Below are 288,358 nucleotides of genomic sequence, written 5' to 3'. Positions count from 1 at the left end.
AACTCTGTGGATTAAATAAGTATTAATTCATTCAATGTTAAACATGTATATTTCAGAACTGTCCTTGAGTTCATATTCATTATTTTAATTAATCTCCTGTAGTAGGTTCCCACAGTGGATCTCATAAAAATGGAAATTTAATTAAAATTAAATATCAACAGAAAAGCATTAATCTTTTTAAATAAATTTCCCAATCTATCAATTAAATAACATTATTGAGCACCTGCTATATCCCAGGGAACATGCTGGGTAGTACAGGATTCAAAATGATTAAAATTCACCTCGTTATTTCAAAGAACTCACAAAGTAAAAAACTACTTACTTAGTAAAAGAGATAAACTTGTACTAGTGATTGCAGACTCAAAATGGGTGATGATTGTGGCTTATCTAGTGATATTTCTAGTGAACTGGAGATGGCATGCACTGTTTAACCTGGACAACTACTTCGCTCAAGGTGAATAATTGTCATGGGGGAATATTGTATCCAGTATTGCCATATGTTCTGATTTGTTAATTGTGAAATGCACTGATTTTTATATGTTGCGAGGAGATAAAAAATTATTTAGGCAGTGCAGCTCAAAGTAAACTCCACATGCTAAAGAAATAAAAATTTTGAAAAGTGCAACAGTGGAAGCATGTACGAAGTAAAGTGGTGGCACAAAGTAGGTAGTATTTAACCTTTTTTTTTTTTTGTATGAATGTGGTATAGGAAGCTTCTTGGAAAAAAGTTAAAGTAAATCTGAGGTTTACAAAACTAGAAAACACACTTCAAGTAGAAGGAATGGCATTTGCAAAGTCAAAGCTCATACTCTATGCTAGGCATTACACCGAGCACTGAAAATAAAACAATGAATAAGACACAGACTGTTTCTGCTCTTGTGGAGCTTGTCTCTCGGAGCGGAAGAAAGATATAAGCAAATCCTTACAAAATAAGGCATGGCAGCAAAGACACCATCTTTGTCAGTAAACACCAGATGATACTGCCTAGTACTGGGTGTTTAAAAAGTCTTCAGTGAGGAAGTGATATATAAGTGACATATAGGCTGAGATTGGATGGGAGAAATGATAAGAATTCATGTAGAGAAAGAACATGAAATACAGCAAAGAACATGACATTTCCAAGAAGCTAATAAAAACCCAGTATGGATTGAGTGGAAAGGAGTGAAGGACAGAGAGGAGTATGCGAAACTTGGAGAGGTTGGAGCCCTGATTGTGAAGGCCTTTGTAGGTCAAATTAAAGATTTTGGAAGTCACTAAATAGAATGCGATGCTTACTGGGAATTTTTAAAAGACATCACTGACTGTAATATGGAGAGACTGATCTGAAGGGCAAAAAGTGTGGGCAAAGAGAAATCACTGAGGAAAACGAGGCAGTCATCTGGCAAAGATAAGGTAGTCACTTACACCGGTGGCAGCAGCAGGATGGTACAAAATAGGCTGAAATAAGATATTTAGGATGTGACATCATTATAATGATAATTGATTAGATGTGGGGGACAGTGAGGCAGAGAAAAGAGTTCAGGAGGACTCCTAGGTTTTGGCTTGACTAAGTGGCTATCTAAATATGATAGGAAGAATGGCAAGGAGAAGCAATGGGAGGGAGTGGGGATTAGCATGAAGAGTTTTATTAATAATTTTGGAAATGTGCTTTTGAGGTATCTGTGAGATAGGAAAGTGAAAAGACTAAGTAAGCACTTGATTTTTTTTTTTTTTTTTTTTTTTTTGTAGTCAGAGTCTCGCTCTGTCACCCAGACAGAGCTGGAGTGCAGTGGCACCGTCTCAGCTCACTGTAACCTTCTCTTCCCAGGTTCAAGTGATTCTTGAGGAAGCACTTGATTCTTATGGTTGATGCTTTGATGAACCACCTAGATTTCCTTCAGAAACACAAAGACTTACTTTTCCAGCTACTGGGAGCTCTCACTTATCAGTTCCCTAAAAGGGGTTGCCTCAGCTTAAGGGAGCCTCTTTCCCTAAGGTCATAGCTTCTTCCCAGGTTGGCCTACACTAATGATTGATCAACAGGACTTATAAAGAAAAGGCTCCTCACCCAAACTCAGGACAGTTCTAAAGAGTAATTTCAGCTTCTGAGTTCCTCATAGTATTGACTGGGGCCTCTGGTTGAAATGACATTGCAACTCAACTTCTCCCTTTTGACTTCCTTCGTTTCCCTTCCCCAGGTGTGAAGCCCAAGAATACTCCCTGAAAGTCCTCTTGTCTGCTAATTTCCATCTCAAGGCTGACTTCCCTGGGTAGCTCAATCTGTAACAGTTACATAAGCCTGGGTATCAGAACAGAGCACTAGGCATAATTTGGAGTCATAAGTCAGTAGGTGTTTAATAAAACTAAGGTAATAGACGAGTTTTTCAGGGTGAAGATAGATGTAGGCCTACTTCAGGGCTTTGAGGCACCAAAGTTTAGTGTTTGGGAATAGGACAAGATACAACAAAGGAAACTGATAAGAAATGGCCAAACTATTTGAATGAAAAGCAGAAGAGATGGGGACTAAAAATGCTGTTTGGTTATTATTGATTACCTTGAAAGAAAGAGCATCCAGTAGGAAATTGAGACGAGAGTAGGATGAGGAATAAATGTAAGGTACAAAAAATCAGAAATATGAATGTAGTGAGCTTGCCAATATGTGTGACAGTGAATGGAGGGATAGAAATAAAGGAGGTCTGCCGGGCGCTGTGGCTCAAGCCTATAATCCCAGCACTTTGGGAGGCTGAGGCAGGTGGGTCATCTGAGGTCAGGAGTTCAAGACCAGCCTGACCAATATGGTGAAACCCTGTCTCTACTAAAAATACAAAAATTGGGCGTGGTAGTATGAGCCTGTAATCCCAGTTACTCAGGAAGCTGAGACAGAAGAATTGCTTGAGCTTAGGAGGCAGAGGTTGCAGTGAGCCGAGATTGAGTCACTGCATTCCAGCCTGGGCGACAGAGCAAGATTCCATCTCAAAAAAAAAAAAAAAAAAAAAAAGAAAGAAAAAAGAAATACATAAAGAAGATTTTTGTTTTAATAAAATGGGAGAAATTTGAACAGTTTGAGCATGTTTACATTACATTAGAATGAAGAACCAGGTGGAAGATGTTGAGAAAATATTGCATAACAGATTGTAGAAGATTCTTGAAAAAATAAGAAGAGATGGGACCAGTGCCATAAGTAAAGGGATGGCCCTTGGCTAGGAAAAGTGAATTTGTGGCAGGAATAAGCACATTCATGTCATGTGTTTTTTATTTCCCCTGTGGAGGGCTATCGTGGGAGACAAGTTGAAGGACTGAGGAGAGGGGAGAAAGTTTGAAAAAGTCATGTAGAAAGTGAGATGATGGCAGAAGTAAAAGATAGCTTGATGAAAAGGCACAATCTAGCCAGGTGATTTGGCAAATTGTAATAGCTTCATTGAATTATCACTTCAATTAGATTTGTGAGATGTTGAAAATAATGTTACAATAATTACCATTTTGCTTTTTAAATAGTTTTATTTTGTGAGATAAATTTTATTCTGATGAATATGAAAGCAAACTTTGCTTAGAAGATGTGCCATCCTTGTAGCATAGGACACTAAGTCAAAGATCAAAGAATCACTAACATGGTGATTGCCCCAGGGTATTCCAAAGCTTAGAAGGATGCTACCTGGTTCTGCCCAGAGAAACTTTAATTTCTCAAAGAGAAGTTAAGAATTTATTGATATCTGTCTTTTTCTTCAAGAAAAAGAAAGATCAAAATGCTAGAGAACATTACACATTAAACCCAAATTCAGGGAAACCGAGCCTGATTCCTTTGAGAAAAAATGGAGGCAATGGGAAGCGTAAAAAGTCTAACCAAAACTGAGAAGCAGTTTGCCTAATACACTTCTCAAATTTAAATGAAAGACTAGTTTTTAGACAATATGCAAGGTTTCAATTTGACAGGCATTTTGTCATTATGTACTTTAGAAACAATTTATGAGAAAATACAAATTCAGTTAATGTGTATACTTAGCATCAAGTAAATTACTCTATGACAAGATATTTTTAAAATTACAATTTTAAAGTAATTTATTATTTTCCTAAAATAAAGGAGCAGCTCTTTGACATTGTAAGACAATCCAAACAATACAAATGTAAATAACATTAGTGATATAATTTCCCTTATTCTCTCAAATACCTCAGATCTACTTCCTTGGTCCTGAGATTAGCACTGTAAAGAGTTTGCTCTGTTTCTTCCCAGATGTAAATATACACACTTAAATATGTATTTATATACACATTGGTTTTTATATATAAGTGGGCTATATATTATGTATCATAGTGTATATATTGTTGTAGGACTTATATTTTCACCCAAAATAAAATAAGCAATTGTAATGTTAACATATACAGGTTGACTTTATAATAACTGAATAGCATTTTATAAGCTGGGGGTAACATAATTTATTTAATTATTCTTTCACTGATGGACTTTTCAATGGTTTTATCTTCCTTATATTCTTTCTTTTACTTTTCTTTTTTCTGTCCTTCCTTCCCTTCATTTCTTCCTTCATAGGTTATAGGTGGGAGTCAAATAATAAAATTTAAAGCTGAAATAGAATAGTAGAATTCTAAACATATTTAAAAGAACCAATATAAACACCAAGAAAGATCTTAACATTGAATAAACTTAGATGATGGAGGAGTTGGAAAGAAGGAGACGAAAGAAAGAAGTTGTAAGCCAATTTTATTTTATTTTTTATGATAACAAATAGACATTGCCCAAAACCTGTGGAAGTAGGATATTATTTTAAAATAATAGCATAAATAAACTACCTAAAAATACCCTTCTTCCTAAATAGCAAAATAAATGTAAAAACTACTGCAACAGCAGCAATAGCAGCAATATAATGAGCAACGAAAGCAGACCATATAGTGAAAAGTTTTAAAAAGCTGTATCTGCACACACTATAGATATTTAAAAAACCTATAAAATTCTTATAAAGAACTTAAATCTTCTATTAGAAGAGAAAAACATTTTCTTATTTGGTTCCAAAGCAAAACCCAGCTCAATGTTGTGTGCAAAAGGCACAACTAAAACTAACTTCTTCAAAATAGTTAAAAAGAAAAGAAGGGGTAGAAAAAAGTACATGGAGTAAAGATCAAAGGACAGAATCAGCAAAGTGAGAAAGCCACCCACAAAAGCGGAGAAAATATTTAAAAATCATATATTTCATAAGTGATTTTTATCCAGAATATATAAAAAACTCTCATAACTCAAAATAAGAAGGCAAATAACAGAATATAAAAATTAGTGAGGGGCCAGGCACGGTGGCTCACGCCTGCAGTCCCAGCACTTTGGGAGGCCAAGGCACTTGGATCACCTGAGGTCAGGAGTTTGAGACCAGCCTGACCAACGTGGCAAAACCTCGTCACTACTAAAAATACAAAAATTAGCTGGGCATGGTGGCACATGCCTGTAATACCAGCTACTTGGGAGGCTGAGGCAGTGGAATGGCTTGAACCTGGGAGGTGGAGGTTGCAGTGACCTGAGATCGTGTCATTGCACTCCAGCTTGGGAAACAAGAGCGAAACTCCATCTCAAAAACAAACAAACAAACAAACAGTGAAGAATATAAATAGGTATTTCTTCAGTCAAGATAAATAAATGGCCAACAAACACATGAAAAGATGCCCAACACTAATCATTAGGGAAATGTATATCAAAACCACAGTAAGACATCAACTTGAGGTCATCATGTTAAATTATATAAGCCAGTTACAATAAGAAAATATTACTATATTATATAGTATTGCATTAAAAGTATTATTTTACTCATATGAGATAGCTAGCATTGACAAATTTATAGGGACAGAAAGTAGAATGGTGGTTGCCAAGAATTGGAAGGAGAGGGAAATGCTAAGTTGTTTAATGGGTTCGGAGCTTTAGTCTTACAAGAGGAAAAGAATTTTGGAGATGGATGCTGGTTACAGTTGTACAACAGCGCGAATGTAGTTAATGCCACTAAACTATACACTTAAAAATGGTTAGGATGGTAAATTTTAATTAAGTGTACTGTACCATAAGTGTACTTTTTAAAAAAAGTACATTATTTAAAAGTACAACCAATTTAAACAACAGAAAATATCAAGGATACTGGGCTTGACAAAGTGAAAATCCTGCCATAAACAATAAATTAATCAAAGAAGGACCTTTTATAAAACCTTAATTGCAAAAGGAGACACAATTCAGTTATAAGTATCCATAATAAATTAATGTAATGGTAAATTTCATAAAGCAGAAACTTTATAAGACAGGAAATAGGAAGAAAATTTAATAAAATTTATTATCTAAAAGATTTCAAGTGAACAAAATATTAGTCAAAGATATAGAAGATTCTAACAATCAATACTTTATACCTTATGGATCTATATCAACACTGTTCCCTAATAATAAAGAATACACTTATTTTTAGGCACACATAAAACAGTCATAAATACTTGCCATATATGTTAGGTCATAAAGAAAATCTAATTAAATTCCAAATAAATTAATATAGGTCACATTCTCTGATCATAGTGCAACACATTTAAAACTTAAGCAAAATAGAAAGGCTATTTTCCCTGGAAATGTACAAACTTTCTATTAAGCAACTCTGGGGTCAAAAAATAAATATAAACTAAAATGACAGAATTTCTAGAAAACAATAAAGAAAACATCACATATCAGAATTTATAGGATATTAACTAAAGCAGTAATCAGAGTAAAATATTAGCTTCAAATATATCAATCAATATAAAAATGAGAATAAATAATTCTAAACAAATAAATCTGTAAACTAGAGAAAGAACAACAAAGAAAGCCAAAGAGAAAAAGGAAGAAATTAATACAACTAAATATAAACCTTAATGAACTAGGAAATACAAAAGTAGTATATAAAAGTCTGAATTTTTAAAAACGATACAATAGAAAGATACAGATGAAACAAATATAAATAACAAGAAATAATACGGAGTAAATAACTTCTCAACTAACTGAAAATTGTCTTCTATACTTATTATTCATTTTTTTTAATCTGAAATGCATATATGTTTGGGAACATGTATTGGGAACACATGTATGTTTCAGCCTTTATTTTACTAGGTGCCTCTGTGGCAGTGAATATTCACTATTCCCTCCTTCTTGGAAAACTGCTTTTTCTTGGCTTCTATCATTCCACTTTCTCCTGGTTATGCTTCTACGTTTCTGATTACTATTCTTGACCTTGTACGTAGTCTTTTTACTCCTACTTCTGCCCATTAAATAAAGTTTGCACTACTTAGGGTTTCATCATCTGCTTTTTGCCCTTCTCAATCCACATCTTTTCCCAAAACTCTTCTCACAGGTTCAGACTCATATGTAACTTCATGAAAGTGAAGTAATAAAAATTGAATTTATGTTACCACTCCCCCGCATCCCCCGCCTCTCTCCCTCTCTGTCTTGGTTTCTTTCTCTCTCTGTCTCTCTCTCTCTCTTCCTCCTCTTGCTATGGATATAATCATTCATCTAATCATGAAGGTTATAAACCTGGCTTTTGTCCTGATTCCTTTATCCACTTGGTTCCTATACCACTTTTATTCAATCACTAAATCCAGCTAATTTTACCTCTGAAATAATTCTTGAATTTACAGTTTCTTTCATTTTTGCTATCATGACTGTGGTTCAGGTTCTCATAGTCTTACTCTTGGACTAATGAAATTAGCCTACTCCAAATTTATCTATCTGCCTCTAGTCTTGCTTCTTCTCTGAATCATATTTCACATGACTTTCAGAATTATCTACTAAATGCAAACTTTCTTCATCTCTATTCTATCTAAAACCCTACAAAATCTCTGCATTCTCTTTAGGACAAGCCTACTTTTTATTCTAGCATGCAGGTCCTCTGTAAATTGTCTCTTTTCTATCACATTGCTCTTATTACAGTGTGCTCTTTATCCTCAACAATATAAGCTTACTTAATATTTCTCTTCATACAAAATGTGCTTTTTCATCTCTGCATATTGGTAGTTTGATTTCTTCTGCCAAGAATGTTATACTCATCCCCAACAACTCTCACTCAGCTACTGAGAGTCAGATCACAGTCATCTCTTTCAGGAAACCATTCCTGACTCTCCTTCCTCCAGATTGGATGATATGCTCATCAACCCTCCTTGAACACATTTACATTGTGTCATTTCTCATTATATATATTATATATGCAGTTGTGTATAACATGCATGCATATATATTATATATGCATATATTAATTACTATTCAATTAATAATGCCTTTTAATTGTGTATTTAATAATGCATATTAATTAATAATGCATATATTAATATATATTTGTACTATGTATATATAAAACACACACATATATATATAGTTGTTTGAACAAAATCTTTTTTTTTGTTTTTAACTTGGGTTTTTCAAAAACGTTATTGTGGTAAGAAAACTTATATGAGATCCACCCTATAAAAAATTTTAAGTGCACAATATAGTATTTTTGACTATAGGTACAATGTTGTACAGCAGATCTCTAGAGCTTATTAATCCAGTTTATCTCAAACTTTATGCCTATTGACTAGTAACTCCTCATTTTCCCCTCTTCCTCCCCCAGTAACCACCATTCTACTTTTTGATTCTGTGATTTTGACTATATTAGTTACCTCATGTAAGTGTAATCATGCAGTATTTGTCTTTCTGTGTCTCACAGTGTATTGAAAAGTTCTGCTTATGACTATCTCCACAAGCACCTTAGTGCCTTGAAAGAGGAAAGCGTGTTTTACATTTTCATCCTCTAATGCTGATGCAGTCCGTTGCATATGCTAGCTACATTGTTTCCTGAGTAAAACTGAAAATCATCACAATCGCTTAAAATTTCTATTTAAAAGTATTTCTATTTAAAACTTTTAATGTAATTATAACACTAATTATATAGTCACTAAACATTTTCTCTATTAACTAGATACCTAACATTTTCCTTTCTCTGTTGCCTCCTTACTCTGCCTTTTGCATTTCTTTTTTTTTGACAAAGTCTTGCTCTGTCACTCAGACTGGAGTGCAGTGGTGCCATCGCAACTCACAGCAGCCTCAATCTCCTGAGCTTAACTAATACTCCCACTTCAGCCTCCCTAGTAGCTGGAACCACACGTGTGTGCCACCACACCTGGTTAATTTTTGTGTTTTTTGTAAAGATGGGGTTTTGCCCTGTTGCCCAAGCTGGTCTTGAATTCCTGAGCTCAAGCAATCTGTCTGCCTTAGCCTCCCAAAGTGCTGGGATTACAAGCATAAGCTACCATGTGGGCCAGTTTTTCTTTTTTATTTACCCATATTTAAGGAAAGAAAACAAGGAATATATACATAATAATTCTTTACAATACTGATATTAAGCATTACTCCCAATAGCCAAGATATAGAAACAACCTAAGTGTCTGTCCATAAATGAAGAAAGAAAATGTGGCCAGTCTGGTGGCCCACACCTGTAATCCCAGCACTTTGGGAGTCCGAGGGAGGAGGGTTGCGTGAAGCCAGGAGTTCGAGGCTAGCTTGGGCAACATCGTGAGACCTCATCTCTACAAAAAATAAAAAAATTAGCTGGGCATGGTGGTGCTCATCTGTAGTCCCAGCTACTCAGGAGGCTGAGGAGGGAGGATTGATTGAGCCTGGGAGTTCAAGGCTGCAGTGAGCTAAGATCATACGACTACACTGCAACAGAGTGAAACCGAGTCTCCAAAAAAAAAAAAATAAATAAAATAAAAGAGAAAGAAAAATGTAACATATACATACAATTAAATATTATTCAGCCTTAAAAAAGAAGGAAATCCCGTTGGTTGCAACATGATGATTTGAAGATTCTAGAGGATATTAATATTATGTTAAGTGAAATAAACAGAAAAAAAGTGAAAAAAAAACAGAAAGAAAAATACTGTATGATGTCACTTATATGTGGAATTTTGAAAACATGAACTCATAGAAACCAAGAGTTGAAGAGTAGTTACCAGGAGTCAGAAGTGGGAGAAAAGGGAAGCTGTTGGTCAAACTGTATAAACTTACAGTTATAAGATGACTAAATTCAGAGACCTTTTGTACAGCATGATGACTACAGTTAATAATAATATATTGCATACCTGATATTTACCAAGAGAGTAGATCCTAAATATTCTCACCACAAACGAAAGGTAAGTATGTGAGGTAACAGGTATATTAGTTAGCTTGATTGTGGTAGTCATTTCACCATGTGCACATAGATCAAAACATCACGTTGTACATCTTGAATATATTTAATTTTATTTGTCAGTTATGTATCAATAAAGCTGAAGAAAAGAGTAGTACTTGATTGCATGTACTGAACAATCAGGCCTGTTAATAATTTAATATTGTTTGTGCTAGTAGTTGTGGTTACCTCAATATATATTGTGCACAGTAAACTTGTAGCACCAGAGTTGTCAGAGTAAACATCAGCACCTCGAGAGGATAAAAAAAATTGATTTCTGTCTGGACACAGTGACTCATGCCTGTAATCCCAACACTTTGGGAGGCCGAGATGGGCGGATCACTTGAGGAGTTTCAGACCAGCCCGGCCAACATGGTAAAACCCTACCTCTAATAAAAATACAAAAAATTAGCCAGGCGCGGTGGTGTGTGCCTATAATTCCAGCTACTCAGGAGACTGAGGCACAAGAATCACTTGAACCCAGGAGGTGGAAGTTGCAGTGAGCAGAGATGGTGTCACTGTACTTTAGCCTGGGTGACAGAGGGAGACTCCTTCTCAAAAAAAAAAAAAAAGAAAAGAAAAGAAAGAAAGAAAAAGAAAAAGAAAAAAGAAAAAAGAAAAAAAAATGTATTTCCTTTTTGGAAAATGAACACTGCCACCTTATGTGAGGGTATATACTAAATCACTCTTTGCTTCAATAAAAATAAGCAAATATTGCTGAGATAAGAGCTTTATTTAACATTTGATCAAAACCTTTTATTAGAAGTGTTTCTGTACTCCAGACTTACTTCTTTATAAATTCTCCCTTTTGTGATTGAATGTATATACTCTTAATTTTCCTAAAAATTCATGATATTTCAAAGAATGAAATCTAAATATTTTCCCACTTTTCCATATATTATTAGAAGTAATTTTGTTCAAAGTGCTGTTGAAATCCACATGTGACCCATGACATGCTGAGATACAACCATCTGCAAACTTTATAAAAAGAAAAGGAGTTCAAAATAATTTGTCAAACATCTATTTAGACAATTTTCCCTCCACTACTTTATACTTCTGTTTAACCTATATTTATTATTAATCTATCATTAGCTTTTGTCTGCATAAAAATGTACATTTGAAAGATGAGCCTTTAAGTTTTATTAATATAATTTTAGTGTTACTATGAGTAGTACTTGTTTTATTACATATTCGGAGCTCTATTTTAGTAAGAAAAATTAACAGATTTCTAAATCACAATTTAAACTTTTAACTACATTCATTTTTAAACATACATTTGCTTATATTTCTGGTTATATTATTTTAGTTATAGAAACAAAAAAAAAAGCCCAAATAGCCAAAGCAATGCTGAGAAAAAAAAAAACAAAACAGAAAACAAACAAACAAAAAACAAAACAAAAGGCATCACATTACCTGACTCCAAACCACACTATAAGGCTACATTAATCAAAACTGCATGTCACTGGTACAAAGACAGACATATACACCAATGGAACAGAAGGATCCCAGAAATGAAGCTGAAGCTGTACACCTACAAACCATTTGATCTTTGAAAAAGTTCACAAAAATAAACAATGGGGGAAAGGATGCCCTATTTAATAAATGGTGCTGAGATACCTGGCTAGCTATGCAGAAGAATGAAACTAGACCCCTAATCTTACCCTATATACAAAAATTAACTCAAGATGGAGTAAAGATTTAAATGTAAGACCTCAAACTATAAAAACCTTAGAAGAAAACCTAGGAAATACTATTTTGGACATCAACCTTGGCAAATAATTTATGACTAAGTCCTCAAAAGCAATTGCAACAATACCAAAAATGGACAAGTGGGGCCTAGTTAAACTGAAAAGCTTCCTTCACAGCAAAACAGCAACAACAGCAAACACATCAACAGGGTAAACAGACAACCTACAGAATGGAAGAAACTATTCACAAGCTATGCATGTGCCAAAGTTTTAACATCAGAATCTGTAAGAAACTTAATTCAACAAACAAAGTAACCCCATTATAAAATGGGCAAAGGACATGAACAGATACTTCTCAAAAGAATATACACAATCAGTCATAAACATGAAAAAACTCCCAACATTACTAATCATCAGAGAAATGCAAATCAAAATCACAATGAGATGCCATCTCACATGAGTAAGAATGCTTATTATTAAAAAGTAAAAAAATAACAGATGCTGGTGAGTCTGTGGAGAAAAGGGAACACTTATATCCTGTTGGTGGGAGTGTAAATTACTTTAGCCACTGTGGAAAGCAGTTTGGCAATTTCTCAAAGAACTTAAAATAGGACTACCATTCGACCCAGCAATCTCATTACTGGATATATACTTGAAGAGCTATAAATCATCCTACCATAAAGACAAATGCATGCATATGTTCATCAAAGCATTATTCACAATAGCAAAGATATGGAATCAATGTAGGTGCCCATCCATGGTGGATTGGATAAAGAAAATGTGGTACATACACACCATGGAATATTATGCAGCCACAAAAAGAAAAAAAACTGTGTCCTTTGCAGCAACATGGATGCAGCTAGAGGCCATTATCCTAAGTGAATTAACACAGGAACAGAAAACCAAATACTATATATTCTTACTTATAAGTGGGAGCTAAATATCGAGTACTTACGGACACACAGAGAGCAACAATAAATACTGCAGATTACTAGGGAGGGGAGAAAGGGAAGAGGGAAAGGGCTGAAAAACTACCTATTGGGTTCTATGTTCACTACCTGGGTGACGGAATCATTCATATGGCAAACTTCAGCATCACACAATACGCCCATGTAACAAATCTGCACATGTACCCCCTAAACCTAAAATAAAAGTTGAAATTAAAAAAAAAGAAATCATGAAAGTCCCTACTCTGTCAGATTCTTAGTTTTCAATGTACACAAACACACCAAATGAAAGTAGAGTCTGGGGTATTAAGATACAGTAATGGGCGTGCTCAGTTAATATCCCCAGGACAGTTACGTGACATGTTCAGTACTTTTGCCAAGGGGGTAGAGCCTTAATCACAACAAAGTGGTGGGGTACTAAGCAGACAAAAACAAGATAGAGTAGGATTGTTTAGCAGTGCTGAGTCATGAATTTTTAGAGATACTAATCTTTTTTTTTTTTTTGCCTTTCTTTACAACACTTGGCTGCTTATGTACATAAATGGAGAAGATGGATGTGTAAGTTTATTCAGCCATGAGTATTTGCTAGACTGTGCAATCAAAAGGAAAGTGGGGCAAGAGATTTAAGGTTGCTTGCAAAAGAATTATTTGGAATGTGAGCTATTTAATTTGAAGAGAGACATGAAGAAAGAGTAAATACTGGAGACTACTAAAGGATGTGAGAAAGTAGTAGGGGCATTAAGTTAAAAGTATCAATGTGTTAAAACAGTATTTCCATGGAAGTGTGAGTAAGCTAGTCAGAAGAAATAAATATGGTAATTAATGAGCAGAATATATGAATTTGTGACTTTGGAAATTGAGGAGTTTCAGATGATGGGAAAGACTGTACTTTGGCAATAGGAACATAAAGTCGAGAAAAGTGGCAACAGAGATGAGGCAATAAAGGATTGAGAAGCAAATTTGTTGAGTGGTACAACAAAGCAGATATTAATGCTAACAGAGATGAAAGGATTTGGAGTGAGGAAGAAAACTGAGCCAGGAGGTACTAGTAATTAGTGATTGAGGGGGAAAGTTCAGAACATTTACCGATGACACCAGTATTAGCCTTTTTTCACACTGCTATAAAGAGCTACTGGAGACTGAGTAATTTATAAAGGAAAAAGATTTAATTGATTCACAATTCTGCATGGGTGGGGAGGCCTCAGAACTTACAATCATGGCAGAAGGTAAAGGGGAAGCAAGGGCCTTTTCATATAGCAGCAGGGGAGAGAGAGAGAGAGAGAGAGAGAGACAGCAAGGAAGTACCACACTATAAAACCATTAGCTCTCATGAGAACTCACTCACTATCATGAGAACAGCATGTGGGAAACCACCCCCATGGTCCAATCACCTCTCACCAGGTCCCTCTCTTGACATGTAGGGATTACAATTTCAGATGAGATTTGGGTGGGGACACAGAATCAAACGATATCATTCCACCCCTGGTCTCTTCCAAATCTCATGTCCTTTTCACATTTCAGAACCAATCATGCCTTCCCAACAGTCGCCCAAAGTCTTAACACATTCCAGCATTAACTCAAAAGTCCAATTCCAAAGTCTCATCTGACAAAGCAAGTCCCTTCTGACCATGAGCTGTTAAAATCAAACAAGTTAGTTACTTCCAAGATACAATGGGGGTACAGGCACTGGGTAAATGTTCTCATTCCAAATGGAAGAACTTGGCCAAACCAAAGGGGCTGCAGGCCCCATGCAAATCTGAAAACTGGCAGGGCACTTATTAAATCTTAAAGCACCAAAATAAACTCCTTTGATTCCGTGTCTCACATCCAAAACACAATGATGCAAGAGGTGGGCTCCCAAGGCCTTGGGCTGCTCTGCCCCTGTGGCTTTGCAGGGTACAGCCCCCGCAGCTTATTTCACAGGCTGGTGTTGAGTGCCTGCGACTTTTCTGGTGCACAATGCAAGCTGTTGGTGGATATACCATTCTGGGATCTAGAGGGTGGTAACCGTATTCTCACAGCTCCACTAGGCAGTCTCCCAGTGGGGACTCTGTGTGGAAGCTCCAACCCCATGTTTCCCTTCTGCATTGCCCTAGTAGAGATTCTCCATGAGGGCTCTGCTCCTGCAGCAGACTTCTGGCTGGTCATCAAGGCATTTCCATACATCCTCTGAAATTTAGGCAGAGGCTCTCAAAGCTCAACTCTTATCTTCTGCACACCTGCAGCCCCAACACTTGGAAGCCACCAAGGCTTGGGGCTTGCATCCTCTGAAGAAACAGCCCAAGATGTACCTCGATCCGTTTTAGCCACTGCTGGAGCTGGAGTGACTGGGACACAAGGGGCCATGTCCCAAGGCTGCACAGAGTAGCAGGGCCCTGGGCCCAGCCCACAAAACCATTTTTCCCTCCTGGGCTTCCAGGCTTGTGATGGGAGGGGCTGCCGTGAAGATCTCCGAAATGCTCAGGAGACATTTTCTCCCTTGTCTTGATTATTAACATTTGGCTGTTTGTTATGCAAATTTCTGCAGCAGGCTTGAATTTCTCCCCAGAAAATGGATTTTTCTTTCCTATTGCATGGTCAGGCTGCAAATTTTCCAAATTTTATGGTCTGCTTCCCTTTTAAACATAAGTCCCAATTTCAAATAATCTCTTTGTGAACACATACGACTGTGTGCTTTCAGAAAAAGCCAGGTTATATCTTGAATACTTTGCTGCTTAGAAATTTCTTCCACCAGATACCCTAAGTCATCTCTCTCAAGTTTGAAGTTCCACAGATCTCTAGGGCAGGGGCAAAATGCTGCCAGTTTCTTTGCTAAAGCATAGCAAGAGTGACCTTTTTTCCAATTCCCAGTAAGTTCCTCATCTACATCTGAGACCACCTTCATTGTCCATATCACTATCAGCATTTTGGTCAAAACCATTCAACCAGTCCCCAGGAAGTTCCAAATTTTCCACACCTTTCTTTCTTCTTCTGAGCCCTCCCAACTATTCCAGCCTCTGCCCTTTACCCAGTTCCAGTCTTTTCCACATTTTTAGGTATCTCTATCGCAGTGCCCCACTCCCAGCACCAATTTTCTGTATTAGTTTGTTTTTACACAGCTATAAAGAACTACTGGAGACTGGGTAATTTATAAAGGAGAGAAGTTTAATTGACTCACAGTTCTGCATGGCTAAGGAGGCCTCAGGAAATGTACAATCATCGCAGAAGGTGAAGAGGAAGCAAGGACTTTTTTCACATGGTGGCAGGAGGGAGAGAGAGAGAGAGGGAGAGAGAGAGAGGAAATGCAACACTTTAAAACCATCAGCTCTCAAGAGAACTCACTCAGTATCACAAGAACAGCATGGGTTAAACTGCCCCCATGATGCAATCAACTCCCACCAGGTCCCTCCTTTGACATGCGGGGTTTACAATTCAAGATGAGATTTGGATGGGGACACGGAGGCAAACCATAACAGCAGCAAACATTCTGGCAAGTGGTAACGTTGAAAAGAATGAGTTTTCAAGAAGGGGATTTTAAAGGAAGGAAAGAAACAGAATAATAATTTGAGAGAAAATACGAAGATCAGTAAGGACATTGATTCCATGTCCCAAGAAGAGTGGGTGCATGTTAACAGACAATCTCAGTTTGAGAGGAATATAGAGAAAGCAGTGTCCACAAAGGAGAGAGCAAAGTTTGCCTTATGTGAAGGAGCTTGTAATTTCTTGAGAAGAGGATGAAGACATAAGAAAGTTTGTTGCTCAATGACCATGGGTTCCAGAGATTTTGAGACAGAAGGAAGAATCTCATAGAGAAATAAGATTAAGCATTATTGCTGGGCGCAGTAGCTCATGCCTGTAATCCCAGCACTTTGGGAGGCTGAGGTGGGCAGGTCACTTGATCCCAGGAGTTTGAGACCAGCCTGGGCAACACAGTGAGACCCCATCTCTACAAAAAGTGCAAAAATTAGCTGGGTATGGTGGCTTGTGGCTGTAGTCCTAGCTACTTGGGAGGAGGAGGTGAGAGGATCACCTGAACGTGGGAGGTTGAGGCTGAAGTGAGCCATGATCACACCACTGCTCTCCAGTCTGGGTAACAGATTGAGACCTTGCCACAAAGTAATAATAATAGTAATAGTAAATAAAATAAAGCATTATTGGATGAGAGCTTGGAAATGTATGATCTAGTAGATCTTGGACTTCCTTTAGTGACTGAAATCACCAGGGAAATGTTACACAAATGATGTTGGTCCAATAATGTCAAGTGTTAGAGTGGAATCTTGGGTCTGGCAATGTAGCCCTCTAGGCTCAGGGGTGGTGGCAGGAGTATAGGTGACTGAATGCAATGTTCTGCTATCTATTGGATAATAGTTGTAGCAGGAGCTCCAAACAACTCTTCTGCCAGGCTTCAGATTTAAGGCAAAGAAATAGTAGACTACGTAGGAGTATAGTAGAACTCTACTTATCAGAAACCCCATGGCTTGAAGGGGGAAGGGTGAGGGCTGACTTGATGAGGCGATTGGCTAGATTGGGTGTTGGATTCCACTAGTTTGGCAAGGGTGGCGTGAGAATCAGATAGCAAAGTTTGTTCATAAAGAAGAAAAATGTTATACATTGTGTTAAAAGAATTTTCACTTAGGTAATTAGTAATTAAATCATTTTTCAGACTTGATTCAGTCATCATGTATGACTTTTTCGTATTATATGTCTAGTAGATAATGGATCTACGAATATTGTTTCAAGGCCTCATGTAGGATGTCTACAATATAAACCTAGTGTGCTTTCTTTGATGTATTTGCAATTCAGCTGAAATGATAAATCTAGACATAAATCAATAAATGTTAATTCCCATAAGATCCAATTAGGAATAAATGTGACCAGAATCCAACCATTTTTGACTTTCTAATGACAAAAGTACATTAGTAAATGCTGAATGCCCAATTTTATAATTATGCCATTAGTGCTAGAACTGCTAATTTAACAGTTATAACCTGAAAGTCCTTTTGGTACTCAAGTACTCTGTGGTCATATTCTTCTTATTTTCTGAAGAAATAAGTCTGCTAGATAACATAACACCTAAAATTTACATTTAGAATGATGACACACTCTATTATTCTTAAATTGCTTTAAAGTCCAGTTCAATTCTAGCTTAGCTAGGACATAGAGAAGATAGTAAATCAAATAAATAATATTCTTATGATAATTTTCAAAGCTTTCCAGTTCTAGTTCGAAATTAGTAGAGGCACTGCTTTGAAGAAATCAGCATGGCAGAAACTCTTTTTTTTGAGAACAAAGAATAATTATTTGGCCTGAACTCATAATTCCTAACTTTTACACTGTAGTTTTAGAAAGACCTGATTGCAAAGCAATGACATACAATTGCATATCATGCCTCCCCTTGGATGACACTGCAGGAAGAAAGTCAGTAGGCCCTGTCTTCCCTCTTCCTTGCTTTTTTCCTTTCAACCACCTCCCCACCAGCTTCAGCAAGTACATCTTAATTTATTTTACGTATTGCCTTCATCTTTGTTTATAGTAAAGGTTCAAATGTTAAAAGAGGTTAAGTCACTGCCAATAAAATAATTGAGAGAAAAAATATGTATTTTACTAATTAATAAAATTCAATAATATTTCCCCACATAAAATACTTTATAACTTATCATATGTCATCTTGTTCTTTCTAGTCTAAAATATCTTGTCTCCTCTTTTGTATTATATATGTAAAAATCTAAAAAAATTAAATCAAGGGATATTTAAGGTAGATTATTATCTCTGTCTAATACCAACTTAAGTTTTGTATTTTATCTCATTTTATTTCTATGTCTTTTAAAAAGAAATATTTCTTAGGGAATAAAGAATGACAACAACTGGGCCAGGCACTGTGGCTCACACCTGTAGTCCTAGCATTTTGGGAGGCAGACATGGGCAGATCACCTGAGGTCAGGAGTTCAAGACTAGCCTGGCCAACATGGTGAAACCCCCTTCTCTACTAAAAATACAAAAACTTAGCCAGGTGTGGTGGTGCATGCCTGTGGTTCCAGCTGCTCAGGAGGCTGAGACAGAAGAATTGCTTGAACGTGGGAGGTGGAGGTTGCAGTGAGCCAAGATCGTGCCATTGCACTCAAGCCTGGGCGACAGAGTGAGACTCTTGTCTTGCAGAAAAAAAAAAAAAAAAAAAAAGAATGACAAAAATCAAGTGCCTTTTATAAAACACCAACAAAAATCCAAACTGATGGATATGAACAATATCCTGAAATTACAGGTTACCATTTGCTCTGCAAAGAAGCATACTTGCAACAGTTTTATTTGATAAATTTTTTTGATACATAATTTTTGCTCTAAGACTTTTAAACTATACATTAGTCTCGAAAGCAAAAGAAAATATTAATAAATGGGTATAAAACAAAAACCAAGGCTAAAGCAATCATTTGATTTTTCTCAGATCATCATTACCAAATAAATAATCACCACGTCTTCTGCTTGGTATGCAACTAAACAGATATTTTTTTCTGATTGCGAGGGGAGATAACATCAATTCCTGGGATTTAATCAGGTTTGGATTTAGTTATACTGTCAGTGTAACATATGTCAACAGGAATTATTCAGTCTGCATGTGGGAATTTAGGAGGAGCCTTGAGAGAGAATAACATGATCAAAGTGAAAAAGCATAGAGAACTGGCAGAACAATATTAATTATTTTATGGCATATTTTTGGAGACTAATGGAAGGTAGAGTTGGATAAGTAATTTGAAGTCAAACAAGAAGGGCCTTGTATGTCATAAATGGAGTTTGCAATTATTCGTAAGTAACTGACGTTACTAAACCTTATTTTTCTTAATTCTCATCATTCTAAGGGTAAGCTGTCCTTTGATTAAAAAGTAGCTACCGATGCTCTTTGTCAAGTATGTATTCATTATTCTTAACATTTACAGGGAATTATTCAATGCATTTTTCATTTAATAATGTATTTAATGGCATTCTAGCTATCTATTACTGCATAACAAACCGCTGCAAACTTATAAGATTGGCTTAAAACAAAAAGCAAATTTACTCACAAACCTGAAATTTGGGCAGGGATTGACAGGATGGTGCTTCTCTAATCCACAAGCTTTCAGTTGAGGTGACGTGACTAGGACCGGAATATCTATTTTTAAGATGGCTGACTCACATGGCTAGCAAGATGGTGCTGGCTGTTGGCTGGAAGATCAGCTGAGGCTGTACAGTAGGAGCTGCAGTTCCACTGCACATGAGCCTCTCAACAGGGCTGTTTGGACTTTCTCTGATAGGAAGTATTCCAAGAGACAGGAAGTGGAAGCGGCCACAGTCTTTAAGATTTGGGTCCAGAAACTGACATGGCATAGTTTGGATCATACAAGCTTGGATCATACCAGCTAGGGATTCAAGTATCTTCTGTCTTATTGCTTTACTATTCTTCAGCGGGCTGCTTTATCAACATGATCCGAGATGGCTCACCGCCAGTACATCTGTGTTCTACCCCTTCGGAAAAAGGAAAGAGGAAGTGACAAGCAACGAGATTCCTTTTAATGCTGTGACAAACAAGGGAACAAATTATTTCCACTCATATGGCATTGGCCAGAACTCAAACCAGTGTGGACCTAGAAAAAAGGAGGAAACTGCAGTGTTCCACTATTGTGTCATATACCTAGGCAGAGAAACTTGGAGGGTTTTATTTATAAAAGGAAGAAATAGAGAGCAAATATTGGGGAATTATTTTTAGCAGCTTCTGAAATAGTAGTTAATCCCAACTTGATTGAGATTTAGTTTCTCTCTCAAAAGAATAAGGATTTAGGATGTAAATAAAATTCTATAAGAGAAACTGCATTACTTATACATTGAAATTGAGGGATGAGATTCATTATTGACTAATTTTTGACAATACATCTTGAGGAAATACTGTGATTCTGTGAAAAAAAATTATTGTGCAGAAATGACACAGCCCCTAGTAAATTACTGTGATTTTGTTGATAACAGTGGACTAGGTAATGGCGCGGAGTTTGAAGGAATACCTCGGAAAAACCTTTGTTGGTAGAGAGAAGACAATCACTAGGAGGAAAGAAGAGAGAAAATAAATCCATGTTAGAAATTTTAAATTAAACTAAAATATCTGAGTTCCAAAAGAATACCTAAACTATGAGGATGTTGAAAGGCTACATTTTAAAAGTTTCTGTCTTTGACCAAAGGAAGGAAGGAAGCTCTTCCTGGAAAAGGAAAGGCAATCCCAATGGCATCGGTTTAGGCCACAAAGGCAGAGGGAGCCATAATCCTGCTAAACTGGCATTCCACTCCATCTTCTGTAAATACCATGGCTTAAGATTCATGCAGAAGATCTCTATTTTGGAAAAATAGATGTTAATCTTCTTAGTCTTTATACTGCTACTTTCAAATCAGCAATTGCTATGAGAGAAAAAGTGCCCCCTAAATGCTGAGGTAATTTCTCTATTATGTCTTGGCCCTGTAATGCTTAAATGTCTCAGTAGTGCACTGCTGACTTCCAACAAATTTTACAAATATTTTTCAAATATTTGTAGTGCGGCCAACAAGAGGGTTAAGCCAAAATAATGCAGTGCACCACTGATGGAGGAACTCCTATTCTTATGATTTTAAATAATGCATTTTTGAAAATGTGGAATATGATACGATGAATTGTCAGAATGTCAGCAACTTAGTTTGATTTGGTTCAATGAAAGTATAGACAGATTTCTATTACTGGATAGATAACTGAAGCCATTGAAAAAGCAAATAGGGTAAAACATTAATGATTGATGAATTTAGATGATTCAACAATTGTTAAGTGGGGATGTTTGTTCAAATATTCTATATGAATACTTATCATAACAGAATGTTGGTGGGAAAATGTATAATAGACAGAAAAGTAGGCTTTACCATGTTGCTGTTCTTTAGAACTCAATGTGGGTTAATACATAAATATATCACAGGAACTGGACATTTGCTCTGTTCACTTGCAACAGCACACAGTTTATTTTTTTATAGACAGAAGAAAAAACATGACTGTACAACTCAGTCCTTCCTCAACCTTATTCAGGCTCAATCTTTGCATCAGAAATTTGTGGTGTGATACCATAGGAAATCTGCAACATTGTCTATTAGACCTTTATGACAAAAAATATTTGTAAGTCCAATTCAATATAATAATCAGACATCTGAGTTTGGTTCAAGGTAAAGTTTCTCTTTCCCTCCAACACTGATCTCCTGAAATGGAAGATGTAGTGGGAATAGGGGATATGGTGGACTCTTCTTTTATCCCTGGAAGTTTTTCCCACTCACTGTCCCCTCCAACTTATTATGGCCTTCAACTCCTTCGGGGCCATAGTAGAAGAAGAAAAGTTAGGGTGATACATTTGTGGATAGTTATTAAAACAACTCAGCCCTTTGGAACCTGGTGCTTTCACTGCATTCCAATGCCTTGCTGACTCTTCTTTTTCTAATTAGAATATGCTGCCTTTTGGACAATGTACTTTTAAGTTGGCTTCAAGACAATTTATCTCTCCTTTGTCTCTGACTATTTTCTCTGCCTGTTTCTCTTTATGTTTTTCTTTAATTTCTCTCAGTCATAAGCCAGACAGGTCTGGTGAAATAAATATCAAGGCTTCCATGTAATCTCTTTTTTTTTTCTTAGAAAGAAACATTTAATACAGATTTAATGAACAGAGCCATGTCTGTGTCAGAAGTGGCAGAGAGACAAGATGGTGGATCTCTGAGCCATTATCCCTCAGTCTCAGGGCTTACATACCCCACAGGAGGGGTGGTTCAGAAGGGATGTGTAGGACAATTGAAGTACAATAACTTCAAGGTTGTTTTACCTAAGGACAGGATTGATGGTAAGTACCTGCTCTTACACAAGGAGCAACAGAAGTTGCTTCTGAAGTTAATCAGAAGCCAACAAGGCAGTTTAGCTTCTAAGACGGAGTTACTTTGGCCTCCACATTCCACTCATCTAGTCCAGCTCTTACAATCTCAAGCGCCCTCCTCTTCTAAGATGATCCCTGAAACTTTAGGGAAGGTGCTTGATACTATATAGCTTTAGCAGCAGTGTATTGGCAGTGAAAAACGAGTCGGGGCCCAGTAAGATTTCAAATGGGTGAGATTCACAGGCTCTGTTGAATCATCTCTAGGATACCATGACTTCCATTTTCTTGAAAGAAGTAAAACAATGAGAGATACATAACAATAATAATTTGAATGGTAGAAATACTATGCACAGAGGATTACAATAAAGAGAGAATTTGTATGCCAGAATAACAACAAAAAAGAACCCATTCCATAAAGGAGTCAACTTAAAGCATCACAAGGAAAATTAAAACCTGGTTCTTCTTGAGACTTGTTGCAGCCAGGAAATAATTCAGGATTTAGCCCAGATTGTAGACAGATAATAAAAATTCAGAAACAGTTGCCAGGGCTAGAATCTAAATTTTTCTCTCTCCAGTTTTCCCATTTCTACCAATAATAAATGAAAGCAGGCCAATTTATTTGCAAAATAAATTTTGGTCTCATTATATTTGCCCTGGTCATTTGCATGAAGTACAGCAAGAATAGCGATCAGCCATTTAGAAGTCTTTTAAGTTGGTTTGGCTGGAACTTTTGTAAGGAGTTTTAGATTTGACTTCTTTTGTGTGTGTGTGAGATGGAGTCTCGCTCTGTTGCCCAGGCTGGAGTGCAGTGGCACAATCTCAGCTCACTGCATGCTCTGCCTCCTGGGTTCATACCATTCTCCTGCCTCAGCCTCCCGAGTAGCTGGGACTACAGGTGCCCGCCACCATGCCCAGCTAATTTTTTTGTATATTTAGTAGAGACAGGGTTTCACTGTGTTAGCCAGGTTGGTCTCGATCTCCTGACCTTGTCATCTGCTCGCCTCGGCCTCCCAAAGTGCTGGGATTACAGGCATGAGCCACCGCGCCTGGCCTAGATTTGACTTTTTAAAAGCCTCAAGGCCAGAAGCTAAGCCAAGGACTCACCATTAGACTGTGCTTCTTATACATGTACAAATTCCATGCCTCTTGGGGTCCCCAAATATCCTGAGGCTCCTGGGCCTTTTTGAAAGTGACATTGTTTTTACTTACTACAAGTCAGAAACCTTGCATGGGAATCACTTAGACAAGGTACTAGGCCAGCCTTTCCAAGGGGCTTTTTATTGGCTCTATAAAGTTGGCCTCAATTCCTCAGTCTGGTCATATCTGAAAATATGCCATTTAAGTCAAAGTCTTGATAAAATAACTAGTGTCTCCAGTTATATCCTGTTACAAAATAAAACAGATTCTTACTGAACTTATGGAAATAATTATATTTCTCTAAAAGAAGAATACTTATGAATAGTTTCCAAGTTTTGGAGATCTTGGATAGAGAGAAGGTAAATTTTGCTCGCAAAAAATACTGTACTCAAGCTTGGTAAGCTATAAATAGCTCAAAAGAGAAAGGTTTTCTTGACGCTTTTTCAAACAGAGTAGCAGCTTCTAAACAGGATGTCGTTTGTTCACCTTTAAATTGTCATCCATAAGTCAAGTGGGAATTGAATCACAGGGGAAAAAGTCAGTCCTAGAGGAAAAAATAGCTCCCTGATTCTTAGAATCTCCTCCTTGTGCTCCCCAAGTAGCAAGATCCTATAAGAATCATTTCCATTTTATCATGGAAGTCTTCTGTGCACTGCTGTTTTCACTTGCAGAGGGGTATTTTCCCATAGCAATGCCGTAAATGCCCCTAAAGTGGAAATTCTCTCCTCCAAAGCGCTAGTAGTCGCTGTTGGGAGGCACTCACAGGCTTTTGCCATCAGTCCTAGTGAACATTCCACAAAGGGCTATCAAGTGGAGGATTCATCCCTACCAGCACTCTCAGCTTTCACCCTAAACTCTAGCCTTGGACAATCTTACTAGCTCCCACTTAGCATGTTCAGTTAATATTGCTCATAGGGTGGATTTATATGTCCTGTTTTACAGTACTAGGTAGGGGAAACATTCCTCAGTCAGGCATAATATCCATTTCCACGAAACATTTAGTTAAAGGATACACAACTACTTTACATAAAACCTGCTTAAACATTTCAACTTTCATTTTATAGTCCTATCAACCTTTGCATTTTATGTTTTGGTTCCAGGAATTCATTTTTTTCACCTGCATACCATTTTACTCTCTTGTAAAAAAAGGATTTAGATTTCCAGTAGGGGGGTGAGCCAAGTAGGGGTACTTTGTCAATCTTTTCTTGATTAATCCACCCAAGTAATCTCTTTGAAGCCCTTCTTATTAGACTGGAGGGAATGGGGAATGAAGCTCTACCCATCTTCCCCAAGAAAAGTGGTTGTGGTACTCACAATGCCTGACAAATATCTGCAAGAAAATATTTTCTGTAACTTCTAATTTTAGTCCTTTTGCTTGTTTGGCTTCCTTTATCCTTTATACAGGGAAGTAGTAAGGTAAAGGTAGCAAACATTATCAACAAGCCCTATATTGTTGTTCAAACACCTTGATTTGGAATGTGTCACAGAATAGCTTGAAAAACTTAGAAAAATTCTCAGGAACTGAGAGGGAATGTTCAAGTTTAAAATACTGTTACAGGAACAGTGTGGTGCACTTGCCTGTAATCCCAACACTTTGGGAGACTGAGGTGGGAGGATGGCTTGAGGCCAGGACTTTGAGACCACCCTGGGTAACATAGTAAGGCCTCATCACTACAAAAATAAAAAATAAAATAAAGTAAAATAAAATAAAATAAAATAAGGTTAAGATTGTACTTGGAATAAAACACTTTTATGCTTTTTTTAAGTTTTTGGTAATATTTGTATTCAAGATTTCCCCCTCAGAATTGAAAACTGTTACCTGCCTTCTTCCTAGACATGAAGCCAGCTGTTTCAGATAGATAGAAAGTGTAAGTAACAAATTCTTATTTTTTTATTCAACCCCAGATAATTTTTTCTACATTCTGCTACTAAGCCTAAATTTTAAAATCATTTTTAGTTTTTAAATTTCCAATGTATCCTCATGAATTTTAAACATTGACTACTATTTTTTGTAATGTCTTTGAGATATAATTTACATAACATACAATTCACCCACTTAATGGGTATAATTTAATGTTTTTTTTAGTGTAATCACAGAGTATTACAACAATTACCACAATCAACTTTAGAATATCGCCTCAAAAAAGAAACTCTGTACACTTTGGCTATCAGCTTCTAACCTCTCTTCCTCAGCTCCAACCCTAACCAACCACAGGTCTACCTTCTATCTCTATAGGTTTGCCTAGTCTGGACATGCCATAAAAATGGAATCATAATATGTGGTCATTTGTGACTGGCTTCCTACACTTAGCAGAATATTTTCAAGGTTCATCCATGTTATAGCATCTATTATTACTTCATTCCCTTTTCATGCCCAAATAATATTCCATTGTTTAGATATACCACATTTTGTTTACCCATTCATCAATTGATGAGCATTTAGATTGTTTCCTCCTTTTGGCTAACACAAATAATGCTGCCATAAACATATGTGTACAAGTGTTTTCGTGGACACATTTTTAAAAATTTATCTTGGGTATGTATCTAGGAGTAGACTGCTGAGTTAATGGCAATCCTATTGTTTAACTTTTTTAAAAACTGCAGGTTGTTTTCCAAATTGACCAAACCATTTAATATCCCCACCAGAAGTGTATGTTGCTTCCAACTTCCTTGACATCATTTGTTATTATCTGACTTCTTGATGACACCCATCTTTGAGGGTGTGAAGTGTTATCTCACTGTGGTTTTGATTCATATTTACTTAATAATTAATGATGTTATACATCTTTTCATGTGCCTAATGGCAATTTATATATCTTCTTTAGAGAAATATCTATTTGAATCCTTTGCTTATTTTGAAATTGTCTTATTTCTCTTTTTTTCTGTGTTGTAAAAGTTCCTTACATATATTCTAGATACAAGTCCTTTATGACATATGCAATTTTGCAAATATTTTTTCCCATTGTGTGAGTTCTATTTTCCTTTTTTAATAGTATCCTTTGAAGCATGACATTTTAAATTTTGAGAAAATCCAATTTCTGTACTTTGTATTTTCTTATTTGTGGTTTTGGTGTGATATCTAAGAATCCATTGTCAAATCTGTGGTGATGAATATTTTAAGTCTTAATTTTTACCTGTATTAGTAGTCATATTTTTAATAGATACTTTAAAAAAACCTTTTTTGTTTTTTGAGACAGAGTCTCACTGTGTTGCCCAGGCTGGAGTGCAGTGGCACCATCTTGGCTCACTGCAACCTCCGTCCCAGGCTACTTAAAAAAACCTTCTGACCAAAAATATTTTAACTAAGAAATGCTGTGTGAAATACAGGAATATCTAAAGTATATTTCTAATACTTCCTGTGTAGTATTTTCCCAAACTATGGTACATAAAAAAATAATAAAGTTGTTGCATGAAATCAGCATCATGACCAACATGGTCTTTATACCCATCTTCTATTGCCTTGTTCGTTAGTGACAGTTTTGATCACTCTCTTCTGAATATGAAAGTAATATATGTTCAAAATGAAAAATATGAAATTTGGGACAACGTGAAGAATTTGAAAATATTCCTCCCTCCCTCCCTTCCTCCTTCCCTCCCATCCTTCTTTCCCTGCTTCCTTCCTTCCCTCCTTCCTTCCTTCCTCTCTCTTTCTTTTTCTTCTTCTCTCTCTCTCTTTCCCTTCCTTTCTTTGTTTCTCTGGGACAGAGTCTTGCTCTGTCACCCAGGATAGAGTGCAGTGGCATGATCTCGGCACGCTGCAACCTTTGCTTCCCAGGTTCAAGTGGTTCTCATGCCTCAGCCTCCCAAGTAGGTGGAATCGCGGGTGTGCACTACCCTGTCTGGCTATTTTTTTGTATTATATTAGAGACAAGGTTTTGCCATGTTGGACAGGCTGGTCTTGAACTCCTGGCCTCAAGCAATCCACCTGCCTTGGCCTTCTAAAGTTCTAGGATTACAGGTTTGAGCCACTGTGCCCAGACTATTTTAATTTTTTAAACCTAAACCACATAGAATTATTAAAGCCATCATTTTTTTTCTCTCACTCTTTCTTCTATAACCATTTATACACATCCAGATAATTCTATATATGCAATTTTGTAACCTAATAATTTTCACCTTTTTGTATATGTACATCACCTCTTGACTAGATTAGAAACTCCACAGAAAGACTGGTTAAAACTTCAAAGTCTATTCTTTTGGCTGGGCGCGGTGGCTCACGCCTGTAATCCCAGCACTTTGGGAGGCCGAGGTGGGCGGATCACAAGGTCAGGAGATCGAGACCATCCTGGCTAACATGATGAAACCCCGTCTCTACTAAAAATACAAAAAAATTAGCCGGGCATGGTAGCGGGTGCCTGTAGTCCCAGCTACTCGGGAGGCCGAGGCAGGAGAATGGCGTGAACTTGGGAGGCGGAGCTTGCAGTGAGCCGAGATCGCGCCACTGCACTCCAGCCTGGGCGAGAGGGAGACTCCGTCTCAAAAAAAAAAAAACAAAAAAAACCCATTTCAAAGTCTATTCTTTTACAGCAGATAGTGCATTTAATACTTTAAGGGGTATTTAGTATTGGATAGGTAGCTAGACTTACATTAGAGGATTTATAAATATTTATTAATACTTGCTACAACCACAAAAGTTGACAGCTTTCGCAGGTTTTTAAGTGATAATAACATGAAGATAGAGACTAAAATAACATCTACATTTCCTTTTAAATAACGTTAATTCAGAAAGTTTCAAAGTTATCCTATAATTTGAGACAAACAGGAGGGATTAGATGAATTAAGTACTGAAGCGAGAACATTTACTGTTTCTGTGGACATTTATGAATAAAATTCCCCATGTTGTGATTTGCCCAGGAACAATTTGAGTTTCTCCTGTGGTTTGAATGTGTCCCCGAAAGTTTACGTGGAAACTTAACTGCCAATGCAACAGTGTTGTCAGGTGAGATCTTTAGAAGGTGATTAAGTCACGAGAGCTCTATCTTCTTGAATGGATTAATGTCATTATCATGGGATTGGATTGTTATCTCAGGAGTGGTGTCTTTATAAAGGATGAGTTTGCGCTCCTCCCCGCCCCCGCCACTCTGTCTCTCTCTCTCTTTTTCTCTCACTCCCATGTACATGCTCTTTTGCCACGTGATCCCTTCCACCATGTTGTGATGCCTTCCAGCATATTATGATGCTTCGAGAAGACCCTCACCAGAGGCAGCCCCACCATCTTGGACTTCTCAGCTTTTAGATTTATGAAACAAATAAACTATTGGTTAGAAGTTATCCAGTCTGTGATACTCTGTTATAACAATGTAATATGGACTAAGACACCCTCCTATTAAGTGAAACATTGTTCTCTCAGCTTACAAATTTCTAAAGCTCTAAAAATCCAGAGTTCTAAATAAAACTGAGTTAAACAACACCTGAAAGAATAAAAGAAGTAACTACAGAATTGGCTACATAATGGCTACTTTTAGCATAGATGGATGTTTGAAGAATATATTCAGGAAAATTATGCTTGCTTCATTCACATATAGGATATTCAAATTTCCCTTCCTGACAGATTGCTCGAAATGGTGGTGATGATATCATCGCTTTATGTGGGAATTTACACTGGAATTCAACAGCATCCCCTGTTTTTGCATAGAGTTTTCCATCGTTTCTCCATTTTAACTGTATGTTATTTTTGTTCATGTTTTCTTCAGATACCACACATGGATCTGAAAGAAGAAATGGTAAAATAAAATAAATAAATAATAATACATCTTTACCTTTCATAGAATAGTGAAATTGCATTTAAGAATATTTTGGAATTAAAATGATGAAAAATATTAATATTTATTTAAAAAATAATATTTATTGAGTTATTCTTGGTACTGTTCTTAGCACTGTGTATGGGCTACATATGAGGAAATAAATGCTAAGAGATTTTCTCAAGGCTACACAGTTTAGTGAGTGTTTTGAGCCAGAATATGCATCCTGCCAGTATGAGTTCAGAACCTGAGCTCTTAATTGCTATACTTTACTAAAAATTCTACCAGCATGAATGTTGTTTGTTTAGATATCCCTTTTTATAATGTAATTATTTGTGAATCTTAACTTTGTGAAACCTTGATTTCTGTAGAAAAAACAATGTTATCTTCTTCCCTGACCCCAGATATCACTCACTCTTTCTTAAAATCAGCACTTTATATATATATTTATATATATCTTATATATAATATATAATACATAATACATAATATAATGTGTATATATAACATACATTTATATGTATGTTAATTGTAATATATGTACGTTAATTGTATACATGTTACATACAATTTATATCTAATGTAATGTAATCAATTTATATCTAATGTATAAATATATATCGGTATATTATGTATAATATATGGATTATATATAATGTATAATATAATATATTATACATAACATATTATATGTATATTATATGTATACATATATTGTATGTATATGTATCATGTGTATATAAGTATACATATATTATACATACATACTTATGTATATTTAGATATGTTACATATGTATATGTGTATACATATATGTTAAAAATATATGTAATATGTAATATATTTATATTACATATACACACATGTATATGTAATTATACACTTGTATGTATATTAGAGTGCTTAACTCTCCACATCCTTGCCAAGTCTTTATGTTATATACTTTTTTCTTTTTGCCGATCTCCTAGTTGAACATTGACACTTCACTGAAATTTTATGTTCGTGTAGACAAGCATTCTTTCATGTTTGCCATATGTTTTTCATTTTCTGTTTATGTACCTTACATAATTTTTATACTGAATTTTGATTGATTTGTAAAAATTCTTATGTGTTAAGCACCTGAGAATATTCTCCATAAATCGAGAAATTTTGAAGTTATCTTTAACCCCTCTTTCATTTGGTTCCTGTTTTTTACCTACTAGTCAAGACTCTAATCTATCTCTGCCAGGGCCTTAAACAATTTCCCCATATTGCATGTTTTCTCGGTGTAAAATAACCACATGTTCTTAGTCAACTGATAATTTAAAAATACTACATTGGGCCGGGCGTGGTGGCTCACGCCTGTAATCACAGCACTTTGGGAGGCCGAGGCGGGTGGATCATGAGGTCAAGAGTTCAAGACCAGCCTGGCCAACAGGGTGAAACCCTGTCTCTACTAAGAATACAAAAATTAGCCGGGCATGGTGGCATGTGCCTGTAATCCCAACTACTCGGGAGGCTGAGGCAGGAGAATCGCTTGAACCCAGGAGGCGGAGGTTGCAATGAGCCGAGATCACGCCACTGCGCTCCAGCCTGGGTGACAGAGCAAGACTTTGTCTTGAAAAAATAAAAATAAAAAAAGATGCTATGTCAAAAAACTGCTATTAAAAATATGTAATGGCTCCCTACTTCATTCAATACCCATGAACCATCCAAATAAATTTATGTCTGGTTTTGGAAAAAATTATATCTTTTTTTTTTTTTGACGGAGTTTCACTCTTGTTGCCCAGGCTGGAGTGCAATGGTGCAATCTCGGCTCACTGCAACCTCCACCTCCCAGGTTCAAATGATTCTCCTGCCTCAGCCTCCCGAGTAGCTGAGATTACAGGCACGTGCCACCCATGCCTGTCTAATTTTGTATTTTTAGTAGAGATGGGGTTTCTCCATATTGGTCAGGCTAGTCTCGAACTCCCGACCTCAGGTGATTCTTCCTGCCTTGGCCTCCCAAAGTGCTGGGAATACAGGCGTGAGCCACCATGCCTGGCTGGAAAAAATTATTTCTTCAGAGCTGTCTAATCTTAATCTCCTATCTCATGGGAAATAAAATTATTTTACATTTCATAGTTAGATCATGTTTCCTTGAATTTTCCAGATATCTATGATGGGTTTTTTTGCTTGTTTGTTTTCGTGATTGTGTGTTTGTGTTTGTTATTGTTCAAAATACTGTTTCTTTTTGCTAGAATGCCCTTCCCACAAACTCTGATTGTCAACATGGTACACACTTTTTAGGTTACAAATTTTGTTCTTACTTTTCTTTTGGAAATTTATTTTATGATCACTGGCCATGATAATTTCTGCGAATTTTAAATTATTGGACCATCTAAAACTTGGCTGTACTTAAAATATTAGATAATGGCATTTTTGTCTATCCATCAATCACTCCAAGTTAAATCCTAGAAGTTATCTTTGAAACCTAGTTTTTCTTCATTCTAGCAAAATTGTTCAGATGATACTTCTGCCTTATACTAACTCAACACTTTCTGAGTTCAGTTCCCACACAATTTTAATGATATCCTGGGAGAGGGGCTCACACAGAGTAGTGGTTTGAAGCACTGTATAGGCCATAGTGGCATTGGGGTAATTTGTTACTACAGAAGGTGGAAGAAAGAGACATCGTCAGAAGGATGAATTTTCAAGACTATAACAAACTTCTGGTCTAGCCCTGTGAGGTATTGGGCAACAGTGAGAACTGTTGCAGGAACAGATCCTTATTACCATGGTGTCTCTTTTGGACACCAGAAAACAGAGGGGTTTATGGAAATTCCAGTTTTCTTCCACTTATTATAGAGTAAACTGACGTTCATGCTTTTCCCATAATTGGTGTTATTAATTCGCCCCATATCTTTGTATTTTGTCCCTTTTAGTTTGTCATGACCGATAAAAGAATCTCCTTTTAAGCCCTAAAAGTGAATCTCCAAATTTTCATAAGGAGTCTACGATGTTAATTTTTTTAATGCCACAAAGTGCACATGAATTTGTGGAAACTTAATATGTATATTGGCATTATTTTGTAGTAGAAAAAAATAGGGTGAAAAGAAGGGATAGTGAAGATTTAGAAAGTGGCTCAGTAACTCTTCCAGATTTTCTATCTCTCCTGCTAGAAATTCTGCCAACATGCAAGTAAAAAGCCATGTCAGTATTAGTCAACTAGGTGTTCTACTAGGGAAAGCTTTCAGGTTTACAAGTAGAACCTTATATAGTATTAAATGACAGTTTTCCTAGACCAGTGTTTTTCAAAGGGTCTCTGTGAGAAGTTCTCAGGTAGATGCTTATAACATGAAACAATTTAATGGAGTGCGAATAGGCCCCATAAATAGCTCTGGACTCTACAGAATTTCATAATGCACCTTATCACATGTAGGTCTTTAAAATTTTATTTATAGTTTTTAAATAAATTTTTCTCACTTTGCATAAAGCAAATTTTTCAAATGTTTCCTTGTATGTATTTACATTTGACAGGAAAGATTTTGACTGAATGAAACTTAAGTAAGGGTTATTCTATGAAATTAGTCCAAAAAAATTACACTATAAATATTAAATCTCAGATTCCAAGAGAATATTAAGAACTCACCTAGGCATCTTGGTGGTTCTGACCACTGTTTATTTCTGCATGTTACAGTTACAGAGCCCTGGAGTTTATAGAAGGACTGGCAACGGTACGTCACTGTTGACCCTGGAGGATATACTGATAATGGGAATGAGGTGGTATCTCCATTGTTAATAGATGGAGGGGGCCCACAATATGCAGTAGACTCTGGAAAACAGCATTTATTTGTTGAGACATTATGTTAGTTTAAACAAAATAATATAATGAAGCATCATGTATCATATCTTTAATATAAGGTGTCTGGAAATTCAAATAATTAATTACAGTATTTCTGTCATAAAGTCTGATTCAAAACATATTGTAGCTCCTTTCATGTTAAAGTGAAATTCATATAAAATACCGGGAATACTTTTTATTGAAGGCAGGAGAGACAGGTGAGTAAACTTCTGGTCTAGGTTCCTCCTCCACCCCTTAATATTCAATTGTCACTTAAAGAGGAAAGGTAAAAGTAAATAACTTTCTTACTGTTTCTAGTCTCAGGGTAATTATTACTTTATGCAAATAGCATATACCAACTAGTATATGATCATAAACTTGTAGTTTTACTGAAAATGAATTGCAGACACACTCTTCTGCATTTACTTTTTTGATACCAAATAATATTGTAGGCATCTTTCCCTATCAATAAATGTTTCAACTTCATGCTAATGAAGAGATTTTGGGGAAAACTAAAAAAAGTAACAACTTCATGCTAAGATTGGCTGGAATACGTTCAATTGTACTGACTGATCTCCCTTTATATATCACCAAGAACATAAATATGAAATCACTAAGTAATCCTATCCCAAATTGCTTGTACATCCTCTAGTTTCATTGAGTTACTGTCCTTGCTTTCTCAGATTGACTTCTTCATGATGACACTAGATTCTTTCACCTTTAAACTTGTAAAAGATCCTTCTTCATGAATTATCTCCTTTCTTCTGTAACATCAATGTCTCCCTTTCCACTTAATCATTCACCAACCTACAAACATGCTGAAAATGTCACAATTCAATAAGGTAAAATTTCACTTTCTCCATATCTTCTATCCGGTAACTGCCTCATTTCTCTATTCCCTTTTGAACACATTTACTTGTTTCTCATCCTCCATGATCTTACTTTATCACCCCACATTCTTTCTTGAACACACTGCAATTACTTACCCCCTATGGAAATATCTCTAGGCAAAATTACCAATGGTTTTTATTTAGATAAATAGATTGTTCAATTATCAGGCATCTTGTCCAGCTCTAAGCACTCTTTGCCATATCTGATGTTTTGTCAAGTAATATTTTGAAATATGTGCTTTTGAAATGCAGCCATGTAGCACTTAATGACAAGAAGATATTCTGAGAAATGTGTCATTAGGCTCTTTTTTCCTTGTGTGAGCATCATGGAGTGAGCCTACACAAACCTAGATAATGTTGCCTACTACACACCTAGGCTATATGGTGCAGCCTATTGCTCCTATTGTCCCCAAACCCCTGGCTGCAGACCAGTACCCTCTGTGGCCTCTTAGGAACCGGGCTGCATGACAGGAAGTGAGAGGCAGGCGAATGAGCATTACTGCCAGCATTACTACCTCCTGTCAGATCAACCAGGGCACTAGATTCTCATAGGATCTTGAACCCTATTGTGAACTGCACATGCAAGGGACCTAGGTTGCATGCTCCTTATGAGAATCTAATGCCTGATGATCTGAGGCACAGGAGTTTCATCCTGAAACCATCCCCCAACCTCCTCAGTCCATGGAAAAATTGTCTTCCACAAAACATGTCCCTGATGCTAAAAAGGTTGGGTATTGCTGTCCTAGGCCACAAACCTGTACAGCATGCTACCATACTGAATACTATAGGCCATTGTGACATGATGGTAAGTATTTGCATATCTAAACATATTTAAACATAGAAAAGGTACAGTAAAAATATGATAGAAAAGATTTTTAAGAAGATGTAGAAATTTCAAACTTGTTTCTTCTATGAACACTGTTGGAGATAACTCTTAGAGAAACTTTTTTAAATGACAGAATTGGTTACTTAGCAATTTAAGGCTTTGGGGTACAGTGCAACAGATTAGTCATAAGTTCTTGTTTCTTTCTTTAGATAAAGCAAAGGGGATTAATAACCTCTTTTTAAGTGAAATTACTTAGAAATAAACTACTAACCAACACAGCGTGGTAATGATTGCCATCGTCCATCTTTACATACAATTTCTTTTGCTTCTGGAAGTAGATAGTTTTCTTTACAGAGAACAGCTACTTTTTCTCCATCCTGATAATTCACTGTGGTTGTCATATTCTGAGCATTAGGTATCTGAGGTGGCGGTGGGCAGAATTGTTCCCTTTTTTCTACAAAATATTGGAATTAAATTATATGATTAATAAAAGTTAAGTAAAAACAGCTCAATAGGGTAGTGTTTCAGGAAAATGGAAGATTCAATGACACACACACACTATGTCTCTCTATCACTTTCTCTTTCTCTCTCCCTATATATAAATGTTATAATAACAAATATTTTTTGTGTCACTATAGTTTACAGTTTAAAAAGCGATTCTTTTTGTTATAACCATTAGTTTAAAATTTTTCAGATGCTCTCTTGTATCTCCTATTCATTATTCCTGTCAATTCTCTTGTATAATTTACAAATAAATTTCTTTAATTTTTTTCTAACTAACCCATATGATTCAAAAAGTTATGTACATTGAATTTAAACAATTTAAAAATAAAAATGACAACAATCAGAAATAACTATGACTTCCCCTAATAACTGAACCCTAGATCTCAATAAAGGATTTCCATGACTTGCATTTTCTTGTAAACATGAGAATGGCTGGTAATGAACATAACTGGAATGCCTCCGTTGGACTAGGAATTAAATTCTTTTTTGGTTGCTTGGCTTATTCTTAGGGAAAAGTTTTAAATGGTCAACTTGGATGCCAAAGCGTTTTCTAAACCTCCTGACCTGGGCTCATGCCCTTACAGTGATCTCCTTCATCTCATGTTTTTCCAGAGTGGTGGCTACTGTCTACTAACACTTCCCTTCAAAATGGTGGGAATTGAACAATGAGAACACATGGACACAGGAAGGGGAACATCACACACCGGGGGCTGTTGTGGGGTGGGGGGAGGGGGGAGGGATAGCATTAGGAGATATATCTAATGCTAAATGACGAGTTAATGGGTGCAGCACACCAACATGACACATGTATACATTTGTAACAAACCTGCACGTTGTGCACATGTACCCTAAAACTTAAAGTATAACAATAATTAAAAAAAACATATTCAGTGAAAAAAAAAATTATTGCATTGAAAGTGCTATTTTTTTTCCTCGCTATACTATTTTCATTTAAAAATCAAGACAGAAGAGTGCATATCTACTCTTTCCTGGTTTAGCTAGATTAAAAAATATAATAATTATATACAACAGATCTTTAATAAATTATTTGAACAGAACCTGAGGTCAGTATAAAATAAGCCAAAACATACATATTGTCTAAAATAGGAATTTTATACTGGATTTTTCCTTATTTTTTCAAGGTCAGAAAGGCAAAATAGTGCAAATCTAAACAGAAACTGTTCCTGTGGAAATCTAGATAGATATCTGGGACTGGGGCCCACTGATGCGTATTTTATGTTTTATATGACTCGTCCTACTTATTTACTGGTTTAAGAAAAGCGTGAACTTAAAGTACTTAGTTCCAGATGCATCTTATTCTAGTCAACCATTAACAAGACCAGTCTTTTGTGATCAGTGTTGTTTCAGTAATTAACTGCAAAAGAAAATAAAATTAGCCTGATATTATTATTGTTAGTATACATTTTTGATTAGCAAAGTTTGGTCATGAGTTTGAAGAAAGTCTATGAGAAGCACATGAAAAGAGGATATCAGGCACATTTGATAGATAGATGGGTCAGTTTTCAATATTATTTATTATTTAGAAGCTCTTCTACTTAATGTCTTATTACCTCTTTGTTTAGGTATTTTGTAAACATTTTGGAAACTAAACATTTTTGTTGTTTATGAATTTCTGTTTGGTGGTTTAAGTATTTTTATTTAAATACATAGTCACAAAGATGAATACTTATTGAGTATCATCAAGACTCTTTTGAATGAGCCTCAAGGCCTGTGCTGCCAATCTAGGGACTCAGCAGTTACCTGCTATGAGCCTCCTAGATGTCCCAGTGCCAGGAAATAGGGAAGCTGAAGGTGTCTGTAATCTCAAATGTACAAATAATAATGAGAATTTCATCAACAAAGTCCCAACTAAGTGAGTTAGATATTCAAATATCACACATATACTATTGTTTTTATATTTTAGGTAAAAAGAACATTACACATAATGATCTCAGTTGCCCACCTTACTTTCCTTTTAGAATTGGACATCTGTTTAGAAATTTCTGTCTAGTAAAGACAGAGTCTAGTTGAAACAGCACTGATATAAAAATCTGGAAACAAGTTCCAGTCTTGATTTTGACCAAATAACTTCTTGAAGCCATGTATTTCTGATGCATAAAATGAGAAATTTTATTATTTTTCTCAAGAACAAGCAAGGTGTGTAACAAATATTTGCCACCTAATAACGTTCTTACCTAATTTCCAGACTACTAGCTACCAGCTCTTCTCAAAACTTTAAATAAGGCTTCTTCCTTATTTTGATACCTATGACTCATAGTATTTTCCTTCTCTTTATGCTTGTAATTTATTTATTTAAAAAATTGAACTCATATTATTATTCCCTGTATTTCAGTTTTCATCTACTCTTTGGTTGTAGAAATGTTTATTTGTGTATGCACACCATTCTTGATTAGAGTCAACTCATTTAGACAGCTCTGCTTATTAATCTTTTCAAAACATTAGTTTCATATCTTGGATTAGTTGGAAATACAAGGTTCTATTTCATTTTCTTCTGCTTTTACTTTTATTATTTCCTTTTCCTCCTAATATCTGAATTCATTTTCCCCCTAGCTTTTTAGGATATACATATATATTATATATATACACACACACACACACACACACATATATATACACACATATATACATATATACATATATGTGTGTGTGTATATACATATGTGTGTGTATATATATGTGTGTGTGTGTATATATATATATATATATATATATATATATATATATATACTTTTTCCCAAAATAGATAAGTTTAAGACTATGAATGCCACATCATTCTAAATTTTGCTTAGGTTGCATCTCATAGGTTTTACTACGTATCCTTGTAATTATAACATAGTTCTTAATATTTTAAACATTACATCACTAGGTTATTTGGAAGTAAATTATTTGCTTACCCAAAATGAAAGGTAAGGAAGTGGATAACTTTTTATACACTTTTAATGTTATTTGTTTGTGGTTACAAAAAGTCATCTATAGGGCTTTAATATTTGAAGTTGTGAGAATTATTTTGGGCAGAATGACTGGCCAATTTAAGTAAACATTTCATGGACACATAAAAGGCTTCAAACTTCTTTCAACTATCAGAATATTTCTCTTCCTCAAATAGAAAAAATATATAATGAAATCAAATATTTTATAAACATAAAAATGTTCCAGTTGCTTTAAACAAATTGTAGTTATCTTATCTTTTTGAAATCCTTATGTATTTAAGTTTAAGAATATATTCCAGTATTTTTCCTCACAATTTCTAATGACATCACACTTTTTGCTATAAATTAGTATTTTATATCATTAATGTGTATTTTATATGATTTCTTTCAAACTATGACCTTGTGTGTAAACTCCTATCCTTCCTGTGGTTGCAAATTTCTTTATTTTGGAATCATTAGTGAATTATATTGGTACATAGAATGACTGGTTGCCAGTTACTTTCACTAAGCACTTTGAAGAGATTACCTTATTTTCTTCGGCTTTTGACGTTGCTGATGAGAAGTCTGCAGTCTATCTTCTCTCTTTTATTGTCATTCCTTTATAAGCACTTTGTTTTCTCTAGTTCTGGTTTATTTTAATCTAATATGGTGCCCCATTTTATAATTACTTGTAATTTATAATCCTATTACTCAAAGTAAATGATTTGAATATAAGCCTTCGAGGAATGTGAGACTTTTTCTTAGGGAAATAATTGATTACTCAAATATATTTTCTTTCTCAGCCTACTTTTTACTCAGCCTACTGTCTGGTCCAGAATTGGCAATATCTGTTAGTTTTGTTTCACAGTGCATAATTGGGGTTTTAATTGTTTCTTAATGTCATTGAAGATTAAGTTTTGTTCTTTTTTTACAGTTCTTTATTTCTTTTTTTCTTTCAAGGTTTTGTGAGACTGTAATAGAGTAAAAACAGCTTTACTCTCTCATCTTTACCAGAAAGCCAAGGCTTTTAAAGAATAACATTTGTCTGGAAAGAGTATTATAACTAGTTTCTACTTTACTATTAGCATAGAAATTATATGCCACAATAAATATTTAATTTAAAAACATTCTAATTTCAAAATAATTTTTCTTGTAAAGAAGCAACAAGATCAACAAAATGTTTTAAACAAATCTTACCTGTGCAGTCTACTTCAGGATTCCATTTCCCGTTTATACAGACTGAGTGCCTGTATCTGAAGATGTCTGAACATCTGTAACGTATTCTAGAATTATGATTAAATTCTTTCCCAGATAGCTTGAGTAATGTTTTTATATTAACTCCTGCTATTTTGCACCTCTTAAGTTGGTGTGTTGCTATAAAAAATAATATTAAATAGAAACTAAACAATTATGTCAATAAAATATCTGCAATATTAATAGCATAATTATGTTTGATGCTTTTAAGCAACATCACAAAACTTATTCTTAATCTCATTGCACAAAATAGACAATGCTGTTGGAAAAAGAAAAAATAAAACAAAAAACTGTATCCCATCTTTGAATGACAGGAAAGTAGGTCAGAAAGTTTTCTGGGAAATGAAAGTGCAAGATAGGTTTTCCTAGTGGGAGTTTTGACTGAAAGATAGTTCTTAGGAAGCTACAAATGAATTGTTAGAGGCTCTGAAAATGTACACATGTATGATTGTTTTGCACTAAACTATCTTAAATATCTTCAAAACATTTAAATAATAAAAAGAGGCAATACATGGGTAAGTCTGCAGGAAGCAAAGCATCAGTAAGAGATAGATCTGGGTCCCCCTTGAGGTTCAATGACTCACATTTCAAAAGCTCAGCAAAAACTCTGACTCAGTAAGTCAGAGTATTCTCAGGGGAAGAACTCACTGATAATAACACAACTGAGCTTCAGAACATAAATTCCTACTAAGCCTCTTGCTTGTCTAAGTAGTTCTCATTGTTACATTTTTTTCCCGTTTCCCATAAACATGTAGATAGTTATGGAGCCTTTTCCTTAGTGTGTAAAAGGATGGGATAATGAGACATGGAGTGTGCTCTGCTACTTCTATGCTTACAGGTGTTTTCTGCAATAGTTTCTATTTTTAATTCACCCCATATGGGGCTAGAGGTTGATATTTATGTACTCCTTGCATAAAAGTTGATGACCATGAAGATATATGATCTACATCTTCCCATAACAGCGTTCTGGCTCCTGGTAGTGGAAAACATTCCCTCACAATAGGTCATCACGGATGGCCACTGACCAGGTATTTGCTGGGACAACGGCTGGCAACACCTACAGTAATTTTTCCCAGCAATGAGTGGGCCAGTTGATTATCCAAAAGTCCAGGAGATGGAGAGAGAGGCGGTTCTGTTTCAGTTTCTGTAAGGAGGAGAACAGCGGCGGAAAGTCTGCTTGTCTTTAAAGTTCAAAATTAGAGGCTTTAATGTATTGAGGTTGCTAGAGATAGGACAAAAGAGGCCAGGATCTGAGGGTGTCGGGAAAAAAAATACCTGCAAGTACTTAAGTGTCAAGGCTGGAAGTCCTGAGGCTGCAAGGTAAGAGTAGAGCACACAGGCTGATAGACTACTACTACTTACTACTTACTACTTACTTACTACTTACTACTTACTACTTCTGTGGAGGAAACCGACAAACTAAGTAGATAATTAGGAATAGAAATAAGAGAATTATGGGACCAGAAAGAGCAAGGATCATGCCTAGTTCCTGGGTCCTAGTCCCCTACTCTTCTTCTATGAAGGGATTCCAAACACTCTGGAATTTAATAGAACTCAAGCTACATTGCTATTTTTTAGGTTGTTCTATCTGGAACATGCTGAGGTAAAGACTAAGTTAAAGCAATGAAATAAAAGAAATTAAATCGCCATCATTTGTAGAAATACAATATCCCAATTAAATATTAGAACTAATACAGAAATTCAACAAGGTTACTGGAAACAAAAATAATGTATGCAATTAAATCACATTCTTGCATATAGAAAGTATAACTATTCAAGCATATACATTAATAAAAGTTTCCATTCATCATGCCAGAAAAATCCCAAATAAATTGGTGAAGAAATCTGTGCAGTAATAACAAGAAATTCATAAAACCATATGGTAAAGTTTAATGTAAGACCTGAATAAATGGATTGACATATTTTACTTGTGGAAGGAAGAGTCAGTATCAATAAAATTGTAATTCTAGCCAGATTTATACACTTTATACAATCCCAATCAAAATGATAAATAATCAAATATAAAGTTTAGGAATGTTTTCTCACCAACACACATAGGAAGCTCTGTCCATATTCCATTAATACAGGTAATCATGTTATTTCCAATCATTGCATATTCATTTCTGCAATTCACCTCGACTGAAACTCCATGTTGATAGGGAGGGACAGACGGCTGAACATAACCGTACTCGAGTTCAGGTATGTATCCACATGTTTTCACTTGTTCTAAGAAAATGTAATAAAATGAGTGCTTACTCTGAAAATATTTTAAATCTGTTTACATGTGTATTTATATATAAGTGCAAAGTAATAGTAACTGTCCTGTTTAAATGTTAATATTTATTTACCAACACAAGTGGGTAAAGTTGTCCATTCTCCATCCACACATTGTATTTTCTTAGGCCCGTTTATTATAAAATTAGGATTGCAATCATATTCCACTACTTCATTGTGTCCATATTCCTCTTTTCTTATCTCCTTAACTTCACCATTGGAGAGTTGAGGAGGTGGACCACATGATCGTACTTGTCCTATTATAAAGAAACCATAAATAATGCTTAAATGGTCTTATAAGTATAGAAAAATGTGGAGTTACTAAATTTTTGACTTAGAAATTAATTGCCTTTATATTGCACTTCTATTTTTGGGGACATGTGTTTTTTGCAGTGTACATAGTGTATTGACTGCATTCGTTTCCTCAAATATTGACACTTTTCATGATGAACAATTTTGAGCAAATGAAAGGAGAAAGAATGCATAATGAACACTTATAAACTGATTACCTAGATATAAAAATGTTACACTTTGCCCTATTTACTTATTTTTTGTGAAGTAATTGAAAGTAAATGACAGTGAAATTTTAGTCCTAAATTCTTCAGAATGCTATCTCATAAAGACATTTGCCTACATATACAAAATATCTTTTACATTTCACCAAATTAATAATATTTTCTTAGTACAATCTTATATCCTCTCTATATTTAAACATCCTGATTGTCCATCTTTCCCAATATTTTGTAGGCTGTTTATTATAATCAGGATATTAAGTTGTACCCTTGAAGATTTTTAAGTAGGTCAATAATCTGAAAGTTATATAAAAGTAAATAGTTATCAAATATGTGATATAATATACATATGCAATGTATAGTTATAACTTTTATTAATATCTATAAATACTTTGATATGGATTGGCTGTGTCCTCACCCAAATCTCATCTTGAATTGTAGCTCCCACAATTCCTATGTGTTGTGGGAAGAACCTGGTGGGAGGTAATTGAATTATGGGGCGGATCTTTCCTGTGCTATTCTCATGATAGTGAATAAGTCTCACGAGCTCTGATGGTTTTATAAAGGGAGGTTTCCCTGCACAAACTCTCTTCTCTTGTCTGCCATCATTCGAGATGTGCCTTTCACCTTCTGCCATGATTGTGAGGTCTCCCCAGCCACGTGAAACTGTGAGTCCATTAAAACTCTTTCTTTTGTAAATTGCCCAGTCTTGGGTATGTGTTTATCAGCATTGTGAAAAGGGACTAATACATACTTCAAATAATGTGATAAGCCATTTTTGATAAAAATAGTGCCATCTGAAGCAGGTATAAATCATCACTGTTTTCTAATGAATAATTCGTATATGCAATGACTTATTTTCTTAATTACTTAATAAAATATAACATTGTTCGTACAATATTTCTAAAAAGTATAAATTTTTTATTGAGCTAGATGGAAAAATCCTAAGACGTCTCAATTCCAGCTACTATATTTTGACCTATAAAATCCTATTATGTATTGTAAAACACAGAAGTAGAATTACTCCTTGATTACGGACACCTAAATAATCTATGCAGCTCAATTACTATAGAACTGCATCCTTTCTCCTTTGCCATTTTACCACTTTGTCAGATTATAGATGTAATATAAGCTCCAATAAAAATATATGGGCATTATTATAAAAATCAAATTCTTGTTTCATCACTTCTAAAATAAATACTGACCTTTGCATGTTGGAAAGTTAGGTGACCACCCAAATTGGTAACATTGAACTGAGTCTGATCCAACTCTTATAAGATTTTTTCTGCAGGAGAATTTCAACACGTCTCCAACTTTGTAGCTTTCTTTTTTTGGCTGAGCATCTACATTGGCTTCTAAAATTGGAACATGACATTCTCCTTCTAAAAATAAAATTAAATGAACATATGTGAATTTTCATTGCAGAAACAAATTTAATGTGTGCTATATAAAAATAAGATGCAAGGGGCTTCATATACAGAGTATAAAATATATTCTTGCCTTCGAGAAAACATATAGACTAATTATTTATACCCAATAAATATATCTAAGACCCCTCAGGCAAATTGGGAAACTGTATATAGCAAGGTAACATTTTCTATGAGAATCTTTTCAGGATTGTAGTAAGAATGTCCTGTGAAGTTACTCATACAGTAAATTATTTAATTTGTTTAATTAGCAATATTAGTTCTAATTTTATTGTTTAATAAATAAGTTTAATAACATTATTTGTTTATAATACAGAATAGGAATATTTTTTTCTCACTAAATCACAAAAAATTCCTTCAAGTAACAAAATAAAATTGCAACATATTTAATTACTTTTTGTCAAATAAAAAAAATGATGTATAAAAAGTAGATATGTGGGCCTGACATGGTGGGTCATGTCTGTAATCCCAGCACTTTGGGAGGCCAAGGTGGGCAGATCACCTGAGGTCAGGAGTTCAAGACTAGCCTGGCCAACATGGTGAAACCCTGCCTCTACTGAAAATACAAAAATTAGCCAGGCATGGGGTGGTGGGCGCCTATAGTCCCAACTACTAGGGAGGCTGAGGCAGGTGAATCACTTGAACCCAGGAGGCGGAGGTTGCAGTGAGCCGAGATCGCACCACTACACTCCAGCCTGGGTGACAGAGTGAGACACTGTCTCAAAAAACAGTAGATATGTGAAACACCCAAACAGGATACAACTAATAAATGTTAAGTTGAAGGGAATATTTAAAAGCAGATTATTCCCAGTTTTACAAAAGGGTAACTAAATATCAAAGACTTTTAAAAAACCCATCTAGGTTTTTTGAATCTTTCCCTTATACTCAACTCTATCACTAATATGTTTGTAAAAACTAACTCATTATGAATATATTCTGATTCAATTAGAAATAGATATGTATATGAATATGTGTGTTTTTCTCATTTAATAATCTTTCATTAATGGTTAGTTTATAAAATTATATATTAATTCTTGTGTAAAATAAATAATTGACATTCAAGACAAAAATAATCTGAATAAATCAAGCATACACAAAAATAAAATTGAAATATGTTCTAACTAATAATCTCATAAATATTTTCAAACTAGCTAGTTTTATATACTGTTATTGGCACTTTAATGTATTGATCACAGTTTACTTGAGCAAATCCCAAGAGAATGTGTCTTAATTCACTAAAATAAAATGTGTATCTCTAAATCTCTGTTTGTTATTCCAGTATTTTGCATGACAGTTCTTTATTGGTTGTTTATAGTCTTTTTTTAACTAATTGTTAAAAACAAAATGCCATTGAAAATAATTGATCTTGATTCTGTTCCAAGATGGCCGAATAGGAACAGCTCTGGTCTGCAGCTCCCAGCGTGATCGATGCAGAAGATGGGTGATTTCTACATTTCCAACTGAGGTATCTGGTTCATCTCACTGGGACTGGTTGGACAGCGGGTGCAGTCCATGGAGGGGGAGCCAAAGCAAAGCAGGGCATTGCCTCCCTGGGAAGTGCAAGGGGTTGGGGGATTTTCCTTTCCTAGCCAAGGGAGGCCCTGACAGACTGTACCTGGAAAATCGGGACACTCACACACAAATACTGCACTTTTCCAGTGGTCTTAGAAAAAATAGAAGTGCAAGGGGTTGGGGGATTTCCCTTTCCTAGCCAAGGAAACCCGTGACAGACTGTACCTGGAAAATCGGGACACTCACACACAAATACTGCACTTTTCCAGTGGTCTTAGTGGTGTGTCCAGTCTCCAGGACACACCAGGAGACTGTATCCTGTGCCTGGCTTGGCAGTTACCACGCCCACAGAGCCTTGCTCACTGCTAGTGTGGCAGTCTGAGATCGACCTGTGAGGCAGCAGCCTGGCAGGGGGAGGGGCGTCCGCCAATGCTGAGGCTTGAGTAGGTAAACAAAGCAGCTGGAAAAGCTTGAACTGGGCAGAGACCACTGCAGCTCAGCAAGGCCTGCTGCTTCTGTAAACTCCACCTCTGGGGGCAGGGCATAGCTGAACAAAAGGCAGCAGAAACTTCTGTAGACATAAATGTCCCTGTCTGACAGCTCTGAAGAGAGCAGTGGTTCTCCCAGCATGGTGTTTGAGCTCTGAGAACGGACAGATTGCCTCCTCAAGTGGGTCCCCGTCCCACGTGTAGCCTAACTGGGAGACACCTCCCAGTAGGGGGAAAACTGACACCTCATACAGGTGGGTGCCCCGCTGGGATGAAGCTTCCAGAGGAAGGAGCAGGCAGCAATATTTGCTGTTCTGCAATATTTGCTGTTCTGCAGCCTCTGCTGGTGATACCCAGGCAAACAGGGTCTGGACTGGACCTCCAGCAAAATCCAACAGACCTGCAGCTGAGGGACCTGATTGTTAGAAGGAAAACTAAAAAACGAAAGAAATAGCATCAACATCCACAAAAAGGACATCCACAACAAAACCCCATCTGTAGGTCACCAACATCAAAGACCAAAGGTAGATAAAACCACAAAGATGGGGAGAAACCAGAGCAGAAAAACTGAAAATTCTAAAAACCAGAGTGTCTCTTCTCCTCCAAAGGATCATAGCTCCTCACCAGCAATAGAAGAAAGCTGGACAGAGAATGACTTTGATAAGCTGACGGAAGTAGGCTTCAGAAGATTGGTAATAACAAACTTCTCCAAGCTAAAGGAGGATGTTTGAACCCATCGCAAGGAAGCTAAAAACCTTGAAAAAAGATTAGATGGATGGCTAACTAGAATAAACAGTGTAGAGAAGACCTTAAATGACCTGATGGAGCTGAAAACCATGGCACGAGAACTACGTGATGCATGTACAAGCTTCAATAGCCGATTTGATCATGTGGAAGAAATGGTATCAGTGATTGAAGATCAAATTAATGAAATAAAGAGAGAAGAAAGTTTAGAGAAAAAAGAGTAAAAAGAAATGAACAAAGCCTCCGAGAAATATGGGACTATGTGAAAAACCAAATCTACGTTTGATTGCTGTACCTGAAAGTGAGGGCGATAATGGAATCAAGTTGGAAAACACTCTTCAGGATATTATCCAGGGGAACTTCCTTAACCTAGCAAGGCAGGTCAACATTCAATTTCAAGAAATGCAGAGAACACCAAAAAAATACTCCTCGAGAAGAGCAGGACACATAATTGTCAGATTCACCAAGGTTGAAATGAAGGAAAATATGTTAATGGCAGCCAGAGAGAAAGGTTGGGTTACCCACAAAGGGAAGCCCATCAGACTAATAGTGGATCTCTCGGCAGAAACTCTACAAGCCAGAAGAGAGTGGGGGCCAATATTCGACATTCCTAAAGACAAGAATTTTCAACCCAGAATCTCATATCCAGCCAAACTAAGCTTCATAAGTGAAGAAGAATTAAAATCCTTTACAGACAAGCAAATGCTGAGAGATTTTGTCACCACCAGGTCTGCCTTACAAGAGCTCCTGAAGGAAGCACTAAACATGAAAAAGAACAACCGGTACCAGCCCCTGCAAAAACATGCCAAATTGTAAAGACCATCTATGCTAGGTAGAAACTGCATCAACTAACGGGCAAAATAACTAGCTAACATCACAATAACAGGATCAAATTCACACATAACAATATTAACCTTAAATGTAAATGGGCTAAGTGCTCCAATTAAAAGACACAGACTGGCAAATTGTATAAAGAGTCAAGACCCATCAGTGTGCTGTATTCCGGAGACCTATCTCACGTGCAGAGACACACATAGGCTCAAAATAAAGGGATGGAGGAATATCTACCAAGCAAATGGAAAGGAAAAAAAAAAGCAGGGGTTGTAATCCTAGCCTCTGATAAAACAGAATTTAAACCAACAAGGATGAAAAGAGACAAAGAAGGCCATTACATAATGGTAAAGGGATCAATTCAACAAGAAGAGCTAACTATCCGAAATATATATGCACCCAACAGGAGAACCCAGATTAATAAAGCCAGTCCTTAGAGACCTACGAAGAGACTTAGACTCCTGCACAATAATAATGGGAGACTTTAACACCCCACTGTCATTATTAGACAGATTAATGAGACAAAAGGTTAACAAGGTTATCCAGGACTTGAAATCAGCTCTGCACCAAGCGGACCTAATAGACATCTACAGAACTCTCCACTTCAAATCAACAGAATATACATTCTTCTCAGCATCACATAGCACTTATCCCAAAATTGACCACATAGTTGGAAGTAAAGCACTCCTCAGCAAATGTAAAAGAACAGAAATCACAACAAACTGTCTCTCATACCACAGTGCAAGCAAGTTAGAACCCAGGATTAAGAAACTCACTCAAAACCGCACCACTACATGGAAACTGAACACCCTGCTCCTGAATGACTACCAGGTAAATAACAAAATGAAGGCAGAAATAACGATGTTCTTTGAAACCAAGGAGAACAAAGCCACAACTTACCAGAATCTCTGGGACACATTTAAAGCAGTGTGTAGAGGGAAATTTATAGTACTAAATGACCACAAGAGAAAGAAGGAAAGATCTAAAGTCAACACTCTAAGATCACAATTGAAAGAACTAGAGAAGCAAGAGCAAACACATTCAAAAGCTAGCAGAAGGCAAGAAATAACTAAGATCAGAACAGAACTGAAGGAGATAGAGACAACAAAAGCCCTTCAGAAAATCAATGAATCCAGGAGCTGGTTTTTTGAAAAGATTAACAAAATAGACAGACTGCTAGCAAGACTAATAAAGAAGAAAAGAGAGATGAATCAAGCAGATGCAATAAAAAATGATAAAGGGGATATCACCACCGATCCCACAGAAATACAAACTACCATCAGAGAATACTATAAACACCTCTACGCAAATAAACTAGAAAATCTAGAAGAAATGGATAAATTCCTCGACACATACATCCTCCCAAGACTAAACCAAGAAGAAGTTGAATCTCTGAATAGACCAATAACAGGCTCTGAAATTGAGGCAATAATTAATTGCCTACCACCCAAAAAAGTTCAGGACCAGACAGATTCACAGCAGAATTCTACCAGAGGTTCAAAGAGGAGCTGGTCACATTCCTTCTGAAACTATTCCAATCAATAGAAAAAGAGTGAATACTCCCTAACTCATTTTATGAGGCCAGCATCATCCTGGTACCAAAGACTGGCAGAGACACAACAAAAAAAAGAGAATTTTAGACCCATATCCCTGATGAACATCGATGTGAAAATCCTCAATAAAATACTGGCAAACCAAATCCAGCAGCACATCAAAAAGCTTATCCACCACAATCAAGTTGGCTTCATCCTTGGGATGCAAGGCTGGTTCAACATATACAAACTAATAAATGTAATCCATCACATAAACAGAACCAATGACAAAAACACGTGATTATCTCAATAGATGCAGAAAAGGCCTTTGACAAAATTCAACAGCGCTTCATGCTAAAAACTCTCAGTAAACTAGGTATTGATGGAACATATGGCAAAATAATAAGAGCTACTCATGACAAACCCACAGCCAATATCATACTGAATGGGCAAAAACTGGAAGCATTCCCTTTGAAAATCAGCACAAGACAGGGATGCCCTCTCTTACCACTCCTATTCAACATAGTGTTGGAAGTTCTGGCCAGGGCAATCAGGCAGGAGAAAGAAATCAAGGGTATTCAATTAGGAAAAGAGGAAGTCAAATTGTTGCTGTTTGCAGATGACATGATTGTATATTTAGAAAACCCCATCGTCTCAGCCCAAAATCTCCTTAAGCTGATAAGCAACTTCAGCAAAGTCTCAGGATACAAAATCAATGTGCAAAAATCACAAGCATTCCTATACACCAATAACAGACAGACAGAGAGCCAAATCATGAGTGAACTCCCCTTCTCAATTACTTCAAAGAGAATAAAATACCTAGGAATCCTATTTACAAGGGATGTGAAGAATCTCTTCAAGGAGAACTACAAACCACTGCTCAGCGAAATAAAAGAGGACACAAACAAATGGAAGAACTTTCCATGCTCATGGAGAGGAAGAATCAATATCGTGAAAATGGCCATACTGCCCAAGGTAATTTATAGAGTCAATGCCATCCGCATCAAGTTACCACTAACTTTCTTCACAGAATAGGACAAAACTACTTTAAAGTTCATATGGAATCAAAAAAGGGGCTGCATTGCCAAGACAATCCTAAGCAAAAAGAACAAAGCTGGAGGCATCAGGCTACCTAACTTCAAACTATACTACAAGGCTATACTACAAGTAACCAAAACAGCATGGTACTGGTACCAAAACAGAGATATAGACCAATGGAACAGAACAGAGGCCTCAGAAATAACACCACACATCTACAACCATTTGATCTTTGACAAACCTGAGAAAAACAAGAAATGGGGAAAGGATTCCCTATTTAATAAATGGTGCTGGGAAAACTGCCTGGCCATATGTAGAAAGCTGAAACTGGATCCCTTACTTACACCTTATACAAAAATTAATTCAAGATGGATTAAAGACTTAAATGTTAGACCTAAAAACCATAAAAACCCTAGAAGAAAACCTAGGCCTTAGCATTCAGGACAAAGGCATGGGCAAGTACTTCATGACTAAAACACAAAAAGCAATGGCAACAAAAGCCAAAATAGACAAATGGAATCTAATTAAACTAAAGAGCTTCTGCACAGCAAAAGAAACTACCATCAGAGTGAACAGGCAACGTACAGAATGGGAGAAAATCTTTGCAATCTACCCATCTGATAAAGGGCTGATAGCCAGAATCTACAAAGAACTTAAACAAATCTACAAGAAAAAACCCCATCAAAAAGTGGGCAAAGGATATGAACAGACACTTCTTAAAAGAAGACATTTATTCAGCCAACAGACACATGAAAAAATGCTGATCATCACTGGTCATCAGAGAAATGCAAATCAAAACCACAATGAGATACCATCTCACACCAGTTAGAATGGCGATCATTAAAAAGTCAGGGAACAACAGATTCTAGAGAGGATGTGGAGAAATAGGAACTCTTTTACACTGTTGTTGGGAGTGTAAACTAGTTCAACCATTGTGGTAGACAGTGTGGCAATTCCTCAAGGATCTAGAACCAGAAATACCATTTGACCCAGTGATCTCATTACTGGGTATATACCCATAAGATTATAAATCATGCTGCTATAAAGATACATGCACACATAGGTTTATTGTGGCAGTATTCACAATAGCAAAGACCTGGAACTAGCCCAAATGTCCGTAAGTGATAGACTGGATTAAGAAAATGCGGCACACATACACCATGGAATACTATGCAGCCATAAAAAAGGATGAGTTCTTGTCCTTTGCAGGGTCATGGATGAACCTGGAAACCATCATTCTGAGAAAACTATCACAAGGACAGAAAACCAAACACTGCATGTTCTCACTCACAGGTGGGAATTGAACAATGGGAACACTTGGACACAGGGTGGGGAACATCACACACTGGGGCCTGTTGTAGGGTGGGAGGTAGGGGAGGGGTAGCATTAGGCAAAATACATAATGTAAATCACGAGTTAATGGGTGCAGCAAACCAATATGACACATGTATACCTATGTAACAAACCTGCATGTTGTGCGCATGTACCCTAGAACTTAAAGTATATATATATATATAAAAAGAAAATAATCGATCTTGGCCAATGTAGGGTTTTCCAGCTGCTTTATTCATATATGGTTATTGCATGGTGTTGTAAATGGAATAACGGCCCCCAGAGATGACGCCATACTAATCCCTGCAACATGGATTACCATAACTTGCAAGATGTTACCTTACATGAATAAACAGACTGTGCCGCTATCATTAGGAGTCTAGTTGCCCTGAAACTTTATTAACTTTCCACAGTGTTCGTGAGCTACCATTCAACCTTAGGCACAGAGTGTTCTGCTGAATTCTTTCACTTTGGAGACTCTGACTTGGTCCATCTGTCCATCTACTCTGATAACCTCAATATGTTGTCTTGTGCTTTTGGAATAAGCAACGGGCAGAAAGGGAAAGGCAGCAATATTCTGAGAACTTGAACAATAAGATATGTGCTTTTTCTGATTAAATAAAATGTGCTAAATTTTGAAACAAGTTTATTTTGACAACTTAGTTTCTAAATGTCATTGCCCACTAAATGGAACCAGGACTTATTGGAGGTATGGCTGATTCTAGTTCTGGGGCAGTGGAAACATGAGTTAAGCCTGGGATATTTTTTGTGTCACAAAGCAACCGAATTGTTCAAAGACTAACAAAATCTTACAGACTGTACACAGAGCCAGCTTGTATGGGTTACGCTGGCCAAACTTAATTTGTCAAGCTTCTAAAATATAATTGTTGGTCTGACAATAGCCATCATCTCTCAAAATGAAGAGAGCTTGTTCATGACATGAACAGGTATGGATAAGAGAAAGCATGGAAATATTTATACCATAACTGAAGCCTATACATTTTGAACCCTTTTCAATCACTGGAATTTTCTAGTGTTAGTAACATTTGTTATTTTTTTTTTTTGCAAATGTTAATAATGTTTTAACCCCTTGTAATTGAAAGAGACCATGACGTAACTGTTTACTGAAAAACTATCGCAGTTCCAGCTGTTTTAAAAAGACTCCATTTCTAGAGGTTTAAATTTCATTTTGCTTTACTTTGTTTTGTTTTTCTAGTGGGGAAGGGTCTCACTTTGTTGCCTGGGTTGGAGTGCACTGGTGCAGTCATAACTCACTGAAGCTTTGAACTCCTATTTCAGCCTTGCCAGTGGCGGGGACTACAGGTGCACATCACTGTGCCTGGCTCTAGAGGTTTAAATTAAGAGTTGAAGATGTGGAATAATATTTGATAACATAACATCTTTTGAAAAACCTACCACAGATTCTATTTCTTGATAGGATGGAGTAGCTGCTATCAACATAGCATCCCACTGAAAAAAAATTTAGAAAATTTTACAAAATTTATTTTCAGAATGCTGGAAATCACCCAGTACAGAACTGTGATGACTGAAAAAAGGAAAAAACCCTCAATACTTCAAAATAATAAAGCAAAGTCAATGAAAGCCCAGCTGTTTATTGGGAAGCCTTTTCTAGACTGTGCAAGGAGGGAGAACCCAGGAAGAACTCAGTGGTCTTCTTTAGTTGAGACTAGTAAGGTCAGTCTTGGTGACTATGGTGGCCAGAAGTTACTGGACATAGTAGCAGAGAGAAAGTGGTATGAAGAGAAAGACTATGGAAGTTTCCTTGAGTGTTTGGTTGAATACTGAGGTGTGTAAGCATAGGATGGAATCGCATTGGGCTGGGCAAAGAACAATTACTGAAGAGCTATAAAGATGAAGAATTACAAGAGTTCACACAGGACTGTGAGGTGCCATCATTTATACCACAGGCTTCCAAAAGAATCGTTTTCCAAATTCTAAGCCGCTCACAAATACACATACCTCTCAGAAGTATGGACTTTTTACAACTTAGAAAATGATTTATTGACTCAAGCATATTAATTTAAATAAAGATAAATATTAAAAACTTCCTTATAAGACATTTTAACTGTAATTGGACTAATTTGCACTTTAATACCTCAGTTTTGTAACCATTTATTGTCAACTAACCTGACAATATAAACAACAAACAGTTGTTACATTAATGGATTATCTTCAAAGTGTATTCTTCTCTAATATTTCTTCTTATTACGTACATTTGATTTATATAGGTAGGCAAACTATGTTATTGCACATCTACTTAGACACAATTGGAACCGAAAATCAAATAAATAATGATAGAAGTAGTGGTGAAACCTATATTTAACCTATATTTAATCTATAAACTATAGATTTATTTCTTTAAATAATTAGCAAAACTGAGAGAGTGGTATTTTGCTTACTAGTGAAGCTGCATATGGGAGGAGTGGACCAGCCCCGTTCTACACACGAAATGTTTTTCTCATTGTTTTGAAGGCTGTATCCTGTGTTGCAAATAATTTGTACAGTATCACCTTCCAGATGTATTAGTCCTGAAGATTCAGAATGACCATTTTTCACAAAAGGAAAGGAACACATTCCTAAGGAACAAAAATTGATTAATGTACAAGATGGAAGTAGCAAAAAAAGTGCATTTAAAAATATTTCATTAAGAAAGGAAAACTTTGAAAACTGACATCATGTGTAAATATTTTCAAAAGAATTTGGGTCATGCTACCGTATAAATGATGAAATATATTTTTTGTTCCTATATATATATATACGAAAGTTAATATTTCATGTTGTTGCTGTATGGTTTTTATAATAAAAATCTTGTGTTTATAAACTCTTCTAGCACCAAAACAATATCTTCATATAAATATTTCTCGCAATTCTCATAAATGTTTCTTACAAAAGGAGAAAGACCATTACTATCTCCTTTGTTGCCTCATCTATTCTCTCTCCCATTGTTTTTCTTTTTTAATGCACCTGTTATCATTGGAGTCTGGTCTCTACATTTATTGGAGGATTAATATAGCTACACTTTGAAGGACCAAATAAATGATTTATTGAAAATATAAAAGTTAAAATACCAAACCTTACCTCGCAATATGCAAGAGAACGGTAAATTCAAAACAGAATATCTATATAAAATGACTTATTTTAAAGGAAAACTATGATCAGGCTGCTACCGAATGAATATTAGTAAAGAACTATTAGCAGTCAAATATATTAATCATCAGTTTAAAAAAATTAATGTATTTCAACATGTAGGGCATTTCCAGGTAATGCAAGACAGTTGATATATTTATTCTTCATTGATTCTCATAGGAGGGGTCTCAAAATAGGAGGACTACATCTCCCATTTTTCCAGCTCCTCTGGTCATTGCCCTTGTGATTATCAAGACCTTATGATCTTGTCCGGCACATCCTTCTCTATTCACTGAATGACATCCATTTAATGAACAGGGCATTTACTCACTGAGACACTTCGGTGTTGGTGACCATCCTTCTTCTGTGCATGTTATGCGAGTCCAAAAGGATTTTGAAGGAGACACAAAATTATATTCACAGGAGTAATAGAAAACTTCCCCTGTAGGAACTTGGGAAAAAGGGTTATAATCTTCTTCATCATACAGAAATCCATGGTGTATTTTTGGAAAATCACAAAGTGTTCCTGGGAAAAATAACACAAAACTGAAGAATTAAATAAAGAGCTACATCGATGAATCACTAGATTATATTTTAGTCATCTCATTTATAGTTTTGTTTTTCATTCAGCTTAAATGCCTTTAGCTTAAATGCTTTCCAGTGTACTAATTTGGAATGAAGAAAGATCCCTAAATAAGAATAGAAGAGTATTTGAGGAGATCTTTTTTTTTTTGAGAGGGAGTTTCAGGTTTTACTCTTGTTGCCCAGGCTGAAGTACAATCACGCAAATCTTGGCTCACTGCAGCCTCCACTGGGTTCAAGTGATTCTCCTGCCTCAGCCTCCTGAGTACCTGAGATTACAGGTGCCTGCCACCACACCTGACTAATTTTTTGTATTTTTGGTAGAGACAAGGTTTCACCATATTGGCCAGACTGGTGTCAAACTCCTGACCTCAGGTGATCCATGCGCCTCGGCCTCCCAAACTGCCGGGATTACAGGCATGAACCACCATGCCGGACCGACGAGGTCATTGTTAATGAATATAAAATTTATATTTTGGAATGATATGAAATATGAACTCTTCTGCAATGTCTTCAAGAACAATATCCTCACACAACAATTTAAGAATGAAGGCAGACTGTAAGAGTAGCAAATCTCCCTGGTCTATGTAGTGTACAGTAGAGGAGTGATAGGATTGTTCTCAGCTCTCAGATTTATTTCTTTTTCTATTCTCATCAACTGTCATAGGTATTTCCACCAGAAAAATCTGTCCTATTTTTTTTTCTGGTGCAGTAAAAATGTTGGGTAGGTAATTTGATTTTTTGTTTATTAATATTCTGATTACTTTCTGGTTACAAAGTTTATGTGGTTTCAGTGGAAATAATTTAAAGAGTATAAGAAAATCACTAAGAACAACTCAACCGAGATAAAATTAGAGCTAAATTCTGGTAAATGCTGTATACATAAATGTTTATTATACTGCAAGTCCAAAATATCTGAAAAAGAAAAAACAATAAAAAGATAATAAAACAATAAAAACAATGCAATTAAAAATACAATATAACAATTATTTATATAGTATTTACATTATGTTAGATATTATAAATAATCTAGAGATGATTTAAATTATATGAGAGGATGTGCATATGTTATATGCAAATACTACGCCATTCTCTCTTAGAGACTTGAGCATCTGTGGATTTTGGTATCTGCTGGGGGTGAAAAGAGTCCTGGAACAATTCCTTAAGGATACTAATGATACTGAGGATACTACTGGATATATTTATATAGACACTCACACATACATCCATATGCACTATGGTGCAAGATATGGTAAAACAATGTAGAAAATGGGTGAAATATTCATGTTTTGACTCTATTTTTTCTTGTGTATATATATATTTATATATACACATATTTTTTATTAGACTTAATTTTTTATTTACAGTTTTTTTACTGTAAAATTGAGTGGAAGGTACAGAGATTTCCTATATACCACTTCCTCTTCCCTGCCACATGAATAGCCCCCTTCACTATCAGTATTATTGTCATTAAAGCCCATAGTTTACATTAGGGTTTACTCTTGATATTGTACATTCTATGGATTTGATGTACTTTATCTTTGAATGCTGTTTTAGCTCGAGATATTTCCTCAATATAGTGTGCTCATTTTTTAGCTCAAGATATTTCCTGAATATAGCATTGCTGCATAAGAAATTGTTTTGTTTTTCACCTTATTTAGAAAAAGCATGCAGAAATTCAGCTGACAAATCAAGGGAAATTTCTCTTTTTTAACTACCTAGAAGTAATATTTAATGTTGCACAATATTTGAAATAATTCTTGTGGTATTTAACCTTGTGAAACCTTAAATTTATTACCTAACTGTTTAAAAATTGACATTAGATAGTTTTGGAGAAGATACTGAGGGAAAGACTCCCTCGTGTCTTGATAGTATTAACCTATCATAACTCCTTTTAAATATCATTTACTTTTTGAAAATTGCAAAATTATAGTACTTGATTTTCATGCATATGTACTTACATATTCTTCGCTATCCAGAATAACTTAGTTCTCACCATCCAGTTGTATTCTACCTATCCTTTAGAACTTGCTCTACAACATTCATCGTATAACCATTGTGCACATCCGCAATGGTGCTAGGAGTGTTATCGTCCTTTGGCAAGCCTGCCGTTACACAACAACCCACTCCAAAAGCAGAAAATAATTTTCCTTGTCTCGACATTCTGATAGAATACTGTGAATATATTTCTTCTGGGATACACACACACACACACACACACACACACACACACACACGTATATATACAGACATACAGTCATTTACCACATAATGACGTTTTGGTCAATGACTGATCACTTATATCACAGTGGTCCCATAAGATTATAATGTAGCTGAAAAATTCCTATCAACTGATGACCACCACAACATCATAATCCAATGTATTACTCACATGTTTGTGGCAGTGCTGGTATAAACAAACTTACAGCATTGCCAGTCATATAAACAATAGCACACACAATTATGTATAGTACACAATACTTGATAATGATAATAAATGACCATGGTACTGGTTAATGTATTTAATGTACTATAGTTGTTATCATTATTTTATAGTTCACTTCTTCTACTTATTAAAAAAAAATAACTGTAAAACATCCTCAGGCGGGTCCTTCAGGAACTATTCCAGAAGAAGGCTTTGTTATCATAGGAGAGGACAGCTCCATGCATGTTACTGCCCTAAAGACCTTCTAGTGGAACAAGAGTGAGGAGGAAGACAGTGATACTGATGATCCTGACCCTCCGTAGGCCGAGGTTAATGTGTGTGTTTGTGTCTGCTTTTAACAAAAAGGTGTAGAAGGTAAATAAATAAATAATTTAAAAGATAAAAATCTTACAGAATAAGGATAGAAAGAAAAAATATTTTGTACATCTATACAAGGTGTGTTTTAAGCTAAAACAAAAGAGTTACAAGTTAAAAGATTTTCAGTTGATAAAGTAGAAAGCTTATCATAAATTAATTTATTATTGAAGAAAAGTTTTAAAAATAAATTTAGTCTATCCTGGGTGCACCAGAAGCTCAGTAATTAGCACTAAAGAACTTATCCATGTAACCAAAAACCACCTGCTCCCCCCAAAATATTGAAATAAATATATAAATAAAATAAATTTACCTAGCTCAAGTATTCAGTGTTCATGAAGTTTACAGTAGTGTATGGTAATGTGCTAAGCCTTCATATTTGCACACCACTCACTCAGTGACTTACCCAGAACAACTTTCAGTCCTGCAAACCCTATTGACGGTAAGAGCCCTATACAAGTCTGCCATTCTTAATATTTTATATTGTATTTTTATTGTACCTTTTATATGTTTAGGTAAACACATTCTTACATTTGTGCTACAGTTGCCCACAGTATTCAGTACAGTAACATGCTGTACAGGTTTGCAGTCTAGGAGTGACAGGCCGTATAGCTTAGTTAGGTAGTAGGCTATACAATCTAGGTTTGTGTAAGTACACTCTATGATGTTTGCAGGAGGACGAAATTGCCTATAGACACACTTCTCAGAACGTTTTCCTATCATTAAGTGATGTATGAGTGTACACACACACACACACACACACACACACACAGACAATTACCTATATATAAAACCTTGCAATTTATTTGCCTATTTACATTTTGCTTTTCTTTTAGGACACTCTAAGTAGTAGTGAGGGGTGGGTGGCGTTGTCATATTCTTTCCAGCTTCTTTGCTACAGCATGAAGCACAATATATTGCTTGATTCATGTTTTGCTACTGGAAGCATGCAGTTTTCTATTTGTACAAAAGTGTTGCTTTCGTCTGTTATTTCTGCTGTTTGGCCAGTTTCTAAATAGACACCAAAACAAAAGTGTAATGCACACTTACAGGTCATTTAACACCTAGACAACTTTTAATAGAATTTCACTAAAGTTTATCCTGGGACTGGACTGAAGCTTGAAAGTTTTGTGGGGTTAGGAATTGTCAAAATTCTACATATTATCCTCATAATTTTCACTTATCTTCCTCTGCTTCCACCCCCCTTTAGAAATCCTTGTGTAATGCCATTTGTAACAGATGTTTAAGCCACTTAATAAATATCATAAACACAGACTTAAGAAAAATCAAATACACTCATGCAATCGCACTCTTGTGATTATAGCTCAGTACTAAAAGTGAAAACAAAATAAAATGAATTTTAGGCCCATAGAAATAATGTTTTGCAACATTTGTAAGGGCATATCTTAAAAAGAAAGCATTTTATGGTTCATATTTTTCTCTTATGTCAGGACTGAGAAGAAAGTGTTCAAAAAATTTAAAGATCTGTAAACATTAGAAAGCAGTAAAGCAGTAAAATAAAAACTTTCTGGAAATCAAAGAGTATATAGCACAATGATTGAAACTTCACGTACACACATAGTTTAATCAGTATCCTAGACCTTGTTAGAGATTTTGTTTGCAATCCTTTTGATATAGTGGCTTTAATTTCCACATGAAATAAAATGGGATAGTTTATAATGTTATAAGAATCAGTTTATAGTATTAATAAAGAAGTGATATATTATTTCACTTTTGAAATTTGTGGAAGAGCTCAGAAGAAACAATTTTTTGGCAGTTCACTGGTTTATATATAAAAATAATATTTTCTATTGTTTCATTAAAATATATTTCCCTGTTGAATGATAATTAGGCTGAAATGAGAATTCCTTCATTTTAATAACATTTAAAATGTAAATTATCAAATCTATGAAAATAAAATTCTCAAAACATAATGAAGGTGGCCAAATCTTTTGGGGTTGATTTTTCTAGTCAGTGGCATTGCAGAGTTTATGCAGAATTACACTAATATTTCACCTTGTCATCTTTATTATAGCAGATTTTCTCTCCTTTGATTTCTCTTTACATTATCTATTTGGTGACCATTTACCCTTAGCAAACTAGAGAACGGAGAGAATTAATTTCATTCAATTTTCCTGCTAATTGCATGTTGGAAAATATTTCCAGAAAATAGATGAATATTGTGATACCCCTTCAAATTATCCTCAGCTATTTATTCATTTAAAAATATTTGTATGCATACACACACACAATCAATAAATACATTTGAAAAGGAACTAAAATATTCGGATCTGTTTTCAACTTACCTTCTCCCCCAACAGTGGATACCCATGAGATTAGGATTACACTGAATAAGAGCAACATGCTTGGTAGTCTCAATCGTATATAACTAAAAATACTCCAGTGATGGTGGTGTTGCTTTAAATCTGCTTTCATTAACAGTTACAAGCATGACTTTGAATTTCAATGTACTAAGGGGAAGCTAGTTTAGTAAAGCCCTTTGTGGAAAACATCAAAGTTCATGGAGGGTTGTGTGAAATAAGCAAATAGTATCTAATCAGTGTCTTCACAATAATATTCTCAGCTCGTTATGTAATATTTATTTAAGCAAAATAACTGCTGTTCAATTTCCTTGTTGTAGTCACCGAGTCTCTGAGTTTGGAACAATCAGAAATGGACTGTTTAGAGGAGAGAGGAAGCTCCCCACCGCCGGCCCCCTGGGTTTTTTTTTTTTTTCTAGCCAAGGGTTCAGCTGTTTCAAAAGGCAAGCAAGTGCAAGTCATCAGTCCTCATCTTAATACAACAATATCACTTTTGTAGTTGTAAATTCCCTTTTAAAACTGGCACTAAGAATTAGGTACCTTCTTAACAGTTTTAATATTTCATAAACTATAAAAGGTCTAATCAAGAATTATTTTTGCTGGCCGGGCGCAATGGCTCAAGCCTGTAATCCCAGCACTTTGGGAGGCCGAGGCGGGTGGATCACAAGGTCAGGAGATCGAGACCATCCTGGCTAACACGGTGAAACCCGTCTCTACTGAAAAATACAAAAAAAATTTAGCCAGGCGTGGTGGCGGGCGCCTGTAGTCCCAGCTACTCGGGAGGCTGAGGCAGGAGAATGGCGTAAAACCGGGAGGCAGAGCTTGCCGTGAGTGGAGATCGCGCCACTGCACTCCAGCCTGGGCGACAGAGCGAGACTCTGTCTCAAAAAAAAAAAAAAAAAAAAAAAGAATAATTTTTGCCAAGTAACGTTTCCTGAAATGTTTGAAGAACAGAATTATAATTCAAAATCATTTTGTTCAGGTGGGACTTCGAGAATGGCTATGTGAGGGTCTTGGTATATTCACTCCCAACCAAAAGGCAGCAATAAAACTGGATAAAAATTTAAAAGTAACCATTGGTTGTCTCTGGAAATTGGCCAAACAGCATAATGTTGGGAAATATTTTTTCCAGAAAGTCTCCATAAAATTCAGTAAAAGAGAGCGGATGCTTTCATCCACCTCTGTCTCGCAGCCCAATTCCGTGGCTCAGAAGTTGAACCCTGGATGGGCAGGCAGGCTATGTGGACTGGAAGCTCTGCTCCCCTGCTGGAGAAGAGTGACTTTATAGCTTGGAAAGGTCCATGCCCGAGGATCCTATTGAATACAAAGAGATTACAGTGGGAAACAATCAGAGAAGACTAGAGGATACTAGCTGAAGCAAGCAACAAAGTGCCCAGCCTGAGAGAAATTTAACATTTAATGGGGAAATTTACAGAAACAGCCTAATGATCTCACTAAGAGGAAACTTACTTATGGTGGTTCAGAAGTCAATGGGAATGCACATAGCTATGTCCAATCAAGAAACCAGAGAAGTCCCTGTGAGCTATTAGTAGTCTCCACTATTGATTCTAGTCTATCTAAACCTTGTCATTTCCAATTACTACACTACCTAAAGTATCTAAATATTAAGCATCACACTCTAGACCATTTCAACAATCTTTTTAGCTCACTTACTCTACTAAATTTGTTCCAAACATTCAATGACCCTGACACTTTTTCACTATTCTCTTCCCTTCATTTTCTCTCTTCCCACCACATCTAAATTAGATTCCATGGCTCATCACTGTCAGTCAGTCCCTTGCACACACTCTCCTGCCCATTCGTTCCTTTCTATCTGTAATCCAAGTCTTAGAAAACCTCAATCCTTTGCAAATAAATTCTCTACCTGCCCTGTGCCTGAATTGAAGCAGCAGAGTGTGTCTACAAGAAAAACAAAGGCAACTGTGCTGACTTGCCTTGCTTTAAATTAATGAACACGGTCCTAAATAATTTCCACACTGCTTTTCCCCTCTCCTGTTTTCATTATCTCCCTCCTTAACCACCAATCCTCACTTTGTGCTTTGCTAATGACTTCATTTATTTTTTCATCTAGATATAGAATCAATCAGAAGAAAACTACCTGCTGTTCACACGCATCCTTTTCTGCATTGTCTCTTGCTTCACTGGATGTTGATCTTTACTCCTATCTTGTTATGGTCTCTACCAGATTTGATCCCATCTTTTCTGTGCAAGGATTTTGCTCTTTCAATTATTCCTTCTCACCTGTATCATTAATTTCTCCATTTTCCAAATTATTTCCACCAATATGCAAACATACCAAACATCTTTCATCATGAAGAGCAACAACAAAAGCTCAAAAATTGTTCATAGAACCCAAATCTCTTTCTAGTAATCTAATTCACTTCTCATTTTATAATACGATGACTCCAATGTTATCTACAATCTCTACTTTAATTCATTTTTTCATTCCCAACACTACGCTTAAACCCCTCTTGTAACAGTCACCAATGCCTTCTTCAATCTAATCAAATCCATTGGTCAAAACTGAATACTCAGAAAAATTTCATGACTTTCCCCTTCCATTTGGAAATACCTGCTTCACATGGTCTATGGAACACCACATTCTCCTGGTTTCTCTTCTGTCTCAAAGGCTTCACCATCTCAGTCTTTTGTTGGCTTCTTCTAATCTCTGTGACCTTTAAACATTGGTTTGTCTGAATCCAGGGGATGTTATTTATTTGTAAGCACAGAGTTAATTTTCACAGAGCTAGTGCCGATTTTTAGTTGAATTAACACTATCTTCTCTTGTCTATTTTTTTTGAAGCCCAGTACTCAACAATTATTCTCCTTTTTATTTGCTGAATATTTCTCCTAATTCAGAAACTTAGATTGCCCTTTTTTGTTTGTTTCTTGTTCTGAGTAATTTCAGGAGATTATGCCCTCCTGCAAACATTAGCAACAAATAAAAGGAGAAGGAAACTATACTTGATAAGAAATAAAAGGGCAGTTTAGAAAATAACTTTGTCTTCAATTTTGTGGCCAATTTTATTTTGAAAGATGCTCACTCCACTGTGTCTCATCTCACTTGTTCTTCTGCCATGTGATTTTGCCATGATCCTATCAAGATTTGGAATCACATTTCCCTCATTTTGAAAATCTGTACTTTTTAGTGGCATGCTTTTGTTGATACAATACAGTGGTAGTGACTCTGCTAGATATTAGAGAGTTATGGGTTTATATTTTGGAAGACTATCTCTCTGACACTATCTTGGAAGCCTTTTGCCATTTGGCAAGAAGTTCAATCTGTATGCAGAAGCCATATGTAAATCTTCTGGTTGATAGTCCCAGTTGGCCCAGGCAATAGCCCAGGTGTCATACAGGTGAGTGACATTTGCAGATTCCAAATCTCAGTTATTTGAGTCCTAACCCATTTAAATCTTTTCACCTGAGGCTCAAATATTGTGGAACAGTTATAAGTCATCACCTCAGTGCCCTGCGTCAATTCCTAACAGTATCTTTAAGTATAATAAAATGATTGCTGTTTTATGCCAATAAGTTTCTTACACAGCATTATAAATCTAGGAAACTGGGACCTCTTTTTTTTGTGGATTCCAGGTTTAGTGCAGGGAAAGTAAATTAAGTCTGAAACTGTTTGTTGTTACAAAAAATATGAAAGGGTTAAAAGGCAAATTATAGCATTCAAATACATATGAAACTGGCTTGTAGAAGTTATTACTGATAAAATTTGAGATAGATTTAAGTATCTCAAAGAAAAATTGCTGAAATTGGTTATAACTCTTGAATATTGAAAATTCTCTTCCCCAAAAGTGCTATAAAAGTAAAACATCCCAGCCTATATAATCCAAATAATTTTTGTTTTGAAATAATCTTAGATTCATATAATAAGTCATAAAAATAGTACAGAGAATGCCCATGTACCCTTTACCCAGTTTCCTCCAATAACTATAACTTCCTGCATCTCTTATATCTATAGTACAATAATTGAGACCAGGAAATTGACATTAGTGCTCTACTACTAACTCAGCTACCAACCTTACTGAATTTCATGGTCTCTCCCATGAACTTGCGTTTGTGTTTGTGTGGTATATTAATTTTGCAACATGTATGCACTCATGTAACCATCACCACAATCAGTCATATGTAGAACTACTCAGTCGTATACAGAACTATTCTATCACCTCCAGAAAACTCCCGTGTGCTGTCCTTTTATGGTCCCCACATTCCCCCACCCCTCATTGCTAGTCATCACTAGTATGTTCTACATAACTGTAATTTAGTCATTTTGAGTGTTATATAAATTGGATTATACAGTAAGTCAACTTTTTGATTTGGATATTTTTCACACAGGGTAATGTCCTTGAAATGTAGCCAAGCTGTTGTATTATAAGTAATTCATTTCTTTTAATTGCTGTGAAGTACTCCATTGTATGGATGTAACATGTTTGTTTATTCTTTCGCTCATCTGAGGACATTTGAGTTGCTTCTACTTTTTGGCTATTACACATAAAGCTATGATGGACAATTTTGTGCAATGTTTTACTTGAACAGCAAACTTGTTCTCGAAGGGTCATATGTTTAGTATTTTAAGGTTGTGAACCATATGGCCTCTGCCACAACTACCTAACTTTGTAGTTATAGAGCCAAAATAATGATAGACAATACATAAATAAAAAGGTGTGGCTCACATCCAATACATCTTTATTAAGAAAATAGATAGCTAGTTCCTAAGATATAGTTTGCCATCTCCTGCCCTATGGTAAACAGTCAGGGGTGAGATTACTGGGTTTTATGAAAAGTGCTATTGAACTCTATAAGAAATTGTCTGTTTTCCATAGTGGCTATGACATTTTACATTTCCACAAGCAATGTATGAGAGATCCATTGTATTGCATTTTCACTTGCACTTACTATTACCAATGTGTTTCATTTAATTTTTTTAAAGCATTTTATTAGATACATAGTAAATCTCATTGTGGTTTTAATGTGTATTCCCTAATGGTTAATGACATTGAATAACTTTTCACATGTTTATTTTCCATCTGAATATCTTTTTTGTTAGATCTGTTCAAGGCTTTGGCACCTTTATTGATTGGATTGTTTTACCTGTGTTTAGAGCATTCTTTATATATTCCATGTATAAGTCCTCTGTCAGATACGTTATTTGCAAATATTTTTTGCTAATAAGTAGCTTATCTTTTCACTCTCATAGAATGTCTTTCATGGATAAAAAGTGTTTAATGTTGATAAAGTATTATTATTATTTCACTCTTTTATGGGTCATCCTTTAGGTGTCCTGTTTAAGAACAATTCCATCAAACCCCAGATCACAAAGATTTTCTCTTCCTCTACAAGTTTGATTGTTTTACATTATGCATTTAGATATAGGAACCATTTGGAGTTAGGTTTTGTAAAATATGTGAGATTAAATCAAAATTAATTTTTTGGCTAAGAAAGTGCTAGTCCCCAACACAATTTGTTGAAAAGAAACTTTTCTCAACCACATGCCACACATTCTCACTTCTAAGTATGAGCTCAATCATGAGAAAACATGAACACATAGAGGGGAACAACACACACTGGGGCCTAATGGACGGTGAAGGGTGGGAAGAGGGAAAGGAATAGGAAAAATAACTAATGGCTACCAGGCTGAATACCTGGGTGACAGAATACTCTGTAAAACTAACTCCCATGAAACAAGTTTACCTATGTAACAAACCTGCACAGGTAGCCCTGAACTAAAAAAAAAAAAAGGATCTTTTCTGTATTGAATTATTTGTGCATCTTTGTTAAAAGTTACTTGAGCATATTTGTGTGGGTCTATTTCTGGATTCTGTATCTGTTCTATTGATTTATGTCTATCCCTCCATCAATACTATATTGTTTCTAATATGGTAGCTATATTTTGAGGCCTCAAATTTGATTTTTGTGATCCTTTCAACTTTATTATTTTAAAAAAATGTTTCAGCCATTCTAACTCCTGTGCATTTTAATATAAATTTAGTATGGAATGATCTATATTTACAAAGAATTCTGTTGAAATTTTAATAAGTAATTATGTTAAGCCTATAGTACAATTTGAGAAAAATTTATTTATTTATCCTGTTGAGTATTCTAGCCCAAGAACATGGTATTGCTCTCTATTTAATTCTTCCTTGATTTTCCTAGGGAATACTTCTTTTCATATTGACAAAAATACATATTAGAAAATAGGTATCAACTATCAAGGCTTTTGTCCATTTTAGAAATAATACAAATATTTCTATGAATAGAAATATTATATTTATTTGTTTTTTCTCCCAAGAGAAATTTGTGGATATGCAGAAATAAAACAAGGACAATTATATGACCTTTTCTGGATTCTGTATCTGTTCTATTGATTTATGTCTATCCCTCCATCAATACTATACTGTTTTTAATATGGTAGCTATATTTTGAGGCCTCAAATTTGATTTGTGTGATCCTTTCAACTTTATTATTTTAAAAAAATGTTTCAGCCATTCTAACTCCTGTGCATTTTAATATAAATTTAGTATGAAATGATCTATATTTACAAAGAATTCTCTTGAAATTTTAATAAGTAATTATGTTAAGCCTATAGTACAATTTGAGAAAAATTTATTTATTTATCCTGTTGAGTATTCTAGCCCAAGAACATGGTATTGCTCTCTACTTAATTCTTCCTTGATTTTCCTAGGAAATACTTATTTTCATATTGACAAAAATACATATTAGAAAATAGGTATCAAGTATCAAGGCTTTTGTCCATTTTAGAAATAATTCAAATATTTCTATGAATAGAAATATTATATTTGGGGAATAGATAGTCCCCAAAGCTTTACGTCTTTCCTTCTCACTTGATTTTCATAAAATGCTCCCAAATAATATAAGGGCTACATCTGTCATCTCTTCAGGCTCTTTTAGACCTTGCCCCTGTCAAGACACAGATCCCTTTTGAGGCATCCCTCTCTACTCACCGAATGATTTATGCAGATAATGATCAGGGCATTTACTTACTAAGACACTTCACTGTTGATACCCATTCTTTCTCTGTGCATGTTACGTGAGTCTATAGGGGATTTGAAGGAGATACAAAGCTATATTCACAGGAGTAATAGAACAGTTTTTTTTTCTTGTGAACTGGTAAAGTTGGTTTATATTTATCTTGGTCATATAATTGTCCTTGTTTTATTTCTGCATATCTACAAATTTCTCTTGGGAGAAAAAAACAAATAAATATCCTGAATTAAAGAATATACAGCTTATATTTCAATGATGTCATTGATGCATTTTATTCATTTAACTCATTACCACTTGTCGTTAGTGATTAAGAAACAGAGAACTATATGTAACCCAGAATGCAAAAGTATTTAATAACATCATTGTTAAAGAAGACACTATAACATTTTTGGAGTCAAATCAAGTGTAAACTCTTTTGAAGTGTCTCCAAGAAGATAACAATACAGAACAACACAAAAATCAAGGTAGAGGATCTGAGTAGCTTTATACTGCAGTCCTCTCATGCCTAAGATTTACGTAGGTTGGGATAAGAGTACAGATTTTAAATCTCTATTCAATTCCGTTCTCCTTTCTTTTCTTTGCCTGTCATGAAATCTTTTAGCAGAAAGCCGAGCCGTGTCTGCCCCTGCTAGTTCAGCTAAGATACTGCCTGGGTAAGTTTTTTATACTATCATTTTTCTGACTGTAAACATAATGTACTTTCAGTGAAGAAAATTTAGAATGAACAAAGAATCATAAAACAAGGAAGCAAAAGCTCACCCCAAATAAAAAATCCGAGATATAATTACAACTGGATTATGATGAATAGAAAATAGGTATGTACATGTGTATACATTTGTATATATTGTGATGGCAAAATATGAAAATAATTTAGAATTGGCATTGTCTCTAGAAAAATAGATCTGTGTGGATATAACACATCATATAAGCAACATATAAATAAATATTAATATATAAATAAAAATGTAATATATGGTAAAGAACTATAAATAATTTGTATGTCAACACATAGTTTATGTACATTACTCCACAATTAATGTTTATCACAGTTTTAAGATATCATTTGATAGGATGAAAATTTTTTTCAACAAGTTTCCTAATAAAAAGACCAAATCTGAAATATTTACTTAAGTAAAGAGAAAAACCAATCTTCAAAGACCTGAAGCTAAATCCTATTAAACTTTTAATTAGGCCAGTTGCAGTGGCTCACACCTGTAATCTCAATACTTTGGGAGGCCGAAGTGGGCAGAATACTTGAGGCCAGGAGTCTGAGACCAGCTTGGTTAACATGGCGAGTCCCTGTCTCTACTAAAAATATAAAAAAATTAGCCGGGACTGGTAGCGCACTCCTGTAATCCCATCTACTTAGGATGCTGAGGCACGAGAATCTCTTGGACCCGGGAGGTGGAGGCTGCAGTGAACCAAGACCGTGCCGCTGCACTCCAGCCTGGGCAACAGAATGAGGCCCTGTCTAAAAGAAAAAACCTTCAGAAACTTTTAATTAATTAATTTATGCACATATTAAGTACAAACATTAAATTATTTCTAAAATTCTATATAATGTTACTAACTACAACACATTTTATTTTCATCTTTTTTGTTTGTTTTGTGTTCTCTGTTTTTGGTGCCCATTGTGTTTCATCAGTTAATAAGGTTTTTTTTGTTTTGTTTTTTGTTTTTTGTTTTTTTTGAGGCAGAGTCTTGTTCTGTTGCCCAAGCTGAAGTGCAGTAGTGGTGTGATTTTGGCTCACTGCAGCCTCTGCCTCCAAGGTTCAAGTGATTCTCCTGCCTCAGCCTCCTGAGTAGCTGGGACTACAGGCACGCACCACCATGCCCAGCTAATTTTTGTATTTTTAGTAGAGACACGGCTTCACCATGTTGGCCAGGATGGTCTTGATCTCCTGACCTCATGATCTGCCTGCCTCAGCCTCCCCAAGTGCTGGGTTTGACTTGAGCCACCGCAGTACAGACTTGTACTTGTACTTGAGCCACCTCAAGTACAGACTTGAGCCATCGCAGGTGATAAGTTTTAATGGATAATTATTTGACTTTTAATCTCCTAACTGAGCAAAGAAATGAGAACAGGTTGTGATGTCCTACTCCCACTATTTTCCTCCAGGGATCACGTAAGATGATCATGCAAGAGTTTACTTAATACATAGCCTTCTCCCTTGCTGAGAGCTCCAGGGTTCTCCAGCTGTACTCCATAAAGTCCCTGCCATACATCCCATCTTTACTTACAGAACATATTCTTCCTACCGACACTCAGGACCAAACCATTTTAGAAATATGTCTTATAGCAGAACTGTGCAAGTTAACTAAAAATGCTCTCAGATGTTTTATATCACGTTTTGTGCCCTGAAACTAATTTACAAATGGTTGCTAATGGAAAACACCTTCATTACCTTCTTCAGCCTTTTTTCAACTCAATCAGGATAACTTTTTGTTTCCAAAACAGTCCAGCTTTACGCTTTCTCCTTTCTTTGTCTCTCAATCACTTTCAATAGTTTTCTATTTTCTTGAATATTTGTGGATAGTTTTAAAAATCATTTAAGAACTGTATAGAAGATTTTACATTTCATATTATATTTGAAATCATTAATATTATTTTGATTATTTTAATGTATGCTTACTTATAACTTCTATAATATAATTTATTATCTTTTTGGATAGTGAAACTTCTCTCAGTTTTTCTTGTTGTAATGGAGTTGCAGGAAAATTAATTGTACATGATATTTTAAAAATTTATTACATAAATTTTAAGTAGTAAAAAGGAAATGACAAAATATTAGTGCATTTTTAGGGTTCTGGCTAAACCTCAGCATTTTGTTTATAAATCCATACGTATCTGTTTATGCTGACTCAAACTATGTATATGTAAACTGATTTTACCATAACTGTATAGGCTTAAATATTTAATCTTACTAATTTTATAATTAAACATTCTACTGTTCTTTTCAAAATTACTTAAATTAATTTGAACACTTTCCATTTACTTGTTGACTATTGTGCTTTAACTGTGTGAATTATTTATGCTTGTACTTTTCTACTGGAACATCATTGCTTTTCTCAATAATTGAATCAGTTTTTAACGTTATAATTTTTCTATCATACATGATTTGCATGAAATTTTCAGATAATTTTTTCTTGAATTTGATGTTTATTTGGGCTACAAAGCCCATTTTTGTATTCTCAAATATTTTAGTATTTCACCTTTGTGAAGTAACAAACCTGATACTTTAAGTATTTCTTATGTGTTGATAAATGTGAAATTCATTTCATATGGCTATTGTACTAGATATTACAAAAATTAAACACAGTAGAAACTGATGTCTGAAATAGCTCTTCTACCTGAACATTATATATTGTTAACTCCCGACTGTAATCCAGGATCCACACTCATGAAACCATGGTCCGTCTGTCTATGCATCTCACTTGCTTAAAATCCATCAGTGGCTCGCTGATCACTCTCTGAGTAAAGTTCAGTCTCCTTGTCAGGTCTATAAAATCTTTTCTGATTCCTCCCTACCTCACATCACCCATCACAATGAATTTTCTGAGTTCTAGTCATGCTGATTTTTTGAAGCTTCGCAGTTATGCTTTTTCTTTTTCTTGTTGGTCTTTCACATTCTGTTTCTCCTAAGTGTTGATTTTGTCCATGTCTACCTACCAAAGTTATATTCAAGTTTGAATCTCACATGAAATGTCATTTCCTTTCAGATCTATTTCCTGGCCTCCAAGAAAGTGTTTATTTCTTCTCTACATTAGTATAGTGTCTTCCATCCTTTACTATTAATGTGCTTATTATATTGCTATAATTTTTATATGTCTACCCTGTGGGGTTTTGTATCTGCTGTATCTATAAGCTCCTTCATCTCACTGCTGCTTACCTGTGTGATCAATGTGCTGGAGAAAAGATTTTTGTTACACAGACTGATACAAAATGAAGAAGCAGGTTTCTACTAATCATGCTTTATTTTTCCTTTGAGTAATATTAATGATAATAACAGCTTCATTGATTTACTGCATACTTACTATATGGTTATAGATATTGTTGAATACCCACTACACTGAAAACTATTTACATACATTTATGAATTAAAATCTGATTTCAAAGATGTTATCTCCATTTTGCAGATGAAACTCAGAGATAGGGACATGCTTCCTATACCTATACATTATTTAATCAGTGAAGCAGTATTTAATGAAAGACATAGACATTTATTGAGATAGTTTTCACGTAGAAGTATTTTATTTGCTTTTATATATATTAAGTTGTTTAGTCTTACCAGGTGGTAAGAATGTTGGTGTTGGATTGCTGAAGAAATTCACAGGACTCAAGCAGCTTATACTCAAAAAAGGGCTGTATCACAGGCAAAGGGCACAGCAACAGTAGGAGAGGGTTGTTTGTTGAGGGATCCATCCATGGAACTCACACACAGACTTCTTTGTCCTACCACCACTGGGTCATACAGGATGCATTTTATCTCCAGATACAAACCACATCAGCATGTGTGTGTGTGAAACCTGAATTTCCTTTGTTTCACTGAAGCATATGCTGTACATCACTCCAGTAACGATGTTGCTCAAGCCTGCTGCCTCCCAGATCCGTGGCATTTTGCTCTAGAAATGGTAGGGTCTTAGAGAGACAATTTATTTCACTCTTACAGGTGTCTGAATAAAAGGTAAGAGAGAAAATTATTTTCTTGCTCTAAGGCTGTCGTAAACAAAGCTATGTTTGATTTTCCCTTTTAATAGTTACATAACTATTCCCTTTTAATAGTTAATACATAACTATTCCCTTTTAATAACTATTCCCTTTTAATAGTATATTTGTGAGATATCTTATTTAGGTAATTATGCCACTTTCTTTTTATCTATCACTTATTTTAACCCAAACTTTCCTCTCCAAAAAGAAACATCAGGCTTGACCATCGAGCTAATCCATTCACTGGAAATAAGAATCGTGCCAGTGCCTCTCTCATGATTTATTTTCATTCATATGGGGTAGGATTAGAAATGTACACACTTACTGGCCTGCTACTTCTACTTGGTAACAAAGCATTTGTACCTGAAGGCCCAGTTAGGCCAGGTGAGAGGACGGGACATTCTAGCTTCTGTGGTTTCTGTTGCAACTACTCTGTTGTACCCTGATAGTGTGAAAACAGCCATGGGGAATATGTAAACTAGTGAACATGGTTGTGTTCCAATAAAACTTTATGGACACAAATGTGAATTTCATATAAATTTTATGAATATAATTTTAATTATAAAAATGTTATTCTTATTTTAAATTTAAAAAGATGTCAAAATATAAAATCTATTGTAGTCAGAGCCCTACAAAAATAGGCAGCAGGCCACAGTTCCCCATGACTGTCATTTGCCAGTCCTCCATCTGGTCCAGCAACCCCTTCTGAATTCAGTTAAATTAAAAACTATAGACAGTAACTCCTGTTTAAATATGAGTGATGCTTCAAGATCTGTTCATTTTAAACTGGACTCAGAAATTATAGCGTAAGGCAGAAAAGAAGAAAATTGTGATGTGTTTGGAAAGACTTGTAGATACGTGCTGGTTTCATCCCCAAATCGTTGTTTCCTCTACCTCTGTATCTAGGAAATTTATCTAATAGTAAGCCATCTTTGATTTATCTCATGTTTACCTTTTTATTTTTATGTTTTACTTTTGTTTTAGATTCAGGAGTATATGTGCGGGTTTGCTACGTAGGTAAATTGCATGTCATGGGGGGGTTTGATGTACAAATTATTTTGTCACCCAGGTAATAAGCATAGCACCTGAAAGATGGTTTTTCTGTCTTCACCCTCCCATCCTCCACCCTCAAGAAGGCCCCAATATTTGTTGTTCTCTTCTTTGTGTCCATATGTATTTGATGTTTAGCTTCCACTTATAAGTGAGAACATGGGGTTTTGGGTTTTCTGTTCCTGTGTTAGTTTGCTTAGATAATGGCCTCCAGCTCCATCCATGTTCCTTCAAAGGACAAAATCTCATTCTTTTTTGTGGCTACATAGTATTCCATGGTGTATGTGTACCACATTTTTAAAATCCAGTCTACCATTGATGGGCATTTAGATTGAATCTCTGTACAGACCAATGGTGAATTCCAAAAATGAATCAGTAATAAAATCCTACCAACCAGAAAAAGCCCAGCACCAGCCAGGTTCTCAGCTGAATTCTACTAGATATGTAAGGAAGAGCAGGTACCATTCCTACTGAAACCATTCCAAAAAATTGAGGAGGAGGGACTCCTTGCTAATTCATTTTATGAGACCAGCATTATCCTGATACCAAAACCTAGCAGAGATACAACAAAAAAGAAAACTGCAGGCCAGTATCCTGATGAATATAGACACAAAAATCCTAAAAAACAAAACAAAACAAAACAAAACAATCACGATGTATCCAGCAGCACATCAAAAAGCTAATACACTGCAATCAAGTAGGCTTTATCCATGGGATGCAATGTTGGTTCAACATACGTAAATCAATAAATGTTATTCACCACATAAACAGAACAAATGACAAAAACCACATGATCGTCTCATGCTTAATTTTAATGCACAACTTAGTAAATGAGCCTTTTCGTCCTTTATCACTGCACTACCCTGACTTTAGTTTTTTTAAGCAGATATTTCAATTAATGATTCCAAATATTTCCACTACTCTGCAGATGATAAAGGATACTATATGTTCATTTGATGTGGTGTTTCTTTGACCACTGTTGTATACCATGTGCTGTAATATAGTATCCTTCATCAGAAGAATGTAACTTGCTAGGCAAAAATAGTTTCAATTCTTTTTTTTTTTTTTTTTTTGAGACGGATTCTTGCTCTTTCGCCCAGGCTGCAGTGCAGTGGCGTAATCTCGGCTCACTACAAGCTCTGCCTCCGGGGTTCTCGCCATTCTCCTGCCTCAGCCTCCCGAGTAGCGGAGACTACAGGCACCAGCCAGCATGCCCAACTAATTTTTTGTTTTTGTATTTTTAGTAGAGACGGGGTTTTTACCGTGTTAGCCAGGATGGTGACGATCTCCTGACCTCATGATCCGTCTGCCTCCGCCTTCCAAAGTGCTGGGATTACAGGCGTGAGCCATCGCGCCCGGCTAATAATTTCAATTCTTTAATTGTCATGTATTAGATTTAACTTCCATGAAAAAACCAAGTGTCAATGGCCTTCAAATCTTGCTTAATCTTCCTGTTGTTAAAAACAAACAATATGGTGAAAACCCGTCTCCACTAAAAATACAAAAATTGGCCGGATTTGGTGGCGCGAGCTTGTAGTCCCAGCTACTTGGGAGGCTGAGGCAGAATAATCGCTTGAACCCGGGAGGCAGAGATTGCAGTGAGCTGAGATCATGCCACTGCACTCCAGCCAAGGCGACAGAGCAAGACTCCGTCTCAAAAAACAAACAAACAAACAAACAAAAACAAAAAACAACCACGTAATAAAATCTATTTATTAGCTCTATGCTGGTCCATCATTCCTGTGGATATGTCCCAATGCATTTTTTAATCTTACATCTCTTACTAAGAAACTGGGCAATTATGATTAACAATTTGTGCCTTTTCTGGTGCTGGTGTTGGTTTGGGTCCTTCTGTGACCATTCATTTCATGTACCTAAGTAGCCACTTCTAGGTAAAGACCCAAAATATCTATTTGTTGACTCCAATTCCTTTCCAGTCCTGGTGGAGTTTTTATTTTGGTAGGTATCTACATGTCCCAATTTGAATTCCCATAAAGGTAGTGTATCAGGCAAGAAGTATTTGAATCAACTGCTTTCCTATGAATTAATCCCTGACAGTGGATTGGTATCAACCCATGTGATTGCGTTTTTTATGTACTCAAAATCTAAAATCTTCCATAATAGCTAGGAATAGAGATTAAAGTTTAGCCCACTGGGCTGGTTTAGTCTTATATTTTCCCATGAGGATCTGCCACAACTTTCCGGGTAGAGAAGTGACCATTCTTTTATGAATGGCCATCAGAGAGATAGGCTGATCATTTAGCCTCCTGCAGCAGATGGTCTAGTGAAAGATCCCTTGTTTAAATTCTTACTTCTATAGCCTAAGACAGAGCCTCAACAGTCTCTGCAGTGAGTCCCAGAAGAAGAGAAGCTATTTACTTATGAATATGACCAGGGCTGCTACTGTACCCTCTTGTAGAATTTTCTTTCGTATACAATGCTTATTTAATGATGGAACTACTTTGTGCATTCTCTCCTCTTTTGGTATGTTTTTCAGATAAAACCATTTGGACACTTCAAAAATTAAAATAATTTTATACCCTTAAGTTATTAGAGGAATTTTAATTAATGCCCTATACCATCTCAAATGGCAGGTAATTTGTGTCTGCTTTTTTTCCCTTCGTTATTCTTGCTAAAAATAAATTTATTATTCTTCTGAAAGAATTAGCATTGGTTCATTTCATTTGTTCTTTGAGAAGATTACTAAAATAGATTTTTTTCTAAATTGAATTTGCTTCATTGATTTCTGCACTAATATTAATTGTTTCCTGCTTTCTTATATTGTAAGCTTAGTTTAGTGTTTTGAGATGTTAATTCTTTTCTAATACACCATTTAATGACATCTCACAATTCTATGGGACAGTAATTTTGGTGGGATTCAGACGGATAATTCTTTTGTTTTTTGGGGCATTAATAAAGACATTCAATGTTATTTATCTGGCACATATTCTGGAATTGAGGGTTTAATATGTCTTCAGTCATATATTTGGTGCTTTGCCAACAATGGGTGAAATTTGGGGTTCGGGTGACTCCTGTCACTCTCAGGGCCTCTCTACAGGGTAGTAAGAATTCTCGCATACTGGTTAGAAGCTACGAGAGACCAAGCTGCTATTTTTTTAAAAGCTTTTATCCATAATTGACGTAGAGATACTTATACTGTATCCTATTAGTCAAAGCAGTCATGGGTTAGCACAAGTTCAAGATGATGGGGAAATAGGTCACTAAATCAGAGGATTTTCAAATTATTTGTGGACATCTTTGATCTGTATAATGTAACTATGCTGCATTACATGCTAATATTTTAATTATCTCCACTCTGAGGTACATACGTGTCATAAAAATGATTGTAATTAAGAATATACTCCATTATGATTACTTATCTAGTTCGTCTTTGTTGGTGACGTCAAATATAACCAAGTCTTAACTATTTTAGAAATCATATTTAAATTTAAGTTTTCAAAGTCAAATTGTATTTCTGATGAAATAGTAATGTTTTATTTCTTTACCTACGTAGTGCTCACCCATGTTTTTGGGTTTTCTGCATGTTTCTTTAAGAAAAGGTTTAAAAACAAGTCTGATGTTTTCTCTAATTTCATAGAAGACTGATAATGTGACCCTTGTTAAAATTCTTGCAAGAGAAACTTGTACACCAGATCCAAGATAAATAAGAATCTGGGTTAAGGTGCTCAAATCATGCTTTTTAGGTTGTTCATCTAAAATAAGTATAATAAAAACTGGATTTCATAAGATGCAGCTGAGGGAGCTCATCGACTCATAAAGTACAAGAGATGGAGGAACTTAAGAGATGACAGACACTCATCAACTATTGTCTCTCTTAGCCACGTGCATTCTGAGGACAGATTTGGACAGTCAGAAGCCACACGTGGGAGTTACAATTCTCACTATGCTCTTGACATTATTGCTGTTTAAAATAACTTTTAAAAGTGGATGTAATGATAGGTAAAAGTGTGAATTGTTAGTTCTGAAAGCAAGATCACTGCTGTTAGCTGTGATCACTGCAGTGTAGGAGTTGCAGAGTGGTATCAGAAATGGACACTCAGCTTCCCACCCTCTTCATGAAATGGTAAAGGCACCATGAAATTAAAAAAAGGGTAGGATGGAGGGTCTGACAAACTTCTATTGCCAGGGTGTTACCAATCCACTTTTTCTTTGAAGGGAAAATCCTCTGAGGAAGATTATCTGGGATGAATAGTAGGAGTGGAGTTTGGATTATATGACTTTGACTCCAGAATTTGTGAAAAAATGTATTTAGAATAAGATACAATATGATGGAGAAATTAGTAGACATACAATTTCTTGGTTGCTGCTAACAAGTTTGGTGAAATTAAAACATCTCATGGTGGAAAGTAAAGAAAATGAACAATTTAACCCAGCAATATTGAGAGAAATATTTGAACGAAAAATGTGTGTCAAAGGTTCTGATGGAGATTTGGGAAGATACAGTTTAAATCATGGCACTCCTTCGCTCTGACCCTTCATCAACAGATCCTACCTTCCAAGCGCCAGGTTTTAGAGATCAGATGACCATAAATATTAGAGAAATAACATTAAATATGTGGTCTGTTTTGCAAAACAGAAAAATATTGGTGCCTGCCAGGTTAATTTTAACCCCAGATTCTTTAAAATAAATGATTTGTAATTTGATGGTGAATTCAATTACCAGCTTATAGTCAGACTTTGGAAAAGTTCTCTCTTCACCAGGTCTTAGTTGTTCTTGTTAAATGAGAATTTTATAATTGATTAAACTAACCTCTCTAGTGAATATTAAGTGATACAAATCCTAGGAAGATAGTGACAGATTTTAATTGGTTAAAAAAATTAAGTGGTAAGATGATGTATTAGTGTTTCCCAGAGAAACAGAATGTACAGTGTGAGATGTATGTAGATAGATGAGATAGAGAGAGATATTTTTATGCTATTGGTTTACTTAATTTGTGGGTATATGCAAGTCCAAAATTCATAGGCTAATGGAGTAGAAGCTCAGACAAGGGTTGATGTTACAGTCTTGAGGTAGAACTTCTTCTTTGGGAAGCCTAAGTTTTGACTCTAACTGCTTCAATTGACTGAATGTGACCCACCCACATTATCAAGGGTAATCTTTACTTAAAGTCAACTTATTGTAGATGTTATTAACTCCATCTATAAAATACCTTCTTCACAGCAACACTTAGATTAACATTTGATTAAATAACTAGGCTTGATAGCTTAGCCAAGTTGACACATAAAACTAGCCATTGCAGTTGCTAATTCTCACCAAAACACAAATTATTTTGATTATTTATGTGGATATACATAGTTACAAGCTCTGAAAGAAGGCAAACATGAGCTCCCAGGCTGTGACTGTTAGGAATTGACATTTCAAGATACCTGGGGTAACGTCTAGATATAATTCCTTCAGTTACCAGTAATATACTATGAAGTACCAAATAGCTGGAAGGAGAATATTTAATGCTCCTAACCCAAAGAAATGAAAAATGTTTGAGATAATGGATATACTAATTACCCTAACTGACCATTATACATTATATATATGGAAACATTACTATGTACTCCATGAATATATACAGTTATTGTCAATTTTTTTAAAAAGAAAAAAAAAGACAATTCCTAGGTTGTTACTTAGATTTGGTGAAGATAGTCCTCACCATTGTGACACATCTCAGATTGTAATTGCATTTTCACAAATCAACACAAAACTTTATTTATGAATAAAAATGAGTAAAACAGTACTTGAAAAATGAAATTGAAAACAAATATAATAGTAAATTCAGAAAAAGGTGTGCATTTTACTAATAGTAATGCCATTGATTCTATTTTTCTTCACAACTGGGATATACCAGTTTCCCATTCTGACACATTGCTCGAAATGAATGAGATTTTGTTGGATGATATCCAGATTTACAAACAAATTCAACTATGTCACCTGTTCTTGAATAAAGCTTTTGTTGGTTTGTCCACTTTAATTTTATGTTATATTTTTCCATAATTTCTTGTGATATTACACATGGATCTGAAAGTAGAAAAAAATGAACATAAAACATTAAGTAGTATGCAAATCTTCATAGACTCAGGTTTTCAAGTAGAATGTTATATGATGGTTGAGGAATTACTTCTCAAAATCCTTTCCAAACTAATGCTGTAAAAACAAAATATAGATTTAAGTAAATTTAAAATGGTAAATGATGTAAAAATGAGGTACTATGTTTAATGGATGATAATTAGATGTTATCACTGAAGATTCATAACATCAATTGTCATATTAAGATAGTTGCATTTTAGAACCTATCATTGCTGTTTTTGTTTGATTATGATATTGGTGAAAGAATCCAAACTTTCAGTAATAAGATGAACAAGAACTGGGAATCAAATAGAGAAATGTAATGACATTAATAGCTAATAATATGGTATTATTTACTTGAAATTTGAAAAGAGAGCAGATTTTAAGAGTCCTCATCTCTCTCTCTCTCTCTCTCTCACACACACACACACACACACACTTACACACAATGGTAACCATAGGTGGTGATGAATGTGTTAATTAATTTATAGTAATCATTGCTTTATAAATATATCAAATCAACATGTTGTAGAAAATAAATATGTATTCTTTTTATTTATCAACTAAATGTTTTTAAATAAAATATAAATATAAAGAGAAAAATTTCTAAACTTTACATTCTATCATATAGACATTTGGTAGGCAAGCATTCAGCAGAATGCTTGTTTGTTAATCTGTGAAAATTCTATTACAAACAGTGAAATATCAGACTCATCACACTGATTTTTCCAGAATCCATGAGAATATTAAAGTACTTACCTAAGCATTTTGGTGGTTCTGACCATTGTCCGTTTCTACATGTTATTTGATTGTTACCCTCAAGTTGATACAAGTTCTGGCACTGGTACTCAACTGATGAACCTGGAGCATATACTGACAACAGGAATGAAGTAATGTCTCCATTGTCAATAGGTGGAGGGGGCCCACATTTTTCTGCAGAAACTAAAAAAACATCATTTGATTTACTGGGAGAGTAAATAAAAATACAAGTTCAAATAAGGCAAATGCAAACAAGGCACTTTATAGTCTATCAGGGCTTTTGTGATTTGTGCTGAATGAAATGATTCCCGGAGTAAAATTTATCCTACAAACTGAAAGTTAAATTTTCAGTTCTTTTCTCCTCACTGAATGAACACATACAGCATTAACAAAGATGACACTTTGTAGTATTCCAGGATTAAGAAATGTTTTTCTAAATGAATACATGCTAAACAGATAGAAAGCTATGACAAAACACAGAAAGTTTCTTATTTTAAATTCAACATTCTTTGGAGTTTATTGGGTCTGTAGTCATTTCATTCTTTATTTTCATTTGCCTTACAAAAGAAACATTAACTCCTGGAAAAATTTAAAGAATACAAATTAATAGAAACTAAAAGGGAATTGCTGGATTCTTGGTATTGGCAAAATGAGGAACAAACTTTTCTACCTTTTCCTTATGCTAAGTACAACTCAAATTTTGAACACAAAGTAAAAAAAAAAAAAAAGGAAAAGAACATAAAAAGACTCTGAAAGATGTAGAGAATTTGAAGTTGCTGGAGACTTCAGGACTCAAGGAATGACACAGCAGGGTGTCATGTGGGTTTTCTTTTGGACTCCTTTGTATCCTGGATAGGACACTGGAGAAGACTGCAACCCAGTATTGATATGAGGTTCAGACAGAAAAAGAAAATCCCCAGAAGAGCCTACTTTCTATACCCAAAAGCCCAGGAAAAGAGCAGCCTTACAAGACAAAAATCATTTTTAACAATAACTTACATACTGTAGGAAAGATCCTAAGAAGCCAATGACCACCCTCCACACTTCTAGATAAACAGAGGTCAACTGAGGAACCTAGACTTCTACCCACATGGTCAAGTAACAAGACACCGCTCCCTTTTCCCATGATTGATGTCAGCAGAAGCCAAATGGGAAACCTGGGCTTATACCCACCATGGCAGCAATGGAACCTGCCAAATAAGATTTTTGCAATCGAGTACTCAAAATATAACACCTAAAATATCTAGAATAAATTTAAAAATTACTCTTCATATTAAGGACCAGGAAACTCTCAAAAGGGAAAAGACAATTATTAATAACAAAAGACAACACTAAGAAGACACAGATGTTGAAATTGATGATGCTTTAAAAAATCCAATAGGAATTATAAACCCAAATAGTAAAACAATAATTAAAAAAATCCTCTGGATAGGCTTAATAACACACTGGGAGATGACAGATGAATAAATTCATGAACTTCAATACAGAGCAATATTAATTACCCAGTCTGAAAATAGACTGAAAACAGAAAGCTGAACTGAGCTTAGAGAACTTTAGAATAAGACAAACAACAACAAATAAGGAGAGGCAATCCAGAAAGAGAAGAGAAAAAGTATTGAGCTGAAAACAAAAAAATGACTGAACACTTCCCAGACTGACCATAAGGCATAAACTAATAGTGACATGTAGAACTAACGAATACTATACAATATTTTTCTCATAACTTGAAAAAATATACATCTATTTTGACTTAATTACATTAAACTATTCCAAATCTATCAAAAATACAAGAAGGGAATGATATCAGAAGACTGAGGAGATATTGGTAGCTGGAGCACTTGAGATTGCTCTGTTTTGCATTCACATCATTTATTGCACATACTTGCCACCTGATATAGTTAGGCTTTGTGTCTCCACTCACACCATTCACATCTTATCTTGAATTGTAATCCCCAGATATTGAGGCAGAGACCTGGTGGGGGGTGGTTGGATCATGGGGATGGCTTCCCCCATGCTGTTCTCATGATAGTGAGTGAGTTCACATGAGATCTGATGGTTTTATAAGTGTTTGGAAGTTCCTCCTTCATCCACTTGTCTCTCTCCTGCTGCCTTGTGAAGAAGTGCCTGCCCCCGCTTCTGCCATTATTGTAAGTTTTCTGAAGCCACAGCCATGTGGAACTGTGAGTCAATTAAACCTATTTTATTTATTTATTATTATTATTTTTTTGAGACAGAGTCTCGCTCTGTCACCCAGACTGCAGTACAGTGGCACTATCTCGGCTCACTGCAGCCTCTGCTTCCCCAGCTCAAGTGATTCTCCTGCCTCAGCCTCCCAAATAGCCGAGATTACAGGAGTCACCACCATGCCCAGCTAATTTTTATATTTTATCAAAGACAGAGTTTCACGATGTGGGTCAGGCTAGTCCCAAATTCCTGACCTCAAGTGATTCACCTGCCCCTGTCTCCCAAAGTGCTAGGATTACAGGTGTGAGCCACCATGTCTGGCCAAACCTATTTTACTGATATATTACCCAGGTTGGAGAAGTTCTTTATAGCAGTGTGACAGTGGACTAATACAGTAGATTGGTACAGGGGGCACTGCTATAAAGATACCTGAAAATGTGGAAGTGACTTTGGAACTGGGTAACAGGCAGAGGTTGGAACAGCTTAGGGGGCTCAGAAGAAGATAGGAAGATGAGGGAAAGTTTGGAACCCCCTTGAGACTTGTTCAATGGTTTTGACCAAAATGCTTATAGAGATATGGACAATGAAGTCCAGGCTGAAGCGGTCTTAGATGGAGATGAGAAACTTATTAGGAACTGGAGCAAAGGTCACTCTTGCTATGCTGTAGCAAAGAGACTAGTGTCAATTTGCCCCTGCCCTGAAGATGTGTGGAACTTTGAAGTTGAGAGAGATGATTTAGGGTAACTGGAGTAGGAAATTTCTAAGCAGCAAAATGTTCAAGAGTGACAGAGTATAAAAGTTTGCAAAATTTGCTGCCTGACCATGTGGTAGAAGAGAAAACTCATATTCTGGGGAGTAATTCAATCCTGCTGCAGAAATTTGCATAAGTTACAAGAAGCCAAATGTTAATAGCCTAAGACAATGGGGAAAATGACTCCAGGACATGTCAGAGATCTTTGAGGCTTTCCCAATCACAGGCCCAAAGGCCTAGCAGGGAAAAATATTTTCATGGGCCTGGGCCCTGCTGCTGTGTGCAGCCTCACGACCTGGTACCCTGCTGAGTCCTAGCTGCTCCAGCTCCAGCCGTGGCTAAATGGGGCCAACATATAGCTCAGGTCATTTTTTCAGAAGGTGCAAACCTCGAACTTTGGCAGCTTCCACATGGTGTTGTGCCTGTGGGTGCACAGAAGACAAGATTTGAGGTTTTTTTTTGGTTCCAGGTGGGAACCTCTTCCTGGATTTCTGAGGTTGTATGGAAACTTCTGCATGTTCAGGCAGAAGTCTGCAGGGGTGGAGTCTGCAGGTTCATGGAGAACCTCTGCTAGGGCAGAGTGGAAGGGAAATGTAGGGTTGGAACCCCCACACAGAGTCACCACTGAGGCACTGCCTAGTGGAGCTATGAGTAGGGGGCTACTCTCCTCCAGACCACAGAATGGTAGATACACCAACAGCTTGTACTATGCACCTGGAAAGGCTGCAGGCACTCAATGCTAGCCCATGAGAGCAGCCCTGGGGGCTGAACCCTGCAAAGCCACAGAAGTGGAGCTACCCAAGGCCTTGGAAGCCTACCCCTTGCATCAGTGTGTCCTGGATGTGAGACGAGGAGTCAAATGAGACCTTTTATGGAGATTTAAGATTTAAGGAGTGCCCTGCTGGGTTTTGAACTTGTGTGGGGACTGTAGCCCCTTTCTTTTGGCCAATTTCGCCCATATGGGCAGAAAGTTGGAGGGAAATTATAAAGCAAATTATTCCCAATTTTACCAAATGGGTAACTAAATATCAAAGACTTTTTAAAAAACCCATCTTCTAGGTTTTTTGAACCTTTCCATTATTCTCAACTCCATCACTAGTATGTTTATAAAAACTAACTCATTATGAATATCTTCTGATTCAATTAGAAATAGTTATGTATATGAATATGTGTTTATTTTTCTTATTTAATCATCTTTCATTAATGGTTAGTTCATAAAAGTATATATTAATTCTTATGTAAACTACATAATTGACATTCAAGACAAAGTAAATAATCCAAATAAATCAAGTATACACAAAAAATTGAAATATTTTCTAATAATCTCATAAATATTTAAAGTAACTAGTTTTATGTACTGTTATAGGCACTTTAATGGTTTGATTGCAGTTTACTCAAGCAAATCCCACTAGAATATGACTCATTTCACTTATATAAAACTTGTATCCCTAAATCTCTGTATTTTATTCCAATATTTGGATGGCAATTCTTTATTGATTATCATCTTTTAAAAAATCTAATTGTAAAAACAAAATGCCATTGAAAACAATTGATCTGTCTGGGTACAGTGGCTCATGACTGTTACGTCAGCACTTTGGGATACCAAGGTTGGTGGATCGCCTGAGGTTGGGAGTTGGAGACCAGCCTGGCCAATTTGGTGAAACCCTGGCTCTACTAAGAATACAAAAATTAGCTGGGTGTGGTGACACATGCCTGTAATCCCAACTACTCAGGAGGCTGAGGCACAAGAATTGCTTGAACTTTGAAGGTAGAATTTGCAGGGAGCCAAGATCCCACCATTGTACTCCAGCCTGGGCAACACAGTGAGACTCTGTCTCAAAAAATAAATAAGTAAATAAGTAAGTAAATAAATAAATAAATAAATAAATAAATAATCTTGGCTGATGTAGGGTTTCCCAGCTGCTTTATTCATATAAGGTTATTGCATGGTGTTGTAAACGGAATAACAGCCCCCAGAGATTGCACTGTACTAATCCCTGCAACATGGATTACCATAACTTGCAAAATGTTACCTTACATGAAAAAACAGACTGTGCAGCTATCATTAGGAGTCTAGTTGCCCTGAAACTTTATTAACTCTCCACAGCGTTCTTGAGCTACCATTCAACCTTGGACATAGAGTGTTCCGCTAAATTCTTCCACTTTGGAGATTCTGACTTCCTCCATCTACTCTGATAACCTCAATATGTTGCCTTATGCTTTTGGAATAAGGGACAGGCAAAGAGGGAAAGGTAGCAATATTGTGAGAACTTGAACAAAAAGATGTGTTCTTTGTCAGCTTAAATAAAATGTGCTAAGTTTTGAAGCAAGTTTATTTTGGCAACTTAGTTTCTAAATGTCATTACCCACTGAATGGAACCAGAACTTATTGGAGGTATGGTTGATTCTAGTTCTCAGACAGGGAAAACATGAATTAAACCCGGGATATTTTTTGTGTCACAAAGCAACAGACTTAATCAAAGCCTAACAAAGTCTTACAGACTGTACACAAGAGCCAGCTTGTATGGGATACAGCTGGTCAAACTTAATTTGTCAAGCTTCTAAATTATAATTGTTGGGCTGACAATAGCCATCATCCCACGAAATGAAGAGAGCTTGTTCATGACATAGAGCATGGAAATATTTATGCCATCACTGAAGGCTATAAATCCTAAACCCTATTCAATCACTGCAATTTTCTGGTATTCATAACATTTGTTCTTTTTTTTTGTTTTTTGCAAATATTAATAATGTTTAATCCCCTAGTAATAGAAAGAGGCTATGACTTAACTGTTTACTGAAAAACTGTCACAGTTTCAGCTGTTTTAAGAAGACTCAATTTTCTAGAAGTGTAAATTTAGTGAAGACAGGGTCTCACTCTGTTGCCCAGGTTGAAGTGCACTGGTGCAGTCATAGCTCACTGCAGCCTTGAACACCTGGGCTCAAGTGATCCTCCTACTTCAGACTTACCAGTGGCTGAGACTAGAGGCACACACCACTGTGCCCTGCTCTAGAGGTTTAAAATTAAGAATTAAAGGTGTGGAATAATATTTGATAACATAACATCTTTTGAAAGGCATACCACGGATTCTATTTCCTATTGGATGGAATAGCTGGTATCAACATAACCTCCCACTGGAAAAAAATTAGAAAACTGTACAAAATATATTTCAAGAACACTGGAAATCACCCAGCACATGACCGTGATGACTAAGAAAATGAAAAAAACTTGAAACCCCAAACTACCACAGCACACAGCCCCATCTGTTTGCTGACAGGCCTTTTCTAGACTCTGTGCTGTGAGGGAGAACCCAGCAAGAACTCAATGGTCTTCTTTAGTTGAGACTAATAATGTCAGTCTTGGAGACTATGGTGGCCAGAAGTTACTGGGCATAGTAGCAGAGAGAAAGTGGTATGAAGAGAAAGAGCTATAGAAGTTTCCATCGGGCTCCTTTTGTTTTTAGTTGAATACAGAGCTGTGCAAGCATAGGACGGAATCTTATTGGGCTGGGCAAAAAACAATTACTGAGGAGCTATAAAGACGAAGAATTGCAAGAGTTCACACAGGACTGGGAGGTGCCATCATTTATACCACAGGTTTCCAAAAGAATCGTTTTCCAAATGCTAAGCTACTCACAAATAAACATACCTCTCAGAAGTATGGACTTTCTAAAACTTAAGAATTGATGATTTATTGAATAGAGCATATGAATTTAAATAAAGATAAATATTAAATGCTGTCTTACTTATAAGACATTTTAACTAGAATTGGACTTATTTTCACTTCAATACATCAGTTTTGTAACCATTTCTTGTCAACTAACCCGATACTATAAACCACACACAGGTATTACTTAAACTTCAAGGGATTATCTTCAAGGTGTATTCTTGTCTAATATTTTTACTTATCACATATATTTGATTTATATAGGTAGGCAAACTATATTATTGCACATCCACTTAGACACAATTGGAACTGAGAATCAAATGAATAATGATAGAAGTATGTGGCAAAACCTATATTTAACCTATATTTAATCTGTAAAAAAAGATTTATTTCTTTTACACTTTATAATATAACAGCATCTGAGAGAACAACATTGCACTTACTAGTGGACCTGCATTTGGGAGGAGTGGACCAGCCCCGTTCTACACATGAAATGTTGTTCTCATTGTTTTGAAGTCTGTATCCTGTGTTGCAAATAATTTGTACAGTATCACCTTCCAGATGTGTTTGTCCTGAAGATTCAGAATGACCATTTTCCACAAAAGGAAAGAAACACAGTCCTAAAGACCAAAAACAGATTAATAGACAAGATGGAAGTAGCAAAGAAAAAGTACAACTGCATTTTAAAATATTTTAATAAATAGGGTGAAGTGGCTCAAGCTGGTAATCCCTGCACTTTGGGAGGCTGAGGTGAGTGGATCATTTGAGGCCATGAGTTCGAGGCCAGCCTGGTCAACATGGTGAAACCCTGTTTCTACTAAAAATACAAAAATTAGCGGGCATAGTGGTGTGCACTTGTAATTCCAGCTACTCTGGAGGCTGAGACAGGAGAATCACTTGAACCCAGAAGGCAGAGGTAGCAGTGAGTCGAGATGGCACCACTGCACTTCAGCCTGGGTGACAGAATGAGACTCTGTCTCAAAAACAAAACAAAACAAAACAAAACAAACAAACAAAAAACCAAAAAGGAAAGCTTTCAAAGCTGAAATCAAATATAAACATTTTCAAAAGAAGTTAAGTCTTGCTACTATATATATGATGAAATATATTTTTGGTTCCTTTATATGTACATATAGAAGAAAATATTTCATGTTGTTACTCTATGTTTTTTATAATAAAATATTTTATGTTTATCAACTCTTTTAGGGACAAAAGAACATCTACATATATCTATTTCTCTCTTAACTCTCATAAATGTTTCTTAGGAGAAAGATCATTGCTATCTCCTTTGTTGCCTCATCTATCTGTCTCCCAGTTGTTTTCTCTTTTAATATACCTGTTATCATTGGAGTCTGCTCTCTACATTTATTGGAGGGTTAATATAGCTACACTTTGAAGGACCAAAGAAATTATTTATTGAAATATAAAAGTGAAAATGCTAAACCTCCTTGTAATATGCAAAAGAATGTTAAATTCAAAACAGAATATGTATAAAATGACATTTAAAAGGAAAACTATGATCAGGCTGCTGCCAAATGAATATTAGTAAAGAAATATTAGCAGTCAAATATATTAATCATCAGTTTAAAAAAATTGATATATTTCAACATGTAGAGAATTTCCGGGTAATGCAAGACAGTTGACATATTTATTCTTCATTGATTCTCATAGGAGCCATCTCAAAATAGAAGGACTACATCTCCCATCTTTCCAGCTCCTCTGGTCACTGCTCCTGTGATTATCAAGTGTTTATGATCTTGTCTGGCATATCCTTCTCTGTTCATTGAATGACATCCATTTAATGAACAGGGCATTTACTCACTGAGACACTTTGGTGTTGGTGACCATCCTTCTTCTGCGCACGTTATGCGAGTCCAAAAGGATTTTGAAGGAGACACAAAATTATATTCACAGGAGTAATAGAAAACTTCCCCTGTAGGAACTTGGGAAAATGGCTTATATTTTTCTTCATCATATAGAATTCCATGGTTTATTTTTGGAAAATCACAGAACATTGCTGGGAAAATAACACAAAACTGAAGAATTACATAATAAGCTACATAAATAAATCACTAGACTATATTTTAATCATCTCATTTAGTTTTTTTCTTTCATTTAGCTTAAATGCCTTTAGCTTAAATGCTCTCCAGTGTCCAAATTAGGAATGAAAAGACATCACTAACTAAGAGTACACGAGTATTTGAGGAGGTAATTGTTAATGAATATAAAATCTATATTTTGGAGTGATATGAAATATGAACTCTCCTGCAATGTCTTCAAGAAGAAAACCCTCACACAACAATTTAAGAATGAAGGCAGAGTGTAAGACTAGCAAATCTTCCTGATCTACTTAGTATACAGTAGAGGAGTGACAGGGTTGTTCTTAGCTCTCAATTTACTTATTTTCTCTATTCTCATTGACTGTCATAGGTATCTCCACCAGAAACTCTGTCCTATTTTTTTTCTGGTGCAGAAAAGATGTTGGGTAGTTAGTTTTGTTGTTTGTTTATTAATATCATTTTGAATACTTTCTGGTTACAAAGTTAATATAGTTTCAGTGGAAATAATTGAGAGAATATAAGAAAATCACTAAGAACAACTCAAGATAAAGTTAGAGCTAAATTCTGGTTAATGTTGTATATACAAATATGTATTGTATATTTGTATTTATATATTTATACTTGTATACACACATATATATACGGTCAGCCCCACTGGTTTCACATCCTCTGATTCAACCAACTGCAGATCAAAAATATTCGGAAAAAAACAATAAAAAGACAATAAAACAATAAAAATAATGCAATTAAAAATACAATATAACAACTATTTGTATAGCATTTACATTGTATTAGGTATTATAAATAATCTAGAGATTCTTTAAATTGTATGAGAGGGTTGGGTGTGGTAGCTCATACCTGTAATCCCAGCACTTTGGGAGGCTGAGGTAGGTGGATCACTTGAGGTCAGGAGTTTGAGACCAGCCTGGCCAACATGGCGAAAGCCCATCTCTACTAAAAATACAAAAATTAGCCAGGTGTGGTGGTGCACACCTGTAATCCCAGCTACTTGGGAGGCTGAGGCAGAAGAATCACTTGAACCCAGGAGGGGTATGTTGCAGTGAGCCGAGATCATGCCACTAAACACCATCCTGGGGGCGACAGAGCAAGACTCTACCTCAAAAAAAATTAAAATAAAATAAAATAAATTGTTTGGGAGGATATACACAGGTTATATACAAATACTACATCATTCTGTCTTAGAGACTTGCATATCCTTGGATTTTGGTATCTACTGGGGGTGGGTAGAGTCCTGGAACCAATTCCTTGAGGATACTAAAGGACTAGTGTATATATGTATATATACATCCATATACACGATGGTGCAGGAAAAATTAAAACAATGTAGAAAATGGGTGAAATCTTCATACTTTTTGACTCTTTCTTTGTGTACACATTCATATATATACACACATATTTTTATAAGACTTTATATTTTATTAACAAGTTTTTCACAGCAAAATTGAGTGGAAGGTAGAGATTTCTATATACCACTTCCTCTTCCCTACCACATGCATAACCTCCCTCACCGTCAATATAATTATCACCCAAAGTTCATAGTTTATGTTGGGGTTCACTCTTGATGTTGTACATTCCATGGGTTTGATATACTTTATCTTTGAGTATGTATTTAGCTCAAGATAGTTCCTCATATATTACTGCTCTTTGTTTTTATGTCAAGATATTGTTGCAATATAGTACTGTTGCATAAGAAATAATTTTATTTTTCACCTTATTTGGAAGATGTGTGCAGAAATTAAGCTGACAAATCAACAGAAATTTCTCTTTTTCATCTGTCTAGAAGTAATGTTTAATGTTGCACAATATTTGAAATATTTTCACTTTGTGAAACGTGAAACTGATTATCTAACTGTTTAAAATTTGACATTAGATAGTTTTGGTAAAGGTATTGAGGGAAAGACTCCCATCTTGATAGTATTAACCTACCATAACTCTTTTAGTTATCCTTCACTCCTCCAAAATTATAGTAGTTTATTTTCATACATTTGTACTTACATATTCTTTGCTATCCAGAATAACTTGGTTTTCATCACCCAGTTATATTGTACCTATGCTTCAGAATTAACTCTATGACATTCATCAAGTATTCATTGTGCATATCTGCAATGGTGCTAGCTAGGAGTGTTAATGTCTTCTTGCAAGCCTCCTTTACACAACCACCCACTTCAAAAGTAGAAAATAATTTTTCTTGTCTCAACATTCTGATAGAATATTATGAATATATTTCTTCTGGGATACACACACACACACACACACACACATACATATATACAGTTGTACAGATATTCACCACATAATGACATTTTGGTCAATGACTGATCGCTCATGTGACAGTGGACCCATAAGATTATAGTGTAGCTGAAAAATTCCTATCACCTAATAGCCATCATAACATAGCAGTGTAATATATTACTCACATGTTTGTGGCAATGCCGGTGTAAATAAACCTACAGCATTGCCAGTCACATAAAAATATGCCACACACAATTTTGTACAGTACATAATACTTGATGATGACAATATAGAAGTGTTACTGGTTAATGTATTTCATATAGTATAATTGTTATCAGTATTTTATAGTTAACTTCTTCTACTGGTTAAAAAAATTAACTGTAAAACGGTTAATGTTTCCTGAGGCAGATCCTTCAGGAACTATTCCAGAAGAAACCTTTGTTATCATAGGAGAGGACAGCTCCATGCCTGTTACTGCCCTGAAGATCTTCTAGTGGGACAAGAGCGGAGGAAGAAGACAGTGATACTGATGATCCTAACCCTTTGTAGGCTGAGGTTAATATGTGTGTTTGTGTCTGTTTTTAACAAAAAGGTTTAAAAAGTAAATAAATAAGTAAAATATTTAAAAGATAAAAGCTTATAGCACAAGAACAGAAAGAAAAAATCTTTTGTACATCTCTACAATGTTTTTTAAGCTAAATATTATCTCGAAAGACATAAAAATTAAAGTTGATGAAGTAAAAAGGTCAACATAAACTAAGGTTAATTTATTATCGAAGAAAAGTTTAAAATAAATTTAGTCTATCCTGGGTGCATCAAAAGCTCAGTAATTAGCACTGAAGAACTTATCCATGTAACCAAAAACCACCTGCTCCCCCAAAACTATTGAAGTAAATAAATAAATAAAATAAATTAGTTTAGCCTAAGTATACAGTGTTTATACCACCTCTAGTCGTGTATGGTGATGTTCTAAGCCATCACATTCACTCACCACTCATGTAATGACTTACTGAGAGCAACTTTCAGTCCTACACACCCTATTCATGGTAAAAGCCCTATACAAGTCTGCCGTTTTTAATATTTTATACTGTATTTTTATTGTACTTTGCTATATTGAGATAAACATATACTTACAATTGTGCTACAGTTGCCCACAGTATTCAGTACAGTAACATGCTGTACAGGTTTGCAGCCTAGGAGCGACAGGCTATACCATATGGCCTAGTTACCTAGTAGGCTATAAAACCTAGGTTTGTGTAAGTCCACTCTATAATGTTTGAATAAGAAGGAAATCGCCTAAGGACGCACTTCTCAGAACGTGTCCCTATCATTAAGTGATGCATGACTGTTTATACACACACACACACACACACACACACACTCACTCACAGTCACCTATATATAGCCTTGCAATTTATTTGCCTATTTACATTTTGCTTTTCTTTAGGACACTGTAAGTTGCAGTGAGGTGTGGTTAGGGTTGTCATTTTCTTCCAGCTTCTTTGCTACATGAAGCACAACATAGTGCTTGATAAATATTTTGCTACTGGAAGCATGCAGCTTTCTATGTATACAAATGTGTTGCTTCAGTGTGTTGTTTTTGCTGTTTGGCAGGTCTCTCAGTAGACACCTAAATGACAGTGTAACACACACTTACAGATCATTTAACATCTAGGCAACCTTTAGATAGAATTTCACTGAAGTTTCTCCCAGAGACTGGATTGAAGCTTGAACTTTTTTTTGGTGGGAGGAGGGTTAGGAATTGTCAAAATTCTACATATTTCTCTCATATTTTTCACTTATTTTCCTCTGCTACCCCCCTATTTAGAAATCCTCATGTAATGCCATGTGTAATAGGTGTATAAGCCACTTAATAAATACCATAAACACAGACTTAAGAAAAATCAAATACACTCATACAATCGCACTCCTGTGATTACAACTCAGCACTAAAAGTGAAAACAAAATAAAACGAATTTCAAGGGCTAGGCGTGGTGGCTTATGCCTGCAATCCCAACACTGTGGGAGGCCGAGGCAGGCAGATCACCTGAGGTCGGGAGTTCGAGACCAGCCTGACCAACATGGAGAAACCCCATCTCTACTAAAAATACAAAATTAGCCAGGCGTGGTGGTGCATGCCTGTAATCCTAGCCACTTGGGAGGCTGACGCAGGAGAATTGCTTGAACCCAGGAGATGGAAGTTGTGGTGAGCCGAAATCACACCATTGCACTCCAGCCTGGGAAACAAGAGTGAAAGTCCATCTCAAAAAAAAAATGAATTTCAAGCAATAGAAATAATATTTTGCAACATTTCTAAGGGCAAATATTTAAAGGAAAGCATGTTATTGTTCATGTTGTTCTGTTATGTCAGGACTGATGAGAAACTGTTCAAATAAAAGTTCAAAGGTCTGGAAACATTAGGAAACAGCAAAACAGTAAAGTAAAAACTTTTTGGAAATCAAAGGGTAAAGCATAATGATCGAAACTCCAAGTACAGACATAGTTTAATTAGTATCCTAGACCTTGGTAGAGATTTTGTTTGCAATTCCTTTGATATGGTGGCCTTAATTTCAACATGAAATAAAATGGGACCATTTATAAAATATCATAAGAAGCCGTTTGTAGTATTAATAAAGAGGTGATACATTACTTCATTCTCAACATTTAAGAGCTCAGAAGAAGCAATTTCTTGACAGTTCACTGGTTTATATATAAATGATATTTTCTATTGTTTCAGTAAAATATATTTCCCTCTGTTGAAGGATAATTCGATTGAAATGGGAATTCCTCCATTTTAATGACCTTTAAAATTTAAATGATCAAATCTAGGAAACTAAAATCCAAAAAGCATTTTGAAGGTGGCCAAATCTTTTTGAGATTGATTGTTCTAGTTAGTGGCATTGCAGAGTGTATGCAGAATTACACTAATACTTCACCTTGCCACCGTTAGTATAGCAGGTTTTCCCTCATTTAATTCCTCTTTACATTCTCTATTTGGTGGCCATTTACCTTTGCAACTTAGAGGATGGAGATAACTAATTTTATTCTATTTTCCTGCTAATTGCATGTTAGAAAGTATTTCCATAAAATAGATTAATATTATAACTCATTTAAAATATTTTCATCCATTTATTCATTTAAAAATATGTAAGCATACACACAAAAACCGATAAATGTATCTGAAAAAGGAACTAAATATTCAGGTCTGTTTTGAACTTACCTTCTCCCCCAACAGAGGATATCCGTGAGATTAGAATTACACTGACCAGGAGCCACATGCTTGGTAGTTCCAATCTTATATAACTAAAAATACTTCAGTGGTGGTGGTGTTGCTTTGAATCTGCTTTCATTAACAGTTATGAGCATGACTTTGAATTTCAGTGTACTAACTGGAAGCTAGTTTAGTAAAGTCCTTTGTGGTAAACATCAAAGTTCATGGAGGGTTGTGCAAAATAAGCAAATAGTGTCTAATCAGTGTTTTCACAATAATACTCTGAGTTTATCATGTAATATTAACTTGAGCAAAATAAAAGCTGTTCAATTTCCTTGTTGTGGTCCCTGAGTCTCTGAGTTTGGAATATTCAGAAATGGGCCATTGAAGAGGAAAGAGGAAGCCCCTTCTTTTTTCTAGCCAAGAGTTCAGCTACATCAGTAGGCAAGCAAGTGAAGGTGATCAGTCCTCATCTTAACATAACAGCATCACTGTTCTAGTTATAAATTCCACTTAAAACTGGTATTAAGAATGAGGTAACTTCAGACCATCCTGGCTAACCTGGTGAAACCCCATCTCTACTGAAAATACAAAAATTAGCTGGGCGTGGTGGTAGGTGCCTGTAGTCCCAGCTACTTGGGAGGCTGAGGCAGGAGAATGGCGTGAACTCGGGAGGCGGAGTTCACAGTGAGCTGAGATCGCACCACTCCCCTCCAGCCAGGGTGACAGAGCGAGACTCCATCTCAAAAAAAAAAAAAAAAAAAGAATGAGGTAACTTCTTAATAGTTTTCATATTTTGTAGACTATAAAAAGTCAAATCAAGAATAATTTTTGGTATGTAATGGTTCCCAAAATTGTTGAACCAATTTTACTTCAGAATAATTTTGTTCCGATGGGACTTTGAGAATGGGTATTTCTGGGTCTTGGTATATTCACTCACCACCAAAAGGCAGCAATAAAACTGGATAAAATTATAAAAATAATCTCTAGAAATTGGCCAAAGAGCATACTGTTGGGAAATATTTATTCCAGAAAGTCCACATAAATCTCAGTAAAAAAGAGTGGCTGCTTTTATCCACCTTTGTCTCACAGCCCAGTTCTGTGGCTCAGAAGTTGAACCCTGGGTAGGCAAGCAGGCTGTGAGGACTGGAAGCTCTGCTGCCCCACTGGAGGGGAGTGACTTTATAGCGTGGAAAATTCCCTGCCCAAGGATCCTGTTGAATATAAAGAGGTTACAGTGGGAAGCAAGTAGAGAAGATTAATATGTGTAGAAGATATTAGCTGGGGCAAGCAACAAAGTGGCCAGTCAGCCAAAAATTTAATGGCAAAATTTGGAGAAAGGGACAGCCTAAGGACTTCCACTAAGATGAAACTTACTGATGGTGGTTCAGAAATCAATGGGAATGCATATAGCTATGTTCAGTCAAGAAACCAGAGAAGTCTCTGTGAGCTATTAGTAGTCTCCACTATTGAATCTAGTCTATCTAAACCTTATCATTTCCAATTAAACTACCTAAATTATCTAAATATTAGGTGTCACACTCTAGACCATTTCCACAATCTTTTTAGCTCACTTACTCTACTAAATTTGTTCCAATCATTCAATGACACTGATGCTTTTTCACTATTCTTTTCCCTTCACTTTCTCTCTTCCCACCATACCCAAATTAGATTCAATGGTTCATCCCTGTAAGTCAATCCCTTGCACACACTCTCCTGCCCATTCCTTTCTTTCTTTCTGTAATCCAAGTCTTAGAAAACCTCAATCCTTTGCAAATAAATTCTCTGCCTGCCCTGTCTCTGAACTGAAGCAGCAGAGTGTGTCTACAAGAAAAACAAATGCGGTCACCGCTCCAAGATGGCTGAATAGGAACAGCTCTGGTCTGCAGCTCCCAGCTGCAGAAGATGGGAGATTTCTGCATTTCCAACTGAGGTACCTGGTTCATCTCACTGGGACTGGTTGGACAGTGGGTGCAGCACATGGAGGGGGAGCCGAAACTGGGCGGGGCATCACCTCACCCTGGAAGTGCAAGGGGTCAGGGGATTTCCCTTTCCTAGCCAAGGGAAGCCATGGCAGACTGCACCTGGGAAAAATGGGACATTCCTGCCCAAATACTGCACTTTTCCGAGGGTCTTAGTAAACGACAGACCAGGAGACACTCTCCTGCTCCTGGCTCGGCGGGTCCCACACCCACGGAGCCTTGCTGACTGCTAGTGCAGCAGTCTGAGATCAACCTGTGAGGCAACAGCCTGGTGGGGGGAGGGGCATTCGCTATTGCTGAGGCTTGAGTAGGTAAACAAAGTGGCCTGGAAGCTTGAACTGGGTGGAGCCCACTGCAGCACAGCTAGGCCTGCTGCCTCTGTAGACCCCACCTCTGGGGGCAGGGCATAGCTAAACAAAAGGGAGCAGAAACTTCTGCAGACTTTAAATGTCCCTGTCTGACAGCTCTGAAGAGAGAGGTGATTCTCCCAGCATGGCATTTGAGCTCTGAGAACAGACAGACTGCCTTCTCAAGTGGGTCCCTGACCCCCATGTAGCCTAACTGGGAGACAACCTTCCAGTAGGGGACAACTTACACTTCATACAGGTGAGTGCCCCTCTGGGACAAAGCTTCCAGAGGAAGGATCAGGCAGCAATATTTGCTGTTCTGCAATATTTGCTATTCTGCAGCCTCTGCTGGTGATACCCAGGCAAACAGGGTCTGGAGTGGACCTCCAGCAAAATCCAACAGACCTGCAGCTGAGGGACCTGACTGTTAGAAGGAAAACTAACAAACAGAAAGGAATAGCATCAACAACAACAAAAAGGACATCCACACCAAAACCCCATCTGTAGGTCACCAACATCAAAGACCAAAGGTAGATAAAAACCACAAAGATGGGGAGAAACTAGAGCAGAAAAGCTGAAAATTTGAAAAACCAGAGCACCTCTTCTCCTCCAAAGATCGTGGGACAAAGCTGGACAGAAAATGACTTTGACGAGTTGACAGAAGTAGGCTTCAGAAGGTCAATAATAACAAACTTCTCCGAGCTAAAGGAGGATGTTTGAGCCCATTGCAAGGAAGCTAAAAATCTTCAGAAAAGATTAGATGAATGGCTAACTAGAATAAACAGCATAGAGAAGACCTTAAATGACCTGATGGAGCTAAACACCATGGCACGAGAACTTCGTGACACATGCACAAGCTTCAATAGCTGATGCAATCAAGTGGAAGAAAGGATATCAGTGATTGAAGATCAAATTAATGAAATAAAGTGAGAAGAGAAGTTTAGAGAAAAAAGAGTAAAAATGAATGAACAAAGCCTCCAAGAAATATGGGACTATGTGAAAAGACAAAATCTACGTTTGATTGGTGTACCTGAAAGTGACGGGGAGAATGGAACCAAGTTGGAAAATACTCTTCAGGATATCATCCAGGAGAACTTCTCCAACCTAGCATGGCAGGCCAACATTCAAATTCAGGAAATACAGAGAACATCACAAAGATACTCCTTGAGAAGAGCAACCCTAAGACACATAACTGTCAGATTCACTAAGGGTGAAATGAAGGAAAAAATGTTAAGGGCAGCCAGAGAGAAAGGCCAGGTTACCCACAAGGGGAAGCCCATCAGACTAACAGCGGATCTCTCAGCAGAAAATCTATAAGCCAGAAGACAGTGGGGGCCAATACGCAACAATCTTAAAAGAATTTTCAACCCAGAATTTCATATCCAGCCAAACTAAGCTTCATAAGTGAAGGAGAAATAAAATCCTTTACAGACAAGCAAATGCTGAGAGATTTTGTCACCACCAGGCCTGCCTTACAAGTGCTCCTGAAGGAAGCACTAAACATGGAAAGGAACAACTGACACCAGCCACTGCAAAAACATGCCAAATTGTAAAGACCATTGATGCTATGAAGAAACTGCATCAATTAATGGGCAAAATAACCAGCTAACATCATAATGACAGGATCAAATTCATACATAACAATATTAACCTAAAAGGTAAATGGGCTAAATGCCCCAATTAAAAGACACAGACTGGCAAATTGGATAAAGAGTCAAGACCCATCAGCGTGCTGTATTCAGGAGACCCATCTCACGTGCAGAGACACACATGGCTCAGAATAAAAGGATGGAGGAATATCTACCAAGCAAATGGAGAGCAAAAAAAAAGCAGGGGTTGCAATCCTAGTCTCTGATAAAACAGACTTTCAACCAACAAAGATCAAAAGAGACAAAGAAGGCTATTACATAATGGCAAAGGGATCAATTCAACAAGAAGAGCTAACTATCCTAAATATATATGCACCCAATACAGGAGCACCCAGATTCTAAGCAAGTCCTTAGAGACCTACAAAGAGGCTTAGACTCCCACACAATAATAATGGGAGATTTTAACACCCCACTGTCAATATCAGACAGATTAATGAGATAGATGGTTGAGAAGGATATCCAGGACTTGAACTCAGCTCTACACCAAGCAGACCTAATAGAAATCTACAGAACTCTCCACCCCAAATCAACAGAATATACATTCTTCTCAGCACCACATCGTACTTATTCTAAAATTGACCACATAGTTGGAAGTAAAGCACTCCTCAGCAAACGTAAAAGAACAGAAATCACAACAAACTGTCTCTCAGACCACAGTGCAATCAAATTAGAACTCAGGATTAAGAAACTCACTCAAAACCACACAACTACAAGGAAACTGAACAACCTGCTCCTGAATGACTACTGGGCAAATAATGAAATGAAGGCAGAAATAAATACGTTCTTTGAAACCAAGAAGAACAAAGACACAACTTACCAGAATCTCTGGGACACATTTAAAGCAGTATAGAGAGGGAAATTTATAGCATCAAATGCCCACAAGAGAAAGCAGGAAAGATCTAAAATCGACACCTTAACCTCACAATTAAAAGAAGTAGACAAGCAAGAGCAAACAAATTCAAAAGCTAGCAGAAGGCAAGAAATAACTAAGATCAGAGCAGAACTGAAGGACATAGACACACAAAAAACCCTTCAAAAAATCAAGGAATCCAGGAACTGGTTTTTTGAAAGAATCAACAAAATTAACATACCCCTAGCAATACTAATAAAGAAGAAAAGAGAAAGGAATCAAATAGACGCAATAAAAAATGATAAAGGGGATATCACCACCGATCCCACAGAAATACAAACTACCATCAGAGAATACTATAAACACCTCTACGCAAATAAACTAGACAATCTAGAAGAAATGGATAAATTCCTGAACACATACATCCTCCCAAGACTAAACCAGGAAGAATTTGAATGTCTGAATAGACCAATAACAGGTTCTGAAATTGAGGCAATAATTAATGTCCTACCAACCAAAAAAAGTCCAGGAGCAGATGGATTTACAGCTGAATTCTACCAAAGGTACAAAGAGGAGCTGGTACCATTCCTTCTGAAACTATTCCAATCAATAGAAAAAGCGGGACTCCTCCCTAACTCATTTTATGAGGTCAACATCACCCTGACACCAAAACCTGGCAGAGACGCAACAAAAAAATAGAATTTTAGACCAATATCCCTGATGAACATTGATGCAAAAATCCTCAATAAAATACTGGCAAACGGAATCCAGCAGCACATCAAAAAGCTTATCCACCACGATCAAGTCGGCCTCATCTCTAGGATGCAAGGCTGGTTAAACATATGCAAATCAATAAACATACTTCACCACATAAACAGAACCAAAGACAAAAACCACATGATTATCTCAATAGATGCAGAAAAGGCCTTCAACAAAATTCAACAGCCTTCATGCTAAAAACTCTCAGGGAACTAGGTATTGATGGAATACATCTCAAAATAATAAGAGCTATTTATGACAAATCCTCAGCGAATATCATTCTAAATGGGCAAAAACTGGAAGCATTACCTTTGAAAACTGACACACGACAGGGATGTCCTCTCTCACCACTCCTATTCAACATAGTTTTGGAAGTTCTGGCCAGGGATTTCCGTCAAGAGAAAGAAACAAAGGGTATTCAATTAGGAAAAGAGGAAGTCAAATTGTCTCTGTTTGCAGATGACATGATTGTATATTTAGAAAACCCCATCGTCTCAGCCCAAAATCTCCTTAGGCTGGTAAGCAACTTCAGCAAAGTCTCAGGATACAAAGTCAATGTGCAAAAATCACAAGCTTTCCTACACACCAATAACAGACAAGCAGAAAGCCAAATCATGAGTGAACTCTCACTCACAATTGCTACAAGGAGAATAAAATACCTAGGAATCCAACTTACAAGGGATGTGAAGGACCTCTTCATGGAGAACTATGATCCACTGCTCAACGAAATAAAAAAGGACACAAACAAATGGAAGAACATTTCATGCTCATGGATAGGAAGAATCAATATTGTGAAAATGGCCATACTGCCCAAGGTGATTTATAGATTCAATGCCATTCCCATCAAGCTACCAATGTCTTTCTTCACAGAATTGGACAAAACTACTTTAAAGTTCATATGGAACCAAAAAAGAGCCCTCATTACCAAAGCAATCCTAAGCAAAAAGAACAAAGCTGGAAGCTTCACGCTACCTGACTTCAAACTATGCTACAGTAACCAAAACAGCATGGTACAGCATGGTACCGGTACCAAAACAGAGATATAGACCAATGGACCAGAACAGAGGCCTCAGAAATAACACCACACATCTACAACCATCTGATCTTTGACAAACCTGAGAAAAACAAGAAATGGAGAAAGGATTTCCTATTTCTTAAATGGTGTTGGGAAAACTGGCTAGCCATATATAGAAAGCTGAAACTGGATCCCTTCCTTACACCTTATACAAAAATTAATTCAAGATGGATTAAAGACTTAAATGTTAGACCCAAAACCATAAAAACCCAAAAAGAAAACCTAAGCCATACCATTCAGGACATAGGCACGGGCAAGGACTTCATCACTAAAACACCAAAAGCAATGGCAACAAAAGCCAAAATAGACAAATGGGATCTAATTACACTAAAGAACTTGTGCACAGCAAAAGAAACTACCATCAGGGTGAACGGGCAACCTACAGAATGGGAGAAAATTTTTTGCAATCTACCCATCTGATAAACGGCTGATAGCCAGAATCTACAAAGAACTTAACAAATTTAGAAGAAAAAAACAAACCCATCAAAAAGTGGGCAAAGGATAAGAACAGACTCTTCTCAAAAGAAGATATTTATTCAGCCAACAGACACATGAAAAAATGCTCATCATCACTGGTCATCAGAGAAATGCAAATCAAAACGGCAATGAGATACCATCTCACACCATTTAGAATGGCGACCATTAATAAGTCAGGAAACACCAAATGCTGGAGAGGATGTGGACAAATAGGAACACTTTTACACTGTTGCTAGGAGTGTAAATTAGTTCAACCATTGTGGAAGACAGTGTGGCAATTCCTCAAGGATCTAGAACTAGAAATACCATTTGACCCAGCCATCCCATTACTGGGTATATATACCCAAGGGATTATAAATCATGCTACTATAAAGACACATGCACACGTATGTTTATCGTGGCACTATTCTCAATTGCAAAGGCTTGGAACTAGCCCAAATGTCCATCAGTGGTAGACTGGATTAAGAAACTGTGGCACATATACACCATGGAATACTATGCAGCCATAAAAAGGATGAGTTCATGTCCTTTGAAGGGACATGGATGAAACTGGAAACCATCATTCCCAGCAAACTATCACAAGGACAGAAAACCAAACACCGCATGTTCTCATTCATAGGTGGGAATTGAACAATGAGAACACTTAGACACAGGGCGGGGGACATCACACACCAGGGCCTATCATGGGGTGGGGGGCAGGGGGAGTGATAGCATTAGGATAAATACCTAATGTAAATGACGAGTTGATGGGTGCAGCAAACCAACATGGCACATTTATACCTACGTAGCAAACTTGCACATTGTGCACATGTACCCTAGAACTTAAAGCATAATAATAAAGATAAATAAATAAATAAAGGTTTACATTATGAAAAGTTGAAAAAAAAAACCAAATGCAACGGTGCTGACTTGCCTTGCTTTAAATTAATGATCATGGGCCTAAATGATTTTGACACTTCCTTTCTCCTCCTCTGTTTTATTATCTCCCTCCTTAACCATCAGTCCGCACCTTGTACTTTGCTAATGACTTTATTTATTTTTTTCATCTAGATATAGAAGCAATCAGAAGAAAACTACCTGCTGTTCACACACATACTTTTCTGCATTGTCTCCTGTTTCACTGGATGTTGATCCTTACTCCTATCCTGTTATGGTCTCTACCAGATTTGATCCCCTCTTTCCTATGCAACGATTTTGCTCTTTCAATTATTCCCTCTCAACTGTATCATTAATTTCTCCATTTTTCAAATTATTTCTGCCAATATGCAAAAATACCAAACATCTTCCATCTTAAAGAGCAACAACAACAAAAAAAGCTCAAAAAATCTTTTGTGGAACCAAATCTCTTTCTAGTAATCTCCCAATTCTCTTCTCATTTTATAATACAATGACTCCAATGTATTAGCTACAATTTCTGCCTCATTTCATTTTTTCATTCCCACCACTACACTTAAACCTCTCTTGTAACAGTCATCAATATCTTCTTTGTAATCAAATCCATTGGTTGAAACTGAATAATCAGCAAAAATTCACATGAGTTTCCCATCCTTCCATTTTGAAATACCTGCCTCACATGGTCTATGGAACAACACATTCTCCTGGTTTCTCTTCTATTTGAAAGGCTTCACCATGTCAATGTTTTGATGGCTTCTTCTAAACTCTCTGACATTTAAATACTGGCTTGTCTGAATCTAGGGGATGTTATCATTTATTTATGAGCACAGAGTTAATTTTCACAGAGCTAGTGCCAATTTTTAGTTGAATTAACAGTATCTTCTCTTGTCTATTCTTTTTTGAAGCAGTACTCAACAATTATTTTCCAATTTTTTTGCTGAATATTTCTTCCATTCTTCTAATTTGGAAACTTAGATTTTCCTTTTGTTTTTCTGTTTCTTATTTTAAGTAATTTCAGTAGATTATGCCCTCCCATGTATTATCAAGTACAATAACTGAGACCAGGGAATTGACATCAGCACAGAGTGAGACCCTGTCTCAAAAAAAACTGAAAAACTTTTAATTGATTTATTTATGCACATATAAAGTACAAACATTAATTTATTTCTAAAATCCTGCATAATTTTACAAACTTCAACACATTTTATTTTCATCTTTTTTATTTGTTTTGTGTTCTCTGTTTTCGGTGCCCATTGTGTTCCATCAGTTGATAAGTTTTAATGGATAATGACTTGACTTTTACCTACTAACTGAGCAAAGAAATGAGAACAGGTTGTGATGTCCTACTCATGCTATTTTCTTCCAGGGATCATGTAAGATGATCATGCAAGAGTTTACCTAATCCATAGCTTCCTCTGTTGCTAAGAGCTCCAGCATTCTCCAGCTGTACTCCATAAAGTCCTTCCTATACATCCCATCCTTTACTTGCGTTTACAAACCTGGAGCTAGACACAGAGTGCTGATTGGTGTATTTACAATCCCTTAGCTAGACATAAAGGTTCGCCAAGTCCCCACCAGATTAGCCACATACAGGGTGCTGATTTGTGCGTACACAAACCTGGAGCCAGACACAGAGGGCTGCTTGGTGCATTTACAAACCTTGAGCTAGACACACAGTGCTGATTGGTGTATCTACAATCCCTTAGCCAGACATAAAGATTCGCCAAGTCCCCACTAGACTCAGGAGCCCAGCTGCCTTGACCTAGTGGATCCCACACCTGGCTGCAGGGGGAGCTGCCTGCCAGTCCTGTGCCCTGCACCTGCACTCCTCAGCCCTTGGGCGGTTAATGGGAACGGGCACTGCGGAGCAGGGGGCCGCTCTCGCCAGGGAGGCTCTGGCTGCACAGGAGCCCACGGCAGTGGGGTGGCTCAGGCATGGCTGGCTGCAGGTCCCAAGCCCTGCCCCACAGGGAGGCAGCTGAGGCCCCACGAGAATTCAAGCTCCACGCTGGCCTGCCGGCACTGCTGGGGGACCCAGAAAACCCTCTGCAGCTGCTGGACCGGGTGCTAAGCCCCTCACTGCCTGGGCCGGCTGCGCGGGCCGGCCATTCCAAGTGCGGGCCCGCAGATACCACACCCACCCGGAAGTCCTCCTGGCCCACAAGCTCCGCGGCGCAGCCCGGGTTCCCGCCCACGTCTCTCCTTCCGGGGCTCTCACTCCATACCTCCCCACAAGCTGAGGGAGCCGGCTCCGGCCTCAGCCAGCCCAGAAAGGGGCTCCCACAGTGCAGCGGGCTGAAGGGCTCCTCAATAGCGACCAGAGTGGGCACCAAGGCCGAGGAGGCACCAAAAGCGAGTGAGGGCTGCGAGGGCTGCGAGGGCTGCCAGCACATTGTCGCCTCTCAGTAGGGTCTTTGAGAGACAAGGTATTTCACTGTAACAGACATCAGACTAAAAGGTAAGAGAGAAAATTATTTTTTTGCTGTAAGACTCTCTAGAAGCAAAGTTATGTTTGATTTTTCCCTTTAAATAGTATATTTGTTAGATCTCTTATTTAGGCAATTATGTCACCTTCTTTTTATCTATCACTTATTTTAACCCAAACTTTCCTCTCCAAAAAGAAATATCAGGTTTGACCATGGAGTTAACCTATTCACTGGAAATAAGAATCTTGCTAAGGCTTCTTTCTTGGTTTATTTTCATTCACATGGGATAGGATTAGAAATGTACAAACTTACTGGCCTGTTACCTCTACTTGGTAACAAAACATTTCCACCTGAAGGCCCGGTTAGGCCAGGTGAGAGGACGGGACATTCTAGCTTCTGTGGTCTCTGTTGCAACTACTCTGTTGGCCCTGATAGTGTAAAAACAGCCATGGGGAATATGTAAACTAGTGAACATGGTTGTGTTCCAATAAAACTTTATGGACACAAATATGTAAATTTCATATAAATTTTATGAATATTTTAATTATCAAATGATTTTTCTTACTTTAATTTTAAAAAGATATCAAAATGTAAAAACCATTGTAGTCAGAGCCCTACAAAAATAGGCAGCAGGCCACAGTTCCCCATGACTGTCATTTGCCAGTCCTTCATCTGGCCCACCAATCCCTTCTGAATTCATTTAAATTAAAAACTATAGACAGTAACTCCTGTTTAAATATGAGTGATGCTTCAAGAACTGTTCATTTTAAACTGGACTCAGAAATTATGGGTAAAGGCAGAAAAGAAGAAAATTGTGATGTGTTTGAAAAGATTTGTAGATAAGTGCTGGTTTCATCCCCAAATCGTTCTTACCTCTACCACTCTATCTAGGAAATTTATCTAATAGTAAATCATCTTTGCTTTCTCCCATGTTTAACTTTTTATTTTAATTTTATGTTTTACTTTTATTTTAGATTCGGGAGCACATGTGCAGGTTTTCTACATAGGTAAATGGCATGTCAGAGGGGTTTGGTGTGCAAATTATTTTGTCACTTAGGTAATAAGCATAGTAGTCAAAGGTGGCTTGTTAAATCTTCACTCTCCTCCCATCCTCCACCCTCAAGTATCTGTTGTTCTCTTCTTTGTATCCATATGTATTCAGTGTTTAGCTTTCACTTATAAGTGACAACATACGGTATTTGGTTTTCTGTTCCTGTGTTAGTTTGCTTAGTTAATGGCCTCCAGCTCCATCTCTGTTCCTGCAAAGGACATTATCTCACTATATTTTATGGCTGCACAGTATTCCATGGTAAATGTGTACCACATTTTAAAAATCCAATCTACCATTGATGGACATTTAGATTCAATCTTCAAGCCAAGCAAAAATGAGTTCCAAAATTGAATCAGTAATTAAAAGCCTACAAACCAGCAAAAGCCCGGGACCAGACGGATTCACAGGCAAATTCTACCAGATATGAAAGGAAGAGCTGGTATCATTCCTACTGAAACTATTCCAAAAAATTGAGGAGGAGGTACTCCTTCCTAAATCATTCTATGAGGCCAACATCACCCTAATGCCAAAACCTGGCAGAGACACAGCTGAAAAGGAAAACTTCTGGTCAATATCCTTGATGAACATAGATGCAAAAATAGTCAACAAAATCTGATCAAACTGAATCTGGCAGCATATCAAAACGCTAATACACCACAATCAAGTAGGCTTTATTCCTGTGGTGCAAGGTTGGCTCAACAAACATGAATCAATAAATGTTATTCATCACAGAAACCAGAACTAAAAACAAAACCACATGATTATCTCATGTTTAATTTTAATGCACAACTTGAAAACAAGTAAACCAGCTCTTTCATCCTTTATTACTGACCTATCTGCCCCAGTCTTTTTTTTTTTGGCAGGTATTTCAATTAATGACTTCAAATATTTCCACTACTCTGCAGAAGATAAAGGATATGATATATATATTCGATGTGGTGTTTATTTGCCCATTGTTGTATATCACGTGCTGTAAAATAGCTTCCTTGATCAGAAGAATATAACTTGGTGGGCAAAAACAATTCAGATTATTTAATTTTCATACGTTAGATTTAACTTCCATGAAAAAAACCAAGTCTCAAATACGTTTTAGTGGCCTTCAAAGCTTGCTTAAATCTTCCTGGTGTTAAGAATGAACATCAAATATAATCTATTTACTAGCTGTATGCTGGGCCATCACCCCAGTGGATATGTCCTAATGAATTTTTAAATCTTACCTATCTTGCTAAGAAACTGGACCATTATGGTAAACAATTTATACCTTTTCTGGTGCTTCTGTTGGTTTAGGTCCTTCTGTGACCATTCCTTTCATGTATATAAGTAGTTACTTCTAGGTAATGAACCAAAATACCTATTTGTTGACTCCAGTCGCTTTCCAATCCTGGTAGAGTTTTTATTTTGGTGGGCATCAGCTTGTCCCAGTTTGATTTGTCTTTTTAATTCCCATAAAGGTAGTATCTCAGGCAACAAGTACTCGCATCAACTATTTTTGCATTAATTAATCACTGGTCATGAATTGGTATCAACCCATGTGATCTGGCCTTTTATGTCCTCAATGTCTTCCATAATAGCTGAGAAAACACATTAAAGTTTACCCTATTGAATTCCTTTAGTCTTATATTTTCCCATGAGGATCTGCCACAACTTTCCAGGTAGAGTAGTAACCATTCATTTATGAACTGCCATCAGAAAGACAGGATAATCATCTAGCCTCTGGCAGCAGGTGTTCTAATGGAGAATCCCTTTAAACTCTTCCTTCAGTAGCCTAAGACAGAGCTTCAGCAGTCTCTAGAGTGAGTCCCAGAAAAAGAGGAGGTATTTACTCATGAATATGACCAAGGCCATTGCTGTACCTTCTTGTAGAATTTTCCTTCATATAAAATTTCCATTTAATAATGGAACTCTTTTGGGTATTCTCTTTTTTTTTGGTGTGTTTTTCAGATAAAACCCTGACACTTTGGACATTTCAAAAGTTAAAATAATTGTATACCCTTCAATTATTGGAACCATTTCAATCAATGCCCTATACTATGCCAAATGACAGGTAATTTGTTTCTTCTTTTTTTCTTCATTGTTCTTGCTAGAAATATATCATTTATTCTTCTCAAAGAACTAACTTTGATTGGTTTTATTCATTCTTTGAGAAGATTAAGAAAACAGTTTTTTCTATATTGCACTTGCTTCATTGATTTATACACTAATATTCATGATTTCCTACCTTCTTAAGTTGGAACTTAGGTTAGTGTTTTGAGATATTTCTTCTTTTCTAATATACCATTTAATGACATCTCACAATTCTATGGGGCATAGAATTTTGGTGGGGTTCAAATGGATAAATCTTTTATTTTCTGTGTATTAATGGAGACATTCATTGTTATTCATCTGGTTAATATTCTGCGGTGGAGGGTTCAATATGTCTTCAGTCACATATTTGGTGCTTTGCCAGCAACAAGTGAAATTTGGGGTTCAGGTGACTCCTGTCACTCTCAGGGCCTCTCTACAGGGTACCCAGAATTCTCTCATGCTGATTAGAAGCTACAAGACACCAAGGCAGAAGCTGCTATTTTTTTAAAGCTTACATCCGTAACTGGCATAGAGATACTTATACCGTATCCTATTGGTCAGAAAAGTCATGGGTTAGCACAAGTTCAAGATGATGGGGAAATAGGTCACTTAATCAGAGGATTTTCAAATTATTTGTGGACATCTTTAATCTGCAAAACATAGTAACTATGATACATTACATGCTAATATTTTAATTTATCTCCACTCTGAGGTACGTATGTGTCATAAAAATGATTGCATTTAAGAATGTACTCCATTATGATTACTTACCTAGTTCATCTTTATTGATGTCATCAAATGTAACCAAGTCTTAACTATTTTAGAAATCATATTTAAATTTGTTTTCAAAGTTTATTTGTATCTAATGAAAGAGTAATATTTTATTTCTCTACCTAGGTAGCGCTCACCCATGTTTTTGACAGTTTTCTGCCTGTTTCTTTAAGAAAAGTTTTAAAAACAAGTCTGTGATATTTTCTGTAGTTTCATAGAAGACTGATAATTTGACCCTTGTTAAAATTCTTGCAAGAGAATCTTTAGGTGTACACCAGATTGAAGATAAATAAGAATCTGAGTTAAGTGCTCAAATCACATTTTTTAGGTTGTTCATCTAAAATAAGTATAATAAATAACTGGATTTCATAAGATGCAGCTGAGGGAGCTCATCAACTAATAAAGGAAAGGAGATGGAAGAACTTCAGAGGTCACAGACACTCATTGAGTCATCTCCCTTAAACATATGAATTCAAGGTGAAGATTAGGATAATCAGACACTACACATAAGAGTCACAATTCTCACTATGCTGTTGACATTAATGCTGTGTTAAATAATTTTCAACAGTTAACATAATGATAGGTAAAAATGTGAATTGCTAGTTCTGAAAGCAAGATCACTGCTGTTAGCTTAGCAGTGTAGGAGTGGCAGAGTGGTATCAGAAGTGGACACTGAGCTTCTTTCCTTCTTCATGATATGGCAAAGGCACCATGAAATTTAAGGAGGATAGGATGAAGGGTCTGACAAACGTTTATTGCCAGGGTGTTACCAATCCACTCTTTGTCTGAAGGGAAAATCCTCAGAGGAAGATTATCTGGAATGAATCGTAGGAGTGTAGTTTGGAGTATATGACTTTGACTCAAGAGTTTGTAATATATATATATATATATATATATATATATATATGTATGTATTTAGAATATGATACAAAATGATGGAGAAATTACTAGAAATACATTTTCTTGGTTGCTGCTAGCAAGTTTGGTGATATTAAAACATCTCATGGTGGAAAGTAAAGCAAATGAACAATCAACCGCAGCAATATTGAGATAAATATCTGAACCAAATATAATTGGCTTCATGTGTGACAAAGGTTTTGATGGAGACTTGGGGAGATACAGGTTAAATCATGGCACTCCTTCACTCTGACCCTTCATCAACAGATCCTACCTTCCAAGCGCCAGGATTTAAAGACCAGATGACCATCAATACTAGAGAAATAACATTAAATATGTGGTCTGTTTTGCAAAACAGAAAAGTATTGGTGCCTGCCAGATTAATCTTTCCACAGATTCCTTGAAATAAATGGTTTGTAATTTGGTAGTGAATTCAATTACCGGCTTATAGTCAGACTTTGGAAAAGGGCTCTCTTCACCTGGTCTTAGTGGTTCTTGTTAAATGGGAATTTTATAATTGGTCAAACCAGCCTCTCTAGTGAATATTAAGTAATACCAAATCTTGGGAAGATAGTGAGAGATTTTAATTGCTTAAAAATGTTAAGTGGTATGACGATGTATTAGTGTTTTCCAGAGAAACAGAATGTATAGTGTGAGGTGTATATAGATAGATGAGATAGAGAGAGATTTGTTTTATGCAATTGGTTTACTTGATTTGTGAGTATAAGCAAGTCCAAAATTCACAGGGCAGGTTAATAGAGTAGAAACTCAGACAAGGGTTGATGTTACAGTCTTGAGGTAGAATTTCTTCTTTGGGAAGCCGAAGTTTTGACTCTTATTGCTTCAATTGATTGAATGTGACCCACCCATATTATCAAGGGTAATCTTTACTTAAAGGCAACTTATTGTAGATGTTATTAACTCCATCTATAAAATACCTTGTTCACAGCAACACTTAGATTAATATTTGATTAAATAACTTGGATTGACAGCCTAGCTAAGCTGACACATAAAACTCACCATTGCAGATGCTAATTCTCACCAAAACACAAATGATTTTGATTAATTATGTGGATATGCATAGTTGCAAGAAGGCTAACATGAACTCCCAGGCTGTGACTGTTAGGAGTTGGCATTTCAAGATACCTGGGGTTAACACTTAGATATAATTTTTCTTCAGTTACCAAGAATATACTAGATAGTACCAAATAGCTGGAAGCAGAATATTCAGTGTTCCCAACAGAAAGAGAAATGATAAATGTTTGAGATAATGGAGATGCTAATTACTCTGACTACTATACATTATATATATATGTGTGTATATATATGTATATATATGTGTGTGTATATAGATGTGTGTATATATATGTGTGTATATATATATACACTCACACACACACACACACACATTACTATGCACCCCATAAATATGTATGGTTATTATTTGTGAATTTTTAAAGGGGGATTAAAAGACACTTCCTTGTTCATTACTGAGCTTTGATGAAGATAGCCCTCACCATTGTGGATAATAACTCTAAAACTCAAAATGCCTGTTATTTCATAGGTAATATCAGACAAACATTCCAATTAGCATGGAACAGTTTAGAAAAACTAATAATATGGAAATGACACATGCAGCAGCCCTCCACTGGTGGTTGCTCTTGGTGTATGTTACATTCATAAGCAGTTTGCAGCCAGCATTTTTGACCAATGATATAATCCACAAAAGAACTTCTGGCTCCTTTTTTGAAATGATCTAAACTCTGTGATTCTTTTCCTCCTTGTGCAAAGCAATCTGCCCATTTTTCTGATAGCACGTCCCAATTTGAGTGAAGCAATCACCTTGTAGATAATAAAATCTAGATTACAAGGCAAGATTCGTGGTAAATAACATTGAAGGCAATATGTCTGGAAGTTCTGAAAGAATTGAGAGGTTATATCAAAGGCAATGCTTAGATATGTACAGACACATGGATTATGGCAAATGCTATCAATGGTCAGATCGTACATATTTCCAACCCCGTAAACTGTTTCTGTTTTGCCAGATCCATTTTTACCAATTTAGAATTACAGCTGTAGATTTTACCACAAGAAGTCATTGCAGCTGAAAACATTACTTCAAGTCCTCTGAATTTAAGTGTACATTACTAAAGGGACAATGGGCTGAGGAATGATTATTTCTCTCACTAAACTAAGACTGCCTAGATGCTGCCCCCTGACTAGTGGTAGAGATACGCCTGCCATGTTTTATATTTGTGACTGTACTTTTTCTTATTGGGAATGTTCATAGAGGGAAGTTCTGGAAAGGCTATTGATGCAAGGGGCTATTGCTGCACTCTATGGGTGGGTATTATAGCTCACCTATGGACTTCCATCCACAGATGCTAAGCTTGGTTAAGGTAGATAGTAAACAGAAAATGGCAAAAAGTGTGACCAATGATGAGGGAATGCATGTATGTGAGAGAACATCCCAGAGAAACAGAATAATACTCTAGGCTCCTTCTTTCTGATATGGTACTGAGGTATGGCAGATGCTGGGGGAATATATGGAGCCAGTATTACCCTGATGCCAAAATTAGACAAAGACACACCCCAGAAAGAGAGAAAGTTACAGGTTAAAATCTCTAATAAATATCGATACAAAAATCCTCAACAAAATACTAGCAAACTGAATACAGCAATACATTAGAAAGATCATTCATCATGACCAAATGGGGTTTACCTGTGGGATGCAAGGATGGTGCAATATACACAAGTCAATCAATGTGATACATCATATTAACAGAATGAAGGATAAAAACCATACGATCATTTCAGTTGATGCTGAAAAAGTATTCGATAAAATTCAATATCCTTCATGATGAAAACCCTCAAATACTGGGGATGGAAGGAACACACCTCAAAGTAACAAAAGCTGTATTCAACAGATACACAGTTAGTATCATACTGAATGGAGAAAAACTGAAATCCTTTCCTCAAAGGACTGGAACATGACAAGGATGCCCACTGTTACATAGTTATTCAACATAATACAGGAAGTCCTAGCTACAGCAATCAGACAAGAGAAGGATACAAAGGCCATCCAAGTTGGGAAGGAAGAAACCAAGTTATCCTTGTTTGCAGATGATATGATCTTATATTCGGAAAAACCTAAAGACTCAACCAGAAAACTATTAGAACTGATAAATTTGATAAATTTGCTGGGTATGAAATAAACATACAGAAATCAGTAGCATTTCTATACATCAACAGTGAACAATGTGAAAAAGAAATCAAGAAAGTAGTCCCATTTACAGTAGCCTCACATAAAGTTAAATACCTAGGAATTAAATAAAGAAGTTAAAGAGCTCTTTAATGAAAACTATAAAAGCCTGATGAAAGAAATTGAAAAGGATACAAAAAGATGGAAAGATATTTTATGTTTATGGATTGGAAGAATCAACATTGTTAAAATGTCCATACTACCTAAAGCAATCTACAGATTCAGTGCAATCACTGTCAAAATACCAATAACATTCTTTACAGACATAGGAAAAAACAATTCTAAAATTTATATGGAACCACAAAAGACCCAGAATAGCCAAAGCTATCCTAAGCAATAAGAACAAAACTAGGGAATCATATTACCTGACTTCAAATTATACTACACAACTATAGTAATCAAAACAGCATAATAGTGGCATAAAAACAGACACATAGACCAATGGAACAGAATAGAGAACACAGAAGTAAATCCACACACCTACAGTGAACTCATTTCTGACAAGAGTGCCAAGAATGTACACTGGGGAAAAGACTGTCTTTCAATAAATGGTGCTGGGAAAACAGGATGTTCATATGCAGAAGAATGTAACTAGACCCTTATGTCTCACCATATAAAAAAAAATCAAAGTGGATTACAGACTTAAATCTAAGACCTCAAACTATGAAACTACTATAAGAAAACATTGCAGAGAATCTCCAGGATATAGGTCTGTTCAAAAATTTTGGGGGCAATATCCCATAAGCACAGGAAACCTAAACACAAATGAACCAATGGGATTACATAAAGTTAAAAATCTTCTTCTGCACAGTAAAAGAAACAACAAAGAGAAGCGACAACCCACAGAACGGGAGAAAATATTTGTGAAGTACCCATCTGACAGGACATGAATAAACCGCAATATATAAGGAGCTCAAACAACTCTATAGGAAAGATTCTAATAATCCAATTAAAAACGTGCAAAAGATTTGAATAGACATTTCTTAAAGAAAGACATGTAAATGGCAAACAAGCATATGAGAAGGTACTCAACATCATTGATTATCAGAGAAATGCAAATCAAAACTACAATGTGATGTCATCTAACTCCAATTAATATGGCTTATATCCAAAAATCAGTAATAAATGCTTGGGAGGATGTGGAGAAAAAGGAACACTTGCACACTGTTGGTGGACACGCAAGTTAGCATAACCACTATGGAGAACAGTTTGGAGGTTCCTCAGAAAACTAAACATTGAGCTACCATATGATCCAGCAATCCCACTGCAGGGCATATACCCAAAAGAAAGGAAATCAGTATATGGAAGAGACATCTGCATCCCTATGTTTGTTGCTGCACTGTTTACAATAGCTAAGGTTTGTAAGCAGCCTAAGTGTCCATCAACAGATGAATGGATCAAGAAAATGTGGTACGTATATACAATGGAGTAGTATTCTGCCATAAAAAAGAATGAGATCTAGTTATTTATAACAACATGGATGGAACTGGAGATCATTATGTTAAGTGAAATAAGCCAGGCACAGAAAGACAAACATCACATTTTCTCACTTATTTGTGGGATCTACAAATAAGAACAATTGAACTCATGGACATAGACAGTAGATGAATGGTTACCAGACGCAAGGGGCTAGTGGTGGGAGGCAGTGGTTGGGGGTGTCAGGGAGGAGGTGGGTACCTATTTTCAATAGGTACAAATAAATAATTAGAAGAATGAATAAGACCTACTAATTGATAGCACAATAAGGCGACTATAGTCAACAATAATTTAATAGTATACCTTCAATATAACTTAAATAGTGTAATTGGGTTGTTTGTAACTCAAAGGATAAATGCTTGAGGGGATGGATACCCTATTCTCCACGATGTGCTTATCTCACGTTGCATGCCTGTATCAAAATATCTCATACACCCCATAAATATATATACCTACTGTGTACCCACAAAATGAAAAATAAATAAATAAATAAAATAACTGTAAAGTAGAAGAAACCTCAAAGTGATAAAATCAAAATGTCTTGTTTTTCCTGCCAATCTCCCCGCTATATTTTCTTCCCTTATTGTTAACAACATACTGTCTACATACTTTTGTATTCTGAATTTTGTGTTTGCATTGTATCTTCAAAGAAGTTATAATTAACTTCATATCAAGCAATAGTATTTTCAAATTCAAAATGTGCTTTCTATCTAGATAAAAGGCTTGGCATATAATGATTCTTAATGGGTGTGTTAAAACAGTTTATTTCTAGGCACAAATTAATGAACTAATAAATAGGGGGGTTGTTTTATTTTCGTTTTGAGACAGGGACTGGCTCTGTGGCTGGGTTGGAGTGCAGTGTCACAATTGTCCCACCTCATCCTCCTCTAGTAGCTGGGACTACAGGCGTGCACCACCATGCCCAGCTAATTCGTTTTCTTTGTTTTTATAAACAGGATCTTGCTATGATTCCCAGGCTGATCACAAACTCCTGACCTCAAGCAACCCTTTCACCTCAGCATCCCAAAGTGCTGGGATTACAGGATGATCCACTATGTCTGGCCCATAAATAGGTATTTTGCTTGATAAATATCACACCAGTATATTTACATTTTAATATAACAACCATTCTGTTTTCCCTAAGATTTCATTTTCAGTCATTTTTATTTTCCTGCCTAAAGATTTGTAATATTTGTTCATTAGTCTTATAATTAAGAAACAATTGGCTAGATTATGTTTCTAGTGATTTTATCTAGTGATTTATTCTAGAGATTTTATCTCTCACTTTGCCTGGAACCACATTAAGCTATACACTAGGAATAATTGTTTAGAAAGGAATGTAAGAATATTTTGATGATTGTACTTATTGCAATTGTTCTGGTTTCTTCCCTAGACTTAGATTTTTATTGTTTATTCTCCAGATTAATAATCTCTATAATCATTCATTTCTTTATGGTTTCCCTTTGAAAATCCACTACACCAAATTTCTTATCTATCACACCAATTCACTTTGTTAGGTGCATACTCTACTCTTTAATAACCCCACTGATGCTTTTATATCACATTTTATTTTCATCTTCCTGATGATATTGCTTGTTGCTCCTACAGTTGTGGTTTCCTGCCATTTATTTTTGTACCATTTTAGGAAACTAAGGCAATCATATTAGTCTGTTCTCATGCTGCTAATAAAGACATACCTGAGACTAGGTAATTTATTAAAACAAGAGGTTTAATTGACTCACAGTTCCACACTGCTGGGGAGGCCTCACAATCATGGTGGAAGGTAAATGAGGAGCAAAGTCACATCTTACATGGTGACATGCAAGAGGGCTTGTTCAGGGGAACTCCCATTTATAAAACCATCAGATCTTGTGAGACTTACTCACTACCATGAGAACAATATGGGGAAATAGTCCCCATGATTCAATTATCTCCACATGGCCCTGCCCTTAACATGTAGTAAGATTTGAGCAGAGACACAGAGTCAAACTATATCATTCCACCCTGGTCCCTCCCAAATCTCATGTCCTCACATTTCAGAACCAATAATACCTTCCCAAAAGCCTCTCAAAGTCTTAACTCATTACAGCATTAACTCAAAAGTCCACAGTCCCAAGTCTCATCTGAGACAAGGCAAGTCCCTTTGTAAAATCAAAAGCAAATTAGTTATTTCCTAGATACAATGGTACAGACAATGGTGCAGACAATGGGTAAGTAAACCTGTTCCAAATGGGAGAAATTGGCCAAAACAAAGGGGCTACAGGTCTCATGCAAGTACAAAATCCAGCAGGGCAGTCAAATCTTAAAGCTCAAAAATGATCTCATTTGACTCCATGTCTCACATCCAGGTCACGCTGATGCAACAGGTGGGTTCCCATGGTCTTAGGCAACTCCACCCCTGTGGCTTTGCAGGGTACAGCTTCCCTCCTGACTGCTTCCATGGGATGGCATTGAGTGTCTGCATCTTTTCCAGGTGCACGATGCTAACTGTCGGTGGAACTACCATTCTGGGGTCTGGAGTACAGTGGGCCTCTTCTCACAGCTCCACTAAGCAGTGCCCCAGTGGGGACTCTGTGTGGGGGCTCCCACCCCACATTTTCCTTCTGCACTGCCATAGCAGAGGTTCTCCATGAGGGCCCCACCCCTGCAGCAAACATTTGCTGGACATCCAGGCATTTCCATACATCCTTTGAAATCTAAGCAGAGGTTCCCAAACCTTAATTCTTGACTTCTGTGAACCAAAATCTCAACATCACATGGAAGCTACCAAGGCTTGGGGCTTGCACCATCCAAAGCAATGGTCTGAGCTCTATGTTGGCCCCTTTTAGCCCCTGCTGGGATGCAGGGCACCAACTCCTGAAACTGCAAAAAGCAGCATGGTCCTGGGCCCTGCTCACAAAACCATTTTTTTCTCCTAGGCCTCTGGGCCTGTGATGGGAGGGGTTGTCCTGAAGACCTCTGACATGCCCTGGAGACCTCTGACATGCCCTGGAGACATTTTCCCCATTGTCTTGGTGATTAACATTTGGTTTCTCATTACTTGTGCAAATTTCTGCAGCCAGCTTAAATTGCTCCCCAGAAAATGGGTTTTTCTTTTCTATCAAATCATCAGGCTGCAAATTTTCTGAACTTTTATGCTCTGCTTCCCTTTTAACATAATTTCCAATTCCAAACCATATATTTGTGAATATATAAAATTGAATGCTTTTAACAGCACCCAAGTCATCTCTTGAACGCTTTGCTGCTTAGAAATTTTTTCCACCAGATGCCTTGAATCATCTCTTTCAAGTTCAAAGTTCCACATCTCTAGGGCAGTGGCAAAATGCCACCAGTCTTTGAGCTATAACATAGCAACAATCACCTTTGCTCCTGTTCCCAACAAGTTTCTCATCTCTAGCTGAGACCACCTCAGCCTAGATTGTATTTTCCAAATCACTATCAGCATTTTGGTCAAAGCCATTTAACAAGTCTCTAAGAAGTTCCAAACTTCCTCACATCTTCCTGCCTTCTTCTGAGTCCTCCAAACTGTTCCAACCTCTGTCTGTTTCCCAGTTCCAAAGTCACTGCTACATTTTTGGTTATCTTTACAGCAGCACCCCACTCTACTGTGTAATACCAATTTACTGTATTAGTTGATTCTCACACTGCTAATAAAAACATACTTGAGACTAGGTAATTTATAAAGGAAAGAGGTTTAATGGACTCACAGTTCCACGTTGCTGGGAAGGCCTCACCATCATGACAGAAGGTGAATGAGTAGCAAAGGTACATCTTACATGGTGGCAGGCAAGAGAACTTGTCCAGGGGAACTCTCATTTATAAAACCATTAGATCTCATGAGACGTATTTACTACCATGAGTAGGGTATGGGGGAAACTGCTTGCATGATTCCATTATCTCCACCTGGCCCCACCTTTGATGCATGGGGATTATATAATTCAAGGTGAGAATTGGGTGGGGACACAGCCAAACCATATCAGCAATTATTTTTGAAATTTTATTTATGATATATGTTGATGAAGTAGAATTAGTCACTGGAATTAATAAAACAATTTTTTACTTTTTATTCTCCAGTCTCTGCAAACCTGTTATTTGAAAACTGAGTTAGATTTGATAGCTTATATCATTCTTCAGTCTTAAAAAGTTATTCCTAGCTTTAGTCACAAAAACATTCTCAGTCTAGCAATTAATATTTCTTATTCTGTACAGGACTAGATTATTATACAAGTTCATGCTTTTTTCTCTATAATCAGGAAAAGTGTTGGGAAAGGGAGCATTGTTTTCTTCTTACCCTGCAATTTCTCACTAACCATATGCTAACTGGGGCTAAAAATCTATTAAAGTGAATAGAGATTTCAATTTGTTAACAGGGATATACAATCTTTTCAAAAAATTCTTATATACAAAAAAAAGTACAGAACAGAAAGAGAGTGAAGGCAATTAACAGGAGAAAAGACAAAAAAAAATCGGAAGCAAAACTTAATAAGAAATGCAAAAACCATATGTGAAGAAACTTTCAAAATATTTGTATTAAGAAAATACAAATGTAGCCTTAAATAAATCAGAAAAAGAATTATTTCCTTAAATAGGAATTTTCAGAATCCTATTTATTTATTTTTAAGACAGAGTCTCACTCTATTGCCCAGGCTGGAGTGCAGTGGCACTATCTCGGCTCAGTTCAACCTCTGCCCCACTGGTTAAAGTGATTCTCCCACCTCAGCCTCCTGAGTAGCTTGGGACTATGGGTGCACGCCATGATGCCCAGCTAGTTTTTCTATTTTTAGTAGAGACAGGGTTTCACCATGTTGGCCAGGCTGGTCTCGAACTTTTGACCTCAGATGATTCCCAGCTTGGCCTCTCAAAGTGCTGGGATTACAGGCGTGTGCCACTGCACCTGGCTTCAGCATCCTAAAGTGTCAGCATTGCCCAAGTTAATATATACATTTAATGCACTTCTGGCTGTGTTCCCAGTGCTCTGAAAGGGTTAGCAAAACCTCTTTTCTTTTTTCACAGGAAAATGATGATAATTCACCTTCTTTAGTACTTTTTCCTTTAAATCATGATAATGATGTAATGTCAGTGTTTGGCAGGAAACACTACTTTTAATAAAAATGACCCTATTTGGTTAACTGCATCTAGAGGACCATGGCTGCAATAAGGGAATACTATAGTGTGTTTATTTTCACTTACAATTTTAACATCTAATTTTATGTTATTATTACTTCCCCAAATAAAGTCTAAAGTCATTTTGTTTCTATGTCTAGGTATACTGTACAATATGCAGAAAGCCATTCAGTTATCTGTTTCTATACTTACTAATTCATTGATAGGAAGTCCAATATAAGGGTAGTTTTTATTATTTTAGTACAAGCATAAGCAATAATTTAGTTTGTTTTAACATATTTTTGAGAACATATTAAGTTGCAAATTGAAACTATTATATTAATTTTCTTTGAAATAAAGTAGAAATTACAACAATATCAGAAGCTATCTTTGCAAGCTTTGAGACCATAAGAGTGAGAAGTGGAAGTTGGACATACATTTAGGGTAACAATGCTGCCTTATTCGCATCTGGGGTATTCCACTATGCCTTCCCTACACACTGCTTGAAATGATAGAACTGATGTATTCGCATTATATCCCAATTTACACATAAATTCAATGGTATCCCCTGTTTTTGCATAATATTTTATGTCACTTTTTCCTTTTAACTGTATGTTATTTTTATTCATGTTTTCTTCAGTTATTATACATGGATCTGAAAGCAGAAAAAGAAACAATTAACAATCATAATCTTGCCTTTCATGAGCAAATAAAATGCATCCTAATGAGTAGTTTAGGATAAAATAAAATTATAAAATAATCCAAATAGTTAATAGTTATTAATTTGTGCTACATACTGACTTTAGCATTTCAAAAATATAATAAGTTCAGTTGCACTTCCCCAACGTCACAGCAGAGATCATCAGGTGAGGTGATAAACGTGAACCCTGGCAGTCTTTCTCTAGAGCCTGAACTCTTCTTCCCTAAAACATGTTGTGTCCACCCTAGTGACTTCATATCAAAAAGGATTATGCTAACATGTTCCACTGGAGTCATGGTTACTTATCCTCCTTTCCCCCATTTGACAAGCCGTGACTACAAGCACTCCAAATGTACTCACATTTTGCTAATTTAATTCTATGTTTATATTTTTCTCTTATGCCCACAGTGTAGAAAAAGAACTGTAGAAAGGTATAATCTTTCTAATAGTCATCTATTAAAATAAAACTCTCTATATATACATACATACATACATACATACATACACCTCAATATCTGTCAATTATCTCTCTCTCTATCACCATCATCTATCCCTGTCATCTTCATTTTCTATTTTAAAGAGGCAAGGATAAGCACACAGGAGTTAATGTGAATCCCTACATGATTATGGACAAATTACTCTATCTCACTATGCCTTCATCTGTAAAATCAGTAAGATAATGTTACTTCCACATATGGGTTTTCTTTTATAAAATTCTTTTGTAAAAAAATTTATAATTTTTTTTTAAGTTCCAGGGTACATGTGCAGGATGTGCAGGTTTGTTCCATAGGTAAATGTGTGCCATGGTGGTTTGCTGTACCTATCAACCCATACCCTAGGTATTAAGCCTAATTCTTACATGATAAAAATGTCAGTTCTTACATAGCAAGCTTTTCATTTTTGATGATATCATTCACTCACCTATCTCTTCTTTTGACTCAAGTATTCTGCATTCTAGTTTAGCCCTTATTAGCATTAGCATTTCTTTAGAAATTTCCCCAATCATATTTTAATACATCTTTCAAGTACTTACTTAAATAAATTTCTTAACATAGTACATATCACTTTTGAGATCCAAAAAATTTTAAGAGCTCTTCAATACATTCAGAGGCTGTTTACAATTCAAAAATAAATATTATTTGAACTCTAAATACTTCTCCAAACATATTTTCCAAAACTTTCTAAAGTTTCCTGCTGCCTGGGAAAGTTTTCCTCATTGCTTTAATATGCCATATGTATATGTAATCTTTTCCATAAGGTTGCCTTTTTCCCTAGAATTCTGTGCTTGAATGCTCTTTGCTTCTTTAGTTTTGAAGACTGAAAGTCTTGCTTGTATCATGGAACTGATCTTGTATCTTCAGATAATTATAATCCTTTCCTGTTCTTGATTGTGAGAAGAGGTAATGCTTTTGCTGTGAAACCCATCTTAGGAGTGTCCATCTCCCCATTCAATCAAATTTGAGACTCAGAATTTATCTCTGAAACCTAACACTTTTCTATGAAATCAAGTTTGAAGATACTTGTAAACTATTTTGATTTGAGGATACTAATTTCTTCTTCAGTCTTGCCACTTGCATAGTTTGGAGCTCAAACTTGGACATGATCATCTACAGAAGTGGATACCTAAGTAGGGGACAATAATTAAGGTTTAGCCCATTGTAAGATCAGCCAAAATATCAGCGTCATCAGTCAATATGAAAGGTAAAAGGTAGCATAGCATCAAAATAAAGGAAATGAGTCACATCACAGAAAAGAACGGCTTGTATCATCCTTTACTTAGGAACTTGAGCACTTGAAAAACTCATGAACTTATAGTTTAAGAGCTGTGATAGGAATAGGTTATCTGACATGCAAGGACTGATGGGTATCCCAGGGCTCTACCTCATAGGCTAGTAGAAACTTGTGGCAAGTTTTCTTTTAGGTTTTCTTGTTGTTGCCATAATTATTGTGGCTTATATTTTTTTGAATTGTGTTGCTTCAAGTTCATAGTACTTGGGGGACAAAATTCTAGAAGTATACCTATATTACTGGCTTGAGGGGTTTTTAGTGTATTCATTTTGATTATGGTATAAGGGAAGAGGAGAATAAGGTAAAAATGGAAAAGCAATGGGTTGTGGAAATGGCTGAAGTTTCGTTAATTTCTTTGTTGCTTGCTAGGAATACTGATAAAATATAAGTAAGAATAATAATCAGAGAAAGAACTTCTCAGTGTTAACCAGCTATGTATTCTATCCGGAAAAATTTCATGTTTTCAAGGAGGATTTAATAGTTCGTGGTTTTTTGAAACAGTGTTTTCATAACTGTTTGAAAACTCTACCTCAGTGTTAATAATGTGAAAATGATTACTGGTGTTAAGCTGAGATGCCATATTTCATATGTGCGCAATAAATGGATGTCATTCTTGAAGACTCATTGTATCCATTAACAAATTGAAGACTCTGAACATTCTTGGTTTTTTCTTTTTCTCTTTTTCTTTTCTTCTTCTTCTGTTTTATTTATTTATTTTTTATTTTTTATTTTTTTATTTTTGGAGACGGAGTCTCCCTCTGTCGCCCAGGCTGGAGGGCAATGGTGCAATCTCCGCTCACTGCAACCTCTGCCTCCCGGGTTCAGATGATTCTCCTGCCTCACCCTCCTGAGTAGCTAGGATTACAGGCATATGCCAGCATGCCTGGCTAATTTTTGTATTTTTTGTAGAGACAGGGTTCACCATGTTGGTCAGGCTGATCTCGAACTCCTGACCTCGTGATCTGCCTGCCTCGGCCTTCCAAAGTGCTGGGACTACAGGCGTGAGCCACCACCCCAGGCCGACATTCCTGTTTTAAAAAAGAAACTTGGTCATTGTTTACATGGAATTTTCCAAGCTTATACACTTATATATTAAGATCTGAAAGGCAAACATTCAGCAGAATAGCTGTTTGTGAACACAGTTCTAGGGTAATAACCCATAAAAATTCTAGTATAAAAAAGCAAATATCAAACTTATTACTCTGATTTTCTCAGGATCTAGAATTTTAAGAACTTACGTATGCATCTTGGTGGTTCCGACCACTCTCCATTACTACATGTTACATAATTAGAACCCTGAAGTTCATAGTAGGACTGGCATTGGTACTCGACTCTTGACTGTGGCACATACACTTTTAGTAGAAAGGAGGTGGTATCACCATTGCTAATAGGTGGAGGAGGCCCACACTTTTCTGAAGAATCTGAAAAAAAATACTTTATATGTGGGGAAAAATCAATAGTCTTATTGGAAACTTTCTAAATAAAGCTTTTTATATACTCTTAACTGTATCTTATTTGATTTCTTAGGAAGACATCTGCATTTTCAACGTTGTTTTTTTTTTTTTTAAGTCTCAAGATAATTCACACTCATAGGAGGACTACATATATATGTACATATATGTACACACATATGTGTACATATACATATGTAGGTGTCTATTATTTTATTTAATTCTAATAAAAAATACTTGAATAAAATACTTACTATAACATGTTGGGAAATGGGACCACCCATCTTCACCACACACTATGGAACCTGTGGTGTTTCCATAACTGATTTCATATCCATCGTAGCATTCGTAGTCCAATGTGTCATGGAGCTTAAACCGCATGCCATTACTCTTGGCTCTGGAATTCTCAAAAACAGGCATATCACAAAATTCTGAAACAAAATAAAATTGAGGATTGCTTTTCTATGCCATACGATGCACAACTCAACTAAGAAAGTCCCATTGTAGGGATAAAATTTACCAATCAGTGTGTGCTAATAAATTGAGTACTATTAAAAATAGTCTGACAATCAGTGCTTTTTGTGCTATAATAGTTAATTACAATAGTTAAATATATTTCTCTCTGTATATTCTTTCTTATCATTCAAATCCTGTGAAAATATATTAGAAACATTTGGTCAGACCTATTTTTATTTGTGAAAAATCTCATTGGCTGTTATTAAAGTCTACTACTATGATACTACAATCTATTATTTTAAAGATGATAAAATTTTGTGAATTTAAAAGTTAACGAAACCATTTATGTAGTTATGTAACGATTTACTAACAGTAAGGGTGTATATATTAGATAAAAATTATATTAATTGGATATAAGTTCTATAAAAATTTATGAAGCATCCTGTCTTTTATTTTACAAGTTTTAAAGTAGATCATTTATCAAAGCTGAGTAAAATTGAAGTATACACCTTTTTCTTTACACAGAGCCCATGATAAGCATAGAAATTGAAAACAGTATTCTAGAAATGTAGGAATTGATATAGCCCCCAAAACTCATGGTAACATTGAGATAATCACTTTGTAAATGTGTCTTTCTTTTTTCTCACTTAGCCTAGTATTTTTGAGAGTCATCCATGTTGTATTATGTATCAAGGTTCCATATTATCTCATGGCTAAAAATAGTTGAATTGTACCCTTGATAATGAAGTGGATTTGGGAGTATGTAAATTATACAACAGTATCTGGGTTAAAAATACATTAGGCAATTTATCTTTAAAAATCTTTGTGAATATATAAAGAGGAAAGAAAAAAAATCAACTTTTGCCACTGAAAGATTTCCTTTGTTCATTATGCAATCTCTTTATCATAATAAGTAAAGGTCGAGCATGTTCAGAGAACTTTACATGTAAAGAATCCATTGGCAGGTAGGAGGTTTGTAAACATTCAGCCCACCCACCTACCCTTTTCCTTTACTTGTTTTCTCTGTAGTAAACAATAGGGTAGAGATAATTTTTTGATTGGATATCCTCAGTAGCATCATTGATACAAATTATTACGGTCTGATTCTCCTGATGCTAGCAGAAATTCAGAATTAAGCACTCATTTCTCCCCCGACATGTACAACTTTTCTGAGTGTGAGCAAGGAATGCAATACAAGCAGTTGATAATTTTGAAATACAAAGAAAGGGAAAACAACGAAGTTTTTAATGGCAACTAACACATTTTGCTGTTATTCTCATGCAGCTCCCTAACTAGTCTGTACATGATAAGATTGCTTTTATGTAAAGGCAGATTGAGTTGTAAGAGATGAAATGATCATCTTCCCAAGTAGCCATTACTCTAAACATGCAAAAGACTTAATTTGGCACAGAATGTTGAATGGTTTTAGAAGTATTTGTATCTCTTTACTCCTAAAAGTGTTTTCTATATTTTTAAGTAAAACACTATCATCTCAAAGAGAGGAACGAAGTTGACAGAAACTGAATGGGAATATGTAAATCACTTACTAATGCAAATTGGTTGTGCTGACCATCCATTTTGCAAACATGTAATTGAACCTGAAGAATTTCCATCTGCTGTTGCATATCCTGGTTTACATTTATATTGTATTTCTTTATTTAAAATATAAATAGAGGAAGATTCAGAAATGAATCCATTTTCAATTTCTATATCTGATTTTGAGCATGTTCCTAAAATAGAAAAAGTAGAGAAAAAAGTAAATATTTGTTGAATACTTCTTTTATAGGAGGGAACAAGTAAAAACATGGCAATATGGCAAAACAATGAAACATTTGTTAATGAATTGAAAACAGCAAAACTGGAAGTTTCCTAGACATCCGTGTTCTTAAAGGAAACCACGAATTTCTGAAGGAAATGTTGAAGACACAGGGAAGGGCAGAATAAAAGCAAAGAATCCTTGAGACTGTCAACAGAGCTCTGGCGGGCCTTAAGGAATGCACATCTAGCAGACTCTCAAGTCCCTAATGATATTTTGGAAGACTTTCTGGCTACTTTGCAACAACCTGAGTATTTTTGGTACTATTAAGGGGTCTTAAACCTCCTTAAGTCAAATGCCATTTCCCAGGCAAAGATACGGTACACACTGCTACCATAGGCAAGAAAGTAATTTTGTAAATCCGTTGTCTCCAAGAATTTAAAGTGGTCGTCATCTTAAGTGGGTGCTTAAACCCATATAGACGTGGTGTTTGAGAGGCATGTGGAAATGTAAGCAGAAAAAAGAAAGCAAATAAGATAGCAAAAATAAGTTCTAATATATTAGCAATGTATTTGTTCTTTATATATTAGTAATGTATGTGTTCTATACATTACTAATGGGTATATGTATAAGGTAGTAATTATTTTAGTAATGTATATGTTTTAAGATATTAGTAATGTATATGTTCTTTTCTAATTAGTAATTAGAAAACAAATGTAAATGGACTAATTTTACTATCTGAAAGAAAAATCATGTTAAAGATGATGCATATTTATAATATAGCATTTGTCATAATCATGAGTTTTCTGATCTATTCTTGCCTACTTTCCTATTAATCTCCTCCAGCCTCTAAACTACAGTGTTCAGTTTCTATTGTAAACAGTTTTATTTTCAATACCTATAAAGTGCTTGACACACAACAATATTTATTAGGTGGATTAATGATAGAGTTGGTGCCTATGGCAGGAGAAAAAGGGACTTTTCTTTCAGTGGCTTAGGCCTATTGTTGAGGACAGTTGCTCTTACAAAGGGGTAAGAAGATTCCCATTGTCTTTCATCTCAATTATATCATAATATTCATATGGTTTCTATAATGGAATGTTTGGTAAATTGCAAGCAATACACACAAACAACTTTCAGAGACCCCTTTACCTAAAAAGTGAAAGTCAGCTATAACTGAAGATCAGCCTTAATTTAAAGCAACAGAGCATTAACTATAAAAATAGATATGACATAGTTGTGAGAGATGTAGCAGTGACCTTTGGGCAAGCATTATATTTATTTTTAAATTAATGCTATAATTTTATAATCTACTTAAATCAATGCATTTAGCATGATTTCAATATAAATACTGAAGCAATGTTACTTTAATCCGTAGTCTATTTATTTTGTGCTATTCATGATTTATATTTCTATTGTTACTTGACTACTAAGTGACAGAATCCACTCATTATCCAGAAATTATAAATGTATTCAGACACATTTGGAACTGAAAGCTAGCTAGGCTTCTATTTAAAAATAAAAAAGACATATATTCAGCTTGAGAGTTGATATACAAAATTTTCCAGTTAAAGGTGTAGATCTTAGACAGTTAAGGACATACTGGGGTCTCAAACAAGTGGACTAACTGACACGAATGCATCTGGGAGGAGGAGACCATTCATCCTCTGTACATGGAACTGTGGTCTGCACATTTGAAAGACTGTAGCCAGGATATCCTCAACTTTTACAGATTGACTCTGTAAAGATATTCCTTCATATTTTGTGTTATATCCATTCTCCAAATAACTGAGAATACATTGTCCTAAAGACCATAAAATGATTAAAAGGTAGATTAGGAACATGAATTTGATCAAAATAGTATATTAAAATAATTTTTTGAATATTTAAATAAGACTGCATCAGTACACAAAAATGACGTATCACTGAAGGAAAACTAAAGCTACTACTAAATGTTTGTACAAAAAGGTCAGTATTCAATGTTACTTATCTTTAGTTTTTATGATAAAATATGTTTAAATTATATAGGTATTCTCATAAGGTTCCTATATTTATTTCTCATGTGATTTTCATGAAGGTCTCATAACAGAAAAGATCTAGTTTGGTGTTTTTGCATGAACAACTCTTCCTTTGGTACCATCTCTGTCATATAAGACAATGTAATCATTTGTTTGCTCTTCTCTCTCCATTCTTTGCAAGTTTTATGCACATATTGTTGTAAAGAGGTTTGCTTACTGAGGCATGGGACTGTTGGCAACCACCCATCTTGTGTGCAGTGAATGTAATCCCAGTAACTTCCTGAAGGAGTCACAAAATTTTGGTCACAGTAATAGGAGTAAGATTGTCCTGTAGCTACTGGAAAGTATGGTCTACGCGTATTCTCATAATATAGATGTCCATGTTGAATTTCTGGAAACTCACAAGGTTTCATTGCTTGTAACAAAAAACAAAAATAGTATAAATAATGTTTCACTGTAACAGACAATGATATAAGAGATGACTGTTTTGATTATGTTACCTTCCAAATAATGTTTTTTTTTTTCTTTACTTTTTTTTTTTTTTTAGATGAAATTTCGCTCTGTCTCCCAGGCTGGAGTGCAGTGGTGCGATCACTGCTCACTGTGACCTCCGTCTCCCAGGTTCAAGTGATTCTCCTGCCTCAGTCTCCTGAGTGGCCGGCACTATGGGCACACACCACCACGCCCATCTAATTTTTGTAATTTTAGTAGACACAGAGTTTTACCATATTGGTCAGGCTGGTCTCGAACTCCTGACCTCAGGTGATCGACCTGCTTTGGCTTCCCAAAGTCCTGGGATTACAGGTGTGAGCCACCGCGCCTGGCTGGTTTTCTTTTAGATTTTTTTTTAAATTTTATAATTATTTTTTAAGTTCCCTGGATACATGTGTAGGATGTGAAGGTTTGTTACATAGGTAAATGTGTGCCATGGTGGTTAGCTCCACCTATCAACCCATACGCTAGGTATTAAGCCCAGTTCTTCCATGGTAAACTTTTCATTTTTGATGATATCATTCACTCCTCTTCTCTCCTTTTGATGCAAGTATTCTGCACTCAAGTCTAGCCCTTATTAACATTAGTATTTCTTTAGAAATTTCCCCAAATCATATTTTAATCCATCTTTCAAGCACTTAAATAAATTTCTTAACATAGTACATATCACTTTTGAAATCCAAAAATTTTTAAGATCTCTTCAATACATTCAGGGGCTGTTTACAATTCAAAAATAAATATTATTTGAGCACTACATACTTCTCCAAACATATTTTTCAAAAGTTTCTAAAGTTTTCTGCTGTTCTGGAATGTTTTCCTTATTACTTTAATATGCCATATGTATATGTAATATTTTTCATAAGGTTGCCTTTTTCCCTAGAATTCCCTGCTTGAATGCTCTTTGCTTCTTTAGATTTTAAGACTGAAAGTCTTGCTTGTATCATGGAACTGATCTTATGTCCTCAGATAATTATAATCCTTTCCTGTTCTTGATTATGAGAAGAGGTAATGATTTTGCTGTGAAATCCATCTTAGGAGTGTCCATCTCCTCAGTCAATCAAATTTAAGACTCAGAATTTATCTCTGAAACCTAATACTAAATTTTTCCTATGAAATCATGTTCAAAGATACTTGTAAACTATTTTGATTTGAGGATACGAATTTTCCTCTGCAGTCTTGCCACTTGCATGGTTTGGAGCCCGGACTTACACATGATCATCTACAGAAGTGGATACATAAATAGGGACAATAATTAAGGTTTAGCCCATCATAGGATCAGCCAAAATATCAGCATCATCAGTCAATATAAAAGGTAAAAGGTAGCATAGCATCAAAATAAAAGAAATGAGTCATATCACAGAAAAGAACTGCTTGTATCATCCTGTACTTAGGAACTTGAGCATTTGGAAAACTCGTGAGTTTACAGTTTAAGAGCTGTGACAGGAATAAGTTATCTGATATGCAAGGCCTGATGGGTATCTCAGTTCTCTACCTCATAGGCTAGTAGAAATTTGTGGCAAATTTTCTTTTAGGTTTTCTTTTTGCTGCCATAATTATTTTGGCTCATATTTTTTGAATTGTGTTTCTTCAAGTTCATAGGATTTGTGGGACAAAATTCTAAGAGTATACCTGTATTACAGACTTGAGGGCTTTTTAGTGTATTCATTTTCATTCTGGGACGAGGGGAGAGGAGATGAAGGTGAAAACAGAAAGCATTGGCATTTGGAAATGGCTGAGCTTTCTGTTAATTTCTTTCTTTCTTGCTAGAAATACTGGTAAAGTGTAAGAAAAAAACAATAATCAGAGAAAGAACTTCTCAGTGTTAACTAGCTATGTGCTCTATCAGGAAGCATTTCAGGTTTTCAAGTAGGATTTTAGTTAATAGTGCATGGTTTTTATTATACTTTAAGTTCGGGGTACATGTGCAGGACATGCAGTTTTTTTACATAGGAATACATGTGCCATGGTGGTTTGCTGCACCCATCAACCCATCACCTACATTAGGTGTTTCTCTTAATGCTATCCCTCCCCTAGCTCCCCATCCTGTGACAGACCCTGGTGTGTGATGTTCCCCTCCCTGAGTCCACCTGTTCTCCTTGTTCAGTTCCCACATCTGAGTGAGAACATGTGGTGCTAGGTTTTCTGTTCTTGTGATAGTTTGCTGAGAAGGATGGTTTCCAGCTTCCTCCATGTCACTTTTGACATGGACATGAACGTATCCATTTTTATGGCTGCATAGTATTCCATGGTGTACATGTGCCACATTTTCTTTATCTAGTCTGTCATTTGGGTCTGGACATTTGGGTTGGTTCCACATCCATGGTTTTTAAAACAGTGTTTTCAAAACTCTTTGAAAACTGTTTACCTAAGTATTAATAATGTGAAAATGGTTATTGATGTTAAGGTGAGATGCTGTATTTCATATGTGTGCAATAAATGGATATCATTCTTGAAGACTCATTGTGTCCATTAACAAATTGAGGTCTCTGAACATTCCTGTTTTTAAAAGGAAACTTTGTCATTGTTTACATAAAATTTTCCAAGCTTATACACTTATATATTAAGATCTGAAAGGCAAATATTCAGCAGAATAGCTGTTTGTGAACACAGTTCTAGGGTAATAACCCATAAAAATTTTAGTATAAATAAACAAGGATCAAAGTTATTACTCTAATTTTCTCAGATCCAGAATATTAAGAACTTACATATGCATCTTGGTGGTTCTGACCAGTCTCCATTACTACATGTTACATATTTAGAACCCTGAAGTTCATAGTAGGACTGGCACTGGTACTCGACTCTTGACCATGGCAGATACACTTTTTGCGGGAAGGACGTGGTATCTCCATTGCTAATAGGTGGAGGAGGCCCACAGTTTTCTGAAGAATCTGAAAAAAAATACTTTACATTGGGGAAAAATCAACAGTTTTATTGGAAACTTTCTGAATAAAGCTTTTTATATACTCTTAAATGTATCTTATTTGATTTCTTAGGAAGACATTTGTATTTTCAACCTTTTTTTTTAAGTTTCAAGGTAATTCACACTCAAATGAGGACTACATGTATATGTACACATATGTATTCATACACATATGTGTACATATACATATGTATGTTTCTATTTGTTTAATTCTAGTAAAAAGAAATACTTGAATAAAATACTTACTATAGCATGTTGGCAAATGGGACCAGCCATCTTCACCACACACTATGGAATCTGTGGTGTTTCCATAACTGCTTTCATATCCATCATAGCATTCATAGTCCAATGTGTCATGGAGCTTAAACCACATGCCATTACTCTTGGCTCTGGAATTCTCAAAAACAGGCATATCACAAAATTCTGAAACAAAATAAAATTGAGGATTGCTTTTCTATGCCATATGATGTACAACTCGACTAAGAAAGTCCCATTGTAGGAATAAAATTTACCAATCAGTGTGTGCTAATAAATTGAGTACTATTAAAAATAGTCCGACAATCAGTGTTTTTTTTGTGCTATAACAGTTAATTACAAGAGAAAAATACATTTCCCTATAATGATCCTTCTCATTATTCAAACCCTATGAAAAACATATTAAGACTATTTAGTCAGATCTATTTTTATTTGTGAACACCTCATTGACTGTTATTACAGTCTACCTTTATCACTATAATGTATTATTTTAAAGAAGATAAAATTTTGTGAATTTAAAAGTTAATGTACATATTTATGTACTCAGTTTACTGACAGGGTTTATAAGTTGGATTAAAATTATATTCATTGGATATACGTTCTATAAAAATTTTAAAGCATCTTTTATTTTACAAATCTTAGATCATTTATCAAAGCTGGTCAAATCAGATTGAAGTGTACAGCTTTGTCTTTTGCAGAGCCCGTGATAAGCATAGAAATTGAAAACAGTATTCTAGAAATGTACGAATTGATATTTTATAGCTCCCAAACCTCAGAGTAACTTTGAGATAATCACTTTCTAAGTGTAGCATTTTCTTTTTTCTCACTTAGATTAATATTTTTGAGATTCATCCATGTTCAATTACATATCAGTAGTCCTTTCCATTTCGTCTCATGGCTAAAAATAGTTGAATTGTACCCTTGAAAATGAAGTGGATTTTGCAGTATGTAAATTATATATCAATATGTGTGTTAAAAATACATTAAATGATTTATCTTTACAAATCTTGGTGAATGCCTAAAGAGGAAAGACAAAAAAGATAAACTTTTGCCACTGCAAGGTTTCCATTGTTCATTATGCAATCTCTTTATTAATAAATAATTACAAGTTGGGAATGTTTTAGAGAACTTTAGTTGTAAGGAATCCATTGCCAAGTATGAGGTTTGTAAACATTCAGCCCACCCACTTACTCTTTTTCTTTACTTGTTTTCTCTGTACTAGACAATAAGCTGGAAATAATTTTTTGAGTTGGTTCTCCTCAGTTGCATCATTGATACAAATTATTGAAGTCTCATTTTCCTGATGCTAGCAGAAACTCAGAATTAAGCACTCATCCCTTCCCTAACATGTACATCTTAAGAGTGTGAGCAAGGAATACAATACAAGCAGTTGATAATTTTGAAATACAAAGAAAGGGAAAAGAACAAAGTTTTTATTGACAAGTAATACATTGTGCTGATATTCCCATGCAGCTCCCTAACTAGTCTGTACCTGATGGGATTGCTTTTACGTAAAGGCAAATTGAATTGAGAGAGATGGAATGATCATCTTCCCAAGTAGCCATTACTCTAAAAAGGCAAAAAAGACTTAGTTTGGCACAGAATGTTAGATGATGTTAGAAGTATTTATATCTCTTTACTCCTAAAAGTGTTTTCTATCTTTTTCTGTAAAACACTATCACCTCAAAGAGAGGAAAGAAGTTGACAGAAACTGAGTGGGAATATGTAAATAACTTACTAATGCAAATTGGTTGTGTTGACCATCCATTTTGCAAACATGTAATTGATCCTGAAGAATTTCCCTCTGCTGTTGCATATCCTGGTTTACAATTATATTGTGTTTCTTCATTTAAAATATAAATAGAGGAAGATTCAGAAATGAATCCATTTTCAATTTCTACATCTGATTTTGAGCATGTTCCTAAAATAGAAAAAGTAGAGAAAAAAGTAAATATTTGTTGAATACTTCTTTTATAGAAGGGAACAAGTAAAAACATGGCAGTATGGTGAAACAATGAAACATCTGTTAATGAATTGAAAACAGCAAAACTGGAAGTTTCCTAGACATCTGTGAATTTTGAAAGAAAATAGTGAAAACACAGGGAAGGGCAGAATAAAAGCAAAGAATCTTTGAGACTGTCAACAGAGCTCTGGCAGGCCTTGAGGAATGCAGATCTAGCAGACTCTCAATTCCCTATAATTATTTGGAAGAGTTTCTGGCTACTTTGCAATAACCTGAACCTTTCTGGTGCTATTAAGAGGTCTTAGACTTCATTTAGTCAAATGCCATTTCCCAGGCAAAGATACAGTACACACTGCTACCACAGGCAAGGAAATAAATTTGTAAATCTTTTGTCTCCAGGAATTTAAAATAGTTGTCATCTTAAGTGGATGCTTAAACCCATATAGCCATGGTGTTTGAGAGAAATGTGGAAATGTAAGCAGGAAAAAACAAACAAGATAGCAAAAATAAGTTCTAATATATTAGTAATGTATATGTTCTTTATATATTATCAATGTATGTGTTCTATACATTACTAATGGGTATATGTATAAGGTAGTAATTATTTTAGTAATGCGTATGTTCTAACTTATTAATAATGTGTATGTTCTTTTTTGGTTAGTAATTAGAAAAAAATGTAAATGGACCAATTTTACTATCTGAAAGGAAAATAAATCATGTTAAAGATGATACATGTTTATAATAAAGCATTTGTCATAATCATGAGTTTTCTGATCTATTCTTGTCAACTTTTCGATTAATCTCCTCCAGTCTCTAAACTACAGTATTCAGTTTCTCTCGTAAACAATTTTATTTTCGATACCTATAAAGGCACTTGACACACAACAATATTTGTTAAGTGGATTAATGACAGAGTTGGTGCCTATGGCAGGAGCAAAAGGGACTTCCCTTCCAGAGGCTTAGGCTGTTGTTGAGGGCAGTGCTTCTATGAATGTGTAAGAAGATTACCATTGTCCTTTATCTCTATTGTATCCTAATTATCATATAGTTTCTATAATGGAATGTTTTGTAAATTGCAAACAATACACACAAACAACTTTCAGAGACCCCTTTACCTAAAAAGTGAAAGTCAGCTATAACTGAATGTGTCTTCATTTAAAGCGACAGAGCATGAGCATTAGCTATAAGAATAGATGTCATATAATTGTGAGAGATGTACAAGTGACCTTTGGGCAAGCATTGTTAATTAATGCTATAATTTTATAATCTACTTAAATCAATGCATTCACTTTGATATAAATACTGAAGCAGTGTTACTTTAATGTGTATTTAGTGTATTTTGTGATCTTCATGACATATGTGTGTGTGTGTATATATATACATATATATATATATGTGTTTTTTTCTTTTCTTGAGACAGAGTCTTGCTCTATCACCGAGTCTGGAGTGCAGTGGTCTAATCTCAGCTCACTGCAACCTCCGCCTCCCTGGTTCAAGCCATTCTCCAGCCTCAGCCTCCTGGGTAGCTGGGATTACAGGCATGTGCCACTGCACACGGCTAATTTTTGTATTTTTAGTAGAGACAGGGTTTCACCATGTTGACCAGGCTGGTCTTGAACTCCTCACCTAAAGTGATCTGCCCGTCTCGGTCTCCCACAGTCCTGGGATTACAGGACTGAGCCACTGCGCCTGGCCCCTGACTTATATTTCTATTGCTGCTTGGCCCTATTAAGTGACAGAATCCACTAATTATCCAGAAATTTTAAATGTATTCAGACACATTTGGAACTGGAAACTAGATAGGCTTCTGTTTTAAAATAAAAAGACATAAATTCGGCTTCAGAGTTGATGTACAAAATTTTCCAGTTAAATATCTAGATCTTAGACAGTTACGGACATACTGGGATCTCAAATGAGTGCACTAACTGACACGAATGCATCTGGGAGGAGGAGACCAGCTGTAAATACGTTCTTCCATATTTTTTATTATATCCATTCTCCAAATAATTGAAAATACATTGTCCTAAGGACCATAAAATGATTTAAAGGTAAATTAGAGACATGAATTTGATCAAAATAGTATATTAAAATAATTTTTGGAACATTTAAATAAGACTGCATCAATACTGAAAATGATGTATGACTCAAGAAAAACTAAAGCTACTACTAAATGTTTTTACAAAAAAGTCAGTATTCAATGTTACTTAACCTTAGTTTTTATGATAAAATATGTTTAAATTATATCGGTATTCTCATAAAGTTGCCACATTTATTTCTCATGTAATTTTCACGAAGATCTCATAACAAAAAAGATCCATTTTGGTCTTTTTGCTTGAACAACTCTTCCTTTGGTCCTATTTCTGTTATATAAGACAATATAATCATTTATTTGCTGTTCTCTCACTCTTTTCAAGTTTTATGCACATATTCTTGTAAAGAGGTTTACTTACTGAGGCATGGGACCGTTGGTGACCAACCATCTTGTGTGCAATGAATGTAATCCCAGTAACTTCCTGAAGGAGTCACAAAATTTTGATCACAGTAATAGGAATAAGATTGTCCTGCAGCTGCTGGAAAGTATAGTCTACGCAAACTCTTATAATATAGACCTCCATGTTGAATTTCTGGAAAATCACAAGGTTTCACTTCTTGTAATAAAAAACAAAAAACAGTATAAATAATGTTTTTCTATAACAGATAATCATATATGACATTTTTGATCAATAAATTATATTCTCTTCTTAGTGTAATGAATTAGGGGTTTTAGGGCAAGAAAAGTTACAGAAATCCAATGACCTAGATATGTGAAGAGCTGTTTGCTAATGAAGATTGAAGAAAACTGTGCAGACCTATTTAATGTACCCTCCATGAGTACATATATCGTAGCCCTGGTTGATTAGTGAGCTTCCTGGTTGAGAGATGAAGGCGCTTATTTTACCATTCAGCTCATCTGTCTTCTTTTTCTTTCTGTTCCATCCCATCAGAAATCAGAGCCCTGCCTGTTCTTCTCAGACCAACTCTAGAGTGGGAGATAGTAGTTTTTTGAGGATTTTAAAAAATTGACTGGAAGGAATGTAAAAACTACAGAGAAACAGGAATTTCTCATTGATCACATCACACAACAAAATAATATTGCTAATTCATGTCTCAAACCAGTTATTAAGACAAGATTTCTATCCTTTATTTAACCAGGAAAATGAACTAGGAATATTTCTTAATATCTAAATATCTAAGAGTGTAATAAGCATTTTTATTAATTTTTAATTTTGATTAGAAAATAAGATGTTTTTAATGTTTTATATACAATATTTTTTACAGTATATTTACAGTTTATTGAGGAATTTGTGTATATTGAATATTTGACATATATGTTTAAGCACTATGTTATTATAAGGCTTATACTTGATATTTCCAAAAAAAGTTTCCATTTCCATGGGATGATTCGGAGATAATTTACTACTTGTAATACCAGAAGAATATTCATTTTTTCTATGAAATATGATCATTGTTCAAGAAACCTTATACTACACATTATAAAAAATTCCAACATATGCACCACACACACACGCACAATATTGTTTATTATCTCCATTATTCTTTAGTCCACTGGTTTATTGTCTTTCTTTCTTATTTTTTCATTAGCGAGATTTTCAGGCAGTTTCTACAGTCTTGTTTTGTGGATTATAAATGTTGAATTCTTGCATCTCTTAAGTATCTTCATTTAAAAGATACGTGAGTAACTTCTCTAGGTATAGATTCTTGGCCTACAGTCCATATTTCTCTTCACCATTTTTTTTTTGCCACATTTTTGAAACTTCCAATGTGGAAGTTCAAATATTCATTCAGTTTCATTGCTTATAAATAGCATCTTAATTACTCTGATTTTAGGGTATAAATCCTCAGCTGTGCTGTTTTTGAAGCTTAGCTCAAGACTTCTTTCCCCTATTGCAATAGTCAAATAAAATCTGTCTTGTCATATTAACAAGTGTCAGATGAATAATTTGTCTTTAACACATCTGGCGTTCATCAATCTATTTCTTTTTGTTTGATTAGAAAAATTTTTCAACCGGTTTCTACAGATTAGTTATGCCGATTATAACTTTGAATCCTTGCATGTTGTAAATGTCTTTAACAAAGACCTGGGAACAATAACTTGTCTTTGTATAGTTTCTTGGCCTATATCCATATCTCTCATTGTTGATAGATTTTGCCCCCCATTTTTTGAACTTCCAAAGTTGAGCTTAAAATGCCTCATTTAGTTTCATTCCTTCTATGTTACATTCTGTTGTTTCCCCCCGACCACTGTTTGGATATTTGTATTATTTTCTCTTTACCTTTGAACTTTGCAAATTTCATCATGATACATTATGATACTTCAACATAGATCATTTAACACTAATTCCACCTTGGACAAGCTTGAGTCTTTGGATTTGCAGGAAGTGAGCCTTAAAAAACTCAATTAAAATTTCCATTAAGTGGTAGAGCAGAGATTTAAACTTTAGTTTTCTGATTTCAGAACAAGTATAGTTATCTATCTCATGATGGTGTTTCATAGAATGTAAATAACATAGTCTGCTGAGATTTCTTTTCAAAAAATCAAAAAGGAAGTATAATTAAAAGTAGCTATCATTATCATTAATACCACAAGCTTGAGCCACTTCATGACTTTTCTTTTTTACTGAGAAAATTTAAACCATTTTTATCTTTCTCATATGGTAGTTCTCTAAAGCAAAAAAAAAAAAAAAAAATTCCACCTATGATCTGATTGGCACTGAAGTCAGCAGAACTTAGAGCAGCCTCATTCTATTTCTTAGTCTTCTACCATGTGAATTGTAGACTCACAAGCAGTTATGATGGTTCTATCACAATGTTAACTCAAACTGACCTTAACGTTGATTAAAATACTCACTAATTTTTATAGTGGTTGCTAATCTGTTTGTACTAGTACTGCTGATTCCTTTGACCCAAGACCAGGATCTTACAGTTACCACTACTAAATTTAATTTTTTTAGATTTAGCTTTGCACGTAGGATTCTTCTGGAATTATGAATCTATACTAATGCAGATTCACTGTCACCATCTGCTGTAGCATTTCATTTGTGAATTTATACTGCATTTCTCCTAAACCGTTAAACTATGGGCAGACACAAAAGAGTAATGAAGCCTGAGAATAAAATGCTGTATCTGATAATCAGGTAAAACATTTAATAAAACTGCAAACTACTTGATAAATCATCAAACCAGTCAATTTCTCCATCTTTTCCACACAAATTTCAGAAGGTCACTTGCGAAATACTTTTGCAGAAAACCAGATATAGCTGGCATTCAGTTGGTCCAGAAGCATTTGGGCTGATCTAGCATTTTCATAAGCCAACTATAGAATAATTATTTATTTACCTTATAGTTTTTATGCACAGTGAAATTGGTTTCACAGTTACAATAGCTACCTTTCTTAAGAACTCATGCTTTTGACAATTCATCTGGGTTTGGGCACGATAATCCGAACACCTTGGGAGGCCAAGGTGGGAGGACTGCTTGAGGCCCAGTTTGAGATCAGCCTAAGCATCACAGCAAGACCTTGTGTCTACAGAATAAAAATAAAAAAGTAACTGGGCATGGTGGCACATGCCTATATTCCCAACTGCTTAGGAGGTTGCAGTGGGAAGATCATTTGAGCCAAGGAGGTCAAGATTGCAGCGACGTATACTGCGCTGCTGCACTCCAGCCTGGGCAACAGAGGAAGACCTTGTTTTAAAAAGAAGAGGAAAGAACATTTTTCTGTCATGGACTATCCACTTTAAGTATGGTTCACCTTTACAATGCACTGCAAGATAGAAAAAAAAAAGAATATGTTTGTAGAGACAGAAAAAATCTTGAAAAAGGCAAAGGAACCATCATAGAAATAAAACACCCTATTGACGTGAGAGACATTTTGCTACATTTGATGATTGTGGAAATTCCACAAATTCTTCAATACTCCTTCCTCAAAATAGTGGAGCCTAATTCTCCTCCACTTGTTGTGTGCTGGACTTAGTGACTCATTTCTGAAGAATAAATATGGCTCAGGTGAGAGTGTGTGACTAGGTGATAAATGACATGAAGGCTTCCTCCTACTCCTCACTCTCTCTGTCTTGAATCTTTAGCTCTGGAGAAATGTAGTTGCCATTCAAGCAACCTGTGGAGGGGACAATGTGGTAAGGTACTGGGACCTCCTACCAAAATCTGTGTGAGTGAGCCATGTTGGAAGCAGATCCTGCAGCCCAGCCAAGTTGTCAGGTCACTGCAGCCCAGGCCAACATCCTTGGCAACGACACAGGAGAGCATCTGACACAGAACTAAACAGTAAAGTCACTCCCAAATGCCTGACCCACAAAATCTGTGAGAAAATAAAGGTTTATTGTTTTAAGCAAATATGTTTTTAGCAAAATATGTTTCACAACCATACATAACTAATATACTAGGCTTTAGAGGGTGCTAGTCTCACCCAGTGTATTATTTTGGACATTGGAAGAATAGAGAAATATCTATTCATATACACACATCCATCTGTATAATTCTGAGTAGCAAACATTAAAGAGAATTTTAGTTTACAATAATTGTTTTAAATTCTACTTAGAATTATCTACTTTGGAAAGCAAAGACTTCTCAAAACTCCATATACTAAAATATTGAAATTTATTGTCTCCCCTTTTTTTGTGTTTAAGAGAAAGTAATTTCAGATTTTAAATGTAAGTCAGTATATGGACTGGAACTTACTGCTACATCCTGGAGCACGTAGGTACCCACCCACTACTAGTGCATTTGCCCTGTTTCCCTGGGTTGTAGGATAAAAGCCATCTATAAACTCACATATGATTAAATCTTCAATTCTGTGTTTTGTCTTTTCAGGTGTGTAGACATCATTTTGAATATAAGGAGGATTACATTTTTTTTTTTCTGAAAAGAAAACGGCTGTGTGGACTATGTAGAAATCACTACCCATTAAAATAAAGTACATTCTTGCTAGAAACACAGTAAAAATGCAAATAAGGAAGGCCTGAGTAAGGACTTACAGTGTTAACCATCCATGTATTCCACACAGAAGTCTTTCAGCTTTTCTCCTTGAGTACACATATCTTAGCTCTGGTTGATTTAGTGAGAGTCTTTGATACGGAAAGGAGACAGGCAAATACTGGTTAGAAGAGGGCGATTCCCTGTCAAAGGCCCCACCCCGACCCTAAATGAGGACAGGCATGTCTGTTTTCCTGTCCAAAATGTTGCCTTTTGGCCCTCCATGCTCCTCATCCAGCCCCCATATAAACCCAACACCTTAGCGGGCACACATACGCGGCTGAACAATCACAGCGGAACAAGGCAGCAGAGAAAGAGAGAAGAGCAGGAATGTCTGGATGCCGAGGGAAATGAGTTCCGCTAGGGGAGGTCGGAGAAAAATCTGGCCGCTGGGTGGCCTAACTCCAGGGGAAGACCACCTTCCCACTCCATCCCCCACTTCGGGCTCCCTATCCAACTTGCTGAGAACCACCGCCATCACTCAATAAAACCTTGCAGTCATCCTTTGAGCCCGCATGTGATCCAATTCTTTAGGACCACTGGGCAAGAGCTCAGGATACAGAAGTCTGTCACACTGGCCCCAGGCTCTTGAGATAAGGCAGAGGGTCCATTGAGCGGATTAACACACAAGCCGTCTGCAGACAGCAAATCTGAGTTTTGTAACACGCGTCCACTTGGGCGTCTGTACTCACAGACGCCTACCCTAGACGCTGCCGTGGGGCCAGAGCTCAAAAGCACTCATGCCGGCCTCTGCACCTGCCCGTCTGCAAGCTGCCCCTAGGGGTTTGAGCTGCGGGGCGACAAAGCAGATAACACCCCTCTCGCACGTCCTGCGAGGGGAATCAGGGAACTCCCCCATTTCATCTTGATTGAAAGACAAAGGTGCTTTCACCAGTTCAGTCCTTTTCTTTTTTTCTTTCTGTTCCCTTCCATCGGAATTCAGAGCCCTGCCTTTTCTTCTCAGAACGACTCAATGGAGGGAGCTAGTAGTGTTTATGTTTGATACCTAATGTAAATGATGAGTGCAGCAAACCAACACAGCGTATTTATACATATGTAACAAACCTGCACGTTGTGCACATGTACCCTAGAACTTAAAGTATAATAATAATAATAAAAAAGATTAAATTCATTAGCTTGTTATTCTATTTACTGAAAGCAATCTAAGAAATATAGAAAAAGAAATCTGGGAAGATGGCGGAGGAGGAAACACCTGGAATCTGACTCCTCACCTTTACAGTTGCATGGCCAGAATTTGTCTGATTGTACTATTTTTGGAGTCTATTGAAGCCCTACAACTTCTAGGGATGACTTGGATCGTAAGTTGCACTCACATTCAGTCAATTTTAGCTCCTAGCACAGTGTCATATGTTCATACCACGCTCCTTAGCCACATGGCAGGCAGCTGTATGTGTATTTATGGAGCAACCTGCACATAGCAGCGGGGAGCCAGAGTGTCGAAAACAACTCGATTCTTCAAATATTTGAGATTTGTGCTCTGATTGCTGGGTTCTTTGATCACAGAGATGCAGACAGAAAGATAGGCGGCCATTGTTTTTCGGCTTTCTCCATTGTTGCAAGCCCCTCCCCTTGGCTGATGTGAATTTGTCCAAGGGGAGATACACTAGGATATTCCAAAGCAACCGCATGAATGGGGAAAATTAGAAAATGACTATGAACACTTAGCAAAAAGTGCAGGCTTGGAAAACACTGGAGACAACCTAAAGTCTATGCTACAGGCTAATTCTTGACACAGACATAGCCTACTATATTCAGACAAAAACAATAAATGAAAACAATGCAGGAAGCCCCTCAACAAACATGTAGAAGGAGGAGAATCTGATTCCCATTGTTACCCATTATTAGATTAAAAAGTTCAGTTTTCCACAAAAAGAATATTTTGGCAGCCAGACACTAAACACTAGGATGTTCCAAAGCAACTGCATGAATGGGGAAAATTAGAAAATGACTATGAACACTTAGCAAAAAGTGCAGGCTTGGAAAACACTGGAGACAACCTAAAGTCTATACTACCGGCTAATTTGTGACACAGACATAGCCTACAACATTCAGACAAAAACAATAAATGAAAACAATGCAGGAAGCCCCTCAACAAACATGTAGAAGGAGGAGAATCTGATTCCAGTTGTTACCCATTATTAGACTAAAATGTTCAGTTTTCAACAAAAAAATTATGTCATACAAAGAAATAGGAAAGTATGGCCTATTAAAAGAAAAAAAATAAACTGAAAGTTTCCCTGAAAAAGCTCTGATGGTAGGTCTATTAGAAACTTTAAAATAACTGTATTAAAGATACTGAAAGAAGTAAAGAAAGATGTGAAGAAAGAAAATGATGTATGATCAAAATGGAAATATGAATAAAGGGATAGAAAGCCTGAAAAGGAAACAAAAAGAAATTCTGAAAGTACAATAATTAAAAGGAAAAAAATCAAAAAAGAGATTCAGAGGCATAGTAGAGCAGGCAGATGAAAGAATTAACAATTTTAGAAAAACCAAAATTATTGAATCTGAATAACAGAAAAAGAAATTAAAGTATAAAGTGAAAAGAATCTAAGGAACATGGGACACCAGGAAGCAGACCAACACACACAAAGTGGATTTCGGAAGGAGAAGAGAAAGATGAATAGAGAATGTTTGAAGAAATAATGGCATTAATAGAGACCCTCAATAAACTTAATGAACTTAATGAGATTAACTCAAAGAGATAGATATCAAGATACATTATAATCAAACTTTAATTTAATTAAGTTTTTTAATTTGTAGTGATAGGGTCTTGCTCTGTCACCCAGGGAGGAGTGCAGTGGTGTGATCATAGCTCACTGCAATCTCAAATTCCTAGTCTAAAGCAATCCTCCTGCCTCAGTCTCTTGAATTGTAAGGACTACAGGCATGCTCTACTATATCAGGCTAACTTTTTTCTTTAATATAATTTTTTTTGACAGGGTCATGCTCTGGCACCCAGGCCAGAATGCAATGATGTGATCACACCTTACTGTAGCCTCGACCTCCTGGGCTCAAGTGATCCTTCCACTTCAGCCTCTTGAGTAGCTGGGACTACAGGTGCATTTCACCATACCTGAATAATTTGTTGTTGTTGTTGTTGTTTTTAGAGACAGGGTTTTGCCATGCTTGCCAGGCTGACCTCAAACTTCTGGCCTCAAGCAACTCTCCCCATTCAGTCTTCCAAAGTGCTGGCGTTACAGGAATGAGCCACTATACTTGGTCATAATCAAATTTTTAAATAGCAAAGACACAGAGAGAGTCTTGTATGCAGCAAGAGAGAAGCAATTTCTCACAGGTAAGTATTTCTTAGTCAGATTATTAGCAGATTTCTCATCAGAAGTTTATAGGCCAGAGGCATTGGGCCAATATGTTCAAAACGCTAAAAGAAAAAAAACGTCTTTCAACTAAGAATCCCATATCTGTCAAAAGTGTCCTTCAAAAGTGAAGGAGAAATTAATTCATTCCCAGATAAACAAAAGCTGAGGGAGTTTGAGACCACTAGACTTGCCTTTCAAGAAATGTCTAATAGAGTCCTGAAGGGTAAAGTGAAATAATACTAGACAGTAACTGGACATTGCAGGAAGAAATAATGACCTCAATAAAGGTAAATACATGGGCAATTTAAAAAGGCTAGCATTATGGTAACAATGGTTTTTGTCTCCATTTTTTGTTTTTCTATATGATTTAAGAGACCAGTGAAGTTTAGAAAAACAATTATTAACCTAAAAGCTTTTATTGTTGTAACTTTGGTTTAAAACTCCATATTTCATTTTCTACATAATTTAGGAAACCAATGCATTTAAGTGAATTATTAAGTTTTGGGCACATGATGTGTAAAGATGAAATTCTGTGACATTAACAACGGAAAAGGGGGGATAGAGCAGTTTTTCTATATTAGCGAAGTTAAGCAGGTGCAATTTAACTGAGAGTGTTGTAATATATAATAGGTGTAAATGAGAGTTAATATTCAGCTTCGGAGGAATTTTAAGAAACCATTGGAGAAATTTTTGTGTTATCTTCCCAGCTGTTAAGAGTTATCATGGAAGCACATAGAGAGATTAGGTCTGTGTCACCTGAGTCTTAGAATTCATGTAATAAACAAAATTCCCTTCTAAGCTACATTGAAAACAAAGTGTGAACAAGACATAAACTTTGGTTTATTAAGCTACTGAGATTTGGGAATACAGTTATTCCCAAATAACAAGCAAATCTGCTTCTTGTGTTGGTAAATCTTTTACATCTGAAGACAAACAATGGTATTACACATACCATCAGCCAAACATAAATCTAATGTGGGTTATCATTTTCTTGTGTTCATTAACCTCTTTCTAACATATTTTCTTAACAGTGCTTATAAGTGAAGATCGCTCAATTGTGTAGTGAAATATATTTTCCAAGGAACTGCTTGTGAGCTTAAGTCAAAAATTAAAAGAAAAATAAATTATAAAATCAACTCAAAAGATAATTGCAGTTTTTAAAATAGAGTATAATTAAAACAAAGTTTGTATGTGTAATTTTGAATCATACCACTTAAAATGTGGAAGGCTCAGAATAGATCAACTCTTCTACCACCAACCCCCATCCCAGCAACATATGGCAATATCTGTAAAGGTCACCCTTTTAGAAAGTCACTCGACCTCTGATTCGATGTTGGATAATACTGTTACCTGCTTCACTGACTGTGACAGTCCTCATCAAAAGCTAACTTGCTCCCCTTCGTAAGTGTTTTGAAATATCTCAAGACAGTCATTATAACGCTATAACTCTATCTTTTTGCATGCTTCTTACGCTACAATTTCTTTAACTCTTCAACTATCTATATATTGTCTTCTATGCTGTGATAGTTTGAAACCAATCATTTTAAAACGTGGTAGACTAAGTACAATATATTATTACAGATATGCTATTTGGTGGGTGAACCACGCAGTGGAGATTAATTTGTTGACACTGAAAAACACCATTTCCTTATGAAGCCTAAAAGAGATAGATGTTCCTCTCAGTACCACCATTGTCCATTAATATTAGGGTTATTAATGAAACTCTTCATTTTCTTCCACTTAACTGCATTGTTAGTTGAATGTTTCCTCATCTGATATTAATGGAATTTTCTTTTTAAAGCTAAATACACATGTTGTTTCCACTAGGTAAATCTGCCAACAAAAAAATAAAAATTCTTTTTGACTTGAATGCTTCATGAATGATTTATCTGTTCTTAACAGATAAATAATAAAGGCATTTTTGAAAGAAGTTAAAATTTTAATTAAAAATATGTTGCTGATTTTATTTCCTTTGAAGATTAGTTCTCTTGAGATAAATGGTATAGAATAATATTCTTTAAATGTATATATGAATTTCAATATAGACATAGGTTTGCTGTGATAGCTATTTTCTCTGAGTCAGCTGCAAAAATAACCCATGCCCTATTTATTCATAATATGGTAATTATTGACAGAACTTTTTTTGGGGGAAATTCATGTTAATCATTCTCATTACCTCTCTCAAAATTAACTGAACTTCTGCATTTGTGGTGTTCCCTTTCACTCAATTTTTCTATCAAAACAAAGAAACAAACAAACACAACAGGCACAAAAAAACCCTGCCAATAATCTTTGATATCATCTTCTCTCAACCATTTTCTTCTGGGATTACAGCAACCATAACTAATTTCCTGATCCTGACCTCTCATCTTTATAATCTATTTTCCTGTGTATAAATTAGTGATCCTTCATCTGGTCATTTTATTGCTCCACTTAAAATCCTTAGTGGCTCCCAAATCAGCTAACAAGACAAGAAGAACCTCATTCCACTTTATCCACTTCTCCTACGTAGTATGGTCTCTTCGGCAATTCTGGAAATTTTATCAGCGTTAATTTAAACTCAGCTTATCTAAAACTATACCAAGTTATGCTAAAGCTGTCAGTTCAGGTGCACACATTAGCAATAATTGTTTTTTGGAAAATAGAGAAAAGAAATATTACTATAACATAAGAAAAAATCTGAAATGTAGCAAATTATCTCCAGAAATAAAACATTTTGTTGAGTTTTGTGGCATTTTGTTTGTATTAGATGGCATACATTCTTACCATAGTTAGAATTCATGTATCAGGTGAGACATATTATTGATATAAAAATATAGGTCCACACACGAATATACATATATATTCATACATTCTATATGTATATTTATATATGTATATGTATATACAAAGAGAACATTGAACACTACCACAATTTAAATAGCAAATAATTTATGTTTCTTTATAATTTTGAAACAAGTTTCTTTATATCAAGTTCTTTATAATTCTGAAACATGAGAGAAATTAATATTTACGTTCTATTTGTTATGAAATCTTAAGAATATAACTAAAGAAAAATTAAGTTTGAATCATCATAAATCAGAGAGAACTGGAAGGAGGCTAGTGACACAACAGCTTTAGTGTGTAGATGAGAAGACTAAGTTCAGAGAAGTGACATCTTTACTTTCTGGGAGGCGTTTGCTAGTTACAGAACTGGCTCCAGAGGCTTGTTGGGTGACGCATGACAGCTTCTCTGACCCAGTCCGTCAAGCACGGATGCACAGTTTTTTGCTGAGTGTCTCCTCCGTATTGGAAAATCTAACCATCCCTGCTCTGTGTAACATCCTGAGATACTCTTACATTTTCTTATGATTGCAGGATATTTAGTCCAAGGAAGAAAGAGACGTAAACTAAAGGAAATCATTTTATTTACTTATTTATTTATTGAGACAGTCTTGCTCTGTCGCCAAGGCTGGAGTTCAGTAGAGTGATCTTGGCTCACTGCAACCTCCACCTCCCGGGTTCAAGTGATTCTCCTGCCTCAGGCTCCTGAGTAGCTGAAATTACACGTGTTTGCCACCACACCTGGCTAATTTTTTGAATTTTTAGTAGAGACAGTGTTTCACCATGTTGGCCAGGCTGGTCCCAAACTCCTGGCCTCAAGTGATCTCCCCGACTTGGCCTCCAAATTGCTGGGATTACAGCCACCATGACTGGCCAAAAATTCTTTTTCTTAATAAACGACATTTTCGAACCTGAAGTGAGGTTTTCATAGTTTAGGTTCATTTCTAAAAATCGTTTCTCCCACTAGAAGGCACTGGAGTTTCATAGAGAAGTTATTAGAACTGGGTGTGTAGTAGGAAAAGTCAAGGAAAGCCTGGAACCTTTTGTTATGCGAAAGCTTAATGGGGGCACGTGAAATACACACAGAAACCAGCTTCTTAGTGAGATTTGAAACTAATTTGAGCATCCCAAAGAAGTACAATGGCAACAGAGTGTAATGCACTGGGTATTGAAAATGATCTAGTTTGAAAGAGATTTAGAAGCAATCCTGCTCTAAAATACTAATTGTCACCTTTGATACTTTGTTATGGCAACTCTAATAGATGAATGAAATATTTATACAATTTTAAAAGGATATTCATAATTAAAATAATTTTCCTGACAACCTATTTTAAATTAAATGTAAATAACTTACAAGTTGATGGAAGAAATAATGCTCAATACAAATTCAATGAACATTATAATAGGTTACAATTACTAATTTTCTGTCAAGTTTATCTTTCAAATAGCGTGGCTTCCAAAAGAATTATTATTCAGAACTGAAACATCAACTACCATTAAAAACAAAGTTTCTTAGCATAGGCAACTCACAAAGTATGTCCTTCATTAATCATATGAAAAATATTTCTCAGGTTTGCTTTGCCAGATTCTGAATAGATATGAATACAGGTATATATAAACATAAAGTATTCAACTAGACAAAACTCAGCGAAGACAATACAGCCAAGATATAATTATCAAATTCTGATAAATACCCTCTAAAATATGTATGGTGGGTATATACGTATCCATGAGTAAAGAGTAAAAAATTATTTTAAGTTAATATTCTTTTAATAAATTGTGTAAAATCATTGTATTTATCTTCTAGTGCTACCATAAGAAAGTACCACAGATTTCATAGAAATTTATTTTCTTACAGTTCTGGAGGCTAATACTTTGAGATGTGGCTGTCAACAGGGCTGCATTCTTCTGAGGCCTCTTCCTTTGCCTTGTAAATGGTTGTATTCTCTCTATGCCTTACGTGGTCTTTCTCTATATGGTGTGTCCTTATTTTCTCTTCTTATTGACACCAGTTATATTGGAGTAGGTCCCACCTGAATCATTGACCTTTAACTTAATTACATCTTTAAGCTCTCCTTCTTCAAATGCAGTCACATTCTCAGGTATTGGGAATTTGGACTTTTACAAATAAATTTTGGAGGGATGCAGTTGAGCCAATGCTACTGAATTCACAAAGATGTTTCTCACTACCCAAGATGTTATTCCACTAAATGAGTTACTTTCTCCTTTGAGAAATATAGGTGTGACCCAAATTTACAAGACATTTTTCTCAAGTTTACTCTTACAAAGAGTTCATTGGAGGAGAAAAGTTTTCAACTGGAATATCAAATAAGAAAGAATTTGTCAGCATTCTTTTCTTATACTGCTTTTGAGAAAGTAACTAAGAAAGTAGAGCTTATTCTAATCTAATTTCAGTCATTTCAAAATAGTACTGTTTTTCTCTATTTTTCTGCTTTGCATTCTACTTTAATCTATGTAATCCTTATTTTAAAAAATGTGCCTGTAGCAGTTTAGTTAACAAAGGGAATAACAAGAGAAATTCCTTTTTTTTCATTTTGGCACAAATCAAGGTTGATTTTGCACAGCAATTAAAACTAGCGAATCATGTGATAGATAATACTGTAAAACCTAAAGCTGTTTACTTAGAATCAAATAAAGTGGCATAGCTTTGAGAGGAGAGGCTGAGGGAAAAGATACTCTCAATAATTGATAGTGGGATTTCCAATATTATCCTCCATTACATTTGTTGGAATATTATAAAGTTTTGGATAATTATAAAATTTGTTTTCTTCATTAATGGTGACACACCTTTGATTGTCCATGATTTTTGACCCATGTGGTTCCACTGCTAATGTTACATACAATATAGTTCTTTAATATGCAAGGCCTGCATTCAAAGAGATAGTTAATATAGAAAATACATGACTATCGAGGAGAAAACATATCAGAGAACAATGACATAAAGCTATGAAAATTATTTATGTATTTATTTATTGAACATTTGCTAGTGAACTCAGAAATGCAAATTAAAATTTACTGTCATTCCAATGTAAGTTAAGTATATATTCTGCTTTTTGATTACATATATGTTGTGATTTACATATTGCTAATCTTGTTGAAATATTAAATTCATATTAATGTTAATTAGATGTAGCAGCTTTCTTAAGGTATAATAGAAATATAAGAAATGGCATAATTTAAAATATTTTATTTGCTGTTTTGATATATGAATCAATAAAAAATCACTGTATGTAAGATTATGAAAGTATCAATCACTCCCAAAGTTTCCCTTGTATTATGAATAAGAAAATTCTGAACATTTTAAGGTTAGAATCTATCTAATGACATGTTTCCTACTTAAAGTTTTATGAGTATATTCATATATCTCCATAATGAATATTAGATGCTTTTTACACTGTAGAATTTGTAAAACAAAGAAAATATTATTCATTTTTTCTTTAAATTATGAGATATTTTTTCATAAAATTAATTTCTGTTATACTCTCACAAAATATGCTACTTCTGCTAGCATAGTGAATATATCCTATCAGATTTATAAAAAAATTATAGACATATGAAGTTAGATATTACACGAAGTTACATTTAAGAGGGAAGCTGAGTGTTTAGATCTCTTTCAACTTACCTTGTCCATTAGCACAGGAAACCCACAAGGTCAGAATGACATTGATTAGTAACAACATGTTAGATATTCTCAGTAGTATAGTAATGCAAAAGTTTCAGTTGCACTGTTTGGGGTTTGAAATCTTTCATTATTAGTTACCAAGTGTGATTCTGAATTTAAGTGCACTACCACAAAGCTAGGGCTTTAAGGTCACTTAGTAAATATCAAAGTTCAGAGAGTTTTGCAAAATGCTTCAATGATTCTTGTTAGTGGTTTCACAATCATCTCTGGAATTGATTCCCTGGTATGTACATGTACAGCTTTATTTAGTGACAGTAATGGACCAACTCCAAAAGTAACATAAAACATTAATTCATTTTTATTTCTTATTTTTTAAGTAAAGAGAGTTTTAATACAGGGAATGAAAGGCTTCTGCAACTATTGGAAGCATTGAGGGACAAAGGTCAGAAATGCTATTTCCAGAAAATTCTGAAGTTCAGGAATCTTAGTGATGCCCTCACTAATTATCCATGGTGCTGCAGTGGATGTTTCTCAGGAAAACTTCCAGAAGCAAGGAAAGCTACTGTTGGTGATCTCAGCTGCTACCAGCAGCTGCTGACAGATAATGCCTTGTCTTTCTCTTCTTCCAAGTCTTCTTTAAGTACATCTCATGGGGGAATCTAAGGAAGAAGCAAGTTATGGAGAAACAGGCTTCAGAAACTGTAGTTTCAGACTTATCTTCTGCAATGGAGAAGAAAATGAAGATAGGAGCCGTGTTGACATCACGTTGAAAATAAACATCTGGCACACTATTCTACTTCTGAAAATCCTGCTGTTTGAGCATGGTAGGTTGTTTTTTTTCCACAAATGGTCATAATACTATCTCCTATCACACACATACTCTTCTTACAACGAGAACACTAATTTTAAAATTAAAGACTGGAAAATTGTTTGAAGTTCTTCCACAAGCAGATGAATCATAAATGAATATCTCTCAGGGTCCATGTTACTTTAATATTCTATCGTCCTTTGCTTCCCAATACCCAACTTAATTATTTAAGGATCGTATGAAAACAAACCAGTATGTCTGGACCCCATTCCACTGTCTGTATTTTCATGTGTTTAGAGTAGCATACTGATTTTGATAACTCACAATGGATCATACTGAGTACAAAAGTTTCAGCATATTCTTGATATCTCAATCTTTTTAAACTTGTGTTTTGGGGTATGTATTATTTTAAGGTACAATAAGGAACAATGGAGATAACCATTAGGTCTGGCTGCCTGAGAGCTGGGAAGAACAGAGCCACATTTCTCTTCTTACAAAAGCAAATAGGAGAAATATCACTGAATTCTTTCTCTCAGCAAGGAACAGCCCTGAGAAAGAGAATGCATTACTAGGGGGAGATCTCTGAAATGGCTGCTCTGGGAATGTCTGTCTTATACGGTTGCAGATAAGGGATGAAATAAGCCCTGGTTTTGGGTAGTGCTCCCAGGCTTATTAGGACGAGGAAATCCCGCCCAGTAAATTTTAGTCAGACGGGTTGTTTGCTCTCAAACCCTGCCTCCTGATAAGATGTTATCAATGACAATGCATGCCTGAAAATTCATTAGCAATTTTAATTTTGTCCTGGTGCTCTGCCCCCATTTGCCTTGTGATATTTTATTGGCTTGTGAAGCATGTGATCTCTGTGACCCACACCCTATTCGTACATTCCCTCCCCTTTGAAAATCACTAATAAAAACTTGCTGGTTTTGCAGCTTGGGGGGCATCACGGAATCTGCCAACATGTGATGTCTCCCCTGGACACCCAGCTTTAAAATTTCTCTCTTTTGTACTCTTTCCCTTTATTTCTCAGACCAGCTGACACTTAGGGAAATAGAAAAGAACCTACATTGAATTGCCAGGGGCTGGTTTCCCCCGATAAGCCCCAAAATCTATTTTAAGAGCATTTTTCTTAATTCATTTATACTAAAGCATTTATGACAATGCTAGTAATAAAACAGGTCACTACAGGTGTATATTACATTTTAAAGAAAATCATAACAGAATTTTATACATTAAAAGTCCAGGCTAAATTGTAGTTGAGACATATGTAAAAAGGGAAAAAAAGGATTAAAAAGATGAATTCCTTTGTTATACAAGACATTTTCTCTTTCATAATAAGAAAATCTTAAAAGAATAATTAATAAAAATTTACTAAGATTTTTTTATGATGAGTAACATTTTTGTAAACTAGACCTCATATTAAGCATAGACATTTAAAAAAGAAATGAAAACAGTATGCATGAATATCCTAAATATTAACTTCACTTAATGTGAGTATATTAAACATTACTTCACTAATATTACTGAGAGGCAGGCAGATCACTGGAGGTCAGGAGTTCAAGACCAGCCTGGCTAACATGGCAAAACCCTGTCTCTACTAAAAATACAAAAATTAGGTGGGTGTAAGATGGCAGGTGCCTGTAATCCCAGCTATTCAGGAGGTTGAGGCAGGAGAATTGCTTGAACATGGAAGGCAGAAGTTGCAGTGAGCCAAGATCATGCCACTGTGCTCCATCCTGGACGATGACAGAGCAAGACTCTCTCTCTCTCTCTCTCTCTCCCTCTCTCTCTCTCTCTCTCTATATATATATATATATATGATATATATCATATATATATATCATATATATGATATATATCATATATATATCATATATATATGATATATATCATATATATCATATATATATAAATATAAATATATAATATATATATCTTTATATATATGATATATATATATATAAATATACATATATTACCGAGTGGCTTTGCAAAAAATAGCACAAACTGAGCCAACTGTTCCTAGAAAATCTTCATAAATATTTAGATAGTATGGTAGGGAAATCTTTCAATAGAGCAGAAATGGGTACCATCTAGAAATATTTTGTCTCTCTACTACCTATATATTTGCAAAAAATTTCTAAGGGGGAAGATATTCAGAATTGGACATATCCTACAGTGCCAAATCTACAAATTATAGAGTTTAAATTATTTTGATATTATGCACTATGCCTCCATATCTTCATTAAAAACATTACTTTTATATCTAGGAGAAAGACTTTGATATAGAAGGCTAATCACATAAAACAGGTATATACAACAGTTATAAAGGTCTCAGCTAAAAAGAAATAAGTTTAAACCAGAATACACATAAAGCTCCCTAACTCGTCTCTGTAACACAGAATGCTTTAGAGTGGGAAAAGCCTGAATGGAAAAGCACACTAATATTTGAGTAATTAATGTGAAAAGGAAAAAAAAATTGATGTCTGCTTTGTTCCTCAAAGTTTTTTTCTTATGTTTTCAAATGAAATTATATCAGCCCCCATAAAAAGACTAAAGTTAGTAAACTTTTGTGTATCATCTGGATAATCAATACAAACATAATAAATTACTAACGCATGTGGGTTGAGCTGACCATCCATTTTTCTGACATGTAATTGATCCTGATGTTTCACCATCTGCTGTTATATATCCTAGTTTGCATTGATATTTTGCTTGTTTATGTAAGTCATATATATACTGAGATTCAGAAATAAACCCATTCTCAATATCGATACTTGATTTGGAACATGTTTCTAAAAAGGAAGAGAATAAGAAAAAGACAAGCATATGTTCAATAACATTTTATAAGAATGTAAATAATATGCAAATATAAAAAATAATGAGTGATTTGTAACTGAAAACTTGGATAATCATAAGCATTCAGATACTTAAGTCAAAGAAAATAAGTTCTGAGTTGCCAAAGACATTACATCAAGACTCTCCATCATTTTCTAAAACAAGGCATTATTTAAGACTCTTACAATTATTTCTAAGAAATTATTGGAAATCTGTTGGTCTAATGGATTTGGAATTCTACAGCATGTCAGAACTCAATAGACAATGAGTATTATTTCTTAAGACTTTTTAATCTTGCCTATTTTAGATCTTTTAGGCAATTCCAAAACTCATTTAACCAATTGGAGTGTCTGAGATCCCGTGATGATCTTAGAAAATCTGCCAAAATAATTGTCATAGCCTTTGGCTCCAAGAATTTGAAATGCCATTCTTACTGTGTGCTTCAAAGTAAATGGACATGTGGAGTTCAAAGAAGATGAGAGACAGTAACAGATTTATTTATCTTGAAAGGCCAAAATGATGATTCCTCAAATTATGTAGTACTTAACTTGAAAGAGTGGACATTACTGTCTCTGTAAACTGATGATAGAAATTACTGTTGGTTCCTAGGTTGCCTCCCAGAAATCAGCTTCATTTATAAATAACTCATGGATAAGGAGAAAATTGGAAGAGGAAACATCAAATATTTTGAATTGAATGATAATAAAAACATATTAAATAAAACTTGGTGAGATGACACTCAAATAGTGCTTAGAGGGAAATTTATCATTACATAGCTATAAAAGAAAAGAGTAAAACTGAAAATAAATTATTATTTATAATAAATTATAACAAAGAAAGCAAACAAAATACAGCATGAGTATAAATTTTGAAACAAATTCAAATATAAGTAGAAATCAAATAGAAAACAAACAGTAGAGACAATTTAAAAAGGTAAAAGCTCAGGCAAGAATAATCAAGTAAAACAGAGTTCCAGCCACAAATAAGGAAATGGAACCAAATAGATGAAAATAACATTTTCAGACATTGGAAAGCAGGAAGCACCTAATTCCAGATAAAAAGTGACAATGAGATGAATTCCATCATCAAAGTGACTTTATGCTGGGAGAAAATTTCCAAACAGCCGCACGGAGAAGGAGAATTCAAGCAGAAAATGGCAGACTTGCTGAGTAGAAGAAACAAAACTCAATGTTCCCAAAGAAGATGAGGTCACTAGAATCTGCAGGAAAGAGAGTCAGAAAAGAAGAAACTATGGAGTGAAAGGGCTCTACAAATTTCCACAACAACTCCCTAGATTATTTGGATGAATATTGACACTCTGGAGAGTAGAGTAAAACTCCCCAAGAATGGACCAAGGATACCTATCAGATGAAGAACACTACCAGAGAACAAAAAGGTAAAGGATTCGCAGAGCACACACAACACAGGGAGACATTTAAATGGAATCAATCGGAGTAGAAAGACTCGTTTGAACATCTAGGTCATTTAGTAGAGACATCAGAAGCAGCTTAATATTCTGAACAAACTATCTCTGCGGTTTACCCAGAGGCTAGAACTGGGACACAGTTCTAGCCTCCCTAAACCAGCTTTTTAAAAGCTTAAAAATAAGCCTTGAAAGAACTAAGTTGACCCATAACAAACTTAGACTTAAAAAAAAAATTAAAACAAGTAATCCTTGGGGTCTCACAGATGTACAGACTTGAGAAGTTCCAAAGCTGCTTCTCTTAGCCAAAATACAGAGTGTAGTTAAAAAAAAAAAATCCACATTTTGGCAATAATACCCTCTTCACACCTTTGGGTATATACCCAATAATGGGATGGCTGGGTCAAATGGTATTTCTAGTTCTAGATCCCTGAGGAATCACCACACTGTCCTCCACAATTGTTGAACTAGTTTACAGTCCCACCAACAGTGTAAAAGTGTTTCTATTTCTCCACATCCTCTCCAGCACCTGTTATTTCCTGACTTTTTAAAGATCCCCATTCTAACTGGTGTGAGATGATATCTCATTGTGGTTTTGATTTGCATTTCTCTTACGGCTAGTGAAGATGAGCATTTTTTCATGTGTCTGTTGGCTGCATAAATGTCTTCTTTTGAGAAGTGTCTGTTCATATCCTTTGCCCACTTTTCGATGGGGTAGTTTTTCTCTTGTAAATTTGTTTGAGTTCTTTGTAGATTCTGGATATTAGCCCTTTGTCAGATGAGTAGATTGCAAAAATTTTCTCCCATTCTGTAGGTTGCCTGTTCAATCTGATTGTAGTTTCTTTTGCAGTGCAGAAGCTCTTTAGTTTAATTAGATCCCATTTGCCAATTTTGGCTTTTGTTGCCATTGCTTTTGGTGTTTTAGACATGAAGTCCTTGCCCATGCCTATGTCCTGAATGGTATCGCCTAGGTTTTCTTCTAGGGTTTTTATGGTTTTTAGGTCTAACATTTAAGTCTTTAATCCATCTTGAATTAATTTTTGTATAAGGTGTAAGGAAGGGATCCAGTTTCAGCTTTCTACATATGGCTAGCCAGTTTTCCAAGCACCATTTATTAAATAGGGAATCCTTCCCCCATTTCTTGTTTTTGTCAGGTTTGCCAAAGATCAGATAGTTGTAGATGTGTGGTATTATTTCTGAGGACTCTGTTCTGTTCCATTGGTCTGTATCTCTGTTTTGGTACCAGTACCATGCTGTTTTGGTTACTGTAGCATTGCAGTATAGTTTAAAGTCAGGTAGCGTGATGCCTCCAGCTTTGTTCTTTTGTCTTAGGATTGACTAGGAAATGCGGGATTTTTTTTGGTTCCATGTGAACTTTAAAGTAATTTTTTCCAATTCTGTGAAGAAAGTCATTGGTAGCTTGATGGGGATGGCATTGAATCTATAATTTACCTTGGGCATTATGGCCAAAATCAACAGAATATACATTCTCCTCAGCACCACACTGCACCTATTCCAAAATTGACCACATAGTTGGAAGTAAAGCACTCCTCAGCAAATGTAAAAGAACTGAAATTACAACAAACTGTCTCTCAGACCACAGTGCAATCAAACTAGAACTCAGGATTAAGAAACTCACTCAAAACCGCTCAACTACATGGAAACTGAACAACCTGCTCCTGAATGACTACTGGGTACATAATGAAATGAAGGCAGAAATAAAGACGTTCTTCGACACCAACGAGAACAAAGACACAATGTAGCAGAATCTCTGGGAGACATTTAAAGCAGTGGAGAGGGAAATTTATAGCACTAAATGCCCACAAGAGAAAGCAGGAAAGATCTAAAATTGACACCCTAACATCACAATTAAAAGAATTAGAGAAGCAATAGCAAACACATTCAAAAGCTAGGAGAAGGCAAGAAATAACTAAGATCAGAGCAGAACTGAAGGAGATAGAGACACAAAAAAACCCTTCAAAAAATCAATGAATCCAGGAGCTGGTTTTTTGAAAAGATCAAGAAAATTGATAGACCGCTAGCAAGACTAATAAAGAAGAAAAGAGAGAAGAATCAAATAGATGCAATAAAAAATGATAAAGGGGATATCACCACCAATCCCACAGAAATAGAAACTACCATCAGAGAATACTATAAACACCTCTACGCAAATAAACTAGAAAATCTAGAAGAAATGGATAAATTCCTCCACACATACACCCTCCCAAGACTAAACCAGGAAGAAATTGAGTGTCTTAATAGGCCAATAACAGGCTCTGAAATTGAGGCAATAATTAATAGCTTACCAACCAAAAAAAGTCCAGGACCAGACAGATTCACAGCCGAATTCTACCAGAGGTACAAGGAGGAGCTGGTACCATTCCTTCTGAAACTATTCCAATCAATAGAAAAAGAGGGAATCCTCCCTCACTCATTTTTTGAGGCTCGCATCATCCTGGTACCAAAGCCTGGCAGAGACACAACAAAAAAAGAGAATTTTAGACCAATATCCCTGATGAACATCCATGCAAAAATCCTCAATAAAATACTGGCAAACCGAATCCAGCAGCACATCAAAAAGCTTATCCACCATGATCAAGTGGGCTTCATCCCTGGGATGCAAGGCTGGTTCAACATACGCAAATCAATAAACGTAATCCATCATATAAACAGAACCAAAGACAAAAACCACATGATTATCTCATAGATGCAGAAAAGGCCTTTGACAAAATTCAACAACCCTTCATGCTAAAAACTCTCAATAAATTAGGTATTGATAGGACGTATCTAAAAATAGTAAGAGCTATTCATGACAAACCCACAGCCAATATCATACTGAATGGGCAAAAACTGGAAGCATTCCCTTTGAAAATCAGCACAAGACAGGAATGCCCTCTTTCACCACTCCTATTCAGCATAGTGTTGGAAGTTCTGGCCAGGGCAATCAGGCAGGAGAAAGAAATCAAGGGTATTCAATTAGGAAAAGAGGAAGTCAAATTGTCCCTGTTTGCAGATGATATGATTGTATATCTAGAAAACCCCATCGTCTCAGCCCAAAATCTCCTTAGGTTGATAAACAACTTCAGCAAAGTCTCAGGATACAAAATCAATGTGCAAAAATCACAAGCATTCTTATACACCAATAACAGACAGAGAGCCAAATCATGAGTGAACTCCCATTCACAATTGCTTCAAAGAGAATAAAATACCTAGGAATCCAACTTACAAGGGACGTGAAAGACCTCTTCAAGGAGAACTACAAACCACTGCTCAACAAAATAAAAGAGGACACAAACAAATGAAAGAACATTCCATGCTCTTGGATAGGAAGAATCAATATATTTTTATTTTTTTAACATCCTGGAAAATGTTTATTGCATATAGTTAATTTAAAACACATTATGTATATTTAATTTCAACAACGTAAAAATAAACATATTCATAGGAGAAAGAATGTAACAGCATAAGCCTAAATTCACAGTGTTGTATTTGGATGGTGTGATTTCTTTTTAAAATATCTCTCTACTGAAGCCTTCATTTCTGGTGATAGAGGCTGTTGTGGCAAGAGACAAGGGACACGTAAGAGTCCTCAATGAGTGCAAAGGACTGGATTAACTGCAATACCCAACACACACGGGCACTCAGGAGCTCCTACTCATGCCCACTGAGCACAAGCATTCTGAAAACCATGGTATCTTTTAAACATAATTATCAATATAAATCACAATTTATGATACTTGGATCAGGTGATCCAAGTTCTAGCTCAGTTTACTTTATACACTCTAAAACCACCCATTTTCAAGGTATAGTTTGATGTGTTTTAGGAAATGTATACAGCTGTGCCTCCAACACCCCAATCCAACTTCAGAACCCTTCCTTCACTTCACAGAGTTCCCTCATGTTGTTCTGCAGTCAATTCCAACTCCTATCCCAGCCCGCAAGCAATACTGATCTGCTTTGTATCTTTATCCATAGTCTTGCCTTTGCTATATGGTTCAATTAAAGAAAATCATACAACTTATAGTCTCTTATGTCTGGATTGTATGTTGCTGCATATACCAGAAATTCATTCCTTTCTAGTGTTGAGCAATATTCTATGAAGACACCACATTTTGTTTATCCATTCTCCAGCTCATGGGCATCTGGGTTGATACTGCATTTTGGCTATTATGTATAAGGCTGCTACATCCATTTGCATACAGATCTTCGCATGGACAAATGTCTTAATTTCTTGGGTACATACCAAGAAAAGCAGAATGGGTACATGCCACTCCAAGACCACTCCAAGACCTGGAGTGGAACTGCCAGGTCACACGGTAACTCCTTACCTAACTTGTTGAGAGACTGTCAAACTGTTTTCCAAGGCAGCTGCATTACTTTACATTCCCATCAACAATGTAAGAGGGCTCCGGTCTCTCTACATCGTCACTAACACTTATTATCTGTTTTTTGATATTAGCCATCTGATGCTGTACTGGTAGCTCATCGTGATTTTAATTGGCATTTCCCTAAATGTCCAATGATGTAGAGACTCTTTTAATTCCAGCTCATTCAGAAGGCAAAAACAGTAGTTGCCATACATGGAATGCCTGTAATCCACTAGGTGCTTTTCATATGAAATCTCACTTAACATCATAAGAACCCTGGGAGTTAGGTGGTTTATAAATGAGCAAACTAAAGTCTCAGAGAGGTGAATTAACTTACAAAGGTGACACAGGAGCAAGCTGAAAGTCGACATTTGACTTCAGGTCTGCTGGTTTCCAAAGTCTGTGTGCTTTCTGTGGCAATGTCTGGAAGATGAAGTTTCCTATGTCATCAGAATCCACAATCCTCCCATTGGAAAGTCTGCCACGTCGTGTACATGCAACTCCAAGAGCAGCCGGAGCAGCAGCACCGCCACCTTCGCAGGCTAGCGCCTCATGGGTCCTCCCATCCTCTACGGCGTGCCCCGGACAATCGGATCGCAGGTGCGGTTCGCTCCTTGGCCCCTAGCGCTGGGCGGGCGGGCTGGCTCAAGCGGGGAGCCAGCGAGCACTGGGGGACCCGGAGCGGAGCCGGCTGGAACCTGGGCGCGCCGCGCAGCTCTCGCAGCGCTCCGCTCCAGGCAGCCGCTAAACCAGCCTTTTAAAAGCTTAAAAATAAGCCTTGAAAGAATCAAGTTGACCCATGATAAACTTAGACTATTAAAACAAAATTTAAAACAAGTAATCCTTGGGGGCCACAGAGATGTACAGACTTCAGAAGTTCCAAAGCTGCTTCTCTTAGCTAAAATACAGAGTGGAGTTAAAAAAATAAATACATAAAATAACCCACCTTTTGGCAATAATTCCCTCTCCCCACCTGCCTCCAAAAAACACAGTAAATCTTTTATGGTATACTCACCCTACTCCAGCCAAACTCCCTACTCCAGCCAAACTACATATCAAAAGTTGTGGAATGACACTAGAGCAGTATGAAATAAATTGGTGTCACTAAATACCTGGGACAGAAAATGGCAGTGTTCCACTTCAGTAACCTTAGCCTCTACCATTAGATATTAGAAAAAGTAGAAAAAATTAATCTCAAAGTAAGCAGAAGAAATAATACAATAAAGATCAGAGATGAAATAATAAGTAAATATGTATATAAACAAGGAAACCAAAAGCTTGTTATTTTAGATCTCTATAATTGAGAAACCTTAGACAGACTGAATCAGAAAAAAAGATGACACAAATTGCTTATAACAGCAATGACAGAAATGACATCATTATGGTTTTTACATATATTAAAAGAAAAATAAAGAAATATTCTGAATAATGCCATGTCAATAAATTCAATAACTTGAATGAACTAGAAACTTACTAAAGCCACAAACTGTCACAGCTCACTGAAGAAGGATTAGGTAGCATTAATAAATAATATCTATTAAACAAATTGAATTTGTAGCTGAAGCATGAAAAACAAAATATTTAGTGATAAATCTAATAAAATACAGGATCTGTATGCTGAAAATCACACAAAAAAAACTAGTGTAAGAATGTATGATCTTACTAAATCAAAGGATATATAATGCTCATGGACTGAATTTTTTTTTTTTTTTTTTTGAGGCAGAGTCTCGCTCTGTCGCCCAGGGTGGAGTGCAGTGGCGCAATCTCGGCTCACTGCAAGCTCCGCCTCTCGGGTTCACGCCATTCTCCTGCCTCAGCCTCCCGAGTAGCTGGGACTACAGGCGCCCGCCACTACCCCTGGCTAATTTTTTGTATTTTTAGTAGAGATGGGGTTTCACCGAGTTAGCCAGAATGGTCTCGATCGATCTCCTGACCTCGTGATCCACCCGACTCAGCCTCCCAAAGTGCTAGGATTACAGGCGTGAGCCACCGCGGTCGGCCTGGACTGAACAATTTAATACTGTTACATGTCAGTTCTCCCCAGATTCATCTATGAGTGTGTCCCATTTCTAGTGAATAACCAAGCACAATGTTTTACACATATGGACATGCTGATTCTAAAGTCATACAGAAAGGCAAAGGGACTAAAATAGCTACACAATTCTTCAAAAGATAAGAGAAGTTGAAAAGCTCACATTACCAAATTTTAAGACTTAGAAAAAGCTACAGTGAGTAAAAGGATCTCCTGACACTGGTGAAAGGATAAACACACAGAAGAATAGAAGAGAAAATGGTGTCCAGAAATAGACTCACATGCATGGATCGATTTTGTAAATAGCTTCTATTCTATTTTGTTATAACACTATCAGGTTCACATGCCCACTGTCTAGCAATAGACCAATACACTGAGACAGTAGAGTTTGCAGCAAAGAAAAACTTTAATCAATGCAAGGGCACCAAACAAGGAAATGGGAGGATTCTCAAGCCCCAAATCTGTTCTGTGAAGGGGTTCTGGGCAAGGGACTTTAAGGGGATCATGGAGGGTGAGGGGCTAGAAAATTTGGGTTGTCAATTGGTCAGGGTAAGGGGGATGAAATCACCGGGATGTGGGATGTGGAACCTGCATTATTTCCTGAGTCAGCTTTTTGCTGGGCTCTTTAGACCAGCTGATGTGTGTATGTGTGTGTGTGTGTGTGTGTATGTATATTTGTTTTTTGTTTTTGAGACATGGTCTTGCTCTGTTGCCCAACTGGATTTCAGTAGCGTGACCTCACTGCAGTAGCGTGACCTCAGCTCACTGCAACTTCTGCCTCCCAGGCTCAAGTGGTCCTCCCACCTCAGATCTCCTGAGCAGCTGGTACTACAGACCTGTGCCATGATGCCTGACCTAATTTCTTTAATTTTTTGTGAAAATGTGGTTTTGCCTTGTTGACGAGTATGTTGATAGGTTTTTTGGTATGCCGAACCTAAAGGAGAAACTCATGCAGAAAGATTATAGTCTCACAATGTCTTAGATTTTATCTGTAGAAAAGAAAAGGACCAAAAGGTCTTGTGACAAGGGCTACATTATCCTAGGGTGGTAGTAATCCATGACCAGCTACAAAGACGTAGGACAAAGGGAAAGCTGGCCTAATGATTACTGCTGCTTGTCCTGAAAGCGTAGATGAATTTTCCCCCCTTAATCAATTTTATGTAATTTTCTTAGGGACAGTTTCAGTTCCTCCCAGGCTTGATCCCTTCTTAATCTTGAGGTGTAACAGCTAATATGGTGGGAAACAGGCAATGACGACTCTAGCTTCTTTTTGCTGATAAGGGGCACAGTCAGAGAATGAGTCGGGATTAGAGGAATGAAACCGTATTGTAACAACCTGCAAGTCGTTACACCCAGCTGAAGGTGCTGCATGAACATGTTAGTACTTCAGTCTATGGTTTTATTGTAATATTTAATTGAATAGCAGCCTATGATGTAAACTGTAAGCCCTATAAACAGAATTGTGAGCTTGAACTTTAAGAGCCCTTGGAAAATGGACTGGAAAACGTGGAGTATCGAGGGGAAAAGCTCAAAAAACTAGTCAGACTTAGGGTCTGTGGTATAGACATATGGTCTCCAGCGAGACTGCTGAAATATTTTCTTTAGCTTGGTTTTTATTTTACCAGAAGCATTGATATAAGTATAACAGGTGGTATTGATCACTGTACAGACTCCCCTCAGTAAAGCCAAGAGAAAATCAAGTGTAGCTCCATTGTTAAGAACTATCTGGGTAAGTAAATGTAAAGAGTTTTCTCAGCCTTAATGTTCTTAGCAGCCTCTTTTGCAATTATTTCTAAAGTTGCCGGTAAGTTTCTGATCATGGCCCAGTTAGTGTATACTTCATAGCTAGGAATTGTGATGCCCAAGAAGGCCCTGTCACCGGATATATTGATATATGCCTGGCAGTGGCTTTTGGAGTCCGTGGGAAAATGGGCAGAATCTTTAGTCATTAGGATGGACTGACCAGTGTCCCAATAAGTAAGAGCCCTCAATATACAGGTTATTGAGACACCAGTGAGCTTGTCCTAACAGAGGATGTTCTGATCCTGTGTCACAAATAAACATTTGCCAAGGGGACACACAAGTGAAGCCCTCAAAGATGCATGTATTGATGGTTTTTTTCATGGGGAATATAGGCAAATGGAATTGAACTGTGGATCCTTTTCTACAGGCTCCCCAAAATTTGTGTGATATTCCCCACTGTAAATATTTTTGGTGCAGCAAAGAGAAACTTTTAATTTTATTTCCCTTCTCCTGGCTGCATTTGTCTACCCATTATGCCATGGGCCGTGGAGGGCCTATGTTATGGAATGACTTTCCATTTATGATATATAGAGAGAGATTGAGATGTGGGGTGGTGATTTCTTGGTGTACTACCAGTTGGACCTGGAAATTAGCCATGGAAAGAAGCTGTTGCAGATAGGTAGTCGTATTTGGGACAGAAAGTCAGTGACAAGTATGACTAACAGAACATGCTTATTTTGAATCGTTTGAGGGAGTTACTGACAGATCCATCATTCTGGTAGGTTTCTTCCAGTGGCAATACCTTGAAGCAGTTTAACTACAGTGTTGTTATCCCTGTCTAGGCATTGCAGTAAAAGGAAATTTATTAGAAGTTTTAAAACAAGAGTGACCATTTCTAAATTTTAGAATGTCCAAATAATGGGAGGCAGGAGACTAAGTCAGCATGGTATAGGATGCCTGGAAAATCTGTAAGTCTAGCAATTGTAATGACCAAGGCAATTGTGAAGTAAAATCTATAAGTGTAGCAATTGTAATGACCAAGGCAATTATAATGACCAGGTAAATCTATGGGTTAAGCATTCAGTAAGGCACGGAATAGACAGGAAGGTATCTCACCTTTTTATGTAAAATAATTATAACAAAAATTCCTATTATGCTCAAAGTAACTATTGTAGTTGTCAAGAGGACATGTGTTTTGTCTAATTTTCTTTAAGTTTGTTATTTATATGATATTTTTCTTCAAAAGATATTTGAGGCCCATCAAAGATGTACTTATCCATTCAGATAGGGTTGGCCTTTCTACATTTCTTGATAGCACTAGAGTCTGGCGGGGTGGGTTTTATATGGCTGTGGTGAATCCAGGGTCTAAGTCCTTCACCCGAACAGAGGAATGAGTCACCAGTCATGCATTGTATGGCCTCTTTCACTGTGTTTTCAAGTGGTCCTCAGGATGTTGACTTTTCCTGGTCTTGAGCAGAATCCAGTCTCTTGGTTGGATGCGACGCAAGAGAATGTCAGTTGGATACCACAATCTGCTGGAACCACAAACTCATAAATAGTAATTAAAGTGTGACCTAAAGATTGTATATATTTGATAATATCTAATTTCTTTATGTGTATATTATTGGCATTCCTTAGTCTGAGAAGAGAACAGAATAATCTCCCATATAAAATTTATAAAGGGCTTATTTAAGCCCACTTTTAGGGACCACCCTTACTCTGAGCAGGGAGAAGGACAGAATTTTATTCCAGGTTGTTAGTTTCTTGGCAAATCTTAGCAAAAGTTTGTTTTGTTTTTTATAGTATGATTTAACTTTTCAGTTTTCTCAGTAGACTTCAGTCTCCAGGCTGTATGAGGATTCCAGATTATGCTGAGGGCCTGGAATATATGGTGTCCTAGGCTACAAAAGTTGCACTATAGTCACACTGGATGAAGACAGGCCATCTAAACCTGAGGGTAATCTTCTCTAACAAGTCTTTTATAACCTCATACATTCTCTTGGTCTTGCAGGGGAATGCTTTCATTTATCTTGAAAATGTATCTACAAATATCAGCAAGTATTTAAAATTTCCTGCTACCCTTGGCATCACGTTAAAATCAATTTGCCAGTCCTCTATTTGCCCTGCACCTCTTGCTTGAATCCCTGGAACTGGGGGTGGAGGACCAGTCTTAAGATTGTTCTGGGCACAAAGTAGGTATTTTAGAATTATTTGTTGGATAGCCTTCTTTAAGTGTGTCCCAAAGACGTAGTCCTGGATCAATTGAAGGGTGGCATGCCTGTCATACTGCGTGGTATCATGTATGTGTTTGATGATATCTGTGGTAAGATACTTGGGTACAAGAACCTTTTCTTCTGTGTTACATATCTACTCATTTTGGGTTCTTTGATTGGAGTCAAAGCCTCAATCAAGTGCTTTTAGATCTTCTTCCAAATAGGTATAGATTTTAGGCTGAAGTTTATTTCAGGGATTAATGGCATTAGCAAGGCTTTGGGTACTTTTTCTCTGGTCATCCCTTTAGTGGCCTGGTCTGCCTAGTGATTTTTTTCTTGCTACCAAATTGTCCATCCACTGATGTCCAGGGTGGTGTAGTATAGCTACTTTCTTGGGTACCAAGACTGTCTTTAGTCAGGCTAAGATTCTTTAGCATGCTTAATCATTTTTTTTTAATCACCAAAGGTTAAGAATCCCCTTTCTTTCCAGTAGCCCCATAAGCATGGACAACAATAAAAGCATACCTGGAATAAGAGTAAATGGTGACTCAGGAGTCTTTACATAGTTGGGATGCCCTGTTTAGGACTCTAAGTTCTGCCTTTTGTGCTGATGAACCCAGAGTGAGTGTCTCTGCATCTAGGATCTGTCACAGGGTTACCATAGCATACTCAGCCTTCTGTTGTCTGTGGTTCATAAAGCTGCTTTCCTCAGTGAATATTTCTAAGTCCAGGTTTTTAAAGGGAATTTTGGTCAAGTCTGGTTGAATAGAATAAACTTGCTCAATACTTTATAAGCAATCATGTATAGATTTAGTTAGCAGGATTTAGAGTAGAAACAGCTCTCAGAGTAACACTGGGATTATGCAGGGAGATGGCCTGATATCTATTCAGTCTTCTAGAATTAAGTCAGTAGATCCACTTCTGCTCTGACAAAGAGCATACATAGTGTGGGGTGTGTACTGTGCTAGGTTAACCCAAAGTGAACTCTTCTGCCTCCTGGAGAAGATCACAAGTGGTACCAATGGCTCAGAGGCAAGAAGTCCAACCCAGTTTTGGACAATGTCCAGCTGTTTTGAAAAGTAGGCTACAGGCCTCATGATATTCCCCAAGTCTTGGGTTAGTACTCCTAAACTCACCCCTTCTCTCTCATATATGAACAAATTAAATGGCTTTCTTAGTTCAGGGGGTACCAGTAGCCAGAGCCATTAACAATTTTTATTTAATGGTTAGAAAGGCCTTTTGACATTCCTTGGTCCATTCCAGAAGTCAACTGTCTGGTCTTAGGGCTTTATAGGGAGATTTTGCTATAAGCCCAAAATAAGAAAATCAAATAAGGCAACATCCAGCCATACCTAAAAACCCCTCACAGCTGCTGCCATGTCCTGAGTCTGGCCACCCTGACAAGAGCTTCTCTGCAGTCCGAAAGCAGATTGCTCTGCTCCTGAGAAAGTTCAAATCCAAGATATGTAACTGAGGGTTTCAAGATTTGTGCCTTTTTCTTGGATACCTTGGATCCCAATTCAGACAAGAAATGTAAAGTCAGTATAGTATTCTGGTCAGTTTGCCTTAGTTTTGGGGGCTATGGATATGTCATCAACATAAATAAACAAAGTCCCATTTTTCAATCGAAGGTCCCAAACTCTTTAGCACGTATTTCCTCCCAACCAATTAGTGAGTTTTTGAAGCCTTGAGGAAGCATTGTCCAGCAATACTGTTGGTTTGCTTTAGTGTCAGTGTCTTCATATTCAAAGGCAAACACTTCATGGGACTCTGGACTCAGAGGAATACAAATGAAGGCATCTTTCAAATCCAAGACTGAACACCAGTACAACTCACTGGTTAAAGTCATGAATAATGTATAAGCATCGGGTACCACCAGATAAATGACTTTGAAAATTTGGCTAGTAGCCCTCAAATCCTGTATGAATCAATATTCCTGAGTAGATATGTAACACAGAAGAAAAGGTTCTGGTACCCAAGTATCTCACGACAGATATCATCAAACACGTACATGATACCACACAGTATGGCAGGCATGCCACCCTTCAATTGACCCAGGACTGTGTCTTTAGGACATTACATGGGGAATGATGAAGTCTTCCTGTATTGCAGGAAGGCCATTAGCAGAGGCTAAATGCATTGCTGTGCCTTTTCTCTCAAAGGATACTGTTTTAGATTTGGCAGCGCTACTCCTGCACAAAACTTGACTTGTACTGGAGATGCAGTTTTTGTTTTCCCTGGCCTTCCATTTCCCATGCTCCCGGACTAACATTTTGGAGTATCTCTTCAGGGATGAGGGCACTTTCAAGGACTTCCAGTTGTAATAATGTGGCCTGCAGAGCACATGCTTGGTCTGAAGGCACCTGGATGTCCAATCATCTCAGAGAAAAAGTAATCTTAACATTTAGTTTGGTTAAGAGGACTTGCCCCAACAAAGGGATGGGACATTCACACATGTATAGAAAAACTGCTTTAAATTACCTTACTCTAGCTGAGAATCCAAAATTGGGAGGAATGATCTCATCAGTATTTTTCCTGAGATTTCAGTCACCTTCATAGTTTCTGAGGAAAGTTTAGACAACCAGATATTTAACACCAAATAGGTGGCACCATGTCTACTAGGAAGTCCAGAAGCTGATTTCTCACCATCATCAGGATCTCAAGCCCCATGTGGGAAATATGGAGGGTGTTGTTTGAGTCAGGATAAGCCCCTGGGTGCCATCATTTCTGGTCTTTTTCTTCAGTATCTCTCTCAAGCTCCCCAGCTATCCCAGGCATTTGGTGGGCAGAAGACTGACTGTGTTTAACATCAGGCTTTGTAAGGCATGGGCAATTTTCCTTTCAGTGTCCCCCCTGTTGCAGTAAGCACACTGCTTGGGACCTGCAATGGGATGTCCCTTTTTTTTGGCTTTTGGGGGCCCAGGTGGTCCTACCTTAGATGGAGCATCTGATGAGGGCCCTTGTTGTGGTCCAGGGACTACTAGGGTCAGAGCCACAGCTAACAAGTCAGCTTTTCTCTTCATTATTCCTTGTGTTTTTATTTTTCACTTTTTAAAATTGTGATCAGTAAATACATTAAAAACAATCTTCACTAATTGAGACATAAACATGTCCAAAGCCTCATCTACATTTTGTAACTTTCCCTGCATAGCTGGGGCACTTTGTTGGATAAACATCGTATTAGCTAACTTTAAATTTTCTGAGGCTTCTGAGTCAATATCCATTTATTGTCTGAAAGCTTCAAAGACTTGTTCTAAAAATTCCAAAGGCACACTCATTAGGCTTCTGCTTGATCTCCTGGACCTTACTGAGGCCGCTTTCCTTGGGCACTCCCTTGCAGAGGCTGGCCAAAATGCAGTTTTGATAGTGTTCGAGGTTAGATCTATCTCCAGTGTTTATATTCCATCCCAGGACAGAGGTGGGAACTGCAATCTGAGCAGCTGCCCTTACTGGATTACTGGGAGAGTCAGTGTGAATAAGATCAGCCTTTTCCTTAGCTTTTTCTAAAACCATTCTTTGCTTCTCTGAACTCAACAAAATATTGAGCAAATTTTAGGTATCTGCTCAGGTAGGATTGTGGGTGGCAAATACAGAGGAGAATAGATTCTCCATATGCTTTGGATTTTTTTTTTATCCTTTTTCTTCCATAAACTTTAGATCTTCTCAATAAATAGGCATATTATTTTTCTAATTAAATAGGTGGGTAGTGGAGAACAGAGAATAAACCCACATAAATCCTATAGGCTGGGCTGTGGCAGCATCACCTCCTATAGGTAGTTGTTATAGGGGAAACTGCCTTTCAGAGCCAGAGTGAAATCCTGGCTAAATTGAGTCCCCTGTTAGGTATAAGTGATACCCTAGCTAAAAGGAGTCACCTGTTGGGTAGAAGAAGCAGAGATAAAGGCCGGGCACGGTGGCTCACGCTTGTAATCCCAGCACTTTGGGAGGCCAAGGGGGGGGGTGGTTCACCTGAGGTCAGGAGTTCGAGACCAGGCTCGCCAGTATGGTGAAACCCCATCTCTACTAAAAATACAAAAATGAGCTGGGCTTGGTGGCACGTGTCTGTAGTCCCAGCTGCTCAGGAAGCTGAGGTAGGAGAATCTCTTGAACACAGGCAGTTGAGGTTGTAGTGAGCAAGATCGTGCCACTGCACTCCAGCCTGGGCGACAGAGCAAGACTCCATAAAAAAAAAAAAAAATTCCTGTTGCTCTGGGTTTGTGACTTTTTGGTGGTGGGGACTCTGGCTTAGGTGCCAGTAGTGCTACTGCAGCTCCTCCATAAGTTCTTTCTCTTGTAAATCAATCCAAACAGGTTTTAATTTCTTGCTAATTCATAATTTTTCCGTTTTTTCTACATTGATCTACTTTACCAAAGCAACATAAAACATTATACATAAGGGATTTTATCCCATTTCTCTTCCTTCATACATAACAAATCTAGCTACAGGATGGTACTGTAAGTATGAGAACCATGCAGTGGCCACTGTTCTCCCAAACCCCATGGGTATTGAGGTCAAGCCATGTTAAAAAATAAGATAATCTTGTTTTGCTTTATGGAATGATAGACAAAGGCTTTTCAATTTTGGAAGATGCAGCCCATCAAAATTACAGTGTGGGTTACATGGGGAGAACTAAAGGACAGCCATTAGTTCATCAGAACTACTAAGCAGCTGCTAGTGCTTGTCTCTGGGTCTGCTCCAGTGGCAAGGGGGCACTAGGCTGTGAGTAAATGCCCTCAAGGAGAGTAACCTCGACCTGGCTTGCCACAAATAGTTACAAGACTGTCAGATTTGTATGCCTGCAGCACAGCAACAGAACAATACACTGAGACAGTGGGATTTGCAGCAGAGAAAGAGTAATAATCTCAAAGCCACCAGCCCTCACTGGGCTGCAGGGAGGAACTGAATTAACATTTCACATTCTGGCTGGAATTATATACATGTAACCAAACACAGATACTAGTCACCGTACTCAGAACCCAAGTATTGACCTGGCAAGGCTCAAACTTGGTTCCATTAGCCCTCATCATATTTGATCTACTCAAGTTGGAGAGGGATGACCTTCAGTCAGGAGTTCAGTGGGTGGACTCTGGGAAGGATTGAAGAGCAGACGGTTACCCTGAGTTAGACTTGCTGAGATTCCACTAGCAACTCCTTCAGGACTAAGTGAATATAAATGACCAGACAAACAAGAAGAGTTTCCTGAGTTAGTAATTTCTTCCACTAGTAATTTCTTCAGAGAACACCTCCACAAACATAAATACCTATAACAAGACAAACACAAACAAAAGACCTTTAAATATAAAGTTTCAGATTCCAAAATCCAAGAGCATTTCTCCCAAGCAATGCCCTCTAGTCTCCTTCCATCTGAGGGGAGGTCTCCTCAAATAAGGCCCTACCTATGACTTAGGGAGGATCAACAAGACCTCAAAATAGGTCACAAGGCCTCTAAGATGAAAAAACAAAAACAAACAACAACAACAACAAAAAAAAAACAGAAGGAAATGGGGTGCCAGCTGCTCTGAGAAAACTCACCTGAGACTTCTTCTGAGACCACAAATGGTTTCTCTGCTGCAGACAAGTTTATGTGCTGAAAGTCAGCACTGCCCTGCCAACACAGAAGGCCCCAGCAAAGGCCCTTAGTTCATCATAGCTAAGCAGCTGCCTGGGCTTGTCTGTGGGTCAGCCCCAGTGGCATGGGGGGCACTGGACTGTAGATAAATAACCACAAGGAGAGTGACTTGCCATGATTTTTATTTATTTATTTATTTTTTGAGCCGGAGTCTCACTCTGTCTCCCTGGCTGGAGTGCAGTGGCACGATCTCAACTCACTGCAACCTCCGCCTCCCAGGTTCAAGTAATTCTCCAGCCTCAGCCTCCTGAGAAGCTGGGATTACAGGCATATGCCATCATGCCTAGATACATTTTTGTATTTCTAGTAGAGACAGGGTTTCACCATGTTAGCCAGGCTGGTCTTGAATTCCTGACCTCAAGTGATCTGCCCGCCTTGGCCTTCCACAGTGCTGGGATTATAGGTGTGAGCCACCATACCTGGCCACTTGCCATGAATTTTTACAAGACTGTCAGGTTTCTATGCCGGCTGCACAGCTACAGAACAATACACCGAGACTGTGGGGTTTGCAACAGAGAAAGAACTTACTAATTGCAAGGTCACCAAGCAAGGACTTGGGAAGAATTCTCAAAACTCAAACCCATTTCATTAAGGGTTTCTGGGCAAGAGTCTTTGAAGGGTGAGGGGCTGGAAATTGAGGTCATCAATTGATTCAGGTCAGGGACTGAAATCATCAGGATATGGAAACTACAGTCCTCCCTAAGTGAGTTTCTTGCCAAGACTTTCAGAATGGCTGGCATCAGTAGTTTTGTTAGTATGCAGAACCTAAAGGAGAAACTCAAATGGCAAGATTGTCATCGCGTAGTGTCTTACATTTTATCTAAAGAACAGAAAAGGAACAAAGATTCTAGTGACAAAGATTATGTTATCCTGTACTAGTAATCAGTGACAAGCTATAAGGAAATGGGCCAGTGGGAAAGCTAGCCTAATGACTACCATGGATTGTCCAACAAGCCTAATTGAATTTCACTTTTTCCTCTTTAACTGTTTTTACAAGATTTTCTTGAAGATGTTTCCAATTTAATAGTGGAGCAAAGGCAATTCAATAAAGAAAACACAATCCTTTAAACAAGGGATACTGGAATAGTAAGGCATCCAAATGCAAAATAAAAACCCTCAACATATTTCTCATACCTCATACAAAAATTAACTCAAAACGATCATATAACTATGTGTAAAATGTTAACTTCTAGAACTGTACATGGCCTTGGTTTAGGCCAAGGAAATTTTAGATGGTACAAAGAGCATAATCCATAAATGAAATATTTGATATACTGGATAACATCAAAATTAAATGCATTTGCTCATTGAAAGAGACTGCTAAGAGAAATAAAAGTAAAGCTAGAGATGCAAGAAAAATATTTCTAAAATATTTACTCAGTGAAGGACTTGTAGCCACAATATATTAAGTTGTCTCAAAATTCAGTAAAGAATCAAACAACCCAATGAAAAATGGGCAAAAAATTTGGACTAAAGGAGGTACCTCACTAAAGGAGGTACATAGATGGTAAATAAGTACAAAGAAAATGCTCAGCAGCATTAGTCACTAGGGAATGTGATACCATTACACGCATATTAGAATGGATAACTTAATGGAAAAACAACCACTATCTCAAAGGCTGGTGAGGTTGTAGAACAATTGGAACTCGCATACACTGAGTATGTGAAGGTAGAATATATGATCACTCAGGAAAACAGTTTGTCTATTTCTTATAAAAATAAACACACACATTCAGTATGATATTGGCTATGGGTTTGTCATAAATAGCTCTTACTATTTTGAGATATGTTTCATCCATACCTAGTTTATTGAGTGTTTTTAGCATGAAGTGGTGTTGAATTTTATCGAAAGCCTTTTCTGTATCTATTGAGATAATCATGTGGTTTTGTCATGGGTTTGATTTATGCGGTGGATTACATTTATTGATTTGCATGTTGAACCAGTTTGCATCCCAGGGATAAAGCCAGTTTGCATCCCAAGGATGATCGTGGTGGACAAGCTTTTTGATGTGCTGCTGGATTCAGTTTGCCAGTATTTTATTGAGGATTTTCGCATCGATGTTCATCAGGGATATTGGCCTAAAAGTTTCTTTTTCTGTTGTGTCTCTGTCAGGTTTTGGTATCAGGATGATGGTGGCCTCATAAAATAAGGAGGAATCCTTCTTTTTCTATTGTTTGGATTAGTTTCAGAAGGAATGGTACCAGCTCCTCTTTGTACCTCCGATAGAATTTGTCTGTGAATCCATCTGGACCTGGGCTATTTTCGGTTGGTAGGCTATTAATTACTGCTTCAGATTTAGAACTTGTTGTTGGGCTATTCAAGGATTCGACTTCCTCCTGGTTTAGTCTTGGGAGGGTGTATGTGTCCAGGAACTTATCCATTTCTTCCAGATTTTCTAGTTTATTTGTGTAGAGGTGTTTATAATATTCTCTGATGGTAGTTTGTATTTCTGTGGAATCAGTGGTGATATCCTCTTTATCATTTTTTATTGTGTCTATTTGATTCTTCTCTCTTTTTTTCTTTTTTGGTATGGCTAGTGGTCTATCTATTGTGTTAATCTTCAAAAAACCAGCTCCTGGATGCATTGATTTTTGAAGGGTTTTTTGTGTCTCTATCTCCTTCAGGTCTGCACTGTTCTTAGTTACTTCTTATCTTCTGCTAGCTTTTGAATTTGTTTGCTCTTGCTTCTCTAGTTCTTTTAATTGTGATGTTAGGGGTCGATTTTCGAACGTTCCAACTTTCTGATGTGGCATTTAGTGCTGTAAATTGCTCTCTAAACACTGCTTTTGCTGTGTCCCAGAGATTCAGGTATGTTGTGTCTTCCTTCTCACTGGTTTCAAGGAACTTATTTACTTCTGCCTTAATTTTGTTATTTACCCAGTAGTTATTCAGGAGCAGGTTGTTCAGTTTCCATGTAGTTGTGTGGTTTTGAGTAAGTTTCTTAATCCTGTGTTCTAATTTTATTGCACTGTGGTCTGAGAGAAGGTTTGTTATGATTTCCTTTCTTTTGCATTTGCTGAGGAGTTTTTTACTTCCAATTAGGAGGTTGATTTTAGAATAAGTGCTATGTAGTGCTGAGAAGAATGTATATTCTGTTGATTTGGGGTGGAGAGTTCTCTAGATGTCTATTAGGTCCACCTGGTCCAAAGCTGAGTTCAAGTCCTGAATATCCTTGATAATTTTCTGTCTTGCCGATCTGTCTAGTATTGATATAGTATTGGAAATTCTGGCCTGGGCAATCAGGCAAAAGAAAGAAATAAAACGTATTCAAATAGGAAGAAAGGAAGTCAAATTGTCTCTGTTTGCAGATGACATGATTCTACATTTAGAAAACCCGATCGTCTCAGCCCAAAAATTCCTTAAGTTCTTAAGCAACTTCAGCAAAGTCTCAGGATACAAAATCAACGTGCAAAAATCACGAGCATTCCTATACACCAATAATAGACAAACAGAGAGTCAAATCATGAGTGAATTTCCATTCACAATTGTTACAAAGAAAATAAAATACCAAGGAATACAACTTACACAGGATGTGAAGGACCTCTTCAAGGGGGACTACAAACCACTGATCAAGGAAATTAGAGAGGACACAAACAAATGAGAAAACATTCCATCCTCATGGATAGCAAAAATCAATATCGTGAAAATGGCTATACTGCCCAAAGTAATTTATAGATTCAAAGCTATTCCCATCAAGGTATCATTAACTTTCTTCACAGAACTAGAAGGAACTACTTTAAATTTCATATGGAACCAAAAAAGATCCCATATAGCCAAGACAATCCTAAGCAAAAAGCACAAAGCTGAAAACATCATGCTACCTGGCTTCAAACTATACTACAAGGCTACAGTAACTAAAACAACATGGTACTGGTACCAAAACAAATATATAGACCAATGGAACAGAACAGAGGCCTCAGAAATAACACCACACATCTACAACGATCTGAACTTTGACAAACCTGACAAAAACAAGCCATGTTGAAAGGATTCCCTGTTGGATAAATGGTGTTAGGAAAATTGGCTAGCCATATGCAGAAAATTGAAACTGGGCCCCTTCCTTACACCTAATACAAAAATTAACACAAGGTGGTTTTAAGACCTAAAACCATAAAACCCCTAGAAGAAAACCTAGGCAGTACCATTCAGGACATAGGCACAGGCAAAGACTTCATGACTAAAACACCAAAAGCAATTGCTGCACAAGCCAAAATTGACAAATAGGATCTAATTAAACTAAAGAACTTCTGCACAGCACAAAAAGAAAAAAACAAAAAACCATCATCAGAGTGAACAGGCAATCTACAGGATGGGAGAAAATTTTTGCAATCTATCCATCTGACAAAGGGCTAATATCCAGAATCTACAAGGACCTTAAACAGATTTATAAGAAAAAAACAACCCCATCAAAAAGTAGTCAAGGATATGAACAGATAGTTCTCAAAAGAAGACATTTATGCAGCCAACAAATACATGAAAAAGAGCTCATCATCACTGGTCATTAGAGAAATGCAAATCAAAACCACAATGAGATACCATCTCACACTAGTTAGAATGGTGATTGTAAAAACGTCTGTAAACAACACATGCTGTCGAGGGTGTGGAGAGATAGGAATACTTTTACACTGTCTGTGGGAGTGCAAATTAGTTCAACCATTGTGGAAGACAGAGTGGCAATTCCTCAAGCATCCAGAACCAGAAATACCATTTGACCCACCAATCCCATTACTGAATATATACACAAAGTGTTATAAATCATTCTACTATAAAGATACATGCACGCATGTTTATTGCAGCACTATTTACAACAGCAAAGACTTGGAACCAACCTAAATGCCCATCAATGATAGACTGGATAAAGAAAATGTGGCAAATATACACCATAGAATACCATGCAGCCATAAAAAAGAATGAGTTCACGTCCCTTGCAGGGCATGGATGAAGCTGGAAACCATCATCTTCAGCACACTAACACAGGAACAGAAAGCCAAATGCTGCATGTTCTCACTCATAAGGGGGAGTTGAACAATGAGAACACATGGACACAGGGAGAGGAACATCACACACTGGGGCCTGTTGGGACATGGGAGGCAAGGGGAGAGATAACATTAGGACAAATAGCTAATGCATGTGGAGCTTACAACCTAGATTATGGGTTGATGGGTGCAGCAAACCACTATGGCACATGTATATATACCTATGTAACAAATCTGCAGATTCTGCACATATAAACCAGAACTTAAAGTATAGTAATAAAAAAAGCACACACAGAGACATGCCATTTATCCAACAAAGCCACTCCTAGATATGAAGCCATGAGGAATAAATTTGTGTTTATATAAAAACTGTAGGTGAATATTTTTCTTACCAGCATGATTCACAAATGCCAAAAACTATGCAAATGCCTTTCAACAAGTGAATGGATTAACAGTCTGTGACCTATGATACAATGGAATAATACTTAGCAATAAAAAAAAATATTCTAGGTAGTGTGATGAAATCCTTTGCCATTCAACTCTATCCTGCCCAGGGCATGAATCCTCCCTTTGTCTAGTGTAGACACATTTTATACTTCCCGCCTGTTAGTCACTTAGTAGTCTTCACAGTTATCAGATGGAAAAATGTAGCTTACTTGGGTTTTATAGTATTAACTATTTCAGGCATCTGCTGGGGGGCTTGGAACATACCCCACGTGGATAAGAGGGACTAATGCAGCTTTTGTCTCCCACAGATAAGGACAGACTACTCTAACTTCAGAAGAATCATTCAGAAGGCACCAGTATTTCAAGTTTTACAAGTCCAGAAAAATTGATATTCTGTGATGTATTTGGCAAATGTTTTCTTTAAGTGACTATTTTAAAGGAAACCACAGCCAGTTTGCACTCATGCAGGACACACTCCAATATCTGTCTACTGTACTCGCACAAGTATATTTAAATTTTTCTGCTTATTTTCACAACATGGTTATGAGGAATTTAGATTTTGTTAAATTGAAAAGTACTGTGATTCACTGACAATTGACTGTACATTGAAAATACAATGTTGATATCGCAATCTGAAGATGAAGCTAAGACTTGTTAATTATATGACCACCATAAAGTAGCTAAATAACTTGACTAAAGTACAGGGTCTAGCATGAAGAGTAAAACAGTAACATTCTCAAGAATAACTTGAGCCAGGCACACTTGGGATAGTGAAAGAAATAAAGAAAGGAAAGGAAGGAAGAAAGGAAGAAAATGGAAAGAAAAGAAAAAAAAGAAAGAAAGGAATGAAGGAAGGAAGGAAAGACAGAAAGAAAGACAGAAAGAAAGAAAAGAAAGGAAAGAAAGGAAAAGAAAGAAAGAAAGAAAGAAAAAGAAAGAAAGAAAATAAGTAGTTGATTCTTCAAACAACTCCAAATCCAAAACAAGAGGCATAAACCTTGATTGAGTTGTTTGATACCAGGAGAAATTGCATATTCAATCAAAGCATATTATTAGCCAGAAGAAAGAAAAAAGAAAGGAAGGAAGGAGAAAGAAAGAAAGAAAGAAGGAAAGAAAGGAAAAAAAGAAAGAAAGAAAGAAGAAAGAGAAAGAAAGAAAAGAACGGAAAGGAAAGGAAAGGGGAAAAAAGTAGTTCACTCTTAACAGCAGAAAGAAAGAAAGAGAAAAAACAAAAGAAAGAGAAAGAAAGGAAAGAAAGGAAGAGAAAAAAGAGAACAAAAAGGAAGAAAGAAAAAAAAAGAGAGAGGAAGAGAAAGAAAGAAAGAAAAAGAAGGAAAGAAAGAGAGAAGGAAGGAAAGAAGGAAGGAAAGAAAGGAAGGAAGGAAGGAAAGAAAGAAAGAAAGAAAGAAAGAGAAAGAAAGAAAGAAAGAAAGAAAGAAAGAAAGAAAGAAAGAAAGAAAGAAAGAAAAAGAAGAGGGAAGGGGAGGGGAGGGGACACACTGTGAAAGAGAAAAAGAAGATGGGAGGGGAGGGGAGGGGACAAAATATACAATATAGCATATACTGTATGAGAAAGGTACTATAAAAATTGTTAGGGAAATGTTGAGTTTGCCATATTTTATTTAAAAATAAAATATAGCTATTATCATGAATAAAATCAACACACAATTTTAAAATATGAAAAAAGGTAGCATGTAAATTTTTACAATAAAAATAGTATAATGGCTCTGTGTTTTTGAAGTATTCCTTTAAATAGAAACAAAAAATATTCATCATAAGAAAAGATTGATGATTATTTAGTAAAACGAGCAACTTATATTCATAATACACAAAAAAGGGAAGAAAAATACTAGCCACAAAAAAGAATGCATTTGGATTACATATAATTAAAAGAGATTTTATATTCAGAATTAGTAAGATGACTCCAACTAATAAATACCAAAACTCCCAAAAAGGTAAGTCAAAAAACCTGCATTTTCAAAGATTAGAACAATCAAATACCAATTAAACTGTGAATATATATTCCAAACCCAATTAGTAATAAAGGAAATGCAAATTTACACTACAATGGTAAAACATTTTATAGCCACTCAATTTGTAAATATTAAAATGTGACATCACCAATCATTAACATGTAAAACACCTAAGAAGGAACTGTTGATATAAATGTATATTGGGATAAATAATATAGGAAACCTTCTAGAGTCGAATATGCACAATATCCCAGAAAATCCATTTGTACTTACATATAATAGAGAAAGTTAGATAACTTTATTGTAAAAGTGACCTATGACTGTTTGAATGTATGAATGACATTATTGGCTATCATTGTACTCACTTTCTATTTTAAACTATAAATGTATAATCATTTTGAGTCAAATGATTGATTCCAAAGTACATATTAATATTGATACACGAGTTAAGAAGAAATTATTTAGGCAGATAATGAGGGTACAGGAGTCCTTGGTAAAGTTTTCCTTTTAATAATAGGAGCCCCCAAATCATTTCTTTTTCTAACAAAGTGGAACCTGTAAAACAGAGATGTAAACATAGACAAGCAAGTTGGAAGCTTGCAAGGTGAATGGCAGCAGTTGTGCCAATAGGAAAAGGCTACCTGGGACTAGGCATGTTCATATGGCAACTCCATCTTCCCTTCTCTTTGCCAGCCACGTGTACAGTAAGGAAAAGGCAACATGGCGCTGGCCAGGCAAAGATCCCATTTGCATAATAAGATTAGGGTGGGGCAGCCAGCTTCCTAGCACATTATGTAAATATCACACCTGGTCCAATCAATCTTTGGGCCCTATGTAAATCAGACACTGCTTCCTCAAGCCTGTTTATAAAATCCAGTGCACCCCAGCCGGGGCCAGAATTCACTTTTGGGTGCCCCTCTCTCTCACAAGAGACAGAGCTGTTCTCCTTTCTCTTTCTTTTGCCTATTAAACCTGCGATCCTACGCCCACTCCTTGTGTGTGTCCATGTCCTTAATCTTCTCAGTGCCAGATGAGAAACCTCGGGTATTTACTCCAGACAATGATGCCATTTCAATATGTCTTAATTTAACCAACAAGTATTGTTTTCAAACTCTTTTACTGTATTCTTGACTAATGCCCAATAATAGGAGCATTTATTTTACTATGAACTTATCAAGAAATGTGTATATTTGTTTATACAGAATTGAAAAAATAAAACTAAATAGGTCCGATGGCGAAGCAAGTTGACATAAATATTTTGCCGCAGTTAATATAGATGAGTCTTAGCATGTCATCTGTGTTACTTAGAAAGACATGAACTTGCTGGGATCTCAGAGTAGTGTACTTAGTGACACGGATGCATCTGCAAGGAGGAGACCAGCCATTCTCCATACATGTAACTGTGGTCTGCTCATTTGGAAGACCACAGCCAGGAAGGAAGGCAACTTCTACAGAGTTACCCTGTACAAACTTTCTTCCGTAATTTTCATTATGTCCATTTTCCAAATAAGGAAAATAACGTTTTCCTAAGGACGATAACAATGATAAATGAATAAAGTAAATGAGACACAAAAATGTGCTCAAAATAGTATATTACAATTATTTTTAAAATATTTAAATAAGATTGCATAAACATCCAAAAACAATGTATAACTGAATATGAACTAAAATTACTAACAAAGGTTTGTACAAAAAGAAATATCAATATTTAATACTACTTAAGTTTTTATAATTAAAATATGTATCAATTATATAGATATTCTCATAAAGTCTCTATATTTATTTCTCGTGATTTTTAAGAACTCATAATAGAAAAGATCTATTTTGGTCATTTTGCTTGAACAACTCTTTTCTTGGCCCTATTTCTGTTATATAAGTCAAGTGTAATCACTTATGTGCTCTCCTCTCTTCAATCTTTGAAAGTTTTATACATATATGGCTGTCCAGAGGTTTACTTACTGAGACATGGTACTGCTGGCGACCACCCATCTTGTGTGCAATAAATGTAATCCTAGTAACTTCCTGAAGGAGTCTCAAAAGATTCATCACAGTAATAGGAGTAAGATTTTCCTACAGCTACTGGAAAGTATGGTCTACACATACTTTCATAATATAGACCTCCATGTTTAATGTCTGGAAAATCACAAGATTTCACTTGCAATAAAAAACAAAAAAAAGTATGAATACTTTTTACTGTAATAAATAATCATATTAGAGATAAATTTTTTTATCACTGAATTATATTCTCTTCTTAGAATAATTACACATTCCATTAGGGTTTCTAGGTCAAAACAAATGATAGAACTCAGATGACTAAGATATGTGACGAGAAGGTCTTTGCTAATGAAGATGAGATTATGTCTTGTGGATCACGTGATGCATAAATTTGTAGGAAGGCTCTCTAGAAGGAAAAATGTACAAACCTATTTAATGTATTCCCCTTGAGTACATATACCCTACCTCTGGCTAATTAAATGAGCTTTTTGGTTGAGAAATATGTCAATTTTATCACTTAGCTCAGGTATTCCTTTTTTTTTTCTTTTCTACTGTCATCAGTAAACAGAGCCCTGTATTTTCTTCTCAGAAAAATTCAATGTAAGGAGGTAGTATTTTGAGGGATTTAAGGTTTTTATTGTTTTGGATTAAATTCATGGGCTGCGCACGGTGGCTCATGCCTATAATCCCAGCTCTTTGGGAGGTTGAGGCAGGCAGATCACTTGAGGTCAGGACTTCGAGACCAGCCTGGCCAACATGATGAAACCCGTTTCTACTAAAAATACAAAAAAAATTAGCTGGGCCTGGTGGTGCGCCCTTGTAATTCCAGCTACTTAGGAGGCAGAGGCAGGAGAATCGCTTGAACCCAGGAGGCAGAGTTTGCAGTGAATTGAGATTGCGCCATTCCACTCCAGTCTGGGTGACAGAGTGAGGCTCCATCTCAAAAAATAAAAATAAAAATAGAAAACAAATAAATTCACTAGGCTCTTTTCTAATTACTGGACAATATAAACATATTGAGGAACACAAAAATTTTTCTTTGATAATACCGCACAGAAAAATAACACAGCTAATTCACGCCTCAAACAAGTCACTGAGCCAAGATTTCCAGTGTTTATTAAACCGCAGAAATAGACTAGGAATATTTCTTAATATCCAAATAGTTAAGATTATGATAAACTTTTTTTGTTGATTCCTAATTTTGTTCATTCCACTTTCCTGTGTGCAAGAGAAACCTGCTTGTGGGCTGAAAGTGACTAGACCACTTTCAGCAGGCACACAGGCACCGTGCTTGCCTTGCAAGGGAGTATAGATCCATCCTAGGAGACAGGTGGCCCCAGTGCTTGGGCACAGATGTAGAGAGGGGGACATCTCCCCTGCACCCAATTCTGTGGACATAGCTGTGGTCACTCGCAAAGGAGACTGGTGCAGACACACCAGAGGACAGACATTCTAGGGGGATTAGCGGTGGCTGCAACCCCAGTGGTGAGGTGCCCAATTGAGCCAGGCTTGCGTGAAAGACAAGGCCCTACCTCCTCTTTACACAGAACAGCAGTGTTCCTGTAGGAGAGAGCAGGAGAGCTGAAATGTGTGTTTTGAGCTGAGGGAGGCGGCTCCACATAGAAGAAATTTGACAGGGAACTGCAAGGCAAACGCATTTCATAGATGTCATCTACGCAGCCTGGAGAAAGAAAGTGGTGACTCTTTAACCTCATTAACTTCTGTCTAACATATTTTTCTTAACAGTGCTTACAAGTGAAGATATCTGAATTGTGTAGTGAAATATATTTTCCAAGGAACTGCTTCTGAGCTCATTAGCAATTAAAACAAAAATAAATTATAAAATCAACTCAAAAGATAACTGCAGTTTTTAAAATAGAGTGTAATAAAAACAAGGTTTGTATGTATAATTTTGAATCATACAACTTAAAACGTGGAGGGCTCAGAAGAGATCAACTCTTCTACCCCCACCCCCGACATATGGCAATATCCGTATAGGTCACACTTTTAGAAAATCACTTGACCTCTGATTCGATGTTGGATAATACTGTTACCTGCTTCACTGACTGTGACAGTCCTCATCAAAAGTTAACTTGCTCCCCTTCATAAATGTTTTCAAATATCTCAAGACAGTCATTATAATGCTATAACTGTATCTTTTTGCATGCTTCTTATGCTATAATTTCTTTAACTCTTCAACTATCTATATATTCTCTTCTATGCCTTGATAGTTGGAAACCAATCATTTTAAAATATGGTAGGCTAAGTACAGTATATTATTACAGGCATGATATTTGGTGGGCAAACCACACAGCTGAAATTAATTTGTCGACACTGAAAAACATCATTTCCTCATGAAGCCTAAAAGAGATAGATGTTCTCCTCAGTACCACCATTGTCTATTAATATTAAGGTTATTAATGAAAATCTTCATTTTCCTCCACTTAATTTACTTTAGAAGCTAAATACAAATGTTGTTTCCACTAGGTAAATCTGCCAACAACAAAAAATTCTTTTTTGACTTGAATGCCGCATGAATGATTTATCTGTTCTTAACAGATAAATAAAAAAGACTTTTTTTTTTTTTTTTTTTTGAGACAGAGTCTTGCTCAGTTGCCCAGGCTGGAGTGCAGTGGCTCGATCTCCGCTCACTGCAAGCTCTGCCTCCTGGATTCACGCAATGCTCCAGCCTTAGCCTCCCGAGTAGCTGGGACTACAGGCACCCGCCACCATGCCCAGCTAATTTTTTTTGTATATTTTTTAGTAGAGACGGGGTTTCACCGTGTTAGCCAGGATCGTCTCAATCTCCTGACCTCGTGATCCGCCCTCCTCAGCCTCCCAAAGTGTCGGGATTACAGGCGTGAGCCACCGCGCCTGGCCCAAAAGACATTTTTGAAGGAAGTTAAAATTTTAATTAAAAACATGTTGCTGATTTCTTTTGCTTTGAAGATTAGTTCTCTTGAGATAAATGGTATAGAGTAATATTCTTTGAATGTATATATGAATTTCAATATAGACATAGGTTTGCTGTAATAGCTATTTTCTCTGAGTCAGCTGTAAAAATATTCCATGCTCTATTTATTCGTAATATAGTAATTATTGACAGAACATTTTTTGGGGGAAATTCATGTCAATCATTCTCATTACCTCTCTCAATAATAACTGAACTTCTGCAATTGTGGTATTCCCTTTCACTCAATTTTTTTCTGTCAAAACAAACAAACAAATAAACACAACAGGCATAAAAAAACCCTGGCAATAACCTTTGATATCATCGTCTCTCAACCAAATTCTTCTGAGATTACAGCAACCGTAACTAGTTTCCTGATCCTGACCTCTCATCTTTATAATCTATTTTCCTGTGTATAAATTAATGACCTTTCATCTGGTCATTTTATTTCTCCACTTAAAATCTTTAATGGAACTCAAGTCAGCTAACAGGACAAGAAGCTCATTTCACTTTCTCTACTTCTACTAACATAGTATGGTCTCTTCAGCAATTCTGGAGGTTTTATCAGCATTAATTTAAACTGAACTTATCTACAACTATACCAAGTTAAGCTCAAGCTGTCAGTTTAGGGTGCACACATCAGCAATGATTGTGTTTTGGAAAAGAGAGACAAGAAATATGACTGTAGCATAAAAAAATCTGAAATGTAGCAAATTATCTCCAGATATAAAACATTTTGTTTAGTTTTGTGGCATTTTGTTTGTATGCGATGGCATGCATTCTTACCATAGTTAGAATTCATGTATCAGATGAGACATATTATTGACATAAAAAATAGGTGCATAGACGAATGTACAAATATATATATATTCTTATATTCTATAGGTATGTATACCTATAGAATGTTGAACAACACCACAATTTAAATAGCATATAATTTATGTTTCTTCTATAATTATGGAACAAGTGATAGAAAATAGTATTTACATTCTATTTGTTATGAGAACTTAAGAATATAACTAAAGAAAAATCTTTAAGTTTGAATCATCATAAATCAGAGAGAACGGGAAGGAAGCTAGTGGCACAACAGCTTTAGTGTGCAGATGAGAAGACTAAGTTCATAGACGTGACATCTTTACTTTGAGGGAAGCGTTTGCTAGTTACAGAACTGGCCCTAGAGGCTTGTTAGGTGACGCATGACAGCTTGTCTGACCCAGCCCCTCAAGCATGGCTGCACAGTTTTCTGCTGTCTCCTCCGTATTGGAAAATCGAAACTTCCGTGCCCTGTGTAACCTCCTGAGATACTTTTACATTTTCTTATGATTGCAGGATATTTAGTCCGAGGAAGAAAGGGACATTAATTAAAGGAAATCATTTAAATCTTTCTTTATTTTTATTTTTAACAGTCTTGCTCTGTTGCCAAGGCTAGAGTGCAGTGGCGCGATCTCAGCTCACTTCAACCTCTGCTTCCTGGGTTCAAATGATACTCCTGCCTCAGTCTCCTGAGAAGCTGGAATTACAGGTGTGTGCCACTACATCCTGCTAATTTTTTGAATTTTTAGTAGAGAAAGCATTTCATCATGTTGGCCAGGTTGGTCTCCAACTCCCGGTCTCAAGTGATCTGCGCGCCTTGGCCCTCCAAAGTGCTGGGATGAAGGTGTGAGCCACCCCACTCGGCCAAATATTATTTTTCTTAGTCAACGATAATTTCAAACCTGAAGTGAGTTTTTCATAGTTTAGGTTTGTTTCTAAAAATCGTTTTTCCCACTAAAAGGCACTGGAATTTCATACAGAAATTATTGAAAGTTAGTCTGTAGTAGCAAAAGTCAAGGAAAGCATGGGACCTTTTGTTATGCCAAAGCTTAATGGGGGCACATGAAATATACACAAAAGCCAGCTTCTTAGTGAGATTTGAAACAAATTTGAGCATCCCAAAGAAGTACAATGGCAATTAACTGTAATGCATTGGGTACTGAAAATGATCAGTTTAAAAGGGATTTAGAAGCAACCCTGCTCTACATTACTAATTGTCACCCTTGACACTTTGTTATGGCAACTCTAGTAGATGAATATAAAGTTTATACAATTCTGAAAGGATATTCATAATTAAAAATAATGCTCTTGACAACCTATCTTTAAATAAGTATAAATAACTTATGACTTAATGGAAGAAATAATGGCCAATACAAATTCAATGAACATTATAATAGGTTACAATTACAAATTTTCTGTCGAGTTTGTCTTTCAAATAGTGTGGTTTCCAAAAGAATTGGTGTGCCGATTTTAATGTTCAGAACTGAAATATCAACTACCATTAAAAAAATTTTATTAGCATAAGCAATTCACAAAGTATGTCCTTCATTAATGATATGAAAAATCTTTCTTAGATTTGATTTACTAGATTCTGAATATAGATGAATACAGATATATATACACATAAAGTATTCAACAAGACAAAAATCAGCAGGAAAATACACCCAAGATATAATTACCAAATTCTGATGAATAGCCTCTAAAATCTGTGTGGTGGCTACATATATATATATATACTCTTGAGTAAAAAGTAAAAAGTTATTTTTAGTTATTAATGTTCTTTTAATAAATTGTGTAAATATCATGGTATTCATCTGCTAGAGCTACCATAACAAAGTACCACTGATTTCATAGAAATTTATTTTCTCACAGTTCTGGAGGCTAATAGTTTGAGATAGAGCTGTCAACAGGATTGGATTCTTCTGAGACCTCTTCCTTTGCCTTGTAAATGGTTGTATCCTTTCTATGCCTTGCGTGATCTTTCTCTATATGGTGTGTTCTTATTTTCTCTTCTTATATAGACACCAGTTATATTGGAGTAGGACCCACCTGAACCATTGACCTTTAACTTAATTACATCTTTAAGCACTCCTTCTCCAAATGCAGTCACATTCTCAGGTATTGGGAATTTGGACTTTAACAAATGAATTTTGGCGGGATGCAGTTGAGCCAATGCTACTGAATACACAAAGATGTTTCTCTCTAACCAAGACGTTGAAGGTAACCCAATGAGTTACTTTCTCCTTTGAGAAATATAGGTGCGACCTAAATTTACAAGACATTTTGCTCAAGTTTACTCTTACAAAAAGTTCATTGGAGGAGAAAAGTTTTCAACTGGAATATCAGATAAGGAAGAATTTGTCATCATTCTTTTTTTATAGTGCTTTTAAGAAAGTAAGTAAGAAAGTATAGTGCATATGCTTCTCTAATTCCAGTCATTTCAAAATGGTACTACTTTTCTTCTTTTCATTCTATTTTAATCTATTTAATCTTTATTTGAAAAAAATGTACCTGTATCAGTTCAGTTAACAAAGGAAATAACAGGAGAATTTCCTTTTCTTTCCATTTTGGCACAGATCAAGTTTGATTTTGCACAACAAATAAAACTAGCAAATCGTGATAGATAATACTGTAAAACCTAAAGCTCTTTACCTAGAATCAAATAAAGTGGCATAGCTTTGAGAAGAGAGGCTGAGGGAAAAGATACTCTCATAAATTGATAATTGGATTTCCAGTATTACCCTCCACTACATTTGTTGAAATATTATGAAGTTTCGGATAATTACAAAATTTATATTCTTCATTAATGGCCACAAACCCTTGATTGTCCATGATTTTTGACTCATGTGGTTCCACTGCTAATGTTACGATATAGTTCTTTAATATGCAAGGCCTGCATTCAAAAAGATAGTTAATATAGAAAATATATGACTGTTGAGGAGAAAACAAATCAGTGAACAATAACATAAAGCTATAAAAAATAATTATTTATGTATTTATTTATTGAACATTTGCTAGTGAGCTCAGAAATGCAAAATTTACTGTCATTTAAAAGTAAGTTAAGCATATAGTCTACTTTTTGATTATATTCATGTTGTGATTTACATGTTGTGATTTACATGTTGCTAATCTTGTTGAAATATTAAGTTCATATTAATGTTAATTCATTTTAGCAGCTTTCTTAAGGTATTATAGAAATAAAAGAAACTGCAGAATTTAAAATGTATTATTTGATGTTTTGGTATATGAATCTATAAAAAATCACCATCTGTAAGATTATGAAAATATCAGTCACTCCCCTTGCATTACAAATAAGAAACTTCTGAACATTTTAAGGTTAGAATCTGTCTAGTGACATGTTTCCTACTTAAAGTTTCATGAGTATATTCACATATCTCCATAATCAATATTAAATGTCTTTTACACTGTAGAACTTATGAAACAAAGAGAATATTATTCATTGTTTAAGTTAAAATGAGATAATATTTCATAAAATTAATTTCTGTTATAGTCTTACAAAATATGCTATTTCTACTAGCATAATGAATAAATCCTCTTTGGTTCATAAAAAATTGTAGACATGGAGACATAGGAAGCTAGATATTACATGAAGTTACATTTAAGATGGGAGCTGAGTGTTTAGATCTCTTTCAATTTACCTTGTCCATTAGCATAGGAAACCCACAAGGTGAGAATGACATTAATTAGTAACAACATGTTAGATATTCTCAGTAGTATAGTAATGCAAAAGTTTCAGTTGTACTGTTTGGAGTTTGAAATCTTTCATTGTTAGTTACCAAGGGTGATTCCGAATTTGAGGAAACTACCACGAAGCTAGGCCTTTAAGGTCACTTAGTAAATATCAAAGTTCAGAGAGTTTTGCAAAATGCTTCAATAATTCCAGTTAGTGGTTTCACAACCATCTGTGGAATTGATTCCCTGAAATGTACTTGTAAAATATTATTTAGGGACAGTAATGGACTGAATCCAAAAGTAATATAAAACATTAATTTATTTTATTTCTCATTTTTTGAGTAAAGAGAGTATCAATAAAGGGAACGAAAGGCTTCCACAACTATTGGAAGAACTGAGGGAACAAAGGTCAAAAATGCTATTTCCAGAAAATTCCGAAGTTCAGGAATCTTAGTGATGCCCCACTAATTATCCATTGTACTGCAGTGGATGTTTTTTAGGAAAACTTCCAGAAGCAAGGAAAGCTACTGTTGGTGATCTCAGCTGCTACCAGCAGCTGCTACCAGATAATGCCTTGTCTTTCACTTGGTCCAAGTTTTCTTTAGGTACATCTCATGGGGGAATCTAAGGGAGAAGCAAGCTAAAATACAAATACAGCTACAAATACAAATACAAGCTAAAAATAAAATAGCTTGTAAAATACAAATACAAATTAAAATAAAAATTCCTAATACAGATCGTATTAGGAATAAATAGAAAATCAAAACAAACAAATAATGAGTAAGTTGATTAAATCAGTAATAAAATTCACCTATCAAAAAAGCCCAACGCCTGTTATCTTCACTGCTGAATTCAACCAAACAGTATAAAAAACTGGTAGTACTGTTTTTCAAACTATGCATAAAATAAAGATGGGTAGACATACACAAACCAATAGATGTAACATATCACAATAACAGAATGAACAAAACTATATGATCATTTTCATAGAAGTACTAAAAACATTTGAGAAACTTTGACATTTCTTCATGATAAAGAGTTTCCACAAATTAGGCAGAGCAGAGCCAGATGGTGGAATAGGAGACACCAACCATTCCCCTTCAAAGATACTAAGTTAACAACTATGTACACAGAAAAAAAAAAAAAAAACACCTTCATAAAATGAAAACATTATCAGATTAGCACTCATAGTACATGGTTTTAACTTCATATCCCTGAAAGTGGCACGTAAGAGATAGGTCAGACAATCTTGAATCACTGACACTACCCTTTCCCCTCTCCCCACACTTGCAGCTGTGCCATGGTGTACAGAGCCTTGCTCTAGGCACTGAGGGAGGGAGAACATAGCAATTGTGAGGCATTGAACAAAATGCTGTGCTGTTAGAGCAGAAAGGAAAACCAAACCAAACTCAGCTAACCCCTTCCCATGGAGGGAGTACTTAAACCAATGCTAGCCATGATGGTATTGCTGACCGCAGGGGTCTGAAATCAAGTTCCCACAAATCTTGCCACCTAGGGCTACCTACCATGCATTGTGTCTCTAAATAAACTAGAAAGACAGTCTAGGACATAAGGACTGCACACGTATGTGAGTCCTAGTGCTGAACTAGGCTCAGAGACTATGGACTGGGGGAAGACACAGAATATTCAGAGACACCAACTGCACCAGCTGAGGCAGCCAAGAGCGTGCTGGCATCACCCAACCCCTAACCCCAGGCTTCACATTTCACAGCTCCAAAAGAAACCCCTTCCTTCTGCTTGAGGAGAGGAGAGGGAAGAACGGGGAAGACTTTGTCTTACATCTTGGATATCAGCTCAGACAAAGCAGGATAGGGCAACTGTCAAAGGAATGAGGCCCCTGCTTTAAGCCCTAGCTCCCAGATGACATTTCTTGACATACCCTGAACCAAAAGGGAACCCAATGCCCTGAAGGAAATGATGCAGTCCTGGCAGCATTCACCCAGCCTAACTGAAGAGCCCTTGGCCCTCAATAACCTGCAGTGATACCCAGATACTATGTTGAGGGCCTTAGGTGAGCCTCTGAGACTTGCTGGCTTCAGGTACCAGCATGGCCACAGTGGGTAGAGAACCACCTGGGCTCCCAGGGTCCCCAGTTCCTGGACTTGACTGGTGGGTGGCATTTTTGGACATACCGTGGACCAGATGGGAGCCCAGTTCCCAGAAGGGTGAATCCTAGGCTAGCCAGCATTCACCACAAACTGACTTAGGAGCACCTAAACCTTAAGGGAACATCAGCAGTTGTCTGGCAGTACTCCTCATGGCCTGGAGTGGTGTTAGACCATAGGGTGAGGCTCCTCTGACTTTGGAAAGGGGAGGGAACAGTGAGGAGGATTTTTTTTTATTATTATACTTTAAGGTTTAGGGTACATGTGCACAACGTGCAGGTTAGTTACCTATGTATACATGTGCCATGTTGGTGTGCTGAACCCAGTAACTCGTCATTTAACATTAGGTATATCTCCAAATGCTATCCCTCCCCCATCCCCCCACCCCACCCCACAACATTTTAACTTGCAATATGACTGCCAGCCCAGATACAGTACCATATAACATCAAGCAGACATCTAAGGTTTTTGAAACTGGTCCCCTGGAAACCACCCTGGTCCAGGGGCCCTCATCACCCTGAATTCTCTCAGATCATGTGCAAGACCATCAATACAGTACCCCTAGAAGTCTGCAAGAACCACTGCATTGCTGGGATTTTGACACCCTGTAAAGAAGTTACAGCTTAGGTCACAACACCCAAGTCCTTTCAAACATGTGGAACATCTTGCCAAGAAGGATGGTTACAATTAAGCCCAGACAGTGAAGAAAACAATAAATACCTAACTCTTCAGTGCCCAGACACAGAAGAATATCTGCTAGCATTAACGCCATCCAGGAAAACCCGACCTCACCAAATGAACTAAACAAAGCACCAGGGAACAATCCTAGAGAAACTGAGTTATGTCACCTTTCAAACAACGAATTCAAAATAGTTTTGTTGAAGAAACTCAAAGAAAATCAAGATAACACAGAGAAGGAATTCTGAACTCTATCAGATAAATTGAACAAAGAGATTGAAATAATTTTAAAAAATCAAGCAGAGATTCTGGAGCCGAAACATGCAATTGACATACTGAAGAAGATATTACATGTGCTATTCTTTAATAGCAGAATAGATCAAGCAGAAGAAAGAATTGTTGAGCTTGAAGACAAGCTATGTGAAAATACACAGTCAGAGGAGACAAAAAAATAAAGAATTAAAAACAATGAAGTATGCCTACAGGATCTAAAAAATAACCTCCAAAAAGCAAATCTGAGAGTATTCACCTTAAGGAAGAAGTAGAGAACGAGATAGGAGTAGAAAGTTTATTCAAATGGATAATCACAAAGAACTTCCCAAACCTAGAGAATGAGATCTATATCAAGTACAAGAAGGTTATAGAATGCCAAGCAGATTTAACCCAAAGAAGACTACCTCAACTCATTTAATAATCAAATTCTCTAAGGTCAAGGATAAAGAGACTATTCTAAAATCAGTAAGAACAAAGAAATAAATAACATACAACGGAGCACCAATACATCTGGTAGCAGGCTTTTTAGAGGAATCCTTACAGGAGTGATATGACACATGCTGACAGAAAAATGACGTTTATCCTAGAGTAGAATATCTGGTGAAAATATCCCTTAAACATAAAGAAGAAATAAAGACATTCTCAGATAAGGAAAAGGTGAGGAATTTTATTATGCCAGACCTGTCCTACAAGAAATGCTAAAGGGAATATTTCAATCAAAAAACGAAATTCATGAACAATAAATAATCACCTGAAGACACAAATCTCACTGGTAATAGTAAGTACATAGAAAAATACAGAATATTAAAACACTGCAACTGGGTTGTGTAAGCTAATATCCTAAGTAGAAAGACTAAATAATGAACTAATGAAACATAATAACTACAGATTTTCAAGACATAGTCTGTAAAATAAGATAAAAATAGAAACAACAAAAAGTTTGAAAGCAGAAGGGAAAATTAAGGTGGAAAGTATTTATGAGTTTACTTTGGCTTGTTTGTTTATGCAAACAGTGTTATGTTTTCTGGTTTTAAGATAGTATTTGCAATCCATATGGTAAGTTGAAACAAAAAATTAAAGAATCTGGAAATTAAAGAATATGCCCCTGAATGCACTGTGGATCAATGAAGAAATTAAAATATTTTGTGAAACAAATGATAATGGAAACACAAAACCTATGGGATATAGCAGTTTTAGTACCAAGAGAAAAATTTATAGCTATAAGTGACTACATAAAAAAGAAAGGAAAAACTTCAAATAAACAATTTGGTGATTTATGTTAATGAACTAGAAAAGGAAGGGCAATCCAAATCCAAAATTATTAGAAGAAAATAAATAATAAATATCACAGCAGATAAACTTGAAATTGAAATGAATAAAATACAAAGATCAATGAAACATAAGTTCTTATTTTAAAATACTAAACATGCTGATCAACCTTTATCCAGACTAAGAGAAAAAGAGTGAGAATTCAAATAAATAAAATCAGAAATGAAAAGGAAACATTACATCTGATCCTGGAGAAATTCAAAGAATCATTATTAGCCACTATGTGGAATGATATTCCAATAAATTGGAAAATCTAGAAGAAATGGACAAATTCCTAGACACATAAAACCTACTAAGATTGAAGCAGAAAGAAATCCAAAACCTGAACAGATCAATTATTAATTCAAGTAATGAGATCAAAGCCAGAATAAAAAGTTTCATAGTAAAGAAAAGCTCAGGACATATTGGCTTCACTGTTGAATTCTCCCTAACGTTTAAAGAAGAACTAGTACCAATTCTACTCTAACTATTTTGAAAAATAGAGGAGGAGGAGGAGCAAATACTTCCAATGTGAGGCTAATATTACCCTGAAAAGAAAATCAGACAAAGACACATTAAAAAAAGAATACTACAGGTCAATATCTCTGACAAATGTAATTGTAAAAATTCTCAACAAAAGAATAGCAACAAATTTAACAGCATACTAGAAAGATCATTCAACATGACCAAATGGGATTTATCCTTGAGATGCAAAGATGGCTCAACATACACAACTCAATCAATGTAATACATCATACCAACACAATGAAGGATATAAACCACATGATTATTTCAATTGATTCCAAAAAGGCATTTGATAAAATTCAAAATCCTTCATGATAAAACACTAAAGAAAACTGAAGATAGAAGGAACACACCCAAACATAATCAAAGCTGCATTTGACAGACACACAGCTACTATCATACTGAATGGAGAAAGTCTGAAATAATTTCCTCAAAGTACTGGAACATGACAAGGATACCCACTTCACCACTGTTATTCAACATAATACTGGAAGTCCTGGCTACAGCAGTTAGACAAGAGAGGGATATAAAGGTATCCAAATTGAAACGAAAGAAGCCAAATTATCTTTGTTTGCAGATGGTATAAGTTTTTTTCGATAAACGTAAGGTAATCACCAGAAAACTATTAGAACTGATAAGTCCAGTAAGGGTGCAAGATATAATATCAACATAAAAAACCAGTAGCACTTGTATATGTTGACAGCAAACAATCTGAAAAAAATCCTAAAGGTAATCCCATTTACAGTAACCACAGATAAAAATAAATAATTAGATATTAACCAAAGAAGTCAAAGATCTCTATAAGAAAAAGAGTAAAACACTAAAAATAGAAGTAGAAGAGGACACCAAAAAAAAAAAGATATTTCATGATCATGGACTGGAAGGATCAATATTGTTATAATGTCCATACTACCCAAGGCAATCTACAGATTCAAGAAATCACTATGAAAATACCAGGGACATTCTTCACAGTAATAGAGAAAAACAATCCTAAAATTTTTATGGTACCACAAAAGCTAAAGGTACCAAAAATAGCTAAAGCTATCCTAAGCAATAAAAACAAAACTGAAGGAATAACATTACCTGACTTCAAATTATACTACAGAGTTGTAGTAACTAAAACAGGATAGTACTGGCATAAAAACAGACATACAGTCTAATGGAACAGAATAGAAAACACAGAAACAAATTTACACATCTACAGTGAATGCATTTTTGACAAAGGAACGCTGTGGAAAAGAGTCTCTGCAATTAACAGTTCTAGGAAAACTGGATTTTCATATGCAGAAGAATGAAACTAGACCTCTATGTTTCACCATATCCAAAAATCAAATCAAATGGATAAAGACTTAAGTCTAAGACCTCAAACTATGAAACTTCTACCAGAAAACATTGGGGAAAATCTCAAGGACTTTGTTCTGGGCAAAAATTTCTTCAGCAATAACTCACAAGCACAGGCAAGCAAAGCAGAAATGGACAAATGAGATCACATCAAGTTAAAAATGTTCTGCACAGCAAAGGACACAATGAACAAAGTGAAGAAATAACACTGAGTGGGACAAAATATTGCAAACTACCCATCTGACAAGGGATTAATAACCAGAATAATTAAAGAGCTCAAACAACTCTATCAGAAATCATCTAATAATCAGATCAAAAAAGGGCAAAAGATCTGAATATAGATTTCTTAAAAGGATACATTCAAATGGAAAACAGACATGTGAAAAGATGATCAACATAACTGATCATCAGAGAAATGCAAATCAGAACTACAGTGAGATATCATCTCACTCCAGTGAAAATGGCTTATATGGAAAAGAGAGAAAATAACAGATGCTAATGAGGATGTGGAGAATAGGGAAATCTTGTACACTGTTGGTGGGAATGTAAATTAATACAACCACTATGGAGAACAGTTTGGAGGTTTCTTAGAAAACTAAAAATTGAGCTACCTTATGATCCAGCCATCCTAATGCTGTGTATACATCAGCAGTGTATGGAAATCAGTGTATGGAAGCGATATCTGCACACCTATGTTTGTTGCCTCACTGTATACAATAGCTACGATTTGGAAGCCACCAAAGTGTCCATCAACAGATGAATGAATAAATAAAATGTGGCACACATACACAATGGAGTACTACTTTGCCATAATAAAGAATGAGATCCAATCATTTGCAACAACATGGATGGAACTGGAGATCATTATTTTAAGTGGAATTAGCCAGGCACAGAAATACAAACCTCACATGTTCTCACTTATCTGTGGCATCTAAAAATCAAAACAATTGAACTCTTGGACATAGAAAGTTGAAGGATGGTTACTAGAGACTGTGAAGGGTGGTATAGGGCTAGAGGGGAGATGGGGATGGTCAATGTGTACGAAAAAAAAATAGAAAAAATAAATAAGTCCATCTATTTGACAGCACAATCGGTTGGCTATAGTCAATGATAACTTACTTGTACATTTTAAAATAACTTATACAGTATTATTGGATGGTTGGAACTCAAAGGAAAGATACTTGAGGGCATGTATACCCCATTCCCCATGATGTGCTTATTTCACATTGTATGCCTGTATCAAAACATTCTAAGTACTCCATCAATACATACACCTACTGTACACCTATGATGTGCACATGAAAATTTAAAAACATATGTATAGAAGAAAAGTACCCCAATACCATAAATAGCATATATGACAAACCCATAGGTAACTTTTATATTCCATGGCTGTCATCACAATGTGTTATTGGCATTGACCAGAGTAGAATAAAACACTACTAGATATGTAAAGAAGCAGAAAATACGGCCCATATTTAGAAGAAAAAGATCTATCAATAATGCTAAAGACAAACCATATAGTAAATATAGTAAAATAAGCAAAACCTCCTCCATAACTTTAAAATAACTGCAAAACATAAGACAAAAATCTTCAGGAAAATATATACGTAAATGTTGAAGAGAGGTGGAATTTCAGTTGAATAATGACACTTAGCCAAGTATAACAGGTTACTGAAAACATTTTCAGTTATAATGAAATTTTACTCTATCTGTAAGTAGTGTTCGTAAAAACTTTATAAAAGTATTGTAATTTTTAAAACTATTGTTAGTATTTTAAAGATGGTTGATTTTGAAATTCTATAAAAAGGAGAAATAAATATTTTTGAAAATAATTTTATTTTTCCAAGTGTCCCAACCTTTTGCAACATCTGTGATTGGTCAGAAATATGGATGATAATAAACTTTAAAATACAGCACAAGGTGTTTTCAAAGTTCTTTGCATAAAATATAATCAGAAATTACTGACCAAGGACCTTAGTGAAGAACACCAGGAATCCACTAATATTGTTAAGTGTGCTATTAACAAAAAAAGAGTCAGCCCCTTCATTAATTACTTTTTAAAGTATAGCATAGCAAAAAACCTTGACTATCCAAAATGACACACAAAAGTAAGTAGGTTCCTCAGCGGTTATTTAGGAGTTTATATGACTTTATGTATTAGTTGATAGTATTTTAATTTTTTCAATATTCAGTGAATACAAAGTGAAATACCCAAACTGAAACATGCTTCATACTTTTATCTTTTTTTACATAAAATTTCTCCTATGGAATAATTTTAGATTTACATAAAAGTTGTAAAGAGTATTCAGATAAGGTCTTTGTTAATCTGAAAATCAATAAAACAAAGATTAGATTTATTACATGAATATCAAATGAACTTATTTTTTGTAAGATAAGCATACTTACAACAGACATTTAGCTTCTCTTTCTGTAGTAGTTAGAAAGGCTAGGCTTAAATATATTAAATAGAATATATGTACTCAGCAATATTGAAATATATAATATTATCACTATTATTATTATTAAGTGTGAACACCATGCTGTGAAATAGATAGTAAAATGTATTCCTCTAGTCTAACTGAAAATTTATACCCTTTGACCAACACCTCCTAGAAACACCGCCATCCCTTCAGCTTCTGGTAACCACCACTCTACTCTCACCTTCTGTAAATTTGAATTTTTTAGATTCCACATATCAATAAGATCATGCAGGATTTTTCTTTGTGTTGACTTTATTTTAGATAGCATAATGTCCACTAGATTCATCCACGTTTTCCCTATTGACAAAATTGTCTTCTTTTTAGTTTGTATAGTATTCTACTGTGTATCTATACCACATATTCTCTTTTTGTAAACATTTTCATTTATTTTTTATTGGCAAATAAAATTGCATATATTTATTATGTAAAACATATTGTGTTGAAATATGTATACATTAGATAATGGCTAAATTAAGCTAATAAATATATGCTTTACTTCACATACTTCTCATTTTTGTGTGTGGTGAGACTGCTTAAAATCTACACTAAGTAGTTTTCAAGAATACAACATATTATTGTTAACTAAAGTCACCATATTTTACAACGGATTGCACGTATAAGTGCAATCATGTGGTTTTGTCTGTCTTATTCCACCTAACTTAATGTCCTCCCTGTTTATTCTATGTTCTTGAAAATGCAGGATTTCCTTTTTTCAAAGCTGAATAGTATTACGTTGTGTATATAGACCACATTTTCTTTATCTATTCATCTGTAATGGATACTTAAGTTGATTCCACATTTTGGCTATTATAAATAATGCTGTAATGAACATGGGAATGCAGATAACTCTTTGACATACTGATTCCTTTTTCTTTGTACATATATTCAGTAGTAGGATTACTGGATTGATTATATGTTCTGCTTTTCATTTTTGACAAACTCTATAGTATCTTCCATAATGGCTATACTAATATACATTTCCATCAACAATGTGCAAGTGTGTCCTTTTCTCCACATGTTTGATAACACTTGATGATTTTTTGTATTGTTGATAATAATACTTGTTGGCCATTGGTACGTCTTCTTTTGAGAAATGTCCATTCAGGTACATTGCCTATTTTTAAATTGGTTAATTCCTTTTTATTAGCCATTGAGTTGAGTTCCTTATATATTTTGAATATTAACGCTTTATCAGATATATGGCTTGCAAATATTTTTCCAACTCATGAGTTGTCTCTTCACTCTGGGCATTGTTTACTTTGCTGTGCAGAAGCTTTTTAGTTTGATGTAATACAATGTGTGTATTTTTCCTTTTGTTGCCTATGCTTGGGGAACCAATCCAAGAAATCATAGCCCAGACCAATGTCATGTATTTTTTTCTCTTTTATTTTCCTCTAGCAGTTTTATAGTTTCAAGCTTTACATGTCAGTCTTACATATATTCTGAGTAGTTTTATGTAGTGTGAAACAGCGGATCAATTACATTCTTCTATGTGTGAATATCCGATTTTCCCAGCAAGATGTATTGAAGAGACTATTATTTTCCCTATGTGAGTTCTTGTCATCTTTATTGAAAATATATTGAATTCTATTCTGTTTTATTGGTGTCTTGTTTTATGCCAATGTCATGCTATCTTGCCTATAATAGCATTATATCATAATTCAAAATTTAGAAGTGTAATGCCTCCAGCTTTGTTCTTTTTAATCAAAATTACTTTGACCTTCGGGATCTCTTGTCATTTCATACATATTTTTGAACTGTTTTTCATTTTTCTGTGAAAAATGACATTAGAATTTTGATGGGGACTGCATTGAATCCTTACATCTTTTTGTGTAATATGAACATTTTACCCATATTAAATCTTGCAGTCCCTGAACATGGGCTATTTTTCTGTTTATGTGTGTCTTCTTCAATTTGTTTCATCAATATTGTATTGTTTAAAATATATAGATTTTTGAGATCCTTGGTTAAATTTACTCCTAATTTTATTTTTTGGTGTTATCAGAAAAGGAATAGATCTTTAAATTTCTTTTTCAGACAGTTTATTGTTAGTATATAAGAATGAAAAAAGCAAAATCTAAGAATGAAGAAAACAAGTGAAAATTAATATACAACTCTATGGATTCGGTAATAGGGTGAACCAGAGATAAGAAGTATTTAAATCATTTTTGAAAAGAAGATTCGCACTCAGAGTCAGCTATCTAGGGGCAAAATAAACACAAAGAAATTTTAATTTTCACTTAGTAGTTTAACTACTAATAGCAACGTTTCATTACACTTTTGACATTTTCATGAATGAGTCAGTAAAGACAAATGAGAGAAGAATATATTTAATGAGCATAAACATATAGTTAGATAGAATAAATAAGATCTAGTATTTGATAGCACAACAGGGTGACTATAGTCAAAAGTAATTTATTGCACATTTTAAAATAAGAGGGATAATTGGATTGTTTGTAACACAAAGAAAGTATAAATGCTAGAGATGATGAATACCTCATTTACCCTGATGTGATTATTACACCTTGTATGCCTGTATCAAAATATTTTATGTACCTCATACATACATAGACGTACCATATACTCACAAAAATGAAAACATGTATATACTAAAGTTGTTTTCACAGATGTATTATTAAATTTGAATTGTAAAATCCAGTGAGAACAACAAACTTTTATATTTTATTTATATTTCAAAGATTTTACCACCAAAAATCCCTGAAAATAATTATATTTCCAAAGTATTGGACATTCCCATCTATTACCAATACTTCATGGTTCTTGAGTTCTAAATTTTATTCTGCTTTAAAAATAATCAGACTTTCTAGGAAAGGTGTATGATTTTGAATGTTGGGCAGAGGAAATATAAAGTGAACTTAGAACATGTTATGCTGAAAAAAAAAGAGAGAAATACTCAGATAAAATTAGGGCACATGAGAAGCAATGAGGAGCCAGTTTCCAGAGATATCCAGATTGAATAAATCAAAATACACGACTCCAAGGTGATACAAACAACTACAACAAACAAAAAACCTTTCTGTTTTTACAAAAAGACATATTTATATTTCAAAACCTAGAAGTAATATTTTGGTCCATTAACTTCCATTTTTACTGATTAATGTAATCAATTTTTTCACCCCTATAAAAGTATCATTGGCAAATACAAATTTTTATATTCACGTTATACAACATATTATTTTGATATACATAACATTTTATAATGATTATCATAATGAAGCTAATCAAATATCCAATATCTCACCTTGTTACCTTTTGTATGAATGACATCAGAACACTTAAGAACTATTGTCTTTGTAATTTCAAATATATAATATATTATTAATAACTATAGTCATCATGCTTTACACTAGGTCTCCAGAAATTATTTGTCTTAAAACTTGTATCCTCTGACTGACATCTCTCTATTTCTCCCACTGTGCAACCCCTGGTAACTATACTTCTACTCTCCATATCTATGAGCTCAGGTGTTTTTTAGATTCCAAATATAAATGACATCATGCAGCATTTGTCTTTCTGTGTCTGGTTTACTTCACTTACTTAATATCTGCCATGTTTATCAATGTTGTTAAAAAAGACAGATTTGCCTTCTTTTTAAAGGCAGAATTTAATGTATTCCACTGTATATATGCACCACATTTTCTTTATTCAATCATCTTTGACAGAAACATAAGTTGTTTCCATATCATAGCTATTGTGAACAATCCTGCAAAAAACATGAGAGTGCAGATATTTCTTAGACATACTGATTTTGTTTTCTTTGTTTATACACCCAGAAGTGGAATTGCTGAGTCATACGATAGTTCTATGTTTAATATTTTGAGGAACCTCCATATAGTTTTCTACAATGGCTGTAACAATCTACATTCCCACCCATAATGTACAAGTGTTTCCTTTTTTCCACATCCTAACCAACACTTGTCATGGAGCTTCAGTGAAATTATTGAAAAATTTATGGGGACAACACCCCAAAAGAAATCAGCCATTTAGAAACAGATAACTCATTTTAGGCAGAGGCAAGACAATGTTAAGGATGAAGCCCACAGCGGCAGACTAGCCACACTAATTTGTGAGAAAAAAATAATTTTGCTCACATCTGGATTAAAGACGACTGATGACTAAGAGCAGAATCAATAGTCAACACCATAATTAGTTCATCTTACAAATTCTGATGGGAAAATCAATGTTATAGCAAAATTTCCATTCAGTGAGACCCAAGACCATTGCACCCAGATGAGGTGTAGTAGACAAGAGAAGAGTGTTTTGTTTTTGAGACTGAGTCTGGCTCCGTTGCCCAGGCTGGAGTGCTGTGGGGCAATCTCAGTTCACTGGAAGCTCCGCCTGCCGGGTTCAGGCCATTCTCCTGCCTCAGCCTCCCCAGTAGCTGGGACTACAGGCGCCCACCACCTCGCCCGCAGATTTTTTTTTTATTTTTAGTAGAGACGGGGTTTCACCGTGTTAGCCAGGATAGTCTCGATCTCCTGACCTCGTGATCCTCACGCTTCGGCCTCCCAAAGTGCTGGGATTACAGGCGTGAGCCACGGCGCCCGGCCAGCAAGGGAATAGTTTTTAACGGAAAGTGTATTAAACAAGTGGGAATAAGAACCTGAAACATTTCTTCAAAGATTTGTAACAAGAGCTGAAACATGAGTTTATCAGTATGATCCTGAATACAAAACATAATCAAAGCAATGGCATACCAAAGGTGGAAGTGGTCCGATGAAAGCAAAAGCAGGCCAGTCAGGAGAAAACATCATGGCAACAGTTTGTGAGATGGCCAAGGCATTTTACTAGTTGAGTTCTGGAAGGCCAAAGAGAAACATTTGCTTCTTAAGAGAATGTTTTGAGAAAGTTTTCAAAGCTTTAGCAGAAAAATGCCCAGGAAAACTTCATCAGAGAGTCCTCCTCCACCAGAACAATGCTCCTGCTCATTCCTCTCAACAGACAAAAACAATTTTGTGAGAATTTTTATGGGAAATCTTTGAGCATTCCTACATTAAAGTCCTGGTTTGCCTTCTCCTGACTTCTTTATTTTGCCTAATTTTAAAAAATCTTACAAAGGGTACCCATTGTTTCAGTTAATTATGTGAAAAAGACTGCTTAACATGGATATAGTCCCAGAACCATCGAGTCTTTAGGGATGGACTAAATGGCTTGTATCACTGTTTTCAAAAGTGTGTTGAACTTGATGGAGCTTATGTTAAGAAATAAAGTGTAGTTTTAAAATTTTCTTATTTTAATTCAATTTTCCATGAATATTTGGAAGTGCCTTTATATATGCATGATTTTATTTCGGAGCTTTTAATTCTATGTATCTTTTTTGTATCAGGACTAAACTGTTCTGATTATTATAGATTTGTAGTGTAATTTGAAACCAGAGAGCATGATAGTGTGCTGTCTCTTCCTTTTTTGTCTTGTAAGACTGCTTTAGCTATTTGGTGTCTCTTGTTCTATATTAATTTTAGAATTTTTTTTCCATTTCTGTGAAAGATGTGTTTAGAATATTGACAATATTGCATGGAATCTGGAGTTTTAGGTATTGAAGACAATTTTATAATATTGATTCTTTTGATCCTTGAAGACAGGACATCTTTTCATTTATTTGTGTTTTCTTCAATTCTTTCATCAATATTTTATAGTTTTCAGTGTACAGAACTCTCATCTCCTTGCTTTGATTTAGTCTCAAGTATTTTATTATTTTTGATGCTATTGTAAATTAGATGTTTGTTTTCAATTTCTTATTTCAATAGCTTGCTGTTAGTGTATAGAAATGTAACTGGCTCTGTCTGTAGATCTTGTACCCTGCAACTTTACTGAATTGGTTATTACTTTTAGCAAAGTTTGGTGAAGTCCTTGGGTTTTCCATGTATATAATGAGATCATGTCATCTGCAAACAGAGACAACTGTCTTCTTTTCCAATTTCCATGCCTAATAGCTCTAGCCAGGATTTCCAGCACTATGTTGAACAGAAGTGGTGAGAGTGAGCCTCCTTGTTTTTTTTTTTTTTTTCTGATCATAGACAAAAATGTTTCAACTTTTCACTCTTGAGTATAATGTTAAATGTGAGCTTGTGATATGTAGCCTTTATTGTCTTGGGGTAATTTCTTTTATGGCTAATTTGTTGAGACTTTTTATCATGAAAGGATGTTGATTTTGTTAAATGCTTTTTCTGTATCTATTGAGATGAATATACAATTTTTGCTTTTCATTCTTTTAATTCGGTGTGGAACAGTAATTGATTGGTGTATGTATACTATCTTTACATCCCAGATATACATCCCCTTTCATTATGGCGAGTGATTCTTTTAATGTGTTGTGTTCACTTTGGAGGTATTTTGTTGAGCATTTTTACCTCTATATTCATGAAGAATATTGACCTCTAATTGTTTTTTTTAGTATCCATGTGTGGCTTTGGTGTCAGTACGATTTTTGCCCTCATATAATAAAACTGAGAGTTCACTCTTAAATTTTTGACAGAATTTGGGAAGGATTAGGATTGATTCTTTAAATGTTTGGTAGGATTCCATCTGTCATGAAGCCACGAGTTTTTTTTTTGTTTTGTTTTGTTTTTGATGAGAGACTTTTTATTACTTGTTCATTTTTCTTACTCATTACTGTTCTGTATTAATTTTGTATTTCATTATGTTTCAGTAATCATGGTAGGTTGTAGATGTCTATGAATGTATCTGTTTCTATTAGGTTATCCAACAGTTATATGTTGGCATATAACTGTTTATAGCGGTCTCTTCTGTTTTTTTGTATTTCTGTGCTATCAGTTACAATGTTTCCTGTTTCATTTCTAATTTTATTTGTTCCTTCTCTCTTTTTTAGTTCAGCTAAAGGTTTGTCAATCTTGTTTATATTTTCAAAAGCCAACTTCTAGTTTTGTGGATCCTCTATTATTTTTCCAGTCTGTTTTATTTACTTCTGTTCTGTACCTTACTATTTTTTTCTTTCCAGTAGCTTTGGGTTAATTTTTTTCTTCATTTTCTAGTTTCCTGAGATACAAAGTTACTTGCTTTATTAGGATCTTCATGGAGTCATTCATATCTCTAGACATCCCTTTATACTGCTTTTGTTGCATACCATATGTTTTTTAGTATGTTGCTTTTCCATTTTTGTTTTTCTCAAGATATTTTTAAATTTCCCTTTGAATTTCTTCATTGCCCCATTGGTTGTTCAGGATCATGTTGTTTAATTTCCATGTATTTGTGAATTTCCTAACATTTCTTCTGCTATTGTTTTCTAATTTCATATGACAATGTTAAAAAAATTTATGTAATTTCAATCTTTTTAAAATTTTTTAAGACTTGTTTTGTGGCCCAACATATGATCTATATTGGAGATTATACCTTGTGTGCTTGAGAAGAATGTTTATTCTACTGTTGTCAAATGGAATGTTCTATATAGGTCTGATAGGTCCATTTGGTCTAACATAGAGCTCAAGTCCAATGTTTTTATTGATTTCTGTATAGACTGTCTATCCATTGTTGAATGTGGGTTATTGAAGTCCCCTACTATTACTGCATTGTTTATTTCTTCCTTTAGATGTATTAATGCTTGCTTTATAAGTTTCATTGCTCCCATGTTGAGTGCATATATATTTGCAATAGTTATAATCTATTTGTGAATTGACTCCTTTATTACTGTATAATGGCCTTCCTTGTTTCTTTTTACAGATTTGACTTGAAATTCAATTTTAGTTAATGTTAGTATAGCCCCCCTGCTTGCTTTTGGTTTCCATTTACATGGAACATATTTGTTTATCCCTATGCTGTGCTATGGTGTGCATAGTAGTACCCTTTCAAAATTTGTATGTTACATCCTCATCACTATGGTGATAATATCAGAAAGTAAGGACTTTTTAGGTGATTAGGTCATGAGGATTCCACCCTAATACATTGGATTAGTCTTTTTACAAAGAAGAGTCATGGAACTCCCTTGCCCCTTCCACATTGTAAGGACATAGTAGGAAGGCACCATAGTGGGAAGGCACCAAAACAGGGAGCAAGCCCTTACAAGACATCAAATCAGTTGGTATCTTAAGCTGGAAAATCTCAGCCTCTAAAACTGTATGAAATAAATTTCTATTTTTTATAAACTAGCCAGTTTATGGTAATTTCTTATAGTGGCCCAAATGTACTAAAACAATTTAGGAATAAACATATATTCCTAAGTGTTAACATTTCTATCAACATAAGTTGCTAATTATAACAAATGTCCTTTAGATTTTTGAAATCTGGCTTTCCTCAACTCAAGCAATTTATCTAAATCAGGATCACTAACAAGGAGACAGCCTGAGTATATAAGCCACCTGATTTTATATGGTAAGAAGTAATAAGGTATCATTAAATAATATTTGTGTTGTATTATTGATATCTTTATTTTTCACATAATGGCTTCACCTCCTTTATGAGTTTAAAATGTTCCTAATCAAAAATGATTTTACCTAACTAGTGCTGATTAAAAAGAATGAATATAAAAATTACATTTCAGAACCTTACTATTGAAATTTCCAAAACTCTTCTACTCCAAAAATACTTAAGAGGCTATTTGATGTTAAGATCATTACTGATGAAATCTTTATCATTCTCAACATGCACCGCCTTGCTTGTTAGACATCATTATTTTAAAATAAATTGTACTTTTGTTTCCAAAGTGATATATGTTAAAGGTAGAAAAATCAGAGGATACCGATATATACAAAAGAATTAAACCCTAACTTTTACCCCGACTATCTCTAAACACACACACACACACGCACACGCATACACACACACACATACACATACATATAAATATATATATATACACACACATTTAACTATAGTTTTGAATTTCCTGGCAATATTTTTTCTATAAACATTAAATCAGGGCAAAAGTATCATGTTTCTATGTTTGCAAGTGAGTGCATGCAAGTGAGCATGTTATAACTGATACTGTATTTTTATTTTTTGTATGTTTATGTTGTAATATTTATATACCCAATTACGTTTTAATTCTTATGATTAGTTTGCATTATCATGTGTGCTAGATTGTCATCTTGTAGAAGTATCTACATTTCATCAGTTCTGGTGCATTAATGTATTGATATCATTTTTGGTGCATTTATGTATTGATAAATTGTAATTACTTATATCTCATTACCAACATGAATTAAGACTTGACTTGGTTTTTACATCTTTGTAAAGTGATATAATTTTGAAATCAGAGACAATGATATGTTTTCCGTTTACTGTAAAACAATGAGCCTCAGAAGCTGTGGAGAAAGCTTTGAGAGATTTAAGAGTGATGAACAGAAATAAAGTCTGAAAAATTGCATCTAATTTCTTGCCACAAACATTTTATGAACTGGACACAACAGTTAGTTTTCCAAGTTTTAATATGGTGCTTTTAAGAAGAGAGCCACCGGTCTCAGCTTATAATTACATTTTCACAAATTAATCCAAAATTTTACGTATGAATAAAAAGGAGTAAAACAATACTTAAAAATGAAATTAAGAACTGATTTAATACTAAAGTTCTGAATAAAGGTGTGCATTTTATGATTGATTCTATCTTTTTGCACAAGTTGGATACTCCAGTTTCCCATCCCAACATGTTGTTCGCAATGTGTGAGAACGTGATGAAAGACGATATCCCCGTTTACACACAAATTCAGCTGATTCACCTGTTCTCAAATAAAGCTTCTGTTTGGCTGTCCACCTTAATGCTATGTTATAATTTTCCATAATTTCTCGGGATATTACACACGGATCTGAAAATAAAAAACAGTAAACATAAAACATTAAGTAGTATGCAAATCTTCATAGACTTTCAGGTTTTCAAGTAGAATGTTATATGATGGTTCAGGAATTATTTCTCAAAACACTGTCCAAACCGACTATGTAAAAACATCATATTGATTTAAATAAACTTAAAATGGTAATCGATGTGAAAATGAGGTTTTATGTTTAATGTATGAGAATTAGGGGTGTATTATCAATGATTCATTACATCAGTTGTCATTTTAGGATCCCTGCATTTTAGAACTTATCATTGCTGCTTTTGTTTGATTAAGATATTGGTCAAAGAGTACAAACTTTCAGCTATAATATGAATAAGAACTTGGAATCAAACATAGAGATCTAGTGATATTTAGAGCTAATAATATTGTATTGTTTATCTGAAAATTGGCAAGAAAGCAGATTTTAAGTGTCCTCACCACAAACACACACACACATACTCACACACCCACCTACACCCAATGCTAAGCATAGGTGATGAAGAATGTGCTAATTAATTTGTGGTAATCATTGTAGCATAAATATATCAAAACAGCATATTGTCAAACATGAAAGTATATTTTTATTTATCAACTAAATTCTTTAAAATAAAATATAAATATAAAGAGAAAAATTACTTTTTTGTGTTGTTTTTATTGAGACGGAGTCTCGCTCTGTCGCCCAGGCTGGAGTGCAGTGGCGCGAACTCGGCTCACTGCAAGCTCCGCCTCCCGGGTTCCCGCCATTTTCCTGCCTCAGACTCCCGACTAGCTGGGACTACAGGTGCCCGTCACCATGCCGGTTATTATTATTATTCTGTATTTTTAGTAGAGACGGGGTTTCACCATGTTAGCCAGGATGGTCTCAATCTCCTGACCTCGTGATCTGCCCGCCTCGGCCTCCCAAAGTGCTGGGATTACAGGTGTGAGCCACCACACCCAGCCCTAAAGAGAAAATTTCTAAACTTTACTTTCTAAAAGAAATTTTTGGTAGGCAGGCATTCAGCAGAATGGTTGTTCAATAATCTGTGATTATTTTGTTACCAACAGCAAAATATCAGACTCATCACACTGATTTTTCCAGCCACGTGAATATTAAAGTACTTACGTAAGCATTTTGGTGGTTCTGACCATTGTCCATTTCTACATGTTATTCGCTTGTTACCCTCAAGTTGATACAAGTTCTGGCATTGGTACTCAACTGATGAAGCTGGAGCATATACTGACAACGGGAATGAAGTAATGTCCCCATTGTCAATAGGTGGAGGGGGCCCACATTTTCCCGTAGAATCTAAAAAACATCATTTCATCACTTGATTTATTGTGAGAGCAAATCAAAATACAAGTTCAAATAAGGCAAATACAAACACAGCACTTTATATAATATCAACAGTTTTGTGATTTCTGGTAAAAGAAATGAGTCCTGGAAGAAATTTTAATCCTTTAAACTGAAAGTAATATATTTAAGTTCTTTTCTCCTTACTGAAGGAACACATAAAACATTAACAAATATTGCTGCTTATGGTAGATCAGGATTAAGAAATATCTTTCCGAATGAATACATGCTAAACATAGAAAACTATGACAAAGAAAGTTTCTTATTTCATATTCAACATTCTTTGGAGTAACACTAAGAGGACACGGGTTTTGAAATTGATGATGGTTCTTAAAAATCCCGTAGGAATTATAAAATGGAAAAGTATGATAAAAATTTTTTAAAAACACTGAATATACTTAATAATACATGGGGAGCTGACAGACAAATAAATCCATGAACTTGAACATACAGCAATATAAATTACCCACTCTGAAAATAGACTGAAAACAAAAAACTGAACTGAGACATTCAGAAAAATACAACAACAAATAATGCAGATGCAGAAAAAGAAGAGAAAGGATATTGGGCTGGAAAAATGAATAAATAAAAGGATACCTGAAAACTTCCCATTTTGACAATAAGGCATAAACTTATATTTAAGAAGCTGAGTGAACTCCAAAGAGGATAAAAACATTGGAATTTATACCAATATACATTAAAATAAAACTACTTTAAAAAAAGAAAAAAATACCTTGAAAGCAACTAGACAAAAACTATGCTTTTCCTTGAGGGGATCAACAATTCAAATGATGGTAAGTTTTTCATCTATAACCATGTGGCACAGTTTTCAAGTGTTCAAAGAACTGTCAACTCCAAATTTGATATCCAGTGACACGATCTTTTACAAGTAAAGGGGTAAATATAGACATTCTCAGAGAAAGGGAAACCAAGAGAATTTGTCTCCAGTAGACCTATGCCTAAAGATAACTAAAGGAATTCTTCAAATTAAAATAAAACAGATAAAAGAAAGAGCTTGAGACTTCAGGATCCTGAAAAAATAGAACGATATAATGGATAAAAAGAGGAGTCAATATAACACGATATCTTTTTCCTCATAAGTTTTTTCAATTATGTTTGATATTTGAAGCAAATGAGTTTAATATGGTGCTCAATGCATGCAGAGAAAATACGACTGGCATTTATACTTACAATGTGGAGAGTATAAATGGATCTACATGAAAGTAAGCTTTCCATATTCCAGTTGTTGATTTAAATGTCAGTGCCAGTAGACAGTAATATATTATTACATATATATAGTATTAGCTAGAGCAACAACTTTTTAAAAGGAGAAGAAAAGCTATGCAAAGAGATACAATGGAAAACAATACATATGAATCAAAATTAATCTCCTTAATAATTTTCCCTACAGGGAATGGAGGAATAGGGAAATAGGACTGAAACCCAGAGGGAACAGACAGAAACAAATAAATGACAGAGGTTTAAGTCCTATATATCAATAATTATGTTAAGTGTAATTGGTCCAAGTGCACCAGTTAACAGGCCATGAAAGGATGAATGGATATGTAAACATGACCCAACTATATGCTGTCTACAAAAACTCACTTCAATAATAAACATAGGTAGAGTCTAAGTAAAATAGTGAAAAAAAAAAAAAAACACAGGACAACATTAATTTTAAAACATAAAGGTAAGTAAGATACAATTTCCTTTTCTGGTTTCCCTTACTCCATCTCTATTTATTAGAATGACCCAGGACTATGTGCTCGGACTTCTTTTTATAAATACAGTCAGTCACACACCTTTAAATATAATCCATATACTGAAGATGCCCACATTTATATCACAGTCTATGATCTCTCTTCAACTGCCTATTCCATATCTTAGAATGCACATCACTTATGGCTGTCAAATGCACATAATGTATCTTTTATTACACGTATTCCTGAGAAGGAACTAAGTGTTGTGATGCTTAAAAAGTATTGTTTTTCAGGTTCCAACTCTTTTAATTTGGTCGAATCTTTCTCAAAAATAATACACCCTATTACTTGTGTTCTGTTCACAGGAAGAATTGAATTTTAAGCACCATCAATCATTTTATTTGCATTTGAAAAATCTATTAATAAAAATGACTTCATTTTGTTTAAATCAACATATTTTAACCCTGCTATACTCCCCCAAAATGTTAAAAGAAATATAATACTCTACCTTTGCATTGAGGTGGTTCTGTCCAGTTTCCATTTAAACACATCACTTCTTCATCCCCAAACATTTCATAAGGGCTCCTACATTCATAACGTACTCTCTCACCAGATGGATATTTACTCATCTGTCTCGACAGTATATGAGCATTTTGTACTGTGGGCGGATTCACACAGGAAGTGTCTGAGTAGAAAAAAAAGAAGTGGTTCCACCTAGTGTTCATTTTGAGTAGCAAATCAACTAATACAGTTACAAATATGTTTCAAGACGAATTTAAAATAAGTAGACAATCTCATCAAATATTTTGTTGATTTTAATAAATTTAAATGTAATATTGAAGAAAAGACATGAAACTATTTTTTGTCAGGTACAAGCTTTGATGTTTTAAATTTCTTCTTCATCCTTCGCTAGAACACTGATAGACCTTTATTTTTCCCTTCTGGAAGCCAGTGTAAACGAAAGTTTTCCTGGATATCTCTCTTTGAGTTTGAGTAAACAAATATTACCAGTTCTATTTATTTAACATTAATTTATAAAATGCAAAAAGTCAGCATAAATAGATTATGTGATACCAGATTTTTGTTTGCAATCATCCTGCTTATACATTTTAGCCTCTTAAAAATAAACACAAATAGGCATTTTCTTAGTGAATAAGCAAAGATTTAAAAACACATTTTGAAAATTACCCAAGTTAGTAGAGAAGAAGAATGGTTAATCAAAGGATCTAAATTGGAGATGTGGAAAAATAAAAGAAAATAAGTCTATAATAATAAAAATAACTTCAGATAATTTAATTGCCAATGATTAAGGATACTATGCTGAACAATGCAAAATTCATCAGAGAGTTTCAGGTCCATGTGTAGTGATAATAGACTATAGCAATGCTTCTCACACAGAAGTGTGCATAGAATTCCCTGGAGGGGTTGGTAAAACAGATTCAGGGTTCTATTTCGACATTTTTGATTCCGTGTGTCTAGAATGAGCTTATGGAATTGTATTTTCATTTCAAACAATCTCCAAGGAGATGATGATGCTACCGGTTTAGCGACCACACTTTGAGAACATTTGATTTATATAGGTAGGCAAACTATGTTATTCAACATCCACTTGGACACAATTGGAACTGAAAATCAAATGAATAAAGATAAAAGTATGTGGCAAAACCTATATTTAACCTGTAAAAAAGATTTATTTCTCTCAAACTTTATAATAGATAACAGCATATGAGAGAACAGCATTGTACTTACCAGTGGACCTGCATTTGGGAGGGGTGGACCAGCCCCGTTCTACACATGAAATGTTGTTCTCATTGTTTTGAAGTCTGTATCCTGTGTTGCAAATAATTTGCACAGTATCACCTTCCAGATGTGTTTGTCCTGAAGATTCAGAATGACCATTTTCCACAAAAGGAAAGAAACACAGTCCTAAGGACCAAAAACGGATTAATGTACAAGATGGAAGTAGCAAAGAAAAAGTACAACTGCATTTTAAAATATTTTAATAAACCGGGTGAAGTGGCTCACTCTGGTAATCTCTGCGCTTTGGGAGGCTGAGGCGAGTGGATCACTTGAGGCCAGGAGTTCGAGACCTGCCTGGCCAACATGGTGAAACCCTGTTTCTAGTAAAAATACAAAAATTAGCGGGCATAGTGGTGCGCACTTATAATTCCAGCTACTCTGGAGGCTGAGACAGGAGAATCACTTGAATCTAGAAGGCAGAGGTAGCAGTGAGTTGAGATGGCTCAAAAACAAAACAAAACAAACAAACGAACAAAAAAAATTAAAAAGGAAAGCTTTCAAAGCTGAAATCAAATATAAACACTTTCAAAAGAAGTTAACTCATGCTACTATATATATGATGAAACATATTTTTGGTTCTTTTATATGTATATATAGAAGAAAATATTTCATTTTCTTGCTCTATGGTTTTTATAATGAAATATTTTATGTTTGTCAACCTTTTAGGGACAAAAGAACCTCTTCATATATCTATTTCTCTCTTAACTCTCATAAATGTTTCTTAGGAGAAAGATCATTGCTATCTCCTTTGTTGCCTCATGTATCTGTCTCCCAATTTTTTTTTCTTTTAATACACCTGTTATCATTGGAGTCTGCTCTCTACATTTATTGGAGAATTAATATAGCTACACTGTGAAGGACCAAAGAAATTATTTATTGAAATATAAAAGTGAAAATGCTAAACCTCCTTTCAATATGCTAAAGAATGGTAAATTCAAAACAGAATATGTATAAAAATGACATTTAAAAGGAAAACTTTGATCAGGCTGCTGCGAAATGAATATTAGTAAAGAAATATTAGCAGTCAAATATATTAAAGATCAGTTTAAAAAAATTAATATATTTCAACACGTAGAGCATTTCCAGGTAACACAAGACAGTTGACATATTTATTCTTCATTGATTCTTATAGGAGGCATCTCAAAATAGGGGGACTACATCTCCCATCTTTCCAGCTTCTTTGGTCACTGTCCCTGTGATTATCAAGACCTTATGATCTTGTCTGGCATATCCTTCTCTATTCACTGAATGACATCCATTTAATGAACAGAGCATTTACTCACTGAGACACTTTGGTGTTGGTGACCATCCTTCTTCTGTGCATGTTATGCGAGTCCAAAATGATTTTGAAGGAGACACAAAATTATATTCACAGGAGTAATAGAAAACTTCCCCTGTAGGAACCTGGGAAAATGGCTTATATTTTTCTTCATCATATAGAATTCCATGGTTTATTTTTGGAAAATCACAAAATGTTGCTGGGAAAATAACATAAAACTGAAGAATTACATAATAAGTTACATAAATAAATCACTAGATTATATTTTAATCATCTCACTTATAGTGTTTTTCTTTCATTTAGCTTAAATGCCTTTAGCTTAAATGCTTTCCAGTGTACAAATTAGGAATGAAAAGCATCACTAACTAGGAGTACATGACTATTTGAGGAGGTAATTGTTAATGAATATAAAATTTATATTTTGGAGTGATATGAAATATGAACTCTCCTGCATTGTCTTCAAGAATAAAACCCACACACAACAATTTAAGAATGAAGACAGAGTGTAAGAGTAGCAAATCTTCCTGATCTACATAGTATACAGTAGAAAAGTGATAGGGTTGTTCTTAGCTCTCAATTTACTTATTTTCTCTATTCTCATTGACTGCCATAGGTGTCTCTGCCAGAAACTCTGTCCTATTTTTTTTTCTGGTGCAGTAAAGATGTTGGATATGTAGTTTTGTTTTTTGTTTATTAATATCATTTTGAATATTTTCTGGTTACAAAGTTAATATAGTTTCAGTGGAAATAATTTAGGGAATATAAGAAAATCACTAAGAACAACTCAATCAAGATAAAGTTAGAGCTAAATTCTGGTTAATGTTGTATATACAAATATGTATTTGTATATTTGTATTTATATATTTATACTTGTGAACACACACACACACGCACATATATATATATATATATATATATATATATATACAGTCAGCCCCACTCGTTTCACTTCGTCTGATTCAACCAACTGCAGATCAAAAATATTTGAAAAAAACAATAAAGATAATAAAACAATAAAAATAATGCAATTAAAGATACAATATAACAACTATTTTTACAGCATTTACATTGTATTAGGTATTATAAATACTCTAGAGATTCCTTAAATTGTATGAGAGGGCTGAGTGTGGTAGCTCATGCCTGTAATCCCAGCACTTTGGGAGGCTGAGGTGAGTGGGTCACTTGAGGTCAGGAATTTGAGACCAGCCTGGCCAACATGGTGAAACCCCATCTCTACTAAAAATACAAAAATTAGCCAGGTGTGGTGGTGCACGCCTGTGATCCCAGCTACCTGGGAGGCTGAGGCAGAAGAATCACTTGAACCCAGGAGGGGGAGGTTGCAGTGAGCGGAGATCATGCCACTAAACTCGAGCCTGGGGGCGACAGAGCAAGACTCCACCTCAAAAAAAATTAAAATAAAATAAAATAAATTGTATGGGAGGATATGCACAGGTTATGTACAAATACTACACCATTCTCTCTTAGACACTTGAGTATCCTTGGATTTTGGTATCTGCTGGGGGTGGGTAGCGTCCTGGAACCAATTCCTTGAGGATGCTAAAGGACTACTGTATATATGTATAAATACATCCATACACACTATGGTGCAAGATATATTAAAACAATGTAGAAAATGGGTGAAATCTTCATACTTTTTACTCTTTTTTTGTGTACACATACATATATATACACACATATTTTTTATTAGACTTTATACTTTATTTACAGGTTTTTCACAGCAAGATTGAGTGGAAGGTAGAGATTTCCTATATACCACTTCCTCTTCCCTACCACATGCATAAGCTCCCTCACTGTCAATATAATTACCACCCAAAGTTCATAGTTTATGTTGGGGTTCACTCTTGATGTTGTACGTTCTATGGGTTTGATATGCTTTATCTTTGAGTACGTATTTAGCTCAAGATATTTCCTCAATATAATACTGCTCTTTGTTTTTATGTCAAGATATTTTTGCAATATAGTACTGCTGCATAAGAAATAATTTTATTTTTCACCTTATTTGAAAGATGTGTGCAGAAATTAAGCTGACAAATCAAGAGAAATTTCTCTTTTTCATCTATCTAGAAGTAATGTTTAATGTTGCACAATATTTGAAATATTTTCACCTTGTGAAACCTGAAATTGATTATCTAACTGTTTAAAATTTGACATTAGATAGTTTTGGTAAAGGTGTTGAGGGAAAGACTCCCGTCTTGATAGTATTAACCTACCATAACTCTTTCAATTATCCTTCACTCCTCCAAAATTATAGTAGTTTATTTTCATACATTTGTACCTACATATTCTTTGCTATCCAGAATAACTTGGTTTTCATCAACCATTTATATTGTACCTATGCTTCAGAAAGAATTCTATGACATTCATCAAGTATTCATTGTGCATATCTGCAATGGTGCTAGCTAGGAGTGTTAATGTCTTCTTGCAAGCCTCCTTTACACAACCACCAATTTCAAAAGTAGAAAATAATTTTTATTGTCTCAATATTTTGATAGAATATTGTGAATACATTTCTTCTGGGATACACACACACACACACACACACACACACACACATATATATATATATATATACAGTCGTACAGTTATTCACCACATAATGACATTTTGGTCAATGACTGATCACTTATATGACAGTGGACCCATAAGATTATAGTGTAGCTGAAAAATTCCTATCACCTAATAGCCATCGTAACATTGCAGTGCAATATATTACTCACATATTTGTGGCAATGCCGGGGGTAAACAAACCTACAGCATTGCCAGTCACATAAAAATATGCCACACACAATTTTGTACAGTACGTAATACTTGATGATGATAATATAGAAGTGTTACTGGTTAATGTATTTCATATAGTATAATTGTTATTAGTATTTTATAGTTAACTTCTTCTATTGATTAAAAAAATTAACTGTAAAACAGTTAATGTTTCCTGAGGCAGGTCCTTCAGGAACTATTCTAGAAGAAACCTTTGTTATCATAGGAGAGGACAGCTCCATGCCTGTTACTGCCGTGAAGACCTTCCAGTGGGACAAGAGCGGGGGAAGAAGACAGTGATACTGATGATCCTGACTCTTTGTAGGCCGAGGTTAATGTGTGTGTTTGTGTCTGTTTTTAACAAAAAGGTTTAAAAAGTAAATAAATAAGTAAAATATTTAAAAGATAAAAGCTTATAGCACAAGAACAGAAAGAAAAAATCTTTTGTACATCTCTACAATGTTTTTTAAGCTAAATATTATCTCGAAAGACACAAAAATTAAAGTTGATGAAGTAAAAAGGTTAACATAAACTAAGGTTAATTTATTATCGAAGAAAAGTTTAAAATAAATTTAGTCTATCCTGGGTGCATCAAAAGCTCAGTAATTAGCACTGAAGAACTTATCCATGTAACCAAAAACCACCTGCTCCCCCAAAACTATTCAAGTAAATAAATAAATAAAATAAATTAGTTTAGCCTAAGTATACAGTGTTTATACCACCTCTAGTAGTGTATGGTGATGTTCTAAGCCATCACATTCACTCACCACTCATGTAATGACTTACTGAGAGTAACTTTCAGTCCTGCACACCCTATTCATGGTAAAAGCCCTATACAAGTCTGCCGTTTTTAATATTTTATACTGTATTTTTATTGTACTTTTCTATATTGAGATAAACATATACTTACAATTGTGCTACAGTTGCCCACAGTATTCAGTACAGTAACATGCTGTACAGGTTTGCAGCCTAGGAGCGACAGGCTATACCATATGGCCTAGTTACCTAGTAGGCTATAAAACCTAGGTTTGTGTAAGTCCACTCTATAATGTTTGAATAAGAAGGAAATCGCCTAAGGACGCACTTCTCAGAAAGTGTCCCTATCATTAAGTGATGCATGACTGTTTATACACACACACACACACACACACACACACTCACTCACAGTCACCTATATATAGCCTTGCAATTTATTTGCCTATTTACATTTTGCTTTTCTTTAGGACACTGTAAGTTGCAGTGAGGTGTGGTTAGGGTTGTCATTTTCTTCCAGCTTCTTTGCTACATGAAGCACAACATAGTGCTTGATAAATATTTTGCTACTGGAAGCATGCAGCTTTCTATGTATACAAATGTGTTGCTTCAGTGTGTTGTTTTTGCTGTTTGGCAGGTCTCTCAGTAGACACCTAAATGACAGTGTAACACACACTTACAGATCATTTAACATCTAGGCAACCTTTAGATAGAATTTCACTGAAGTTTCTCCCAGAGACTGGATTGAAGCTTGAACTTTTTTTTGGTGGGAGGAGGGTTAGGAATTGTCAAAATTCTACATATTTCTCTCATATTTTTCACTTATTTTCCTCTGCTACCCCCCTATTTAGAAATCCTCATGTAATGCCATGTGTAATAGGTGTATAAGCCACTTAATAAATACCATAAACACAGACTTAAGAAAAATCAAATACACTCATACAATCACACTCCTGTGATTACAACTCAGCACTAAAAGTGAAAACAAAATAAAACGAATTTCAAGGGCCAGGCGTGGTGGCTTATGCCTGCAATCCCAACACTGTGGGAGGCCGAGGCGGGCAGATCACCTGAGGTCGGGAGTTCGAGACCAGCCTGACCAACATGGAGAAACCCCATCTCTACTAAAAATACAAAATTAGCCAGGCGTCGTGGTGCATGCCTGTAATCCTAGCCACTTGGGAGGCTGACGCAGGAGAATTGCTTGAACCCAGGAGATGGAAGTTGTGGTGAGCCGAAATCACACCATTGCACTCCAGCCTGGGAAACAAGAGTGAAAGTCCATCTCAAAAAAAAATGAATTTCAAGCAATAGAAATAATATTTTGCAACATTTCTAAGGGCAAATATTTAAAGGAAAGCATGTTATTGTTCATGTTGTTCTGTTATGTCAGGACTGATGAGAAACTGTTCAAATAAAAGTTCAAAGGTCTGGAAACATTAGGAAACAGCCAAACAGTAAAGTAAAAACTTTTTGGAAATCAAAGGGTAAAGCATAATGATCGAAACTCCATGTACAGACATAGTTTAATTAGTATCCTAGACCTTGGTAGAGATTTTGTTTGCAATTCCTTTGATATGGTGGCCTTAATTTCAACATGAAATAAAATGGGACCGTTTATAAAATATCATAAGAAGCAGTTTGTAGTATTAATAAAGAGGTGATACATTACTTCATTCTCAACATTTAAGAGCTCAGAAGAAGCAATTTCTTGACAGTTCACTGGTTTATATATAAATGATATTTTCTATTGTTTCAGTAAAATATATTTCCCTCTGTTGAAGGATAATTCAATTGAAATGGGAATTCCTCCATTTTAATGACCTTTAAAATTTAAATGATCAAATCTAGGAAACTAAAATCCAAAAAGCATTTTGAAGGTGGCCAAATCTTTTTGAGATTGATTGTTCTAGTTAGTGGCATTGCAGAGTGTATGCAGAATTACACTAATACTTCACCTTGCCACCGTTAGTATAGCAGGTTTTCCCTCATTTAATTCCTCTTTACATTCTCTATTTGGTGGCCATTTACCTTTGCAACTTAGAGGATGGAGAGAACTAATTTTATTCTATTTTCCTGCTAATTGCATGTTAGAAAGTATTTCCATAAAATAGATTAATATTATAACTCATTTAAAATATTTTCATCCATTTATTCATTTAAAAATATGTAAGCATACACACAAAAACCGATAAATGTATCTGAAAAAGGAACTAAATATTCAGGTCTGTTTTGAACTTACCTTCTCCCCCAACAGAGGATATCCGTGAGATTAGAATTACACTGACCAGGAGCCACATGCTTGGTAGTTCCAATCTTATATAACTAAAAATACTTCAGTGGTGGTGGTGTTGCTTTGAATCTGCTTTCATTAACAGTTATGAGCATGACTTTGAATTTCAGTGTACTAACTGGAAGCTAGTTTAGTAAAGTCCTTTGTGGTAAACATCAAAGTTCATGGAGGGTTGTGCAAAATAAGCAAATAGTGTCTAATCAGTGTTTTCACAATAATACTCTGAGTTTATCATGTAATATTAACTTGAGCAAAATAAAAGCTGTTCAATTTCCTTGTTGTGGTCCCTGAGTCTCTGAGTTTGGAATATTCAGAAATGGGCCATTGAAGAGGAAAGAGGAAGCCCCTTCTTTTTTCTAGCCAAGAGTTCAGCTACATCAGTAGGCAAGCAAGTGAAGGTGATCAGTCCTCATCTTAACATAACAGCATCACTGTTCTAGTTATAAATTCCACTTAAAACTGGTATTAAGAATGAGGTAACTTCAGACCATCCTGGCTAACATGGTGAAACCCCATCTCTACTGAAAATACAAAAATTAGCTGGGCGTGGTGGTAGGTGCCTGTAGTCCCAGCTACTTGGGAGGCTGAGGCAGGAGAATGGCGTGAACTCGGGAGGCGGAGTTCGCAGTGAGCTGAGATCGCACCACTCCCCTCCAGCCAGGGTGACAGAGCGAGACTCCGTCTCAAAAAAAAAAAAAAAAAAAAAAGAATGAGGTAACTTCTTAATAGTTTTCATATTTTTAGACTATAAAAAGTCAAATCAAGAATAATTTTTGGTATGTAATGGTTCCCAAAATTGTTGAACAAATTTTACTTCAAAATAATTTTGTTCTGATGGGACTTTGAGAATGGGTATTTCTGGGTCTTGGTATATTCACTCACCACCAAAAGGCAGCAATAAAACTGGATAAAATTATAAAAATAATCTCTAGAAATTGGCCAAAGAGCATACTGTTGGGAAATATTTATTCCAGAAAGTCCACATAAATCTCAGTAAAAAAGAGTGGATGCTTTTATCCACCTTTGTCTCACAGCTCAGTTCTGTGGCTCAGAAGTTGAACCCTGGGTAGGCAAGCAGTCTGTGTGGACTGGAAACTCTGCTGCTCCACTGGAGGGGAGTGACTTTATAGCGTGGAAAATTCCCTGCCCAAGGATCCTATTGAATATAAAGAGGTTACAGTGGGAAGCAAGTAGAGAAGATTAGTATGTGTAGAGGATATTAGCTGGGGCAAGCAACAAAGTGGCCAGTCAGTCAAAAATTTAATGGCAAAATTTGGAGAAAGGGACAGCCTAAGGACTTCCACTAAGATGAAACTTACTGATGGTGGTTCAGAAGTCAATGGGAATGCATATAGCTATGTTCAATCAAGAAACCAGAGAAGTCTCTGTGAGCTACTAGTCTCCACTATTGATTCTAGTCTATCTAAACCTTATCATTTCCAATTAAACTACCTAAATTATCTAAAGTGTCACACTCTAGACCATTTCAACAATCTTTTTAGCTCACTTACTCTACTAAATTTGTTCCAACCATTCAATGACACTGATGCTTTTTCACTATTCTTTTCCCTTCACTTTCTCTCTTCCCACCATACCCAAATTAGATTCAATGGTTCATCACTGTAAGTCAATCCCTTGCACACACTCTCCTGCCCATTCCTTTCTTTCTATCTGTAATCCAAGTTTTAGAAAACCTCAAACCTTTGCAAATAAATTCTCTGCCTGCCCTGTCTCTGAACTGAAGCAGCAGAGTGTGTCTACAAGAAAAACAAATGCGGTCACCGCTCCAAGATGGCTGAATAGGAACAGCTCTGGTCTGCAGCTCCCAGCGTGACCAGCGCAGAGGATGGGAGATTTCTGTATTTCCAATTGAGGTACCTGGTTCATCTCATTGGGACTGGTTGGACAGTGGGTACAGCACATGGAGGGGGAGCCGAAACTGGGCGGGGCATTGCCTCACCCTGGAAGTGCAAGGGGTCAGGGGATTTCCCTTTCCTAGCCAAGGGAAGCCATGGCAGACTGCACCTGGGAAAAATGGGACATTCCTGCCCAAATACTGCACTTTTCCGAGGGTCTTAGTAAACGGCAGACCAGGAGACACTCTCCTGCTCCTGGTTCGGTGGGTCCCACACCCACGGAGCCTTGCTGACTGCTAGTGCAGCAGTCTGAGATCAACCTGTGAGGCAACAGCCTGGTGGGGGGAGGGGCATCCGCTATTGCTGAGGCTTGAGTAGGTAAACAAAGTGGCCTGAAAGCTTGAACTGGGTGGAGCCCACTGCAGCACAGCTAGGCCTGCTGCCTCTGTAGACCCCACCTCTGGGGGCAGGGCATAGCTAAACAAAAGGCAGCAAACTTTAAACGTCCCTGTCTGACAGCTCTGAAGAGTGAGGTGGTTCTCCCAGCATGGCATTTGAGCTCTGAGAACAGACAGACTGCCTCCTCAAGTGGGTCCCTGACCCCTATGTAGCCTAACTGGGAGACAACCTCCCAGTAGGCGACGACTTACACCTCATACAGGCAAGTGCCCCTCTGGGACAAAGCTTCCAGAGGAAGGATCAGGCAGCAATATTTGCTGTTCTGCAATATTTGCTATTCTACAGCCTCTGCTGGTGATACCCAGGAAACAGGGTCTGGAGTGGACCTCCAGCAAAATCCAACAGACCTGCAGCTGAGGGACCTGATTGTTAGAAGGAAAACTAACAAACAGAAAGGAATAGCATCAACATCAACAAAAAGGACATCCACACCAAAACCCCATCTGAAGGTCACCAACATCAAAGACCAAAGGTAGGTAAAAACCACAAAGATGGGGAGAAACCAGAGCAGAAAAGCTGAAAATTTGAAAGAATCAACAAAATTAATATACCCCTAGCAATACTAATAAAGAAGAAAAGAGAAAGGAATCAAATAGATGCAATAAAAAATGATAAAGGGGATATCACCACCGATCCCACAGAAATACAAACTACCATCAGAGAATACTATAAACACCTCTATGCAAATAAACTAGACAATCTAGAAGAAATGGATAAATTCCTGAACACATACATCCTCCCAAGACTAAACCAGGAAGAATTTGAATGTCTGAATAGACCAATAACAGGTTCTGAAATTGAGGCAATAATTAATGTCCTACCAACCAAAAAAAGTCCAGGAGCAGATGGATTTACAGCTGAATTCTACCAAAGGTACAAAGAGGAGCTGGTACCATTCCTTCTGAAACTATTCCAATCAATACAAAAAGCGGGACTCCTCCCTAACTCATTTTATGAGGCCAACATCATCCTGACACCAAAACCTGGCAGAGACACAACAAAAAAATAGAATTTTAGACCAATATCCCTGATGAACATTGATGCGAAAATCCTCAATAAAATACTGGCAAACGGAATCCAGCAGCACATCAAAAAGCTTATCCACCACGATCAAGTCGGCCTCATCTCTAGGATGCAAGGCTGGTTAAACATATGCAAATCAATACACATACTCCACCACATAAACAGAACCAAAGACAAAAACCACATGATTATCTCGATAGATGCAGAAAAGGCCTTCAACAAAATTCAACAGCCCTTCATGCTAAAAACTCTCGGGGAACTAGGTATTGATGGAATGCATCTCAAAATAATAAGAGCTATTTATGACAAACCCTCAGCGAATATCATTCTAAATGGGCAAAAACTGGAAGCATTCCCTTTGAAAACTGACACACGACAGGGATGTCCTCTCTCACCACTCCTATTCAACATAGTTTTGGAAGTTCTGGCCGGGGATTTCCGTCAAGAGAAAGAAATAAAGGGTATTCAATTAGGAAAAGAGGAAGTCAAATTGTCTCTGTTTGCAGATGACATGATTGTGTATTTAGAAAACCCCATCGTCTCAGCCCAAAATCTCCTTAGGCTGGTAAGCAACTTCAGCAAAGTCTCAGGATACAAAGTCAATGTGCAAAAATCACAAGCTTTCCTACACACCAATAACAGACAAGCAGAAAGTCAAATCATGAGTGAACTCTCACTCACAATTGCTACAAGGAGAATAAAATACCTAGGAATCCAACTTACAAGGGATGTGAAGGACGGACCTCTTCATGGAGAACTATGATCCACTGCTCAACGAAATAAAAAAGGACACAAACAAATGGAAGAACATTTCATGCTCATGGATAGGAAGAATCAATATTGTGAAAATGGCCATACTGCCCAAGGTGATTTATAGATTCAATGCCATTCCCATCAAGCTACTAATGTCTTTCTTCACAGAATTGGACTAAACTACTTTAAAGTTCATATGGAACCAAAAAAGAGCCCTCATTACCAAAGCAATCCTAAGCAAAAAGAACAAAGCTGGAGGCTTCAAGCTACCTGACTTCAAACTATGCTACAGTAACCAAAACAGCATGGTACAGCATGGTACCGGTACCAAAACAGAGATATAGACCAATGGACCAGAACAGAGGCCTCAGAAATAACACCACACATCTACAACCATCTGATCTTTGACAAACCTGAGAAAAACAAGAAATGGAGAAAGGATTTCCTATTTCTTAAATGGTGTTGGGAAAACTGGCTAGCCATATATAGAAAGCTGAAACTGGATCCCTTCCTTACACCTTATACAAAAATTAATTCAAGATGGATTAAAGACTTAAATGTTAGACCCAAAACCATAAAAACCCAAAAAGAAAACCTAAGCCATACCATTCAGGACATAGGCACGGGCAAGGACTTCATCACTAAAACACCAAAAGCAATGGCAACAAAAGCCAAAATAGACAAATGGGATCTAATTACACTGAAGAACTTGTGCACAGCAAAAGAAACTACCATCAGGGTGAACGGGCAACCTACAGAATGGGAGAAAATTTTTGCAATCTACCCATCTGATAAACGGCTGATAGCCAGAATCTACAAAGAACTTAACAAATTTAGAAGAAAAAAACAAACCCATCAAAAAGTGGGCAAAGGATAAGAACAGACTCTTCTCAAAAGAAGATATTTATTCAGCCAACAGACACATGAAAAAATGCTCATCATCACTGGTCATCAGAGAAATGCAAATCAAAATGGCAATGAGATACCATCTCACACCATTTAGAATGGCGACCATTAATAAGTCAGGAAACACCAAATGCTGGAGAGGATGTGGACAAATAGGAACACTTTTACACTGTTGCTAGGAGTGTAAATTAGTTCAACCATTGTGGAAGACAGTGTGGCAATTCCTCAAGGATCTAGAACTAGAAATACCATTTGACCCAGCCATCCCATTACTGGGTATATATACCCAAAGGATTATAAATCATGCTACTATAAAGACACATGCACACGTATGTTTATCATGGCACTATTCTCAATTGCAAAGGCTTGGAACTAGCCCAAATGTCCATCAGTGGTAGACTGGATTAAGAAACTGTGGCACATATACACCATGGAATACTATGCAGCCATAAAAAGGATGAGTTCATGTCCTTTGAAGGGACATGGATGAAACTGGAAACCATCATTCCCAGCAAACTATCACAAGGACAGAAAACCAAACACCGCATGTTCTCATTCATAGGTGGGAATTGAACAATGAGAACACTTAGACACAGGGCGGGGGACATCACACACCAGGGCCTATCATGGGGTGGGGGGCAGGGGGAGTGATAGCATTAGGATAAATACCTAATGTAAATGACGAGTTGATGGGTGCAGCAAACCAACATGGCACATTTATACCTATGTAGCAAACTTGCACATTGTGCACATGTACCCTAGAACTTAAAGCATAATAATAAAGATAAATAAATAAATAAAGGTTTACATTATGAAGAGTTGAAAAAAAAAACCAAATGCAACGGTGCTGACTTGCCTTGCTTTAAATTAATGATCATAGGCCTAAATGATTTTGACACTTCCTTTCTCCTCCTCTGTTTTATTATCTCCCTCCTTAACCATCAGTCCTCACCTTGTACTTTGCTAATGACTTTATTTATTTTTTTCATCTAGATATAGAAGCAATCAGAAGAAAACTACCTGCTGTTCACACACATCCTTTTTTGCATTGTCTCCTGTTTCACTGGATGTTGATCCTTACTCCTATCCTGTTATGGTCTCTACCAGATTTGATCCCCTCTTTTCTATGCAAGGATTTTGCTCTTTCAATTATTCCCTCTCAACTGTTATCATTAATTTCTCCATTTTTCAAATTATTTCTGCCAATATGCGAAAATACCAAACATCTTCCATCTTAAAGAGCAACAACAACAAAAAAAGCTCAAAAAATCCTTTGTGGAACCAAATCTCTTTCTAGTAAGCTCCCAATTCTCTTCTCATTTTATAATACAATGACTCCAATGTATTAGCTACAATTTCTGCCTCATTTCATTTTTTCATTCCCACCACTACACTTAAACCTCTCTTGTAACAGTCATCAATATCTTCTTTGTAATCAAATCCATTGGTTGAAACTGAATAATCAGCAAAAATTCACATGAGTTTCCCATCCTTCCATTTTGAAATACCTGCTTCACATGGTCTATGGAACAACACATTCTCCTGGTTTCTCTTCTGTCTGAAAGGCTTCACCATGTCAATGTTTTGATGGCTTCTTCTAAACTCTCTGACATTTAAATACTGGCTTGTCTGAATCTAGGGGATGTTATCATTTATTTATGAGCACAGAGTTAATTTTCACAGAGCTAGTGCCAATTTTTAGTTGAATTAACAGTATCTTCTCTTGTCTATTCTTTTTTGAAGCAGTACTCAACAATTATTTTCCAATTTTTTTGCTGAATATTTCTTCCATTCTTCTAATTTGGAAACTTAGATTTTCCTTTTGTTTTTCTGTTTCTTATTTTAAGTAATTTCAGTAGATTATGCCCTCCCATGTATTATCAAGTACAATAACTGAGACCAGGGAATTGACATCAGCACAGAGTGAGACCCTGTCTCAAAAAAAACTGAAAAACTTTTAATTGATTTATTTATGCACATATAAAGTACAAACATTAATTTATTTCTAAAATCCTGTATAATTTTACAAACTTCAACACATTTTATTTTCATCTTTTTTATTTGTTTTGTGTTCTCTGTTTTCGGTGCCCATTGTGTTCCATCAGTTGATAAGTTTTAATGGATAATGACTTGACTTTTACCTACTAACTGAGCAAAGAAATGAGAACAGGTTGTGATGTCCTACTCATGCTATTTTCCTCCAGGGATCATGTAAGCTGATCATGCAAGAGTTTACCTAATCCATAGCTTCCTCCGTTGCTAAGAGCTCCAGCATTCTCCAGCTGTACTCCATAAAGTCCTTCCTATACATCCCATCCTTTACTTACAGGACATATTCTTCCTACTGATGCTCAAGACCAAACCATTTTAGAAAAATATGTCTCATAGCAGAATTGTGCAAGTTTACTAAAAATGCTCTCAGATGTTTTATATCATGTTTGGTGCCCTGAAAGTAATTTATGAATGGTTGCTAATGGAAAACACCTTCATTTCCTTCTTCAGCCTTTTTTCAACTCAATCAGGATAACTTTTTGTTCCCAAAACAGTCAAGCTTTACACTTCAGTATCTTTCTTGTTTGTCTGTCAACCACTCTCAAGGATTTTCTATTTTCTTGCATATTTGTGGATAGTTTTAAAATCATTTAAGAACAGTATAGAGATTTTACATTTCATGTTATATTTAAAACCATTAATATGATTTTATTTTAATGTAAGCTTAAGTATTTACAACTCCTGTCATATAATTTAATATTTCTTTTTGGGTAATAAGAGTGCTCTCAGTTTTTCTGGTTATAGTGAAGTTGCAGAAAAATTGTTTGTAAATAATATTTTAAAAAGTTATTTACGTAAATTTTGAGTAGTGGGAAGGAAAAGACAAAATATTGGTGCATTTTTTTAGGTTCTGGTTAAACCCTAGCATGTTGTTTATAAACCTATACATATCTGTTTATGCTGACTCAAACTATGTATATGTAAACTGTTTCTACCATAACTGTATAGGCTTAAATATTTAATCTTACTAATTTTATAATAAAACATTCTACTGTTTTTTACAAAAGTATTTACATTTTTTGAACACTTTCCATTTACTTGTTTACTATTTTGCTTTAACTGTATGAATTATTTATGCCTGTACCTTTCTACTGGAACATCACTGATTTTCTCAGTAAATTGAATCAGTTTTTAATATTATAATTTTTTATTGTACATGATTTGCATGGAATTTCCAATTAATTTTCTTCTTGAATTTGATGTTTATTGGGGCTACAAATGCCCATTTTTGTATTCTCAAATATTTTAGTATTTCACCTTTATGAAGTAAGAAACCTGATACTTAAAAAAAGTATTTCTTATGTCTCAATAAATGTCAAATTCATTTTGCATAGATATTGTACTGGATATTACAAATCACACACGGTAGAAACTGATGTCTCAAATAGTGCTGCTCCTATCTGAACATTCTATATTGTTAACTCCTGACTTCCTGACTGTAATTCAGTCTCCACGCTCATGAAACCGTGGTCCGTCTGTCTATGCATCTCACTTGCTTAAAATCCATCCATGGCTCCCTGATCACTCTCTGAGTAAAGTTCAGTCTTCTTGTCAGGTCTATAAAATCTTAAAATCTTTTCTGATTCCATACCTCACATCACTCATCACAGTGAATACCCTGAGTTTTAGTCATGCTAACTTTTTGAAACTTCCCAATTATGTTTTTTCTTTATCTTGTTGTTGGTCTTTCACATTCTGTTTCTCCTAAGTATTGATTTTCTCCGCATCTACCTACCAAAATTATATGCAAGTTTGAACCTCACATGAAATATCATCTCCTTTCAGATCTATTTCCTGGCCTCCAAGAGGGTGTTTATTTTTTGTCTAAATTCTTGTAGTGTCTTTCATCTTTTTCTATTAATGTGCTTATTATATTGTTATAGTTTTTATATGTGGGATTTTGTATCTGTTATATCTATAAGCTGCCTTTAACTCACTGCTGCTGACCTGTGTGATCAAGTTGCAGGAGAAAAAATTTCTTGTTACATAGGCTGATGCAAAAAGAAAAAGTAGGTTTCTACTGACCAACTCTGTTTTCCTTTGAATAATATAAATGATAACAGTAGCTTCGATTTATTGAATACTTACTATATGGTTATAAGTATTGTTAAATGCCCAGTATACTAAAACCTATTTACATACATTTGTGAATTAAATTCTGATTTCAAAAATGTCATCTCCATTTTGCAGATGAAACTCAGAGATGCAGATGTACTCCTACAAATATACATTATTTAATGACTGAAGCAGTATTTAATGAAAGACATAGACATTTATTGGGATAGTTTTCATGTAGAAGTATTTTATTTGCTTTTATATATATTAAGTTGTTTAGTCTTACCAGGTGGTAAGAATGTTGGTGTTGGATTGCTGAAGGAATTCACAGGACTCAAACAACTTATGCTCACAAAAAGGCTGTATCACAGGCAAAGGGCACAGCAGCAGTAGGAGAGGGTTGTTCGTTGAGGGATCCATCCATAGAACTCACACGCAGACTTCTTTGTCCTACCACCACTGGGTCATACAGGATGCATTTTTTCTACAGATACAAACCACATCAGCATGTGTGTGTGTGAGAAACCTGAATTTCCTTTGTTTCACTGAAGCATATGCTATACATCACTCCAGTAATGATGTTGCTCAAGCCTGCTGCTTCCCAGATCCATGGCATTTTGTTTTAGTAATGGTAGTGTGTCTGGAATTAGTGGGTTCTTGGTCTCACTGACTTCAAGAATGAAGCCGCGGACCCTCGCGGTGAGTGTTACAGTTCTTAAAGGTGATGCATCTGGAGTTTGTTCCTTCTGATGTTCACACGTTTGGAGCTTCTTCCTTCTGGTGGGTTCGTGGTCTCACTGGCTTCAGGAGTGAAGCTGCAGACCTTCAGTGAGTGTCACAGCTCTTAAGGTGGGATGTCTGGTGTTGTTCGTTCCTCCCATCTGGAGTTGTTCGTTCCTCCCATCTGGAGTTGTTCGTTCCTCTTAGTGGGTTCGTGGTCTCACTGGCTGGCCTCAAGAGTGAAGCTGCAGACCTCTGCAGTGAGTGTTACAGCTCATAAATGCAGTGTGGAACCAAAGAGTGAGCAGCAGCAAGATTTATTGCAAAGAGGGAAAGAACAGTGTAGAACTGGACCCCCGAGGGTTGCCACTGCTGGCTGGGGCAGCCTGCGTTTATCCCTTATCTGGCCCCACGCACATCCTGCTGATTGGTCCATTTTACAGAAAGCTGATTGGTCTGTTTTACAGAGAGCTGATTGGTCTGTTTTGACAGGGTGCTGATTGGTGCGTTTACCTTGAGCTAGACACAGAGTGCTGATTGGTTTATTTACAATCCCTTAGCTAGACATAAAGGTTCTCCAAGTCCCCACCAGATTAGCCACATACAGAGTGCTGATTGGTGCATTCACAAACCTGGAGCCAGACACAGAGTGCTGCTTGGTGCATTTACAAACCTTGAGCTGGACACACAGTGCTGATTGGTGTATCTACAATCCCTTAGCCAGACATAAAGGTTCGCCAAGTCCCCACTAGACTCAGGAGCCCAGCTGGCTTCACCTAGTGGATCCCACAGCTGGCTGCAGGCAGAGCTGCCTGCCAGTCCTGCACCCTGCACCCGCACTCCTCAGCCCTTGGGCGGTTAATGGGAACGGGCGCTGCGGAGCAGCGGGCAGTGCTCGTCAGGGAGGCTCTGGCTGCACAGGAGCCCATGGCAGCGGGGTGGCTCAGGCATGGCTGGCTGCAGGTCCCAAGCCCTGCCCCACAGGGAGGCAGCTGAGGCCTGGTGAGAGTTCGAGCTCTGCGCTGGCCTGCTGGCACTGCTGGGGGACCCGGATCACCCTCTGCAGCTGCTGGCCTGGGTGCTAAGCCCCTCACTGCCCGGGCTGGCTGTGCTGGCCGGCCATTCCAAGTGTGGGCCTGCAGATCCCACACCCACCTGGAAGTCCTCCTGGCCCACAAGCTCTGTGGGCAGCCCGGGTTCCTGCCCATGTCTCTCCCTCCGGGCCTCTCACTCCACACCTCCCCGCAAGCTGAGGGAGCCAGCTCTGGCCTCAGCCAGCCCAGAAAGGGGCTCCCACAGTGCAGTGGGCTGAAGGGCTCCTCAATAGCGGCCAGAGTGGGTGCCGAGGCCGAGGAGGCACCAAAAGCGAGTGAAGGCTGCGAGGGCTGCCAGCACACTGTCGCCTCTCAGTAGGGTCTTTGTGAGACAAGGTATTTCACTGTAACAGACATCAGACTAAAAGGTAAGAGAGAAAATTATTTTTTTGCTGTAAGACTCTCTAGAAGCAAAGTTATGTTTGATTTTTCCCTTTAAATAGTATATTTGTTAGATCTCTTATTTAGGCAATTATGTCACCTTCTTTTTATCTATCACTTATTTTAACCCAAACTTTCCTCTCCAAAAAGAAATATCAGGTTTGACCATGGAGTTAACCTATTCACTGGAAATAACAATCTTGCTAAGGCTTCTTTCTTGGTTTATTTTCATTCACATGGGATAGGATTAGAAATGTACAAACTTACTGGCCTGTTACCTCTACTTGGTAACAAAGCATTTCCACCTGAAGGCCCGGTTAGGCCAGGTGAGAGGACGGGACATTCTAGCTTCTGTGATCTCTGTTGCAACTACTCTGTTGGCCCTGATAGTGTAACATGGGGAATACGTAAACTAGTGAACATGGTTGTGTTCCAATAAAACTTTATGGACACAAATATGTAAATTTCATATAAATTTTATGAATATTTTAATTATCAAATGATTTTTCTTACTTTAATTTTAAAAAGATGTCAAAATGTAAAAACCATTGTAGTCAGAGCCCTACAAAAATAGGCAGCAGGCCACAGTTCCCCATGACTGTCATTTGCCAGTCCTTCATCTGGCCCACCAATCCCTTCTGAATTCATTTAAATTAAAAACTATAGACAGTAACTCCTGTTTAAATATGAGTGATGTGTCAAGAACTGTTCATTTTAAACTGGACTCAGAAATTATGGGGTAAGGCAGAAAAGAAGAAAATTGTGCTGTGTTTGAAAAGACTTGTAGATAAGTGCCGGTTTCATCCCCAAATCGTTCTTACTTCTACCACTCTATCTAGGAAATTTATCTAATAGTAAATCATCTTTGGTTTCTCCCATGTTTAACTTTTTATTTTAATTTTATGTTTTACTTTTATTTTAGATTCAGGAGCACATGTGCAGGTTTGCTACATAGGTAAATGGCATGTCAGAGGGGTTTGGTGTGCAAATTATTTTGTCACTTAGGTAATAAGCATAGTACTCAAAAGGTGGCTTGTTAAATCTTCACTCTCCTCCCATCCTCCACCCTCAAGTATCTGTTGTTCTCTTCTTGGTATCCATATGTACTCAGTGTTTAGCTTTCACTTATAAGTGACAACATACGGTATTTGGTTTTCTGTTCCTGTGTTAGTTTGCTTAGATAACGGCCTCCAGCTCCATCTCTGTTCGTGCAAAGGACATTATCTCACTATATTTTACGGCTGCACAGTATTCCATGGTAAATGTGTACCACATCTTAAAAATCCAATCTACCGTTGATGGACATTTAGATTCAATCTCCAAGCCAAGCAAAAATGAGTTCCAAAATTGAATCAGTAATTAAAAGCCTACCAACCAGCAAAAGCCCAGGACCAGACGGATTCACAGGCAAATTCTACCAGATATGAAAGGAAGAGCTGGTATCATTCCTACTGAAACTATTCCAAAAAATTGAGGAGGAGGGACTCCTTCCTAAATCATTCTATGAGGCCAGCATCACCTAATGCCAAAACCTGGCAGAGACACAGCTGAAAAGGAAAACTTCTGGTCAATATCCTTGATGAACATAGATGCAAAAATAGTCAACAAAATCTGATCAAACTGAATCTGGCAGCATATCAAAACGCTAATACACCACAATCAAGTAGGCTTTATTCCTGTGGTGCAAGGTTGGCTCAACAAACATGAATCAATAAATGTTATTCATCACAGAAACCAGAACTAAAAACAAAACCACATGATTATCTCATGTTTAATTTTAATGCACAACTTGAAAACAAGTAAACCAGCTCTTTCATCCTTTATTACTGACCTATCTGCCCCAGTCTTTATTTTTGGCAGGTATTTCAATTAATGATTTCAAATATTTCCACTACTCTGCAGAAGATAAAGGATATGATATATATATTCGATGTGGTGTTTATTTGCCCATTGTTGTATATCACGTGCTGTAAAATAGCTTCCTTGATCAGAAGAATATAACTTGGTGGGCAAAAACAATTCAGATTATTTAATTTTCATACGTTAGATTTAACTTCCATGAAAAAAACCAAGTCTCAAATACGTTTTAGTGGCCTTCAAAGCTTGCTTAAATCTTCCTGGTGTTAAGAACGAACATCAAATATAATCTATTTACTAGCTGTATGCTGGGCCATCACCCCAGTGGATATGTCCTAATGAATTTTTAAATCTTACCTATCTTGCTAAGAAACTGGACCATTATGGTAAACAATTTATACCTTTTCTGGTGCTTCTGTTGGTTTAGGTCCTTCTGTGACCATTCCTTTCATGTATATAAGTAGTTACTTCTAGGTAATGAACCGAAATACCTATTTGTTGACTCCAGTCGCTTTCCAATCCTGGTAGAGTTTTTATTTTGGTGGGCATCAGCTTGTCCCAGTTTGATTTGTCTTTTTAATTCCCATAAAGGTAGTATCTCGGGCAACAAGTACTTGAATCAACTATTTTTGCATTAATTAATCACTGGTCATGAATTGGTATCAACCCATGTGATCTGGCCTTTTATGTCCTCAATGTCTTCCATAATAGCGAGAAAACACATTAAAGTTTACCCTATTGAATTCCTTTAGTCTTATATTTACCCATGAGGATCTGCCACAACTTTCCAGGTAGAGTAGTAACCATTCATTTATGAACTGCCATCAGAAAGACAGGATAATCATCTAGCCTCTGGCAGCAGGTGTTCTAATGGAGAATCCCTTTAAACTTTTCCTTCAGTAGCCTAAGACAGAGCTTCAGCAGTCTCTAGAGTGAGTCCCAGAAAAAGAGGAGGTATTTGCTCATGAATATGACCAAGGCCATTGCTGTACCTTCTTGTAGAATTTTCCTTCATATAAAATTTCCATTTAATAATGGAACTCTTTTGGGTATTCTCTTTTTTTTGGTGTGTTTTTCAGACAAAACCCTGACACTTTGGACATTTCAGAAGTTAAAATAATTGTATACCCTTCAACTATTGGAACCATGTCAGTCAATGCCCTATACTATGCCAAATGACAGGTAATTTGTTTCTTCTTTTTTTCTTCATTGTTCTTGCTAGAAATATATCATTTATTCTTCTCAAAGAACTAACTTTGATTGGTTTTATTCATTCTTTGAGAAGATTAAGAAAACAGTTTTTTCTATATTGCACTTGCTTCATTGATTTATACACTAATATTCATGATTTCCTACCTTCTTAAGTTGGAACTTAGGTTAGTGTTTTGAGATATTTCTTCTTTTCTAATATACCATTTAATGACATCTCACAATTCTATGGGGCATAGAATTTTGGTGGGGATCAAATGGATAAATCTTTTATTTTCTGTGTATTAATGGAGACATTCATTGTTATTCATCTGGTTAATCTTCTGCGGTGGAGGGTTCAATATGTCTTCAGTCACATATTTGGTGCTTTGCCAGCAACAAGTGAAATTTGGGGTTTAGGTGACTCCTGTCACTCTCAGGGCCTCTCTACAGGGTACCCAGAATTCTCTCATGCTGATTAGAAGCTACAAGACACCAAGGCAGAAGCTGCTATTTTTTTAAAGCTTACATCCGTAACTGGCATAGAGATACTTATACCATATCCTATTGGTCAGAAAAGTCATGGGTTAGCACAAGTTCAAGATGATGGGGAAATAGGTCACTTAATCAGAGGATTTTCAAATTATTTGTGGACATCTTTAATCTGCAAAACATAGTAACTATGATACATTACATACTAATATTTTAATTTATCTCCACTCTGAGGTACGTATGTGTCATAAAAATAATTGCATTTAAGAATGTACTCCATTATGATTACTTACCTAGTTCATCTTTATTGGTGTCATCAAATGTAACCAAGTCTTACCTATTTTAGAAATCATATTTAAATGTGTTTTCAAAGTTTAATTGTATCTAATGAAAGAGTAATGTTTTATTTCTCTACCTCGGTAGCGCTCACCCATGTTTTTGACAGTTTTCTGCCTGTTTCTTTAAGAAAAGTTTTAAAAACAAGTCTGTGATATTTTCTGTAATTTCATAGAAGACTGATAATTTGACCCTTGTTAAAATTCTTGCAAGAGAATCTTTAGGTGTACACCAGATTGAAGATAAATAAGAATCTGAGTTAAGTGCTCAAATCACATTTTTTAGGTTGTTCATCTAAAATAAGTATAATAAATAACTGGATTTCATAAGATGCAGCTGAGGGAGCTCATCAACTAATAAAGGAAAGGAGATGGAAGAACTTCAGAGGTCACAGACACTCATTGAGTCATCTCCCTTAAACATATGAATTCAAGGTGAAGATTAGGATAATCAGACACTACACATAAGAGTCACAATTCTCACTATGCTGTTGACATTAATGCTGTGTTAAATAATTTTCAGCAGTTAACATAATGATAGGTAAAAATGTGAATTGCTAGTTCTGAAAGCAAGATCACTGCTGTTAGCTTAGCAGTGTAGGAGTGGCAGAGTGGTATCAGAAGTGGACACTGAGCTTCTTTCCTTCTTCATGATATGGCAAAGGCACCATGAAATTTAAGGAGGATAGGATGAAGGGTATGACAAATGTTTATTGCCAGGGTGTTACCAATCCACTCTTTGTCTGAAGGGAAAATCCTCAGAGGAAGATTATCTGGAATGAATTGTAGGAGTGTAGTTTGGAGTATATGACTTTGACTCAAGAGTTTGTTTTATATATATATATATATATATATATATATATATATATATATATATATATGTATTTAGAATGTGATACAAAATGATGGAGAAATTACTAGAAATACATTTTCTTGGTTGCTGCTAGCAAGTTTGGTGATATTAAAACATCTCATGGTGGAAAGTAAAGCAAATGAACATTCAACCCCAGCAATATTGAGATAAATATCTGAACCAAATATAATTGGCTTCATGTGTGACAAAGGTTTTGATGGAGACTTGGGGAGATACAGGTTAAATCATGGCACTCCTTCACTCTGACCCTTCATCAACAGATCCTACCTTCCAAGCGCCAGGATTTAAAGACCAAATGACCATCAATACTAGAGAAATAACATTAAATATGTGGTCTGTTTTGCAAAACAGAGAAGTATCGGTGCCTGCCAGATTAATCTTTCCACAGAGTCCTTGAAATAAATGGTTTGTAATTTGGTAGTGAATTCAATTACCGACTTATAGTCAGATTTTGGAAAAGGGCTCTCTTCACCTGGTCTTAGTTATTCTTGTTAAATGGGAATTTTATAATCGGTCAAACCAGCCTCTCTAGTGAATATTAAGTAATACCAAATCTTGGGAAGATAGTGAGAGATTTTAATTGCTTAAAAATGTGAAGTGGTAAGATGATGTATTAGTGTTTTCCAGAGAAACAGAATGTATAGTGTGAGGTGTGTATAGATAGATGAGATAGAGATTTGTTTTATGCAATTGGTTTACTTGATTTGTGAGTATAAGCAAGTCCAAAATTCACAGGGCAGGTTAATAGAGTAGAAACTCAGAGAAGAGTTGATGTTACAGTCTTAAGGTAGAATTTCTTCTTTGGGAAGCCGAAGTTTTGACTCTTACTGCTTCAATTGATTGAATGTGACCCGCCCATATTATCAAGGGTAATCTTTACTTAAAGGCAACTTATTGTAGATGTTATTAACTCCATCTATAAAATACCTTGTTCACAGCAACACTTAGATTAATATTTGATTAAATAACTTGGATTGATAGCCTAGCTAAGCTGACACATAAAACTCACCATTGCAGATGCTAATTCTCACCAAAACACAAATGATTTTGATTAATTATGTGGATATGCATAGTTGCAAGAAGGCTAACATGAACTCCCAGGCTATGACTGTTAGGAGTTGGCATTTCAAGATACCTGAGGTTAACACTTAGATGTAATTTTTTTTCAGTTACCAAGAATATACTAGATAGTACCAAATAGCTGGAAGGAGAATATTCAGTGTTCCCAACAGAAAGAAATGATAAATGTTTGAGATAATGGAGATGCTAATTACTCTGATTACTATACATTATATATATATGTGTATATATATATGTATATATATGTGTGTGTGTATATATGTGTGTGTATATATATGTGTGTGTATATATATATATATACACTCACACACACACACACACACACACAAACACACACACACATTACTATGCACCCCATAAATATGTATGGTTATTATTTGTGAATTTTTAAAGGGGGATTAAAAGACAATTCCTTGTTCATTACTGAGCTTTGATGAAGATAGCCCTCACCATTGTGGTTAATAAATCTAAAACTCAAAATGCCTATTATTTCATAGGTAATATCAGACAAACATTCCAATTAGCATGGAACAGTTTAGAAAAACTAATAATATGGAAATGACACATGCAGCAACTCTCCACTGGTGGTTGCTCTTGGTGTATGTTACATTCATAAGCAGTTTGCAGCCAGCATTTTTGACCAATGATATAATCCACAAAAGAACTTCTGGCTCCTTTTTTGAAATGGTCTAAACTCTGTGATTCTTCTTCTCCTTGTGCAAAGCAATCTGTCTGTTTTTCTGACAGCACGTCCCAATTTGAGTGAAGCAATCACCTTGTAGATAATAAAATCTAGATTACAAGGCAAGATTCGTGGTAAATAACATTGAAAGCAATATATCTGGAAGTTTGAAAGAATTGAGTGGTTATCCCAAAGGCAATGCTTACAGATGTACAGACACATGGATTATGGCAAATGTCATGAATGGTCAGCTCGTACATATTTCCAACCCCGTAAACTGTTTCTGTTTTGCCAGATCCATTTTTACCAATTTAGAATTACAGCTGTAGATTTTACCACAAGAAGTCATTGCAGCTGAAAACATTACTTCAAGTCCTCTGAATTTAAGTGTACATTACTAAAGGGACAACGGGCTGAGGAATGATTATTTCTCTCACTAAACTAAGACTGCCTAGATGCTGCCCCCTGACTAGTGGTAGAGATACTCCTGCCATATTTTATATTTGTAACTGTACTTTTTCTTATTGGGAATGTTCATAGAGGGAAGTTCTGGAAAGGCTATTGATGCAAGGGGCTATTGCTGCACTCTATGGGTGGGTATTATAGCTCACCTATGGACTTCCATCCACAGATGCTAAGCTTGGTTAAGATTGATAGTAAACAGAAAATGGCAAAAAGTGTGACCAATGATGAGGGAATGCATGTATGTGAGAGAACATCCCAGAGAAACAGAATAATACTCTAGGCTCCTTCTTTCTGATATGGTACTGAGGTATGGCAGATGCTGGCGGAATATATGGGGCCAGTATTACCCTGATGCCAAAATTAGACAAAGACACACCCAAAAAAGAGAAAGAAAATTACAGGTTAAAATCTCTAATAAATATCGATACAAAAATCCTCAACAAAATACTAGCAAACTGAATTCAGCAATACATTAGAAAGATCATTCATCATGACCAAATGGGGTTTACCTGTGGGATGCAAGGATGGTGCAATATACACAAGTCAATCAATGTGATACATCATATTAACAGAATGAAGGATAAAAACCATACGATCATTTCAGTTGATGCTGAAAAAGCATTCGATAAAATTCAATATCCTTCATGATGAAAACCCTCAAATACTGGGGATAGAAGGAACACACCTCAAAGTAACAAAAGCTGTATTCAACAGATACACAGTTAGTATCATACTGAATGGAGAAAAACTGAAATCCTTTCCTCAAAGGACTGGAACATGACAAGGATGCCCACTGTTACATAGTTATTCAACATAATACACGAAGTCCTAGCTACAGCAATCAGGCAAGAGAAGAATACAAAGGGCATCCAAGTTGGGAAGAAAGAAACCAAGTTATCCTTGTTTGCAGATGATATGATCTTATATTTGGAAAAACCTAAAGACTCAACCAGAAAACTATTAGAACTGATAAATTTGGTAAATTTGCTGGGTATGAAATAAACATACAGAAATCAGTAGCATTTCTATACGTCAACAGTGAACAATGTGAAAAAGAAATCAAGAAAGTAGTCCCATTTACAGTAGCCACAAATAAAGTTAAATACCTAGGAATTAAATAAAGAAGTTAAAGAGCTCTATAATGAAAACTATAAAAGCCTGATGAAAGAAATTGAAAAGGATACAAAAAGATGGAAAGATATTTTATGTTTATGGATTGGAAGAATCAACATTGTTAAAATGTCCATACTACCTAAAGCAATCTACAGATTCAGTGCAATCACTGTCAAAATACCAATAACATTCTTCACAGACGTAGGAAAAAACAATTCTAAAATTTATATGGAACCACAAAAGACCCAGAATAGCCAAAGCTATCCTAAGCAATAAGAACAAAACTAGAGGAATCATATTACCTGACTTCAAATTATACTACACAACTATAGTAATCAAAACAGCATAATAGTGGCATAAAAACAGGCACATAGACCAATGGAACAGAATAGAGAGCACAGAAGTAAATCCACACACCTACAGTGAACTCATTTCTGACAAGAGTGCCAAGAATGTACACTGGGGAAAAGACTGTCTTTCAATAAATGGTGCTGGGAAAACAGGATGTTCATATGCAGAAGAATGTAACTAGACCCTATGTCTCACCATATAAAAAAAAATCAACGTAGATTACAGACTTAAATCTAAGACCTCAAACTATGAAACTACTACAAGAAAACATTGCAGAGAATCTCCAGGATATAGGTCTGTTCAAAAATTTTGGGGGCAATATCCCATAAGCACAGGAAACCTAAACACAAATGAACCAATGGGATTACATAAAGTTAAAAATCTTCTTCTGCACAGTAAAAGAAACAACAAAGAGAAGTGACAACCCACAGAACGGGAGAAAATATTCGTGAAGTACCCATCTGACAGGGCATGAATAACCGCAATATATAAGGAGCTCAAACAACGCTATAGGAAAGATTCTAATAATCCAATTAAAAACGTGCAAAAGATTTGAATAGACATTTCTCAAACAAAGACATATAAATGGCAAACAAGCATATGAAAAGGTACTCAATATCATTGATTATCAGAGAAATGCAAATCGAAACTACAGTGTGATATCATCTAACTCCAATTAATATGGCTTATATCCAAAAATCAGTAATAAATGCTTGGGAGGATATGGAGAAAAGGGAACACTTGTACACTGTTGGTGGGAATGCAAGTTAGCATAACCACTATGGAGAACAGTTTGGAGGTTCCTCAGAAAACTAAACATTGAGCTACCATATGATCCAGCAATCCCACTGCAGGGCATATACCCAAAAGAAAGGAAATCAGTATATGGAAGAGACATCTGCATCCCTATGTTTGTTGCTGCACTGTTTACAATAGCTAAGGTTTGTAAGCAGCCTAAGTGTCCATCAACAGATGAATGGATCAAGAAAATCCATGTATATACATGGTATGTATATACAATGGAGTAGTATTCTGCCATAAAAAAGAATAAGATCTAGTTACTTATAGCAACATGGATGGAACTGGAGATCATTATGTTAAGTGAAATAAGCCAGGCACAGAAAGACAAACTTCACATATTCTCACTTATTTGTGGGATCTACAAATAAGAACAATTGAACTCATGGACATAGACAGTAGATGAATGGGCTACTGTAGCAAGGGGCTAGTGGTGGGAGGCAGTGGTTGGGGGTGTCAGAGAGGAGGTGGGTACCTATTTTCAATAGGTACAAATAAATAATTAGAAGAATGAATAAGACCTACTAATTGATAGCACAATAAGGCTACTATAGTCAACAATAATTTAATAGTATACCTTAAATATAACTTAGTGTAATTGGGTTGTTTGTAACTCAAAGGATAAATGCTTGAGGGGATGGATACCCTATTCTCCATGATGTGCTTATCTCACATTGCATGCCTGTATCAAAATACCTCATACACCCCATAAATATATATACCTACTGTGTACCCACAAAATTAAAAATAAATAAATAAATAAAATAACTGTAAAGTAGAAGAAACCTCAAAGTGATAAAATCAAAATGTCTTGTTTTTCCTGCCAATCTCCCCGCTATATTTTCTTCCCTTATTGTTAACAACATACTGTCTACATACTTTTGTATTCTGAATTTTGTGTTTGCATTGTATCTTCAAAGAAGTTATAATTAACTTCATATCAAGCAATAGTATTTTCAAATTCAAAATGTGCTTCCTATCTAGATAAAAGGCTTGGCATATAATGATTCTTAATGGATGTGTTAAAACAATTGGTTTCTAGGCACAAATTAATGAACTAATAAATGGGGGGGTTTGTTTTATTTTCGTTTTGAGACAGGGACTGGCTCTGTCGCTGGGTTGGAGTGCAGTGGCACAATTGTCCCACCTCATCCTCCTGTAGTAGCTGGGACTACAGGCATGCACCACCAAGCCCAGCTAATTAGTTTTCTTTGTTTTTATACACAGGATCTTGCTGTGACTCCCAGGCTGATCACAAACTCCTGACCTCAAGCAACCCTTTCACCTCAGCATCCCAAAGTGCTGGGATTACAGGTTGATCCACTATGTCTGGCCCATAAACAGCTATTTTGCTTGATAAATATCACACCAAGTATATTTACATTTTAATATAACAACCATTCTATTTTCCCTAAGATTTCATTTTCAGTCATTTTTATTTTCCTGCCTAAAGATTTGTAAGATTTGTTCATTAGTCTTATAATTAAAAAACAATTGGCTAGATAATGTTTCTGTGAGATTTTATCTCTCACTTTGCCTGGAACCACATTAAGCTATACACTAGGAATAATTGTTTAGAAAGGAATGTAAGAACATTTTGATGATTGTACTTATTGCAATTGTACTGGTTTCTTCCCTAGACTTAGATTTTTATGGTTTATTCTCCAGATTAATAATCTCTGTAATCATTCCTCTATGGTTTCCCTTTTAAAACCCACTACACCAAATTTCTTATCTGTCACACCAATTCACTTTGCTAGGTGCATACTCTACTCTTTAATAACCCCACTGATGCTTTTATATCACATTTTATTTTCCTCTTCCTGATGATATTGTTTGTTGCTCCTACAGTTGTGGTTTCCTGCCATTTATTTTTGTACCATTTTAGGAAACTAAGGCAATCATATTAGTCTGTTCTCATGCTGCTAATAAAGACATACCTGAGACTAGGTAATTTATTAAAACAAGAGGTTTAATTGACTCACAGTTCCACATGGCTGGGGAGGCCTCACAATCATGGTGGAAGGTAAATGAGGAGCAAAGTCACATCTTACATGGTGACAAGCAAGAGGGCTTGTGCAGGGGAACTCCCATTTATAAAACCATCAGACCTTGTGAGACTTACTCACTACCATGAGAACAATATGGGGAAATAGTCCCCATGATTCAATTATCTCCACATGGCCCTGCCCTTAACATGGGGTAAGATTTGAGCAGAGACACAGAGTCAAACTATATCATTCCACCCTGGCCCCTCCCAAATATCATGTCCTTGCATTTCAGAACCAATTATGCCTTCCCAAAAGCCTCTCAAAGTCTTAACTCATTTCAGCATTAACTCAAAAGTCCACAGTCTCAAGTCTCATCTGAGACAAGGCAAGTCCCTTTGTAAAATCAAAAGCAAATTAGTTATTTCCTAGATACAATGGTACAGACAATGGTGCAGACAATGTGTAAGTAAACCTGTTCCAAATGGGAGAAATTGGCCAAAACAAAGGGGCTACAGGTCTCATGCAAGTACAAAATCCAGCAGGGCAGTCAAATCTTAAAGCTCAAAAATGATCTCATTTGACTCCATGTCTCACATCCAGGTCACGCTGATGCAGCAGATGGGTTCCCATGGTCTTAGGCAACTCCACCCCTGTGGCTTTGCAGGGTACAGCTTCCCTCCTGACTGCTTCCATGGGATGGCATTGTCTGCATCTTTTCCAGGTGCACGATGCTAACTGTCGGTGGAACTACCATTCTGGGGTCTGGAGTACAGTGGGCCTCTTCTCACAGCTCCACTAAGCAGTGCCCCAGTGGGGACTCTGTGTGGGGGCTCCCACCCCACATTTTCCTTCTGCACTGCCATAGCAGAGGTTCTCCATGAGGGCCCCACCCCTGCAGCAAACATTTGCTGGACATCCAGGCATTTCCATACATCCTTTGAAATCTAAGCAGAGGTTCCCAAACCTTAATTCTTGACTTCTGTGAACCAAAATCTCAACATCACATGGAAGCTACCAAGGCTTGGGGCTTGCACCATCCAAAGCAATGGTCTGAGCTCTATGTTGGCCCCTTTTAGCCCCTGCTGGGATGCAGGGCACCAACTCCTGAAACTGCAAAAAGCAGCATGGTCCTGGGCCCTGCTCACAAAACCATTTTTTTCTCCTAGGCCTCTGGGCCTGTGATGGGAGGGGTTGTCCTGAAGACCTCTGACATGCCCTGGAGACCTCTGACATGCCCTGGAGACATTTTCCCCATTGTCTTGGTGATTAACATTTGGTTTCTCATTACTTGTGCAAATTTCTGCAGCCAGCTTAAATTGCTCCCCAGAAAATGGGTTTTTCTTTTCTATCAAATCATCAGGCTGCAAATTTTCTGAACTTTTATGCTCTGCTTCCCTTTTAACATAATTTCCAATTCCAAACCATATATTTGTGAATATATAAAATTGAATGCTTTTAACAGCACCCAAGTCATCTCTTGAATGCTTTGCTGCTCAGAAATTTTTTCCGCCAGATGCCTTAAATCATCTCTCAAGTTCAAAGTTCCACATCTCTAGGGAAGTGGCAAAATGCCACCAGTCTCTGAGCTATAACATAGCGACAATCACCTTGCTCCTGTTCCCAACAAGTTTCTCATCTCTAGCTGAGACCACCTCAGCCTAGATTGCATTTTCCAAATCACTATCAGCATTTTGGTCAAAGCCATTTAACAAGTCTCTCTAAGAAGTTCCAAACTTCCCCACATCTTCCTGCCTTCTTCTGAGTCCTCCAAACTGTTCCAACCTCTGTCTGTTACCCAGTTCCAAAGTCACTCTACATTTTTGGTTATCTTTACAGCAGCACCCCACTCTACTGTGTAATACCAATTTACTGTATTAGTTGATTCTCACACTGCTAATAAAAACATACTTGAGACTAGGTAATTTATAAAGGAAAGAGGTTTAATGGACTCACAGTTCCACATTGCTGGGAAGGCCTCACCATCATGACAGAAGGTGAATGAGTAGCAAAGGTACATCTTACATGGTGGCAGGCAAGAGAACTTGTCCAGGGGAACTTTCATTTATAAAACCATTAGATCTCATGAGATGTATTTACTACCATGAGTGGGGTATGGGGAAACTGCTCCCATGATTCCATTATCTCCACCTGGCCCTACCTTTGATGCATGGTGATTATATAATTCAAGGTGAAAATTGGGTGGGACACAGCCAAACCATATCAGCAATTATTTTTGAAATTTTATTTATGATGTATGTTGATGAAGTAGAATTAGTCACTGGAATTAATAAAACAATTTTTTACTTTTTATTCTCCAGTCTCTGCAAACCTGTTATTTGAAAACTGAGTTAGATTTGATAGCTTATATCATTCTTCAGTCTTAAAAAGTTATTCCTAGCTTTAGCCACCAAAACATTCTCAGTCTAGCAATTAATATTTCTCATTCTGTACAGGACTAGATCATTATACAAGTTCATGCTTTTTTCTCTATAATCAGGAAAAGTGTTGGGAAAGGGAACATTGTTTTCTTCTTACCCTGCAACTTCTCACTAACCATATGCTAACTGGGGGTAAAAATCTATTAAAGTGAATAGAGATTTCAATTTGTTAACAGGGATATACAATCTTTTCAAAAAATCCTTATATACAAAGAAAAGTACAGAACAGAAAGAGAGTGAAGGCAATTAACAGGAGAAAAGACAAAAAAAAATCTGAAGCAAAACTTAATAAGAAATGCAAAAAACCATATATGAAGAAACTTTCAAAATATTTGTATTAAGAAAATACAAATGTAGCCTTAAATAAATCAGAAAAAGAATTATTTCCTTAAATAGGAATTTTCAGCATCCTATTTATTTATTTTTAAGACAGAGTCTCACTCTATTGCCCAGGCTGGAGTGCAGTGGCACTATCTTGGCTCAGTTCAACCTCTGCCCCACTGGTTAAAGTGATTCTCCCACCTCAGCCTCCTGAGTAGCTGGGACTACAGGTGCACGCCATCATGCCGAGCTAGTTTTTCTATTTTTAGTAGAGACAGGGTTTCACCGTGTTGAACAGGCTGGTCTTGAACTTTTGACCTCTGATGATTGCCAGCTTGGCCTCTCAAAGTGCTAGGATTACAGGCGTGTGCCACTGCACCTGGCTTCAGCATCCTAAAGTGTCAACATTGCCCAAGTTAATATATACATTTAATGCACTTCTGGCTGTGTTCCCAATGCTCTGAAAGGGTTAGCAAAACCTCTTTTCTTTTTTCACAGGAAAATGATAATAATTCACCTTCTCTAGTACTATTTCCTTTAAATCATGATAATGATGTAATGTCAGTGTTTGCCAGGAAACACTACTTTTAATAAAAATGACCCTATTTGGTTAACTGCATCTAGAGGACCATGGCTACAATAAGGGAATACTATAGTGTGTTTATCTTCACTTACAATTTTAATATCTAATTTTATGGTATTATTACTTCCCCAAATAAAATCTAAAGTCATTTTGTTTCTATGTCTAGGTATACTATACAATATGCAGAAAGCCATTCAGCTGTCTGTCTCTATACTTACTAATTCATTGATAAGAAGTCCAATATAAGAGTAGTTTTTATTATTTTAGTACAAGCATAAGCAATAATTTAGTTTGTTTTAATATATTTTTGAGAATATATTAAGTTGCAAATTGAAACTATTATATTAATTTTCTTTGAAATAAAGTAGAAATTACAACAATATCAGAAGCTATCTTTGCAAGCTTTGAGACCATAAGAGTGAGAAGTGGAAAAGTGGAAGTTGGACATACATTTAGGGTAACAATGCTGCCTTATTCGCATCTGGGGTATTCCACTATCCCTTCCCGACACACTGCTTGAAATGATAGAATTGATGTATTTGCATTATATCCCAATTTACACATAAATTCAATGGTATCCCCTGTTTTTGCATAATATTTTCTGTCACTTCTTCCTTTTAACTTTATGTTATTTTTATTCATGTTTTCTTCAGTTATTATACATGGATCTGAAAGCAGAAAAAAACAATTAACAATCATAATTTTCTCTTTCATGAGCAAATAAAATGCATCCTAATGAGTAGTTTAGGATAAAATAAAATTATAAAATAATCCAAATAGTTAATAGTTATTAACTTGTGCTACATACTGACGTTAGCATTTCAAAAATATAATAAGTTCAGTTGCACTTCCCCAACATCACAGCAGAGATCATCAGGTGAGGTGATAAACGTGAACCCTGGCAGTCTTTCTCTAGAGCCTGAACTCTTCTTTCCTAAAATATGTTGTGTCCACCCTAGTGACTTCATATCAAAAAGGATTATGCTAACATGTTCCATTGGAGTCATGGTTACTTATCCTCCTTTCCCCCATTCGACAAGCCGTGACTACAAGCACTCCAAATGTACTCACATTTTGCTAATTTAATTCTATGTTTATATTTTTCTCTTATGCCCACAATGTAGAAACAGAACTGTAGAAAGGTATAATCTTTCTAATAGTCATCTGTTAAAATGAAACTATATATACATACATACATACATACATAAATATACCTCAATATCTATCAGTTATCTCTCTCTCTATCAACATCATCTATCCCTGTCATCTTCATTTTCTATTTTAAAGAGAGGCAAGGATAAGCACACAGAGTTAATATGAATCCCTACATGATTATGGACAAATTACTCTGTCTCACTATGCCTTCATCTGTAAAATCAGTAAGATAATGTTACTTCCACATATGGATTTTCTTTTATAAAATTCTTTTGTAAAAAAATTTATAATTTTTTTTTTAAGTTCCAGGGTACATGTGCAGGATGTGCAGGTTTGTTCCATAGGTAAATGTGTGCCATGGTGGTTTGCTGTACCTATCAACCCATACCCCAGGTATTAAGCCTAGTACTTACATGATAAAAATGTCAGTTCTTACATAGCAAGCTTTTCACTTTTGATGATATCATTCACTCACCTATCTCTTCTTTTGACTCAAGTATTCTGCATTCTAGTTTAGCCCTTATTAGCATTAGCATTTCTTTAGAAATTTCCCCAATCATATTTTAATACATCTTTCAAGTACTTACTTAAATAAATTTCTTAACATAGTACATATCACTTTTGAAATCCAAAAAATTTTAAGAGCTCTTCAATACATTCAGGGGCTGTTTACAATTCAAAAATAAATATTGTTTGAACTCTAAATACTTCTCCAAACATATTTTCCAAAACTTTCTAAAGTTTCCTGCTGCCTGGGAAAATTTTCCTCATTGCTTTAATATGCCATATGTATATGTAATCTTTTCCATAAGGTTGCCTTTTTCCCTAGAATTCTGTGCTTGAATGCTCTTTGCTTCTTTAGTTTTGAAGACTGAAAGTCTTGCTTGTATCATAGAACTGATCTTATATCTTCAGATAATTATAATCCTTTCCTGTTCTTGATTGTGAGAAGAGGTAATGCTTTTGCTGTGAAACCCATCTTAGGAGTGTCCATCTCCTCAGTCAATCAAATTTAAGACTCAGAATTTATCTCTGAAACCTAACACTTTTCTATGAAATCAAGTTTGAAGATACTTGTAAACTATTTTGATTTGAGGATACTAATTTCTTCTTCAGTCTTACCACTTGCATAGTTTGGAGCTCAAACTTGGACATGATCATCTACAGAAGTGGATACTTAAGTAGGGGACAATAATTAAGGTTTAGCCCATTGTAAGATCAGCCAAAATATCAGCGTCATCAGTCAATATGAAAGGTAAAAGGTAGCATAGCATCAAAATAAAGGAAATGAGTCACATCACAGAAAACAACTGCTTGTATCATCCTGTACTTAGGAACTTGAGCACTTGAAAAACTCATGAACTTACAGTTTAAGAGCTGTGATAGGAATAGGTTATCTGACATTCAAGGACTGATGGGTGTCCCAGGGCTCTACCTCATAGGCTAGTAGAAACTTGTGGCAAATTTTCTTTTAGGTTTTCTTGTTGTTGCCATAATCATTGTGGCTTATATTTTTTGAGTTGTGTTGCTTCAAGTTCATAGTACTTGGGGGACAAAATTCTGGAAGTATACCTATATTACTGGCTTGAGGGGTTTTTAGTGTATTCATTTTGATTCTGGTATAAGGGAAGAGGAGAATAAGGTAAAAATGGAAAAGCAATGGGTTATGGAAATGGCTGAAGTTTCGTTAATTTCTTTGTTGCTTGCTAGGAATACTGATAAAATATAAGTAAGAATAATAATCAGAGAAAGAACTTCTCAGTGTTAACCAGCTATGTGTTCTATCAGGAAAAATTTCATGTGTTCAAGTAGGGTTTAATAGTTTGTGGTTTTTTGAAACAATGTTTTCAGAACTGTTTGAAAACTCTTTACCTAAGTGTTAATAATGTGAAAATGATTACTGGTGTTAAGCTGAGATGCCATATTTCATATGTGCGCAATAAATGGTTGTCATTCTTGAAGACTCATTGTATCCATTAACAAATTGAAGACTCTGAACATTCTTGGTTTTTTCTTTTTCTCTTTTTCTTTTCTTCTTCTTCTGTTTTATTTATTTATTTATTTATTTATTTATTTATTTATTTATTTATTATTTTTTTATTTTTGGAGATGGGGTCTCCCTCTGTCGCCCAGGCTGGAGGGCAATGGTGCAATCTCCACTCACTGCAACCTCTGCCTCCCGGGTTCAAATGATTCTCCTGCCTCACCCTCCTGAGTAGCTGGGATTACAGGCATATGCCAGCATGCCTGGCTAATTTTTGTATTTTTTGTAGATACGGGGTTCACCATGTTGGTCAGGCTGATCTCGAACTCCTGACCTCATGGTCTGCCTGCCTCGGCCTTCCAAAGTGCTGGGACTACAGGCGTGAGCCACCACCCCAGGCCGACATTCCTGTTTTAAAAAAGAAACTTGGTCATTGTTTACATGGAATTTTCCAAGCTTATACACTTATATATTAAGATCTGAAAGGCAAACATTCAGCAGAATAGCTGTTTGTGAACACAGTTCTAGGGTAATAACCCATAAAAATTCTAGTATAAAAAAGCAAATATCAAACTTATTACTCTGATTTTCTCAGGATCTAGAATTTTAAGAACTTACGTATGCATCTTGGTGGTTCCGACCACTCTCCATTACTACATGTTACATAATTAGAACCCTGAAGTTCATAGTAGGGCTGGCATTGGTACTCGACTCTTGACTGTGGCACATACACTTTTAGTAGAAAGGAGGTGGTATCACCATTGCTAATAGGTGGAGGAGGCCCACACTTTTCTGAAGAATCTGAAAAAAAATACTTTATATGTGGGGAAAAATCAATAGTCTTATTGGAAACTTTCTAAATAAAGCTTTTTATATACTCTTAACTGTATCTTATTTGATTTCTTAGGAAGACATCTGCATTTTCAACGTTGTTTTTTCTTTTTAAGTCTCAAGATAATTCACACTCATAGGAGGACTACATATATATGTACATATATGTACACACATATGTGTACATATACATATGTAGGTGTCTATTTATTATTTTATTTAATTCTAATAAAAAATACTTGAATAAAATACTTACTATAACATGTTGGGAAATGGGACTACCCATCTTCACCACACACTATGGAACCTGTGGTGTTTCCATAACTGATTTCATATCCATCGTAGCATTCGTAGTCCAATGTGTCACGGAGCTTAAACCGCTTTTAAATTTGTGAATTTAAAAGTTAATGTAACCATTTATGTAGTTATGTAACGATTTACTAACAGTAAGGGTGTATATATTAGATAAAAATTATATTAATTGGATATAAGTTCTATAAAATTTATGAAGCATCCTGTCTTTTATTTCACAAGTTTTAAAGTAGATCATTTATCAAAGCTGAGTAAAATTGAAGTATACACCTTTTTCTTTACACAGAGCCCTTGATAAGTATAGAAATTGAAAACAGTATTCTAGAAATGTAGGAATTCATATAACCCCCAAAACTCATGATAACATTGAGATAATCACTTTGTAAGTGTATCTTTTTTCTCTCTTAGCTTAATATTTTTGAGAGTCTTCCATGTTGTATTATGTATCAAGGTTCCATATTATCTCATGACTAAAAATAGTTGAATTGTACCCTTGAAAATGAAGTGGATTTGGGAGTATGTAAATTATACAACAGTATTTGGGTTAAAAATACATTCAGCAATTTATCTTTAAAACTCTTTGTGAATATATAAAGAGGAAAGAAAAAAAATCAACTTTTGCCACTGAAAGATTTCCTTTGTTCATTATGCATTCTCTTTATCATACTAAGTAAAGGTCGAGCACGTTCAGAGAACTTTACATGTAAAGAATCCATTGGCAAGTATGAGGTTTGTAAACATTCAGCCCACCCACTTACCCTTTTCCTTTACTTGTTTTCTCTGTAGTAAACAATAGGGTAGAGATAATTTTTTGATTGGATATCCTCAGTAGCATCATTGATACAAATTATTAAGGTCTGATTCTCCTGACGCTAGCAGAAATTCAGAATTAAGCACTCATTTCTCCCCCGACATGTACAACTTTTCTGAGCGTGAGCACGGAATGCAATACAAGCAGCTGATAATTTTGAAATACAAAGAAAGGGAAGACAACAAAGTTTTTATTGGCAACTAACATATTTTGCTGATACTCTCATGCAGCTCCCTAACTAGTCTGTACATGATAAGATTGCTTTTATGTAAAGGCAGATTGAGTTGTAAGAGATGAAATGATCATCTTCCCAAGTAGCCATTACTCTAAACATGCAAAAGACTTAATTTGGCACAGAATGTTGAATGGTTTTAGAAGTATTTGTATCTCTTTACTCCTAAAATTGTTTTCTATATTTTTAAGTAAAACACTATCATCTCAAAGAGAGGAACGAAGTTGACAGAAACTGAATGGGAATATGTAAATCACTTACTAATGCAAATTGGTTGTGCTGACCATCCATTTTGCAAACATGTAATTGATCCTGAAGAATTTCCATCTGCTGTTGCATATCCTGGTTTACATTTATATTGTATTTCTTTATTTAAAATATAAATAGAGGAAGATTCGGAAATGAATCCATTTTCAATTTCTATATCTGATTTTGAGCATGTTCCTAAAATAGAAAAAGTCAAGAAAAAAGTAAATATTAGTTGAATAGTTCTTTTATAGGAGGGAACAAGTAAAAACATGGCAATATGGCGAAACAATGAAACATTTGTTAATGAATTGAAAACAGCAAAACTGGAAGTTTCCTAGACATCCGTGTTCTTAAAGGAAACCACGAATTTCTGAAGGAAATGTTGAACACAGGGAAGGGCAGAATGAAAGCAAAGAATCCTTGAGACTGTCAACAGAGCTCTGGCAGTCCTTGAGGAGTGCAGATCTAGGAGACTCTCCAGTCCCTAATGAAATTTTGGAAGACTTTCTGGCTACTTTGCAACAACCTGAGTATTTTTGGTACTATTAAGGGGTCTTAAACCTCATTAAGTCAAATGCCATTTCCCAGGCAAAGATACGGTACACCCTGCTACCATAGGCAAGAAAGTAATTTTGTAAATCCTTTGTCTCCAAGAATTTAAAATGGTTGTCATCTTAAGTGGGTGCTTAAACCCATATAGACGTGGTGTTTGAGAGGCATGTGGAAATGTAAGCAGAAAAAAGAAAGCAAGCAAGATAGCAAAAATAAGTTCTAATATATTAGCAATGTATTTGTTCTTTATATATTAGTAATGTATGTGTTCTATACATTACTAATGGGTATATGTACAAGGTAGTAATTATTTTAGTAACGCATATGTTTTAAGATATTAGTAATGTATATGTTCTTTTCTAATTAGTAATTCAAAAACAAATGTAAATGGACCAATTTTACTATCTGAAAGAAAAAGAAATCATGTTAAAGATGATGCATATTTATAATATAGCATTTGTCATAATCATGAGTTTTCTGATCTATTCTTGCCTACTTTCCTATTAATCTCCTCCAGCCTCTAAACTACAATGTTCAGTTTCTATTGTAAACAGCTTTATTTTCAATACCTACAAAGTGCTTGACACACAACAATATTTATTAGGTGGATTAATGATAGAGTTGGTGCTTATGGCAGGAGAAAAAGGGACTTTTCTTTCAGGGGCTTAGGCTATTGTTGAGGACAGTTGCTCCTATAATGGTGTAGGAAGATTCCCATTATCTTTCGTCTCAATTATTCCATAATTATTATGCGGTTTCTATAATGGAATGTTTTGTAAATTGCAAACAATACACACAAACAATTTTCAGAGTCCCCTTTACTTAAAAAGTAAAAGTCAGCTGTAACTGAAGATGAGCCTTAATTTAAAGCAACAGAGCACTAACTAAAAAATAGATATCATAGAGGGCAGCCAAGATGGCCAAATCGGAACAGCTCTGGTCTACAGCTCCCAGCGTGAGCGACGCAGAAGACGGGTGATTTCTGCATTTCCATCTGAGGTTCTGGGTTCATCTCACTAGGGAGTGCCAGACAGTGGGTGCAGGACAATGGGTGCAGCGCACCGTGCGTGAGCCAAAGCAGGGGAAGGCATTGCCTCACTTGGGAGGCACAAGGGGTCAGGGAGTTCCCTTTCCTAGTCAAAGAAAGGGGTGACACACGGCACCTGGAAAATCGGGTCACTCCCACCCTAATACTGCGCTTTTCCCACGGGCTTAAAAAACGGCACACCAGGAGATTATATCGCTCACCTGGCTCAGAGGGTCCTATGCCCACGGAGTCTCTCTGATTGCTAGCATAGCAGTCTGAGATCAAACTGCAAGGCGGCAGCGAGGCTGGGGGAGGGGGGCCTGCCATTGCCCAGGCTTGCTTAGGTAAACAAAGCAGCCAGGAAGCTCGAACTGGGTGGAGCCCACCACAGCTCAAGGAGGCCTGCCTGCCTCTGTAGGCTCCACCTCTGGGGGCAGGGCACAGACAAACAAAAAGACAGCAGTAACCTCTGCAGACTTAAATGTCCCTGTCTGACAGCTTTGAAGAGAGCAGTGGTTCTCCCAGCACGCAGCTGGAGATCTGAGAACGGGCAGACTGCCTCCTCAAGTTGGTCGCTGACCCCAACCCCCGAGCAGCCTAACTGGGAGGCACCACCCAGTAGGGGCAGACTGACACCTCACACGGCCGGGTACTCCTCTGAGACAAAACTTCCAGAGGAACCATCATACAGCAGCATTCGCGGTTCATGAAAATCCGCTGTTCTGCAGCCACTGCTGCAGATACCCAGGCAAACAGGGTCTAGAGTGGACCTCTAGCAAACTCCAACAGACCTGCAGCTGAGGGTCCTGTCTGTTAGAAGGAAAACTAACAAACAGAAAGGACATCCACACCAAAAACCCATCTGTACATCACCATCATCAAAGACCAAAAGTAGATAAAACCACAAAGATGGGGAAAAAACAGAGCAGAAAAACTGGAAACTCTAAAAGCAGAGCACCTCTCCTCCTCCAAAGGAACAAAGTTCCTCACCAGCAACGGAACAAAGCTGGACGGAGAATGACTTTGACGAGTTGAGAAAAGAAGGCTTCAGACAATCAAACTACTCCAAGCTACAGGAGGAAATTCAAACCAAAGGCAAAGAAGTTAAAAATTTGAAAAAAATTTAGACAAATGTATAAGTAGAATAACCAATACAGAGAAGTGCTTAAAGGAGCTGGTGGAGCTGAAAGCCAAGGCTCGAGAACTACGTGAAGAATACAGAAGCCTCAGGAGCCGATGTGATCATCTGGAAGAAAGGGTATCAGTGATGGAAGATGAAATGAATGAAATGAAGCGAGAAGGGAAGTTTAGAGAAAAAAGACCAAAAAGAAATGAACAAAACCTCCAAGAAATATGGGACTATGTGAAAAGACCAAATCTACATCTGATTGGTGTACCTGAAAGTGACGGGGAGAATGGAACCAAGTTGGAAAACACTCTGCAGGATATTATCCAGGAGAACTTCCCCAATCTAGCAAGGCAGGCCAACATTCAGATTCAGGAAATACAGAGAACGCCACAAAGATACTCCTAGAGAAGAGCAACTCCAAGACACATAATTGTCAGATTCACCAAAGTTGAAATGAAGGAAAAAATGTTAAGGGCAGCCAGAGAGAAAGGTCGGGTTACCCACAAAGGGAAGCCCATCAGACTAATAGCAGATCTCTCAGCAGAAACTCTACAAGCCAGAAGAGAGTGGGGGCCAATATTCAACATTCTTAAAGAGAAGAATTTTCAACCCAGAATTTCATATCCAGCCAAACTAAGCTTCATAAGTGAAGGAGAAATAAAATCCTTTACAGATAAGCAAATGCTGAGAGATTTTGTCACCACCAGGCCTGCCCTAAAAGAGCTCCTGAAGGAAGCACTAAACATGGAAAGGAACAACTGGTACCAGCCACTGCAAAATCATGCCAAAATGTAAAGACCATCGAGACTAGGAAGAAACTGCATCAACTAACAAGCAAAATAACCAGCTAACATCATAATGACAGGATCAAATTCACATTTAACAATATTAACTTTAAATGTAAATGGACTAAATGCTCCAATTAAAAGACACAGACTGGCAAATTGGATAAAGAGTCAAGACCCATCAGTGTGCTGTATTCAGGAAACCCATCTCATGTGCAGAGACACACATAGGCTCAAAATAAAAGGATGGAGGAAGATCTACCAAGCAAATGGAAAACAAAAAAAGGCAGGGGTTGCAATCCTAGTCTCTGATGAAACAAACTTTAAACCAACAAAGATCAAAAGAGACAAAGAAGGCCATTACATAATGGTAAAGGGATCAATTCAACAAGAAGAGCTAACTATCCTAGATATATATGCACCCAATACAGGAGCACCCAGATTCATAAAGCAAGTCTGGAGTGACCTACAAAGAGACTTAGACTCCCACACAATAATAATGGGAGACTTTAACACACCACTGTCAACATTAGACAGATCAACGAGATGGAAAGTCAACAAGGATACCCAGGAATTGAACTCAGCTCTGCACCAAGCGGACCTAATAGACATTTACAGAACTCTCCACCCCAAATCGACAGAATATACATTTTTTTCAGCACCACACCACACCAATTCCAAAATTGACCACATAGTTGGAAGTAAAGCTCTCCTCAGCAAATGTAAAAGAACAGAAATTATAACAAACTGTCTCTCAGACCACAGTGCAATCAAACTAGAACTCAGGATTAAGAAACTCACTCAAAACTGCTCAACTACATGGAAACTGAACAAACTGCTCCTGAATGACTACTGGGTACATAAAGAAATGAAGGCAGAAATAAAGATGTTCTTTGAAACCAACGAGAACAAAGACACAACATACCAGAATCTATGGGACACATTCAAAGCAGTGTGTAGAGGGAAATTTATAGCACTAAATGCCCACAAGAGAAAGCAGGAAAGATCCAAAATTGACACCCTAACATCACAATTAAAAGAACTAGAAAAGCAAGAGCAAACACATTCAAAGCTAGCAGAAGGCAAGAAATAACTAAAATCAGAGGAGAACTGAAGGAAATAGAGGCACAAAAAGCCTGTCAAAAAATTAATGAATCCAGGAGCTGGTTTTTTGAAAGGATCAACAAAATCGATAGACTGCTAGCAAGAGTAATAAAGAAAAAAAGAGAGATGAATCAAATAGACACAATAAAAAATGATAAAGGGGATATCACCACCAATCCCACAGAAATACAAACTACCATCAGAGAATACTACAAACACCTCTGCGCAAATAAACTAGAAAATCTAGAAGAAATGGATAAATTCCTTGACACATACACTCTCCCAAGACTAAACCAGGAAGAAGTTGAATCTCTGAATAGACCAATAACAGGCTCTGAAATTGTGGCAATAATCAATAGCTTACCAACCAAAAAGAGTCCAGGACCAGATGGATTCACAGCCGAATTCTACCAGAGGTACAAGGAGCAACTGGTACCATTCCTTCTGAAACTATTCCAATCAATAGAAAAAGAGGGAATCCTCCCTAACTCATTTTATGAGGCCAGCATCATCCTGATACCAAAGCCAGGCAGAGACACAACCAAAAAAGATAATTTTAGACCAATATCCTTGATTAATATTGATACAAAAATCCTCAATAAAATACTGGCAAACCGAATCCAACAGCACATCAAAAAGCTTATCCACCATGATCAAGTGGTCTTCATCCCGGGGATGCAAGGCTAGTTCAATATACGCAAATCAATAAATGTAATCCAGCATATAGACAGAACCAAAGACAAAAACCACATGATTATCTCAATAGATGCAGAAAAGGCCTTTGACAAAATTCAACAACGCTTCATGCTAAAAACTCTCAATAAATTAGATATTGATGGGACATATCTCAAAATAACAAGAACTATCTATGACAAACCCACAGCCAATATCATACTGAATGGGCAAAAACTGGAAGCATTCCTTTGAAAATCAGCACAAGACAGGGATGCCCTCTCTCACCACTCCTATTCAACATAGTGTTGGAAGTTCTGGCCAGGGATCTCCTTCAGGAGAAAGAAATAAAGGGTATTCAATTAGGAAAAGAGGAAGTCAAATTGTCCTTGTTTGCAGGTGACATGATTGTATATCTAGAAAACCCCATTGTCTCAGCCCAAAATCTCCTAAAGCTGATTAGCAACTTCAGCAAAGTCTCAGGATACAAAATCAATGTACAAAAATCACAAGCATTCTTATACACCAATAACAGACAAACAGAGAGCCAAATCATGAGTGAACTCCCATTCACAATTGCTTCAAAGAGAATAAAATACCTAGGAATCCAACTTACAAGGGACGCGAAGGACCTCTTCAAGGAGAACCACAAACCACTGCTCAAGGAAATAAAAGAGGATACAAACAAATGGAAGAACATTCCATGCTCATGGGTAGGAGGAATCAATATCATGAAAATGGCCATACTGCCCAAGGTAATTTATAGATTCAATGCCATCCCCATCAAGCTACCAATGACTTTCTTCACCAAAGTGGAAAAAAGTACTTTAAAGTTCATATGGAACCAAAAAAGAGCCCGCATCACCAAGTCAATCCTAAGCCAAAAGAACAAAGCTGGAGGCATCACACTACGTGACTTCAAACTATACTACAAGGCTACAGTAACCAAAACAGCATGGTACTGCTACCAAAACAGAGATATAGATCAATGGAACAGAACAGAGCCCTCAGAAATAACGCTGCATATCTACAACTATCTGATCTTTGACAAACCTGAGAAAAACAAGTAATGGGGAAAGGATTCCCTATTTAATAAATGTTGCTGGGAAAACAGGCTAGCCATATGTAGAAAGCTGAAACTGGATCCCTTCCTTACACCTTATACAAAAATTAATTCAAGATGGATTAAAGACTTAAATGATAGACCTAACACCATAAAAACCCTAAAAGAAAACCTAGGCATTACCATTCAGGACATAGGCATGGGCAAGGACTTCATGTCTAAAACACCAAAAGCAATGGCAACAAAAGCCAAAATTGACAAATGGGATCTAATTAAACTAAAGAGCTTCCGCACAGCAAAAGAAACTACCATCAGAGTGAACAGGCAACCTACAAAATGGGAGAAAATTTTTGCAACCTACTCATCTGACAAAGGGCTAATATCCAGAATCTACAATGAACTCAAACAAATTTACAAGAAAAAAACAAACAACCCCATCAAAAAGTGGGCAAAGGACATGAACAGATGCTTCTCAAAAGAAGACATTTACGCAGCCAAAAAACACATGAAAAAATGCTCACCATCACTGGCCATCAGAGAAATGCAAATCAAAACCACAATGAGATACCATCTCACACCAGTTAGAATGGCAATCATTAAAAAGTCAGGAAACAACAGGTGCTGGAGAGGATGTGAAGAAATAGGAACACTTTTACACCATTGGTGGGACTGTAAACTAGTTCAACCATTGTGGAAGACAGTGTGGTGATTCCTCAGGGATCTAGAACTAGAAATACCATTTGACCCAGCCATCCCATTAATGGGTATATACCCAAAGGACTATAAATCATGCTGCTATAAAGACACATGCACACGTATGCTTATTGCGGCATTATTCACAATAGCAAAGACTTGGAACCAACCCAAATGTCCAACAATGATAGACTGGATTAAGAAAATGTGGCACATATACACCATGGAATTCTATGCAGCCATAAAAAATGATGAGTTCATGTTCTTTGTAGGGACATGGATGAAACTGGAAATCACCATTCTCAGTAAACTATCACAAGGACAAAACACCAAACACCACGTGTTCTCACTCATAGGTGGGAACTGAACAACGAGAACACATGGACACAGGAAGGGGAACATCACACTCTGGGGACTGTTGTGGGGTGGGGGGAGGGGGGAGGGATAGTATTAGGAGATATACCTAATGCTAAATGATGAGTTAATGGGTGCAGCACACCAGCATGGCACATGTATACATATGTAACTAACCTGCACATTGTGCACATGTACCCTAAAACTTAAAATATAATAATAATAAAATATAAAAAAAGAACCAAAAAACATTCATCATGAAAAAAGATTGACAATTATTTAGTAAAATGAGCAACTTGTTCATAATGCAGAAAAAAGGAAAGAACAATACTAGCCACAAAGAGAATGCATTTGCATTACATATAATTAAAAGAGATTTTACCTTCAGAATTATTAAGATGATTCCAACTAATAACAACCAAAACTCCCAAAAAGATAAATAAAAGAAATCAAACTGCATTTCCAAATTTTAGAATCATTAAATACCAATTAAACTGTGAACATGTATTCTAAATCCAGCTGGTAGTAAAAGAAATGCAAATTTACATTACAATGCTATACCATTTTATAGCCACTCAACTTGTAAATATTAAAATGTGACATCACCAATCATTAGCAACATGTGAAAAAAGAAGGAACTGTTTATATAAATGTATATTTGAATAAATACTGTAGGAAACCTTCTAGAGTAGAATATGTACAAGATCCCAGAATACCCATTTGTACTTAATCTTCTTGGTGCAAGATGACGAACCTCGGGTATTTACCCGAGACATTAATGCCGCTTCAATATGACTTTATTTAGCCAACAAGTATTGTGTTCTAATTCTTTTACTGTATTCTTGACTAATGCCCATTAATAGGAGCATTTATTTTGCTATGTACTTATCAAGAAATTTGTATATTCACACAATTAAAAAAGTAAAACTAAATAGGTCCGTTGGCAAAACAAGTTGACAAAAACATTTTGCCACAGTTAATATAGACAAGTCTGAGACTGTCGTCCGTGTTACTTAGAAAGACATGAACATGCTGGGATCTCAGAGCGGTGTACTTACTGACACGGATGCATCTGGGAGTAGGAGACCAGCCTTTCTCCGTACATGTAACTGTGGTCTGCGCTTTTGGAAGACCGTAGCCAGGATGGCAGGCAACTTCTGTAGAGTTACCCTGTACAAACTTTCTTCCATAATTTTGATTATATCCATTTTCCAAATAAGGAAAATAACATTTTCCTAAGGACATAGCAATGATAAATAAATAAAGTAAATGAGAAACATAAATTTGCACAAAAAGTATATTAAAATTATTGTTACCATATTTAAATAAGATCGCATAAACATCCAAAAATAATGTACAACTTAGTATGAACCAAAATTACTAACAAAGGTTGTACAAGAGGAAATGTCAATATTTAATATTACTTCTCTTTAGTTTTCATAATTAAAATATGTATAAACTATATAGATATTCTCATAAAGTCTCTATATTTATTTTTCATATGATTTTCAAGAACTCCTCATAATAGAAAAGATCTATTTTGGTCATTTTGCTTGAACAACTCATTTCTTGGCCCTATTTCTGTTACATAAGACAAGAGTAATCAATTATGTGCTCTCCTCTCTTTAATCTTTTAAAGTTTTATACATGTGTAGCAGTTCAGAGGATTACTTACTGAGACATGGTACTGCTGGTGACCACCCATTTTGTGTGCAATGAATGTAATCCCAGTAACTTCCTGAAGGAGTCTCAAAATGTTCATCACAGTAATAGGAGTAATATTTTCCTACAGCTACTGGAAAGTATGGTCTACGCATATTCTCATGAAATAGACCTCCATGTTTAATGTCTGGAAAATCACAAGGTTTCACTTGCAATAAAAAACAAACAAAAAAGTATAAATAATTTTTACTGTAATAAATCATATTAGAGATAAATTTTGATATCACCTTCTCTCAAACATTTTCTTGTGGAATTACAGCAACCATAACTAGTTTCCTGATCCTGACCTCTCATCTGTATAATCTGTTTTCCTGGGTATAAATTAATAACCCTTCATCTGGTCATTTTATTTCTACACTTAAAATCCTTAATGGATCCCAAATCAGCTAACAGGACAAGAAGAACCTCATTCTACTTTCTCTACTTCTACTAATGTAGTATGGTCTCTTTAGCAATTCTGGAGGTTTTATCAACATTAATTTGAACTGAGCTTATCTAGAACTATACCAAGTTATGCTAAAGCTGTCAGTTCAGGGTGCACACATTACCAATAATTGTTTTTTGGAAAAGAGAAACAAGAAATATGACTCTAAACATTAAAAAAAATCAGAAATGTACCAATTATCTCCAGAAATAAAACATTTTCTTGAGTTTTGTGGCATTTTGTTTGTATTCGATGGCATGCATTCTTACCATAGTTAGAATTCATGTATCGGATGAGATATATTATTGACATAAAAAAATAGGTGCATACACGAATGTTCAAATATATATATATTCTTACATTCTATATGTATGTAGACATATAGAATGTTGACCAATACCATAATTTAAATAGCATATAATTTATGTTTCTTCTATAATTCTGGAACAAGTGATAGAAAATAATATTTACAGCCTATTTATTGGGAAAACTTAAGAATATCACTAAGGAAAAATCTTTAAGTTTGAATCATCATAAATCAGAGAGAACGGGAAGGAGGCTAGCGGCACAACAGCTTTAGTGTGCAGATGAGAAGACTAAGTTCAGAGAAGTGACATCTTTACTTTGTGGGAAGTGTTTGCTAGTTACAGAACTGGCTCCAGAGGCTTGTTGGGTGACGCATGACAGCTTCTCTGACCCAGTCCCTCAAGCATGGATGCACAGTTTTCTGCTGAGTGTCTCCTCCATATTGGAAAATCTAAATCTCCCTGCACTGTGTAACCTCCTGAGATACTCTTACATTTTCTTATGATTGCAGGCTATTTAGTCTGAAGAAGAAAGGGACATATATTAAAGGAAATCATTTTAATTTTTCTTTCTTTTCTTTTTTTTTTTTTTTTTTTTAACAGTCTTGTTCTGTCACCAAGGCTAGAGTACAGTGGCACCATCTCGGCTCACTGCAACCTCTGCCTCCCAGGTTCAAGTTATTCTCCTGCCTCAGTCTCCTGAGTAGCTGGGATTGCAGGTGTGTGCCGCCACTCCGGCTAATTTTTTGAATTGTTAGTAGAGACAGCGTTCCATCATGTTGGCCGGGCTGGTCTCCAACTCCTGACCTCAAGTGATCCGCGCGCCTTGGCCCCCGAAAGTGCTGGGATTAAGGCAGGAGCCCCCCGGCTCGACCAAAAATTACTTTTCTTAGTCAGTGATAATTTCGAAACTGTAGTGAGTTTTTCATAGTTTAGGTTTGTTTCTGAAAATCGTTTCTCCCACTAAAAGGCACTGGAATTTCATAGGGAAATTATTGGAACTTGGTCTGTAGTAGGAAAAGTCAAGGAAATCCTGGGACCTTTTGTTATGCCAAAGTGTAATGGGGACACGTGAAATATACACAGAAGCCAGCTTCTTAGTTAAACTTGAAATAAATTTGAGCGTCCCAAAGAAGTACAATGGCAATTAACTGTAATGCATTGGGTACTGAAAATGATCAGTTTAAAAGGAATTTAGAGGCAACCCTACTCTACATTACTAATTGTCACCCTTGACACTTTGTTATGGCAACTCTAGTAGATGAATATAAAGTTTATACAATTCTGAAAGGATATTCATGATTAAAAATAATTTTCCTGACAACCTGTTTTTAAATAAGTGTAAATAACTTATGAGTTGATGGAAGAAATATTGGTCAATACAAATTCAATGAACATTATAATAGGTTGCAATTACAAATTTTCTGTCAAGTTTATCTTTCAAATAGCGTGGCTTCCAAAAGAATTGGTGTGCTGATTTTATTGTTCAGAACTGAAACATCAACCACCATTAAAAAAAAATTCTTAGCATAAGCAACTCACAAAGTATATCCTTCATTAATCATATGAAAAATATTTGCTGATTCGATTTACTAGATTCTGAATATAGATGAATACAGATAATATGTAAACACAAAGTATTCAACAAGACAAAAATCAGCAAGGACAATACACCCAAGATATAATTACCCAATTCTGATGAATACCCTCTAAAATCTGTGTTGGTGGGTATATATATATATATATCCTTGAGTAAAAAGTAAAAAGTTATTTTTAATTATTAATATTCTTTTAATACATTGTGTAAATATCATAGTATTCATCTGCTAGAGCTACCATAACAAAGTACTACTGATTTCATAGAAATTTATTTTCTCACAGTTCTGGAGGCTACTAGTTTGAGATATAGCTGTCAACAGGATTGGATGCTTCTGAGACCTCCTCCTTTGCCTTGTAAATGGTTGTTTTCTCTCTATGCCTTGCGTGATCTTTCCCTATACGGTGTGTTCTTATTTTCTCTTCTTATATGGACACCAGTTATATTGGAGTAGGACCCACCTGAATCATTGACCTTTAACTTAATTACATCGCTAAGCACTCCTTCTCCAAATGCAGTCACATTCTCAGGTATTGGGAATTTGGACTTTAACAAATGAATTTTGGCGGGATGCAGTTGAGCCAATGCTACTGAATTCACAAAGATGTTTCTCTCTACCCAAGATGTTATTCCACTAAATGAGTTACTTTCTCCTTTGAGAAATATAGGTGCAACCCAAATTTACAAGACATTTTGCTCAAGTTTACTCTTACAAAGAGTTCATTGGAGGAGGCAAGTTTTCCACTGGAATATCAGATAAGAAAGAATTTGTCATCATTCTTTTCTATAGTGCTTTTAAGAAAGTAAGTAAGAAAATATAGTGCATATGCTTCTCTAATTCCAGTCATTTCAAAATAGTAGTATTTTCTTCTTTGCATTCTACTTTAATCTATTTAGTCTTTATTTGAAGAAATGTACCTGTAACAGTTCAGTTAAAAAAGGAAATAACTGGTGAAATTCCTTTTTTTTTCCATTTTGGCACAGATCAAGTTTGATTTTGCGCAACAAATAAAACTAGCAAATCATGTGATAGATAATACTATAAAACTTAAAGCTCTTTCCCTAGAATCAAATAAAGTGGCATAGCTTCGCGAAGAGTGGTTGAGGGAAAAGATAGTCTCATAAATTGATAATGGGATTTCCAGTATTACCCTCCATTACATTGGCTGAAATATGAAGTTTTGGATAATTACAAAATTTGTATTCTTCATTAATGGACACACACCCTTGATTGTCCATGATTTTTGACCCATGTGGTTCCACTGCTAATGTTACCATATAGTTCTTTAATATGCAAGGCCTGCATTCAAAAAGATAATTAATACAGAAAATATATGACTATCTAGGAGAAATCAGTGAACAATGACATAACGCTATGAAAAGTATTTTCTGTATATTTACTTATTGAACATTTGCTAGTGAACTCAGAAATGCCAATCAAAACTTACTATCTTTCCAATGTAAGTTTATATTCTATTTTTTCATTATATATGTATGTTGCTAATTTTGTTGACGTAGTAAGTTGATATTAATGTTAATTAGTTTTAGCAGCTTTCTTAAGCTATAATAGAAATATAAGAAACTGCATAATTTAAAATGTATTATTTGATTTTTTGATATATAAATCTATAAAAATCACCATATGTAAGATTATGAAAACATCAGTCACTCCCAATGTTCCCCTTGTATTACGTATAGGAAAATTCTGAACATTTTAAGCTTAGAATCTGTCTAATGACATGTTTCCTACTTAAAGTTTCATGAGTATATTCACATATCTCCATAATCAATATTAAATGCCTTTTACACTGTAGAACTTAGAAAACAAATAAAACATTATTCATTTTTTCTTTAAGTTAAAATGAGATAATTTTTTATAAAATTAATTTCTGTTATACTCTCACAAAATATGTCACTTCTACTAGCATAGTGAATAAATCCTCTTTGATTCATAAAATAATTATAGACATACAAAGCTAGATATTACATGAAGTTACATTTAAGAGGGAAGCTGAGTGTTTAGATCTCTTTTAACTTACCTTGTCCATTAGCACAGGAAACCCACAAGGTCAGAATGACATTGATTAGTAACAACATGTTAGATATTCTCAGTAGTATGCTAATACAAAAGTTTCAGTTGCACTGTTTGGGGTTTGAAATCTTTCATTATTAGTTACCAAGTGTGGTTCTGAATTTAAGTGCACTACCATGAAGCTAGGGGCTTTAAGGTCATTTAGTAAATATCAAAGTTCAGAGAGTTTTACAAAATGCTTCAATAATTCCAGTTAGTGGTTTCACAATCATCTGTGGATTTGATTGCCTGATATGTACTGGTACAATTTTATTTAGGCACAGTAATGGACTGAATGCAAAAGTAACATAAAACATTAATTTACTTTATTTCTCATTTTTTGAGTAAAGAGAGTTTCCATAAAGGGAACGAAAGGCTTCTGCAACTATTGGAAGAACTGAGGGAACAAAGGTCAAAAATGCTATTTCCAGAAAATTCTGATGTTCAAGAGTCTTAGTGATGCCCTCACTAATTATCTATGGTGCTGCAGTGGATGTTTCTCAGCAAAACGTCCAGAATCAAAGAAAGCTACTGTTGGTGATCTCAGCTGCTACCAGCAGCTGCTACCAGATAATCCCTTGTCTTTCTCTTCTTCCAAGTCTTCTTTAAGTACATCTCATGGGGGAATCTAAGGGAGAAGCAAGCTATGGAGAAAGGAACTTCAGAAACTGTAGTTTCAGGCTGATCTTCTGCAATGCAGAAGAAAATGAAGATAGGAACTGGGTTGATTTCAAGTTGAAAATAAACATCTGGCACACTCATCTCGTGAAAATCCTGCTGTTTGGCATGGCAAGGTTTTTTTCCCCCCCCCCACAAATGGTCAAAATACTCTTATCCCACATACTCTTCTTAAAATGAGAACACTAATTTTAAAATTAAACACTGGAAAATAGGTGAGTTTCTTCCACATACAGATGAATCATTAATGAGTAACTCTCAGGGTCCATGTCTCTAAAATTTTCTGTTGTCCTTTGCTTTCCAGTACCCAACTTAATTACATAAGGTTGTATGAAAACAAACCGGTGTGTCTGGATCCCATTCCACTCTCTGTATTTTTATGTGTTTAGAGTAGCATACTGATTTTCAGAACTCACAATAGATCATACTGAGTACAAAAGTTTCAGCATATTCTTGATATTTAAATGTTTTTAAAGTTGTGTTTTGGGGTATCTTTTATTTTTAGTACAATACATTCATATATATATATATATATATATATGTATATATATATATATATATATAAAATTTTCTGTTTTGTTGGAAGAATATAACTCAAGTCCACACATGTTCTCTCATTGACTTCTTCTGTTTATTCTTTATTTTACATTACTATACTTGCCGTGGTTTAAGATACTGTTCATTAAAATAAGAGAATCATGGAGAGAATAACATCAGCAAAACTGCAGTGTAGGAGTTCTCCAGCTTCTCTCCCTCCTACAGAAACTTAAAAGCAACCACTGAGAGCCAAGATTACCACCCTGAATATCCTAGAACTTAGAAATGAAGCTATAATATAGCAAACAATTAAAAATAATAGCTACAAAATTGGTTAGAGAGTATGCAATTTAAAAAGTTGTGAGTTGTAACATCAAAAATTCAAAATGTGTGATAAGGTAGAGTAAAAATGTAGAGTTGTTTTTTTCTTTTAAAAAGTGAATCACAAGTTGTTATCTGGTAAAATAAGCTGTTATAAATATAAGAATTTTGTGGGCCTCAGAATAACCACAGCACAAATCCATAATAATTGCACTACAAGTAAAAAGAGAAGAGTCAAACAACACTGATAGAAAAAAATCATTTAACCACAAAAGAGTGAAGAAGAAAGGAAGAAAAAAAATCTGCCAAATGACTAGAATATAATTACCAAATGGCAATAGTTAATCTTTATCTATCAATAATTACCTTGAATGTCAATGGATTGAATTATTCAATTAAAAGACATAGAGTCGGTTAGTGGATTAAAAAGAAAACACTCAACTCTATGCTTGCTACAAGAGACACATGATACCTCTAAGGACTCATAGTCTGAAAGTAAAAGGAGAGAAAGAGATATTCCATGCTGTTGGAAAAGAAGAGCAGGAGCAGAAATATGTAAATGAGATAAAATGGACTTTAACTAAAAACAGAAAAAGAAACAATGAAAGTCATTATATAATGATAAAGGCATCAAATCAGCATATACCCATGGGAATTGTAAACATATATATATATATATATACTCAACATTAGAGCACCTATATATATATATATATAGAGAGAGAGAGAGAGAGAGAGAGTAAATATTAATAGCTCTAAAGAGAGAGAGAGATTGCAATACAATGATAGTAGGAGTTTTCAACTCCCCACTTTCAGCAATGGAAAAATAATTCCCACAGAAAATCAACAAAAAGACATTGGACTTAAAGAACATTCTAGACCAAATAGATCTAACAGACATTTTCGGAATACTTCATTCGACTGCTGCAGAACACATTCTCCTTAACTGCACATAGAATATTCTCCAGAATAGATCATAAGTTAGGTCATAAAGCAAGTTGTAACAGGTTGAAAAAAATAGTAATTATATCAAGAATCTTTTCTGATCATAATGGTATACAACAATTAACATCAGAATAAAACTTGGAAACTTTACAAACACTTGGAAATTAAACAACATGTACATTTAAAACCAATGGCTCAATGAAGGAACTAAAAAAAATTTGGAAAGTTTTTGAGACAAATGACAATGGAAGCACAGCATACTATAATAGATGAGATACAGCAAAACCAGTTCTAAGAGGAAATTTTATAACAATAAATGCCTTATCAAAAAGAATAAATCTCTCAAATAAACAACCAAACATTGCACCTTAAGGAGCTAAAAATTTAAGAACAACATTACTAAAAACAAGTCGAAAAAGAAATAATAAAGATCAGAGCAGAAACAAACAACGCAGAGACTAAATGTAAGTATGACAAAATCAGTAAAGCAAAGATTTTAAAAAAAATTGACAAACATTTTCTTAGACTAAGAAAAATAAGGGAGACGATCCAAATAAATAAAATCAGAGAGGAAAAGGGAGACATTACATCTGGTTCTACAGAAACACAAAGGATCATAAAAACTATAAGGAACAATTGTTTGCCAATAAATTGGTATACCTGGAAGAAATGGACAAATTTTTGGACACATACAACATACCAAGATTGAATTAGGAATAAATAGAAATCTAAACAGACAAATAATGAGTAAGTTGATTAAATCAGTAATAAAATTCACCCATCAAAAAAGCCCAAAACCTGTTATCGTCACTGCTGAATTCTACCAAATATTAAAAAAAAAAAAACTCAGAGTAATTTTTCTCAAACTATGCCAAAAGCAAAGAAAATGGAATTTTTCCAACTTATTGTAGCATGCCAGCATTGCCCTGATACCAAAACCAAACAAGGAAACAACACAAAAAGAAAACTACAGGCTGATGTCCCTGTTGAACAGAGGTGTTAAAATTCTTAATAAAATACACAAAAAAGTGAATTTCTGTTCCTTTGTTTGTTTGTTTTTGAGAAGAGGTCTCTCTCTGTCAGCCCGGTTGGAACGCAGGGGTGCCATCCTGGCTGGCTCTATCCTCGACCTCTTGGGCTCAAGCAATCCTTTCACCTCATCCTCCAGAGTAGCTGGGACTATAGGCCTGGGTCAACACACCCAGCTAACTCAAAAGCTAACTGCAGTTTTTAAAAATAGAGTATAATTAAAACAAGGTTTGTATGTACAATGTTGAATCATACAACTTAAAACGTGGAGGGCTCAGAAGAGATCAACTCTTCTACCCCCACCCCCGACATAGGGCAATATCCGTATAGGTCACACTTTTAGAAAATCACTTGACCTCTGATTCGATGTTGGATAATACTGTTACCTGCTTCACTGACTGTGACAGTCCTCATCAAAAGCTAACTTACTCCCCCTCATAAATGTTTTGAAATATCTCAAGACAGTCATTATAATGCTATAACTCTATCTTTTTGCATGCTTCTTATGCTATAATTTCTTTAACTCTTCAACTATCTATATATTCTCTTCTATGCCATGATAGTTGGAAACCAATCATTTTAAAACGTGGTAGGCTAAGTACGGTATATTATTACAGACATGATATTTGGTGGGCAAACCACACAGTTGAGAGTACTTTGTTGACACTGAAAAACATCATTTCCTCATGAAGCCTGAAAGAGATAGATGTTCTCCTCAGTACCACCATTGTCTATTAATATTAGGGTTATTAATGAAAATCTTCATTTTCCTCCACTTAATTTACTTTTAAAGCTAAATACAAATGTTGTTTCCACTAAGTAAATCTGCCAACAAAAAAATAAAAATTCTTTTTTGACTTGAATGCCTCATGAATGATTTATCTGTTCTTAACAGATAAATAAAAAAGACTTTTTTTTTTTTTTGAGACAGAATCTTGCTCAGTTGCCCAGGCTGGAGTGCAGTGACTCGATCTCCGCTCACTGCAAGCTCTGCCTCCTGGATTCACGCAATAATCCCGCCTCAGCCTCCCGAGTAGCTGGGACTACAGACGCCCGCCACCACGCCCAGATAATTTTTTTTGTATATTTTTTAGTAGAGACGGGGTTTCGCCCTGTTAGCCAGGATGGTCTTGATCTCCTGACCTCGTGATCCGCCCTCCTCGGCCTCCCAAAGTGCTGGGATTACAGGTGTGAGCCACTGTGCCCGGCCAAAAAGACATTTTTGAAGGAAGTTAAAATTTTAATTAAAAACATGTTGCTGATTTCTTTTGCTTTGAAGATTAGTTCTCTTGAGATAAATGGTATAGAGTAATATTCTTTGAATGTATATGTGAATTTCAGTATAGACATAGGTTTGCTGTAATAGCTATTTTCGCTGAGTCAGCTATAAAAATATTCCATGCTCTATTTGTTCATAATATAGTAATTATTGACAGAACATTTTTTGGGGGAAATTCATGTCAATCATTCTCATTACCTCTCTCAATAATAACTGAACTTCTGCAATTGTGGTGTTCCCTTTCACTCAATTTTTTTCTGTCAAAACGAACAAACAAACAGGCGCAAAAAAACCCTGGCAATAACCTTTGATAAACATCGTCTCTCAACCATTTTCTTCTGAGATTGCAGCAATCATAACTAGTTTCCTGATCCTGACCTCTCATCTTTGTAATCTATTTCCCTGTGTATAAATTAATGACCTTTCATCTGGTCATTTTATTTCTCCACTTAAAATCTTTAATGGATCTCAAGTCAGCTAACAGGACAAGAACCTCATTTCACTTTCTCTACTTCTACTAACATAGTATGGTCTCTTCAGCAATTCTGGAGGTTTTATCAGCATTAATTTAAACTGAGCTTATCTACAACTATACCAAGTTAAGCTCAAGCTGCCAGTTCAGGGTGCACGCATTAGCAATGATTGTTTTTTGGAAAAGAGAGACAAGAAATATGACTGTAACATAAAAAATCTGATATGTAGCAAATTATCTCCAGATATAAAACATTTTGTTTAGTTTTGTGGCATTTTGTTTGTATGCGATGGCATGCATTCTTACCATAGTTAGAATTCATGTGTCAGATAAGATATATTATTGACATAAAAAATAAGTGCATAGACGAATGTACAAATATGTATATATTCTTACATTCTATAGGTATGTATACCTATAGAATGTTGAACAACATCACAATTTAAATAGCATATCATTTATGTTTACTCTATAATTATGGAACAAGTGATAGAAAATAGTATTTACATTCTATTTGTTATGAAAACTTAAGAATATAATTAAATAAAAGTTAAGTTTGAATCATCATAAACCAGAGAGAACTAGAAAGACGCTAGTGGCACAACAGCTTTAGTGTGCAGATGAGAAGACTAAGTTCAGAGAAGTGACATCTTTACTTTGAGGGAAGCGTTTGCTAGTTACAGAACTGGATCCAGAGGCTTGTTGGGCGACGCATGACACCTTCTCTGACCCAGTCCCTCAAGCATGGATGCACAGTTTTCTGCTGAGTGTCTCCTCCGTATTGGAAAATCGAAACTTCCCGGCCCTGTGTAACCTCCTGAGATACTCTTACATTTTCTTATGATTGCAGGATATTTAGTCCGAGGTAGAAAGGGACATAAACTAAAGGAAATCATTTAAATCTTTCTTTTTTTCTTCATTTTTATTTTTATTTTTAATAGTCTTGCTCTGTCTCCAAAGCTAGAGTGCAGTGGCACTATATTGGCTCACGTCAACCTCTGTCTCCCGGGTTCAAGTGATTCTCCTGCCTCAGTCTCCTGTGAAGCTGGAATTACAGGTGTGTGCCGCCACATCCAGCTATTTTTTTAAACTTTTAGTAGAGACAGCATTTCATCATGTTGGCCAACTCCTGGCCTCAAGTGATCTGCGCGCCTTGGCCCTCGAAAGTGCTGGGATTAATGTGTGAGCCATCCTGCTCGGCCAAAAATTATTTTTCTTAGTCAACGATAATTTCGAACCTGAAGTGAGTTTTTCATGGTTTAGGTTTGTTTCTAAAAATCGTTCTTCCCACTAAAAGGCACTGGAATTTCATAGAGAAATTATTGAAACTTAGTCTGTAGTAGGAAAAGTCAAGGAAAGTATGGGCTCTTATGTTATGCCAAAGCTTAATGGGGGCACATGAAATATACACAGAAGCCATCTTCTTAGTGAGATGTGAAACAAATTTCAGCATCCCAAAGAAGTACAATGGCAATTAACTGTAATGCATTTGGTACTGTAATGATCAGTTTAAAAGGGATTTAAAAGCAACCCTGCTCTACAATGTTAATTGTCACTCTTGACACTTTGTTATGGCAACTCTAGTAGATGAATATAAAATTTATACAATTCTGAAAGGATATTCATAATTAAAAATAATGTTATTGACAACCTATTTTTAAATAAGTATAAATAACTTATGACTTGATGGAAGAAATAATGGCCAATACAAATTCAATGAACATTATAATAGGTTACAATTACAAATTTTCTGTCAAGTTTGTCTTTCAAATAGCGTGGTTTCCAAAAGAATTGGTGTGCCGATTTTATTGTTCAGAACTGAAATATCAACTACCATTAAAAAAATTTTATTAGCATAAGCAATTCACAAAGTATGTCCTTCATTAATGATATGAAAAATCTTTCTTAGATTTGATTTACTAGATTCTGAATATAGATGAATACAGATATATATACACATAAAGTATTCAACAAGACAAAAATCAGCAGGAAAATACACCCAAGATGTAATTACCAAATTCTGATGAATAGCCTCTAAAATCTGTGTGGTGGCTACATATATATATATATATTCTTGAGTAAAAAGTAAAAAATTATTTTTAGTTATTAATGTTCTTTTAATAAATTGTGTAAATATCATGGTATTCATCTGCTAGAGCTACCATAACAAAGTACCACTGATTTCATAGAAATTTATTTTCTCACAGTTCTGGAGGCTAATAGTTTGAGATAGAGCTGTCAACAGGATTGGATTCTTCTGAGACCTCTTCCTTTGCCTTGTAAATGGTTGTATTCTTTCTATGCCTTGCGTGATCTTTCTCTATATGGTGTGTTCTTATTTTCTCTTCCTATATAGACACCAGTTATACTGGAGTAGGACCCACCTGAATCATTGGCCTTTAACTTAATTACATCTTTAAGCACTCCTTCTCCAAATGCAGTCACATTCTCAGGTATTGGGAATTTGGACTTTAACAAATGAATTTTGGCGGGATGCAATTGAGCCAATGCTACTGAATACACAAAGATGTTTCTCTCTAACCAAGACTTTGAAAGTAACCCAATGAGTTACTTTCTCCTTTGAGAAATATAGGTGCGACCCAAATTTACAAGACATTTTGCTCAAGTTTACTCTTACAAAGAGTTCATTGGAGGAGACAAGTTTTCAACTGGAATATCAGATAAGGAAGAATTTGTCATCATTCTTTTCTATAGTGCTTTTAAGAAAGTAAGTAAGAAAGTATAGTGCATATGCTTTTCTAATTCCAGTCATTTCAGAATGGTACTACTTTTCTTCTTTTCATTCTACTTTAATCTATTTAATCTTTATTTGAAAAAAATGTACCTGTATCAGTTCAGTTAACAAAGGAAATAACAGGAGAATTTCCTTTTTTTTCCATTTTAGCACAGATCAAGTTTGATTTTGCACAACAAATAAAACTAGCAAATCATGTGATAGATAATACTGTAAAACCTAAAGCTCTTTACCTAGAATCAAATAAAGTGGCATAGCTTTGAGAAGAGAGGCTGAGGGAAAAGATACTCTCATAAATTGATAATTGGATTTCCAGTATTACCCTCCACTACATTTGTTGAAATATTATGAAGTTTTGGATAATTACAAAATTTGTATTCTTCATTAATGGCCACAAACCTTTGATTGTCCATGACATTTGACCCATGTGGTTCCACTGCTAATGTTACGATATAGTTCTTTAATATGCAAGGCCTGCATTCAAAAAGGTAGTTAATATAGAAAATATATGACTGTTGAGGAGAAAACAAATCAGTGAACAATAACATAAAGCTATAAAAAATAATTATGTATTTATTTATTGAACATTTGCTAGTGAGCTCAGAAATGCAAAATTTACTGTCATTTAAAAGTAAGTTAAGCATATAGTCTACTTTTTGATTATATTCATGTTGTGATTTACATGTTGTGATTTACATGTTGCTAATCTTGTTGAAATATTAAGTTCATATTAATGTTAATTCATTTTAGCAGCTTTCTTAAGGTATTATAGAAATAAAAGAAACTGCAGAATTTAAAATGTATTATTTGATGTTTTGATATATGAATCTATAAAAAATCACCATCTGTAAGATTATGAAAATATCAGTCACTCCCCTTGCATTACAAATAAGAAACTTCTGAACATTTTAAGGTTAGAATCTGTCTAGTGACATGTTTCCTACTTAAAGTTTCATGAGTATATTCACATATCTCCATAATCAATATTAAATGTCTTTTACACTGTAGAACTTATAAAACAAAGAAAATATTATTCATTGTTTAAGTTAAAATGAGATAATATTTCATAAAATTAATTTCTGTTATAGTCTTACAAAATATGCTATTTCTACTAGCATAGTGAATAAATCCTCTTTGGTTCATAAAAAATTGTAGACATGGAGACATAGGAAGCTAGATATTACATGAAGTTACATTTAAGATGGGAGCTGAGTGTTTAGATCTCTTTCAATTTACCTTGTCCATTAGCATAGGAAACCCACAAGGTTAGAATGACATTAATTAGTAACAACATGTTAGATATTCTCAGTAGTATAGTAATGCAAAAGTTTCAGTTGTACTGTTTGGAGTTTGAAATCTTTCATTATTAGTTACCAAGGGTGATTCCGAATTTGAGGAAACTACCACGAAGCTAGGCCTTTAAGGTCACTTAGTAAATATCAAAGTTCAGAGAGTTTTGCAAAATGCTTCAATAATTCCAGTTAGTGGTTTCACAACCATCTGTGGAATTGATTCCCTGAAATGTACTTGTAAAATATTATTTAGGGACAGTAATGGACTGAATCCAAAAGTAATATAAAACATTAATTTATTTTATCTCTCATTTTTTGAGTAAAGAGAGTATCAATAAAGGGAACGAAAGGCTTCTGCAACTACTGGAAGAACTGAGGGAACAAAGGTCATAAATGCTATTTCCAGAAAATTCCGAAGTTCAGGAATCTTAGTGATGCCCCACTAATTATCCATTGTACTGCAGTGGATGTTTCTTAGGAAAACTTCCAGAAGCAAGGAAAGCTACTGTTGGTGATCTCAGCTGCTACCAGCAGCTGCTACCAGATAATGCCTTGCCTTTCACTTGGTCCAAGTTTTCTTTAGGTACATCTCATGGGGGAATCTAAGGGAGAAGCAAGCTAAAATACAAATACAGCTACAAATACAAATACAAGCTAAAAATAAAATAGCTTGTAAAATACAAATACAAATTAAAATAAAAATTCCTAATACAGATCGTATTAGGAATAAATAGAAAATCAAAACAAACAAATAATGAGTAAGTTGATTAAATCAGTAATAAAATTCACCTATCAAAAAAGCCCAACGCCTGTTATCTTCACTGCTGAATTCAACCAAACAGTATAAAAAACTGGTAGTATTTTTTTTCAAACTATGCATAAAATAAAGATGAGCAGACATACACAAACCAATAGATGTAACATATCACAATAACAGAATCAACAAAACTATATGATCATTTTCATAGAAGTACTAAAAACATTTGAGAAACTTTGACATTTCTTCATGATAAAGAGTCTCCACAAATTAGGCAGAGCAGAGCCAGATGGTGGAATAGGAGACACCAACCATTCCCCTTCAAAGATACCAAGTTAACAACTATGTACACAGAAAAAAAAAAAAACACCTTCATAAAATGAAAACATTATCAGATTAGCACTCATAGTACATGGTTTTAACTTCATATCCCTGAAAGAGGCACGTAAGAGATAGGTCAGACAATCTTGAGTCACTGACACTACCCTTTCCCCTCTCCCCACACTTGCAGCTGTGCCATGATGTACAGAGCCTTGCTCTAGGCACTGAGGGAGGGAGAACATAGCAATTGTGAGGCATTGAACAAAATGCTGTGCTGTTAGAGCAGAAAGGAAAGCCAAACCAAACTCAGCTAACCCCTTCCCATGGAGGGAGTATTTAAACCAATGCTAGCCATGACGGTATTGCTGACCGCAGGGGTCTGAAATCAAGTTCCCACAAATCTTGCCACCTAGGGCTACCTACCATGCATTGTGTCTCTAAATAAACTAGAAAGACAGTCTAGGACATAAGGACTGCACACATATGTGAGTCTTAGTGCTGAACTAGGCTCAGAGACTATGGACTGGGGGAAGACACAGAATATTCAGAGACACCAACTGCACCAGCTGAGGCAGCCAAGAGCATGCTGGCATCACCCAACCCCTAACCCCAGGCTTCACATTTCACAGCTCCAAAAGAAACCCCTTCCTTCTGCTTGAGGAGAGGAGAGGGAAGAACGGGGAAGACTTTGTCTTACATCTTGGATATCAGCTCAGACAAAGCAGGATAGGGCAACTGTCAAAGGAATGAGGCCCCTGCTTTAAGCCCTAGCTCCCAGATGACATTTCTTGACATACCCTGAACCAAAAGGGAACCCAATGCCCTGAAGGAAATGATGCAGTCCTGGCAGCATTCACCCAGCCTAACTGAAGAGCCCTTGGCCCTCAATAACCTGCAGTGATACCCAGATACTATGTTGAGGGCCTTAGGTGAGCCTCTGAGACTTGCTGGCTTCAGGTACCAGCATGGCCACAGGGGATAGAGAACCACCTGGGCTCCCAGGGTCCCCAGTTCCTGGACTTGACTGGTGGGTGGCATTTTTGGACATACCATGGACCAGATGGGAGCCCAGTTCCCAGAAGGGTGAATCCTAGGCTAGCCAGCATTCACCACAAACTGACTTAGGAGCACCTAAACCTTAAGGGAACATCAGCAGTTGTCTGGCAGTACTCCTCATGGCCTGGAGTGGTGTTAGACCATAGGGTGAGGCTCCTCTGACTTTGGAAAGGGGAGGGAACAGTGAGGAGGATTTTTTTTTATTATTATACTTTAAGGTTTAGGGTACATGTGCACAACGTGAAGGTTAGTTACCTATGTATACATGTGCCATGTTGGTGTGCTGAACCCAGTAACTCGTCATTTAACATTAGGTATATCTCCAAATGCTATCCCTCCCCCCTCCCCCCACCCCACCCCACAACATTTTAACTTGCAATATGACTGCCAGCCCAGATACAGTACCATATAACATCAAGCAGACATCTAAGGTTTTTGAAACTGGTCCCCTGGAAACCACCCTGGTCCAGGGGCCCTCATCACTCTGAATTCTCTCAGATCATGTGCAAGACCATCAATAGAGTACCCCCAGAAGTCTGCAAGAACCACTGCATTGGTGGGATTTTGACACCCTGTAAAGAAGTTACAGCTTAGGTCACAACACCCAAGTCCTTTCAAACATGTGGAACATCTTGCCAAGAAGGATGGTTACAATTAAGCCCAGACAGTGAAGAAAACAATAAATACCTAACTCTTCAGTGCCCAGACACAGAAGAATATCTGCTAGCATTAACGCCATCCAGGAAAACCCGACCTCACCAAATGAACTAAACAAAGCACCAGGGAACAATCCTAGAGAAACTGAGTTATGTCACCTTTCAAACAACGAATTCAAAATAGTTTTGTTGAAGAAACTCAAAGAAAATCAAGATAACACAGAGAAGGAATTCTGAACTCTATCAGATAAATTGAACAAAGAGATTGAAATAATTTTAAAAAATCAAGCAGAGATTCTGGAGCCGAAACATGCAATTGACATACTGAAGAAGATATTACACGTGCTATTCTTTAATAGCAGAATAGATCAAGCAGAAGAAAGAATTGTTGAGCTTGAAGACAAGCTATGTGAAAATACACAGTCAGAGGAGACAAAAAAATAAAGAATTAAAAACAATGAAGTATGCCTACAGGATCTAAAAAATAACCTCCAAAAAGCAAATCTAAGAGTATTCACCTTAAGGAAGAAGTAGAGAACGAGATAGGAGTAGAAAGTTTATTCAAATGGATAATCACAAAGAACTTCCCAAACCTAGAGAATGATATCTATATCAGGTACTAGAAGGTTATAGGATGCCAAGCAGATTTAACCCAAAGAAGACTACCTCAACTCATTTAATAATCAAATTCTCTAAGGTCAAGGATAAAGAGACTATTCTAAAATCAGTAAGAACAAAGAAATAAATAACATACAATGGAGCACCAATACATCTGGTAGCAGGCTTTTTAGAGGAATCCTTACAGGAGTGATATGACACATGCTGACAGAAAAATAACGTTTATCCTAGAGTAGAATATCTGGTGAAAATATCCCTTAAACATAAAGAAGAAATAAAGACATTCTCAGATAAGCAAAAGGTGAGGAATTTTATTATGCCAGACCTGTCCTACAAGAAATGCTAAAGGGAATATTTCAATCAAAAAATTAAATTCATGAACAATAATCACCTGAAGACACAAATCTCACTGGTAATAGTAAGTACATAGAAAAATACAGAATATTAAAACACTGCAACTGGGTTGTGTAAGCTAATATCCTAAGTAGAAAGACTAAATAATGAACTAATGAAACATAATAACTACAGATTTTCAAGACATAGTCTGTACAATAAGATAAAAATAGAAACAACAAAAAGTTTGAAAGCAGAAGGGAAAATTAAGGTGGAGAGTATTTATGAGTTTTCTTTGGCTTGTTTGTTTATGCAAACAGTGTTAAGTTGTTTTCTGGTTATAAGATAGTATTTGCAATCCTTATGGCAAGTTGAAACAAAAAATTAAAGAATCTGGAAATTAAAGAATATGCCCCTGAATGCACAGTGGATCAATGAAGAAATTAAAATATTTTGTGAAACAAATGATAATGGAAACACAAAACCTATGGGATATAGCAGTTTTAGTACCAAGAGAAAAATTTATAGCTATAAGTGACTACATAAAAAAGAAAGGAAAAACTTCAAATAAACAATTTGGTGATTTATGTTAAAGAACTAGAAAAGGAAGGGCAATCCAAATCCAAAATTATTAGAAGAAAATAAATAATAAATATCACAGCAGATAAACTTGAAATTGAAATGAATAAAATACAAAGATCAATGAAACATAAGTTGTTATTTTAAAATATTAAACATGCTGATCAACCTTTATCCAGACTAAGAGAAAAAGAGTGAGAATTCAAATAAATAAAATCAGAAATGAAAAGGAAACATTACATCTGATCCTGGAGAAATTCAAAGAATCATTATTGGCCACTATGTGGAATGATATTCCAATAAATTGGAAAATCTAGAAGAAATGGACAAATTCCTAGACACATAAAACCTACTAAGATTGAAGCAGAAAGAAATCCAAAACCTGAACAGATCAATTATTAATACAAGTAATGAGATCAAAGCCAGAATAAAAAGTCTCATAGTAAAGAAAAGCTCAGGACATATTGGCTTCACTGTTGAATTCTCCCTAACATTTAAAGAAGAACTAGTACCAATTCTACTCTAACTATTTTGAAAAATAGAGGAGGAGGAGGAGCAAATACTTCCAATGTGAGGCTAATATTACCCTGAAAAGAAAATCAGACAAAGACACATTAAAAAAAGAATACTACAGGTCAATATCTCTGACAAATGTAATTGTAAAAATTCTCAACAAAAGAATAGCAAACAAATTTAACAGCATACTAGAAAGATCATTCAACATGACCAAATGGGATTTATCCTTGAGATGCAAAGATGGCTCAACATATACAACTCAATCAATGTAATACATCATACCAACACAATGAAGGATATAAACCACATGATTATTTCAATTGATTCCAAAAAGGCATTTGATAAAATTCAAAATCCTTCATGATAAAACACTAAAGAAAACTGAAGATAGAAGGAACACACCCAAACATAATCAAAGCTGCATTTGACAGACACACAGCTACTCTCAAACTGAATGGAGAAAGTCTGAAATAATTTCCTCAAAGTACTGGAACATGACAAGGATACCCACTTCACCACTGTTATTCAACATAATACTGGAAGTCCTGGCTACAGCAGTTAGACAAGAGAGGGATATAAAGGTATCCAAACTGAAAAGAAAGAAGCCAAATTATCTTTGTTTGCAGATGGTATAAGTTTTTTTCGATAAACGTAAGGTAATCACCAGAAAACTATTAGAACTGATAAACAAATCCAGTAAAGGTGCAAGATATAATATCAACATAAAAAACCAGTAGCATTTGTATATGTTGACAGCAAACAATCTGAAAAAAATCCTAAAGGTAATCCCATTTACAGTAACCACAGATAAAAATAAATAATTAGATATTAACCAAAGAAGTCAAAGATCTCTATAAGAAAAACAGTAAAACACTAAAAATAGAAGTTGAAGAGGACACCAAAAATAAAAAAGATATTTCATGATCATGGACTGGAAGGATCAATATTGTTATAATGTCCATACTACCCAAGGCAATCTACAGATTCAAGAAATCACTATGAAAATACCAGGGACATTCTTCACAGTAATAGAGAAAAACAATCCTAAAATTTTTATGGTACCACAAAAGCTAAAGGTACCCAAAATAGCTAAAGCTATCCTAAGCAATAAAAACAAAACTGAAGGAATAACATTACCTGACTTCAAATTATACTACAGAGTTGTAGTAACTAAAACAGCATAGTACTGGCATAAAAACAGACATACAGTCTAATGGAACAGAATAGAGAACACAGAAACAAATTTACACATCTACAGTGAATGCATTTTTGACAAAGGGACGTTGTGGAAAAGACAGTCTCTTCAATTAACGGTTCTAGGAAAACTGGATTTTCATATGCAGAAGAATGAAACTAGACCTCTATGTTTCACCATATCCAAAAATCAAATCAAATGGATAAAGACTTAAGTCTAAGACCTCAAACTATGAAACTTCTACCAGAAAACATTGGGGAAAATCTCAAGGACTTTGTTCTGGGCAAAAATTTCTTCAGCAATAACTCACAAGCACAGGCAAGCAAAGCAGAAATGGACAAATGAGATCACATCAAGTTAAAAATGTTCTGCACAGCAAAGGACACAATGAACAAAGTGAAGAAATAACACTGAGTGGGACAAAATATTGCAAACTACCCATCTGACAAGGGATTAATAACCAGAATAATTAAAGAGCTCAAACAACTCTATCAGAAATCATCTAATAATCAGATCAAAAAAGGGCAAAAGATCTGAATATAGATTTCTTAAAAGGATACATTCAAATGGAAAACAGACATGTGAAAAGATGATCAACATAACTGATCATCAGAGAAATGCAAATCAGAACTACAGTGAGATATCATCTCACTCCAGTGAAAATGGCTTATATGGAAAAGAGAGAAAATAACAGATGCTAATGAGGATGTGGAGAATAGGGAAATCTTGTACACTGTTGGTGGGAATGTAAATTAATACAACCACTATGGAGAACAGTTTGGAGGTTTCTTAGAAAACTAAAAATTGAGCTACCTTATGATCCAGCCATCCTAATGCTGTGTATACAACAGCAGTGTACGGAAATCAGTGTATGGAAGCGGTATCTGCACACCTATGTTTGTTGCCTCACTGTATACAATAGCTACGATTTGGAAGCCACCAAAGTGTCCATCAACAGATGAATGAATAAATAAAATGTGGCACACATACACAATGGAGTACTACTTTGCCATAATAAAGAATGAGATCCAATCATTTGCAACAACATGGATGGAACTGGAGATCATTATTTTAAGTGAAATTAGCCAGGCACAGAAATACAAACCTCACATGTTCTCACTTATCTGTGGCATCTAAAAATCAAAACAATTGAACTCTTGGACATAGAAAGTTGAAGGATGGTTACTAGAGACTGTGAAGGGTGGTATAGGGCTAGAGGGGAGATGGGGATGGTCAATGTGTACGAAAAAAAATAGAAAAAATAAATAAGTCCATCTATTTGACAGCACAATCGGTTGGCTATAGTCAATGATAACTTACTTGTACATTTTAAAATAACTTATACAGTATTATTGGATGGTTGGAACTCAAAGGAAAGATACTTGAGGGCATGTATACCCCATTCCCCATGATGTGCTCATTTCACATTGTATGCCTGTATCAAAACATTCTAAGTACTCCATCAATACATACACCTACTGTACACCTATGATGTGCACAGGAAAATTTAAAAACATATGTATAGAAGAAAAGTACCCCAATACCATAAATAGCATATATGACAAACCCATAGGTAACTTTTATATTCCATGGCTGTCATCACAATGTGTTATTGGCATTGACCAGAGTAGAATAAAACACTACTAGATATGTAAAGAAGCAGAAAATACGGCCCATATTTAGAAGAAAAAGATCTATCAATAATGCTAAAGACAAACCATATAGTAAATATAGTAAAATAAGCAAAACCTCCTCCATAACTTTAAAATAACTGCAAAACATAAGACAAAAATCTTCAGGAAAATATATACGTAAATGTTGAAGAGAGGTGGAATTTCAGTTGAATAATGACACTTAGCCAAGTATAACAGGTTACTGAAAACATTTTCAGTTATAATGAAATTTTACTCTATCTGTAAGTAGTGTTCGTAAAAACTTTATAAAAGTATTGTAATTTTTAAAACTATTGTTAGTATTTTAAAGATGGTTGTTTTTGAAATTCTATAAAAAAATAATCTTTTTGAAAATAATTTTATTTTTCCAAGTGTCCCAACCTTTTGCAACATCTGTGATTGGTCAGAAATATGGATGATAATAAACTTTAAAATACAGCACAAGGTGTTTTCAAAGTTCTTTGCATAAAATATAATCAGAAATTACTGACCAAGGACCTTAGTGAAGAACACCAGGAATCCACTAATATTGTTAAGTGTGCTATTAACAAAAAAAGAGTCAGCCCCTTCATTAATTACTTTTTAAAGTATAGCATAGCAAAAAACCTTGACTATCCAAAATGACACACAAAAGTAAGTAGGTTCCTCAGCGGTTATTTAGGAGTTTATATGACTTTATGTATTAGTTGATAGTATTTTAATTTTTTCAATATTCAGTGAATACAAAGTGAAATACCCAAACTGAAACATGCTTCATACTTTTATCTTTTTTTACATAAAATTTCTCCTATGGAATAATTTTAGATTTACATAAAAGTTGTAAAGAGTATTCAGATAAGGTCTTTGTTAATCTGAAAATCAATAAAACAAAGATTAGATTTATTACATGAATGTCAAATGAACTTATTTTTTGTAAGATAAGCATACTTACAAAAGACATTTAGCTTCTCTTTCTGTAGTAGTTAGAAAGGCTAGGCTTAAATATATTAAATAGAATATATGTACTCAGCAATATTGAAATATATAATATTATCACTATTATTATTATTATTATTAAGTGTGAACACCATGCTGTGAAATAGATAGTAAAATGTATTCCTCTAGTCTAACTGAAAATTTATACCCTTTGACCAACACCTCCTAGAAACACCGCCATCCCTTCAGCTTCTGGTAACCACCACTCTACTCTCACCTTCTGTAAATTTGAATTTCTTAGATTCCACATATCAATAAGATCATGCAGGATTTTTCTTTGTGTTGACTTTATTTTAGATAGCATAATGTCCACTAGATTCATCCACGTTTTCCCTATTGACAAAATTGTCTTCTTTTTAGTTTGTATAGTATTCTACTGTGTATCTATACCACATATTCTCTTTTTGTAAACATTTTCATTTATTTTTTATTGGCAAATAAAATTGCATATATTTATTATGTAAAACATATTGTGTTGAAATATGTATACATTAGATAGTGGCTAAATCAAGCTAATAAATATATGCTTTCCTTCACATACTTCTCATTTTTGTGTGTGGTGAGACTGCTTAAAATCTACACTAAGTAGTTTTCAAGAATACAACATATTATTGTTAACTAAAGTCACCATATTTTACAACGGATTGCATGTATAAGTGCAATCATGTGGTTTTGTCTGTCTTATTCCACCTAACTTAATGTCCTCCCTGTTTATTCTATGTTCTTGAAAATGCAGGATTTCCTTTTTTCAAAGCTGAATAGTATTACATTGTGTATATAGACCACATTTTCTTTATCTATTCATCTGTAATGGATACTTAAGTTGATTCCATATTTTGGCTATTATAAATAATGCTGTAATGAAGATGGGAATGCAGATAACTCTTTGACATACTGATTCCTTTTTCTTTGTACATATATTCAGTAGTAGGATTACTGGATTGATTATATGTTCTGCTTTTCATTTTTGACAAACTCTATAGTATTTTCCATAATGGCTATACTAATATACATTTCCATCAACAATGTGCAAGTGTGTCCTTTTCTCCACATGTTTGATAACACTTGATGTTTTTTTGTATTGTTGATAATAATACTTGTTGGCCATTGGTACGTCTTCTTTTGAGAAATGTCCATTCAGGTACATTGCCTATTTTTAAATTGGTTAATTCCTTTTTATTAGCCATTGAGTTGAGTTCCTTATATATTTTGAATATTAACGCTTTATCAGATATATGGCTTGCAAATATTTTTCCAACTCATGAGTTGTCTCTTCACTCTGGGCATTGTTTACTTTGCTGTGCAGAAGCTTTTTAGTTTGATGTAATACAATGTGTGTATTTTTCCTTTTGTTGCCTATGCTTGGGGAACCAATCCAAGAAATCATAGCCCAGACCAATGTCATGTATTTTTTTCTCTTTTATTTTCCTCTAGCAGTTTTATAGTTTCAAGCTTTACATGTCAGTCTTACATATATTCTGAGTAGTTTTATGTAGTGTGAAACAGTGGATCAATTACATTCTTCTATGTGTGAATATCCGATTTTCCCAGCAAGATGTATTGAAGAGACTATTATTTTCCCTATGTGAGTTCTTGTCATCTTTATTGAAAATATATTGAATTCTATTCTGTTTTATTGGTGTCTTGTTTTATGCCAATGTCATGCTATCGTGCCTATAATAGCATTATATCATAATTCAAAATTTAGAAGTGTAATGCCTCCAGCTTTGTTCTTTTTAATCAAAATTACTTTGACCTTCGGGATCTCTTGTCATTTCATACATATTTTTGAACTGTTTTTCATTTTTCTGTGAAAAATGACATTAGAATTTTGATGGGGACTGCATTGAATCCTTACATCTTTTTGTGTAATATGAACATTTTATCCATATTAAATCTTGCAGTCCCTGAACATGGGCTATTTTTCTGTTTATGTGTGTCTTCTTCAATTTGTTTCATCAATATTGTATTGTTTAAAATATATAGATTTTTGAGATCCTTGGTTAAATTTACTCCTAATTTTATTTTTTGGTGTTATCAGAAAAGGAATAGATCTTTAAATTTCTTTTTCAGACAGTTTATTGTTAGTATATAAGAAAGAAAAAAGCAAAATCTAAGCATGAAGAACACAAGTGAAAATTAATATACAACTCTATGGATTCGGTAATAGGGTGAACCAGAGATAAGAAGTATTTAAATCATTTTTGAAAAGAAGATTCACACTCAGAGTCAACTATCTAGGGGCAAAATAAACACAAAGAAATTTTAATTTTCACTTAGTAGTTTAACTACTAATAGCAACGTTTCATTACACTTTTGACATTTTCATGAATGAGTCAGTAAAGACAAATGAGAGAAGAATATATTTAATGAGCATAAACATATAGTTAGATAGAATAAATAAGATCTAGTATTTGATAGCACAACAGGGTGACTATAGTCAAAAGTAATTTATTGCACATTTTAAAATAAGAGGGATAATTGGATTGTTTGTAACACAAAGAAAGTATAAATGCTAGAGATGATGAATACCTCATTTACCCTGATGTGATTATTACACCTTGTATGCCTGTATCAAAATATTTTATGTACCTCATACATACATAGACGTACCATATACTCACAAAAATGAAAACATGTATATACTAAAGTTGTTTTCACAGATGTATTATTAAATTTGAATTGTAAAATCCAGTGAGAACAACAAACTTTTATATTTTATTTATATTTCAAAGATTTTACCACCAAAAATCCCTGAAAATAATTATATTTCCAAAGTATTGGACATTCCCATCTATTACCAATACTTCATGGTTCTTGAGTTCTAAATTTTATTCTGCTTTAAAAATAATCAGACTTTCTAGGAAAGGTGTATGATTTTGAATGTTGGGCAGAGGAAATATAAAGTGAACTTAGAACATGTTATGCTGAAAAAAAAAGAGAGAAATACTCAGATAAAATTAGGGCACATGAGAAGCAATGAGGAGCCAGTTTCCAGAGATATCCAGATTGAATAAATCAAAATACACGACTCCAAGGTGATACAAACAACTACAACAAACAAAAAACCTTTCTGTTTTTACAAAAAGACATATTTATATTTCAAAACCTAGAAGTAATATTTTGGTCCATTAACTTCCATTTTTACTGATTAATGTAATCAATTTTTTCACCCCTATAAAAGTATCATTGGCAAATACAAATTTTTATATTCACGTTATACAACATATTATTTTGATATACATAACATTTTATAATGATTATCATAATGAAGCTAATCAAATATCCAATATCTCACCTTGTTACCTTTTGTATGAATGACATCAGAACACTTAAGAACTATTGTCTTTGTAATTTCAAATATATAATATATTATTAATAACTATAGTCATCATGCTTTACACTAGGTCTCCAGAAATTATTTGTCTTAAAACTTGTATCCTCTGACTGACATCTCTCTATTTCTCCCACTGTGCAACCCCTGGTAACTATACTTCTACTCTCCATATCTATGAGCTCAGGTGTTTTTTAGATTCCAAATATAAATGACATCATGCAGCATTTGTCTTTCTGTGTCTGGTTTACTTCACTTACTTAATATCTGCCATGTTTATCAATGTTGTTAAAAAAGACAGATTTGCCTTCTTTTTAAAGGCAGAATTTAATGTATTCCACTGTATATATGCACCACATTTTCTTTATTCAATCATCTTTGACAGAAACATAAGTTGTTTCCATATCATAGCTATTGTGAACAATCCTGCAAAAAACATGAGAGTGCAGATATTTCTTAGACATACTGATTTTGTTTTCTTTGTTTATACACCCAGAAGTGGAATTGCTGAGTCATGCGATAGTTCTATGTTTAATATTTTGAGGAACCTCCATATAGTTTTCTACAATGGCTGTAACAATCTACATTCCCACCCATAATGTACAAGTGTTTCCTTTTTTCCACATCCTAACCAACACTTGTCATGGAGCTTCAGTGAAATTATTGAAAAATTTATGGGGACAACACCCCAAAAGAAATCAGCCATTTAGAAACAGATAACTCATTTTAGGCAGAGGCAAGACAATGTTAAGGATGAAGCCCACAGCGGCAGACTAGCCACACTAATTTGTGAGAAAAAAATAATTTTGCTCACATCTGGATTAAAGATGACTGATGACTAAGAGCAGAATCAATAGTCAACACCATAATTAGTTCATCTTACAAATTCTGATGGGAAAATCAATGTTATAGCAAAATTTCCATTCAGTGAGACCCAAGACCATTGCACCCAGATGAGGTGTAGTAGACAAGAGAAGAGTGTTTTGTTTTTGAGACTGAGTCTGGCTCCGTTGCCCAGGCTGGAGTGCTGTGGGGCAATCTCAGTTCACTGGAAGCTCCGCCTGCCGGGTTCAGGCCATTCTCCTGCCTCAGCCTCCCCAGTAGCTGGGACTACAGGCGCCCACCACCTCGCCCGCAGATTTTTTTTTATTTTTAGTAGAGACGGGGTTTCACCGTGTTAGCCAGGATAGTCTCGATCTCCTGACCTCGTGATCCTCACGCTTCGGCCTCCCAAAGTGCTGGGATTACAGGCGTGAGCCACGGCGCCCGGCCAGCAAGGGAATAGTTTTTAACGGAAAGTGTATTAAACAAGTGGGAATAAGAACCTGAAACATTTCTTCAAAGATTTGTAACAAGAGCTGAAACATGAGTTTATCAGTATGATCCTGAATACAAAACATAATCAAAGCAATGGCATACCAAAGGTGGAAGTGGTCCAATGAAAGCAAAAGCAGGCCAGTCAGGAGAAAACATCATGGCAACAGTTTATGAGATGGCCAAGGCATTTTACTAGTTGAGTTCTGGAAGGCCAAAGAGAAACATTTGCTTCTTAAGAGAATGTTTTGAGAAAGTTTTCAAAGCTTTAGCAGAAAAATGCCCAGGAAAACTTCATCAGAGAGTCCTCCTCCACCAGAACAATGCTCCTGCTCATTCCTCTCAACAGACAAAAACAATTTTGTGAGAATTTTTATGGGAAATCTTTGAGCATTCCTACATTAAAGTCCTGGTTTGCCTTCTCCTGACTTCTTTCTTTTGCCTAATTTTAAAAAATCTTACAAAGGGTACCCATTGTTTCAGTTAATTATGTGAAAAAGACTGCTTAACATGGATATAGTTCCAGAACCATCGAGTCTTTAGGGATGGACTAAATGGCTTGTATCACTGTTTTCAAAAGTGTGTTGAACTTGATGGAGCTTATGTTAAGAAATAAAGTGTAGTTTTAAAATTTTCTTATTTTAATTCAATTTTCCATGAATATTTGGAAGTGCCTTTATATATGCATGATTTTATTTCGGAGCTTTTAATTCTGTCTATGTATCTTTTTTGTATCAGGACTAAACTGTTCTGATTATTATAGATTTGTAGTGTAATTTGAAACCAGAGAGCATGATAGTGTGCTGTCTCTTCCTTTTTTGTCTTGTAAGACTGCTTTAGCTATTTGGTGTCTCTTGTTCTATATTAATTTTAGAATTTTTTTTCCATTTCTGCGAAAGATGTGTTTAGAATATTGACAATATTGCATGGAATCTGGAGTTTTAGGTATTGAAGACAATTTTATAATATTGATTCTTTTGATCCTTGAAGACAGGACATCTTTTCATTTATTTGTGTTTTCTTCAATTTCTTTCATCAATATTTCATAGTTTTCAGAGTACAGAACTCTCATCTCCTTGCTTTGATTTAGTCTCAAGTATTTTATTATTTTTGATGCTATTGTAAATTAGATGTTTGTTTTCAATTTCTTATTTCAATAGCTTGCTGTTAGTGTATAGAAATGTAACTGGCTCTGTCTGTAGATCTTGTACCCTGCAACTTTACTGAATTGGTTATTACTTTTAGCAAAGTTTGGTGAAGTCCTTGGGTTTTCCATGTATATAATGAGATCATGGCATCTGCAAACAGAGACAACTGTTTTCTTTTCCAATTTCCATGCCTAACAGCTCTAGCCAGGATTTCCAGCACTATGTTGAACATAAGTGGTGAGAGCGAGCCTCCTTGTTTTTTTTTTTTTTTCTGATCATAGACAAAAATGTTTCAACTTTTCACTCTTGAGTATAATGTTAAATGTGAGCCTGTGATATGTAGCCTTTATTGTCTTGGGGTAATTTCTTTTATGGCTAATTTGTTGAGACTTTTTATCATGAAAGGATGTTGATTTTGTTAAATGCTTTTTCTGTATCTATTGAGATGAATATACAATTTTTGCTTTTCATTCTTTTAATTCGGTGTGGAACAGTAATTGATTGGTGTATATATACTATCTTTACATCCCAGATATACATTACTTTTCATTATGGCGAATGATTCCTTTAATGTGTTGTCTTCACTTTGGAAGTATTTTGTTGAGCATTTTTGCCTCTATATTCATGAAGAATATTGACCTATAATTGTTTTTTGTAGTGTCCATGTGTGGCTTTGGTGTCAGTATGATTTTTGACCTCATATAATAAAACTGAGAGTTCACTCTTAAATTTTTGACAGAATTTGAGAAGGATTAGTGTTGATTCTTTAAATGTTTGGTAGGATTCCATCCATCATGAAGCCATGAGTTTTTTTTGTTTTGTTTTGTTTTTTTGATGAGAGACTTTTTATTACTTGTTCATTTTTCTTACTCATTACTGTTCTGTATTAATTTTGTATTTCATTATGTTTCAGTAATCGTGGTAGGTTGTAGATGTCTATGAATATATTTGTTTCCATTAGGTTATCCAACAGTTATATGTTGGCATATAACTGTTCATAGCGGTCTCTTCTGGTTTTTTGTATTTCTGTGCTATCAGTTACAATGTTTCCTGTTTCATTTCTAATTTTATTTGTTCCTTCTCTCTTTTTTAGTTCAGCTAAAGGTTTGTCAATCTTGTTTATATTTTCAAAAGCCAACTTCTAGTTTTGTGGATCCTCTATTATTTTTCCAGTCTGTTTTATTTATTTCTGTTCTGTACCTTACTATTTTTTTCTTTCCAGTAGCTTTGGGTTAATTTTTTTCTTCATTTTCTAGTTTCCTGAGATACAAAGTTACTTGCTTTATTAGGATCTTCATGGAGTCATTCATATCTCTAAACATCCCTTTATACTGCTTTTGTTGCATACCATATGTTTTTTAGAATGTTGCTTTTCCATTTTTGTTTTTCTCAAGATATTTTTAAATTTCCCTTTGAATTTCTTCATTGCCCCATTGGTTGTTCCGGATCATGTTGTTTAATTTCCATGTATTTG

The 288,358-nt window shown here is 35.8% G+C and overlaps 5 protein-coding genes, 1 long non-coding RNA gene and 1 pseudogene across 29 annotated transcripts, besides 9 other annotated features; 1 reads left to right on the top strand and 6 right to left on the bottom strand.

Annotated features, from left to right (window-relative positions):
* Positions 19,398–20,597: an enhancer, noted in NCBI's record as "BRD4-independent group 4 enhancer chr1:196986547-196987746 (GRCh37/hg19 assembly coordinates)". NCBI's record gives its function as "activates an origin of replication core promoter dependent on BRD2, P300/CBP, MED14 and CDK7 cofactors, and independent of BRD4, by STARR-seq in HCT116 cells {active_cell/tissue: HCT116}" and the evidence as "EXISTENCE:reporter gene assay evidence [ECO:0000049][PMID:35650434]".
* Positions 23,928–24,128: a silencer, noted in NCBI's record as "peak639 fragment used in MPRA reporter construct". NCBI's record gives its function as "represses an SCP1 promoter by STARR-seq MPRAs in K562 erythroleukemia cells {active_cell/tissue: K562}" and the evidence as "EXISTENCE:reporter gene assay evidence [ECO:0000049][PMID:32103011]".
* Positions 28,336–62,980, bottom strand: CFHR5 (complement factor H related 5). 2 transcript variants are annotated; one of them, XM_011510020.3, is made up of 10 exons: positions 62,900–62,980; positions 54,935–55,129; positions 53,877–54,053; positions 43,758–43,934; positions 42,115–42,297; positions 41,813–41,992; positions 39,710–39,886; positions 35,350–35,532; positions 33,171–33,353; positions 28,336–29,527 (listed from the first exon to the last, which is right to left on the bottom strand). In XM_011510020.3, exons 1-10 carry the CDS (start codon positions 62,964–62,966, stop codon positions 29,331–29,333), a joined length of 1,719 nt encoding a protein of 572 aa, XP_011508322.1. In that variant the 5' UTR covers positions 62,967–62,980; the 3' UTR covers positions 28,336–29,330. The 2 variants fall into 2 exon arrangements, with proteins under 2 accessions (XP_011508322.1, NP_110414.1); NM_030787.4 differs by lacking the exon at positions 62,900–62,980 and adding an exon at positions 60,292–60,458.
* Positions 45,764–46,363: an enhancer, noted in NCBI's record as "NANOG-H3K27ac-H3K4me1 hESC enhancer chr1:196960781-196961380 (GRCh37/hg19 assembly coordinates)". NCBI's record gives its function as "activates a minimal SCP1, AML or CMV promoter by ChIP-STARR-seq in naive and primed H9 embryonic stem cells {active_cell/tissue: H9 hESC(naive and primed)}" and the evidence as "EXISTENCE:reporter gene assay evidence [ECO:0000049][PMID:30033119]".
* Positions 45,781–46,075: an enhancer, noted in NCBI's record as "tiled region #826; HepG2 Activating DNase unmatched - State 1:Tss". NCBI's record gives its function as "activates a minimal TATA promoter and a strong SV40 promoter by Sharpr-MPRA in HepG2 cells {active_cell/tissue: HepG2}" and the evidence as "EXISTENCE:reporter gene assay evidence [ECO:0000049][PMID:27701403]".
* Positions 78,392–94,276, bottom strand: CFHR2 (complement factor H related 2). 7 transcript variants are annotated; one of them, XM_011509459.3, is made up of 5 exons: positions 94,076–94,276; positions 88,365–88,578; positions 86,986–87,162; positions 79,941–80,123; positions 78,392–79,133 (listed from the first exon to the last, which is right to left on the bottom strand). In XM_011509459.3, the coding sequence occupies exons 2-5, from the start codon at positions 88,555–88,557 to the stop codon at positions 78,934–78,936; spliced, it is 753 nt and encodes a 250-aa protein (XP_011507761.1). In that variant the 5' UTR covers positions 88,558–88,578; positions 94,076–94,276; the 3' UTR covers positions 78,392–78,933. The 7 variants fall into 7 exon arrangements, with proteins under 7 accessions (XP_011507761.1, NP_005657.1, XP_011507760.1 ...); NM_005666.4 differs by having other exon boundaries at positions 88,365–88,559; XM_011509458.3 differs by having other exon boundaries at positions 86,998–87,162; positions 88,365–88,559.
* Positions 85,919–86,228: an enhancer, noted in NCBI's record as "active region_2275". NCBI's record gives its function as "activates an Ori minimal core promoter by ATAC-STARR-seq in GM12878 lymphoblastoid cells {active_cell/tissue: GM12878}" and the evidence as "EXISTENCE:reporter gene assay evidence [ECO:0000049][PMID:35858748]".
* Positions 95,731–96,231: an enhancer, noted in NCBI's record as "H3K4me1 hESC enhancer chr1:196910913-196911413 (GRCh37/hg19 assembly coordinates)". NCBI's record gives its function as "activates a minimal SCP1, AML or CMV promoter by ChIP-STARR-seq in naive H9 embryonic stem cells {active_cell/tissue: H9 hESC(naive)}" and the evidence as "EXISTENCE:reporter gene assay evidence [ECO:0000049][PMID:30033119]".
* Positions 103,832–104,331: an enhancer, noted in NCBI's record as "H3K27ac-H3K4me1 hESC enhancer chr1:196902813-196903312 (GRCh37/hg19 assembly coordinates)". NCBI's record gives its function as "activates a minimal SCP1, AML or CMV promoter by ChIP-STARR-seq in naive H9 embryonic stem cells {active_cell/tissue: H9 hESC(naive)}" and the evidence as "EXISTENCE:reporter gene assay evidence [ECO:0000049][PMID:30033119]".
* On the top strand, positions 104,301–130,264 carry LOC105371675 (uncharacterized). The gene is made up of 3 exons (XR_007066779.1): positions 104,301–104,557; positions 115,003–115,119; positions 125,331–130,264. It is a non-coding gene; the product is annotated as an uncharacterized LOC105371675 (long non-coding RNA).
* Positions 119,381–149,962, bottom strand: CFHR4 (complement factor H related 4). Of its 9 annotated transcripts, none has more exons than NM_001201550.3 (10): positions 149,806–149,962; positions 135,399–135,596; positions 132,724–132,906; positions 130,977–131,153; positions 130,516–130,698; positions 127,536–127,733; positions 125,092–125,274; positions 123,343–123,519; positions 122,876–123,058; positions 119,381–119,804 (listed from the first exon to the last, which is right to left on the bottom strand). In NM_001201550.3, the coding sequence occupies exons 1-10, from the start codon at positions 149,861–149,863 to the stop codon at positions 119,608–119,610; spliced, it is 1,737 nt and encodes a 578-aa protein (NP_001188479.1). In that variant the 5' UTR covers positions 149,864–149,962; the 3' UTR covers positions 119,381–119,607. The 9 variants fall into 9 exon arrangements, with proteins under 9 accessions (NP_001188479.1, NP_001188480.1, XP_047296595.1 ...); NM_001201551.2 differs by having other exon boundaries at positions 135,399–135,593; XM_047440639.1 differs by having other exon boundaries at positions 135,399–135,572.
* Positions 140,261–140,555: a silencer, noted in NCBI's record as "tiled region #8052; K562 Repressive non-DNase unmatched - State 24:Quies". NCBI's record gives its function as "represses a minimal TATA promoter and a strong SV40 promoter by Sharpr-MPRA in K562 cells {active_cell/tissue: K562}" and the evidence as "EXISTENCE:reporter gene assay evidence [ECO:0000049][PMID:27701403]".
* Positions 152,937–187,809, bottom strand: LOC100996886 (complement factor H-related protein 3-like; annotated as a pseudogene).
* Positions 178,492–179,691: an enhancer, noted in NCBI's record as "CDK7 strongly-dependent group 2 enhancer chr1:196827453-196828652 (GRCh37/hg19 assembly coordinates)". NCBI's record gives its function as "activates an origin of replication core promoter dependent on BRD2, BRD4, P300/CBP, MED14 and CDK7 cofactors, with strong dependence on CDK7, by STARR-seq in HCT116 cells {active_cell/tissue: HCT116}" and the evidence as "EXISTENCE:reporter gene assay evidence [ECO:0000049][PMID:35650434]".
* CFHR1 (complement factor H related 1) lies at positions 205,825–218,283 on the bottom strand. 8 transcript variants are annotated; one of them, NM_002113.3, is made up of 6 exons: positions 218,112–218,283; positions 212,343–212,537; positions 211,009–211,185; positions 209,768–209,944; positions 207,332–207,514; positions 205,825–206,217 (listed from the first exon to the last, which is right to left on the bottom strand). In NM_002113.3, the coding sequence occupies exons 1-6, from the start codon at positions 218,167–218,169 to the stop codon at positions 206,015–206,017; spliced, it is 993 nt and encodes a 330-aa protein (NP_002104.2). In that variant the 5' UTR covers positions 218,170–218,283; the 3' UTR covers positions 205,825–206,014. The 8 variants fall into 8 exon arrangements, with proteins under 8 accessions (NP_002104.2, NP_001366235.1, NP_001366236.1 ...); NM_001379306.1 differs by having other exon boundaries at positions 212,343–212,486; NM_001379307.1 differs by having other exon boundaries at positions 212,343–212,375.
* CFHR3 (complement factor H related 3) lies at positions 242,607–263,174 on the bottom strand. Of its 2 annotated transcripts, NM_021023.6 has the most exons (6): positions 263,070–263,174; positions 258,658–258,852; positions 258,041–258,217; positions 249,616–249,798; positions 247,787–247,969; positions 242,607–244,697 (listed from the first exon to the last, which is right to left on the bottom strand). In NM_021023.6, the coding sequence occupies exons 1-6, from the start codon at positions 263,125–263,127 to the stop codon at positions 244,501–244,503; spliced, it is 993 nt and encodes a 330-aa protein (NP_066303.2). In that variant the 5' UTR covers positions 263,128–263,174; the 3' UTR covers positions 242,607–244,500. The 2 variants fall into 2 exon arrangements, with proteins under 2 accessions (NP_066303.2, NP_001160096.1); NM_001166624.2 differs by lacking the exon at positions 249,616–249,798.

The sequence above is a fragment of the Homo sapiens genome, chromosome 1 (assembly GCF_000001405.40).
Source record: "Homo sapiens chromosome 1, GRCh38.p14 Primary Assembly".
NCBI classification, from domain to species: domain Eukaryota; kingdom Metazoa; phylum Chordata; class Mammalia; order Primates; family Hominidae; genus Homo; species Homo sapiens.
The sequence above is the reverse complement of the archived record's forward strand: the minus strand, read 5'-3'. Positions and strand labels throughout refer to the sequence as shown.

Excerpts from the sequence above, each read along its gene's own strand:
- CFHR5 (XM_011510020.3), bottom strand. The coding sequence starts at position 62,966 with ATGGTGAAGCCTTTGAGACAGAAGAGAAACCAGGAGAATGTGGTGTTC. Across the intron at positions 55,130-62,899 it reads CCATAGACCATGTGAAGCAG|GAACACTTTGTGATTTTCCA; the intron begins GTATTTCCAAAT and ends TATTTTTCCCAG. Across the intron at positions 39,887-41,812 it reads AGAGCTTCCTATGTGTGTTG|CAACACACCAACTTAAGAGG; the intron begins GTGAGAAAACAT and ends TATTTTTTATAG.
- CFHR2 (NM_005666.4), bottom strand. The coding sequence starts at position 94,133 with ATGTGGCTCCTGGTCAGTGTAATTCTAATCTCACGGATATCCTCTGTT. Across the intron at positions 88,560-94,075 it reads ATCCTCTGTTGGGGGAGAAG|CAATGTTCTGTGATTTTCCA; the intron begins GTAAGTTCAAAA and ends TTATTTTCCCAG. Across the intron at positions 79,134-79,940 it reads AGAACCACCAAAATGCTTAG|ATCCATGTGTAATATCACAA; the intron begins GTAAGTACTTTA and ends TTCTACTTTCAG.
- CFHR4 (NM_001201550.3), bottom strand. The coding sequence starts at position 149,863 with ATGTTGTTACTAATCAATGTCATTCTGACCTTGTGGGTTTCCTGTGCT. Across the intron at positions 130,699-130,976 it reads CCATTTGCCAACATGCTATA|ATTCTTCAGAAAACTGTGGG; the intron begins GTAAGTATTTTA and ends ATTTTTTTTCAG. Across the intron at positions 123,520-125,091 it reads AGCACAACCAATTTGCATTA|AATTTTGTGATATGCCTGTT; the intron begins GTAAGTGATTTA and ends ATTTTGTTTCAG.
- CFHR1 (NM_002113.3), bottom strand. The coding sequence starts at position 218,169 with ATGTGGCTCCTGGTCAGTGTAATTCTAATCTCACGGATATCCTCTGTT. Across the intron at positions 212,538-218,111 it reads ATCCTCTGTTGGGGGAGAAG|CAACATTTTGTGATTTTCCA; the intron begins GTAAGTTCAAAA and ends TTATTTTCCCAG. Across the intron at positions 206,218-207,331 it reads AGAACCACCAAAATGCTTAC|ATCCGTGTGTAATATCCCGA; the intron begins GTAAGTACTTTA and ends TTTTATTTTCAG.
- CFHR3 (NM_021023.6), bottom strand. The coding sequence starts at position 263,127 with ATGTTGTTACTAATCAATGTCATTCTGACCTTGTGGGTTTCCTGTGCT. Across the intron at positions 258,853-263,069 it reads TTCCTGTGCTAATGGACAAG|TGAAACCTTGTGATTTTCCA; the intron begins GTAAGTTAAAAG and ends TTTTATTGCAAG. Across the intron at positions 244,698-247,786 it reads GGAACCACCAAGATGCATAC|ATCCATGTATAATAACTGAA; the intron begins GTAAGTTCTTAA and ends TTCTGCTTTCAG.